The sequence below is a fragment of the Cryptomeria japonica genome, chromosome 10 (genome assembly GCF_030272615.1).
Source record: "Cryptomeria japonica chromosome 10, Sugi_1.0, whole genome shotgun sequence".
In the NCBI taxonomy this organism is placed as follows: domain Eukaryota; kingdom Viridiplantae; phylum Streptophyta; class Pinopsida; order Cupressales; family Cupressaceae; genus Cryptomeria; species Cryptomeria japonica.
The window spans coordinates 877922822-878211179 of NC_081414.1; the positions used below are offsets into that span (position 1 = coordinate 877922822).

At 37.0% G+C, this 288358-nt stretch overlaps 1 protein-coding gene across 4 annotated transcripts; it reads right to left on the minus strand.

The window, feature by feature from the left end:
* Positions 1-80454: 80454 nt before the first annotated feature.
* LOC131028986 (uncharacterized) lies at positions 80455-221610 on the minus strand. Of its 4 annotated transcripts, none has more exons than XM_057959361.2 (11): positions 221024-221610; positions 219350-219539; positions 219063-219165; positions 189789-189901; positions 189168-189236; positions 146684-146799; positions 116821-116875; positions 115848-115968; positions 81074-81121; positions 80886-80980; positions 80455-80774 (listed from the first exon to the last, which is right to left on the minus strand). In XM_057959361.2, the coding sequence occupies exons 2-11, from the start codon at positions 219488-219490 to the stop codon at positions 80673-80675; spliced, it is 963 nt and encodes a 320-aa protein (XP_057815344.2). In that variant the 5' UTR covers positions 219491-219539; positions 221024-221610; the 3' UTR covers positions 80455-80672. The 4 variants fall into 4 exon arrangements, with proteins under 4 accessions (XP_057815344.2, XP_057815343.2, XP_057815341.2 ...); XM_057959360.2 differs by having other exon boundaries at positions 220964-221610; XM_057959358.2 differs by having other exon boundaries at positions 219350-219517; positions 221024-221609.
* Between the last annotated feature and the right edge of the window lie 66748 nt (positions 221611-288358).

Here is a 288358-nt window from a genome sequence, read left to right on the forward strand (position 1 = left end):
CTTGTATGATGTTCTTCAGTTGATGACAATTTCCTGTTTTATGACCCTTGGTCTTATGGAATTCGCAATACTCATCATCATTCCACCAATTTGGTTTGACCTTTGGTTCATATGGAGGAAAATATGGGATTGTGATTACTTTGTTTGCCACTAGCTTCTTGAAGACTAACTCAAGTGGTTCTCCCAATGGGGTATACTTCCTTCGTGATCTAGAAGTTGTTTGAGTATTCACTTGATTGTTTATAGAACTTGATCCAGAAAAAATGATTTTGGGTCGTATTGTATTGGCATCCACAACACCATCATTGATTGTGTTCTTGTTTTTGTTCCAAAATCTTGGCTTATCTTTTCCTTTCAAGTCATCTTTGTTTTCCTTGAATATCTTAATGACTCCTTGTTCAATTAGGACCTTCTCTATTGCTAAGCCTTTTTCAATGACGTCCTTGAAGGTGGACAAATAAGCTTTCCTTAGATCATAGCCAATGTCTTTGTTAACATTCTGGGTGAACATTTCTACCATTTATTTTTGTGGAATTTCACAAGAGCATCTACTGGCTAGATTCCTCCATCTTTGTAAAAATGATGAAAAAGACTCTCCATCTTTTTGCTTGGTGTTGCACAAAGTAGTGACTGCTATGTCTGTCTCTATGTTGTAGGAGAAATGTTGGATAAATGTCTCTGCTAAGTCACCCCATGACTTAATTCCAGGTGGAAGTTGGGAGAACCATTCCATAGCTTGATCACCTAGGCTTTGTGGGAATAATCTCATCAAATATGTCTCTTCTGAAGCTACCTCAATGCAAGTTGTGAAAAACTGTCTTATGTGTGCCTTAGGATCTCCTTTTCCTCTGTACTTATCAAACTTAGGTGTCACAAAGTGTGTCAGAAATGGAGGCATTGGAATGCTCTTGTCAAATGGATAAGGACATATGTCTCTCATTGTGTAAGTTGGCTTCGGTGTATTTATGTCCTCCATTTTCTTTTGTAAGTCCCTGATTTGTTGCTCCAAATTGCTCTTAGGTGGAGATCGACTTCTTGGACCATACCCCATGCTTGAGGCACCAATTGGAGGAGAAGCATGTTGCATATATGGATGATATTGATCATACACATGTTCATATGGAGGAGGTCTATAGTGATGCTGCATATATGGACCACTTGGTATAGATTCATGTTGAGGAACAAAATATCTATTTTGTCCATGTATACCATACTCTACAGGCATGTCATGTTCTAATGTGTTGCCCCCAAATTTGACACGAGGTTTCCTTGTGTCCAAATTTTGAGCATGCCTTTGAATATCCAATTGCTTTGGTGGTTGATCCTTAACATTGATATGTGATTGAGCATATTTCTCTGCATAAGACTTCCATAATGGTCTATGAAGGTGAGTATCATATGCTTGACCATGTGTATGTGGGACCTCTGGTTTTTGAAACAAAGATGATGGTGATTCAGGCACAAGATGTGGTCTTCTATTGCCTCCACTATTAGGCCTCCTTTGATCCATGTTGGAGTGCGGTTGTTGCAAAGGTCGATTTTCCATTATTTGAGACATGTCAAACTCATGAGGTATCTTGGCTCCACTTTGTGCCATCATCTGTAAGAAGTATTGTCTATCCCTCCTCATTATTTCCTCAACCAATCGATTGAAACGGGGATCCATAATGGATTCTTCCACATCTACTGAATGTACTGAAAAGTTGTCCATATAATCATTGTGTGTATCATTGTTGTTTTTAGTGTCCATGTTCTCAACATTTGGAATGTTTCTATATGCATCCATGTCAGGTAATGTAGTATGATCAGAATTGAAAAAGATAGCATTGTCAAACTCATAAGAACTCATGTTTGTGGACTCTTGAGCCTCTTTAGTTTCTCTCCTAGATTTTTGAAGATAGGTTTCAACCATCAACTAGGTATTGACCGAGATGTGTGAGACTAGATGAAAATGGAAAAAGTATGGAAGACCAAGGGTTGGATGGAATGTAAATGAATCTAAAGTGTACTTGCAATGTCCTAAGTGTAAGACTAAGTATGTATGTAGTAGAGTAGGTGTGACTTCCAAAGAGAGGATAGTTTCTCTTGATGAGGTAAGTTGACCTTGACTCTAAGTAAGACCAAATGAGACCCAAAGGTGATAGACCTTGATGAGGGACCACTTAGCAAAATGTTGTTGTATGTAGTGTGTTGACAAAGTATGATGAGGACAAGCAAGTGACCTTTTGACTCAAGTTTAGACAAATGTAAATTTAATGCAAGATGTAAAGAAATGATGGACTTTGTGAGACCCAAAGACAAGTTGAATGCTAATGAAAACCTGGAGAAACAACCTAGGAAGCTCAAGAATTCCGAAACTGATTGCTCTTGTTTGCTGGACTGTAAAAATTTTCCAATTTGTGAAGTTGTTGGTTGTGACCAAATCTGAATGTTTGACTATTTTTCATGACAAGAGGACACAATGTTGATGAGGACTCAATGTTTGCAAGTGTTTAGACTCAAAATGATTCCAAGAAAAGTGTGTTGTTTGATGTAAAAATGTTTTGCATACACTTGAAGACACAAAAGACACAATGTTTTTCTGTTTGGTCTTGAATGTTTTGAATGTTTAAAATAAGTCAAGCACAATTCTTATGGCTAGCCAAGACAATAGTTGTTGATCCCACGAGGTTTTACCCCCGAGGCTACGCTATTCAAAGCGGATACTTAGATGCTTGACCTCACTGGCTCCACCCTCGGCACTCACTTCTCGGGTCAGCCAAGCATCAGTCCCCACGAAAACTCCTAGTGGTGAACTTTGTATCTCTACTAAGAACTATATGTGTGTGGGCCGCTACCAGAGGTCCGACCTCCTGCCTCAACAACTAGAAGGATTTTGGCTTCTAAAACAAAAAGGTGCTAGTAAGGGCATCCGCTCATGTGGCCATACATGCGGCACTTTCAACTCTATAAATACAGAAGGCTCCCAGCCGGTAGGGGTTACACCCTACAACTGATCAAATAAATTTGATCAAACGGGTTTATGGGGAGACATAGTGTCGGTATGAACTAATTAGCACACGTTATCCATAGTTTTCACCATGAATACAGTTGTTTATAGTGGATCGGAAGAGGTGGGTTTTCCTCGCTACCACTTGGGTCATTCTCTTCTCACTAGTAGTCCTAATGACCACACGGAAAGACAGACCCTCTAAAGATTAAACAAAAAGAGCCTATTGCTCAAGACACAAAAGACAATGATTCAATTTTAGTGCACCAATTGAAGTGTTTGCTAGTCTATGAAAACAAGGCACATAATAAAAATCCAAAAACCCTTGCCCAAGACCTGCAACAAAGATTTATTAGTAGTTTGGATTGTTTGAAATAATCACCCCTTCCTGCAAGCACACAAGTTAGGTAAATTTTAGATCTAAAAGACTTTGTGAAATAGGGGCCTTCAACAATGCATTTTGTTGACCAATTAAAAGATTTGATTCATCATAAAAAAAGAGCACTTGTAAAATTTCAAGAGATTTCCAGAAATGTAAGAAAATCCAAAAAATTTGCTAATTTGCTCCAAAAATTAATTTTTTATGAAAAATCATAAAAAATTTATATAAAATGCAAAATTGATGCAAAAAATCTGAAATTTTTACTAGAGAGTTTTGATGGTCTTCCAAACTTGCAAAAAAAAATTTCTACAACAAATCCAAGCAGTTTGTGAGATATGAGTAAAATAATGCAAACCCCTAATTTTCAAAGATCTGATTTTTGAGGAATGATTTTGCATCAAATTTAAAATCACAAAAAACAGATCCTATGTATAATTTTGAGATATTTCCAAAAATGTAAGAAAATCCAAAATATTTGCTAATTTTCTCTGAAAATTAATTTTTTATGAAAAATCATAAAAAATTCATATAAATTGAACAAGTGATCCAAAAAAATCTAAAATTTTTACCAAATCCTTCTAATACTTTTCTGAACCTGTACAAAAAATTTGATGCCAAAATTCAAAGCCGTTTCTGAGATCTAATCAAAATAAGGAAAAACCCTAATTTTTAAAGATATGATTTTTAGGGAAATATTTTGCATCAAAATTAAATTCACAAAGAATAGAACATGTGTATAATTATGAGAGATTTCCAAAAATGTAAGAAAATCCAAAAAATTCTCTCATTTTCTCTTAAAATTAATTTTTTATGAAAAATCATAAAAAATTCATAGAAAATGAAAATATGCTCCAAAAATTCTGAATTTTGGATTGAGAGCTCCTGATACTTTTTTCAACCTGCAAAAGCAATTTGGTGCAAAATTTCCAAGCCGTTTGTGAGATATGATCAAATCTCTCCAAGATCTTGATTTTGTGTCCAAAACCCTAGTTGCACAAGATTATTCTCCAAATTGTTTTACAAAACAACAATATAGGGTTAGAAAAATCTGTAAAAAACACAGATCTAACAAAAATCCATGTCCCACGGGGCATGCTAAAATGTATATGGTGAAAATGGATAACAATAATATTGAAAGACTAAATAGATTCAACCATAAAACCCTAGCCTAACAACAACAAAGATCCACCATAACATATGAAGATTACCTAAGACAATGCAAATCAAATGAAATCACAAAGATTATACCATCACATGTCCAATAGGGTTTTGGATCTCCATTCTTCCTATCTCCATTGATTTTGCTTGATATATTTGCTCTCAGATTTTATGTGTACAAGAGCTCAACAAAGAACAGAATGTGGTTGCAAGTAGGATCGCCTATGTTGAAAAGCGTAGTGTAGTCAAGTAGTCAATGGGGATTTTGATAATGAAGGAAGCATCGCCTTATATAGAAGACACTATATGAAATGGAGGGATAAGATTGAGAGGTGTAAAAGGAGGTCGGCTATGATTAGAGGGTAGGTAAAAGAAATAATAAAATAATGAAAGGGGTAGGTAGTGTATGAATTAAGAGATGAATGACATGTGTCATGCCTGAATTAACTAAATAAATAAAGATTTATTTAATTAATAGAAGAAGTGGGATAATTAAATAAATAAGATATTTATTGAATTTAGGAAAAGGATAATTTAAATAAATAAATGTATTTATTTAAATGAGAAATAAGGCTAGAAGAGGATAAATGAATTAATTAAATAAATAAAGATTTATTTAATTAATAGAAGAATTAAGCTAAAATAATTAAATAAATAGAATATTTATTTAATTACACTGGACAATTTTGGGTGTCTACAATATTTTCTAGTAAAAATTGAGATAAAGCTCCAGTATTAGATTGTCAAGATTCTTTCCCTTGCTAATAAGTTTTATATTTGTTCAAAAGTGCTTGTGACCACTCATTATTTTTTCAATATAGTGTGACTAATTAAAGATTTTCTATAGCTCCCCTTATCAATGAAAGTGAGTTTCATTGATTTGCCTACAAATTATGTTTCTTGAATCTAGTGGTTTTGGTCGTATCAGTTCATCTTGTGCTTCATTGATTTGCCTACGAATTATGTTTCATGAACCTATTGATCTTTGCCTTATCATTTCATTTCAATATTATTTTTTCATTATTTTCAATGAAAAAAATTAATGTTTATTAATTTATATTTATATAAAAATAAATCTTGATAATTTCAATATTTTTTAATGTAAGTTTTTTCTTATTTAAATAAGATTTTTCAAATTTGATATATTAGATAAGTTTACATATTTGAAATGAGTTTTCTATAATTCATAGAACAATTTATGATAATTTTTTAATTTAAATTATATATATTTCAATCATCTTATTATACTTGATAATCCATCATCATAAATTTAAATATCCTGATATAAACATTATTGATAAAATATATTTTTTAAATATCCTTCTTGACATAAATATAATCTCAATATAACAAATCTAAAATAAACTTAAAAAATATTGAAAATATATAACTTAAACTAGATAAAAGCATGTTATAAATGTAAATTACACAAAAACATAAAATCAAAGTGTATATATATATATATATATATATATTATTAGACGAAGAAGATAAAAAATACAGAGATAAATCAAATTACAAGGGATGAACAACAAAATAAAAATAAAAATGAAATTTATTGAAGAACAAGAAGTTATAGCAGTCAAGAAAGGAATACTACATATACAAAATGTAGATATAATCATTCTCAATAACTTCACAGTAATCATAAAAGTTGTGAATAATATAATCAGGCTTGGTTAGGTACAAATCCCTCGCACCCATCAAAATAATTAGTCTGAGTTTTGACCCATGCTTAGTAATCTTCAATGCATCACCCAACATACTCATTTACAGATAAAGAAAACTATACCTCAAAACAAAATATGCACCAAACCATTTAAGCTCCATATCTTTTTGTAAACTATTGTCCATACAAAATGAAAAAAAGGTTGGTGGAAAGTGAGATTGCCACCATATTTTCTAGCTAATACCTCCAATCACTACCAGTCACAAGAATACTCTTGTTTTCTCTTTTATTCCCCTCCATATTTCTCACTAATTTAACAAAATAATTTTAGCTGACATAAATTTAAGTTACCCAAAAACAAAATGAAATGGAAAATTTTTAAACATCTACAGGGCAAATAATCAATGGATTCAACAACCGCAACAAAATACCTCACACTAATTCCAAATCTCTCAACTGTTGATAACAAATCTACAACAATATTTTAGACAGCCAAAAGATTCCAAACTGATGTAGCAACATTCAAAATAGCTTGCCTGCTCACCTGATCAAGAGGCAAGTTTATTTACAATTTAAAAAGTCAACATGAGTTGTTTCATATCCACAAATTTATGAGGGTTGCATCCATCCATCGGAGGAAAGTTTTAGCTCTTCTTTCCACTCACTGAAACTAAGAGCAATCATAACATTATTTGCATCACATTTATCACAAGCATTTATAACCCAAAATTTAATTGTCACTATCCAAAAATTTAGTCCCTCCTCCTTTCGCTCATGCATCTCCTTATATTGGATATGACCCACCTGGTTGTCTCCAAATTTGCACCCACCTGTTTCCATCGGTTTTTCTTCCCAATTTGTGTATCAATTCAATGTATAGTAACTGCCAAGTGGCTACAAAAGCTTATAAAGAACAAACAATTATGAATTCTAAAACTAGAAAATAGTAACACAGTTTCTTCTTACCATGTCGTCTGGAGATTATATGGAGATTGATTACAATGAATAAAACCAATGGAAAAATCACTCTCCCCTATTGTTTGCTTATTATAGACTTCCGCGTACTTTCTAGGCTTCAAAGTTGAGAGGGATACTGAGAATGTTAATTTAATTAATCCCTAAAACATGAATTTCACACATAATTTTATCTGACAGGTTTAAAAATAAGAAATTTTAATACTGCACAGATATTTCTTTTGTTTTCAAACATAGCCTCAAAAGAATTCAGACATGGATATATAAAATACAAAATTCACATCTAATTGCTCAAAATCTTACCCCCAGATAATGTGTTGTGGAATTTTGGCCTTTTGAAACTCATCTATTTTTGCATGCCATGAGCTCGTTACAAGCCACGAACATGATATTTTCAATGCCAAGGACTGGAAACAGGTTACTGTAACTGTGCAAAAATGATATAGAGATTCGGGTGACCACTTTCCAGAAAACAAAAAGAATGAAAATGGAGGGGCAACTTGATGGATTTCGTTGAAATATTTTTGAAACATTTTAGGTGGGAGAAAATTTAAAATTCAAACTGTCATTTCATCTATTTTTCCCACCCTCTATTTGTAACTAGAGGCATTTCAAAATTTTGGACACATGTGGTGACAAACTACAGCCGTGCCCGTGATTGTGATTGTGAGAGCTATTAGAAAACGTTAGCCGCGTGCAAATGCTTTCCATCAATCATGAAATAGCAATATGCCTCGATGTTATTAGAAGCCTGATGGTGGGTCCCAAATGTGGGTCTCAGGGTATCATGTGAGGGGCATGTGACTTTGGAGCTTGCATCATGGAACATCATGGCACAACATAACATTTTGGAGCTAGAATAGCTACAACCATAGGTGGGAGTGTTGCGGGGCCCAAGGCCTACAACACGTAGCCTAAATGGGGGTGAAGGGTGATAAACTTATAAGGCACTAAGAGGAGGGGGGGTGAATTAGTGCAAGAAAAAACTTAATAAATCTGATAACTACTTTCACCAATTTGAAAATCAATAAGCATGCAAGAAATATAACCACATAAGCAAACATCCAACAAAGAATGCAAACCATAACACAATGATTTTTCACGTGGAAACCCAAATGGGAAAAACCACGGTGGGAATTAGTACCCACAAAGATCTACAAACTGCAGTATAGAGATCTGACCAATTAAGGTCATACAACACCCTATTAGGGGTACACCCAGTTAAGAGCATTTTAGCCCGGTTAAGAGTTGCACAATAAGTCATATTAGGACCCAGCCCTATTAGGAGCTACCCACATTACTAGGATTTACAAACACAAGCTAATGTGTCACCTTGTTAGAGGATTTCACCTTCGGACCTGTTAGGATCCTACCGCACCCTGTTAGGAGTGACCTTGTTAGAGGATTTTCTTGTTGCAACTGTTAGGAAGACAACAAGTTCAACTGATCTGAAGTTAGCACCTATGTATCTGATTATACCCACTTCTTCTTAGCTTCTATCACCGACTAAACATCAAACCCTAAATTCTTCTTCAACCACATGATCAAATTCTCACTCTTGATCCATTAAATCATACAGCTTACATCACGTTATAAAAAACTTTGTTAAGTTGGTTAAAAATATTGGAACAATTCCCTAGATTCAATGAACCTAGTTATCTTTTATATTTTCCCGCTCATTACACTTTTCACTAGTTAGCAAAACAAATCATAACTTAAAAACATAACAATAAGTCTACTGATTACTGATCAAACTAACTCTGCTATACCGGTTCTTTGTTCTTCCTGACTGTGACTAGCAAATTCACCATAACTCTCTACATTGAATCTACTAATGCGGTTTGGAACATAGGTGCATGTTCCTGTCTCCAACACTCTTGTAAAACCGCAATGTCTAACTCTTCACCAATCATCCGTACTGGTCTCTTGATCATTACTCTATTCCTGTTTACCGATTGACAACAACTTAGCAGTTTTGTTGTCTAACAAAATCCACTACTGGTTAGTCTATATCGGTTGGTCTAGATGACCTAGATGACTAAACAAAACATGGTTGCCATCAATTACAACACAAATAAATTCATCGAACAACCTATTACAACTATATCATCATCATCAAGCCAACAATCTCCCCCTTTGGCATTGATGGCAACACTTAGGAATTTTTTTGTCTAAGTGTCACATTACAACAATCATGATTAGTTGAGTCATGACTCTACTGCAAAAATCCCCCTTAGCAATTACATGCTATTACAAAAATTTGACTGATTTATACTACTCCCCCTTTCACAACAATGACAAAGGTAAGCAGATACATTTGAAACAAATACAATACATCAAAATTTGCATTACCAAATGTATAAGAGTTCAAAAGTTTACAATTACATTCTGAGAAAAACATCAGGAAAATTAGTCTTCAAGACTTTCAAATCATTCTCCCATGTCTCCAAAAGAGTAGACATAATCTCAATGTGTGTTTGGACCTAGTATGCAAGCACTTCCATAAAATTGCCTATGTCTCTTTGTATCCTCTCTGCAAAATTTTTAATTTAGGGACTAGATGAGTTTGTAACTCCTGCAATGGTGTAGTCTTCTTAATTTGTTCTACCTCATATGCCTGAAGCTTATGTTGTATCAATATGAGAGATCTACCAAAAAAATTTGTTGAATCATTTAATGGATCAAATGATTCACTCAAACTCTTTATCTCCTAGTGAGCTTCCTTTCTCTTCTTGTCAATATCATCAAAGAACAATGAAAAGTTGTAGATTATAGAAAGAATTTTACCTCCACTCTTCAATGCTTCTCTGATTTGGTCCATATTCACAGTCAAACCTTCTTTGTCTTTGTCAATTGCCTTGATCAATATCTCAATTCTTTTCTTTTCATATTATTTCTCTAGATTATGTAGAGCAGTCTCTCCAAGACTCTTCATTTGCTCCCCTACTGATGTGACCAAGTGGTCCGATTTTTCAATGGGAGTTGTGAGACTATCAATATCAGTCTTCGGTAATAGACTAGAAAATATATCAACTGCAGTCTATATGGTTTGAGCTTCTCTCCTCTAAGCTCTTATCATCTTCTTCTTGGCCTTGGATTGCATTGCAAATGCAATCTCCATCAATTCTGTTGGACTCAGCATATCCATATTTATTGGTCCTTGGATTGCCATTGTATCATCATCATCAATGATCTTCTTTGAAGTAAATAATCGCGGGGTCACTTTCTGCTCTTTTTCATCTTCTTTATGCTTCTCTTCTTCCTTCTTTGGTGACTTTTTAGTTTGCTCAACATCTATTTGCACACTTTCCTGTGCATCTTTCTGCATTTCTTGATCTTTCTCTAGTGGCTATGTGGTTTGCACATCATAAATTTGTGCATTCTCTTGTGTCTTTTTCTCCTCTTCATCTTTATTGATTGGAATATCTTCTGGTAACACTAGTTCTTGTACTGTAACAATAGAAATATATGTGTCATCACCTTCCAGTTCTATCTCTATCTGATCAATTTCAAACACATCCGGTAGTTCACCTTCAATTATTGGTGCTTCAGAGAGATCTTCTTCCTCAGAAGAATCTATCTTCTCTGATTCCTCTTTTTCAAATCCTAAAAAATTCTTCAAAATTTCCTCAGTCTCAACTTTCATCGACTGGGACTCACCAACAAGCAATCTAGTTAACCTCTTTTTGGTCCGGAATAATGGTTTTGAATTTGAAAGAATTTTCTGCACTTCCTCCTTGGGGGTATCTGATTGTAAATGCATAAGTACATACTCTATTATTTCTTTATCCTACTTAATTGCAATCTGCCATCTAGCTTCCAATTTTCTATACAAACAATCGGGTATATATCCTTGTAATTCAGTTAATGCTTTTCTATAATGATTCATAAACCAAACAACTGAATCTTCAATTTGTTTCTTCTCTTCCTCATCAAAATGATTATAGTGCTTATGTACACCAATCAATATACCATACTTAATTATATTCATCAATAAGTTCTCAAGAGAAGTAAGTTTAGTTACATGTGGCTTAACTGACTTGACAGTGGGTGAACCAACCACTTTAGACTTCTTGTCACTTGCCCTCAATTATTTCTTACCACCTTTTGATTCAATTTCCTTTGCTTCTTCCTCTACTACAACCTTGAAAAAATTGTGTGCTTGTTCTTTCTTTCTTTTCCCTATAGCTTTAGGTGCTTGTGGCTCATCTTGTTTTTTTTTCTCCTGATTTGTATCTTTGGAGGAGGGAGCTTCTCCTTCTTGACATCTGCACTCCTAGTTTGTCTACTAGTGGAGACACTAGAGGTTTCTGCCTTCCTTTCTTCAAATATGGTTCTTGCTTCATCAATCATCTCCTTTGTGAAGCCTTGTGCAACAACAAATTCTTCAACCTCTTTCCTGACCTTTTTGGCTATTACCGGTATGGCCAATTTAGGATGTACCTATAATGATTTCTCCTTAAATGTGATAAACCTAGGTACATTGGGATCTATCAGTGTGGATAGGAGGTGATCAACATAAATAGTCAATATATTTGCCTCTCACACCATAGGCATGACCCATGAATTCCTTGGGTCTGTAGCCTCCATCTGACAAGTATTAGTATCAACCATAAAATAGATAGTCTTCATACATTTTCACTACATGCTCCGGTATCCTCTCTCTGTCATGCATTCTCTTCTAGAAATCCTTGAAGTATCCCTAGATAGTCTTTGTGAATTCATTGCCAAGTATTTTAATATTGTTTTTAATTTTCAACATTGCCCGTGTATCCACAAACCATTGGATATCACCTATACCAGGAAAGAAATTATGGAAGTAGAAAAACAATCCAATAATCAACTGACCAAATTTGAACTTCTGTCACTTGTCCTTCTTGATTGAATTAAGATTCAACACCAGTTGTGCTCTCAAGGCTTCTGCTAGATCATAATCAACATTCTCTTTTAACATCTAGTAAGTTGTGTGGATAGCAGCTCCGGGAATGCTATTCATCTGACTTGAATGGTGAACTCTATAGCCAATGACCATGGATGCAAACTTTACTTCTGAATCTTCAATATCATTTACTGTCATGGCATGACCATCCCACTTCGAATTTGTCAAATGGATAACCTCATCCTTCAGAATTGATCTCAAAATAGGGACTTCACTGGTGGCCCATAAACCGGTGACATCATGGATAGCCTCTTTTATGATCTTGTGCGGTCTATGCAACCACATAAACTAATCATTAATCCTGCTCAAAACATATCTCACATGCTCTTCTTCAAAATCATCGATAAAGTTTAAAACATGGTGAAAACCCTTATCGGTTGCCCTTCTGAATTCATCCTTCACCACTCTTTATTTATCACATAGTAATAGGTATTGATCAAAGATGGCAAATGTCCCCAAATCTTCTAGTTTGCAATGAATGTATGATCTAATGTCTTCAACATGTAAAACTCCATAAGGTACGCTGGATAGGGCTCCAACTAGATCTGTCTCCATGGACTTATGGGGATGTCTCTTAAATTTTAGTTGAGGTCTTTTGGTAATATCAACAATATGTGGTGTATCCATTGTGAAAATTTAAACACAGACTCAGATTCACAGAGAAATCCCTTTAAACTTCTTCACAACTAGGTTTTTTGGTCAGAATGCTCTTCCACCAATTCACTTCTCCACAAATATTCACAATCTTCTATCAACTTCACCAAGGTAGCAATCAAATTCTCTTATGTGTTTCTAGCGCTCTCCAAATATGCTCTCGAAAATACTAAGTGAGGAATGAAACTGTAAAACACATTTTTTTATTTGTCTTTAACAACTAATGCTAAACTGGTTGAACATACCCTAATCACCGTTCAACCCTAAAATTTGCTACTGGTTCATATAACCCATCCAATCTACCAATTATATCTCAAAATAACTTTATAACATCATTTAGCATCAAAACATGCAGATTTGACTTACCACACATCATTTAGGGGGTCCATAAATGGATCTGACAATATGCTCCCTCTGAGTTTCATACATAACTTAGTTTGCCAGTGAGGGATTCTTCACACCAGGTGAAGAATTGGAGTCCTCCGATGGTTTCTCCTCACTTTTATTCCTCCATATCTTATTCACCTCACTTCTAGTTTCTTCCACATCTACCTTATTCTTTCCTTTTTGGTCAATAGACTGATTAATCGGTTGGTTCATTCTAGCTCTAGAAAACCTTGCAATGTGTCCCAGTTTGTCACAATGGAAACATGCCATTCCAGATGCTCTCCAGGGTCTAGTATTGCCTCTATTAGTTCTTCTCTAACAATTCATAGCTACATGACCATAGTTGTGACAAATTGAACATGTCACATTCCATCTATTCTCCATTTCATATGGAATAGACCGGTTCACATAAGGTCTTTGCCAAGTAGGGTTCCTTTGGTCATTGTAAGATCTCTGTCTTTCACCATTAGACCTCTGATACATGTAAGATCTCTAATTGTTCACTCTTGACCTACATTCAACAGTTCTATGTCCATACTTGTTGCAATTGAAGCAATATCCATCAAAAGTACTAGGCTTATATCCTTCATATACATTAGGTCTATATCAATCAAAAGTACTGGATCTACTTCTACAAACATTTGCAGTATGACCTACCTTATGACAGTTAAAACATACTGGTTTGTAGGTTCTCTTACTAGTGATCTTCTTGGTCTTTGGTGCAAATTTGGTTTCATGCATGGTGTTCTTGGTACCAAATGGCTCTCCTTGTTCAAAGGTTGTGTATCCCAAGCCATGTGTATCTCCTTGCTGCCTTTGTGTCTGAATATGCTCATCAAGTATAGTAGTGCTCTTGTTGAATTTAGCTAGTAACTCATTTGCATGAACCAAATCCTCGGTAAGCTCCTCATTCTTCTTTGTGAGACTTTCTCTAAGAGACATAGACATGTCTAGATCAACTTCTATTTCCTCTTTTTCCTCTTTTTCCTCATGAAGATGTGCATGCAAGGTACCAATCTCCTAGTTTAGTTTAAAGATCTCATGCTCCTTATCTCTTATTTTGTCTTCATTTGTCCTCCTAGCTTCCAACTCTTGACTCATCCTGATGGTAAGGGCTTCCAACTCTCTCCTCAGATTTGACTTTTCATCATTCAACTTTGCCACCTCATTAGACAAGGCATCAATGTTTGCTTCCTCAGATGAATTGTTTTCACTGAGTTCCAACAACTGCTCAGCCAACTCTTTTCTCTTAGACAATGAAGCTTTGTACTTTTCCTTTAGTTCACCAAGGGCTTCTTTAGATTCAACAAGCCTATGTGAAAGCTCTCTGTAACTCATTGAACCTTCCCCAGTGTTAGCCTTAGAGATCCTTCCCAAGTGGTTAAGCCTTAAGGGAATTAGGCTCTGATACCAATTGATAAACTTATAAGGCACTGAGAAGGGGGGAGGAATCAGTGCAAGCAAAAACTTAATAAATTTGATTACTTTCACCAATCTGAAAATCAATAAGCATGCAAAAAATATAACCACATAAGGAAACATCCAACAAAGCATGCAAACCATAACGCAATGATTTTTCACGTGGAACCCAAATGGGAAAAACCACGGTGGGAATTAGTACCCACAAAGATCTACTAACTGCAGTATAGAGATCTAACCGGTTAAGGTCATACAACACCCTGTTAGGGGTACACCCAGTTAAGAATGTTTTAGCCTGATTAAGAGCTACACAATAAGGCCTATTAGGACCCAGCCTTGTTAGGAGCTACCCACATTACTAGGATTTACAAACACAAGCTAATGTGTCACCTTGTTAGAGGATTTCACCTTCGGACCTGTTAGGATCCTACTGCACCCTGTTAGGAGTGACCTCGTTAGAGGTTTTTCTTGCTACAACTGTTAGGATGACAACAACTTCAGCTGATCTAAAGTTAGCACCTTTGTGCCTGATTAGATTCGCTTCTACTCACCCTCTACCATTGACTAAACATAAAACCCTAACTTCTTCAACCACACGATCAAATTCTCACTCTTGATCCAATAAATCATACAACTTACATTACCTTATAAAGAACTCTGTTAAGTCGGTTAAGAACCTTGGAACAATTCCCTAGATTCAATGAGCCTAGTCACCTTTGATATTTCCTGCTCATTACTTTTCACTTGACAGAAAAAAAATCATAACTTAAAAACATAACAATAAGTCTATCGGTTACCGATCAAACTAACTCTGCTATACCTGTTCTCTATTCTTCCCGATTGTGGCTGGCAAATTCACCATAACTCGCTCAATACACTGAATCTGCTGATGCGGTTTGGAACATAGGTGCATGTTCTTGTCTCCAACACTCCTGTAAAACCACAATATCTAACTCTTCACCAATCATCTGTACCGGTCGCTTGATCATCTCTATGTTCCTGATTACCAGTTGACAACAACTTAGCAGTTTTGTTGTCTAACAAATTCCACTACCAGTTAGGCTATACCGGTTGGTCTAGATGACCTATATGACTAAAAAAAACATGGTTGGCATCAATGACAACACAAATAAAGTCATCAAACAACCTATTACAACTATATCATCATCATCAAGCCAATATAGGGTATAATCCCTACGTACCACCCAGGCACAGGGTACGGGCTCGATAAATGGTCGGGTACAACAAAAAAAATTATATTGTTTTTTAATTTTTATATTTTCAAAAACTTTTTCATTTTTTGATTTTTTATTTATTTTTATTTTTTTCAAATTTATATTTTTTTTTCAGAAGTTTATACAATGAAAACTTTTAAATAAATAATAATTTTTTCAAATAAATAAAAAACCTGCAATTTAATAATTTTTTTTTTTAATGCAAGAAAAATAATTTTTTTTAACAAAAAATATTTTTTTTGTACCGTAATGATGCAAGTGAGGCTTCAAATTTGACTTTCCGCAAGACATGGAGTATTTTATATCAAAATTCATCTATTCAGCCTTTTGGACTCGATCGTGATGTCCTTTTGGGCTGAAAATGAACCCAACAAAAGCTCACTATTGGATTCCTCTCAAATTTGAGAAGGGGCTTGCAGGTCTGGAAGCTCTGATACCATGTCAATGTCACTAATGGACTCAATCTCCTAGGATCACCTACAAAACCAAGATCAACCTTCTACACAAGAACAATAGAGAGGATGAAAAGTTGAAATATGGTGCAATAATAGAATGATGATATTATCACACTCAAAATGATACAATAATGACCAACACTCCCTTGTACTGATAGAGCTTATATGAACTCATTTGAGTTAGCTCTCAATTAGCTTATAAGGGAGAGGTGAGCATTGATTATATAGAAAAATTTGGGCACATAATTCCAACAGGAATAATAAATCCCAAATAACCCAAATTAGGTGGGAATTGTGCCTACTTGTAAAATGCCAAACATGTGGTAAACCAACTCAGCTGGTAGGGACAAACAAATGATTATGGGGAGGTGGCAAATGAGTCCAAAACAAGGTGTGGCATCCAACCACCCAAATGTGGGTGTGAATGACACATGTGAATGTAGGACTATGCCACGTGTCCTCACATAAACCATCCTAATATAACCTAAGTATGCTTAATAATGTGTAGAAAAAATAAATAAATAAAAACCTACACTAACACTTGTATGGTTTTCATTGATGTCAAACTTGGTTATTTGGATGGATGATGGTTTGGATATGCTCTTGGTTGTTGCGGTTGTGTTTTGTGTGTTGCAACTGGTTCTTTTGGTGTTGGTTGTGGCATCTTGTATCCAGGATGGTCTAGAAAGCTTTTGGTGCCCTCTAGATAAGTTATTGGTTATGCTGTAGTTTAGTGGATCACATCCTTCTGGTTTGGATATATGTTAGAAGTTATTTTGAGATGTTGTTTTGGGTCTCAACGTGGCATATGGAGATCTGCATGGAGTATTTTGCACTAGAAAAAGGTTATGTGGTCGATTGGTTGTTATATTTATACCGTGTCATGTCATGCTTGGTAACAACTTTGGAGATCGTGTTAGGTGTGCAAATTGTTGGATCAATTATGGAAGGATGTCTTGTGTTTTATTTTAATTCCCTCTTTTTCCTAGAGTGGACCGATTTGAGTATTTTAGGTTTGTGTGGCTTAGTTTGTGTAATATTATGTATTTTGTTTTGGTTAACCCTCAATTAGGTTTTCAATGTTGTATCTCATATTTAAGATGTGCGGATGGATGAGTTGTGATGTAATGGAAAGTAAATTGTGTGAGAAATGTATGAGAATGATATGCATGAAGATTTGAGTTTGTAGTTGTACGAAAATTAGTTTGAGAAGAGCTTTGAAGGTGATATAAGACGGTATGTTTCAATAGTGGAGATTAGCAAAGATATTTGTCATGATGTTGGTCACTTGATCCAATTGTTCAAGGATAATTTCATGTTTAGGAGAATCATTTTCAATTACAATTCAATTATTTCCTTTGTTGTTGACTGACAGAGAGCCCTTTGGAAAGTGATGTGTATCTTGGTTGTGCAAGTCTTTGTATCTTCCCTAAAGTAGTGTGTCTGAGCCTTACAATTCTTTTAGGTTCTATTACTCCTTGCCATGAAGCCTAAAATGTTGTAATCATTGTTATTCATATTGTGAATTAGATTCTATTACCTATAGGTTTTTAAAGTTTTGGTAAGTCGTAAACTCTTCATTGATTTTCTTCCTTGTTGCATTTGTCATGACTTTTTAATGTTTCTTAACATCTGTCGCAAGGTTCTATATTTTGAAAACTTCCCGACCACCCAATATGCTTGAGGAAGGCCCGCAGGGAATCGATGCCACGATAATGTCGGGTTTGCGGCTATCTTTAAAACAAGTTTGAGGGTTGCGGATTTGTCCGACCTCCCGATTCCTCAACACCTTTTGGGTTGGGTTTCATCGAAATCTTCGAGGACATCTCTCTTTTTGAAGCGACCATACTCTTGATGATATGACATCAAACTCATGTCGTAAGCTTGTTGAAGTAGCAACACAGGTGGTGATAAAGATGGATCAAGCTCGAATGCCACCAGAATTAAATGAGCCTATCAAGTTGATAAGAATGATTGCCTCTTGCCGTTTCTTTTTCGACCTCATCAGCTACCACGTCATGCACTACTTCTAGGAAACAAATCAGGGGAATATTTACCAATTATTATCATTAATGTCCACTGAATAATTAAGGACATGAAAAGGGTGGCAGCATGCATTACAACATTTGATGTTGTCATTTTTGCAAAAAACATTAATATACCACCCTTGGAGATGGCTAAAAAAAGGAGATTGTCATGATTGGCCTACATCAAAATGGTTTTGCCTCATGATAGTGAGTTGCCATTTCACATCCCAAATTTGAATTGGCGAGAGAAAGAGCAGAGGATATAGTCCGACAGTTATGGTCTTTTGCATGGAAAGCACGTATTGATTTCAGGGAATATAGGAAGGTCGCCGTTATATTAGGAAATATTGTAGAACAATTTGAAAACCACAAACAACGCTTGTAGGATGAGATCGCGGCAGGAAGAAACCCAGATAATTGAGTTCAACAAGATGGTGCTTAAAGCTAAGAAAGGCCATGTGGTACAACCAGATGTTGAGGAATTGCAGGAGGATATCCTCATGCAATTGACTGACTTTTTTCGAGATACTATATTCGATGAGGAAGAGTTTACAAACACCCTTCTAACACTGATTGAAGAATAGGAAATAGCGGACGAGATTGACGAATGGATTGTGGAACAACACCTGACACCCGATGCTGGAGCCTGAGTCTAGTGAATTTATAGCCTTGTGGTTTTGTGATGTGATTTAGATTTTGTTGTTTAGTGGATCTTTTTTCTGTTTTGAGAATGGTCACTTTCAAGACCGTTATCTTTAAAGAAATCATTTCTTGAAACGAAAAAGACTTGGGAGAATGGTTATAAATAGGTTGATTAGTAGATTTAGGGGATCTTTTGGGAAAACTTTGTTTTACTCTTAAGAGCATAGACTTATTTAAGCATATTTTTGTTTACTATTTTGAATATAGAAAAACTATTGGTGGCTTTCAAATATACATAATCTTTGAATTATGGTGTGTGGATGCCTTCTATTCTTTTGAATGGTTATCGGTGGATGAATTTATATTTGAGATAGCGAATGATTTAAATTTTTTGTTGTTGCAAGAATATCATCTGTGAATGATATTTTGTGGTAATCTAGTTGATTCAAAATCTGGAAAATCTAAAACTAGTGTCTGTATTTGTGTATGCCTTTGCAAAGCTTTCTGGTTAAAAGATCTTTCCTTATTTGCTTCTGGGTTAAAAGCAGTTTGATTAATTCTTCATTTATTGAATATTATATGATGGTAGCTGCCACCTTTTAAAATAAGCAGATAATCGGTTAGTAGATAGTTTGTTTTGACTGGTTCAACTGTGGTTACATTTGTCACCTTTGTGGGCGCAAGAATATAGAGTTAGGTGATAAATCTATTAACCAACATATTTTTGGTGACTATGCTAGGGAAAAATGAAACTAGAAAAATATGAGAGCTAGTGGTTCTAGTTGCTAAACTAGTGCATGCTTGTCTTTGGAAACATTTTAAACGCCTTATGGGAAGAAGACTGGCGACTCTGTTTGTGTATAGACTTAGAGGAGGGTTCCATGCTTGGCCTAAATTAATTGATGGTTAACATTTGAAAGAGAATGTTAGTCAAGTGCTGTCTCGCCCTGTGAATACTTGTGGGGAGGAAATTAATGGAAATTAAGATATTTTTTTGAGGATTACTGTAGCATCCTAAAATTGTGACACTTGCAATTTCAACTGCATTTGGGTCTTCACGATGGTGGCGCAACGTTGAACCTGAATGGAGACCCCGAAACCTGTTTACGACACCAAAAACTGCATTTTTCTGCACCCTGGCCTGATCCCTCCTTGCACCCTGTTGTCCCGGGAGGTGGGACCATGGCGCCCAGCGCCCTGGTCCCTGGCCCTATTTTGGGTCCAGTCTCTTGTGGGCATCGGGTCTTTAAGTTTGCAAATTGGAAAATAATGTCTCCTGGTCGGCCTAAGGTCGGGAAAATTAGTCTATCAGCCCTAATTGACAAGTATATAAACTACATTTCCCCTCTCAAAAGGAGGAGGACATATGTGAACAAGACGCGGAAGCAATATTCAAACATTTAAGCATTCAAGCATTCCTTCAAGCAATTGAGCATTCTAAGTCTCCATTCAAGGCTAAGTGTTGCATTCAAGACAAGGATTCAACCATTGAAGAGGAGATCACTTACAACATACAAAATTCAACATTCATTACACCTTCGCATGTAAGAATACAAACATTCTTACAACAAGGTATCAGTACTTGTTTACATTACAAACATTTACATTTACAACATTCTCATTTCTTGGTTAATTCCAAAACCGGGGTTTGACATAAAGGCAAACCCCTCATCCCTAACCCCCCAATCGTCCTCTCTTTTCTGTGTGTAGGTTGCAGGTACCCGGCTGTAATTGAAGATCTGGAATCCTTGTGCAGAGACGAACAGATCCCCCTTCGTTTCACGGATTTTTTGGAGGACCGTGTGCACGCCGGGTGCCATCGTCCTGTCAACTTTCGCTCAAATTTGCAAAACAGTACCGTCTCGACATTTTACTGCTAATTCCAAGTCCGCAGCTTCATCCCATATCCCTATCTCTGTTTATAAGCGAATCTTTCCTACTTTACATGCATTCCTAGTTCAATCTTTCTATCCACATTTCTTTACAAAAGAGGGTATCCTTGATGTCACAACCCTTGAAACTCATTTAGAATCCATTCTTGCATTGTGTGGGATTGGATCTTGTGGGTTTCAACCCCTCTTTTGAATGTAAAGTCTCCCCTAAGTGAAAACCATCAACCCTAGTGACTCTACCTTCTCTCTCCTTGGAGTTGGGGAGGGGAGAACAACTAGGGTTCAATTTTTCCGCTTTACATTTTGGTGAACCCGACATGAACATCCTCATTCTGATTATTCATGGTTAGATCTGAAAAATTTGCTTCCCTAATTACATTTCCATGTTTGATCTTTTGCAAATTTTAGAGGTTAATTGCATAAAAACCCTAAAATTTTCTTTTTAGAATTAAACTTGTGGAATGTTTAATTGTTAATGCTTGTTTCAGATCTACCCTTCTATTACAAATTGTCAATTCATATTTGTGCTTTAATTCTGAAAATTAAGTGGTTAAATGTCAAAACCCTAATTTTTAAAACCTTCTTGATTCAACCTTTGACTGATAATTTCACTAATCAAAACACTTCCAAATCGGCTGTAACTTTGGATTCCACAATAAAATCAAAATATCTTTCATCCCTGAAAATTTGGAAAAAAGTTGCGAGGACCGTGTGCACCCCGAGTGCCTTCGTCCCCGACATTTTTTCCAAAATTTCGGGAGCTAGATCTTACTGTATTTTTCTGCTAAAATCCAGAATTTTGACTGATTTTATCAATTCTAACACTTTCAAAATTAAAATCAAAGTTGGTCTAACGATTGCTTGGATTGAGGCTTCTAATCATTCAAAAATTGTTGAAATTGAAATTCATATCAAAATTGTGTTTCTTACAGTCCTAAATCTAAAAAGTGTGTTAGCATTCATTCGAAATTTCAGTGTTTTATTCAAATTTTTACAATTTGTGACTTTTGAAATTAAGTGTTTAATTGCGACAACCTTGATTTCCACTTTCAAAATTGAATTTTGCGTGAAATTGAGTCAACTTTTAAATTTCAAAGCCTGCATTACTTTCAGCATTCTCCCTAAAATCATAAAATTTAAAATTTCAGTTTCCCCCTCTTTTTTTTTCAAAATTCAAATTTTACATTTTTCAACAATCTTGGTAGGGTTCAATTTTGAGATTGCAACTTTAATTTGGCCTATCTACAGATCGTAAAATCACTCAATTTTTTCAGATTAGCTTTAAAATCATCATAACTTTCATCCCTGAAAATTTCAAAAAAAGTTGCGAGGACCGTGTGCACTCCGTTCACCACGGTCCCGAACATTTTTTCCGAAATTTCGGGAGATTGTCCTGATTGCATTTAACAGCTTAAATCTAGGAGATTGGCTGGTTTTATTGAAATTTGCTACCTCTAAAATTCAAAATCTTCTCTCTTTCTTTAGTGCATGAGTTTTACAACAATAAGCCCTACTTACACTATTCCCGTTAGACGAAGCCTTAGAATTAAGTCTTTCCAAGGTTTAATTACTAAGAAGATGGAACCTAATTTGAATGGTCTTTTTAACGAGGACATGGGTAATTCCTCTAATCCTCTTAATGATGAAGAAGCTCTCCATGAGGTTTCTGTAGAACAACTTTCAAAATTGGATAACCAATTTGATGATTTTCGACAATGGATGTCTCAAGAATACCTCGATAGTGAAGCTCTTTCATTAATTGAGGGTCTAAAACGTATGGTTCAAAGTGATAAGAATGGAATTGATAATTTGCGTGGTATTGCACACATTGTGGATTCGAATGTGATGCCTATGAAAAGTTGTACCGAAACCTTAGTTTATACACAACCTCCTACTCAAGTTAATCATTCTATTCCTTTGACAACTTCTATTGCTAGTATACCTACTTTTACATCAAACATAATGACTACTTCAATACAAGACATTCCGCCTATGATCACCAGTCATGGGGGAAATCCCTCTTCTTCAATCAACCCTCTTCCTTCATTCAATCCGACTTCTTCATTCATTCCTTCAATGAGTGTTCCTATTATATCTCCACAAATAAACATGACACAAGGGGGCAATTCATTTAACCCTTCCATTCCTCCTTGTAGTGTTCCTCCTTTCCAATCATCTCCTATGACTAACTATCATAGTGTCCTACCACCTTACTCTCTACCTTCTTTCAATAACATAACACCTCCATCACAATCTAACATGTCTAATATGAACTCTTCGACTCAAGTGACCATTAACAATCTTGCACAAACTGTCTCTTCTTTACAGCAACAAATTGCCTCTATGAATCAATCTAAGTTTAGTGTGCCCACATTTGATGTTGCGAGCCCACTTTCTCTTGACATTGTTCGAGCTATCCCCCCTAAACATGTTGAAATTCCGCATTTGGAGCTTTATAATGGTAAGGGTGATCCTCTAACACATGTTAAGACCTTTCAAACAATATGTACCGATTTTGCTTATGACCAAAGGTTGCTTGCAAAACTGTTTACTAGAACATTAAGAGATAAAGCCCTACAATGGTATTGATCGTTGCCTTCCTATTCTATTACTTCTTTCGAACAACTTGCAAATGCTTTTATTCAACAATTTCAAAACAATATAAGTCCTAAAGTTACTTTGATTGATTTAATGCATTGTAAACAAGGTGTTAAAGAAAAAGTGACTGATTTCATTGGTAGATATAAGCATTTGTATGCTCAAATTTCCTTTCCAGTGCCTGACAATGATATTCAAAGAATCTTTATTTCTAATTTACAAAAAGATATTAGAGAAAAACTCCTGTTTTCTGAGTTTACTTCTTTCCAACAGTTGTGCACAACTCTTCACAATTATCAACTGACTGTGAGTCAAATGGAACAAGCAAATCCTATGGCTCCAAGTGATAAGGGTGATAGTAGTCAACAACCATTTGGGAAGTTTAAACCGAACAGAGAGTCCATTAAATTCAATGAAAAAATCATCAACAACAATGTGAATGCAGCATCAGGTGTGCCTCCTATTTCTAAGTTTTTCAAGAAAGAAAGAAAGTTTACTCCTTTGAATGAATCATTGCATAGTATTATGAATAAGTTATTGGAACAAAATGTGCTTACTCTTCCTCCTATAAGGCAAATAGATCCTACAAAGATTAATTCACCCTATTTTGATAACAAATCTTTTTGTCAATTTCATCGTCAACCTGGGCATGATACTGAAAAATGTTTTGCTTTAAAGGGTAAAATTCAAGATTTGATTGATAATAATACTATCTCTGTTTCTGGTGTGAATGATAAAGGCAACACATTTGTAGCTCCTCCTAACCAAAATCTTAAGATTTTTACTGATCCATTACCTTCTCATACCTCTAATGCGATTGATACTAATGATTCCTCTGTGTCATCTGATGATCTTGTGTCTATGGCTCCGAATGTGATTAACTTTGTAGAGCAGCAGAAAATCCCTAAAGAACCTTCCATCACCTTTGATTCCAGTGAAACTATCAGGGCACCTGATGGTCCTTTATATATAGTTGCAAAAGTCAAGAATACACCTTGTCGTGGAGTGCTTATTGATCCTTCTTGTATGGTTAATGTCATTACTAAAGAATTTCTTTTTACTTTGCAATTGAATCAAGTGATCTATGATGAAACAAATGTGGTTGTGAAATTATTTGATGCATTTTCTTCTCCTGCAATTGGTTCTATTACATTACCTATTGAGGTCCATAACAAATCCCTTAATGTGAGCTTTGCTATTATTCCATCATCCGAACAATTTCGTGTGAAGCTAGGCTATCCTTGGCTATCTTCCATGAAAGCTATTGCTTCTCCTATTCACAAGTGCTTGAAATTTCCCCATAATGGTGAAGTTGTTACTATCAATCATAACCTCTTTAAACCTGCTGAAAGAACTTCTAGCGTTCCTATTGATTACTTTTGGCTTAAACAATTCCAATCCCTTCCACAGCGGAGTGATCATCTTTTCAAATCTTATCAAAAGTGGAAAAAAGATATGATCCTTTCTCTAAGTGAACCTAGAGCACCCAAACTTGACATTCCTATCATTCTTGAGAAGGAAGTTCTTCCTTTCAAAGATAAAACTAATGTCTTTCCTCAAGAAAATTCCCAACCCATCCCTATGAATGTGACTATGCCTATATCTAATAAACTTCCTAAAAGTAGACCTATACCTCCTCGTCATGATGGGCTTGGTCTCCTTCCTAAACCAAATATTCCTCCCTCATATGGAGAAGTTCCTCCTCCTTCCTCTTATGGAGAGAAGAGACCTTCCTCTTCTCCTATTTTTCAACCTAAGAGACCACAACCTAAACACCCAAGTGCTAAGGATGAGAACATTCCTCCTCCTCAATCTCCTCAACTTCCTACTAAGACTAGACGGAATCGTTCTGCACGTGAACGCCGACGAAAGCATCGTCTTAGAGCTCAGGCTGCTGCTTCTCAAACTTTGCAATCCCCAAAAACACCTTTAGCCAGTATTATTCCATTTTCTCCTCAACCGACGATTGAGCCAAAATCTCCTAAACATAAGATGCATGATGGTCTTGATCCTGTGCGAGTTAAAGATCCTATTTTTATAAATCTTGATGATGATATAGATGAAAATGTTATTCATGATGAAAATGTTACTCCTGTTCATTCTGATAGTGAATATGAATATGTTGATGTTGATAACCATTTATCTAACGCATTTTCTAAAGCACTTATCCTAGCTCCTAGACAAGAACAACGTGGCGTGGAACATGAACATAACCCTTGTTTGGATCTTGTGATAGCTCCATCTGCTGTGTTGGATGTTCCTCCTCTAGCGTGTTTCCTGCCTTCCCAAAATATGGATCAGCAAGATCGGGGGGTGGATGACGTGCTAGACTAGTTTCATTAGCATAGCAGACTCTCTCCTCTTCTCTTGATCTCTTTTGTTACTTCTTCTATGTGTTATTCTCATTCTTTTATTTGTTGTCCCTAGTGTTGTCTACATGAGGACAATGCAAAACATTGAGATCTGTTTTGGTCTCTCTCATGTTGACTCAAAAGACACATGTGTTCCCTTCTTCTAGGTGACCTTCCTTGATTGGGGAATGAAGAACAATTATGCATACATACATATGATATACATGAATTATCATACAGTATACTGACCCCGAGGAAAGCGAAGTCACCTTGTGCTTTGTGTTGTGTGTCTATTATCCTTGGGCTTATCTCACACTTGGGGGCTAAATCCTTGTGATAATGTGCTCCTTTCTCATTTCTTATATGTATCACTACCTTAAAGCAATCACCCCCGGTGAGGCGTGTGCGATCGCTTTAACGTAGGGGGGCATACATCCCGTTCATATCTTTTCAAGATACTTGAAAATTTCTTGACAAATTTAGCTTTGCCTTGAAAATTTTTGATATCTTTCTTGCATGACTCATAGTGAGGGAGCCTTACTACTGACAGTCATGGTTCTCCCTCGTGATCTTCCCTTTTACTTTGTCAATCGAAGTCGTAAGATCCTTAGTCCACTGGGGGCTTGGTGTATCTTGCCTCCTTGACATGGTGAAAGTCTTTCAATGTTGTTTCCTTGTACTTTACCGGAAGTATGAGCGTACGCTTATACTCCCGCTAAAGTGGGGGCTAAATGTAGCGTCCTGAAATTCTGACACTTGCAATTTCGACTGCATTTGGGTCTTCATGATGGTGGTGCAACGTTGAACCTGAATGGAGACCCCGAAACCTGTTTACGACACCAAAAACTACATTTTTCTGCACCCTGGCCTAATCCCTCCTTGCACCCTGCTGTCCCGGGAGGTGGGACCATGGCGCCCAGTGCCTTGGTCCCTGGCCCTATTTTGGGCCCGGTCTCTTGTGGGCATCAGGTCTTTAAGTTTGCAAATTGGAAAATAATGTCTCCTAGTCGGCCTAAGGTCGGGAAAATCAGTCTATCAGCCCTAATTGACAAGTATATAAACTACATTTCCCCTCTCAAAAGGAGGAGGACATATGTGAACAAGACGCGGAAGCAATATTCAAACATTCAAGCATTCAAGGATTCCTTCAAGCAATTGAGCATTCTAAGTCTCCATTCAAGGCTAAGTGTTGCATTCAAGACAAGGATTCAACCATTGAAGAGGAGATCACTTACAACATACAAAATACAACATTCATTACACCTTCGCATGTAAGAATACAAACATTCTTACAACAAGGTATCAGTACTTGTTTACATTACAAACATTTACATTTACAACATTCTCATTTCTTGGTTAATTCCAAAATCAGGGTTTGACCTAAAGGCAAACCCCTCATCCCTAACCCCCCAATCATCCTCTCTTTTCTGTGTGTAGGTTGCAGGTACGCGGTTGTAATTGAAGATCTGGAATCCTTGTGCAGAGACGAACAGATCCCCCTTCATTTCACGGATTTTTCGGAGGACCGTGTGCACGCCAGGCGCCATCGTCCTGTCAACTTTCGCTCAAATTTGCAGAACAGCACCGTCTCGACATTTTACTGCTAATTCCAGGTCCGCAGCTTCATCCCATATCCCTATCTCTGTTTATAAGCGAATCTTTCCTACTTTACATGCATTCCTAGTTCAATCTTTCTATCCACATTTCTTTACAAAAGAGGGTATCCTTGATGTCACAACCCTTGAAACTCATTTAGAATCCATTCTTGCATTGTGTGGGATTGGATCTTGTGGGTTTCAACCCCTCTTTTGAATGTAAAGTCTCCCCTAAGTGAAAACCATCAACCCTAGTGACTCTACCTTCTCTCTCCTTGGAGTTGGGGAGGGGAGAACAACTAGGGTTTGATTTTTCCGCTTTACAATTACATATGTACATCACTGCTAAGAGATACATATAGGAGATACAGTCAATTAAGCTATTTTGGAAAAGGGGCCTATCGGATTTCAGTTGAAGAGACATGGGAATCGGCCTCATTTGATTCCTCTTCCCTTATAGGAAGAAGTCCTGAAGCTACACTATCTGAATCATCAATGCTATGGGACCATCATGAATACCCAGAAGAAGAAGTACACCTAATGGGAAGTGTAAAGGTCAAGTCCTTTCCAACGTGCATACCAGTTGAGCCTGAAGAGCTATCACTAGGCATTCCTAAAGAAGAGAGGACATCAGAAGAATTCAAAAGGGTTTATGTTTCAAGCGAGCTCTGGCAAGGTTTTGAAGGAGATTTCCGATATGGTATAGTCAATGATAAAGGTCATATCATTGAAGTTGGAGTAGAAAAGTTCATAAGCAATACCAATGGAGTTGAAAAGAAGGTAACATCGCCTCAAGTCATCTTCTGAGATGAGCCCCTGTGTGCAAGGGAAGATGAAATCCTCTTGAAGTTTGATCCTATGCTATTGGAATATGACAATCAAATGTCATTATGTACAACATGCACGAGATCTTTTCCGACTTTGGGTAAGCAAAAAAAAAGGTTCTCTTTTGGATGGCCCTCTAATTGACTTGGTTGAATTTGCATGAGGTGTAACACTCGAGGAATATCTCCTCTCTTTTTCTAAAGAGTAGTCCTTGACCCAGGGGATAGAGATTGAATGGAATCCTTTAAATCTTGTACTACCCTATAGAATCTTATGAGGATACTAAGGATAGGGATAAACCTCTTTTTGAATTGATAAATCCTCAACTGATTAAGCATCTGTTATCTCTCCATAACTCTAATGAACCTAAAAGACATATCCTTGAGGATAGCTCTGATGATGATGAGTTCAATTCTTTATGTTGTCGCATAGAAATGGGAAGTGAAGATGTTCATTTCCTAATTCAAAACCTCAGGGCCTTTATTGATGAATGTTTGTTTATTAATGAAATTATTGATAAATCCTCAACCATTGAAAATTCAAGCATTAATTTGTTGCTAACTAATGCCTTTATGACTAGCCATGTTGGATATGTTGTAGCCTTTGAGTTGGATTGGAAGGAATTTCACTTGAATTAGAATATTCCAGCTAAAGTTTTTTAGAAAGACTATCTCTAGCTATCTCAAACAAATTATGGAGGAAAGATTGATCATGTTCAAGAAGTGTTTCATGAAGATTGGTTGTTTGGGTATGAATGCATCTACAAGAAACTTTTATGTATCTATATTTAGAAGTCTAGCTCCAGAGTTGTCATAGAATGTCATTCATCTTTCATCATGTCATATGTCTAAAGCCCTTTGTTCTACATAGGTATATATTTCTCCCAACCCATCAATGGTTTCGATTGAGTGTATTGTACTCCTTTAACATAAGGCCCCTATGGTTGTGTATATATTTAGGTCCCATTTTGGTGTGTTCTAGGTGTAGTTTATTTTTCACTTTCCGGTTTTGGCTTGTTAGTCTTGATTTTATGCCCAATCGCCCCTCCTCCCTACTACCAGGAAACACCCTCAACTCTGTTATTCATGACTATGTTACCCAATCTTCATGCACTGGTCTGAGTTTTGGAGATCTTTGTGTCCTGTCAGTCCTAGTCCCCATTCAGAGCCCATGTTACCTATACGTTTTTGAAATTTTGGTAAGTCATAAACTCTTCATTGATTTTCTTCCTTGTTGTGTTTGTCACGACCTTTCTATGTTTCTTAACCTCTGTCATAGGGTTCTATATTTTCAAAACTTCTCGACCACTTGATATTCTTTAGGAAGGCTCATGGGAGTTCAATGCCATGATAATGTTGGGTTTGCGGTTGTCTTTAGAACAAGTTCGAGGGTTGCAGATTTGTCTGACCTCCCGATTCCTTGACACCTTTTGGGTTGGGTTTCATCAAAATATTTGAGGACATCTTCCTTTTCAAGGCGACCATACTCTTGATGATATGACTTCAAACTCATTTTGTAAGCTTGTTGAAGCGACAACACAGGTGGTGATATAGATGGATCAAGCTCAAATACCATCGGAATTAAATGATCCTATCAAGTTGATAAGAATGATTGCCTCTCGTCATTGCTTTTTCGACCCCATCAACGACCATATCATGCACAACTTCCAGGAAACAAATCAAGGGAAGATTTACAAAGTACTGTCATTAATGACCATTAAACAATTAAGGACAAAAAAGGGTGGTAGCATGCATTACAACATTTGATGTTGTCATTTTTGCAGAAAACATTAATATACCACCCTTAAAGATGACCAAAAAATGGAGATTGTCATGATTGGCCTGCATCAGAATGGTTTTGCATCATGATGGTGAGTTGACATCTCACAACCCCAATTTGAATTGGCCAGAGGAAGAGCATGAGGATATAGTCTGACAGTTATGATCTTTTGCGTGGAAATCACGCATTGGTTTCAGTGAATATAGGAAGGTCGTTGTTATATTAGGAAAGATTTCAGAACAAGCTGAAAAACACGAACAACATTTGTAGGATGAGCTTGCAACAGGAAGAAACCCAGATAATTGAGTTCATCAAGATGGTGCTTAAAGCTAAGAAAGACCCTGTGGTGTAGCCAGATGTTGAGGAATTGCAGGAGGATATCCTCGTGAACTTGATTGAATTTTTTTGAACTACTGTATTTGATGAGGAAGAGTTTATAGATATCCTTCTGACACTGAATTAAAAAGAGGAAATAGCGAACGAGATTGATGAACGGATTGCAGAACAACACCCGACACCCAATGCTGGAGCCTGAGTCCGGTAACTTTATAGTCTTGCGATTTTGTGATGTGATTTAGATTTTGTTGTTTAGTGCATCTTTTTCTATTTTGAGAGTGGTCATGTTCAAGACTGTTATCTTTAAAGAAATCGTTTCTTGAAACGGAAAAGATTTCAGAGAATGGTTATAAATAAGTTGATTAGTAGATTTAGGGGATCATTTGGGCAAATTTTGTTTTACTCTTAAGAGCATAAACTTCTTTAAGCATATTTATGTTTATTGTTTTGATATAGAAAAAGTGTTGGTGGCTTTCAGATATACGTAATCTTTGAATTATGGTGCCTGGATGCCTTCTGTCATTTTGAATGGTTATCAGTGGATGAATTTATATTTGAGATAGTGAATGGTTTAAATTTTATGTTGCTGCAAGAATATTATCTGTGAATGATATTTTGTGGTAATCTGATTGATTCAAAATCTAGAAAATCTAAAACTAGGTTCTTGTATTTGTGTGTGCCTTTGCAAACCTTTCTAGTTAAAAGCTCTTTCCTTATTTACTTTCAGGTTAAAAGAATTTTGGTTAGTTCTTCATTCATTGAATGTTATATGAAGGTAGTTGCCACCTTTTAAAATAAGTAGAGAATCAGTTAGTAGATAGTTTATTTTGATTGGTTCAACTGTGGTTACATTTGTCACCTTTTTGGGCGTCAGAATATAGATTTAGGTGATAAATTTGTTAACCAATAGATTCTCACCATGATTTTTTCTTGTTTGGGTTTTCCACGTAAATTTGGTGTACATGTGTTAATGGTTGATGCTCATATGATGGTGATTAATGTGTTATTGCTAAGTTAAATAATGTTGTTTATTAATAATCTATTTTGAATTTTCAAACTAATTCACCCCCCTCTCAATCCTGCTAGGTGCTCAACAATTGGTATCAAAGCATTGGTTCCTCTTTGGAAAGCTTAACCGCTTGAGGTAGATTCAGAAATGGTGCAAGAACTTCATGTTAAAGAATCAATGTTTGATGGAACAAAAAAATCTTATTGGAAAGAAATAATGAAATATTAATTTGAGACATTGCAAAATGGAATCTAGGAGATAATTCAAACAGGTTATAGATGACCTCAAAATAGACCTTTGACTTCAAATGAACTTAAGGCTTGGGAGACAAATCTAAAGGCTAGAACAATACTTATCAGTTGTCTAATTGATGAATTATTTTGTAAGATTAAAGGATTGAGGTAAGCTAAGGAATTCTATAAGAAGTTATGTTATGCATATGAAGGTAATCCAAAGACTCAACAAGCAAGGCTTTTAAACTTGAAGCATAAATTTGAAGGTTTTTGAATGGTTGATGATGGAAGTATTGAGAGATACATACATAAATTAAATGATACTGTAGAGGCTATTTGAGTTGTTGGTGGAGTGCTAGAAGAAAGTGATGTTATTAGAAAGATCACGTTTACATTGGCCAAACCTTAAAAAATGAAGAAGTTTTCTATTGAAGAATGTCATGATTTGAATAACTACTCAATTGATCAACTTATCGGAAAATTGTCTACCTATGAAATTGGAGAGATGGAAGATATAAAATTCTATCAAAGATAAGTTGCATTTAACGTTTCAAGAATACTAGGAGATGAACCAAAAACAAGTGAGAACTTGGATGAGATTGAATTGAACTTTGTAAGAAGACTAAAGAGAGGAACTGGAAAGTACACAATTAAGTACCCTTGAAATACTTTAATTGTGGAATAACTGGTCATTATGCTTCTAAATTTATATATAAAGAAGATTACAGAAAATTTGATGATGATGAAAAGAAAAGTAGATATAGAAGACATGATTTTAAGAAAAGAACAACTGATAGAGATAAGGGAAAAAATATTTTTTTCTCTATGGAGGCACATTCGTCTAAAGAAAAAGATGGTGAGTACAATCAAATGAAGAATCTTTATTCTTGGCTATAGAAGAGAAGAATCAAGATAGGTCCAAAAGATCAGAAGAAAAGACTACAAGTTGCATTCTAAAGTTGAACCAAGATCAAGGATCATTAATTTTAGATGTTTAAATCACATGACCAAAGATAAAGACAAATTCATCAGTCTCAAGAAGTATGATAGTGCATCAATGAAATTTGTAGGTAATGAACTTGTACCAATTTGTGGAATAGGAAGTATCTCAATTGATGGTAAGCATAAAATTGATGATGTTTTTTTTTTTTCAATAAGTAAATAGCCGCAGAGGGGTAGCATCCTTGTATTAAAAAAGAAAGAGAATACAAGGCCTGATTCAATAAGAGCGGTAGGGGGGAAGAATCAGGAAGAAAACCCCCTACCATAGCCCTAATCCATGAAAAAGAGAAGTCGACACAGGACTGGATGAGGGCAACAAAATGTTGTCATCTTAAAGGCCTCTTGAAGAAGCAAAGTTCATAAGATAAAAACAAACTCAAAAGGCAGAGAGACCAGAGGTCTTAGGGTAAACTGGAGTCACAAAGAATCATCGGAAGCATCTTCCAAGCGCGCATTGGCCACATCTAAGACAATGGGACATTCAGGGCCACAATTCAAATGAGCTGTCGATTCTGCCTTCTCTTTAGGGAGTCGATAGTCGTTTGGATACCACTCTTCACCCAGGCCAAATCTCCAGTCATTTTCATGCACCAGATCACTGTTCTCAAGGATCTTGAGGTCATCAGTCACCGCTAAATCTTCACCATAGAGAAAAATTGCCCTCCGATTCGATGTGAAACCACTTTGTATACTAGCTGCTTTCAGAAGGAACTTAATGTTCCTGGAGATGACAGACCAAGTTGCTTGGAAGGATGCAAAATCTAGAGAATTAACAAACACAAGCTTTTTAACCTCTACTCCGTTGCTAAGTGACATGTAGTAGTTTTGGGGAAGCGAAATTTTGAGATTGGCATCAATATTGTCTAATACAACATCTATTTCTCCCAACAGACGGTGCTTAAACGCCATTTGGGTTAGTAGTTTTGCTTGCTGCTTACTAGTCCCCATGTAGATTAATATTGCAAGAAAAAAGGTTGGAATGTCAGCATTGGCTCTGTACCTGTGGTAAGCCATAAAAAATTCCTTTCCCAGGATCCTCTTTACGTTGTGGAGAATGAGAGGACGTTGAGAGAAAAGGACCTCTTGAAGACGCCTATCCGTAATTTCACCCAGGAAAGCCATCTGTCGACAAGTAGCTTCGAGGAGGATTGAAGTCTCCATTCCAAGATGCCAAGAGGAAAGCAAATTGTGGTGGAAAGCAGGGTTATTCCTTTATTAAATAGCAAGGAGTCAAACCCGAGAATACGACATCCTGCTTCTGCGTCTCCAATAAATGCCCACACACGTGAGCAGCCGGTATTGGACTAACCATCTGCTCCAAATCTCCTCAACTTAATGTCAACTAACTTTAAATATCAAGTGATCTTAAACAAATCTTGAAGGATACAGTCGTAACTGGATACTCAAGTACTTGTGTTAAATAGCCACAAGCCAAAAGTAGGCACTAATCAATAGTGTTGGCAATGTGTCACATCACGATGATAAGAGGAGATCTTAACCGGTTAACAAGGCAACTGGTTGATCTTTCCACCGAAACAAGACCAAGAGGTGGAGAGTGGGAGTCACGGCTTACCGGGGGATAGAGCACTAGTTTTCTCCACGGCTGGAGGGGACAGATAGAAACGAAGAGCATGAACCTATCAAGAGACCCACAGGTATATTTCATATAACCCCACCTGAATGAGGAGAGCATGACAATCAACCCAACAAAAACCAACATCGATGGATCTTCAGGGGGGTTCACTGATGGTTATAGTCGCTTTAGAAATTCTATCGGCTTCATGATTACCTTCTTTATATATATGGCTAACTCAGAACTCATCAAAGGAAGCTAGCAGCACTAGGATCAGTTGAAGCCACTGGTTAAGGCACCAGCAAGGGGTGCTAGAGCAGAGGATCGCATTAATGACATTTAATGAGTCACCCTCCAAGTGAATTTTCTGCACCCCAAGCTCCTTTCCTAGCTGAAGACCTCTAAATGCCACTCTGAATTCTGCTTCATTATTAGTAGCCACTCCAATCTTTTTGGAGATTTCTTTTATACAGAGACCATCTGAGTCCCTCCGAATGCAACCAATACCACTTTGGCCCGGGTTGCCTGCAGAAGCACCATCAAAGTTTACCTTTCTCCACTCGACCGGTGGTGCGTCCCAAATCACCCCCGCTCTTGGCTTGGTCTGATTCACCGGAGATCCCAAACCGAAAAATTGGAGGGATGATTAGATTTGGGAGAGCCATCTTAATCTTACAATCCCTGTCTGTGAATAAATTTTTCTTAAGTGTTTTGGATTGGGCCGCCACATTCAGGAGCTCAGTCAGGTGGTTCTCAATTTTTGCACAAAGAGACTGAGGGTCCATATCTTTTCCCTGGAAGATTCTACGGTTCTTTTCTTTCCAAATTTCCCAAATTAGAAGTGATGGGAGGATGAACAGAAAATCAGAAAAAACTGCCTTTCCTACCGGTTTTGGCCATTGCAAAAACCAATTATCCAGCCATGTTGGGAAGGGGCCGAATAATCTTAGTTTTTCCATGAAATACCACCAACAATGACTGGAGAATTTGCAATGGAGGAGGAGATGATCAACAATCTCTTCCTGATCTAGACATAATGGACATCTCCTGGGTCCGTTGATACCTATTGAATGTAGCCTTTCTTGGGTTAGGATTTTTCTCTGGCAGGCCAACCAGGCAAAGGAACCTGCTTTGGGGAGGAGGTTTTGATGCTAAAATAGATTAACAGGCTAGTCTTTTTTGTCTATAGCCACTTCTTTTAGCTTGTAGCCAAAGCATACCTTGTATTTTCCATCAGAGGAGCTGCACCACCTAATAATATCCTTATCCCGGGAAGGGAAAATAGACCTTTTGTTAAGAATATCAGTAAATATGTCCTTCTGAGACTAATCCAAGTCCAACTCATCCAAGGAGTTCCATTTACATTTAGAGATACCATTTTCTAGGATCGGATGATCATAATCACAAATATTATGCCCCCAGAGGCGATAGATTACCTCCATAATAGGATGTAGAGAGGGGATGTGACATAGGGCAACTTCACCTAACCAAGAATCAAACCAAAAGGAAGCATCCCTGCCATTCCTGACCTCCCAAGTAACTTGATCGCTTATGATATCCCTGTTGTCCAAAATGAAATTCTAGATATAGCCGAACCCCTGGGAGGGTTATTAATAGTCAGAATCCACTTAGGATCTAGGGAGTCTGGATATTTATGTTTGAGGAGCCTTGCCCATTTTTGTTTCCCACCGCTATAGATTTCCCAAACCAATTTAGCACCCATTGCTAAATTCATAATTGATATTTGGCGAATACCGGCACCACCTGCCATTTTCAGTTGACAGATCTTTTTCCACGCTATCAAGGGAAATTTACCTTTATAATCTGACCCATTCCAAAGGAAATTTCTCATTAGAGAAATCAATCCTTCTTCAACTGCCACCGGTAATTGTAGGCAAGCCATAGAAAAAACCGGTAGCGCTGAAAGGACCGAATTTATCATAGTGAGTTTCGCAACAGAAGATAACCACTTACCTTTCCAAGTTGTAAGCTTGGATTTGTAGTTATCAATGAGGTGCTTCTAGTAGTGATCTTTGTTACTACCAATGAAGAGCGGGGTACCAAGAAATTTCCCAGGGAAATTAACAACTCTGAGATTGAGAATCCTTGATAATACTATTTGCAAGTTGAGCAGAGTGTTGACGAAAAACACTTCAGATTTGTGCTAGTTGATTTTCTGTACAGAAGCCAAACAGTAGTCATCAAGGCAAGTTTTGATTGATCTTTCTTCCTGCCTACAGGCCGATCCAAATAGAATGGTGTCATCAACAAACTGAAGATGAGTCATTTTTTCAACCCCTGTTGCCACATTAACTCCTAGCCAACGACCATTTTGCTGGAAATCTCTTATGGATCGACCTAAGGCTTCAACCATTATGACAAATAGAAAGGGTGATAATGGACCACCTTGTCTAATACCTCTTGTCGAAGAGAAGAATCTGTGGGCTGAACCATTGACCAGAACCGAGAATTTGGGGGAAGAGAGACAACTCGTGACCCAAGTGAGCCATTCCTTGTAGAAACCAATTTTATTGAGAACATCAAATAAGACATCCCTGTCCACCATGTCATAAGCTTTCAGGATGTTTAACTTTAAAATCATACAGGAGTCCTTGGTTTTCCTGGCTGTGTGGAGTGTCATGAGAAACAATGATGCCTTCTACAATTGATCTTCCAGGGGCAAACCCACTTTTTTCCTCTAATATGATGTGCGTCAGGAGGGGCTTCAATCTATTAGCAATGATCTTTGTTACAATCTTATATATAGTATTGCATAGAGCGATAGGACTGAAGTCACTCATCGGTTGTGGGTTCTGCTTCTTCGGGATTAAAGTCAAAAAGGTGTGATTGATGACCCCTAACATACTCATCTTCTTTCTTGATTCTTCTACAACAAGGTGTAAATCTCGAGAAATAATATTCCAGTAATGATGGAAGAACGCGACAGGGAAGCCATCCAGGCCAGGAGTCTTATCCAGACTCAACTGGAAGATGGTTTTCCTTCATCAATAGAAATGGGCATACAGAGAGCTGTATTTTGATTAGCAGAGATGAAGAATGGGATTGAGTTCAGAATTTTGGCTCTTGCTTCATGATCAACCTAACGGTCACCATTCAACAGAGAGTCAAAGAAACTTACAATTTCATGTCCAATGTCTTCATAATTCCTGATAGTGACACCATCCGATCTCATAATCTACGATATTATGTTTCTATTCCGACTGGCAATGGCCGACCGGTGGAAGAATTTGGTATTTTTATCTCCTTCCTTTAACCATAACTCCCTTGATTTTTGCCGCTAGTGGATTTATTCACATCTAAAGATTTCATTTAAATCAGATTTGAGAGAATTTTCTTTGATGAATAGCTCCTCAGTCATTCCTGAAGTCATAACAGACTTGGTTAAATTTGCCAGTTCTGCCATTATTCTTAATTTCTCCATATGAATATTCCTGAAGTGGTTATTATTCCATTCCTTGATCTTAACCTTAATATACTTGAGTTTTTTTAATGAGAATGAAAAGTCTCAAATGATTCCTAAATACTGGCTCATTCCACCATTAGATCATGTAGTTCAGTCACTCTGAGCCACATTTTCTCAAACCGGAACGGAGTACCTCCCTCCGCTTGAGCCAAGGTGACCTCCAAATAGATCGGGTAGTGATCTGATCCAATGAGTGATAGAATCGATGATTCTAAGGCTAGATTTTGTCATAGCCAATCGCTAGAAACAAGGAATCGGTCAAGTCGTTCGGCAATATTAGAGAAGCCCAATCTCGGATTCGTCCATGTGAAAATTCCATTGGAACAATGTCTAAGAGATGATTCTTCTCAACAAAGTCAAAGAAGTCTTTTTGGGATGTACCAGTCCTTTGAATACCCCCACTTTTCTCAATGTCAGAAAGGATCACACAACTACCATCGGTAATATTATTTATCTTAAAGGATAGGAGATCCCAGAGAGACCGCTTATCACCTGCAGAAGAAGGATCATACACATTGAAGATATCAAAGTTCTCATTTCGTCCAAGAGTAGTGACCAAGCACTGTTGCCAATACTTATCTTCTCCCACAAGTGAGATCTTAACATTCATGGGGTTCCAAATAATTCCCAGGCCACCGGAAGCTCCATCCGATTACCTAAAAAACCCATTCCACTATTTCCAAACTCTCATTTTGGCCTCAATCTCAGCCTTACTCCATTTAGTTTCCTGTAAAAGCCAAATATCTCCTTTGGTGTCATCAATCTAGCGCTTAATCAAGAGCCATTTTTCAGGGGCATTGATGCCCCTCACCTTCCAAGATAAGAGTCGCATGGCTCCTGGGGAAGGGCAATTCCCTTCCCTAAATTAAGTTTGGTTTGACCACAGGCAGCACCAGCTACTACTAGCATGACTTTTTTGGACTTGCGCCCCCGCACACCTTTTGGTTTAAAATTTGTTTTATCAATAATCGAATCTGATTTTCCAAAACCTTTTAAGGAACCCTCCATTATAAGCTCTGAGTCAGGTTCAAAGTCCTCCTCCCCCTCCGAGGAGGAGGTTTCAATTTTGACATCTTCAAGTTCAATACCTATCGGAGAGTCGGTCTGACCTCCCAACACCCCTATAGTGTTATTCTCCATAGCCTAAGAGGGTGGATTTCTGTCTTCAGTTGCCAATTGAATTCTAGGCACAAGGGGGGAAGGTGGAAGAGAGTCTGCAATCTTGGATTCAATGTCTTCCTGTAGGGACTTGGTCTTCTCCGGCAGTGTGAGATGATCTTGTTGGCTCTCGAATTGACCAGAGGATGTGGGGACTGTGATCAAAGGGTTTGCCTCCGTTAGCGTTATATTCTCCTTCTCAAGAGTATCATTGCAAAGGGCATCCTCAGAATCATCGGTAATGGGAGGTTCCGGTTGTAGTTTAACCTCAATAGGAGATTGCATATAGGAATAATTTTGTTGTATCATAGCTAAGACATCACAGCTAATACCAGAGTGATCCAAGGAGAAGAATTTAGGACAAATGTGCAGTTGATCTTCCCTGTCAATCTTTTGAATCCAGATCTTGCCAGCCCCAATAATTCCGACTTCATTAGGGATCTTGTTGACTTGATTTGTGCTGATACAAATTCTGAGAAAGCGTCCCCATAGTTTATCTTCCAAAATATCATCGGCCGATACAAAGGTACCAAGGTTTTTTCATATGTCCTTGATGACATCAATGTGCCAATAATCCATGGGACAATTATACAGTCTTATCCATACCTTGCTATCTGACAAGACATATATTTGGGGATTGAAATTGGGCTGTCAATTGATGATGTGAACTTCAATGCCATCTAGGATATATAGACCTCTATTTTTAGCTTACCATTTCTCTTTATTGTTCATAAATTCAATCATATAGAAATCATTTGGGAGAATATTAAAATTATGGGAGAATATTAAAATTAATATCATTTCCCCACTGCGCTCTACACCAAGATTCAAAATTGTCCTTACTCTGCTTTCCACCGGCCCACTTGATAAAAAGGCAAGACTCAAGCAAATTTGACTGAGCAGAATTAATCTTATTCTCATCTAGGAAGATAGTGGGTCTTGGGGTTTTGCTTACTAGATTATGAAAATGGGGCCGCTAAGAGATGGAGTCTGCTCTCCGAAAGTTTCATCATCTTTCCTGATTCAGTCGAGGGGTTTGATTAATCGGACGGTAGTTAGATCTCCAAAACCTTGCTTGATCCACCTTATAATTTCCTTTCCTGAAGCACCCATTCCATTGTTGAAAATTACTGTGATCAATACGGGGAGCCAAAAAATAATCGGTATGAGGGATACTTCTCTCAAGCGGTGCATTGGAGGTGTTGGGTTTAGGCGTTGGATGCCAGATTCTAGGGCCCTCGGATATAGGATGGTTAGCCTTGCAGAACCAGCCATCGTTGTTCCAACTAAAACCATTCGCCTTCCACTTATGCAGGTCAATACAACACAAATTACCACTTGAGTAGGGATTTTCATGGTTTAACCGCGGATTGAAATGTTTGGAGCCCTGAAACCTATCTGTAACCTTTGCTCTGTCTGGTTCTTGGACCACTTGGATTTGACCATTCTGAATGGGGAAATCAATGTCTGTTTTATCACTCCAGGAGCCAACCTTCATGGACTGGGAGCCAGAGTACCTTGGATTGGTGATCTTGTTCTATTCGCCAACGCCACTCCTGCTACCGTCCAGAGCCGCCATTTCGCCTTCCTTAATCTTGAGGTGTTTTGATACAAGTAGAAGAAACTAATGATGTTTATTATGTAGAAGGTTTGACACAATTTATTATGTAGAAGTGTTAGTCAAATGTGCAATAGAGGTTATGAAGTTATGTTCACCGATACCGGATGTATAATTAGAAAATGAAAAACTAGAAAGTTGGTAGCAAAAGGTATTAAGACAAGTGGAAATGTTTATTACATAAAGGATAGAAGTGGAAACATATGTACTATGAGTCAGAACAATGAATGTCGGTTACGGAATAAAGGGATGAGACATGTTAACTTTGATAACATGATGAAGATCAGTAACACTAAGGCAATAAGAGATTTACCAAATATTATCAAGCCTATTGATATCATGTGTAGGAAATGTCAGTTAGGGAAGCAGACAAAGATAAATTTCAAGAACAAGGAGTATTCTACTTCATATCCATTATAGATGATACATACAGATCAGTGTGGGCCTACAAGGACAAACAAACTCTATGGAGAAATGAATTTCATGTTACTTATTGATGACTACTCTAGAATGATATAGGTTACATTTTTTAGAGAAAAAACTAAAATTCTTGAAATATTTAAAGTTATCAAGTCAATGGAAAAAAACAAAGTTGATGCTAGAATCAAGTGTTTGAGATGTGATAGAGGTGGAGAATATACTTCAAATGAATTTGACAATTTTTGTGAGAAATATGGTATTAGAAGACATTTTTCTAAACTGAGAACTACTCAATAGAATGGTGTGGTAGAAGGAAGAATAGGACTATTATTGAGATAAGTAGAACTACGATGAAGGATTTTAACTTGGCTAATGTGTATTGGAAAGAATCTGTGCATACTACTATTTACATTCTTAAAAATCTATAGATAAGAGTAAATCATACTAAGAGACCTTATGAGTTGCGGAATGGAAGACCTCCTATTGTTAAGTATTTCAGAATCTTTGAGAGTAAGTGCTATATCAAAAGAGATGAGAATGATTTTGGAAATTTTGATAATAGAGAAGATAAAAGAATATTCTTGGGATATACTACAAACAACAATGCCTACAGGTGTTATAATAATAGTATAAATAAGATAGTGGATAGTACAAATGTGAAAGTATGCAAGGTATGGGATCAGACTACCCCTGAACCCATTCAAGAGACTAAATTTGAGATCATTACTATTGTTGTAGAAGAAAAGATAGAATCAGAAGAAAATAATAAGGAAGAAACAAATGAAACTAAAGAAGATAAAGAAGAACTAGAGAAAGAAATCAAGACCCCGAAATATGTGCAGAGTGAGCCAAGGGAAAAATAACCATGAGGCTCAATGGTTAGATTAAATCCAAAGATGCATAAACATTCAATAAAACATAAAAGAAACCATTATGCCTTCAAGATGTAGTCTCTTGCTCCTCGGATTGAGCCTTTGATGAAGTGGAACAAATCCCTATCTCCACTTGATTGGATTGGCTCTTGATTGGGTGTGGAAAGCTCTCCAATACACAACAACAAGATGGATGGATGATATAGTGGATGAAGGATGATTGCAAAATGGTTAAGTGTGGCTGGATTTGACTATAATGGGGATGCCAAGGATGAATTCCACGCACAAAAGAGCATCATAAGATTGCATGAGCATGAGATATGGAAATTAGGGGAGGAGACCCCAATTTATAGATTTGAGAGGGCCAAAATTGAGGGCCAAGATTAATTTGGCATGGAGGGTGGAGATTTAATGAAAGTGATAGGAAGGATTGAGAGGACACGGTGTGGAATTCAAGAGATTTGCCATAAAGGCATTTCTTGTCTCCACATGCCTCAAGGTACAGGGGGAAGAGATCCCTAAGTACATTAGGAGAATGAAAAGGAATTTAAAATTCCTTAGGAGAGGACAATAGAATTAAAAATTCTCAAATAATGGATTGTATGTGAAGAATAAAAGAGAAAAACAATTAAATATTCCTTGGGAAGAGAGGGCATGGGAATGTGCAAAGGATTTGAAATCCTTTGAAATGATCAAAGTAGGTGTATATAAAGTTTGGAAGGTGAAGGGGACAAACCATTTATGGAAAATGGTTGACTTGCTCCTAATCACAGTGATTAAGATTGTGCAAGTGATTAAGAGACGAGATTAGGTGGGTTAATGAGAGATTAGAGAACAAGTGGATAAGTTAGGAGGATTTGACAAGAGGAGAGAGAATGAGTGGAGGAATTTAAAATTGAAGAATAATGATAAGCATGCTTCTAGAAGAATTAATCAGGCTAAGTGAGGATTAGAAGAAGTGGTGTGTAGAACTCACATGATTGAGTTAATTAATTAAAGATAATTAACTAAAGAGAATTTAGAAGAATTAATGACTATAGGGACTTTAGAAGAAGTGAGAAAATAATTAATTTATTAAGAAATTAATTATTACGTTATAGTGGTAAAATTAATTAAAATTGATTTAATTAATTTTAAGGCGAATAAGGATAACATAATTAAATGAATTAATTATATAGAAAGACCAAATTAATCAAATATTTAATTTAATTAATTTTAGACGTCTACACAAAGAAATCATTCAAAAGATTAGATAATTGAAGATAAGATCAAAGGAGTTCAAAAAAAAAGTATTACAGAGGTAAATGAGCAAGTTCAAATTGTTATTTTCTTTCGCTTATTAAACCTAAATCATATGAAGAAGTGAGAAAAAAAGAAATTTGGATAAAAGAAATGGAAGAAGACTTGAATCAAATACAAAAGAATTAGACTTAGGAGCTAGTACCTAGACCAATGGACAAAACTAAGTGGGTGTTCCAGAACAAACTGAATGAACAAGGACAAGTCATAAGGAACAAGGCAAGATTGGTATATAAAGGATTTTCTTAGGTAGAAGGTATTGATTTTGAGGAAACTTTTGCTCCAGTAGATAGAATGGAAGCTATTAAAATGTTTCTTTCTTTTTCTACCTACAAGAACTTCAAGGTATATCAAAAGGATGTTCGGTCAACAATTTTGAATGGACCAAATGGATTTAGACTATTAGAGGATCAAGATATGGTTTGAAAATTAAAGAAAGCATTATATGGATTCAAGCAAGCACCTAGAGCTTGATATGCTAGATTAGACAAATATTTTTTTACGACAAAACTTCAGGAAAGGAACTGCAGATAGCAATTTTTATTTTAAGGTTGAAAGAAATAAGTTGTTGATTGTAGTTGTTTATTTTGATGGTATCTTATTCCTATAATCATAAAAAATTGAGTTAGTTAGAATAGGGGATAATCATGAAAAACCCAAACCAAATAATGAAATAAAACATAAAATTAATTAAAGTGTGTAAATTAAATAATGAAGTAAATCAAAACTCACTCATGCACGTTGCTTCCATTGTTATTCTTAGTCTTGTGGAATGTTGGCTCTTAGAGTCGTGTTTCTAACCTACATAAAGATAACAAGAATTTGAAGATCGTGATTATTGAAAATGAAGGAATTGATGCTCAATTTATAGATTTCAGAGAGGAATTTGGACGATCAAGATGTGTTTAGGAATTGAATTGATCAATGGTTGAAATTAGTTGATACATAATTGATTGAAAGAATAACTCAAATCGATTAAGAGTTAAACTCATTTGATTAATGAGTCAATCAAATTGATTAGGAGATAACCGATTAGATGAGTTTGTTTGAAAAAGTTGATTTGGAGTTAGAAAAGGTGATCGAGGAGTTAACTAAGTTAACTGACCAGTTGACTGATTTGATTGCATAGTCAGAAAAAGTGATTGAGAGTTGAACTCAGAGTCAGTGCCAATTAGGTTTTTAGGCATATGTTATAGGAATTTGGCATGAAATTGAATTTAAGTTGAATTTGATTTTGCATTTGATTTTTGAAATCATAAAATGACATGCACATGTAATTGAAATTAATTGAAATTAGAACTTGGGGAATTTGAATTTTTGAATATTTAAATTAGAAAAGAATAAGTTAGATAATTAAATAATTTAAATTATTTAATTATAGAAGACTAGAAATTGAATTTAATTAAATAATGAAGATTATTTAATTAAAGTTATAAAATCACAATTAATTAAATAATAAAATATTTAATTAATTTTTAGAAGAGGAAGGTTGAATGATCAATAAATTAAAGGGAAAATGAATAATTAAGATATGAAGAAACATTAATTTGAAAGAATAAAATTAGCTTAATTAAATAATTAGAGAATTATTTAATTAATTAAGACGAATAATTAGTGCTATTAGTAATGAGACATTTTTAGGTGCCTACATTTTGCCCCTCTTTGAGACAATGTTGGAACAACGTTGTTTCAAAGAAAAAGTGAAAACCATGCCTAGTATGATGAGGAATGGAGGTAACCTAATGGCCCCTTGAGATATTGTTTGTGCATTAAAGACATGAATGATCTCTTGAAAGAAGAACGATATAATATGAGAGATGGAAGAATGGTTAGTTGATGACATGTATGGGTTTGATTAGGTAGAAGATATGGTTGGAGTGATTTGTAGATTGATTGATTGATTAAATTGATTGGATTAATTAGATTAATTGGATTGATCAAATTGATTAGATTGATTGGATAAAGATCAAGTCTAGTTTTAGGAAGGACACATCATGTATAAGACAAGGATAGATGATTGTCTGGTTTCAAGAAAGACACATCCTATATAAGACCAAAGATATATCAAAATGTCTAGTTTTAGGAAGGATACATCTTGTATAAGACAAATGATAGATGAAAGTGTCTGGTTTCAAGAAGGACACATCCTATATAAGAAAAATGATAGACGAAAGTTGGATGAATGATGAAATATTATGAAAGCGAAGAATGATTAGTAAGAAGTGGAGAATGTTAGGAAATAGAATTGATTGATCGATAGAACAGTTGATTTGAGGAAATGAAACTATCACGAATTCTTGTGTCTTTATTATAGCGCAACATTTTCAACATTGAGCCTTATTATGTATCAATGGATGTTTGTACACTAGGTTATGATGAACCAAGCTATAAATGAAATCCCATTGTAGAAACAAACACATTACAAACAAGGAGTGAACCCCTTCGTTCTGGGTGTAGCACTAAGAGTCGAGGTATGTGTGATAGTCACAAACATAGCTATCTTTAACTTTCAATTTTGCATAGTATACTCACTAAATGAACTTACCAAAATAGACACCCAAAATACTTGTGCCCCAAAAATTCATGAAAACACACCATAGACAACAAACAAAGAAAAAGGATCGTGAACCATCCCAGTTCCTCTAGTCACTTGTGGAAATCCTTGAGTAGTATAGGAACATGATCCATCATAAATTGATAAAGATAAATCAAATAAAAGATAAGACTAGACCAAACAAGTCAACAACCATATTGATCTTCTTGCGAAGGATAGGTGTTTTTTGATAGGATGATTATTTGATAGGGTACTCATTGTAGGAAAGATGTATCCATTAGGACATGATATCTGATAGGATGCCTGTTTTAGGAATGATTTATCTATAAAGGCACGTTGTTTGATAAGGATGTTTGAAAACTAATAGGCAGTTGATCAATTAAGTAGTAGGATAGTTTGGTAGTTTGTTTGTTGATACATGATTTGTTAAGCGCAATGTTGTGTTTGCTCAAGTGTTTGTCTTTGCAAAGAATAATTTATTATGAATTTTGATTGATAGATTGTTTTTGGGTTTTTTATCATTTTCTTATGATTTTTAGGGTTTTTATAGTTTATTTGATGCTTTTTTTTATTTTATCAGGACATTATATGATTTTTTTGTCATTTTTTAAGGACATTATATGGATTTTTTGGATTTTTTTTTAGGATCATTATTTGATTTTTTTTTTTTATAATGAGCAAGATGTATTTGTTTGCCCCTAGTGTCTAGAAAGGTAAGGAATATTATTATGAATGCATGAATGAACTGTTGAGGTGGAGATGGATAGGAGAAATATGGATGTAGCTTATTATGGAATCAGAGGTGAGTTAGTTTCCAAGGACTATCTCACGATGGATAACATGTTTCCAAGCTAATGCATTAGATATAGAGAGGTAAGATGATAGCTTGGTGCATTGAATAGTATTGGGTCCACAAGGATGGACATATCAAGAGGATTCTAAAAACAAGTTTAATATTTTATGCCCTTAGTTTTGATCAAGATTAAGAGATGGATTTGGATACGATGGAGACATGATTGGATAAGATAAGAAAGATCAAGGGTGATGATGGATGATGGAGTAAGAAAAAGACAAAATAAGGTCCATATGGACTAAAAGGTGTGGATACGTTCAAGCAAATAGGGTTGCTTATGAAGATCCTTAGCCTCGTCAAGATCATAGGTGAAAAAACAAGATGGATGTAGATAGGGTGATGGATAGTGGACAAAGGATAAGGGGGGGGGATGGAAAGAAGGGTAATATCATCTAGCACCACCCGAATAAGTGTTCCTGAACATTTCAAAGATAGAGAACCAACTACAATTAGAACCTTCAAAAGATTCAACCAAACATATCTAGTGAATAGGAAGCATACTCAAGAGGGAAGAGAAATCCCAAACTGGATCAAGGTACTTAGCCTTTGATTACCAATGTATGTGCAAAAGCATTCATTATGGTCCATATGATCATTTTAATTCTTAGAATCTAGAATGAATAGCTACATGAGTTACCTTGACTTCAAAAGCATTATGGATAGAGCCTCGTTGCCAGTGAGTGTTCATAGCTTCGATGAGGTTATCACTATAATCTCATGAATATTTCTCCATTTCTAGCTAGGTGTCCATAGCCTCGATGGAGTTATTCACATGTTCTAAAAGCCAAGTAATTTGATATTGCATTTTTGCTTTTCTTTTCTTTCTCATTGTTCCCTTTTGATAATGCTTTTCTTTTGCTCATATTTTTTACATATTAGCTTGTAAGAAATTAATCTCACCTAAACATGTTGAGATCCCTCAATTGGAACTCTATAATGGAAAAGGTGTTCCTCTTACGCATGTCAAAATATTTCAAACCTTGTGTACTAATTTTTCTTATGATCAACAATTGCTTGAAAAATTGTTTACAAGAACACTAAGAGATAAGGCCTTATAATAGTATTGCTCTTTGCCTTCTTATTCTACCACTTCATTTCAACAATTGGTAAATGCTTTCATCCAGCAATTTCAAAACAACATTGGTCCTAAAATCACTTTGACTGATTTAATGCATTGTAAACAAGGTGTTAAAGAAAAAGTGAATGATTTAATTGGTAGAAATAAGTATTTTTGTGCTCAAATTTATTTTCATGTGCCTTATAATGATATTCAAAGAATTTTCATTTCTAATGTACAAAAAGATATCAGGGAAAAGGTTCTCTTGTCTAAGTTTACTTCCTTCCCGCAGTTGTGCGCAACACTCTACAATTATCAACTGGCTATGAGTCAAATGGAGCATTCCACTCCTATGGCTCCGAGTGATAAGGGGGAGAGTGTTCAACAACCATTTGTGAAGTTCAAACCAACAAAAATATTCATCAAGCTCAATGATCCAATCAACAACGACCATGTGAATGCTACAACACGTGTGCCTTCTATTTTTATTTTTTTTCAAAGAGAAAGATAGTTTACTCCTTTGAATGAATCTTTGCATAGTATTATGTCTCAGTTGTTGCATAGAAATGTTATCAAACTTCCTCCTATAAAACAGATTGATCCTTCCAAAATTACATCTCCTTATTTTGATAATAATTCCTTTTGCAGATTTCATCGTCAACCCGGTCATGATACTGAAAAATGTTTTGTATTGAAAAATAAGGTTCAAGACTTGATTGATAATAATACTATATATGTCGCAGGTGTGAATGATAAAGAGAATAAATCAGTTGCTCCTCCTAATCAAAATCTTAAGATTTTCACTGATCCCTTGCCATCTCATACCTCTAACGTTATTGAGATTGTGCCTAATTCTCTCACTTCTGAGGAATTCACCTATATGGCTCCAAACTTGGTTAATATGGTAGAAAAATGGGATACGCCTAAGGATGCTTGTATTACATTTGATCCTAGTGAGACTATTAGAGCACCTAATGGCCCTTTATACATAGTTGCAAAGGTTAAGGATATCCCTTGTCGTGGTGCCCTGATTGATCCCTCTTACATGGTTAATGTCATAACTGAGGAGTATCTTTTCACTTTATGATTGCATAAGCCAATCTATGATTCTTCTAATGTAGTTGTGAATTTATTTGATGGCTTCTCTTGTCCTACCATTGGCTCTATCACTCTTCCTATTGAAGTTCATGCTAAATCCATGGATGTTGACTTTGTTATCATACCTTCTTCTGAGAAATTTTGTGTGAAGTTGGGATATCCTTGGATATCTTCCATGAAGGCTATTGATTCTCCAATCACAAGTGTTTGAAATTTCCTCAAAATGGAGAAATCATAATTGTGAACCATAGCTTATTTCTTTCATCCAAAAGAATCCCCGGTGTTCCTATTGATCTCTTTTGGCCTAAACAATTTCAATCTCTCCCATCAAGGAGTGATGCTCTTTTTCAATCCTATCAAAAATGGAAGAATGATATGATCTTATCCTTAAGTCAACCTAGATCGCCAACACTTGACATTCCTATTATTCTTCAAGATGAGGTTCTTCCCCTCTCAGATAAAACTAATCTCCCTTCTAAGGAAAATTGTCCACCTACTCCTATGGATGTGACTTTACCTTCTCTTAAGGAGAACCACAATATTCCTCCTAAGGTTAGACCTATACCTCTTCCTCATGATGGACCTGATCTCCTTCCTACACCTAATATTCCTCCTTTCTATGGCGCAGTTCCACCTCCTTCCTCTTATCGATAGAAGAGGCTTGCTTCTCCTATTGTTCAACCAAAAAGACCTCAACCTAAACCTTCCACTACCAAGGAGAGAAATGTTCCTACTTTTTCAAGTGTTCCTCCTTCTTCTCAGCCTTCCACTAAGACTCGACGGAATCGTTGTGCAATAGAATATCGACGAAGATGTTGGGTTCGATCTCGTGAAGCTATCCCTCAAAATACTCATTCTCCCCAGACTCCAACAGTTGACATGATTCCCTTTTCTCCTAAGCAAGATGTTCAACCAACATCTCCAAATCATAAGTTGCATAAAACATGTGATGGGTTTACTCCTATTCATGTTCTTGATCCTCTTGCTTTAAACTTTGATGAAGAAATGTGTGAAAATGTTATTCATAATGGTAATAAAACTCCTAATGCTTCTGACAGTGAATATGAGTATGTTGATGTGGACAAACATTTATCAGATGATTTTTCACAAACCTTAATCCTAGCTCCTAGAATCGAACAAAGTAACTTACAACATGAGAATAGTCCTTTTTTGGATTTTGTGATAGCTCCATCTACTATGCTCGATATCGCTCCTCTGGCATGTTGCTCGCCTTCCTGAAATAATGATCAACAAGATCGGGAGGTGGATGTCGTGCTAGATTAGCGATACTAGCACTGTAGATATTCTCTCTCTCTCCTTTCTTTCTCTTTTGTGACCATTCTTCTATGTGTATCCATGTTCTTCTATTGTTCCCTTAATGTCTACTTGGGGACGATGCAAAGCATTGAGATCTTCTCTTGGTCTCTTTCATGTTGACTCAAAAGACATCCTCTCTTCCCTTTCTTCTAAGGTAGTGTCCTTCTTTGGGGAATGACGATTATTATATGCACATATACATACATGATATACATGAGTTATCATACAACATACTGACCCTAAGGAAAGTGACACTACCTCGTGTTTTGTGTTCATTATCCTTGGGCTTATTCCTTGATTGGGGGCTAAATCCTGGTGATAACCTGATCCCTCCTCTTTCTCTTGGGTGTATCCTACCTTAAAGAAATCACTCCTAATAAGGCGCATGCGATCTCTTTAACGTGGGGGCATACACTCCGCACATATTTTCCTTCTTGTGATACTTAGAATTACTTAGTGAACCTTGTTTTTGTTTGTAATATTTGTATCCTTGCTTTCATGACTTATAGTGAAGGTAAATTTTCTACTTGCAGTCATGGTTCTCCCCTTCTCGATCTTCCCTTTTACTTTGTCAATCAAAGACGTAAGATCCTAAGTCCACTGGTGTCTTAGCGCATCATGCCTCCTTGACGTGGTAAAATTCTTTCAGTCTTGTTTCCTTGTATTTTATCAGTAGTATTGGTGTACGCTTATACTCCCGCTAAAGTGGGGGCTAAATGTAGTGTCATAAAATTGTGACCCTAGAAATTTATGAGTACATTAGGGTCCTCACGCATGCGAACTCGAATCCTCTAGCCTGATTGGATACCGGAGAGTGCTCGATTTGCAAAAACAGTTTCTTCATTGGCCTCTGCATAACCCCGTCCGTATTCTGCCCTAGAGAAAAGGATAGGAAAGGGGTGTGGCGCCATTGTCCCCCCTTGGAAAGTGGTGTGGCACCCTTGTTCTCCTAGGATAGGGGTGTGGTGCCCATGTCCCTGCCCTATTTTAGGGCAGTATCCTTCCTAGAGCATTCCTTGTGGGTTGTGCCTCAGGCAGGAAACCTCCCCGATGTCATCCCGTGATGAAATTCAAATCCACTAACATGTATTTAAGGGGAATTTGTCCTCTCATTTGGATAAGTGTAAAATCAATAAGTTGGATAGATGGAAGTTGGAGAGATTCAAGTGTGCACAAGAGATCAAGCATTCAAGCATTCTTTTCCAACATTGAGCATTCTCAAGTCTCCCTTCAAGGCTAGGTGTTGCATTCAAGTCAAGGATTCAACCATTGAAGAGGAGATTGATTTCAACATACAGTTCCACACAAGCATTTCTATCAACATTTTTATTACAACCTCCCTTGAGGTGATTTATAATTCAGTCTTTCATTTACATCTACTTGCAAGTACTTTCTTTCATTACTTGGTTAATTCCAAAACTAGGGTTTGACCTAAAGGCAAACCCCCAATCCCAACCCATTTTCCTCTCTTTTATGTGTGTAGGTTGCAGGTGAGCAGTTGTGATTTCGAATTCAGGATTCATTTGCAGAGGTGAAAAAACCCTTTTTGTTTCGAGGATTTTTCAGAGGACCATGTACATTCCCAACATAGTCCGGATAATTTTTTGTCAAATTCACAAGGCGACTTCATCTCGACATATTACTACCAGATCCAGCTTCACAACTTCATCCCATATTTTGATCTCAAGTTATAATCAATTCTTTGTCACTTTTGTACTACATAATTCAATCAAATTTCTTTCTAATTCAAACAAAGAAAGAGGGGGATCATCCTAACATTTTCAATTCATTTAGAATTCAATCTATCATCTTTGTGTGGAGATTGAATCTAGTGAATTATTCCATCCCCTTCTTCCTAATGTAATGGTGAAAAGTGTTTGAAGGATAATCAATAGTGAAACTCTCATCTCTCTTTGAGGGAAAGGGTAGTTTTCCTCTTGATCTATCATTCATCATTTTCCCACCATTACAATAATATACCTTGATCATGTAGGCCTAACCCTTTGCCTTGATAATGCATGTTTTGACAAATCTTTTTAGGAATGGGATACTTGTTGCATTTAAAGAAAGACATGAATCCATTTTGAGGAGGATATGGTATAGAAGAAACGATATGATCATGAAGTAGACTGGATTAGATGAAAGTGGAGGAACCCATTTGATAGGTAAGCAGTTCATGACTAGCTTTTATAGGGGTGATTGGGTCTCGAGGTGAATTAGGATCATGAGGTGGATTAAAAGGGACGATGGTATATTTAGGTGGATATGGACGATTATGACATGGAGGTGAATAGAAACTCCAATCTTGACTCAGAATTGGATTTTTGGTATTTTCATTTTGCTCTTGATTTTGAATTGGATCACTGAAGTTTGTTCTTTGATCTTGATTTCAAATGGAATCATTGGAGTTTGTGATTTTCTCTTGATTTTGAATGGGATCATTTGAGGGGATGGAAGGGATGTCATGATCTTGTTTAGGAGGTGGATGTTGAATGGGACTGGGAAATACACTTTTCTCTTGAGATGGAAGGGTTGTTGGAATCGTCATTTTCATTACACCAAAAGCTCAAGTTGTCAGTGAATGGGAGAGCAGCTAGAGACAAGGATCCATGGGAGGCGGGAGGAAGCACATGTCATGAACCCTTATGAGGTGTTGACCTAGTCAACAATCTCCCCCTCGGCATCGACTGAGGGTTCCATACCAATGGAATAAAAGGAGGCCTCCTAGAATTCAAACACAAAACCCAGTGCTCTGATACCAATTGTTGGAATCACCATTGCCATTACACCAAAAGCTCGAGTTGTCAGTGAACGGGAGAGCAGCCAGAGACAAGGATCCACGGAAGGCAGGAGGAAGCACATGTCACGAAACTGCATGAGGTGCTAACCTAGTCAACAAGGGTATCATTGTGAATGGGATACAAAAGGATCAAGGGATCTTCGTAGAATTCTTGAAAGTGGGGATTTTGATCAAAAATTGGGTTGGATTAGAGAGACATGGTATCTTGACCTTGATTTATACTAGGACTCATTTCTTTTAACTTTGGACTATCCTCTTGACACAGGATAGGAATTTGGATATGTATGGAGGATTCTTGGAAGGATTCAACACTTTGGCATGATAAGAATGGATTTGGAATGGGACTCTTCAAATTAGGTTTGTCCAGGAATGAAGCATAAGGTGGCATTGGATCTAGGAATTCTGAATTGTGCAAGGGATTGTATAGATTAGCTTGGATTTGTTCTGTGAATAGCCCTTGGGGTAAACTCAAAAGATGTCATAATTGGATTTATTGCTTGGTGTGGAGTCACATGAGGTAGATATGGCATTGATATAATCACTTTGGAATGATTCATTGCTAGACATAGTTGGATGATTTTGTTCATGCTTGAAAGAGACATATTGACATATTTAGTTTCTCTTGCTCTAGGATTGTGTATAGGCCATGAAACACTTACTACTGATGCCTAAAGGGACTCTACTGATTGCAAAAAAATTTAAGTCATTTGGATGCTACTCGTGAAGGATGTGATCATTTATTTGAGTATAGTTTTTTTGAACAAATGCAATTTTGGACTAAAACAGATGTGAAAAATTTGGATGCCAAATGCAGAATAGGTTCTAATCAAATGTGAAATAAGATCTGAGAAAATGCGAAATAGCAGTAGAGTGAATGTGAAATGAAAACCAGGCGAATGCAAAATACAAACTGGTAAAATGTGAAATGAAGACTTTCCAAATGCAGAAGACTGGTAACAAGTCAAATGTGAAATGCAGACCGGTCAAATGTGAAATGAAGAAAGGTCAATTGTGGAAGACTAATAGGTTGAATGTGGAATACTGACAGGTCGAATGTGGAAGACTGACAGGTCGAATACAAAAATATGAGGTTTTTTATTTTAGCTTTGGGAAATGTTTGATTTCTCTTCGGTATTTTTGGATCAACTAGTGAAATTTAGACACTTAGAAAATAGATTAGACAGTATGGCCACCATACTTTTTGGAAAACTCTGAAAATCAAAGTTTCATGTGAAGGGGCCTAGATTGGTCTGAGATTGGATTGACTCTACTAGTCTAGAACATTGAAATATTTGCAAGTAGATTGAAAATACTTACTTGCCTACTTTGGATACAAAAGAAACCATCCAATGGAGCCTCTACAATAGAATACCACAAGTAAGACATGCAAATAGAAATTTTGGTAGCACTAGCTCCCCCACTACAACACTCACTTCTAGGGCATACCAAATTCTCTTACCATGAAGATTCAAAGATCTTATAACTATGAAATTCTTGTTGAGGTATCTATGGGGTATAGTCTGCACTCCCTAAAACATCAAATGAAAGGATTTTGGCCACTATAAACAAGGTTTTCAGTTTGAATCCATGGTTTCCAACACTCTACGTGCACCAAGATAACCGTACTCAGGGTATGAAACCCCTTTCAGATTAGCAAGAATGGTAGGAGCTAATATTGATTAGCTATGATTTTTGTCACACCCTTTTTTGTATAGTGGACTTGATTGATATTGTTTGGGTCATTCCCTCACACTCGGCTTAGGGACTTCTTGGGAGGTAGGCCCACTACTGGGATTAAACATGAATGAGCTTAAGGCTCAAAATATGGAAAACAAAGGTTCTTTTTAGGGCACCAATTGAAGTGTTATCTATCTAAAAGTCCCAAACAGTCCTAATTACCCTTGCAAACAAAAAGTGTTAGTAGTTTTAGATTAAGTCTTGGACCGTTTGTTAGTTTTCTTCCTCAAAATTTGACTTGCCACATGTTGGAAACAAAACATCAGCAACAAAGAAAATCACATAACAAAAATTTTAGTAGAAACAAAAACAAAAATTAGAACAATTTCTTTATTTTTTACCACCCAAATGCAGAATGAGACACCATTGAATGCATGATATGGAAAAACCAAATGCGATGTAGAAAGACATCAAATAGAGAATACGGACATATCGGATGTGAAACAGTAAGATGCCAAATGGGAAATATTAGATTGACAAACGTGAAATTGAGAGATATGGCAAATGCGAAATAGGTAGAGCATATGCGAAATACTAAGTGCAATGCAAAATAGTAGTGCAACTGCGAAAAAGTTAGTGCAAATGCAAAATTGTTATGGTGGATGTGAAATTGTTAAGGCAAATGTGGAAATTTGGACATGAATGCATAAATCTTGACATAAATGCGAAAATCTAGACACGAATGCAAAATTCTATACCTATAACCTGCAAACATACACGAAATTTAGAAACTAGAAGGTTGCAAGTTCGATTCACGTTGGGTTCACCATTTGTCTTATGCCTGAAATCATAAAAAAATGAGCTAGAATAGGGGAGAATCATGGAAAACCCAAACCAAATAACGAAATCAAACATAAATAAATGAAAGTCTGCAAATTAAACAATGAATTAAATCAAAACTCCATCATGCACATCACTTACATTACTCTTCTTGGTAATGCAGAATGCTGGCTCTTAGAGTTATGTTGCTAACCTGCATAAATACAACAATAATTCAAAGATCGTGATTATTGAAAATGAAGGAATTGATGCTCAATTTATAGATTTCAAAGAGAAATTTGGACGGTCAAGATGCATTCAAGAACTGAATCGATCAACAGTTGAAATTAGTTGAGATAAAATTGATTGAGAGAATAACTCAAATCAATTCAGAGTTAAACTCATTCGATTGATGAGTCAACTGAATTGATTGGGAGATAACTAATTAGATGAGTTTGTTCGAAAAAGTTGATTTGGAGTTAGAAAAGTTGATTGAGGAGTTAACTAAGTTAACTGACCGGTTGACTGATTGATTGCATAGTCAGAAAAAGTGAATGAGAGTTGAACTCGGAGTCAGTGCTAGTTAGGATTTTAGGCATGTGTTGTAGGAATTTGGCTTCAAATTGAATTTGATTTTGCATTTGATTTTCGAAACCATTAATTGACATGCACATGTAATTGAAATTAGAACTTGGGAAATTTGAATTTTGAATATTTAAATTACAAAAGAATAAGTTAGATAATTAAATAATTTTAAAAAATTATCTCAATAATAGAAGACTAGAAATTGAATTTAATTAATTTTTAGAAGAGGGAGGTTGCATGATCAATAAATTATAGGGAAATTAAATAATTAAGATATGATGAAGAAATGTTAATTTGAAAGAATAAAATTAGATTAATTAAATAGTTAAAGAATTATCTAATTAATTAAAATGAATAATTAGTGCTATTAGTAATGAGACATTTTTTAGGTGTCTACAGATGGTATTATCTTTGGAGGAAGCAATGATTTGTTTAGAGAATTTGCAAAAGAGATGAAGAAGGAATTTGAGATGTTTATGTTTGGAGAGATGCCATTTTTTCTTGGTCTTCAAGTTACTTAGTTGGATGATGAAATCTTTATTTCTCAAGATAAGTATGTCAAAGGGATGTTAAATAAGTTTGATATTAAAAATTGTAAACCTGGGACTACCCCTTTAGCTATTGGTTGCAAATTAGGCAAAGATGATACATCTCTAGATATTGATCAAAAGAAGTACAAGTCTATGATTGGAGGACCGTTATATCTTACAGGTTCTATACTAGATATTATGTAGGTTGTATGTTTGGTTAGAAGATTTCAAGCTAGTCCAAAAAAAACTTATGAACAAGAAGTAAAGAGGATTTTTAGATATCTGAAAGGAACTCAAGATTTCAGCCTATGCTACAAGAAGGATGGTGATTTTATGTTGAAATATTACACAGATTCTTATTGGACCGGAAGCATTGATTATAGGAAAAGTGCTAGTGGTGGTGCATTCATTTTGGGAGATAGATTGGTTTCATGGATAAGTAAGAAGCAAGAATCGGTATCATTATTTACTACAGAAGCTAAATATATTACAACAACATCTTGTTGTACTCAAGTTATGTGGACGAAGTAGAATCTTATGGATATCAAAGTGGTATATGATGAAGCTATTCATATCATGTTTGATAATACCAATGCTATAAACATTTCAAAAATTCTTTTTATGAATTCAAGAACAAAACATATCTCAATATGTTATCATTTCTTAAGAGAGAAGGTTCCACAGAAAGAAGTCAGAATAGAATACATTTCGACAATAGAACAGGTAGTAGAATTTTTCATTAAGACATTAGCGAAGGATACTTTTGAGTATCTAAGACAAAATTTAGGGGTTATGTCCCCTCCTTTTTCTAACTAGATGTATTTCAGTGGTGCATCATTCCAGAGGGGGACTCTGCACTTATCCTCATCTATTGGATTGATGTTGTTGCTACTCTCAGGGGGAACAATGGTGTGAGTTGGTTAGTATGTTTTGCACAGCCCTTTTTCATTGTTGTCAAATGGGGAGAGAGTTGTTGTGAGATTGTTCAAGTGTTATGATCATGTGTTGCCATCATTGACAAAGGGGCATATTGTTGGAAGCATGAGCTTGTATGATTCTCACTGATGTCAAACCTAGCTATCCCGACAGATGTTGATCCAAATATACTCTTGGTTGTTCAGTTGTGTTTTGTGTATTGTAGATAGTGCTTTTGGTGTTTTTTGTGGTATCTTGTCTTCAAGATGTTCTAAAAATCTTTTTGTGCCCTCCAGATACATTGTTGATTGTGTTGCGATTTAGTGGATCATATTTTTTTGGTCTAGATATGTGTTGGAAGTTGTTTTGAGATGTTTTTTTGGGCCTCACCATAGCATGTGGAGATCCACATGCTATGGTGAGAACCACATAGATCATTTTGCATCGAAAAAAGTTTTGTGGTCAACTGGTTATTATATCTACATGTTACACTTGGTAATAGCTTTGCAGATTTCGTTAGCATGTACATATCACTGGATAAATTGTGGAAGGATGTATTGTAATTTGTTTTGGTTCCCTCTTTCTCCAAGAGTGGACCAATTTGAGTATTTTAGGTACAAGTGGCTTATTTTGTGTAATATAGCTTATTTTGTTTTGGTCAACACTCAATTAGGTTTTCAATATTGTATCTCATATTTAAGATGTGCAGATGGATGAGCTGTGATGTAATGAAAAGTGGATTATGTGAGAAGTGTATGCAAATTATATGCAAGAAAATTTAATTTTGTAGTTTGTAAAAGTTAGTTTGAGGAGAGCTTTGAAGGTGATATATTATGTAAGACAATGTGTTGTGACATTGGAGATTACCAGAGATTTTTTCCATGATGTTGGTCACTTGATGGATACTTGTTCAAGGATAATTTCATGTTCAAGAGAATCCTTCCAATTACAATTCAACTATTTCCTCTATTGCTGACTAATAGTGATTCCTTCAGCAAGCAATGTGTACCTTGCCCTGAAGCGGTGAGTCTCAATTGTGCAAGTCTTTGTATCTTGTCCTAAGGAACTATGCCTTAGTCTTGTAAGTCTTCAAAGTGCTATTTCTCCTTGGAACAAAGCCTAAAATGTTGTAATCATTGTTATTCATATTGTGAGTTAGATTCTCACTGTGGTTTTTTCCCTGTTTGGGTTTTCCACGTAAATATGGTGTTCATGTGTTGATGGTTGATGCTTATATGATGGTGATTAATGTGTTCTTTCTAAGTTAGTTAATTTTGTTTACTAATAATCTGTTTTGAAGTTTTAGATTGATTCACCCCCCCCCCCCATCTCAGTCTTGTTGGGTGTTCAACAAATTCACCCATAAGAATCACAAAAAAAGGGAAAATTGTCTCTTAGCCAATCATGTACCATATAAATATGTATCATGATAACCACTATAAAAAAAAAACTCCTCACATCCTCCAACATGCTACATATGGAAAAAAAGGAACATGCCAAGGTGAACCATGTCAAATATCACTGAAAGTTGCACATATGTTTACATGAAACACAAACATCAAATTTAAATTATAACAAATTCTTTGAGTAGTTTTCTTACTCATACCTCTTGAAATAGCAACCACAAAAAATTGATATTCATCCAGGCTAACCAAACCTCAAACTAGGGTATACAAACATAGATATAACTTCATGCCATCAACACATCAACTCTAAAATGCAATCAAATCTATGTATATCCATACTCCTATCTCAATGCAACATACCAATGCACAAGTGACCACAGACAAGGCCAACTAATTTTTTTTGCATTAACACTAAAATAATCTCGTGGAAGTAGGCAGTCCATATTGAGTCATCCCACTATAATCAAATGGGTTCAATCAACCCACACACTTGCATAACTTGTAGATCCTAATCTAATGAAATATGAAAACTCATCATCACATAATTACTCTACAAACCAAGATGTCAAAGAGGATAACCATACTATATCCAAAAAATCTCATTACATGAGTAATGTCGATATTGAAAATGGATCAAATCATACCAAGTCTATCTATAGTACTTCACATAGAGGATGTGGCTAACTCATTTATTACATAGTGTCAAGGAAACATAAAATAATATGAAAATATTGTAAATAAATATATTGCATTACCCCTCTCACCACTAGTCTCCAACTCTCTCTCAAGTTTTCACACTCAACCATGTAAATACAAATGTCTAGGAAAAAGACCAAGTCCAAAGAGGCAACCTAAAAATCGAATCATATGCTTGTTTTACACTAGCATGTACCAAGCTATGTAATGTAAGATCTCTTTCACCATTCTCAAACTAAAAGGATATCAAAATCTCAAATCAAATGAAAGATGACAACAATAGATGTAAACCTCTCATAATAAAGTTAGATCAAAAAACCAATCATTTCTGCAAGGAATATTCCCAAAGCCACAAATGATTTATTGTATCTCTCCAAATAATTTCTCAGAACTACATCCATAGCTCAAGACCAACAACAAGGAGAACAAAAATCCATAAAACCATGCATCTTCTTCTCAACAAGTCCTTAGAGCTACTATATTCAAGACTAAATCATATGAGAAGCCAAGATACAAAAATAAAGGATGTATATAATAACCAAGTGAGTGATACCTCTTAGATCATTCTCCTTCTAATTAGACTAAGAGTGGGATATGTTATTGACATGTGCACACTACACTAAGCAATAAAAATTTACAATAAATGACAATCTTCTCATGAGGTCCACAATAGACATATCCATAACTAGGTGTAGGCTCATTTAAATGCTCAACAAAGAGTAGTTCCATCTCAAAATATGATCCCAAAAAACATGAGATCTCTTAGCCTCACTCAAGTCTCTCTACTTTCCATGAGCATCGGCCAATAAATTCATGCCTACTTCAAATGCAACCTTGCAAAATCCTAAAGCTCCATCAAAATGATTCATAATCAAAACCAAAGAGAGCAATGAAGAAAATTATCAAAGTTCCAACTATATAATTAGGAACATAAACATGACATATGATTTAACATCATCTCCTAGGAGATTACATGCTCCAAATGAACATATCATAAACTAGCACCTCCCCAAAGACTCAAAAGTCTTCCATGGCAAACCAATATATCACCATCTCTAAACACATGAATATAACCATCCATCATTAAATGATGAATCCACATCACTACTAGAGGTCGCACTAAATCATATATAGAAGCTCTCTAGGCATCATGATAACCATCTCCTAACTGAAGATCCTCCATGGCCCCAACATGATCAAAGAACTTAACAAAAGGGAAGAGTCAAACCATGATCCCCAAACCAAGAAGATACAACATTGTACACCCTTTGTTATGAGAATCAAATATGTAAAAATCTCACAACAATTTAAACGTAGAATCCAACAACTCCACATTATACGAACAACCATTGCAAAAGACAATCATTTTCTAATCAAATATTATCCATGGCTTACTAAAATCTACAACAACAATAGCTTAGAGCCAAAATCATGAAACAACTTGAACATAAAACACATGATGTAACTATATAAATCTCCCACTAAAAGTGTTATTGAGTTATGCATGGCATCATGATCAATATCATTACCAAAATTCAACTTAAAGTGAACAAAGCTTCTCATGCACCATAAAATACTACTAAGATTCACATGAACAACTATATTAGGTACACTCATAAAATCCTTTTCTCACTATAATCAACATACCAATGTAGTCTCCTTCCTTCAACCCCCCTACTGAATCTCTATCTATTCGTCTGGTTTGGGTTCGCCTCCCCAATCTCCCCCTCCATTTCTGGGAGCCTTCTTGCTTTGAGGCTATCGGTAACTCCATTGGCAGTTTCCTGAAGGTTGACGATGCAACGACCTCCATGGGTCACTCTACCTTTGCTCGCCTATTGATTGATATTGACATATCTCTAGCCCGCCCCAGGGATGTGGTGCTTATGGTTGGGGATAAGCCTTAGGCTCAACCACTGGATTATGAGGGCCTCCCCTTTCGCTGTCGACGATGCTTCTCAACGGGACACTTAGCTTCAGCCCGCTCTCTCTCCCGCCGCAAAGGCATTGCTACTTAGTGGAAGGATGCTATTGAAGATCACTTGACAATTAATGCTTCTGAATCTGTCTCGGTTGAATCCTCTCGAGATGAGGTGCCCCTTACTACTAATGAGACCTTTGCTGAGGTTACTACTATTTAAGACTCTTCCGTCCCCTTGGCTCCTACATTTGTTGCTCCTAATCCTCAGCTTCGCTCTTCTCCTGGCAATTTTGTCCTTCTTTAGTAGTAGTCTGTTGTGTTTCTGCAGCATCAGGCTACTAGTGTTTGTTTGCAGCAGTCTGGCAATGTATCTGTGGAGTCTCCCCCGCCTGATTTGTCTTTGAATATTCCTAATGATAGTGTTGAAAAGGAAAATCTACCCCCCTTCCCCAGCCCCCCCTTCATCAAGGTGTGGACTCTCCCCACTTTTGAGTTGGGTTGGTTTGTTGATGGTTTGACAGTGGGTTTGTTTGCCCTATCTAACTTTGTTTGTTTGGGGTTTTCACCCTTGCTTGGTCCGTTTATTTTAGTTAGCCTTTTAGCTTTGTAAAGGGTCAGCGCTCATGTTATCGCTGCTTTTTTTAATCAAAAACATACCAATGTATTATTGGTAACCAAGAATATGCCTACCCAAAAAAAATCCACATTAGAAAAGTTTACAAGATCTTCACATACGCAACATCTTAAAAGAGAATAACAGTCAATGCTCCAATCTTAAATAATTGAAAAATAGATTCAACCCCACATCAATATCATGTAGAATATAAATAATAATACATAACATGTGGATTTAAAAGACTTGAACATCAAAATCAAAATCAAACCTAATTTTTCAAACCAACCTACATAGGAGTAACCATAGATTATTAAGAACTCTCTATTGAACCATGCAAACTTGTAATTGTCTTCATCCAGAATACCCTAAATATAGCCTTATCATAGATCTGCATACCACATATTCTAGTTAAAATGTAAAACCTTCAAACTCATCTTTGTAAATCTGAAATCCACTTAAATATTGAAACATCCACATCAATCATTTCATTTAAAGAATGGAATAAGCACAAATCTACAAACCAATAGCTAAAAAATAAGAGAAACTATAACCCAACAAGAAAACTAAGTTATATGTAAGCTTATAACATGTGGAACATATTAGCTCCAAAAATCGCAAAGAGGTAAGTGGCTTATCTTCCAGTGATTTCATGTAACCAAGGGATAAAACCATGATGCCAACATAAGCACTTCAATCCATAGTCCAAATAGCCAATGTTTCTCCATGTGACTAGGATGTCAAAAGTACCCATCCAACATGAACAACTTGTCATTTAGGTTCAATCAAGTGTGCAATTGAGTCAATGTTTCCCTAAGTCCATGAAATTAGATTTGCTAGCTCTATTAGGTTCTCAATTAAACCCCTAATTGAGGAAATTACTCAACTGAATCAATGAAACATGCAATTAAGTTAATTTAGCCCCAATATACACTAAATTGATATAATAGGCTTCCTAAGACTTAAAGTATCCACAAATTTGCATATAATTAAACCAATTCAAGTAGATATAATTAAACCCCAATTTTCCTAAATTTATTCAATTAAACTTGTAAATACTAAATAACCCCAATCACACACCTAATTGAACCAATTGATTAAATTAAACATGCAAGAAGAGTAAATCAAGCCTTGATATACACGAAATCAATGGAGTGGGATTGTCAAAATTCCATTAGCCTCAACTATGCATCTAACTAAATCAACCACTCAATTCAATTAAATGCACATTTTGAACTAATCAAGTCCAAACTTGCACTAATTTAAAGCATATGTTTCTAGAGCTTGATTAGCCTCAACTTCTTGATTGATTTAGTCAACCCCACAATTAGGGTTGATTGAGCTATTGTATTATATGGGCTTGGTTAGCCCAATTTCACCCTTCATTAAACAAATCACTTATATAGCTTAATTAAAACACACAACAAGACTAATCAAGAACCAAGGTGCACTAGGTTGATGTAATTAAATTCACATGGCTTGATTAACCCTAAAACATAACACTCGATTCAATTAGATGCATAGTTTAAATTGATTGGGCCTAAAAAATTTCACTAATTCAGTGCATGTATTTCTAGGGCCTGGTTGGCTTCAATTGCTTGACTGATTTAGTTAATTGCACAATCAAGGTTGAATGAGCAAGTGTGTTCCAAAGGCTTAAGTAGCACAATCTTATTGAAACGATTTTTCAAATAGATTAATTAGACATGAAATTAGGCTATTCAAGTCCTAAGATGTGCTAGATTGATACAATTAGATTCACATGGCTTGATTAAAACCCCAAGTTGTGCACTATTTTAATTTGTTTGGTTTTGTTGACTTCAGTTTCTCAATTTGTGCACATAATTGATTCATTATTTGATCAGTTTAACCAAATATATTGTAGACACCTAAAATTGTCCTCACTAATTATTCCTCTAAATTAATTAAGCTAACATTATTTTTGCTTTAAAAAAAACTTGGTTTTTGTAAAGTTGAGATTTATATTTTTTTAATTTAAGATATTATAAAAAATTATTTATCTGCACCACAATTGGTTTAAAAAATTTGGTGTTAGAGGAGCAAATTTTTAGGAATGATAGGTTTTTTAGGTTTTTTGTGGATTTCTTTATATTTTACAAACTGAAATGTCTATTTTAAATATTTTTTTGTTTTTTATTATTTATAATATTATAAATTTATTTTTTTCTAAATAAACATATAAATTTTAATTTTTTTTAATATAAAAATATAGATAATAAAACCAATTATAAGGACTTGATTCATTTTAAATTAACTTAAATGAAAAATTAAATACAAATATTTCTATTTAAAAATAAACCTAATCATTATACATATTCTTTATAATCATATTTTATATATTTTTTGAAATCATTCTATTTTTTAATACTTTTTAAAAATCATAAATTTTTAATCATTTTAATATATACAAAATAATTTTCATAATGTTATTCAAAAAATGTTTATTTTCACTTTTATAATTATTGATAGTTATTTTCTTAAAACCAATTATAATTAATATTACATAAATATAAAAAACTAATAATATTACACTACAAATTAATAATTAAATTTGAGAGACATGTTCATGGGTTTCCAAGGGTTAATCTTGTTTGTAAGAACTTTGGAAACAAGGAGGAGATTTGGTCAAAACCCGAACGAGGATGGGTTAAGATCAACTTTGACGGGGCTTCTAGGGGTAACCCGGGTACTTCTGGAGCGGGATGTGTGGCTTGCGATGATGAAGGGAAGGTTCATTTTAAAGGAGCAAAAAGGCTACAAAATGGAACTAATAATGAGGCTGAGGTGCAAGCGGATCTGTTAGCAACTGATTTGGCAGTATACATGAAGGTTTTGAAAGTCCATTTAGAGGGAGATTCTCAAGTTGTGGTTAACGCAATCATGAAAGGAGTAACCTCAAGTTGGAGATTAAATAATTTTATCACATTAATTTGCTCAAAATTAAATTGTTTTCAAGATTTTTGCATCTCTCATGTAAGGAGAAGTGGAAATGTCAATGTTAACGGATTGTCCAATGTGGCATGTGATCTAGCTAAGGGAGAGGTGAGGTGGTGGGATATAAATGACAGTAACATTCACTGGAGTTGAGCTAATCTGCTAAGTACAATACCTTATCATAGTTGAAATATGTGAAATGTATTTTTTTTCTCTTTGTTCGTGTGCCTAGGTTGGCTTGAGTATTACAGGCAATTAATGTTGAATTCCTCTGCATTGACGACCAGAGTTGGGAGAGCTTCGTTTATTGTTAGAACGAGAATTTTTATTCATTCATTGTGGCAGTCGAGCGACTTTGGTGGTGGTAATAGTGGTCATTATGCAGAGCTAGGTGGTTTTGTGGGGAGTGCGATATGGAAGCCAATTGCACACTCAAAACAACTAAACTCGTGTCTACTTTTTGGGGTCCAGTTCTTACAAAACGGCTGCAAAACATGTTTATTCTGAAGGAGCCCCTATTCTTGAGGGTTGTTCAACTAGTTCTTGGTGAGGATGTGGTTGTTATCGGACATAGATATAGAACAAGGGTGGATATCTACGCCTTAATTATGGCGTAGGGACTCGAATTTGGATATTCCTGTGTGGAGGTGAGAAAAGTGATGACGACGATGGTGCCAAGAGATTATTTTCTCAATATGGAATCTCTGTTGGAGTGGGTGATCCCGGGATGGGGCTTTAATGTTTCGGAAGGCATCCTGGAGGAGCACGCTGAGCTTATAGGCAGGCATTTGCGAATTCCTTTTCTGAGACGCCGAGAAGAAGTAAAAGCAATATTTTGGGATGATGAGAGGAGAGATTAGGAGGGTCTGATAATGTACATTCAAATCATGGAATTGGAGGAGATTATCAGGCAGGCGAAGGAGGAAGTTGGGGTGGTGGAGGAGGAATAAAGGATGCAACCGATAACTAGGCGCTTATTTGTGGAAATGGCCAAGCAGAATATGTCGCGGGATAACAAACCGACTGGTGAAGTAAACAAGGTTGGGGGTGTTGTGAGCTCATCGGATGTAGAGGCGGTGAAGAAGAGAGATAAAGATGTTGCAGGCCAGGGTACCTCTTGGTGCTATTTCTTTTTTCTGTTAAACTATTGTTTTGAAAATCTAAACTTTCAGTTAGAACAATTTGAATAGTTTATGCCAATTTTTGTCTGGCAATATTTATATGACACTCTCGTACTTGTAGATGTGGGGTAGGGTTTATGCAAAATATTGGTTTATGGATTTTTTTTTATGTGTGGTTTGGAGTTTTTTGTGGGTGACTTTTTGGGTGGTTTGAGGGATATAATCTAGATGAAAAGGTATTGTTTAGTTTTATTCAATAAAATAAAAAATATTACCGATCAAAAGATAATAATTAAATTTGAGATTAATTGTATTATTACAATTATAATTATATAAATTTTTTAATTAAATTAGGATTATGCTTTTAAGAAAAATATATTTTATCATTATAAAATTTATATTATATTATAATCATTATGTCAAAGCCATTCCCTATATGAAGTGAACAACCTATTTATTAAAATCAATGGTTCAAAATTGAGGAGAAGAATGCAAGACTATAGAAATAGAAATAAGTTGGTGGTTCACTTCATAGAGGAATGCGTTCAACATAAAAATATGCATTTTAATATTATTTATTAGAAAAAGAATATGCATAAAAAAAATTATATTTTATTATGATCTACTTTTAGTCAAAATATCTATTAATAATATTTCTTTTATTAGAATAACCTATATTTTTTAAGTTTCTTAAAAAATTAAAGAAAAAATATTGAAAAGGAAAGAACCAGTTTTATTTAATTCTATTTTTTCTTCTTTTCTTTTTCTTTTATCATTAAGTTTAAAATTATTTTAATTATTTATGTCTTTTTATAATAATTAAAAATTATTATAATTAATTTAATCTATAATTATTTGTCTTATGAAAAGTTTAATTATGATAGAATAATTATATTTTAAATTAAAATATTTCTTCTATTACTATTCTCTTTTGATAAGAATGTCATTTAGTATTATCTTCTCTTATTAAATATTCTATTTTTTAATTATTTATTCTAATTTTTCTACTTTTTCCAGGGATTAATTGTAAGTTAAAATTTTATTTTAATTATTTGTGGTTTTTTATGGAATTACAAATAATAATTAAAACATATTAGAATTTATTCATTTCATCTTATTAAACATTTGACATTATAGAATAATTATATTTGAATTTTATTCTAATTTATATAATTAAAAAAAAAATCAACTTAACACCTAAATTAAATGTTTAGAGCAAGAGAGCAAGAAAGAGCAACTAATTTTTGATACTCATTTCATGCCAATAATTTAAGGATAACATATGTCTTTGGGGAGTTATGTTGATGTTAGAATGTCATTTGATTATTCTCTCTCTCTCTCTCTCTCTCTCTCTCTCTCTCTCTCTCTCTCTCTCTCTCTCTCTCTCTCTCTCTCTCTCTCTCTCTCCATCTTTTTTTCCCTCCTCTTTTTCTTTATCTTCATCTCTACCTCTATATTCATCTCTACCCCTAATCTCTAGACATGTCTCCTCCTATCCATCCATCTCTCTCTCATTCTCCCTCTTTTTGGACCTCTATATCCATATCTCTTTTCCTCTCTATACCTATCTCTCCCTATAACTTATTTCATCAATCCCTTTATCTCTATCTCTCTCTACCACTATATCTCTCCCTCTATCTATACATCACTTCATATCTCTATATTTATCTTTCTATATCTTCATGTCTCTCCAACTATTTATTTTTCTCTTTCATATCTATATATTCCTCTTCCCTCTCTTTTTGTCTCTCTCATATATCTCTCCTTTCCATTTTCCTCTCCCCATTCTCCATCTCTATCTTTGAATCCATCAATATCTTCATCTTCTTCTCTATCTCTATATCTATCTCTTTACCCATCTCTCTCTCTCTCACTCTTACCCCTCTCTATATACCTCTTTCTAGCCATATCTCAACCTCTTTCTCACGCTCACCCATTGCAAACATAGCATGAGCCTATTGCTAAAAAAAATCGATTATCTTCTCAATTCAAAGGTTTCATTTCAGTTATGATTGAGTCCTTGTAAGTGGATGCATAGTTTATTTTAAGCTATCATCTCTCAATTAAGTCCTTTGTTACACAAACAACAACATGGCCACAAATTGACCTCATGAACTACACGCCAATTGACCTTCCACGCCTCTTTAGCATACCCATTTAACACCAAAGTGCAATTGCTAATTTATATTATTTTACTAAAATAAGAGTTGTAGTTAGTATTACATAAATATAATTAATCTAATAGAATTTTAAAATAACAATGATTCAAAATTTTAATGATTCAAAATTAAAACAAATATTTTTATTACGATTTTGTGATGAGATAAAAATTTCAAAAATGAATTCGGAGCTTTAGGGACTGCGAATTTTGGAGTGTTTGTTTCAGATTGCGTGCTCTCCAACATCATCGGCGTTGTCTGACATGGCCAACTCTGCAAAGATGTGGAGGAGTTAATCTCCTCCACGTGGTTTGCATCTTCTCTTCGTGCCCTCATTACTGTTTTGCATTTACTTTATGCTCCGCGCTTAATGTATTTTCTTTGCACGTTAACCTAACCATTAATCACACCTCTCTGGTCGCTCGTGTGACTCCTCCATAGCTCCCAATGGAGCCTGAGTATGATGGCGGTGCCATTAATTCTCCTCAACCCACCAAGCAAGCTCATTCAAGCCAAACCAAAACATTTGCCGAGACTGCTAAACCTTCTGAGAAGACTCACTCAATCCGAAAGAAAACCTTTGCCGAGACCGTTGCTTCGTCTACCCATGGAGTCCACCCTAGTGCAAGATTTTTTAAGACTCCTAGAGGCGAACGATCCAGTGAGGAAGGTAAGAGCCCTACCGTGCCCTCGAATTCTTTCTGCATTTTGCCAAATGTTGAGATGTTGAAAGAAATTGTTTCTGAAAAAACTAGGTTAAGTGATACTGCAATTTTCTTCGCTTGTGTTAATATTGAGAAATGCCCACCTAGGAAATTCCTAGATGATTGGTTTCATAATCTTTGGAATTTGAAGTTAGGGCTTAAGATCTCATTTTGTAGGCAAGTCCAAAAAGGTTTGTATATTATCTTTTTTAATAATCATGAATCCCAGGTTGAAATTCTTAAAAGACAATACTGGACTGTTGGGAACACCTCCTTTCGTGCCCTAGCCTGGTCTTCAGAGTCCATCAATGATGAATTCCTTGCGCTCTCAAGCCCTAGATGGGTCATCCTTAAGGATGTCCCTCCCTTTCTCTAGCGTTTTCTTCCCCAGGTATTGGAAACATTTGGGAGAATAATTCGAGTTGATGAAACAACGCGTTTAGTCCCTAACCTTGATGCAAGAATACTTATATCCATTAAACATGGGGTCGAAATCCCTCCTCTGCTAAACCTTAACATCGGTGATGAAACATTCATTTGCCTTGTTGAAATTCGTGGAGGACTAAACGCATGTTTTTTGTGCAAAAAAGAAGGGCATCTTCGAAAGAACTGCCCAATCATCAACCACAAGAAACAAAAAAAATAACACTAACCTAGCAGGAACACCTGAAAACCCTAGCTCTAATAAGGAGTCAATCCCTAACCCAAGCAACCTTCATTCTATTGGAAACAATACTAACCCTAAAGATGATCGCTCCCTAAGCTCGACTCCTGGCCTCATCCTTGTTTAATTAAATCCAATTATTGTTGACACCGCCACCGAACCCCTCAACCCTACTTTTGTCCCCTCTAAAACTTCTGAGGATTCGCCTTCTGATTGTTTTCAAACAGTCACATCAAGAAAGCGGACATGAAAGAATACCCAACAACTCGCCTTAAATCACATCCGAGCTGGTGATCAAACTGGTAATCAATTGACTACCAATAGCAAATACCCCATCACTATGAATGATGACATACTAAAAGCCTCACAAACTCCGACCACCTCCCTAGTTAAAAATATGGTTAAAAATTTAGAGAAGCCTGATCGCGGTGCTAGTGATGCTAGCATGAGTGATAACCCTACAAAAATGGTGCTCAGGTTTGGGACCCCCAAACGATCTGAATCCACATTATTTGCAGAGGCTACCCCTGATGTTAACACCTCCAACCCCACAACTGCATCTCTGCTAAATGAAATAGAGGATAACCATATTATTGAAGTCATTTATGCTAATAAGGGACTAGAGGACATTAAGTCTAGCTCAATGCTCCTTGGCTTTCCAGGCTCCCAAATACCTAGGTCGAACATTGCAGAAACTGCAGATGGTAAAATTGAGCTAACTGAGCTTAGTGAGGAAGAGGATGACCTCATGAAAGGTTCCTCCATGGCTAAAAAGAAAGGTAGGCCTTTTGGCTCCAAAAATAAGAAAAAGTCTAGAGATCAAAATGGTCTCCCAAACAGTCCCTCTTAATCCCCTTTTCTCATGAAATACATCTCATGGAATATTAGAGGTTTGGAGGCGCCTGATAGAAAGTTTGTTATTAAAAGGTTTCTGAATTGTCATAAACATCTAGATTTCTTGATGCTTCAAGAGCTTAAATCTGTTGAGTTCTCCCTTGACATTGCACTTGATTTTATTTGGAGAGATGCGATCAAAATATGCACCAATCATCCTAAGGGAAAGGTTGGAGTCGGTCTCCTCATTAACCCTAAGTAGACAAATCACATTAGAGATAGGGGTGTCTCCCCTTGTAACAGAGTGGCTTGGACCTCCCTAGATATCAGAGGCTCCTGTTTTGGGGTATGTTCTATATATGCACCTAATGATCATAGGGAAAGAGTGTCCCTCTGGAATTGGCTGGCAGCCCTTCCAAGTATCCCCTGGGTCATGGCTGGAGACTTTAACATGATTGAAAACCAAGATGATAAGGCCAGGGGTATCCCTTTCAAATGGAAGTACCAAGAGAAACCTCATTGGGATAGGTTTAAACAGCACATGCAGCTATTTGACCCCCTTGAGGGCAGCAAATCTGAATCCTCTGCCCTATGGTACACTTCGTGCAACTTTCAACAAGGCCCAAGCCGCATTTACTCCAGATTAGACAAGTTCTATGTTAATAAAAATTTATTCTCCTTCTCCCCTAACCACTTGGGGAACTTGGTGGTTGTTATGCCAGTAACCTTCCCCTATCATTGTTGTCATCAATACTAGGAACTCCATCCCTAGCAGCATTCCTCTCAATAAGAAGTTTATCCTTAATACCTCCCTCCTAAATGACAAGGATGCCCTAACTGCCATTAAAATGGTTAGACTCTTTAACATGCACTCTCAACATCCCCAATCCCACACCCTCAGATGGAACAGAAATGTCTCCTCTTGGCAAAAAATATTCCAAACTATAGGCCAGAAGAAAGCCAAGGATCTCAGGCTCATGGAAAAAACTCACTAATCGGCTCCACTCCTTGGAGCATGAAATACAATTACATCCTTCCTCCTCTGTCCTGGCGGAATGGGTAGCTCAACCTAGAGACATTCTTAGGAAGCATCAACAGGTCAAAATCAGGGATGCCTTCATCAGAGCACGTAATCATTGGCTCAAATTCGGAGATAAAGGCTCTAAAGTCTTCTTCAATCTCCTTAAACAAAAACAAAATAGAGAAAAAATTGACAGAATCATAGTTGAGGATAAGGAACTCCTGAACATCAATGAGATCAAAGATGCTTTTGAAATGTTTTATAGAACCCTCTTTACCTCAAAAGATAGTGAAGCCTCAAAAGAGGCTAGAAATAGGTGCAATAACATTATCCCAAAAAGGATCTCCGAGGCTGAAGCTCTCCCTCTCAAGACCAAAATCTCTATGACAGAAATTGTTGATGCCATTAAAGCCCTCAAGGATGATAAGGCCCCAGGCCCCGATGGACTTCCTATTGAGTTTTAAAAAACCAATATTGAGTGGGTCACCAAAGACCTTTATGACATATACACCAAAGAATTTGATAGTGGCACCCTTGGGGAGTCCATCAATAGGGGCATTGTTAAACTTGTCCCAAAAGATGGGGGCAAAGCCCTCATAAAGAACCGGAGGCCAATTACTCTCCTTAACGTTTCTTATAAAATCTTGGCCAAAGCCCTACCCTCTCGCCTTGAGAAAATCCTTCCCAAGTTCATCTGCTCTACCCAAACAGGATTCATTAAAGGAAAGTGTATCTTGGAGAACCTTGTCACTAGCTGAGAATCTATGGAATGGGCCAAAACTTCAAATCAAGATACTGCCATGTTCCTTATAGATTTTGAGAAGGCCTATGATAGGGTGGAATGGGACTTCATCCTTATGATGCTCAAAGCCTTTGGTTTCCCTAGCGAGTTCTGTAAATATGTCCAAATTCTCCTCAAAGATGCCTCCGCCCTAGTTGAGGTTAATGGATCACTTCCCCAGTCTATTCCTCTTTTTAGATCCATTAGAAAGGGCTGCCCCCTCGCCCCTACTCTATTTGTCATTGCCTCGGACGCCCTCTTTTACCTCCTAAGAGATGATACCCTTTCCCCTAAAGTTCATGGCATTAAGATGCTAAATGACTCTGAATTGCTCAACATACAATTTGCTGATGACACTGCGCTCTTCCTGGAGCTCTCTAGGCATAACATTGACTCCCTCAATCAAAAGCTTGCAACCTTTAGCAAAGCTTCTGGTGCTCGTATCTCCAATTCCAAGTCTATCCTGCTTGGGTGGAATGAGGAACCCCCAGACTGGCTTCAGCAGGTTGGATACTCATGCGGAGGACCCAATAAAATAGTAAGGTACCTCAGTATCCCTTTTTCTGTCTCTCCCTCTCTCAAGGATATGTGGATTTGGGTCAAAGAAAAGATTGACAAAAAACTTAATAAATGGGACAATAGGATTCTATCCTTGGCTGGTAGGATCCAAGTCTACCAAAAAATCCTCTCCTCCTATAGTATGTACTACTCCTCTGTCTGTTTTTTCAGTAACTATCAAGTTTATGAGATCCAAAAATCTATCAAGCACTTCCTTTGGTCTGATGATAAGGGTAAAAGAAAGGCCCACACAGTCAAATGGCTCTGGTGCCACGGATAAGAAACTTGGTGGACTGGGACTTAAGGATCTCAGAACGCAAGGAGTTTCCCTGCCTGCCAAGTGGATATTTCATGCCCTGGAAGGACAAGAACCCTGGAAGATCCTTGTCAGAAATAACATACAAAATGGCATCCCCAAGTTTGTCAAATCTTGGAAAGCCCTCCCCTTTAGTGATCCGATAGCAGGTGGATTCTCTGTGTCTGTTCAAGGTACTTGGGTGTTTAAATCCATATGGAAAGCCTGGGAGCATGTGCATAAACTTATTACCAACTCTAATATTGACTGTAATAATACTATGCATGGGGAAAGGTCAATATGGTGGAATCTCTACCATAACTCTAAACCCCTCACTTTAACCCAAAGCTGCTCTGCTAGGTATTGGTATAATAAAGACATTAAATACCTCATGGACATCTTGGAAAATGATAGTCTCATCAGTTGGGAGGACCTTAGCAATAAGTTTGGCCTCCCTGACTCGCATAAGAGAACCTACAATATGATTAAAAACGCTTGTGCTTGTCTAGATCTTCCTAGGAACACTGATGTAGACGATCACAGATACCTCTCGTTCCGATGGAAGGATGGCTCCCTCCTCTCCAAGGTCAAAGCCAAGTCTATCTACAAACAGCTCACTCATGATACCTCGATGATCGATCATATTAACTCCCTCTAGTATGTTGACCTTAATACATCTGCCTGGCAAAAAACATTTGAGAAACTATGGAAGTCCCCCATCCCCCCTAAAATCAAATGCTTCAGGTGGCAATTAATGTTGGATAGACTGCCTATTAGGAATAACATTGTTGCCTTCGACCTATGCTCTGTATGTAGGAAGCCTGAGACTATGCGGCACATTTTTTTTTACTGCATTTTTGCCAGAGAGGTCTGGCTGATGTTTGGAATTTCCATTACTGAACATGTTTGTACTCTTGATATTATTGTTGGATTCATTCATGGCCTCAAGAAGGATGCTAACCTGTTTTGGAAAATTCTCTCTTCTTTCATACTTTGGTTTATTTGGAAACTTAGAAATGAGGAAAAATTCCAAGGTACTGATAGGACTCTTACTGGGTTTTTTAAAAAACTCACACGTTATAAAATTGTTGTGCAAGTATGTTTTTTGATGAATGTTGAGAGGGAGAAGTTGTTGCGTTTCCTCAGGGATGGTCGGGCAACCATGTTCATATATGAGATGAAGGATGGCTTTGAATGGGCTAGAATTGCGGAGAACCAAACTGCATTCGATGAGGCTCTAAAGAAACTAATCAAGGACCTCAGGGACAACAGAGGTCCCTACTTTGATAAGCTCGAAATGTTTACCCAGGTCCTGGAGCGGAAGAAGGTGGTGTGGATGGAAGGGCCACAAGGATGGACAACATGGATGGAAAACCAGGATGAGATTTTGCAATAGGTGTCTAGTAGCCTCTAGTTGATGTATATGGTTCACTGTATATACTCTCTCTCGTATCTCTTTTTTTAGTAGGAGGTTGTCTTTGTTCAGTCGGATAATCCCACCGGTTAGTGGTTGAGGCTCTGCCTCCCATCCTCGTTTTTGTATAAACTCTCCTTATTTTGGTCTCTCGATATATAATATTAAAAAAAAAAAAAAAAATTATTACAATTCAAAATTATAAAAATTAAAATTTAGAACAAATATTTTTATTATAATACTATGACGGCAAGTACTCGCCACTACGTGACACTTGTTTATTTCTTAAATATATTTCTTCTAGTAATAAAAATAATTGCTATTTTATTTATTTCCTACTTGCACATGAATTAAATTATTTATTTATTTAATTATTTTCTCATTCACATGATTAAATAATAATAATTATATAAGCTTAATTATTTGATTAATTCTTTTCTACTCGTCTCTTATAATTAAATAGTTCAGACAAGACCTGAAATTGATTAGCATCAAGAGCAAAAGGAGGATCACTTGGGGGAGAGGAGGTTACATTCCTCCTAAAATCACAGCTTCCTCGATCAATCCCTTCAAAAGACTTGATAATAGAGTTAACAAGAGAATCCTTATCAGAATCATTTATTAATATAACCTCAAGCGGGGACCTACTAGCATCATCATCCATGGGGGCCTCAACAAAGCATGGCTTCTCCTACGCTCTAGCCCTAATTTTTTCCAATGCCAATTGTTGTGCATTTTTCCTCTTAGACCTCTTATTCTTTCTAGAAACCACTTGAAAGCCAAAGCCCTCAACTCCCTCCATTTGGGAGATGGCAGCATAAACAACCGAATCGGGGGGATGGAGGGGGGGGTTGGCATTAAAGGAGCCAAAGGCAAAGTCTTTTTCAATAACAAGGGGGTTCACAGATTGTTCTTTCGGAAAACTAGCCACAACAATATTAATGGCCTTTCTGAGAGAATTGCCAAAAGTGGCCGAATTGGGGGGAGCAACATCACCCGACTTAGAAACGGTCTCATAAGGCTTTGCACCATTTCTTCTCTTGGCCACAAGGATAGGGCACAATCTTTTGATGTGACCTTCACGTCTACACCGAAAGCAAGAGTTCAGACCTCCTAGGGTTTCAATAACACATGTGAATGTGTCACCTTGGAGTTTAATCTCAATAAATCTCGGAATATCAATGCCAGGGTTAATGGACTCGGGCATCCAGGTGGGGGACACGATTCGATGAGTGATCAACCCTAATCACTCTACCGATGGATTCCAAAATCTGGGGAATAAAATTCCAAAAGATGGGAGGCAAATTCTTAATCAGGAGCCAGTGAGGGCAAGAGAGAGCCAAAATCTCTTCATTAATCACATCAAAAGACCAGTTAATGGCCCTAAAAGTGGTTTTACCGACGACCCAAAATTATTTTTGGAGGACCTCTACCTATGACTTATTATCATTGAAAAAAATAATGAATAAACCTTTCTGAATCATTCTACAGAAAGAGAATTTAAACCCTAATCTTTTATTCCAAACATTTCTCATCCAATCATCTAAAAAACTTTCTAGCCGAATATCTATCAATATTAGTAACAACAAAGAAAATGGTGATATCTTGAAGCCTGAGATTTTCCAATTCAATAGCCTTGGTCATAGAGTCATTAGGTGTAATAGAAAAGGTATAAAGAGGCAACGAAGGGCCCTTACCTTGTCCTGCATCTCCACCATCGCACCCAGAGGAAGAAGCACTTACCAGGTCGAACTTAGCCTCAAGGGAGACCTGCACAGAATCACCACCAATGGCATCCCTGAAAGACTTGCCAATAAGACCTTCCTCCAAATTTGAGGCCATCGGTTGGGCCGAATTAATGCCCATCCCACTTGAGTCCTCGCCCATCGGACATTCAATATAGAGACTCTTCACACGCCTGCAATCAATCCAAGCGAAGGAAAAAGGCCAAGCAAAATAAATGCAAAAAAGAAAGGGTCGCAATAACAAAAGAAGAAGAGAGTCAAGAAGTGACACCACCGTGGAGGAGGTGTTCCACACGCAAGGTAAGAACCCAACGCCCAACGCAGCCAGACGGTCTATGTCAAACCTTAGGTTGCAAAGCCCGCCCGTTTTCTCCTAAGCCATTTTTTTCCCTTTTTAAAATATCGTTTTGATAAATAATTCAAATTTTTAATTTGCATAATATTTTACAAATGTTGTTATCATAGCTCTAAAAAGTATGATATTGCTTTTATCTCATTTTGATTATCAATAATTCAAATTTAACCAAAATTAAATTAAAAACATCACCTATCATTGAATTTATTTGCACCTCATACTCTATCATTAAATATATAAATATTGTATATTTTCAAACTTGATATCTCACGATGTACATTATTTAGAGTTTTGAAAATATAGGTATGCTAGTTTTATTACATGTCTATTATACTCACATATGGGTGCAAAAACGTCTATCAATAAAAACTAGAAGCATTTAATTTGACGTGTTTGTGACAATATCATTTTTAAATTTAATTTAATTTATTTTCTCTTCACATGCACTCAATTAACTATTTTTTAATTATTTAATGCTAATTATATCTTCACTTCCACTCTCAACTACCATCCACTCTAAGTTTAACTGGTTAATCAATTTTGTTCATCTCCATCACGCAATCAGTCTAATATTATTAATTATTTGGGATTGAAAGTGTTCCTACATAAAATCCACTTTTTTCTTAAGGAATATAAAATAAAAATATAATAATAATGATTTGGTCCTAAAATATTTTTTTTCTTTTGTAAAGAGTTTAATGGAAATATAAAAAATAATAATATATTAAAACATAATAAAAATAACCATATCGTAATAATAATTTAATATTAATTACAATATCATAATATAATAATAATGAATATTAATCACAATATAATAATATAATAAATTTTTAAGTGGAATAATGAATAGATAAGATATATTTTGGCATACTTTACCTATATTCCTCTAAAGATAGGTATGCTACTTTATTTTATCTTTTCATGCACAATTAAATAATTTTTTTAATTATTTAATTCTAATTAACTCTTCAACTCCCACTCATTCCACTCCCACTCATTCCGAGTTCAACTAATCGATCAATTTTATCTAACTCCTTTCAATCTATTAACTTCATAATTATTTCAAGTAACTTCTCTTCTCTTCATTTATTCCCCTCATCTCTTAATTTCAACCATCCATTCATCTCCTCACCTCTCAATCTCAACCGTTGATTCCCTTGAGGGTTTCTATAAAAGAGGCCTCTCTCTCATTTCATTATTCACAATTCGAGTCTACATCTATCATGCTAGATTTTGCTTAGAGCTTAGAGGTATAATTTGGTTTAATTTATTTGCATTTCATGATTTAGTGCTTCATTGGTGTTGTTGAGTAAGTTTTGTATTTATTAGGCTTGTGGTTAAGTTAATTAAGGTTTACAAATAGGTTCAATATTTGGCATACACATAAATATAAAGTTATGGCTCATCAAACCTTAATAATACATAATTAAATTATAATTAGTTTATTGGTGTGAATTCAACTAAATGATTATCATGATTTTATATGCCTTACATAAATTGGATACTAACAATGTAAGCATGGGAAAATGTAATTTTATATCCCTTAATTGTTCCCTGATACTACAATTTACCTAAATTTTGCATGGTTGTATTATCAAGCTTGAAAGAAATCAAATTAAATTGGGTCGTTTAAGATAAGCTAAATTTAGCGACCACAACATTTTTCATTTGACATCAGTTTTTAAATAGAATATTGATTGTCAAATATATAGGTGGAAATTTAAGATAAAATCCCCTTTAAGATAATAGCTTCCTCTTAACATAATCACTGTTTCCTTCTTCAAATTATGATTATATGCCATGATCATATGTATGCCTATGATCATCTAAACTCTAAAGTACTAACATTCTTACTAGATATGCTCACGTAACTCTGCAATTTCTCACCTAATAAGAATGCATGAAAGATGACTTACTATAAAATAATCAACATGGAAAATATTCATACTATTAAGATAGTAAGATTGTACTATTCAGATCTTATCTAATATGGTATCTATATTCATCATCAGTCGTGGGCAGGATAACATTGTTGTCAAAATCAAATGGAGGATAATCAAGATGTCTAGGTCAGTGCCTGAAATTGAATATTATTGTCAAACTTTGCAGAAACAAGTAAATAGATGTTGCGAGACAGGGTGGCACATTTCAAAGAGCATGTCAAGGGGATCAAACTCACTCAGGAAAATGATGCGGTCTACATAGGCCATTCATCGAATCGAGATTAGAAGTTTGTGTAATAGACAAGCCATGGTCCTTGGTAGCAAAAGAGTGATACCCTATGTATCAATTAGTAAAGAGAATAAAAGAATAATATGTCCGCATATGGTCACTCTTAATATTATTATATAATAGACATGCTACTTCTACTTATTTATAAATACATTTAAATTACTAAGAAGTGTTAGAAAAGATAGTGTCTTTGCAACTAATAATAACTAATGATGCTTGGTTAGGCCTAAAATAAAGGAGAAGAATTCATTGAACCAATCACCTTTGCCATGCTAGATAAAATGTCCGCACCAATTTTTCAGTTAATTATACACATATTCAAGATTACCAGAGACCAGTTTTTCAAGGTTAGTATACACATAATCAAGATTACCAGGTAGATTTAGACAAGAATAGGCCACAACTAGTCAAATGGAGAAAACTAGAACTGCCTAAAATGTGGTGAGGCAATATCTCAAGGGCATCCAACTACAACTAACTTTGAAGTAATGACTCATTCCTATCTCCCACACAAAGGGCAATTTTAAATGGGTATGAAGTTATGAATACACCTATAAAACTTGCTGAGGATATTTCCAAGAATTGCAAAATGAATTGTGACAAGAGTTAAAACAATAAAATTTAGTCAAAACACATGCTTTGCATGTAGTCATTGGGACCAAAATGTCCTTTGTTTGGCTTATAGTTGCGAGGCACAGCCTAACATGGATAAAATGCTAAAGAGAGGCATCAGACTGTTAGTATGCTACCTTTGCAAAAAACATGAAACCATTAACCTTTTTTTCCTTAAAAATGAGTTCTCTGCCTATATTTGGACACGTTGGTGATAAACCATGTGTAAGCAAGTCAAATTAGGAATTATGGATGTTTTTTCAGAGATAAACAAGCCTTGACGAGTCTTCTCCATTCCTCAAGAAGTTTGGACTACTATGCCGATGTTTATTATTTGGTCTATGTGACTGGAAAGGAATAACGACGACTTGAACAAGTATATGCCCACAAAAGTTTATGGGGCATCATTGATCAAAGAATAAAGAGACAGTTGTTCATAAAGGGCAGTGTTGTATCATTAACAGAGAAGAAAAACCAGTCTCATAATATTGTCCTCAGATCTAAAAAAATTGTGTACATGCATCCTCACATGCAATATGAAGTAAAAATAATACTAATTACATGCTTCTTTTCCATGTCCAAAATTCAACATTGATGGAGCCTGGCAACATTCCTGATGGTAGCTTTGGAGGCATATGCAAAGAATGGGAAGTGACTTTTACACAAGCATTTGGTATGATCCTATAAAGTAAAGCTCTAATCTCTTATTCTAAATAACAAGGTTTCATTGCAAATTGAATACTGAATCTGGTTCCAAACTAGTTCTTAATATTAAATGAAAGCATGGTAAACATGCTTCAAAGGCTACTGCATTATTTAGGATATCAATCAACTCACTAGTAAATTAGATTTTATTCATTTCCAATATTCCTTTGGACAAGCTAGCACACTGGCTTATACCTTAGCAAATTATGCTTCGGACCATTTGAATGATCTTTTTTCGTATTCATTATTCAGTTGGTTCGACTGTGAAAATCATCTATCATGTCCTTGCTTTTATTTAAGATTAATATTTGCTACAAGAAAATGAGATTGAAGATTCCATCATCCCAAAACTAATGTCATATAAGCACCAGTTTCATGATTTTCAGGCTTCTTGATTTGCATATATTGCAGCAAAATAGGTTACAAAAGAAATTGATAATTACAGAGATGATCAATAACACAGCATGGCTAGCAAAGATGTGAAAGCAAGCAGATAACCTGTCTAGATAATTTAATTGAAACTATATTGAAATTATATTGTAGCTGTTACAGATTACAATATATTACGAGACAAAAGGAGATGAAAGGAAAAAGGATAGGAAGGAAGAATGGAAGAGAGGAGGTGGTAACATTAATTTGAGAATCAACGCAAAACAAGTTGATATAAAACACTGAATACGATGATTCTGAAACCTGGGTTACTGACTTAAGAGGCTGTATCCAGGCAAATCTTGAACACAACTAACATCCTCCAAGGAAAGCTCCTTCTCAAGTTGCATTCGTGTAGCTTTCAAAACCTCCTATAAGAAATGAAAATAATCAGTTCACAAAAAGAATGCAATTAGCCTTTACAAGAAGAATACATAAAATAACTTGTCGTTTATAATAAAACAAAAGACTAATTTGCATACATTGAACTCCATATAAGAAGCATGTTTTGCTAGCCATTGTGCATCCAACATCTCAAATGCTACACAGAAAAGCATATCAAAAGCCATCTCATCCTCTGCAAAGATCCAGTCATAACATACTATATTATCAGAATTTATTACTGTATTGTTGAAAATCAAAATACATGATATTTGTTCTATTTGCATACCCGCTAGTATCTTCAAAAAATTTGTCGCTGATAAGGAGCTTGGTTTGGCTGCAAATAACGGGCTAATTAGCTCATTAGAGAATGTAAAGTAAAACGAAAAAGTCTTCACATCAAAACAATCCTTGTGGCATTGGGGTTCAAGAACTAAGAAGGTAACTTGTGTCCTAGATCATGTTGTTCAAGGTCTAAATAGAAACTTTTGAAGATCAATTGAGCCATTTGCCAACTAAAATGAAGATTCAATTATTTTAAGTTTAAACATCCATACAAGCCTAGAAATGTGTGGAATCCTGCACATACAGGTCACTTGATAAAGTAGCAATCTCATGCAAACATGTTTTTCTTTGAATCTAACTTATCTTCAGAATTAGGATTCTTTGGTGTAGCATGTGTCTAATGAATGATGATAATGATCAGTTTTTAAGTTATGCAGTTTTGCTGATTGATTATAATGAACAGGTTAAGGATGGTATGTAATGCATGCAAATACTCCACTTCTCTGCCTTGTCTGTTTGTCAAGGTAGCTCAGTTTCTTGGCTGGGTTATATTTTAAGACAAATAGAAGTTAAATATTGGCAAAAAGGATCTTATATATGTTGTTTTTAACACTTTCAGATTAATATAAAATCAGAAAATCAGAATTTATTTCTAACTAAATTAATTAGATTAGAGATTTATAGTTTTCCAGATTTAGGCATAGCAAAGAAAGAGAATAAATAAGAACAAGACACAGTTACCCTGGGAAAACCTCCTAGGAGGAAAAACCCAGCCAGAAAAGATCCTCAGATCTGATTATGGATTAGATTCATATGATGATTACACACTTATCTGGAGTACAGTAATATTTGTGATTGAGGTAGCCGAAGGTCGCGGGTTCGAGCCCCGCCGGGACCACCAAAGGTTGAAGTAGCGATTACCTATATACATCGATATCCTACAGCAAGCATCTTTGTGTTTCGCGAATTATAATTAGAAGGCAGCAAATCACCATTAGAAGTCAGCGAACACTTGTAGATGCACAGCGAATTCCCTTGAAGGCTCAGCAAACCCTCTTGAAGGACTGCGAACTAGTTTAAAGGTGCAGCGAATAACATCCAAGAGGCAGCAATCATCATCTCTGTGACAATGAGCTAATCTTATAGACTGCAACCTCAAATCTGCCATCCTTCTTGTGACAGCAACATCTGTACTCCAGATAAGTGTGTAATCATCATATGAATCTAATCCATAATCAGATCTGAGGATCTTTTCTGGCTGGGTTTTTCCTCCTAGGAGATTTTCCCAGGGTAACTATGTCTTGTTCTTATTTATTCTCTTTCTTTGCTATGCCTAAATCTGGAAAACTATAAATCTCTAATCTAATTAATTTAGTTAGAAACAAATTCTGATTTTCTGAGTTTATATTAATCTGAAAGTGTTAAAAACCCCATTCCACGGGGACGCGTCCCCCCCCTTTTTGGGTGCGTCCCCCCATCAGAAACATCTCGGGGACGGGGGGACGGGGACGCGACGGCCACCGCCACCCAAGCGCCACCGAGACGCGGAGACGTCCCGCGTCCCCGCGTCTCCTAGGGAGACGTCTAGGCGTCTCCCAGAGAGACGTGGAGACGCCACCACGTCTCCTTGGGAGACGTTTGGGCATCTCCCCATCCTTTGAGAGACGTGCAGACGTCTCTCCAAGGACGGGGAGACGCCCAGACGTCTCCTGTCACCCCAACTTATATGCAATGTTTAAAATTAAAATTTAAAAAAAAAGTGACTTTTTAAGTTTTTTGAGGGTTAAGGGGTAACTCTAATTGGACGTGGGCCAATAGAAAAATAACACCCGACGCCTTTAGAAAATAATAAAAGTATTTTTGGCCTCACGGGGCGCTGCCCCTCGACCCTGCCCTGTATCGCGACAGGGAACGTGCAAGGGGCGCTGCCCCCAAACCCCCGTTGAAAAATATAGGGGGAAACCGCACCGATAGAAGTAGGGAAAATCTAACCTCCGAGTTTGATTAGGCTACATATAACAACACAACTTAGAAATCTTGGTATTTAGATTTAGTATTTCAAATTTCCTGTAGTCTCATTTGAAATGTAATTCTTACACTGTAATACTGTCATACATCTTTTCAAAACTAGTTTTTCAAGTACTATATGTATATGTATAAGTATATGAGCACCACCACCCCACCACCCCCCCCCGCCGTCCCCAAATTTAGGCCCTTGGTCTCCCTGTCCCGAAAACGCGTCCCCCCATCCCCAACGCCCGTGGAACACTGGTTAAAAACAACATGGTATCAAAGCTATAGGCTAGATCTACTTTCAGTTTTCAGAAATTAGTACTCCTTTATTTCTAGATTGTTGTCCATACACAGGTCAGGTTAATGGGGCTGAAAGTTGAAGATAGGCTTGATGGAAATACCAATTTTGTTGCATGGAAGGTTCAAATCATGTTGGCTCTAGAAGAAGAAGATCTTCTCCACTTCATAGAAGCGAAAGAGCTAACTGAACCTACGGATGCTACTGAGCTAAAACAATTCAAAAAGGATGCTTTCAAGGCTAGAAAGCTTCTCATTGATTCAGTTAAAGACCACCTTGTCACCTCCATTGCCTCATTTACTACTGCAAGGAAAATGTTCAGTCATCTACAAGGTACCTATGAAATTAACAGTCTCAATAGGGCAATTACTTTAAGACAACAACTACTTAATATCAAAATGTCAAAAGAAAAGATTCTGTTATTTCCTATTTTATGAGAATTTCAGAACTAAAGAATCAACTAGGTACAATTGGACATAACATGGAAGACTAGGACCTTGTCATGATTGCCCTAAATGGTTTACCACGCTCATGGGAGTCATTTATTCAAACCTAAGTTGCCGGTTCGGATTCTGGTTCGAGATTCGGGTTCGCAAATTCGTTCATTTTTTGGGGGGGGGTGGGTTCGAGTTCGCTTTGGGTTCGTCCGTACAAAAACATATAGAAATAAAAAAATAAAAATATATACATATATGCAGCAGCAAATAAATAGAAAAATACACCACCATATATATTAATGTTGTAGACTTTTAGTCCAAATGGCAAATAACATAGCAAAATGCCAAAATACACCACCATATCAATGTTTATGTTAAAAAATAATAATGTCAACATTAACAATCAGCCATCACTGATCAAATATCATCAAAAGTCATCAAACATATCATCATCATCCTCCTGTGGCAAATTAGAAGCACATACAGTGCCACTGGTAGTGGTACTAGCAATCTCAGCCTCGGGAGCAGCCTCATGATCACTAAGTAGCTCATCATTATCATCATCAACTCCAAGTGCATTAAGGCGGGCAATTGAATCATCCAACTCTGCATGCTTTGGTTCAACATCCCAATGCTTTGCCTCCCCTTGTTTGTAGGTATTGTCTTTGTGTGTTAGGAGCCTCAAGTTTGAATGCACATAGACCAAGTCTTCCACCTTCTTGGAATGTAGTTTATTGCGTTTTATTGAGTGGATGAAGGAGTATGTGCTCCAATTCCTCTCAGATGATGATGAACTATCAACCTATCAAGATTTTCAATTTTGAATTCAGAGTTAAGAGTTATCAGTTATGATTCTATGAATCATTGAATACAAATTTTAAGAATGAAGAAATTAGAAATTAGAACTTTAAGAGTTAAGAGCTTACTTGTGACAAAACTTTGATGGCAATGGGTTGTAGGTTCTGATATATTTCTCCATGGTAGTACCACCATTTATGAGCATCAACATTTGCCTTGTCTTCAAGAGCCTCAATACCGCAATCATCCGTGCTTGTGAAACTCATGACTTCAGCCCTCACCACAGCCCGTAATGAATCTGGAAAGAGTCTACGAAGGGCTGCCTTGTACCCAATAGCAACTTCATGATCTCTATATGGGGCAACTCTAGTGCTACTCTTATTGAGGACCTCCCGACTATAGTATTTGGGGCTCAATGCAAAGGCAAGGAGATGCAAAGGGGTAGTCATTTTGTTCCATCTCTCCACCATGATTTTTTGCATTTCCTTGAAGAATTTTTCTTCAGGATCTTGCTCTTTCTCATTTATGATTGTTTTCATATCCTCGATCATGGAGTCAATGCCATCATATACCTCACCCAAGCAAGGCCTATCCATGTCAGTGTATTGGATCATGCTCAATATGGGCTCCGTAAATCTCAGGAGGTACTCAGCAAGATCCCACCAAGAGTCATCTAGTATCATTGCCTTAATGGCAGCTCCCCTTGTACCAGTAGATTGCCTCCATATGCTCCAATTAGCACTGGTTACCATTCTAGACAATGCCTCTTTAACCTTCACAAGACGTCTCAGAACAATAGTGTGGGAGGCAAAACAGGTCTCGGCAACCTTTTTCAAAATCAAAACCAATAATAAATTATAAATCAAAATTAAAATTAAAAACTTTGAAAGTTTACTAAATAGTAAATACTAAACTAAAGTCTAAAACATATTTAAATTTTAAATAATTTAACTTACCTTCAAGAGCTCCAATCTCGAGAATTGTCTAAATATGGCTTGTGACATATGGTGACTCGTGATGAACATTTGGATCTCTTGGGCATCACCATACATTTTTTTGATCCACTCAATTTTATTGCCAATTTTTTGCAGCATTAGGTTGAGTGAGTGGACAGCACAAGGTGTCCAAAAAATGTGTTTATAACGCTCCTCAACCAATAACCCGGCAGCCCTACAATTTTTTGCATTGTCTGTTATCACTTAAACAACATTTTGAGGGCCAACTTGCTCAATGGCTTGGAAAAGAATGTTTGCAATGAATGGACCGTCCTTCACTTGCCCTTCACAATCCATTGCTCTCAAAAACATTGCACCTTTGGTGGACACTGCAAGAACATTGACCAAAGGGTGATTTCTTGCATCTTTCCATCCATCTGATACTATGGACACACCTGTTTCAATCCATGAATCCCTAATAGGCTTCAAGGAATTCTCTACATTTTTCACCTCTTTGTCCAATAAAGTGGTGCGCACCTTCTCATACCCTGGGCCCTTGAACCCCCTTGGAGCCTCATTAATTGATCTCACCATTTTTTGCCAATACGGTGAGCGAACAACATTAAATACCAATCCATTTGCATAGATGCATCTACCTATGTCTTCCTCGGCAATGTCTCTAGCCTCATTCTGGAATGATATTTCCAAGGGCCCCTTTGCTCTTTTATTTGTCACTGGTTGTTCAGGAAGATTCAAGAACGGATGGCCTTCTACGGATTGTTCATTGGAAGTTGAAGACATAGAGGCCTTTGTTGCTTTTTTACTTCTAGACCTTTCCAAAGTATGAGTAACTGCATTCCCAACTGCTTCATCTGCTTGTCTTTGCTCTTCAATATATTTTAGTACAATAGAGTTTGCAAGCAAGGTTTTAGGTGCAAGCTGCCCTGGAACTTTTGACTTGCTTGGACAAAACTTGATGCCTTTTTGAGGGATAAAGCACAAATGTGCTTTCACTCTACTATAAGAGCTTTTATATTCCTCTTTGCAATGCTGCAAATCCAAAGGAAACCTCCTCCACCTGGTAGTTGCTGAACCATTTCCACATATTTCCATAGTGGAGAGCTTGGCTCTGTTCTAAACCAGGAGTTCCCAGTGCTAGAAGCACTTGCCATTCTATGAATGTTGAATCTATAAACATTGAACAACATACAAATCCACAAACCAAAATGAAAAAATAAAATAAAAGTAGAACTAGAGAAATCATTTCATTTTGTAAAATAATGTAAAGAAAAATTTAAAAAACAAACAAAATCAACAAAAACCCATTTCTTTTGGTGAAATCTTCCTCTTCAATGTCTTTGAGGAGTTCTCAAAACTTGCAACTACGTAGGAATAACTCACAAAACAGCTCAGAGGATGCAACTATCACCCTTCAACACTCCTTCAACTATGGCAAGCAAACAAGAAAGTTTAGAAATGAAGCCAACGAGTTTTCTTTTTCATTCACAAATGCACAAATGAGAAAGGTTTTACCTATTTGACCTTTTTAGTGGTCTAATTTAGGGTTGGAGGGTCGAATAGACTAAATTAGGCAAAAGAAAAACTTTTAAAAAGTTTTTAAAAAATGTCTTTTTCACCCAAATTCTTCCCGGGTTCTGCCGCTGGAACTAAAATTAGTTCCAAATACGCCAAAATTCGGCTAGGGTTCCTCTAAGAGAATTTGTTGGGCCAAAAACGAACCCTGCCAGAATTTGGGGAGAATTTGTAACGGACCAGTAGTTGGTGCGAACCGAACCAAGACCCGTGGGATTTTTTGCAGAATCTGGCAACTTAGATTCAAACCATAAGTGGTAGAACTGAGTTACTGTTGTGACGTTTTCACACATCGCCCCATTGCAAATGGGACCCTTCCTTTTTTTTGCTTTTTAGGGTTTCTTTTTTTTTTGGTCTTTTAGGGTTTTGTTAGTTAGCCTTTGCATTTTGAGTGCTGTCGGGGTGATCACATGGATAAGCAAGTCCGGCTTGAGTGATGTCTTGATCCTGAAAATTTGGCTAAGTCTGGAATGTCCTGAAATTTGGCTAAGTCTGGAATGTCCTGATCCTGAAATTTGACTAAGTTTGGAAACTGAAAAACCTCAAAAAACTAGATTTTGCAATGTAACTCCTGGAGGTTTGAAACCACTCTCAAACATCCTGAAAGTATATATGGAATATAACTTAAAGTAAATGTCACTTATACTTAAATGTTATATTCCATGAAAATTATCCTGATAGAGAGTTCGAAAAGTCAAATTTCGCTCTTGTCCTTCACTGAGGATCCAGAGCGAATTTCGCTCATGTCCCTCACCAAGGGTCCAGAGCGAAAAAGCTTAGTGGAATCATTCCTGACCTTGTTTGGACAAATTGAGACATCAAAGGCATGAAGGAGGACGTAATCAACCCATTGAAGATAGTTTTGAGAGTTAACAAGGCATAAATGACCTCATAAAGGCCAGGGCGCTCCTGTCCCTTTCCAAGGGACTAGAGCGATTTTCCCTCAAGACAAGTTTTTGGCAAAAGGAAGGCAGGTTTCGCGTTTGAGGTGGGTGAAGGAAGACGCAATCGATCCATTGAAGATAATTTTCGAAGCTAGCAAAACACAAGTGAGCTTATAAATGCAAAATCGCTCCTGTCCCTCTCCCAGGGACCAGGGCGAAAAGCACATTAGCTAACCTTCCTCTTCAAATTCGGGCGAAGCCAAGTCAAGACACAAGGTCAAAATGATGTTTAAAAGGTTTCACGGAGGAATGAAGTAACAAAGGCCATCAAGTTGATGAAAAATGGCTAGGGCGCTCCTGTCCCTCACCAAGGGACCAGAGCGAAATCTTCAAATATGCCTAATAGTCTAACATTTTGGAATGCTACTTTCATTGCCAAGACTCAAGATGGAACAAGGAATGATGTTTTACGCCTTGAAGGAGATTAGATGTCGATGTGGTTAGAGGATTGTGCAATAAACTAAAAATCGCTCCTGTCCTTCACTGGAGGACCAGGGCGATTTCTATAAAATCAATCATTTCCTTCCAAAACCATGTCTAGGCAAGGGTTGTGCAAAGTGAGAAATGCCTTTCGAAGATGATGAACAAGGAATTGCCCCCAAAGATCAACAATTTTAGGATTAAAACCAAAAATCGCTCCTATCCCTCACCAAGGAACCAGGGCGAAAATGGTTCTAAGGGGCATTCATTCCAAAGATTGAATTGATTAAACTCAAAATACCAAGCGAGAATCCCATTTTGGGCGTCCAGGATGAAGTGTTGAACGTGAAAAACAAGAAATTGTAAGGCTAAGATGAAAAGGCGCTCCTGTCCCTCTCCAAGGGACCAGAGCGATCTTGTTGATGTCCACTATCTTGCCATGCCTAGGCGCCAATATCATCTATGACACATTAAATGCCAATTTCGATGAAACCTTGAGATATTTTAAAAAATTAAATTGACATTTAATAAGTGCGCCTAACATTTAATAATTAATTTTGAGCCTAAAAATCGATTTTTTTAATTATAAAGGCATTTAAAATTAATTATTATTATTTTAAAATAAAATGGGAGCGCTTGGGGTATTATTTAATGTTGTTTTTCAAGTCGGCCTCTCCTTTTATTTAATTCTTATTTATCTTTTGGCCTATTTTTCAAGTCGGCCTATGGGAAATGAAAGGATGAGCGCCCATATAAGAGAGGTGTGTTGAGCGATTTTAATCCATCATTCATTCATTCACACAAGTGCGATTTGGAGAAGAGCAACAAGGTGCGAAATTTGGTCTAGGAAGGAGCGATTTTTGTTGAAGGCTAGAGGTGGAGCGAATTTTCCTCAAGGCGTTGAAGGCTAGAGGTGGTGAAGTTGATAGAAGAAGCACATTTTGAAGACTTCGATCCACATTTTGCCTAGCAAACTTGCTTAATTTTGCATCTTTTCTTAGATTTAGTTCTCAAGTGGAGGTATGGCGAGATTCTCCTAGTCTCAAGTTTGGATTTTCAATTTTCAATTTCAAGTGGCTTAGTTAAATTTAGGAAATGATAATTCAAAGATTTATCATGAGGTTTCCTAATTTAAAACTTAAATCCTCTTTCTAGTCTATATTTCTACGTTGCAAAACATGTTACTAATTTTGAAATGTTGTGTAGGTATCAAGATGGCGACTCCCAAACTCGAAGGATCTACAAGTCGGAAGGCTCTCATCAAGGAAAATCAAGCCAGATCAAAGACGGTCTCCTCCAGGACGATCAAGCAAGGACAAGGGCAACCTCCTCCAGTCTAGCATCGACAAGGACGGCCTTCTTTGGACTAACGTCATCAAGGGCGACTTCTCCAATCCAGTATTCCAAGGCGAGGTACATCAATCGTCCTGCACATCAAGGACACAAGAAGTTAGAACAAGGGTTCGTTGAAGAAGCAGATAGTACCAAATGAATTAATTAAAGCTAGCTTCTCAACAACATCAAGTTGAATATTTACTAAGTTACAAGTGTCAGACGAGGTGGCATCCCAGTCATCGCTCATCCAGTCGAATTGTTCCACCTCCGCATGTCCAGATTCAATGTACCTAACTCATGGAAGGTGGCACAAACTTCGATGTACCTACCCCGGCTATCCATTGGTCAAATTTTCCAAAGAGGACATGTGTCCAAGCAATACAATTTTATCATTGGTCAAGCATTAAATGTTATGTAATGGTTGTAACAAACCCTAATTAGGGTTTTCATTGTTGAATCTTGGCCATTGATCTCGAATTGATCTAAGCCATCGAATTGTATTGAGGGCACTATATAAGCCCTGGCATTTCATTTTGTAAAGGGAATAATAAGAGTTAGTTAGTGAATAGAGAGTAGTTAGAAGGTGATTAGAATAGCAATTAGAGTAGAGTAGAGAGAGAAGGCAAAGATTGTTGCCAAGATGTTGTTGTAAAAGACTTGTAACTTCATTGAAGAAATGGTGAAATTCATGGGTCGATTCGACAATTTGCATGGTCTTTATACTTCTCATGTTTGATTTCATGTTATTAGATGAGTGGAAGAAATGTGCTTGATTGATGGTGAAATTCGTATATCCAAACTACTAGCAGTTTGTTGATTGCAGACTTGCCTTGCGTAGTCAACTGGAATCATTCAGCCTAAGCTTAACTTCAATTGTCGCTTCTTCATTGATATGCATCAACCTAATGGTGTCTATGCCTGCAGTGATGATTTGAACATCATAAAGCTTTCCTTCGAAGATCGCACTAACCTTGTGGAGATGGTCCTGGGATGTCAAAACAAGACTTAGTTAAAATTTCATCAAAGATCAATCATTGCTCTTACATTCTTAGTGTTAGGATTAGATCTTTTCCCCGCCCTCATCTTTTTTCCTTTTTTCAAATCAAAGCTAGCAAGAGCCTGTGTTCCAGCAATATTCAAAGCAAATCAGAAGTTCAGGCATCAAATGTAAGTCCCCTTGTGATTCCAGCAAATCACATCATACCACAAAGAGTTTATCCACACGTAGAGACCCTACATACAAGAACCTTGGAGTCATCCTGATTGATCCTTTTCCGCGATATCTTCAGCAATCAGAGGCTTTATTCAAGAGAGGATAAGGTACCCTTGGGTATTTTATTCTGTGTTTGATAGTGTACAAAATACACGTCAACAGTTACCTACCCTTGATCGTCTTAAGAATGATTGCATCCAAGAAGAATCTCGCCTTATCACAAGAGGGCAAACCAAAAGTCCTCATGTAGATGACCAACACATGCTTGCAGCCCAATGCAAGCAAAGTGAAAATTGGAAGAAGCATTATCCTAAGAGAAATAGAGAATTCAAACCACCTAGTTCTCAACACTCTTGGAAGAAACCAAGAGATATCTCTCGTGTTTGATGTTTCAGATGTGACAAATTTGGTCACTATGCTAAAGAATGTCAGAATGATCCTACTCAAAGAGAAGTCAACCTAAATAAAGTCTCAGAACAAAACGATGACTTCCTATTTATCTCTGCCCTATCAAGCAGCATACCTACAGACAGTAATACATGGCTGATCGACAATGGTGCTTCCAGACACATCACAAGCTACCGTGATCATCTTTCAGATTTAGTAGAAAAGGATACCAGTCTTCACGTGGTAATTGGTGATGATGCTCGATATTCGGTAAGAGGTTCTGGCACTACTTTAAATTTAGACTCTGGTATTTCACTTCACCTTAGTGACATCTTGTTTGTTCCTGGAATTAAAAGAAACTTAATTTCCATTTCTGCTCTAGAAGATAAAGGTTATCAAATTTGGTCTAAGAAATCTAGTTTTAAATCTGCTCGTGTAATTGGTAATAGATATGATAGTCTTTATAAGCACTCTACTAACCCTGTTCAAGCCCTCATTAATGAGGCTCCCGAATCTTGTGAGCTATGGCATAAAAGACTTGGACACTTACACTATCAAGCACTTCCCTCTCTTGAAAAGTTAGTCAAAGGTATGCCTAAACTTAGTCAAATTCATGATAATACTTGCAAAGGTTGTGGAATAGGTAAAAATGTTAAAAGTCTTTTTCATAAAAGTGAAAATAGAGCTAAAGATAAACTAGAACTTGTTCACTCTGATTTATGTCTATAACATCTCCTAGTGGATTTCTTTATTACGTAATCTTCATAGATGATTTCTCTCGGAAAACTTGGATCTACTTTTTGAAATCTAAAGAATCTGATGAAGTCTTAAGTAAATTTAAAGAGTTTAAGGCATTAACGGAAAACTCCTCTAGTAAAAGAACTAAATGTTTAAGATCTGACAATGGAGGTGAGTACACCTCCGGTAGCTTTTATGAGTTTTGTGTTGAGTCAGGAATTAAGAGGGAGTTTTGTGTTCCATAAAATCCTCAGCAAAACGGAGTTGCTAAAAGGAAGAATAGGACTATTGTTGAGGTTGCAAAGGCTATGATTCATGATCAAGATTTGCAGACCTTTCTATGGGCTGAGGCTTCTAGAACAGCAGTATATATCCAGAATAGATGTCCACACCGTGTTCTAAAGAACATGACCCCTGAAGAAGCCTTCACAGGATCCAAACCAGACATCAGTCACCTCAGAATTTTTGGAAGTCCTGTTTATGTTCATGTGCCCAAGGAAAAGCGAACCAAGTTGGAACCCTCCGGGAAGAAAGGCATGCTAGTCGGATACAGTGAATCCTCCAAGGCCTTCAGGATCTATATCCCTGGTCAAAGATATGTTGAGGTAAGTAGGGATGTTACTTTTGAAAAAGATATTGCTTTTAAGAAATCAAAAGGTTCTTCTATTATTGATGAAGCTAATGACAATCAAGATATGAATGTTGATATTAACCCTGAGATTCAGAGGGAGCCTGTTGAACCTCCACCTCAAGAAGAACATAATGATCCAACAGAGCCCATGAATCCCACTGACATTCCTAGTGACATTGTTGTTACCAAAACGAGGCCACTTTGGGTAAGAAACACCATTCAAGAAGCCGAAAGATTTGCTGCTCCCAGTGGCACCTTCTGTGAAACCAAGAGACCTCAAGTATTCTCCAACTCCGCTGCATTGATGAGCAATCTCATTGAATCTGAACCTTGCAATGTTGAAGAAGCCTTGAACCATCATGCCTGGAAGCTTGCTATGGATGAAGAGTATCAGTCAATCATCAAGAATGATGTTTGGAATATTGTGCCCAGACCCAAAGGTAAATTTGTTATTTCCTCTAAATGGTTATTTAAAATTAAACATAATGTTGATGGTAGTATTGAAAAATATAAGGCTAGATTTGTAGCTCGTGGTTTTTCTCAAAAGGAAGGCATAGACTATGAAAAAACATTTGCTTCTGTTGCTAGATATACTTCTATTAGAACTATAATAGCTATTGTTGTTGCTAGAGGTTGGAAGCTACATCAGATGGATGTTAAGACTGCCTTCCTTAATGGTGTCATTGAGGAAGAGGTCTATATTGAACAACCTGAGGGTTATGAGATTCAGGATAGAATAACTCATGTGTGCAGGTTGAAGAAAGCTCTGTATGGCCTCAAACAGGCTCCCCGTGCTTGGTACGAAAGAATTGATAAATACTTGTTAAGTTTAGGCTTTTGTAAAAATGATGCTGAATCTAACATCTACTTTAAGTTATCCAATGATGAAATGTTAATTCTAGTTCTGTATGTGGATAATTTATTTTTTACTAGTAAAGATGAACTTATCATTAGATGTAAGAAAGAACTAGCTTCAAAATTTGAAATAAAAGACTTAGGTCTAATGCATTATTTTCTAGGTTTAGAAGTATGGCAAAAATCTAACGAAATTTTTCTAAGTCAAGGAAAGTATACTATTGATATTTTGAAAAGATTTAGAATGATGGATTGTAAACCTATGTCTACTCCTATGGAATCTAACCTAAAGAAGTTAAGTGTTTATGTAGCTTACTCGGATTTTGCAGATCCATCATAGTACAGGCAGTTGATTGGATCGCTGATGTATCTAGTTAACACTAGACCAGACATATGTTTTCCAGTGAATGCTCTCACCCAATTCATGAGCATGCCCAAACATGTTCATCTTGTTGCAGCCAAGCATATCCTAAGATACTTGCGAGGCACAGTTGGTTATGGGCTGAAGTATCCACTTAACACTTCAATAACCTTGGAAGGTTATTCAGATGCAGATTGGGCTAGAAGCGTCAAAGACAGGAAAAGCACTTCCGGCATTTGTTTCAGCTTAGGATCCGCAGTGATCTCTTGGGCTTGCAGAAAACAATCCTCAGTGGCACTAGGTACTGTTGAAGCTGAGTATATTGCAACAAGTGTAGCTTCTAGGGAAGCAGTATGGCTTTGTAAGCTTCTTGCTGGGTTGTTTGGTCAGCCTTGGGATCCTACAGTTATTCATTGTGATAATCAGAGTTGTATCAAAATGTCTATCAATCCAGTGTTTCATGACAAGTCAAAACATATGGAAACTCATTATCATTTCATTCGAGATATGGTGCAAAGAGGTGCCATTCAGCTGAAGTATGTCAGCACTGATGAGCAGGTTGCAGATATTCTTACCAACCCTCTGTCCAAAGTGAAGTTTGTGTACTTCAAGGACAGACTCGGTGTTGTGGAAAATGAAACCCTGATTGAGAGGGAGTCTCAACCTCAGTGATACATTGTGTTGTATCAAACCACCCTCTGCGGGCAATGTAAGATGGTATTGTAATCTTCTTAGGGAGAAGTGTAATTGTTAACCATCCTCTGCGAGCAATGTAAGATGGTAGAAAAGATCCTCTCCACCCTCTGCGGGCAATGTAAGGTGGATCCAGTCTATGCTTGTGTGCGAGCTGGAAGATTATATTATGTAGTTTCATTATATGCTTGTGTGCAAGATGGAAGACTACAATGTTCTGATTATGTAATCCATTCTTTGCTTGTGTGCAAGATGGAAGATTATGATTATGATTCTCCTCCCTAATTAAGAGGGGGTGTTGTTTGTAATTAGGGTTGGCGGATTCCAATTGCCTTAGGCAACATTGGAATCCACCTAAGGGTCTGGTCCCTCCTTTAGCGTGTAGGGTTGGGCCCTCTCTCACGGTACATACTAAACCTCACGCCATATTCTAAAGTGCACCCACGAAATAGGGCCTACCCTATCATATTAAGGCATTTCGATAAAAGAGAAATTAATAAATAAAAGGTTAAATATAAAAGCAAGGCCGACCTAACTAAACAACCTTGCTCCACATATAAATGAATATCAACTTCACATTCATTATATACACTACAACTCTCCATGCGAAATATATATCTGCTCAATGTGAAGGTTGAAGTAGCGATTACCTATATACATCGATATCCTATAGCAAGCATCTCTGTGTTTAGCGAATTATACTTAGAAGGCAGTAGATCACCATTAGAGGTCAGCGAACACTTGTAGATGCACAGCGAATTCCCTTGAAGGCTCAGCAAACCCTCTTGAAGGACTGCGAACTAGTTTAAAGGTGCAGCGAATAACATCCAAGAGGCAGCAATCATCATCTCTGTGACAGTGAGCTAATCTTGTAGACTGCAACCTCAAATCTGCCATCCTTCTTGTGACAGCAACATCTGTACTCCAGATAAGTGTGTAATCATCATATGAATCTAATCCATAATCAGATCTGAGGATCTTTTCTGGCTGGGTTTTTCCTCCTAGGAAGTTTTCCCAGGGTAACTGTGTCTTGTTCTTATTTATTCTCTTTCTTTGCTATGCCTAAATCTGGAAAACTATAAATCTCTAATCTAATTAATTTAGTTATAAACAAATTCTGATTTTCTGAGTTTATATTAATCTGAAAGTGTTAAAAACAACAATATATACCAGTGAATCTCCTAGAAAGCTCATTTTTCCTTATGGAAAAGAAGATTTTCACAATGTTATCCCGAGTTTTCGGGACGGGGACGGCAAGGGACAACAAGACGCATTTCCGGGATGGAGATTTTTTTTGCCAATTTTGGGGATGGCTATATAAAATATAGAGAAACTTTAAAATATATAGAAAAGTTCAAAATATGCATATGAAAACATGGATAAAACATGCATTAAACATTATATTCATATGGAAACATGAATAAAGCATGTTTACATACGTTACAGAACTTTAACATATAACATTTGTGTTCAATTGATGCCCTTGTTTGACCACCAATATTGATGGTATTGATTAGTCTACACTAGCCATTCCCATTGATGTTCATTTCCAGCCCAAGCATGTGAGTTTGAAGGAGTATGAGTGGTTTCCAGCCTGAAAAGTACGGCCCAGTACAGGTCGTACCTCTTGCAGACCTTGCGTGATTTGTTGTGTATGATTCCCTGCATTTCTTGGCCCCTTTGTTGCTAATTGGTGGTGTTAGTGGTGTATGTTGGGAGGTGTTATTTGATGTTTTGGGAAGGTGTTTGATGAATTTTGTAGCTGTTTTGACCTGCAAACAGTTGAATATCAGACCTGCAATTAAGTTTGAGCTTTGCATAATGGTTTCCAAACTTGACATTGATCATTACAACACTTGTTTGCAAGTAGTTCATTTTTTTTCTGGTTGGGGGATATTTTGATAGTAATCTATTCTATAATGATCTACAACCACTTCTTTATGCACTACCAGGTTCTGGGTGTTTGTGAAATTGATTACCAAACTGTTGCTCATATTTCTGATTGCTTTTGGCTAAGATTCAGACCTGTTTACCCTTCATATCAGTAAAAAGTCCAATTTTGCAGACCTGCAACCACTTTTTTAAACACTACCAAGTTATGAGTGTTTGTGAAATTTATTACCAGGCTGCTGTTCATTATTTCTAAGTGCTTTTGGCAGTGATTCAGACATGTTTACCCTTCATATCAGTGAAAAAACCAGTGTTGCAGACCTATAATCACTTTCATATGCATTACCAAGTTTCGGGGGTTTGTGAAATTAAGTTGTGCTTGCTGACCAGATCTGTTGCAGCACGTATCCCCATGTTTTCCAGACTTCTTGTTGTAGTTAGAACTGACATATGTAGTTTAATGTGTATGAAATTTAGCAAACACTTGTGCACTATTGCTGAGGTGTGGGGGCCCACAAAAAGAATTAAAAAAAATATATATTTTTAAAGCATGAGTCTTCTTTTCTTTTAAATGTGCTGGGAAAAGGGGAACGGCTGGCTGTCCCTGGATTGGTTAGGGTACATCACAGGCATCCCCAATCATCCTGGGGACGGGGGGACTTCCCCAACAACTGGGAACGTCATCCCCTTTTTTAGGGACATTTGCTGCTGAAACCCCCTTTTTGTGGGGACGCTGTGGGGACATCCCCTAGGCATCCCCATGTCCTCAAAATGTCCCCGGGTAACGTAGGACTCATTTTCATCTACCCTTCAATAAACAACTTGCATCCCAAAATATTCTGGGATAATCTTGTTGGATATTTGACACAAGTAGACTTAGTTTTAGAATTAAGCTCTAGAATCATTTAATAAATTGTGAGGCCTGCATCTTGTAGAGACGCCCTCGCATTTATAAATTAGGTAATTAGAGAAATGGCAAAAATAAGACTATAAGAACGTAAACAGAATATGAAAGATTGTAATGATCGGCTTTCCATGGGTTGCCCTTATCTTGCAATGTAATATTTAAAAATGGTTTAACAGCCTATGGACATTTAATGTAATTCTTCTTATCTTATCAGTAAAACTTGCCTCACTAACCAGAGCTTGGGAGACCCGTATTTTGGTCATGTAGTATCAGAGACATTTGAATGCAGTTCGTGGATATGTAGATTTATAAGAATTTGATAAAAAAATAAGAGGCAATTTGTGCATGACAGCTGATTCTTTAATCTCAGAACTTTTTGAATGATCCCATGGGAATAAGAAAAAAAATTGAGTTGCCCCTATTAAGAAAAAGCATATCAATATTGTTTGAAAATTTTGCACCGTGGCATGGAAAATGAATGCTATTTTGAAAACTTCAAGCTGAAGAAAGTGTCATTATCAATTTGTGTAAAGCCATGTTGGACCACTAAAGGAATATAGTAGCTGGAAAGAAATTTGTGACTATGAGCAGGCATGAATGTGAGAAGTGCGCTAAGAGAGAGAAAGGGAGGGAGGGAGGTGCAGGAGAGAGACAGAGACAGAGACAGAGACAGAGAGAATAGTCCAAGCTATGCACACTTGAATGTCCAAAGTTGGCGGATTTGCATAGAAAGGGAATAGTCAATGGATAACCTGGATTTCATAAAGATACGGTTTTATGTGAAGCTAGGATAATAAGAATACTGTAATGTCCCCATTTTGCGAGCATCAGAGTTTGTAAGAATTAGCCTATCATTTGACCCTCGTAGGCTAACAATTATTGATAGAGGGCCTCGTGTGGCAGTTACTTGGTGATTAGAGACATTACTCTTCAGCTGGATTCAGGTTTTGGCCTTTGCACAGGTTTTTTGACTCAGATTGGCACACTTACTATTTATAGTAAGTTACTATTTTGGGAGAGTCAGGGTTCCTATTAATAGAAAGACACCTGAGCAGAGCTTATTGGCAGTGTCAACCTTGATTGGGCCTTTGCAGCTATTTCTAGACTCAGTTCCACATACTTACTATTTATAGTAAGTCACTATTCAGGGTTTCTATTTTTAGACAGGCATTCAATCACATGGAGAACAGGGAGAGTCGACTCCTGGCTCAGACGGTTTAGCAATCAGACAAGTACATCAAGAGATATTAAAGTTTAAGTGACTTAAGTGATTTATTTAATATTTTAATATTATTATAAAGTTCTAAAGTAACTTTATAATAATAAAGTCACTTTAATATAATAAAGTGCGTTAAGTGAATAATTTAATGTGGGAATAAATCTTTTATCCCACATTGGCCAGGAAAGTGTTTGAGCTCTCTTAAGGAAAGAATAAAAGGAAAGGCAAGAGTTCATTCTCGGCATCCAGTTGATGAATAGTATTTTGATTGATTTTTATTGTGGAGCCTAGGGCTTTCGCAATTTTCTTCTTTGATCATAGGAAACGGAAACTTCCTATTGATAGCAATTTTGAAGGTGTGAAATAACACCTGAATTATTGCAGTTGTGGGAAAGAATACTTCAGTTCTTTCATTTGTGCAAATTGGTGAAGTTTTCTACAAGGGTTTGAAGTTTATTGTTGAAGAACATTTATAGTTGGTTGTGAATCATCCTTCTTTGGCACATGGAGTTATATCATTCTTGTTGGGAGAGATTATCAACAAATTATTCAAGGTTTTAGGAGCAGATTGCAAGTTTCTTCATCCACTGCTACAGTACTCGCGTGAATAGTACCCGCGTGAATAGTGCCGCGCTACAGTAACTCGTGAATAGTGAAATGCTACAGTGATATGTGAATAGTAAAATCGCTACAGTATATTGCATCTTAGTTGAGTCTACTCAAGGGTTCTTCAAGGGTTTTAATTGCTGCTCATTTCCAGATTAGTTGCTGCTGTCATGACATTGAAATTTGGGCAGAATTTATAATTGTTGGAGGCCGTACTATAGCAGCAGCAGCCACACATGTTGCTTCACAATTTACATGGTATTTGAGTTGCTACATTACCCACAACGTAGGCGCTTCATTGGATCAGGTTCTCTTGCATTTAATTTCAGTATTTAATAGACATTCGAAGTTGGTTGTATGTGTTGTGACGTTTTCACACATCGCCCCATTGCAAATGGGGACCCATGTTTTTTGCTCGTTTTCGCTTTGCTTTTTAGGGTTTTGGTTTGAATCCAGTCGGTTTTGGGAGCTTTTTGAATTTCCTTTTCTAGAATGCAAATTTTGAATGAAATGAATTCGCCAGAATGGTCTATTTTCAATTGGAATTTTGAATGCAGAGCTTAAATTTGTCTAAGTGTTGAAGATGAAATGTGATTTTTTGTCCAATTGAATATTTTTGACCAAATTTTGACTTTTTTGAATTTTGATCCTAGGCATTTCAAATGATTTGTTTTCGCCTTGTGAAGTGTTAAAATGTGTAAAATCATGATATTTTGGCCTGTAGGAGCAAAATCGCTCCTGTCCCTCAGTGAAGGACGGGAGCTCGTTTTCAAATATCTTACTATTCCTGCAGGGTCAAGATGAATTACGAATTGGAAGTGATGGAGAAAGGCGAGATCTTTCCATTGAATATAAATTGAAGATTTTCATGAGCACAGAAATGCCTCCAGGAGCAAAATCGCTCTTGTCCCTCAGTGAAGGACCGGAGCTTAAAATCAAATATTGCTTTGTCCTTGTAGGATTTTAACGTCTTGACGATGTGAAAAGGTCCAAAGAGGTGCATTTTATCAAATGAATATAACTTGAAGCGCTGTCGGGGAGATCAATAGGGTGGCAGGTCCGGCTTGAGTAAGGTCCTGACCCTGAAATTTGACTAAGTCTGGAAACTGACAAAACCTCCAAAAACTAGATTTTGCAATATAACTCCTGGAGGTCTGAAACCACTCTCAAACATCCTGAAAGTATATATGGAATATAACTTAAAGTATAAGTTTCTTATACTTAAATGTTATATTCCATAAAAATTATCCTGATAGAGAGTGCGAAAAGTCAAATTTCGCTCCTGTCCCTCACTGGAGGACCAAGGCGATGCGCTCCTGTCCCTCACCAAGGGACCAGAGCGAAATTCTTCATAAGGTACGATCTGGGCAAAGATCAAGCAAATTTTATGTTCGAAGGCAAGAAAGGAGGTCAATCGAACCCGTTGAAGACAAATTGAAGATTATCAAACGTCAACAAAGGACCAAAATGCTTAAGTTCGCTCCTGTCCCTCAGGAAGGGACCAGAGCGATTTTTGTTTTAGATGATTTTCTTGCCCAGTTTGGGTGAATTCCAAGGCATAGATGAATGAAAGGAGGTACAACGGATCCGTTGAAGATAATTTTCGAAGATGACAAAGTGAGATGGAGCCTACAAGAGCAAGATCGCTCCTGTCCCTCTCCAAGGGACCAGGGCGATACAATAAGTATGTTGCCTTTTCTTCAAGTTCAAAACCATTCCAAGTCAAGGTGAAGGGTGGCAAAGGGGTTTCGAAGCGTCTCCATCAAGCACAAAGCATCAAAAATTACCAAAGATGAAGGATTTGCACCAAATATCCTAATTCGCTCCTGTCCCTCAGGAAGGGACCGAGCGAAATTTACATAAAGGCATGAATTTTGAAAGTTTATCACGCATCAAGTGATTGAGGAGGATCAAGGGACCACGTTTTACCCAATGAAGACAATGGCAAGTTGAAAAAGGCAATGACAAGCTCAAAATCATGAAGTTCGCTCCTGTCCCTCAGGAAGGGACCAGAGCGATGTTGAATATATTGGCTAATTCATGCAAAAATCACGTTGAGTCAATGTTTTGCAAGGTCATACAAGGTCTAAGGCGTCTTAACAAGGTGATATTCAAAGGTTTTTAACGTTAAATGATCATCAATTGAGCTAAAGAGACTATATCGCTCCTGTCCTTTGGACAAGGACCAAGGCGATTTTTACTAAAACACTCATGTTCCGACAAAATCAAGACAATGCAAGGGTGGGCAAGATCGAGGACGTCCTTTGGAAGGCAATTAACGAAGAACAAAGATCAAAAGTTTGCAAATTTGAGCTAGGACACAAGGATCGCTCCTGTCCCTCTCCAAGGGACCAGGGCGATATTCTTCTAAACACCAAAACGCCTCGTTGAATTCAAGAGAAATGAAAGTGGAATGGAGGAATAACATTGTTTGTCCCTCACAATGAAAATTGGAGTTCGAAGATGTAAGATCAAGGAGATAGCATGAAGATCGCTCCTGTCCCTCTCCAAGGGACCAGGGCGATATCATATCTAAAGGACATTCATTTGCAAGAACAAGTCAATCAAGCTTGAAGGACCTAGCGAAAATGACAAAATCAACGTGGAGATCAAGACTTTGAACGTTAAAAGTGCAAGTATCGAGACAAGGTTGATGGATCGCTCCTGTCCCTCAGTCAGGGACCAGGGCGATGAGGTACGCAATTTTCATCTTCAAAATTTGGCGCTCAAACACATTTCTTTAAATTTATTTTAAATGCTAAAATCGATGGATTGAAAATTTAATTAAAAATGGCATTTAAAATTTGCGCTTGATATTTATTAATTATTTTTGCCTTTATAAAAATCGAATTTGACAATTTAAATAATAAAGGCATTTAATAATTAATTATTAATTTAATAAAAAAATCAAAAGGAGCGCTTGGTTTGTAAGGGTCGGCCTTTTATTTTAAATTTGTCTTGTTTACCAAAGTCGGCCTAAAGGTGAATAAGAGGTGAGCGCTATAAAGGGAGGGTGAAAATTGTTATTTTCACATCATTATTTGTCATTTCTTACATGCGATCTTGAGGAAGACAAAGGAAAGTGCGAAGTTGTATTCAAGGAGCGAATTTCATTTCAAGTTAGAAGGCGCTAGTAACTTCCAAGGTGGTGCGAATCTATATTGGGCGAACTTGCCAAGGTGTTAGAGGATCAAGTCAAGGACATATCAAAGGTGGCGAAGTTGATAAGAGGAACGTTCTTTTGAAGATCACATCAAGACTATCAAATTTCAAATTTTGCCTGGGCGAATTCCTTTATTTTGCATTCTAGAGTTAGCTCTCTCCTGAGGTATGGCGATATTGGTTTTATTGTCTTGATTTTGAATTGTTCATCGTCATTTCCTTAATTTTGAATTTTGGAATTTTGTTTTGCCTTAGCTCAGTCTTTTTTAGGAAATGATTAATAAAGGACTTATCATTAAGTTTCCTAAAATTTGCTCTCTAATTTATGTTATGTATTGCAAAATCATGTTACTAATTTTGAAATGTTGTGTAGGCCTCAAATGGAGATCTCATCAAGGAAAATCAAGCCGGATCAAGGACGGTCTTCGCCAGAACGATCAAGCCAGGACATGGGCGACCCCTTTCAATCCAGCGTACCAAGGCGAGGTACATCGTCATCCTGCACATCAAGGACGCAAGGAGTTAGAACAAGGGCTCGTTGAAGAAGCAAAATAGATCCAGATGAATTAATTAAAGCAAGCTTCTCAACAACATCAAGTTGAATATCTACCAAGTTCCAAGTGTCAAATGAGGTGGCGTCCTAGTCATCATTTCTCCAATCATTGAAGTCCATCTCAGCATGTCCAGATTCAATGTACTTAACTCATGGAAGGTGGCACAAACTCCGATGTACCTACCCTGGCTATCCATTGGTCGATTTTTCTAGAGAGGACATGTGTCCAAGCAATACAATTTTATTATTGGTCAAGCATTAAATGATATGTAATGGTTGTAACAAACCCTAATTAGGGTTTTCATTGTAAAATCTTGGCCATTGATCTTAAATTGATTTAAGCCATCAAATTGTATTGTGGGCACTATATAAGCCCAGGCATTTCATTTGTAAAGGCTAATTAGCAATAAATGAGCAATTGTTAGAGATAGTATGTAAATAATAGTTAGAGAATAGTTCGAAGCAATTAGAGTAGAATAGGAGGACAAGGCAAGAAATTGTTGCCATTGATTGTAAACAAACTCCATTTTCATTGAAGTAATGGTGAAATATGTCGTTTTCTTGCAATTTGCATGGTTTCTTGTTGAGTCTTCAATCTTAGATGGTAGATGATTAGATGAATGAAGGAAATGTGATTGATTGATGGTGGAATTCGTACATCCATACTACTAGCAGTTTGTTGATTGCAGACTTGCCTTGCGTAGTCAACTGGAATCATTCAACCTAAGCTCAATTTCAATTTGTTGCCTCTTCATTGATATGCATCAACTTGGATGGTATCTATGCCTGCGGTGATAATTTGAACATCATAAAGCTCCCCTTAGAAGATCGCACTAGTCTTGTGTAGATGTTCCATTGATGTCAAAACAAGACCTAGTTAGAGTTTCATCAAAAATCCAATCATTGCTCCTACATTCTTAGTATTAGGATTAGATCCTCTCTTCGCCCTTATCCTTTTTCTATTTTTCAAATCCAAGTTAGTAAGAGCCTGTGTTCCAGCAAAGCAGATCGGAAGTTCAATCATCACATGTAAGTCCCCTTGTGATTCCAGCAAATCACATCATACCACTGGAGCTTATCCACACGTAGAGACCCTACTAAAAGAACCTTGGAGTCTTCCTAACTGATCCTTTATGCGAATCTTCAGCAGTTAGAGACTATTTTCTCAAGAGAGGATAAGATGCCTTTAGGTATTTTATTCTGTGTATGATGGTGTACAAAATACACGTCAACAGTATGCTGCCATTGTACCCAGACCTGGGTATTTTGTTTCATATCCTATTCAGCTGTCAGCCAAGAGTCTTGGCCCTTTCATATCTGTGGTAATTGGGATATCAATAAAAAGGAGTTGCATATGATATATTTGTAGTATTTATTTCAGTTTGCAAGATAACTGTTTGTCTTAATGTCCCTAGCTGAAAGTCAACATTTCATAATAGGAATTGCATGGCAAATGTTCGATAAAATGCTTATGGCTGTAGCTCTCATTTCCATACTCTAGTTTGCAGCATATGTTATTTGCACTTTCTTTATTCCTTGGTGAAACATCATTGAAAACTCAAGCAAAACCCAAACACTGAAAACATTGAAAAATCAAACAAAGGCAGAAAATTGTGGTTGGTTAGAGTCCACCAGGTGTGGGTTCTTACAAAAACAAAATTGAGACCAGTTCACCAAAAAATTAAATTGGAGAGCAAACCAGAATTTGCAATTGATTCACAACAATGTACATGGATACACTTTCAGTTCCCATAACAAGAACATGTATTTTGTTCTTTTCATTGGTTATCTCTCTAGAATGCCATGGGTGTATTTTCTAAAACATAAACCGGGAGTGTTTGCTAAGTATATGGAGTTCAAAAAACTACTTGAACAACAAAGGAACGCGAGAATTATCAAGATTTTCATAAGGCACGTGGAATATGGAAATAGTTGAAAACTATTACAACAGAAGAAAATGGCTAGTGGTATGATGAAACAGAACAATATGGATAGAAGATTTTGGGCAGAAGCAGTATACAATCGTCCATTTCAAACACCAATCCTACTTCAGCAATTTAAGGAAAAATCACTTTCGAGATTTGACATGAATGAATGCCCAAGGTAAGTTATTTCCAAATTTTTGGTTCAACTTGTTATGCTATTGTGCTAGATGAATAAAGGAAAAAGCTAGATATAAGAAGCATCAAATGCATTTTCATAGAGTGCTTAGAAAAGAAGAGCATTGTTCATTGGAAAAAAGAAACAAATAAATTTATCATCAGTCAATAGATGAATAAGGAAAGTACGTAGGCTTGTGCCTCTACAAAGACTGTACGCAACGGTTGATTAGTGTAGACATTTAAAACCTCTACCAAGATCTTTTGATGGGGATCTCTTAGAAATCTACTCCTGAGTGGCAAATAGATACTGGTAATGTTGGCTCTCAACTCAAGTGGAGGAAAGGGTTAGAGATAGCTTACAAGTTCAATCTTCAGAGTTGCCACTAGGGAAAATTTCTAATCAGAATTCTTCAATGCCTAAATGGGAAAAGGAACACAGGGCTTCTTTCATCCAGATGAAGTGAATAAAACAAGACTAAAGACCACACAGAAATAGGTGAATCATGCACTCTGAACAGAAGTGATTGTTGATCCTTCATTATTTTTACAGAAAATCAAAAGAATGGAGAGATGCAATGATGGAAGAATGAAAAACGAAACATGGGTGCTTGTTGTTTTTCCACCAGAAATCAACCCCATCAGATGCGCGTGTAGAAAACACATTAGTAAATATAAGGCTAGATTGGTTGAACAAGGATATGCACAACTAGTAGGCATTGACTATGAAGATTTTGCCCCACAGCAAAGTGGAACCAATTTAAATGGTGCTTGCGCTGGCAGCATAGCATAAATTCAAGGTTTATTAGATGGACATCGAAAGTGCATTCTTGAATGGATACTTGCAAGAAACAGAATACACAAGTCAACCTTAAGGTTTTGAAGTAAAAGGATCATAAAACAAGTTACATTTTCTTGTAAAAGCAATGTATGGATTTGAAACAGCTCCCAAAGTATGGTATGCAATTATCAACAGCTAATTGCATCAAATTGGCTTTATAAGAAGTGAATCCATTGATACTGCTGTCAATATTATATGAAAAATTTCTGATCAATGTGATTAATATGAAACATTGTTAAGACAGGACATTGTTGTACTGAAATGTCAGGCATGAATGTTGCAACTGCTGTAACTTAAAAGGTATTTGAAGAGGTTATTTTGTTATCAACCGTATTTATCATTTTGTGTATAGTTTATTCTTTTTGATTTGATAGCTAGGGAGAACTGTAGGGTTAACAAGTTGTATTTACATTAGTTGCATTTTATTGCATTAATGGTTGATTATCATTCTAGCAGACTTATTTATTAACATTATTAAAGACATTTAGATTCCAATTATCTGTAATCAGCGATCTCAAAATTAATGAGAAAAAATCATATTTAAATTCATGATGTACTCTCTATATAATTAGGATGGCTTTAAATGTAAAAAATATCAGCTATTTCTCTCTTTTTTTAAAAAGTTACTGCATTTGGGTTCCCAATATTTTTCCCATTTTCTTCCCATAATATCCGAAGAAATCAAAAACATCTTTATCTTTTGAGATGGTGAGAAATTCCCAAGAACAATATTTTCTTCTATGGTATGCATATCCAACTCCAAACTAAATCAAGACTGCTTTCCTTGAAAAATTTCAGATTGACATGACAAAATTTAACTAGTTTTTAGGGTGTCATTAAGATTCCACGAAATTTCCCAAACATGGTAAATTAGCTAAAAAGATTACCCATATCATTTATAAAAGATGAAAGATTAATAAAAGGTTGTTATATTTTTTGAAATCAAATTTTACCTATCCAAATTTTCAATCTTAAAGAGTGTAATGATGTATATCTAAAAAACATCTTTGAATAGATTTTTCCTAACTTGTGGTTTCAGATAAACGGGGGCAATATGCACATAATTTTTTTTTCAATTTGTTAGCAATGAGAAATAAATTAGGAAGGGTATTTTCCAGAGTCAAATCTTTTCCAGTTTAATTGTTATATGGGCCATTGCCAGACTGCATCAAATTTTTTTATCACCTTGTCAAAGGAGATTCAAGGTATATAAATCCCTTTCTGGATTTTTTATAACCTTTTCTTCCCTCTCAAAACCCTAAATAAAAATATTTAAAACCCTGAAAATCATGTAAGAAAAACGGATGGAATCTGCATGGCATCATTCCAATGACATCAATATGGGTGAGTTTATAATAGAATTTTTTGTGGCAGCACAATGAGTGGGCACAATCAACAGATTCCAATGTCACCTTGAAAAGATAACAAGCAAGGATGTAACACCTATGCATTATCATACCTCTTGGAATTAGTCATGAAATTGATGTAAATTTCTAGTCCATAACTCCAAATAATACAAAAGAGACAAATATTGAACTCCAAATAATACGAAGAGACAAATATTGACAAATAAAATGGCACTAGATCAAGCCATGCTATTAATAATACGGCAAACTCTTATCCTCTATATTGTACCCTATCAGACTGACTGTTTCTTATGCTAGTGCTACTGTGCTAGTCTTTATATTTTTTAGCTCCTGGAACACTTCCAGAGTTCAACTTACAATTGAGAACACCAATTGTGTAGAATTTCCACATATGCAGGCCAACAAAGCCATAGGGAACTTTGGGTTTGATGCAAAATTTCCGTTCTATATAGTCAGATCTCTGTAAGTTAATCTGTAATTGAAATAGATTATAATGCTACCAGTATAATGAGCTTAAAAAACCCCTCGTTCTAAGGTACTTAAATATTTTAGATGATGTTGCCCAAGACACCATCACATAAACTGATTAAAAATAGTACCTATTTGGCATATGCAAATTTTGCCACAATCTTTGATAGATGTACCCAGGATGCAACTGGATATTGTCTTAACCTAATATAAGTGCTTTGTTTTATTAAGAAATTGGGGCTTCCATGGTAACTTTTAATTGCACATTTATGATTTTTGTGCAACTTTAAAATATGTATTAAGTTTTATGTTGTTGATTTGAAGATGATGGTAAGCCTATGCTTGTGTTTACCCCTAACATCGAAGATTTAAGTGTGGGATAAAATACAACCGCAGCTTTGGAAGTAAAAGATGATCATAGAGGGCCTCTTTGAAGGAATATGTTGACGTGGCTAAAATCGCATTGCTACGACTCCATCCGGCCAACGCAAAATAGAATGCTAAGTATCCTATCCTCTCTTGAGATAAGGAAATCCCTAATACTGTTTCAATTGATCAATGGGGACGACCTCAAGGTTTCGATTGTCAGGTCTTGACTGCAGGATAGCTCAATGGTTGATGTGTTTTGTTGGGAGCACAAGGGGACTTACGTTTTGCAACAAGATGGTCTGTTGTGATTTTCGGACTGCGAAATAAAATCAAAAGGGAAGGGTTCAGGAAGCCTAAGGACAAGGATGATAACAGCTGATGTAGAGGGTAGACAGATTTCGATAAACCAGTTCTTGTTTTGCTAGAGACACCCTCACAACTAGACAAGAACGGTGCAAGCTCCAAGGGATGAAGGATTTTCAAACCGGAGACACTCGTTTTAGGCACCCAATTCTGGCGCAGCCTAAGACGAACACCTGCAGTTGAACTAAGCACAGTTTGGGTTCAGACTAACCATGCATGGTGACCTACAATTAGCAGACCCCCAATGGTATGAACCAGAAATGCATCAAATACCCCTCTACACTTCACCATTAAAATCCCTACACTCTAAAATTAACTAGCTGAAAGAAACCATGCAAACAAAATGAAAACAAGATGATACACACCAAATCAATGTCTATATATTGATTTCAGCTGCCTATTACAACAATTTCTGCAGCATCTCTATGCTATTCCTAAATTTAACCTTTAACTTCTAGCCTATTCTAACTTCTAAAATCTAACCACAAAATTCTAACCCTTTACAAAAGAAAGGCCTCTGCCTTTTATAAATTTTACATGCCGAACCGGTGGCCAAGATTGATTGCATCCAAGGGCAACAACTTGCCTTCCAGAAGCTGGCAGCTTTAACCCATGCCCATTAAACTCTTAGTTATCTATCCAACCACTATTTGGCTTTAATTTAGGTCTATCTGGTAGTAGAACATAATTGTCCACAACTGACCTGTTTCCCCTCTATTTCAAAATATCTTAAGTGGGGCCCTGTTGTGACCATTTCACACATCGCCCCATTGCAAATGGGGACCCTTGCTTTTTTTTGCTTTTTAGGGTTTGTTTTTTTAAGGTTTTTAGGGTTTTGTCGGTTAGCCTTTGCATTTTGAGTGTCGCCAAGGGGATCACATGGATAGCAAGTCCGGCTTGAGTGATGTCTTGATCCTGAAATGTGGCTAAGTCTGGAATGTCCTGAAATTTGGCTAAGTCTGGAATGTCCTGATCCTGAATTTGACTAAGTCTGGAAACTGAAAAACCTCAAAAAACTAGATTTTGCAATATAACTCCTGGAGGTCTGAAACCACTCTCAAACATCCTGAAAGTATATATGGAATATAACTTAAAGTATAAGAAAGAGAGTTATACTTAAATGTCACTTATACTTAAATGTTATATTCCATAAAAATTATCCTGATAGAGAGTTCGAAAAGTCAAATTTCGCTCCTGTCCTTCACTGAGGATCCAGAGCGAATTTCGCTCCTGTCCCTCTCAGGAGGACCAAGGCGAAGCGCTCCTGTCCCTCACCAAGGGACCAGGGCAATAATACTTATTTGAGCCATTCCTGACCATGTTTGGACGAATTGAGACATCAAAGGCATGGTGAAGGACGAAATGACCATGATAGAGCATCCAGACTTGATCAAAAACAATGAAATGATGAAGTTTTTGCCTAGAAGGTCAAATTCGCTCCTGTCCCTCACTGAAGGACCAGAGCGATTTTATTCATATGCATATTTTTAGACCTTGTTTGGACATTAACTTTTATTCATAGCATGAAGCAGGATGATATCTTCCCTAGCAAGGACATTTCATGGTGAAAAGTGAAGCATTTGGGCCTGGAGGACAAAAATCGCTCCTGTCCCTCACTGAAGGACCGGAGCTTGAAATCCAAAATTGCCTTGTCCTTGAAAGATTTGAACAATTTCACGAATTGAGAAGATCAAAGGAGATACATTTTATCAGTTGAATATAATTTGAAAGCACAATCATGAGGAAAATTGACCCTAGAAGCAAAATCGCTCCTGTCCCTCTGCCAGGGACCAGGGCGAATTTAAGTGATAGCTCCCGTCCCTCTCCCAGGGACCAGAGCGAATTTCCTCATGAGGCATGTTTTGGGCAAAGATCAAGTAAGTTTTAAGTTTGGGGCAAGCAAAAGGGGCATAACGAATCCATTGAAGATTGCAAAAACGCCAAGTGAAGCTCATATTGTCCTAGGCGCTCCTGTCCCTCTCCCAGGGACCAGAGCGATTTCTTCCTTAGACAAATCTCTCGCCAAGATGAAGCAAATTACATGTCAAGGATGAGTGAAAGGGGGCACAACAAGTCCGTTGAAGATAATTTTAAACATGGGCAAAGTGTGATTGAGCCTAGAAAATGAAGTTCGCTCCTGTCCCTCTCCAAGGGACCACAGCGAAATGGTCAAATATGCTTAAACTTTGAAGGCCACGTTCGTTTCAAATGTTCAAGAAGGAATAAAGGACATCATTCTACGCCTTGAAGATTATTTGATATCAATATGATGGAGGATTTGCACCATAGATCAAAGTTCGCTCCTGTCCTTCAGTCAAGGACCAAGGCGATATTCACAAAATCCATCATTTTTCTTCCTAGATCACATCAAAGCAAAGTTATACAAGGTTGAAAATGTCATTTGAAAGGTGATAGGCAAGAAGTTGAGGTTAAAAAATGACAAATTTGAGCTAGGATTCAAAGTTCGCTCCTGTCCCTCACCAAGGGACCAGGGCGATGAACATTCAAATATCAAATTTGCCTTGTAAAAGACAAGTAAGTATGCGTGGAATGAAAGAACAAAGTCATTACTTGCCTTGTGATATAAATTGGTGATTAAAGAGGCGAAAGACCAAGGAAGAAAAAGCAAGTTCGCTCCTGTCCCTCACCAAGGGACCACGGCGATAATGGTCTTAAGAGGCATCCATCTACAACAATCAAGTCACTCAAGTTCGAGGTTCCTTGTAAGCATGCCACTTTCAACATGGAGATGATGGTTTCAAACGTCAAAGGCACAAGAATCAAGATCAAAATGGTAATTCGCTCCTGTCCCTCAGTCAGGGACTAGGGCGATAATGGTTTGTGTCTTTACCTTTTCTAAATTCGGCGCTAACAAACATTTTTTGAATTTATTTTAAATGCTAAAAATCGATAAGTTTGAAAATTCAATTAAGTAGCATTTAAAAATTGCGCTAAAACATTAATTAATTAATTTTTTGCCTTTTAGAAATGGAGTTTATTAATAAAAAAAAAAACCGATGGCATTTAATTAATTAATTATTATTTTAAATAATAAAATGGGGCGCTTGGGTTTTAATTTTCAATTATTTATAAAAGTCGGCCTTTGTTTTTTTATTTAAAATTGGTTTTTAATTGCCTCATTTTGTAAAAGTCGGCCTAGAGGTCAATGTGAAGATGAGCGCCTATAAAGGGAGGTGTTTATTTCATTTTCAAATCATCATTTTATCCTCTTTCATATGCGATTTTGGAGAAGACAAGGTGCGAAATTATCATCAAAGAGGAGTGCGTGTTTGTTTCAAGTAAGGCGAATTTGTTATCTTCAAGACATTGAAGACTCCTCCCCCAAGGTGGCGAATTGCTAAAGTGGACGTTCATTTGGAGGGAGATCACATTGAAGCCATCAAATTTTGATTTGTGCCTAGGCGAATTCCTTTGTTTTGCATTTTAGAGTTAAACTAGCAAGTAAGGTATGACAAGATCCCTTGTTTTAATTTCGAATTTTGATCGTCATAGCCTTAAATTTTGAAATTTTGAATTCTAATAGCTCAATCGTCGTTTAGGAAATGATAACTCAAGGACTTATTATGAAGTTTCCTAAATTTAATCTCTAATCTAGTTATTCATTGCAAAATCATGTTGCTAATTTTGAAATGTTGTGTAGGCATCAAATGGAGATCTCATCAAGGAAAATCAAGCCGGATCAAGGACGGTCTTCGCCGGGATGATCAAGCCAGGACAGGGGCGACCTCTTTCAATCCAGCGTTCCAAGGCGAGGTACATCATCATCCTACACATCAAGGACACATGGAGTTAGGACAAGGGCTCGTTGAAGAAGCAAATAATTTTAGAAGAGTTAATCAAAGATAACTTCTCAACGCTACCAAATTGAGTATCAACCAAGTGTCAGACGAGGTGGCATCCTAGTCATCACGTCTCCAATCAGTGAGGTCCACCTCAGCATGTCCAGATTCAATGTACTTAACTCATGGAAGGTGGCACAAACTCCGATGTACCTACCCCGACTATCCATTGGTCGATTTTTCTAGAGGGGACATGTGTACAAGCAATACAATTTTATCATTGGTCAAGCATTAAATGTTATGTAATGGTTGTAACAAACCCTAATTAGGGTTTTCATTGTTGAATCTTGGCCATTGATCTTGAATTGATCTAAGCCATCGAATTGAATTGTGGGCACTATATAAGCCCTGACATTTCATTTTGTAAAGTTAATTAGAGAGAGTTGTAAATAATAGAAAGCAGTTAGTAGATAGAGAGTAGTTAGAAATTGATAGAATAGTAATTAGAGTAGAATAGGAGGACAAGGCAAGAAATTGTTGCCATTGATTGTAAACAAACTCCATTTTCATTGAAGTAATGGTGAAGTGTGTCGTTTCTTGCAATTTGCATGGTTTCTTGTTGAGTCTTCAATCCTAGATGGTAGATGATTAGATGAATGGAGGAAATGCGATTGATTAATGGTGGAATTCGTATATCCATACTACTAGCAGTTTGTTGATTGCAGACTTGCCTTGTGTAGTCAACTGGAATCATTCAGCTTAAGCTCAATTTCAATTTGTCGCTTCTTCATTGATATGCATCAACTTGATGGTGTCTATGCCTGCGGTGATGATTTGAACATCATAAAGCTTCCCTTAGAAGATCGCACTAGCCTTGTGGAGATGGTCCATTGACGTCAAAACAAGACCTAGTTAGAGTTTCATCAAAAATCAAATCATTGCTCCTACATTCTTAGTATTAGGATTAGATCTTCTCTTCGCCCTCATCCTTTTTCCATTTTTTCAAATCTAAGCCAGTAAGAGCCTGTGTTCCAGCAAAGCAGATCGGAAGTTCAATCATCAGATGTAAGTCTCCTTGTGATTCCAGCAAATCACATCATACCACTGGAGTTTATCCACGTGTAGAGACCCTACTAACCAGAACATTGGAGTCATCCTAACTGATCCTTCATGCGAATCTTCAGCAGTTAGAGACTTTATTCAAGAGAGGATAAGATGCCTTTAGGTATTTTATTCTGTGTTTGATAGTGTACAAAATACACGTCAACAGGCCCATAGGCAGTTTTACATTAAAACAATTTCAGTTCTTAAAACTAAATTCTCGGAATTAAATCCAGCTGTGTATTTCTCAGGAATGCATAGACTTGTTCAATTCTGAATGTTCTTCGGTCTTTGGTCTCGGTGGTGGACTTCAACTTGGGGTCCAGCAGCACGCTTACCAATGCTTGGTTCTGATCTCGCACTCTTGTATCTTTTTCCCCTCTAGCTTCCAGCGCCTGGCTTTGATCGCAATCCTTCTTCGATTTACGTTTCAGGCTTTCTCCTGGTTCTTTTTGACAACGTCCTGCAAACAATCAATTTTGACCCGCATTAATCATTTTGAAAAATTAAATTAATTAATTTAACAAATATTCAATTTTCACTGACGTTGGGCCTCTCTCACAATGAATTTCGGGCATTAGACACCTTTTGTGAGATTTCATTCTAAGTTTAAAATGCCTTTACTCAAACTTCGGGCCATTCGCCTAAAATGAGAGATCTTTGGTTATGTTGAAAAAGCCTCCTTTTGAATTTTCGGGCGTTTGAGGTGTTTTGAGAGATGTTAAATTTAAATGTCTCTCTTGCAACAAAATTCGGGTGCTTGAGCCAAAATGAGAGATTTTTAGCTTTAAGTTTTACTCCACTTTAAACAATTTTGGGCAAAATGGGTCAAATGCGAGATAACTTAAAACTTGGATTGCAACAAATGTCTTCTTTTACCGATTTCGGGAATTCTAAGCAATTTGAGAGATGCTTTTGTTTTGTTAAAATGCCTCCCTTTTCAATTTCGAGTGAAATAGGCAAAATGAGAGATGTTTCTTTTTATTAAAATGCCTCCCTTTTCAATTTTAGGTGAAATAGGCAAAATGAGAGATGTTTCTTTTTGTTAAAATGCCTCCCTTTTCAATTTCGGGTGAAATAGGCAAAATGAGAGATGTTTGAAAATTTCGGCCATTTTGGCATTTTTGCGAGATTTTTGCAAATTTTGGCCATTTTGGCATTTTTGCGAGATTTTTGCAAATTTCGGCCATTTTGGCATTTTTGCGTGATTTTTGCAAATTTCAGCCATTTTGGCATTTTTGAGAGATTTTTGCAAATTTTGTCCATTTTGGCATTTTTGCGAGATTTTTTGCAAATTTCGGCCATTTTGGCATTTTTGCGAGATTTTTGCAAATTTTGGCCATTTTGGCATTTTTGCAAGATTTTTGCAAATTCCGGCCAATTTGAGAAATTTGTGACTTGTTTTCTTTTTGTGTCAACATTTGCATTTTTTCCTTAGGTTCTTCTTTGTTCCATTTCCCTTACAAAAGGAATTGCAATCAACATTTCAATGCATCCAGGGTGCTCGTCAAATCCCTATTTTCGAGGTGCGAAATCTTTAGGACTTATGACTTAGGCTAGCTCAATTTCAGGTTGAATCATCTTCTCTAAGCTCAGATTTCTCACTATTGCTATCCACTCCGCCTAATTGCAAAAGTCCTACTCAGGATCTTGACGAGGCAAACAACGAAAAGAAAGGGAGGGGGAACCCTGTCGACGACGGGGAGTGTGTGCAAGGCACAACAGAATGTAAATTGAACAAGAAAAAGTTGTCATCAACATTAAGACAAAAGATCAGATATAGGATTAGCTCCAGTCATATAAAATTGTTTAGCTATGATAAGGAATTGACCTGTATTGGTGTGAATAGTGTAAATAACTTTTGAGCATTGAGAATATCAGAGAGGAATATACACTATCAATACTAATGGGTTTGTAGAACTTCCTATTTTCTGAGGATGCTTCTGCTGGTTTTACACATGTCAAATAGTTAAAATGAAAATCCTTTCGGACCAAGATCCTTGGGACAAATCCTCACTTCCTAGAATTAGAGTGTAAATTACTTAGTTTAGTTTTGCTACAAAAAGGTACACATGGCTTCCAAAACATGTATCACTGGACCAGTATATATTCCATCCATTTCTAGATTTTTAGTACACACTAAATGTGCTTTTGATTTCAAATAATGTATATGCTAATAAAAGAAATTAGTGGAAATTTTTGAAGACACAATCCAGGATAATATTTGTAATAATCAAATTTATATATGGAAAATAAAGCAGACTTCACAAGAACTTTATGCCTATGTAAAATTAAGTGATCATCTGGCATTTGAAACAAATTAGGCATCTACCATGCATATTTACTTTCTCAGCATGGATTTCAAAAAAAAAAACTACTTACCTGAACGTAAGTCCAACATTTGTGTTAGCATAAATGATATATTGATGCCCGCAACAGCAAAGGGATACTCCCATGCAGATCGCTTTCCTTCCTGCTTGTGCAACAACCTTTGGAATGATTTCTGCATTAAAATAATAACAACAGACATCTCAGCGCAAAATTATTTAATTACATAATAGTTGGTTTGTTTGATCACATAAACATGTTTGATAGATTACATTGTTTTAATACATTCTTTAGAAGCAAAAATAAAGGAGAAAGTAAGGGTGTGCATACATATATTGTTCAGAATTCGGTGTTGTACACCTTGCATAATGTTTATAATGTATTATTTATTATTTTGTGTGTGGTGCACCTAGGGGTATCTAGATGGATGTGCATCACTAGGAGATGACATTCTTGGGGCTACTTTATGTGTTGTATTGTAACATTGGGATTTATAATTAATGTGGGTGTCACATTGATATATTATATTGTATTTATTTAATATTGGAGTGAAAACTTAGTACTCAATATTAAATGTGGGATCAATGGTTTGTAACCCCATGGTATTAGTCACATGCTAAGAGGTTGAGAGCATCTTTTGTAGCATTTGCGAGGGTTTAAATCATGGCATGGGATGTGTAGTTACATGCTTGTTCACATGAGTGCTTGTAGAGGGCTTATGATTCAGAGGTGTTCATAGTGTATTGTAATGTTGCATTACTCAATAATACATGCCAGATGGATGCTTTTAGAGGCTGGGTTTTTCCCTTATGAGGGTTTTCCTAGGGTATATCTTGTGTCATATTTGATGGGTATGTTTTTGCATATGGATTCTGAGTACTTATTTGCATAGATTTCTCTTTCGGGTTATGTGGAAATTGTCATTATGAGGCTGCAAGTTTCCTTTCATATATCCTATACTATAAGGGCATGATATTAAAAATTGATGCATTACAAAAACTATAAAAAAAAATACAAAAGTGCATACCGGATATTTCTTGGCAAAAAAGAGTAGGTTCTCCAGCGAAATAAATCCACCACCCCTGCAAATAGGAGATAACAATGGTATTTAAGATTCCAACAGCAAAATGATTGGCTAGTTTTGAAATTAAATGCTTAATCTTATAATTTTTTCCAAAAGCTAAATATTGACACTGTTTTGAAATTAAATGCTTAATATTATAATTTTTTCCAAAAGCTAAATATTAACACTGTCAAAACATTCAGGACTGCAACTATATATTTGCATTATGATCCCATCATGGAGACAGCCTGTGTACCATCAAGGAGGTTTGGGTTCAAATTCTGCATGGGACAGAATATGTATGCCCAGCATGAATATATAAGATGAATGGAAAATAATATGCTTGATGAGGGTCCAATACACCAGAGTCTTGTTTGGCAGCAACCTAAAAAATAACTTTGCTTTTACCTTTGCCTTTATATACATCATTTTAATAGATGCATCCAATGCTATTGTCTGCAATCATGACCACTTCTGTTGAAGTGTGAAAACATAGGATAAGTATGTGATTCCTCATATTAGAAAAGTTACTGATAGATTGTAATGTCTCTTTCTAGAACATTTCTTCTTCAAATAATATTTTGTTACCACATTCAAATAATTCTGAAAATAATCTTATCTTGATTGTCTGCTATGTTTCTTCTTCCAATTTGCAGCTATTTCCTTAAATGTTTATCCTTGATATCTAGGCAAGTTATGGGTTTCCGTGCAATAACTTTATAAGAGGTAAATTAAGGGTTTTTGTCCTTAAATCTCTTGATTTTTCCTTGGAGGGTTTGCATCCTCTTTGGCTATAATTATTTACTTGCCAAGTCACTGCATATTTCCAATTGATTGATGATCTTCTCATGGAATGATCTCCCATATATATCTTATTTTTGAAAGAGCTGCAACCTCTCTCACACAACTGGTACCCTTTGATAATTTATAGTTTAATTTAATTTGACTATATTTATTTTAAATCGCTAGTATGAAACTAGTGCCACCTTATTAGCATTATTTATGGCGCCACTTTTTAATTACCCAGTTGCTGGAAATGGGCAGCTATGCATGTTATGATTGCTAACAATTTGGTGGGTGTAAGACAGAATATTCTCATATAATGAATTGATTTCTCAAATATGCAAATGTAAAGATTGAGTGAAGCTATAATATTTAAGAAAATTCTAATTTTCAATAGCTATAACTTCACTTGCACATACAGTTTCTCTATTTGAGCTCATCAAATTAGTTACTTTAGTTTATGTACTTTTCAACAATTATAAAACCTTCTACAACGTAAGAAACAAGAGTTACTCATTTGTTTATGTAAGCTTTCTCGGATTTATTTTGAATTACTCACGTACATAAAAAGAGGCAGAAAACTACTTGAGCAATTTAAAATATTATGAGATCCGTCCCTCTCATTCACCATCCATTCCTTGGTTGATGATGATTTGGATACATGGCAATTTGGAAGATAATATAGCAAATATGAATTCCTAATATTTTATAGATGACAGGAGCAAGAGTACACAACAGAGATTTACAGAAGCAAAATACAATTATTAATATATCAAAACACACAAAAATATAGGCCAAAAAAATAACATATATATCTAGACTGTAATTTCAATGCTCAGAAATCCTGCATTAATGAGGTTGAAAACAAGGGTAATCTCAAAATCAAATCGTCCCACTAATAAGTTCATTGGTCCAATTTAGATAGCAAAAGAAATATTTCTGTGGTCCAGTAGAGGATTTCAACTTCAACTTTGTTCTTCCCTCCACTTCTTCTGTCAATACTACAATCTGCTAGTTTACTAAAAGAATGGGCCACAAGATGTTTCAAACAGACAGTACTTTGTTCTTCCCTCATCCTAGATCCACCATTTTGGAGCCACAAAACAAAATTATCCAGATCAAAAATAAGGGAATTGCAGAGGGAGTTGTGGCTCTGAAACAGGGTGTTTGAAATTCCACGATTAAAAACTTTTGCCTCACTTTCCTGTGCAAAGGTAAAACCGAAGCCTTGAGGCTGGGTACTGCTGATCTGAAACAAGCCTCATGAGAAACAATACTGATAAAACCATGCAAGAGAAGCAATGCTAACAGAATCTTAAATGAAACAGAATGAAAATAATGGCACAATCACAAATTCACAATACAATATAATCATTTACCCTAGGAAATCCTTTTGGGAAACACCTAGCTAAAACAGCACTCACTCACTCTAATAAGTTACTAACTCCACCATTCACAATACAATAAGATATTTCATATATTTTTGCTTGAACTTCACCATAGGGAACTGCTAAGTGGTATTACAAAACAATGGGTATAAACCATTGGCTGAAAAAACACATATAACGGCCCAAAGTTTTCCACCCACACAATCTCTCATATTCTTTGAATCTCTAGCTGGGTTGAAGTTCAAGGTCCACTAGGTGTGATAGGGTGTAGAATATAAAAAATATACAACACATCAAACAGACCCACTATTTGTATTTAGAGAATGATAGAGGAAACAATGCACCCATCCCTGACTGAAAGGCACCAACCCTCAGCTCAAATGAACTTACCATGCGGGGAGGAAGAAATTGACCAACCCCAAAATGTTATATTCTATGGAAGTCTTGAAATTGTTGCAAAGCTGACTGAGAAAGTGAAGTCCTTGAAGCATGGATCAGAAAATCAAAAGATCATGTAAGGAGATTCAGTGCAAGATGGAAGAGGGAGAAAAATCTCTTATGAAAGTAACCAATATCATTAAGGGCATAATGGGCAAGCTTATAGGAGAGCAGCAAGATTCAGCAAAAGAAGGTTTCTTTTATCCCCACATCCCAAGAATTTTAAGTCATCATGTGGAATGTGACAATATGGCATTTCAATTTCCATGCCTGAATTCAAGCCAATCCACAATTTTGAGTCATATTGTGGAATGTTACAATATGGCATTCAATTTCCATGCCAATACACAATTTTGAGTCTGTTAGCATTACATTATGTGTTGTCATTGATGTCAAATCCTGCGGTAAGGATTAAGTCCGGATGTGGTATGTTGAGCAGAAGTGTTTGATTAAAGCATGTTGTGCGTTTGGAGGCTTCCTAGTTTTACCGGATGGTTTTGGTGTTTCGGAATATGTTATTCAGTGCTATCTTTGGGTCCAAATTGGTCTAGAGCTCGAGATTTTGGACCGGATATTAAAGTTGTGTAACATAGCATGCAGATGTGTTTTTGGTTTCATCTTTGGTGATGTATGTAATGTGTTGATATGTTCAATAAGGAACGGTGTAACATGGTCTACTTCTCATTCCTTCACGATATTGAGACCTATTTTAGATCTTTGTCTTAGCCGATATTGAGAATTATATTTTTCCGGAGATAGGAGTATGGTTTGATGAGATTTCATATGGTCGAGATTGAAGGAATCCAGTTTTGTGTGGATATAGTGTTGCAGATTATTACCGGAAGCAATTCCGGAAGTTCAAATCATGTTTTTGTGATGGATTCTCTTTATCTTTCTTTCTTCTTTGCCAATGAACCTTTCAGGGTAGTGAGCCCACCGGCAATGAGCCTTTCAGGGCAATGAGCCCACCTGTAGTGAGTACCTTGGCAGTAAAAATCACCTTAACTAGTGTTACCTTAACCGGTGTTTATATATTAAGAATTAGCATTTTCCGTGGTTTTTCCCTTCTTGGGTTTTCCACGTAAATTCTGGTGTTTCTTGTGTCTGATCTGTTTCACGCATGTGCTTTCATGTTTTGTTAATTCTGATTATTATTTTGGATATGTGAATTAAGGTTAAAAGAAAATTTTATTGTCGACTGATTCACCCCCCCTCTCAGTTGCCCGGATATTCAACAATTGGTATCAGGGCTTTGGTTCCTTGATATAGAGATTAACCGCTTGAGGTAGATCCTGATCCGATGGCACACAAATTATCCATTCCTATCTTTGAAGGATCTGATTATAGCTTCTAGAAAGTGAAGATGAGAGGTTATTTGGTTTCTCTAGGTTACAACACTTGGAAGGTTGTGGAGACTAAGTATGATCTGATGGCAAATGCTCTTAATACTCCAGATGAGATTCAAGCCTATGAAGAAAATGAAAAAGCAACGTATGCTATTTTCAGTGCATTATCAAAAACTGAATTGACTAAGGTTATCTCTTTGAATACTACTTATGAGGTTTGGCAAAAGTTGAAAGACATCTATGAAAGAAATGAGAGAGTCAAGTTGACAAAGAGATTAATAGCTAAGAGAAGATACGAAAACCTGCAGATGGAAGGAGAAGACATTGCAAGCTATTTTGACAAGGTTGACACCGCAGTGAATGAAATCAGAGAACTTGGAGGTACCTTGAATGATGAAGATGTGATTGACAGAATCCTAATGACATTACCGGTAAGCTACAATGATAAGATCTCAACGATTGAAGAAACTTATGATCCAAAGAAGTTCACCATAGAGCAGTTTTTTGGTACCCTAACTGCATTCGAATTAAGAAAGTTTAGAAAGGACAAAGACAAGTCAGAGACCGCATTCAAGGCATCTGAAGAAAGTCCGGATGATGAAGAAAGCCCGGATGAGGTGGAAGCAAACTTTGTGAGAAAATTGAAGAAAGGCACTAGCAAGTACAAAGGTATGTTACCCTTTAAATGTTTTAGACTACATTACCCCGAGTTTCCGGAACGGGGATGGTAGGGGACGGCGGGACGAGTTTCCAAGACGGCAAATGTTTTTTGCCAAATTTGGGGATAGTGGGGGGACGACTATATAAAATATAGGGAAAATTTAAAATATATAAGAAAATTCTAAATGTTCATATGAAAACATGGATAAAGCATGCATATATAGTATATACATTATATTCATATGAAAACATGGATATAGCATGTGTATGATACTATGAAAACATTTTAGAATGTAAATTTTGAACATACAACATTGTCAATACTCAATATGCAATTATGCATTCATAATTCAGAATTTCAATTCATTCACATTGTCATTATGCATATATCATAATAGATATTAAAGAAATAACATACAAAATGTCAAAACTTAAAAGATAAATTGATATTTTCTATTTATAATTTATTAATTTTATATGTTTGCCCCATATGAAACATAGATATTAAAATTTAAAAACGTTCACATTTAATATTTAATAATAACAATTTGATTAAATAATTTAACATTAGCTTATATTTAATATTAATAATTTGATATTCATATTATTAATATATTATATTAACATTAACTTATATAATTATATTATAATATTAATAATCTATTAATTTAAAATCGTTGCCTTCTAATTTTTTTATAATTGAAACCATTTAGGGGGCCCAAATTCAAATTAAAAATTGATAATATGACATTTTTTATTTTTTCAATATTTTTTACTAACCCTAGGTGTGGGGGACGTCTAGTCATCGCTGGGAAGGATTGGGAACGTCTCAGTCGTCCCCAGCCGTCCTCGGGACGTACAAATGTCCCCCACAGTTGGGGCAAACATCCCCCCATTTCAGGGACGTCCCCTCCAAATTCCAGCAATTTGGGGATGGGGGGAAACGTCACCTGGCCGTCCCCAAGTCCCTGAAACGTCCTTGGGACTGGGACGGGGGTTTTCAAGCGGGGACGCATCCTCAAGTTACATAGATTTAGATTTGGAAAGATTGGTCATATTGCAACTAGATGTCCGAAAAAGCGAGCTAGACAAAAGTTTAAGGAAAATAAGGGAAAATTCAATAAGAAAGCTTATTAGGTTAAAGATGATGCTGACATCTCACATGATGAATCAGACTATGAGGATGGTGATTGCTTGTTTCTGGTAGAAGAGGATGTTCCTAAGTTTGATATCTCTAAGACTGTTGCTAATGCATTTCATACTAGAAGAGATAAGAATGAATGGTTGATTGACAGTGGATGTTCAAATCATATGACCAATGATAAAAGTAAGTTCATAAAACTTGAAAAATATGATGGAGGTTCAGTAAGGTTTGGAGATGATCAGACAACACAAATTGTTGGTATTTGGTCAATTACTTTTGACGGAAAATATAACACTGACAATGTTTATTATGTGAAGGGTTTGCATCATAATCTCTCAAGTGTTGGACAGATGTGCGAAAATGGATACAATGTTGTTTTTCAGGACAATGTATGTGAAATCCGGAAGGAGTTTGGAACAGTCATAGCAGCTGGAAGAAGGACAAATGGAAATATGTACCAATTGGAAGGAGCTACAAAACATTGCTCGATATCACAGCTCAATGACTGTTGGCTATGGCACCGGAGGATGTTTCATATCAATTTTGACAACTTGGTGCAGATTAGTTCAACGAGTGGAGTAAGAGATTTGCCCAGATTAACTAAACCGAAGAACATCTGTAGGGAATGTCAAGTTGGAAAGCAGACTAGAAGCACATTCAGAAGAAAGGAGTACTCGTCCACCGGATTACTGGTTTTTTTTCACACATATCTTTATGGTCTGACCCGGACAAGGAGCCTACAAGGTGAGAGATATTCCATGTTACTAATAAATGATTATTCTAAAATGACTTGGGTTGCTATTCTAAGAGAGAAATCTGAAGCATTAGAGAAGTTCAAGATATTCAAGGGAAAAGTAGAGAATGAGGTTGACAGGAAAATCAAGTGTTTAAGGTCTAACAAAAGAGGAGAATTCATCTCGGATGAGTTCAATGACTTATGTGAGAAACACGGCATCAAAAGACAGTTATCTGCCCCCTGGACACCACAGCAGAATGGTATAGTTGAAAGAATGAACCGAACCATACAAGAGGCAGCTAGAACCATGATAAAAGGAGCAGAGTTACCGAAAGTTTACTGGAAAGAAGCAATTCGTATAGCAGCATACACTCTTAATAGAATTTTGTAACGGAAGAAGTATGGTATGACGTCTTATGAACTTTGATATGGTACAGCTCCGACAGTGAAGTATTTCAAAGTATTTGGAAGCAAGTGCTTATCCGAAGAGATGAGGATAATCTTGGGAAGTCTAACAGCAGAGCAAATGAAGGCATATTCTTGGGTTATTCAACTAAGAGCAAAGCATATAGATGTTACAACAAAAGGTTGAATAAGATTGTTGAAAGTGCAAGCGTAAAAGTTGATGAGCATACTTCAAAGGATTCAGAAATAGCAGCAGGATATGAATCAGATGAGTTCGGAGAAAAGGAAAAGAAAGAAGAAAGCAGGAGTGAAGAAAAGAATGATCAAGATGCTCCAACATCTACATCTAAGATTCCAAGGTATGTCCGGAAGAATCACTCTGAAGAACGGATCATCAAAGACAAAAGCAAGGGAGTTATCACAAGAAGTAAAGCAACACAAGAGCAAGTCTTGTTGTGTTTACTATCTAAAACTGAGCCAAAGACAATAGAAGAAGCTTGTAATGATTAGAACTAGATGATAGCAATGAAAGAGGAACTCGATCAAATTGAGAAAAATCAGACATGGAAATTAGTCAACAAATCGGAAGACAAGAATGTGATTGGAACTAAATGGGCATTCCAGAACAAGCTAAATGAAGATGGAAAAGTTGTAAGAAACAAGGCAAGGTTGGTTTGCAAAGGATACACTCAGATTGAAGGCATTGACTTTGAAGAAACTTATGCTCTGGTTGCAAGAGTGGAGGCAATCCGGATGATCCTGGCGTTTGCAGCATTTAAGGACTTCAAAGTTTATCAGATGGATGTAAAATCAGCATTCCTAAATGGAGAATTGAAAGAAGAAGTTTACATTGAACAACCGGAAGGTTTCAAGTTGAGAGATGATCCAAACATTGTGTGCAAATTGAAAGAGGCTTTGTATGGACTGAAACAAGCTCCTAGAGCTTGGTAGGGGAGGTTAGACAAGTATCTAACTGATCAAGGATTTCAAAAGGGTTCAGCGGACAGCAATTTGTACTTCAAAAACAAATTCAGGTAAAATTTTAATTGTGGTAGTATATGTTGATGATATAATCTTTGGGGGAAATGAAGACATGTGCAGAAGATTTGCTAATGAGATGCAGAAAGAATTTGAAATGTCCATGATTGGTGAGTTAAATTTCTTCCTTGAATTGCAAGTTAATCAGAATGACAAAGGAATTTTCATTTCTTAGTCTAAGTATGTCAAAGAACTATTAAAGAAGTTTAGGTTGGAGAATTTCAAACCAGTATGTACACCTTAAAGAAGTTTAGGTTGGAGAATTCCAAACCAGGATGTACACCTATGACTACTGGATGCAAGTTAACTAAAGATGAAAAACCACCTAAGGCAGATGCAAGTCAATATAGATCAATGATTGGAAGATTGTTATATTTGACTGCTACCAAACCGGATATCATGTATGCAGTATGTTTGGCAACTAGATTTCAGCAAGAACCAAAAGAATCACATGTTGTGGCAGTAAAAAGGATTTTCAGATATCTTGAAGGCACAAAAGAGTTTGGTTTGTGGTATCCTAGGAGCTCGGATTTTACCCTCACAGCTTACACAGATGCTGACTAGATCAGAAGTGTTGATGACAGAAAAAGTACAAGTGGAGGAGCATTCTTCCTTGGTTCTCGGTTAGTTGCTTGGTCAAGTAAGAAGCCAAACTCTGTGTCTCTATCTACAACAGAAGTAGAATACATTGCAGCATCTTCTTGTTGCACTCAGATTCTATGGATGAAGCAGACTTTGAAGGATATTGGTGTAAAGTTTGATGACCCTATCTCAATCATGTGTGATAATACTAGTGCAACAAATATCTCAAAGAATCTGGTACAACATTCCAAAACAAAGCATATATCTATCAGGTATCATTTCTTGAGGGAAAAAGTTCTAGATAATGAGGTCAAACTTGAGTATGTATCTACAAAAGAGCAGATTGCAAATATATTCACTAAGGCGTTGTGCAAAGATACTTTTGAGTATCTCCAGCAGAAGTTAGGGGTATTACCCCTCCCTAGCTTGAACTAACATGCATTTTTTATGTGCATTGGTCCACTGAGCAGCCTGTATATTCTTTTCTGGATTGATGCTTATGTGTTTCCTCTTAGGGGGAGCAGGAGTAAGTTTCTCAGGGGGATTTTTGTCCACCTTTGTCATTGCTATCAAAGGGGGGGAGAGCGTAGAGAGAGAGTTTGCATAATAACTTATTTACATGTTGTTGTTGTTGTTGTTGTTGTTGTTGTTGATGGATGTTGCCATCCACGACAAAGGGGGAGATTGTTAGCATTACATTATGTGTTGTCATTGATGTCAACATTACATTATGTGTTGTCATTGATGTCAAATCCTGTGGTCTGGATTAAGTCCGGATATGGTATGTTGAGCAGAAGTATTTGATTAAGGCATGTTGTGCGTTTGGAGGCTTCTCAATTTTACCGGATGGTTTTGGTGTTTCAGAAGATGTTATTCAGTGCTATCTTTGGGTCCAAATTGATCCGGAGCAAGAGGTTTTAGTTCAGATATTGAAGTTGTGTAACATAGCATGCGGATGTGTTTTTGGGTCCGGCTTTGGGGATGTATGTAACATGTTGATATGTTCAATGAGGAATGGTGTAATATGGTCTACTTCTCATTCCTTCCCACCACCGGAATGTTTAGTGGAGACCTATTTTAGATCTTTGTCTTAGCCGACATTGAGAATTATATTTTTCTGGAGACAGTATATGTAGGAGTATAGTTTGATGAGATTTCATATGGCTTTTTGTGTTGAAGACATGCGATATTGAAGGAATCTCGTTGTTGTGTCGACATAGTGTTGCGGATTATTACCAAAAGCAATTCCAGAAGTTCAGCCTATGTTTTTGTGGTGGATTCTCTTTATCTTTCTTTCTTCTTCGCCAGTGAACCTTTTAGGGCAGTAAGCACCTTGGCAATGAGCCATACCGGTGTTACCTTAACCGGTGTTTATATATTGAGAATTAGCATTCTCCATGATTTTTCCCTTCTTGGGTTTTCCACATAAATTTTGGTGTTTCTTGTGTCTGATCTGTTTCGTGCATATACTTTCATGTTTTGTTATTGTTTACTATTTCGGATTTGTGAATAAAGGTTAAAAGAAAATTTTATTGTCAACTGATTCACCCCCCCTCTCAATTGCTCGGATATTCAACAAAGTCATCATGTGGAATGTTACAATATGGCATTCAATTTCCATGCCTGAATTCAAGCCAATCCACAGACAGAAATTACCTAAAGTTCGAGATACTTTTGCTAATGGTACAAGCAACCCTATTTACTGCAGGGTGTAACAATTGCATTTCTACCTTAATGCCTCACAACTCAAACAGAATGTTGGAGTATAGCCTGCTAAGGAGGGTGTTGCTCTGGGAATTCGAGGTGTTCAAATTTAGGCTCACAAGGCAGACAAAAGGTAGTTGGATTTTCTTTTTATCTATATTTTTTTAAATCAACTTTTAAGGCATATTTTAGACTTCATATGTTAAAGTACAGTTGTTTTTGGTAGCCTCCTACAATGGAAGACGTTAATTTTTTAGGAACACTAATAGATATGATATCCTCTCTATTGACTTCAATAGCTTTGATTTAGAGCATGGTATAAAGTAGCCTAGTAAATTGGACATCTTGGCTAGTTAGTGCATTAGTTGCCCATGTACCCAACTGATTAATTGTAACATTGGTGCAGTTGTTGTGCCTTGATATATTGTTTATCATCTATGTTCCATGGTGTTTCCAGGACATGAATGAAGGGATAGCAAGGGACGACAGTCTGAGGGCCATTTTTGGGGACGCCAAGGGGGATGGCAATATGTGTGTGTGTGTGTGTGTGTGAGAGAGAGAGAGAGAGAGATATCTACAAGTCAATGAGCAGCATTATAACAGCAGCAATATAACACGATAATGTTAAAATGATATTAAATGATGTCTACAAAAGCTTGTGTTTACTACCTAACTCTACCAATTACAAAAATAAATGGAAATACAAGTGCAGAACAATTATGCATTTACACAATATATGAAAGATATGCCGTTCTCATTCATTATTTATTCAATGATATGCAGTAATTACAATATTCATATGTCATTGTCCAGTCGATCGTAAGTCCACGACTATGAGCCAAAGGTACAATATAAAGCAGGCTGACGCTGGTTAAGATAACCAACCATTGATAACAACTAACCAGCAACCATTTCAAGAACTACCAACTACAATGCATAACAATGACTTAACAAAACATAAGAAAATAAACACTCGGCCGATACAATTATTTTACTTTTATTACTTAGCCGACTATATCAGCCCCCCCAAAAAGAAAGTTACCTTCTAGACAACTGAAGCAAAACGAGGCTAATTACAAGCAAACCTCTATTGACAAGGAGGGTGAGAATCTCTAGACAAGTGGAGGACGTTGGTATAGATGTGGCTGATGTAGCAAAAAGCCAATGGTGAAGGCACTACGCCTGCTCTATACGAAGCCTCAAGTCACACTCAACCACCAACTCTCGTTTTCTTGACCCCTTAACCATAAGGGCTGCCTCCATCAGGTGAGTCTTTTGTTCTTATAACTCTTGGATTATGGTTTAATACTATTCTCCTCCACCAATTACCTGCTCTTCTCTGCCAACTATTCACCTCTTTCCACCAACTTTGTCTTCTACTTCTCCAATCTACTCTCTAAGTCAACCAAGCCTCCTGTTCAACCAAGGTGGCTTCCACAGCTACACGGAGTTCACATTTTGTAGTGGTGAGACGGGTTTGTTGGGCGAGTTGTTCCTGGAATGTACTAATGTGAGCCAACAACTCTCCCCGAGCACTCTCTTCCTACCGAAGTGCACTCTCCTTGGCCACATCAACTTCCTCAAGAGAAACTACCACCCACCTTAGTCTGTAAAAGACTTCCCTGAAAAATGCCTCCATGCAATGAAGTGCAGTGAGCACTCGACCATGTCTTCCAAGCGTAGTGGGTCTCGATGGATGTCATGCTGCCAACATGACTGGTGTCTCCATGCTTCGCCACCCTTGAGATGTGAAACACCAAAAAAACACTCTCTCACCCCACCTACATGAACACAAGAATCTTCTCAACCTCGGTGACCACTAGGGGAGCTAGACTAATGTCCATTTTGGCAAGACAACTCTACAGCCTCATGTGTGACCAAAGCCATCTCTTCCAACTCCACCAAGTATCATTGTACAGTGCCAATTATGCCTTGTGGATCTAGTCGAGTGATCTCAATATGTATTCCCTCAATCTCATCCTTGCTAGAGGACCAATCTGAATCCTCACTCGCTAGAATGTTAGCCTTTTTAGGCTATGAAGTAATAGTATCTCACCTGACCTCCTCTCGGGGCTCATCTTGGCGGCTAACTCCATTGTTGGGACTGCCTCCTCTACCTACATATTTGGCCACAGTATCCCTTTTTAAATTACCCTTGCCTTAAGTAGTGATTCAAGGTTTTCATCTAAGAAATTTGGCAATGGTGGTGGAGCGTCAATCGATACCTTGAGCATACGCAACCAACTATCAACCCTTGTCGATACCCCGAGCATACGCAACCAACTATGAAGTCCAGTCCCAACCTCTCGAAGAGCTCCTGAGGTTGTGAAGGGAACAACAACATATAATCTCGCTTGAGAGGGTTGCCCATTCTCTGGAAGGTGTCATATCCTACTACCCACTCCCGGGCATCGGTGTGCACTGCCAACCACCACAACTCCACCAACAGAACTTTTTGTGTTGTGGCATCCGGTCCCATGTGTCCTCCCACAAGACCCTTGTGCACTCCCTTTAGTACACCGGGTACTTCCTCCTACATTACAAATTACCTAAGAACTTAATCAAACCCCATTTTTTATAATAATCCATTTATCAATTGGAAAAAATTTCTCTTCACGGATAGCTTTCTTCTTTGTCCTAGTCGCATCTCTCTTGAGAATGAGCATGTGGACAAGTACTCTCCAATATTCTCATACCCGGGTGGTAGTACAGCAATTTGAAATAGGTGAATGTCAAGGAAATCCCCATTTACTCCCTCGAGTAGCTCTCCCAACTTTATCCTTGAGAGTTGATCAGTTATTACATGGCTTTTCCTTGGTCTCACAATGATGGTGAATGTGAATACCTGAAGTAACAACAACCATCTACCCACCCGTCCCTAGATATTGCTTTATTCAAACAACAAACGACTTCCAAAAAATACAAGGTAATATAGCCCTTGGGGACCCACTTGTGTGAGTGTCGCTCTAATCGCATAATTTTATATATCCACATGTACGTGGAAATCCTGACTCCAGTCCGAGTACGCCAAGATTGGCAAGCTTATCAACCTTGTCTTCAGTTCATTAAAAGCCTTCTCTTGGTCTTCAGTCCATATAAATGGTTGGCCTTTCCTTGTCAATATGTCTAGTGGGTAAGAAACTTGAGCAAAGTTCTTTATAAATGTCTTATAATAACCAACATGCCCAAGAAATGACTAAACCAATGTGACATTCTTTGAAGCTTCCATTTGCACAATCACCCTTATCTTGTTGGGATCCATCTTTAATCCAACCTTGCAAACAATGTGGTCCAGCAACTTGCCTTGGGATACCATAAATCTGCACTACTTGGGATTGAGTGCTAGTCATGCTATTCTTCGTCGTTCCATACACTCTCTAAGTGCTCTCAAGCGATTCTCATGGTCACTAAAAATTGACCAGTCATCCAAAAATGCTTTGAAATTTCTAGAAACATCTCGTCAAAAATGTGCAAAGTCATTCTCTAAAATGTCATCGAGGCATTGCATATAGACTTAACAACATTTGGTTGTATGCATACAAGCCATCTTCAACCACGAGTGTCGTCTTTAGCTTATCTTCTTCAGCAATACTTATTTGGTTGCACCCCGAGAATCCAGTTAGAATCGGTATATTTCATGACCAGCTACTTTCTCTAAGATTAAATCTATGAAAAAGATTGGGAAGGGGTCTTTGATAGTTATTACGTTCAAGCTTCAGAAGTCTACACATATTCTAATTTGTTCTGCCTCCTTCAATGAAATCACAATCGATGAAACCCATTCGCTTATCTCTACTTTAAATATTATGCCTACTTCCAACATCTTCTCAATTTCTTCTACTTTGGCGACATTATTCCTTATTAATTATGTAGGGTCTTTCTCTCACAGATTGTGCACCAAGAACGAGAAGAAATTTGAGCATGCACAATTCCAATGGTATACCTTTAAAGTCCTTGTACGTCCAAGCAAAGGTCTCTTTATACTTCATGAATATCTTGAATGTTGCTGCTTTCAATACTAGATCCCAATCATCACCAACCAAGATTACTCTCAAGTTGTTTTCGTCACCCAGTTATACCTTCTTCACACTCAAATCCTCGTACTTTATTATCTTATCACTTTCAAAATGATGGAGGTGTATCATCCACCCCTGGTACTCCCTCGTTGTATTCCACATACTCTAGGGAGAATGTATAAATCGTCATTCCCTAGTCTCCTTTAATTTCTCCAATCTATAGCATGTTGCATTCAAGGTGAAAGACTTCATAATCTTCCATCAGCCAATGAAACAATCTACTCAAGGAACTCGTCTCATCTTTAGAGCAATTGCCCAATCAAGCACCGCTTCATCATTTGGTTCCATGTATTTTCTTTCTTCATCCATTCCCAAATCTCCATCTTCCGACTCCGACTCGGATGATGCCAACTCTTCACTCACCACCTAATTCCTCAGGTCAATGACATGCTTCCTCGCACTGATCTCGATTCAGAGTGTGTCCTACTCCAGTTGTGGTCCGCCTTCATAGCAATTAGCCATCCCCTCTTGATCAATGTGTCATACACCTTCTACAATAGGATGACTACAAAGTCCAAGAGGAATTGTTGTGTCTCAATCATCACCTTTTGTGCCATCTATGTTCCAAATGGTTTGATACCGTACTAGTCGAAACCCACCAAGTGGAATGTCGATGGCCAGAGGGTTGGTTTTTCGAGGCATTTCCAAGTGTCTTTTAGCAATACATTGATTCTCGAGTCTTTGACAACGATGGTGTTTATCAAGTTTTGTTCCATTATCTCCATCTAGACCATAGCCGACTTTCTCCCAATGCTCACCATTAGCAGTATGGGATCAGTATCATGTTTTCCTTCAAGTGGTAGTTCCACTACCAAGTCTTCTAGTGTCTTGCCTTGGTTTGCGCTTGGTGATTGCTACTTTCAATTGTGGCGTAATTTGCAGGAGGTCTAATAATTTTACCAATATTGTTGTCTACAACATCTATTATACTATGTTTTTCTCTAACCTCGCCTACAATGAGGTATTTGCAAAATCATTGAAGATTCTTCTCTCCTTTGCCATCGCTTGTTCTATGTCGGCTTTGGCTTCTCAAAGTCTTCTCCATATGAGGATCTCGATAGCATGTCTTCTTTGATTGTAATCTGATGATGGCCAAAATCTCCTCATTCAGGTCCTCCATTGCCAACATATTAATTCCTTTTTGTTTCGGGTAGTCGATGTCGTTGTGATTATCCAGTCCACACCACTTGCACAATATTCCCAAAGCCCATTTGTTGCACTTCCAAACTGGATCATTGGTCTTCCTTTGGTGTCGTAATATATTCTATTCGTCGGGCCACTGGTATTGTTGTTGTACCAGTTATTATTTCCTCGCCTATTGCAATATCCACTAGGCGATGCATTTGAATTGTTTGGTGATTTTGAAGGTGTGGTCCATGGGATTGATTGTTTCACCCGAGTAAAGAGCACTTGTGTGCTTATTGTCTTTAGGTTGTATGGAGATTCCTTGATAGAATGCCCCAACAGCTAACAAATGTTGCAGAACAGTTTCTTTGGGCAATTTGTTTTTATGTGACCTAATTTACAATCGATGCACCATTATTCTTTATTTTCCTTAGAACTTTCCTTGTCGCCTTTTAGTTCCTTTATTATACACATCATGTCTCACCATAGGGCTTCGACAGTTTTTGATTCTTCATCACTCCTATCCTCTGTACTCTCATCATCATCCATCTTTTGTTTTCCTTGAGAGGATGTTTTGGATTCACTCTCGATGTCCATCGTCCAATCATAAGCATCGATGTACCACTTTCATTTTCTTGCGTAGCGAGGGAATCAAACCCTCAATGAACCACCTCTTCTTCAACTCATCGGCTAGTTGATTCTCCAACTTAACTAGCAACTCCTTGAGCCTATGATTGTAAGCTTGTACGTTCTCATGCTTCCCTTGTTTAGTGTTATAGATTCGAGCCACAATCTCGTTATCATCTCTCACCAATTTAAGCTCCACTTTGAAAGCCTTCTTCAATGCTTCCCAAGATTATGTGGATTCATCATCAAGCTCTATGAACCAATCAATGGCTATTCCCTATCCCTATCCAGATAGTTTTGCACATCTTACAATGCCTTACCGGATCCTCTAATCCATTTCTCGTAAACTCTAAGAGTTTTTGCCTATCAACATTTGCCTTCCTTTATCTAACATAGAGAAGACTCATAGTCTTCCAAATTGCATGACACCTTCCAATGTGCCTATCATAACAAGTAGTCATCCACTTGACTCAAACAATCAAACTTTTTTTACCACTATCTCTTTTTACATGCAAACACTTAGGCTTATGCAACCTTTTGAACATATTTGTTACCTTTTTCCAACTGGATCCATCAATCCATCTATAATAAATATGCATCCAATGTTTCACAGATTGTTTATTTGACTCTCTGATCCAAAATGATTCTTCAGAGTGATTCTTCAACCCACAAATTTTGCAATGATGAAGATCCCAACACTTATTTTTCTTATGCCCTTCTCTATGACAAGGGGAACACTGCATACATTCTTTTATTTGAACTGATTTGCATGAACCTATAACAACTACAACATCATTTAGCTCTCTTACCATATCCAAAGCCTTCATACATTGGCCTCATAACTTGCTAAATGGTCTCTCTTATTCCTTTCCCATTCTTTTCCAAACCTTTCCCTTCATATCCCATTTTTTTCATGATCTTCAAACCAATATTATTTCAAACCAACCTTTGCAAACATGTGGGTGTGATGTTAATAACAAAGGTTGGGTTAAAAACAATGTTGGTATACAAATCATGAAGAAAATGGGTTATGATGGAAAAAGTTTGGGAAAACATGGGCAAGGAATAAGAGAGCCCATTCAACCAATTATAAGAGCAAAGATTGAAGGCCTTGGATATGGTAAAAGAGATAGCAATGATGTTGAAAGTGTTACAAATTCATGCAAATCAGCTCAAGCAACACAATGTATGCAGTGTTCGCATTGTTGTAGGGAAATACATAAGAAAGAGAAGTGTTGGGATCTTCACCTTTGTTTAATTTGTGTGTTGAAGAATTACTCCGAAAAAATCATGTTGGAACAAAGTGGAATGGACAATCTAAGAGAGATTGTATACAAATTAACTATGGATGGATTGATGGATCCAGTTGGAAAAAAGGTTACATGTTCAAAAGGTTGTCCAAGCCTAAATGTTTGCATGCAAAAAGAGATAGTGGTCAAACAAGGTTTGAATGTTTGAGTCAAATGCTTGATGACTATTTGTTATGATTGCACATTGAAAGGTGTCATACAATTTGGAAGAATGAGTCTTTTCTATGTTAGAGAGAGGAGCTGAAAGCTTTGTGATCTCTCATGAAAAGAGATATGAATAAATGGGTACTTGAATTCTACAAGAAATGTACTAAATGGTCTATAAGACTAGATGGAATAAAAATGTTGCACTATGAGTAATGTAGCCAGAACAGTTATCTACATTTACACTTATGAATCTTGTTCTTGTTTCAATTTGTCTTGCTTTTGTATTGGTGCACTATGAGTAATGTAGCCAAAACAGTTATCTACATTTACACTTCTGAATCTTGTTCTTGTTTCAATTTGTCCTGCTTTTGTATCGGTGTTTTATCTAGATGTAAGCAACTATCATATTAAATTTTGGTAAGAGATCTTTGGTGTGGTATGATGTGCTTGATGATCTATAATAGTTTTAAGGTAAATCTTAGATTTTCTTGTAGTATGATCCAAAACATCATCTATTTTAATGCTTCTAAATTATGTTCTAATTTCAATTTGTTTTGCTTTTGCATCAGGTGTTTTATCAGGATCTAAATAACAATCACTTCGGATAGGTGAGCACTTAGCAACAATATGATGTAGCTGGATCTTGATACAACAGCCTCGTTGATCATTTTTATTTTCACAAATTGAAATCTTGTGGTTGATAAGCCTTTCAATTTTAACCCACTGTGTAGATTTGAAAATAGAGGCAGTAACCCAAAGCACACAATGCTACAAAAACAGAGAATATTTACAACATAAGAAACTTCTATTTATTAAAAAAGGAATACATCGTGCCTCAATAATGAGGTCTTTCCTTTGCATTAAAAACTTAACAGACTTATTTCAAACTACATTTCAAATACCAAGAAGAATATCTTTTATAGAGCTTGTAGCCCCTAAAAATAGACATCAAACGGATTGTTTCTCCTTGCATTTAGCATGCAAGACACAAACAAATCTAATAATTCATGTAAACTAATAGTCCTCAAACTACACATTACACAAATGACTGTTGATGGCAATCAGGACCACACATGGCAATCAACAAAACAGTGCATGACATTGAGGCTCATGCATCACTTCACAACATTCCCCCTTGATGTTGAGACTCACAATATGATCTCAAAGATTTGAAAACTGGATCTTTGCAACTCCATGTGACCTTGTTAGTACAAGATAACTCAATGTGCAAAATCTGAACCTTTGCAACTCACTATGCAACATCTCCATCAATCTAGTCTAACAGACCATTTAGTAAAAATTCTCATAAAAGTTAAGTACTCATTTACTTATTTCTCTCTCATAAGAGATCACAAAGCATTCCCTTTCTTTCTCTAATATAGAGAAGACTAATAGTCTTCCAAGCATGACACCTTTCAATGTGTCAATCATAACAAGCAATCATCAACCACTTGACTCAAACATTCAAACTTTGTTTGACCACTATCTCTCTTTACATGCAAACACTTAAGCTTATACAAACTTTTGAACATATTTGTTACCTTTTTCCAACTAGATCCACCAATCCATCCATAATCAATCTTCATACAATCTTTCATAGATTGTTCATTCAACTCTCTGTTCCAACATTATTTTTCAAAGTGATTCTTCAACCCACAAAATTTACAAGGATGGAGATCCCAACACTTCTCTTTCTTATTCTCTTCTCGATAACAATGAGAGCACAGCATACATTCTTTTCTTTGAGTTGATTTGCACAAACCTATAACAACTACAACATCATTAGAATCTCTCTTACCATATTGAAGGCCTTCATACTTTGACCTCATAACTTGCTGAATGGGCTCTCTTATTCCTTGCCCATGCTTCTCATAACCTTTGACTTCATATCCCATTTTCATCATGATCTTCAAATCAATATTATTTTCAAACCAACCTTTGCAAACATGTAGGTATGATGTTAATAACAAAGGTTGGGTTGAAAAGAATGTTGGTAGGCAAATCATGAAGAAAATGGATTATGGAGGAAAAAGTTGGAGAAAACGTGGGCAAAGAATAAGAGACCCCTGTCAACCAATTATGAGGACAAAAAATGAAGGCCTTGGATATGGCAAGAGAGATAGCAATGATGTTGTAAGTGTTACAAGTTCATGCAAATCAGTTCAAGGAACACAATGTATGCAGTGTTTGCATTGTCATAGGGAAGCACATAAGAAAGAGAGGTGTTGGGATCTTCATCATTGTTCAATTTGTGGGTTGATATGATTGTTCAATTTGTGGGTTGATGAATCACTCAGAAAAATCATGTTGGAACATAAAGTGGAATGGACAATCTAAGAGAGATTATATGCAAATTAACTATGGATGGATTGATGGATCCAGTTGGAAAAAAGGTTACAAATATGTTCAAAAGGTTGTACATGCCTAAATGTTTGCACATAAAAAGAGCTAGTGGTCAAACAAGGTTCGAATGTTTGAGTCAAGTTGGTTGATAACTACCAGTTGTGATTGGCACATAGAAAGGTGACATGCAATTTGGAAGAATATGAGTCTCCTCTATGTTAGAGAAAGGAATTGAAAGCTTTGTGATCTCTCATGAGGAAGAGAGATAAGTAAATGGGTATTTGAATTTTACAAGAAGAGTACTAAATGGTCTATAAGACTAGATGGATGGAAATGTTGCACAATGAGTAAAGTAGCCAAAAATATTATCAAACTTTATGCTTTTGAATTTTGTTCTTGTTTCAATTTGTGCTACTTTTGTTTCGGTGTTTTATCTAGATGTAAGTAACTATCATATTAAATTTTGGTACGAGATCTTTGGTGCGGTATGATGTTCTTAACGATCTATAATAGTTTCAAGGTACATTTTAGGTTCTCTTGCAATATGATCCAAAACATCATCTATTTTAATGGTTCTGAATTCTATTCTAATTTCAATTTATCTTGCTTTTGCATCAGGTGTTTTATCTAGATCTAAATAGTAAATAATAATCACACTCTAGATAGGTGAGCATTTGGTAGTAATACAATGTGGCTAGCTGTTGATACAACAAGCTCATTAATTATTTCAAATTTTACAAAATTGAAATCTTGTGGTTGATAAGCCTTTTAGTTTAACCCACAAAGTGTAGATTTGAAATCTTGTGGTTGATAAGCCTTTCAGTTTACTAATGTGATGGTGAGTTTGCATGTTTCAGCGATTGGATCTACAAGTTATGTAGTTGTGTGGGTAGGCCACCCATTTGATTGCAGTGGGATAACTCGAATGTTGACTGTCTATATCCACCAGATTTGATTCAATGTTGATGCAAACTTGTTAGTTGGCCTTGTCTATGGTCACTCGTGCATTGGAATGTTTGCTTTGAGATGAGAGGATGGATGATGAGGTTGAGTACCTCGATAGTTAGTTTTGAAGATTTGTAGCATGTTTATCATGATGTCATGGATAGCTTGGATACACAGCCTTGTGTGAGATTTTGACAATGATGGTTTATTTCCTTGGCTTGGAATATGGTGGAGTAAAAGGTATCAAAGATAGAACATACTTAATTATCCAGCACTATACGACACAAATCCACATCTAAGGAAGTTATGATCAGTACAAGTTTTTTGCAATGTTTTAAAATATTGTTACATTTATCAAATCTACATTACATTCATATCAGCAATTGTGATAAAAGGAAACCTTAACAAAATGTTACGAATATCCTTAAAGATGCACAAATAAACCTAGAGACATTCAATCCTAACACCCATTACAATCTTTTAACCTTTAGATGCTTCAAAAAACCAGTTGACTTCTAAAACTAGACATTCAATGCTTGAAACCCTAAAATCTGTCTAGCGCTTATAGAAATCCATTGGAAAGAGAACAGCACTTGCATTTATAGCAACTAGGAATCATACCCTCAAACACCTATGGAAATCTGCATCAAATCTAGCATTTCAAATTAATTTACTACATTGATGGTGGCTTGCATGAGGGTTCAACAATAGCTATTGAAAAATGTATTTGCAATTATGCCTAGGAGATCAAATCTTGTATTTGGGCAAGAAAAACACATCCACAACATCTCAAAGCTCAAATCAGGGCTTTAATTGCGATCTGAAAGTTGTTGAGGCAGCTAGATAAGTGTGTCTAGCCATGGTAATTAAAACGGATTTCCAAGCATCAAATTTATGCTCATCTTTATGCTTGGTGCCACTAGAGAGACATGCTGTAAAGTTTGACCAATAAGAGTATTGTATGTTGGGGTGACTAACATGTGCCCCAATATTATCACAACATCTCATCATGGGTATTGACAACTAAGCCACAATATGAAAAAACATTTCACCTTTTATGAAAATCTACCATTTGTTTGCCATCATATATATTACTACCAAACTAGAAACCAATTCAGCATTTCCTCCCAAAGAAGACAAAACCATCAAGTATCATAGAAATGAAAAGGGGGCCCACACTCAAAACCGCAATGCAAAGGAACTACGCAATGCAATGAAATGTTGCCAACTGGAGACCACACCAGCATTGCCTTGAGAGAAGTAAAACCGATCGAGCATTACAAAAATGAAAGTGGGACCCACATTCAAAAGTGCAATGTGAACAAGCTATGCAATGCAATGAAATGTTGTCAGCTATCACAAGCTAACAAGACCTTTGCAATTACTCCAGGGAGAACACATATAAGTATTAATGGGCCAATCATAACCTGAAAAATCAGCTTGAGAACAGCACAACATTGCATGAACTAGCAACTATCACTCTACATTCAAGTACACATGGCATGATATCACTAACTCGCAATTTTAGCAAAAAACTTCAAACAAAAACTATAATGTGAAGGACCCTTGTGACGTAAGAGGAAATTAACATATGGAATGCCAACGGGGGCATAAAGCTACAACGTGAACACAACTGTATAACATAAGGAATAATACATCCCTGGGCAAACAACTACAAGCAAAAGCTAAGGGCCAGTAAAACTATATCATTCAAGGGGACCAAGCTGTAACTTAAATAAGATAACCTAGAAAAAACAATCAACATTAAAATGGAAGAATACAGCAGCAACCAATGCAAAGGACCAAAGCAAAAAAAAACTAGGGTTTTAGTTATAAAAATATAAAGGAAAACTCTTACAAACCAAAATGACAAACTCTAAGGATTTCATCAAAAAAGATGGGAACATTCCTATCAGGTGCAAAGGCTATAGCCTAGACATGGGCAAGACAACACATAGAGCACACAACTATCAGCAATAACTGCCTCAAAAGACCAAATTCCATAGGGCACAAATATCATGCTATCATGTTTGATTTTTACTAGAAATCCATAGCCCAAAGAATGTTGGAGCTACATTAGAAATCAATGGCTGATATGTATCCAAATTGGCATGAGAAGCAAAGTTTGAATTGCCAAGGAAAGTCACAACCAATGAGAAATGAGTGTTTGTAGTAAACACATCATCAAAAGTCAATGAGAAAAGTCTTCACCTGCCATGTAAGAGAAGGGGTCCATCGGATGAACAAGTATCCCCCATACTTAGCCATTACCATGGATTACAAGCCACCTTGGCATAATATTTGGCCTGCCACCACCAAAGACGATGCATGGCAAGCACTAACTCACTAAAGAATCCAAGGAAGCTGCCATACAAGACATATGCAAGACAACACATAGAGCACATAACTATCAGCAATAGCTCCCTCAAAAGCCCAAATTCCACAGGGGATAAAACTCATGCTATCATGTTTGAGTTTTACTAGAAATCCATAGCCCAAAGAATATTATAGCTACATTAGAAATCAATGGCTTATATGTATCCAAATGGGCTAGAAAAGCAAAGATTGAATTGCCAAGGAAAGCCACAACCAATGAGAAATGAGTATTTGTAGTAAACACATCATCAGAAGTCAATGAGAAAAGTCTTCACCTGCCATGTAAGAGAAGGGACCCGTCAGATCAACATGCATCCCCAATAATAAGCCACTACCATGGATTACAAGCAACCTTGGCATAATATTTGGCCTGCCACCACCAAAGGCGATGCATGGCAAGCAATAACTCACTAAAGAATTCAAGTAGACCGCCATACAAGGCAATATGAAACATTATGACCAATGCCAAATGAATTCCTAAACACATATACATATGAAACCCTGACATAATTTGTCTCTAATTGGTGATCACCCCAGGGTCCATTAGAGCCAAAAAAAGAAATAAAATCTTCAAAAATGACGGTGGTGTCAGCAACATACACATTGAAATGGATGACTGAAAGAGGTGCAAACACCTCCCATGAACTCAAAGCCTTCTGTTGGAATTTGGAGTGTCAAAAGTCACAATTGTTCACTTCTTCTGCTGCTGAGTGCATCATATCAAAACCACTACTCTCCAAGGTCAGATCCCCCTGATAATGTCAAAACTGTTGCTAAATTGGCAAAATCGTTCCAGCAGTTTCAAAACTGCTGTTATTGTCTTTGAATCATTTTCAAAACGGTCCCCTACTTACAATGTGAATTCTCAACTGTCATAAGACAGCAATTACTTACATTTATCCAGTTTTGGAAGAACTTCCAATGCCTATTCTAGACATCTTCTAGATGCTTTTTGGATCATTGACATTCATTATCAATCCAAACCCATTGCAAAATGTTTAAAGAGCTCAGTTGTTTTCCTCAATCTGCGAGTTGTTTTGCGAGTGGCACAATATTGTCAACATATAATAACAATATAATGGTCAACTTGCTAAGGTTTGATCCATTTGTATCCTGCCTCTTGTATGTATGTTTTCTAAACTATCCCTTCACACTCCAAAATGTGTATTGTATAGAAGGCATCCTTGTGTAGCTCTTATATTATAGAGTGTGATATTATGCTTGAAGCAACCAAGATCAAAGAGACCAATAGGTGGCACAATGACGAGAGAGATAAAATATGACAAGAATAAACTGTATTCCTATCAAGATGCAAAAAAGATCAACTGGATCATCATGAATTATTACATACAATGTATGATGAGCCTTCTTATAAAGGCAAGGCTAAGAAACAAGAGAGCACACAATGATAACATGTGGCTCAATGAGATGCAAGGGTAGGTAGGGGTAGGTAGAAGAAATAGTAAAATATTCCACAAGAGGTGGATCACCCGCCGAAGGTGGAATTATCACTCCACAATAAGTGGATTTGATAATGTAATAACAAGATCACACCATAAAAGGTGGAAATTCTCCTACATACACACTCCCAATGTATGCACATCTTCCTAAGTGTCTCATATGCAAACTACAATGTTATGCATGTACCTAAGTAAACTTAAGTAAAGTGTAATTATATCCAAGATGAATAAATAATTACACCAACACCCTACCTTAAGTGCAACTTAGGGGAATGCACTTAAGTCTACAATGCAACTAAACAATGCAAGATGGGTCTCGACTCCCGGCTACAAGGCCATGTTAGGTACCTATGTGCAAATGCAAATGCAATCTCCCATAAAGCGGGTAAAGAGAGAAAAAACCAACGGGAAATAACCCTCCCCCAAAAAAGAGATAAAAACTATACAAAGAACTCTCAAAGAAGCATGTGAAGGACATAATCCCATGTGAGGAAAAAGTCCCGCCCATATGAGAGAAGAAGAAGAAGAGAGACTAAGTAGCCCCCCCTCAATGTAGAATCTACACCAATGGTAAAAGCTCGAAACTGAATGAAGAAATTGCTCCATGAACGTCGAACAACGTTCCTCCCCTTAGGAAGAAACAAAACCAAAGGTGTATCCATGAAGTCTCCCCAATCATGAATGGAAGATGTAGGAAAAAAACTCATGATGAATGAAGTCTTTGAAAACTGCTCAAGTGTCCCCATGTCGATGCTAAAAGTTACCCCCTTCAAAGGTGGTGTACTAATCCACATTGCTGAAAAAGGCACTCCAAGATCTAGTGGAGATGAATGTAGAACAATATCCAAAGACTCACATGTCTCCTCTAAGGATAAAGAGACCTCCTCCAACTGTTGTACATAAGAATCCACAATCATGTCAACCTTGAAAGAATGATCATGTAGAGAATGAACAAGAGGGTCAGAGTGTTCCCTCACAACAATCGAAGAAGGGTCACCTTCATCAAAGAGAAGATGAATATCATCAATAATGTCTCCCAAATCTGCAATGTAGGACTCCACAAACAAAGTTGCAGTGCCTGTCAAGTAGTCATCCCAAAGAACTGAAGCTGGAAGACAAGATATACCCTGTTGCACTGAATCACAAGGCCAAACTGTCGCACTATCTGCATCATCAGGTGCAATAGGTGATGTGATATCAATAGGAGGAGACAAAATGCAAGGCTCAAGAACAGGGTCACATGTGAGAATCCCCAAGTTCAAGTATCCAGAGTTCTCAAAATCTGAATCATCACAAGAAGTGTGATCATCATATGTAGAATCATCCTCATAAATAGGAACAAAATCTGCAAAGGAATACAACCAAGATGCATGATCCACAACCCCAGTTGCAATGATAACACTACTCTCCAAGTCTCTAATGATAACTGACTCTAGTGTGAACTCCACAGTTTTTCTTGTTGCCCCATGTGTGATTTGATAGATGGAAAGAAGATTGTTTGTCAAATAGGGTACACACAACACATCATTGAAGGAGTTATCCCCAAAGGAAATAGATCATTTCCCAATCACATCCATGTATGTATGATTGCCCATCAAAATCTATGGCATGGTGCAAGGCTCAAATGAAGAGAACATAGACTGCAAAGATGCCATATGATGAGAAACCCCTGAATCTAGAAGCCATCTCCCTGAATCATGACCTGTAGTAGCACAAAGAGCTTGTCCTTTTCTTGTCCCAAAAGAGTGAGTTTTCCCACTTGTTGCTGCCATAAATGCTTGTCCTTTCCCTTTTGATTGTGAAGAAGTGGAAGGTGACGAATCCTCTTTCTTGTAGGCATTATGCAAATCGATGTTGTTCTTTTTGAGGATATGGAGGAGCTCATCAATCTTCTTAGAATGGCAACGACGGTCCTCATGACCAACCTTTTTACAATAAGCACAAGTAGGTCTCTCCTTCTTTAGTGAATTGTCCTTCTTGGAAGAGGATGAATCTCCTTGTTGTGGAGAAGGTGGTGCTTTGTCCTTAGGCTTTGATTGCCTTTTCTTCTTGTTTGATTTGTCCTTTCCTTGATTTCCTTTGTTCCCTTGAGTTGCCACATATGCTTGAGACTTAGAAGTCTTAAGAATGCCCATGCTTGAGAATTAGTTTGTTACATCATCAACATGTCGGTGAAAGCATCAAATGTAGGCATTGTGTAGCTTGAACCCATTGTCATCCTATGGGTTTGGAAACTAGAAACAAATGCTGCATATTCTTGTGGAAGCTTGCCCATCAAATTGAAGATCAATTGAGTATCCTTCTTATCAATGCCACAATCCTTGAATTGTGCCCTCAACTCTTTTGCTTTAGTGACAAAATCTTGTATTGTATCAAAATTCTTGGGATCTAACATGGTGAGATCACTCTCAATTTGATATCCCCTAATCTCATCAACTTTACCATACAAGTCTTGAAACTTTTGCCAAGCATCCTTAATTGTAGTACATTTCTCAATATGAAAGATGAGATCTTTTGATACATACTTTCTTAAGGTACCAATTGTCATGATGTTCTTAGTGAGCCAATCCAAGTGACCAATGGGATCAGCCTTAGGATCAGCAAGAGCAACAATAGTTCCATCAATGTAATGAGTTAACCTTTTTTCTATTAGTTTACTCCGTGCATCAATTTTCCAAGTAGCATAGTTATGTGGAGTTAAGAGAGGAAAATTACGAAAACCCATAGCAGCAAAAGGAAAGAACACAAGAGCACAAGAGAGACCCCCCCAAAATGATGATTTTGGCACTTTATATGTAGTGCGTGTACAATAGGCCACTTGCAAACAATGACAAAGTGGACTTCTGATTTAATTTTACAACTTACCCCAATAGGCTAAGAACTACAATGCAAAAGACCAAAAGTCTAGATCTATGCAATACAAGTGCCGAATTGGCCAAAAAAGACCATATGCTGATAGTACAATTTCCACTCAAAATCACTACAAACTGATAGTTGATTATGAAAGTAGACGAAAAATAATGAACTTTCAAAAAAAAAGCACCTGAAAAGGAGTTTATATGAGCCCAAACAGAGTCTTGGAAGTTGCAGAAACGGGGATTGGACAAACACAGTCACCAAAAACTGATTTTTCTGAAAAATATGTCCATCCAAATCAGAAAATAACACCACCACGTGAAAGTACACGAAAAATTAGCCCATTTAAAAAAAAAATTGCACTCAAAAAGGAGCCAAAATGAGCAAGATATGGCCATTTGAAGTTGAACTGCAAAATCAAAAGGCTCAATGAGAGGGTGGTTAAAAAATTTCAAAAAATGATAACGTCAGCAATCCACGAGCTTAAATTTGATGGCCGTCTAGCTGTCGAAAAACTTCACCTCCATACCTAACTGGGCGTCCATACAGTACGGACTGACACGTGGCACGCTCCGGTTGGGTCCGTACAGTGTGGATCGATGACGTGTCGGATGACAAGGATGCTGACATGGCATTCGTATGCTAACTGGGCAAATCTGAGCATACCCTGCACTGCGTGGGCGAATGAAAATCTAACACATGTCCACCTACTTGGCAAAACTATCACCACGTGGACGAATCACAGTAGATCACGAGGCAGCTGCCTGGAAACTATCGGCGAGGGTCAAGGAATTGTTGTCGGGGGCAGTGAGGCCTGAGCCGAAGCGGCTGGATGTGAAGCGGTGGTAGGAGTTGGCGGCAAGCGGAGCACATAAGGTGCGGGGCGGTGGAGCTATGCGAGATCAGCGAGTGTACAGGGCACTGGCGGCAGTACGGGCCCGAGAACAAAGCCTGCAATTCTGCGAGCCCTGCAAAACGTATAGGATACGGTATGGTCAGGGAGTGGGGTTAATAAAAGCTTCCCTCAAAGCCCTGAAATTGATTTTATCCAGAATAGGTCGAATTTATACTCAAACTTTATGAAAACGGCCACTCGGATGCAATGGTGAGGTCGGATTTGGTCTAGGACGCCTCTATAAGATGCTACTCCTCAGATCTGCCTATTGACCTCCTTCAAGGATGCAATAAAATCTCTCCAAAGGCTATGCAAAGGTGCTCCAACCGCTCTGATACCATGTGAGATTATTCTTGAAGCAACCAAAATCAAAGAGACCAATAGATAGCACAATGACAAGAGAAATAAAATCTGACAAGAATAAACTATGTTCCTATCAAGATGCAAAACAGATCAACTAGATCATCATGAATTATTACATACAATGTATGATGAGCCTGCTTATAAAGGCAAGGCTAAGAGACAAGAGAGCACACAATGATGAAATGTGGCTCAATGAGATGCAAGGGTAGGTAGGGGTAGGTAGGAGAAATAGTAAAATATTCCACAAGAGGTGAATCACCCACCGAAAGTGGAATTATCACTCCACAATAAGTGGATTTGATAATGTAATAACAAGATCACACCATAAAAGGTGGAAATTCTCCTACATACACACTCCCAATGTATGCACATCTCCCTAAGTGTCTCATATGCAAACTACAATGTTATGCATGTACCTAAGTAAACTTAAGTAAAGTGTAATTATATCCAAGATGAATAAATAATTACACCAATATAGAGAAATCTGAGACTCCTCTAGCCAAACTAGGTTGGTTTTGAGTTTGGCAACAACTCATTCACATAATCTATATACTGCCATCCTCAGGTCAGGGGGAATCCCTGTTTCAGTCAAACATTTCTAAAGAGCAAGCTCTCAACCACATGTCAAAAGCTTTTCTAGAATCAAAGAATCAAGCAAATGACTATAAAAAATCAAAAGTTGGCTTTTGAAGCCCCTTGACCTTTAGTCCTTAAACTCTTTCAAATAAGCTCTTATAACTTTAAAAGTTAAACAAGCAAAGGGAAAATTATTGTAATTTAGCAATTAGAAAAATTGTCTTTATCTACTGCTTTGCAGATAGATTCAATGAAGATTTCATTCCATTATTTGGGGCATCCTCAATTGTGTACAGTGTCAAGTAGGATTTGGATATGTGAGATGAGGATATCACTTCCAATCTGAAGAAAATGAGCTCAATAACTTTCAAATTGAACTAGTAGATGAATGAGGAACTACAAAAATGTGCATGCTTGAACTGTTGATATTGTGTTCCAAACCAATCAATTTAACATAATATTTACATTGTTTCCTGCAAAATGTACAAAAGTCCTGCATTATACCTAAAGTCTGTAGATGGATCAGGACCTTGCCAGCCCATTTCCTTCCACTGATCTGATATAAGACCAGCCAGTTCACGATCTGGAAAGACTGCATGCCAAAGAGCCTTGAGAGATTCCTAAAAATACAGTTGTTGAGAAGTTAATGGAAAGAACAAAACACCTTAGAATTTACATTACATTGATATGGAAAGGAAAAAAACACCTTAAGATTCATATTATAGTGATATGGAATGGTGTAAGGTCAAAAAGAAACTAATTTAGACATTAAAATGAAGGAAAACAACTGTGAGAAAATACAAATTAAAAAAACAGCATGTCAATCTTCTGTTAAAAAACAACATGTAACACTCAAAAAATTTCTTTTAAAAATGAAATGATATGACAAACATAAAGTTGAACCCATGTTCTTTTCAGATTTAAATTGTTAGAAAAGGATGCACATTAACTTTTTATCAGTTCAAAGAGCCATGTCTCTACGTATATTAACTTTAAGTATCTAAACCAGAGATTCAAGAATTCACAGGATCAGAACACATACGCTCCTTGCTCAGCAAAGAGCCATGCTGGAGAACCAAAAGAGTAAAGTTAAAATGATTCATGATTTGTAAAATAAAGTAGTTTCATTCAAACTTACAAATTTGTTGACCTCAAACCATTTTAATCTGGTCACTAGATTACAGGCAAAAACTGTCAACTGTTATTGTGCACATAAATCAGCATATAAGGCACACAAATTCCTGTCATGAATCATGAAACCAAAATTCAAACTTGTTGACAAGGTGATGCAGCAGCACGTAATGCCCTTAAAACCTGATGAACATCTTTTCCAGTGGACAGATATGAAATAAGGAAATCATAGGTCTTAATCTGTTAAAGGGCTGCTGCCATCTTATTTGGCCAAACCCCTTTGAAAATTTAAAGAAGTCTATGGCACCTTTCTATGGTGCAATTCCTTTAATATAATATTTTTAATATATTTTGGCGCTGGAAAAATATTGCTGTCACATGAGGTGACGGAAATCGCAGCCAACAATTATATGATTCTAATAATTAAATAAAATAACATTACTAAAGTTATGCCTATTGGTGGAAAAGGATATATAAAGAAGACCAAGCAAAGGAAGGAGAACGACATTAATTGATCAATACACATGATTTTATTATTTCCCTTGTGGAATATGAACCAAGGATTTACCAACCTGAGGACGAAAACCCTCTAGGCCTGAAAATTAAAGAATGAAAACTACTTAATTTCTTTCTATATCTGAGTTAGTGAACAAAAACCCCTAGCTTAGGCAAACTTTAGAAATACTTCAAAGGCATTTAAAAGAGAGATCACTACAGAGTGGAGGAGAATTACAGCAGAGAAAAGGATAAGTTCAATATTTTCCAAGATACATTACAAGCTTTAAATCTGAATTATATAATAATTGTTAAAGCTACAAATTCTATATTAAATTTATACCTATAATTAATTATGCAACTATTATTATGAGTTAGGGTTTATTATGCATAAAGAAAACAAGGAAAATTTAGAAGGGAATTTGGTGAAACAGATATAGTCTTAGGCATGCAACGGTTGTACTCACTAGGAGAATTCAAAACTATCAAACTATCTAGTTAAAATTCAAAGCGGATGAAAAAGAGATGATACTCCAAGGCACTTCAAATGGAGCCCTAAGCATGGCTTAAATGAAAAGAATTAAGATGTGTCATGGATAGACCAAACCACTCCAAAAATGGAGATAATCAAGGATTCCCTCCAAGGTAGGATACTCCACTGTGATCAACAAAAAGGAACCTTTAGGCAGAATCATCATTCTAGCATGGTTGTTTCAAATTCTTAAAGCTACAAATTCTATATTAAATTTATACCTATAATGAATTATGAAACTATTATTATGAGTTAGGGTTTATTATGCATAAAGAAAACAAGGAAAAATTAGAAGGGAATTTGGTGAAACAGATATAGTCTTAGGCATGCAATGGTTGTACTCACTAGGAGAATTCAAAACTATCAAACTATCTAGTTCAAATTCAAAGTGGATGATAAAGAGATGATACTCCAAGGCACTTCAAATGGAGCCCCAAGCATGGCTTAAATGAAAAGAATAGAGATGTGTGTTTGGAAAGACCAAACCACTCCAAAAATGGAGATAATCAAGGATTCCCTCCAAGGTAGGATACTCCACTGTGATAATGTTTGGTCCAATTTGAATATGAGCATAGTAGCACACCAAAAATGGCTACCATATTAGGCATCAACAAAAAGGAACCTTTAGGTAGAATCATCATTATAGCATGGTTGTTTCAGAATTTGGAGCCATAGAGGAAGTTGAAGAGGCATTTGGGAATGATGCAAGGTTTCCAACACAACATTTCTTTATTTCTGAGCAAGGAAACGCAAAATGACAGCCATATCAAAATATTTCAGTTGACGGTATTGTCTTCGGGTAGTTTAATAAATTAATACCAACAGATATGAAGGAGACTTTTTGGTCGAGTAAGTTGAGTAAGTGGTGGTACATGAAAAGTGCATTTTCAGCAATGTCAGTGGTTAAGTTTGGGGTAATATGTGACTACTGTAATCACCTATCTGCACTCATACAGACTGTTTTAAACCAAGTTCTAGAGAGGACATCATCGTGTCTCATGATCAGCAAATGCATAGGTGAACTTCATAACAAAATTTTGGAAGAGGCATTTGCTCAAGATGTTGAAGCTTACACATATGATGATAAGGTCATGAGGAAGCCAGGATTAGTGAATATAATTGTTGGCAGTGCACAAGATCAATGAGCATGGATCCATGTTATACCATCTTGGCATGAAGTGGATAGAGTTTCCGGAGCTGTCATTGCTTCAGGACAAGCAATCTTCGGAATGGCAAACTATAATGCCCCTAACTTCAAGGACAGCTACAAATTAAGGAAATCATAGGTTTTAATTTGTTGAAAGAATGGGCCACTCCCATCTTATTTGGCCAAACCCTTTTGAAAAATTAAAGAAAGTCTATGGCACCTTTCCATGGTGCAATTCCATTAATATGGTATTTTTAATATATGTTGGAGGTTAGAAAATATTGCTGCTGTGTGAGGTGAAGGAAATAGCGGCCAACAATTATTATTATAATAATTAAATAAAATAACATTATTAAAATTTAATTTTATTAATAGTGAAGGGTTATGCCTATTGTGGAAAAGGATATATAAAGAAGACCAAGCAAAGGAGAAAAACATCAATTACTCAAGACATTATTTTATTATTTCTCTTGTGGAATATGAACCAAGGATTAACCAACCTGAGGACGAAACCCCTCTAGGCCTGAAATTAAAGGACAAAAACCTCTAAATTTCTATTTCTGAGTTAGGTGATTAACTTAGTGAAAATTTAGAACTACTTCAAAGGCATTTAAAAGAGAGAGATCATTGTAGATTGGTGGAGAATCGCAGCAGAGATAAAAGGATAAGTTCTATATTTCCAAGATATAGTACAAGCTTTAAATCTGAATTATATTATAATTGTTAAAACTACAAGTTCTATGTTAAAATCATACTTGTAATTAATTATGCAACTATTATTATGAATTAGGATTTATTATGCTTAAAGAAAACAAGGAAAACTTAGAAGGGGCCACTATAGAGCAGGAAACCTAAAAATCCCAAAAAAAGTCTTTTGAATTTTGTTTCGTTGTAGGTTATTTGTCTTTGAGGTTATTTTATGAATTGTTTCAAGAAGATTTTAATTTGTCAAATGCTTGACCTCCATGTCTAAGATCAAAAGCAAGAAGGATGTCTAATATTAGCTTATAGCCTTATGGAGCTATCACATCACATGAAGGGGTTCATTATACATCATTTAATTAATTATTCCTCAAGAGGTTTACCAGTTCATCCCCTCCTATGCCCAAATCCAAGTACCTGAAGATGGGGGGAAATGTCTAAGATCTTATGGAGTCAAGATCCAGATTTAACCCCTCAATAGAGTACCTGCAAAACACACACATGCAAAACTAAAGGAAACTAAACCAACATGCAATCAACAAGAAACTTTTAACTCTATTGTACTCCTATCACCAAGACTTCATGCTTAAAATTTTGAATGCTCTAAGAAAGCACCGGCACAAAGAGTCGTGGTGAATGGAGATTTGAGATGCAAAGAAATGAAAGATGTGAGAGTCAATGGGATGATGAACTAAAAATGCAAGAAAATTATTTGATATTCGAATCATAGACTGATTTTCTAGATTGCTAGATAACCTCAAATGAGAGAGGGGGCTGGGTTTTTATAGATATCCTCAAGGTGAATCCAAGCTGTAGGGTGAATGTGGGATAAAATATTGGTTTGGAGGTGTAAGTGTTTATCCCATATTCATTAGGTGGATGAAATGGGTAAGAGTGGAAAATGATAAATAGAGGATGTAGTTGATATGTAGGAGGTTTGAAAAATGGTTTTAATAATATAATATATTAATGGATATTAATGAATTAATAATATACTATGACTGTTATGATATAATGAGAAATAATGAAATAGTGAATATTGATGAATGAATATTATAATGTAACGAAGAATAATAATATATAATATATTATGAATAATGGATAATAAGAATGTTATGTAATAAGGATCCACCTGATAATGGGAAAAATTAAGTTTAATTACGAGGACATTTTAATGAAAAATTTTATGTGTCTACAATACCTTATGATGGACATTTTATGACCACAGCAACACAGAATAAAGTGCCAAAGGACACTCTATCCTCTCTTGAGCAGGGGCCCCTCGTATGCTAAGGTTGCGAAGATCATTGAGGCGACTCCAAGGTTCCTATTGTGAACATGCGACTTTATGTTGGATATGAGCTCGTTTGGCTTGATGTATGCTGGTAATATGAAGGGGACTTACATGAGGTGAATCGATCCTTTCTCAAGAAGACTTAGACAATTTTGAACTCCAGGGAAATATGTGAATGATTTGGCAATGATAAGTGATTTGAAATGTTCCAATGAAATATGTTGAAAGTAAAAGAAAGTAAGGGTTGAGAGATTCAATTCTAATCCTAAAAGAACTTGAAAGACAATGAATGTTTAGGTGAAATCGACCACACTTTGTTTTGCCAACTTAAACAACTATGCAGAGGTGCAATCTTCAAAGGTTGTGCTAAGAATTTTCACACCATCAAGAAGAACAATGCACATTCAATGATTGAAGTTAAGCATCCACACAAAAAGGCTCAGAATGACCTTAAACTACAAGTAGAATCATCTATTTGCAAAAGGTATGAGCAAGTGATTTCACCATAAAATAATATTATCAATTTTGTTCATCTAATATCTTGAAAGCAAATCTAATCTACTAAAGGAATGGGAAAACATGCAAACTCCCAAAACAATACAAGTAATCACCAAAACTTCAATGAGTTACTTTTTATTCTGGTAGTTTCTCACAACAATTTCACAAAGTTCTCCCTTATTACAAATGAAGGGGGTGAGCCCCTTTTATAAGCCTCAAGATGACAATGAACAGCCAAGATTGAATCAGAACCAAGGGTTGAGATTATGCCACGCAGGCCCTAATTAGGGTTTGACTAATAATAGCCTTAGTGGCACGAGAAAGTGGGGCCAATGGACCAATGAGAAAACAACATGCCCATTAGGCATTCAATAACTCATTGCTTAAAATAGTGTCCTTTATTCCTCTCTTTGGTGGCAAATGCAACAAATATGGATATGACTATTTAAAGCTCGTCCACAAAGACACTTGGCGTAGTCTCGTGTTTGTACTCCATAATAGCTATGTCCCTTTCACACCTGCTAAAACTCTTTTCCCATTCGAGTGCTTCTTGGATTTTGTGCATGATGTTTGAGAATATGAAAATGTTCTCCAAATCATCCTCTAAGAAAGAATTCGCGCAAAAGAATTCTTCCAACCTATTTTCCATACTATCTACTACCATCTCCTCATTGGTCAACCTCTTTGTGAACAATGCTTCGACTGTGTTGAACTCCTTCCTAAATGTTTTTTATCACTTTCCTCAATTGAGCGAACTCTTCATTTGATTTGTCAAGTAATTCCTTCCCTATGATTATTGCACAATACCATTGAGGGAAATCATATGCCTCATTTTCCCTTATCACTTCACCATCTATCAATGCTTGCTTGGGAATTTCAATCAATGCTTCCAGACGTGGAATAGTTTTATCCTAGTAAATGTATGTATCCTCCCATGCATGATCTATACATTGTATTCTGCTAAGGATAGCCAAGATTCTTTCATACATTTGGGCTAAATCCTCAATGAACCTACATGCAGTATCATAAACATTCTTCACCCATTTCTTGGTGCCTTCGGTTGATTTTCGTCATTTCTTCAAGGCCATCAATTGATTCCTTTGGAAGAACTACAGTGGGAACAAATGCTTGATCTTCTTGCCTAACTGGATACATTAGGCGTTGCACATATCCACACAAAGATTTGTTCTCGCTTTTCAATCTTTGGTATTTTTCTTCCATTTTCTTCATGTGTTCTTTCAATGCCTGGGTGGAATCATCAAAATCTTCCATCACTTGTGCATTGGTTGCATGTCCCAGATCAATTGTTGTTAATCATATTCTTCTGGAGTAATTTCATCCTTGGCCTTGTCAGTCCTTAGTATCCTTAGTACTACTACATGTAAAACTCTGGATCCTGACTCATCCTTGGTGATTTTGGAGAATTTCATCACCTTCCTTTTCTCTACTAGCTTGTTTATTCGGCTCAAAAACTCTTCTAACTCAAGTACGGGATCAATTTCTTCCACAAGATCCTTCTTCATTCTTTCCCTTAACCATTCTGGAGCGGCTAACTATTGACCATGCACTTGTAACTGTTCCTGCTCCTATGTTATTTCATCATGGAATTCTTTATTAGGAATGGTAATTTCTAGATTTCCCAAATCTTTGACTGCTATTGTTTTGAGACATCCGTGGATATGAAGATCCATATCTGGAGGAAGTTCTTGCTCTTCATTCCTTTGCTAAGTAAATTCTCTGGAAGCATTGACACTTTGTATATCTTGTGCTTTTGGAGTCATTTGGCCTTCTTCCTGTGACTCCCTTCTTGTGTTGGATCCAATCTTTCCTCCTATAAAGAGATCAACTTCTTGCACACTTGAGGAACTGCTAGGTGATGGTCCTGTTGCCTCTGGCTTTTATCTTTTTCTATGGTGGCCTTTCATTTGGAATATCTTGCTTTATCTTTGATTGTGTATCTTGGGCAATACTCTTTTCCATATTTTACTTTTTCTTGTGAATCCCTTTCTTCTTCGGCTTCAATTTCTAATGATTCCTCTGTTATATCATCATGTGACTCCAGATCTCCCATCAAGTCATACGCCAGTTTACATTTTTTGATTCCAATTTGTTGATGTGACGATCAATCCACCTTTTTGTGAATTTTGTGACTAGCCTAGAAAATGTATCAAGATCTGCTATTTCAAGTTCAAATCAATTGGCGGCTGGATGGGCTTATTTTTCTCCTTCTCGATATTAGGGTTAACTATGTTCAAATCCTCTTCTACTTGATCTGGTATTGGATGGATTTCACATATTCTGATCATCTTCAAAGGTAATTCTGGAATACATCTTCCTTTTGATTTCATAATCATCTTTAGCATTAGCCCAATAGTCCTCAAGTTGCATCCTATGTCGATGTTTTCTACTAGCCACCATTTTTATTCTAACATAGGGGTCAAAATCTGACCTCGTTGTGTGAAATAAGAGATGGTAAAATTGTAATTCTTCCACTGACTTTTTTCCTGCTAACAATGATGGGCACACTTTGTCAGAATTTCCCATGATGATTGGGAATTTAATTCCACCCTTCTTCTTCTGGATTTTATCATAGACCATCATGTTGAATCGATGTATATGCATTATGTATATTTTTATTCTATTATCAATTGCTTTAGAGAGGAAGATTTATTCTTCCTTTATACATATCGATGGTGCCTCTTCACCAAGGGTCACCACTCTTCCAAGTTGTTCTCCAATAATTATATTATTATGCAATATAATAATTATACAATATAATTATAATTATATTATATTATCACATAATAATATAATTATATTATCTCATAATAATAGTATACTAATTATATAATATAATTATAATATAATTATATTATATTATCTCTCAATAATAATATTATCACAATAAATATAATTACATTATATTATCACAATATAATATAATATAATTATATAATCACAATATTATCACAACCTTAATGTTGACTATGTCAGCCTGAAGGAACTCGACCATAGCATCAACACTCCCTTGATTAGGCAATCAGGCCACTTACATATTTGTCTTCCTCAGGCTGGAAATGATGACCGACGCTACCAATCTTCAACACTCCCTCTCAGCTAGGGAGGATACTTCCAGCTGCACAAGACATATCACCTCATTGAGATGATCAACACAATGGCTGTAATCATGAGCAATCAGGAAGCTTATCACCTCATTGTGATATTATATCACCTCACAGCGATATCAGGTATTATGGCATATCCACGGATATCACTTCACGTGTTATCCACCATAGATATCTCCTTACGTAATATCCACCATTATGGCTTATCCATAGATATCACTTCACATGATATCCACCATTAAGGTAAATCTAAAGATATTGCTACATGGCATGTCCACGGATTTCACGTCACATGAAATCCACAATGAATACTTCTTTATGTAATATCCACCATTATGGCTTATCCATGGATATCACGTCTCATGATATCCACCATTATGGCATATCCATGGATATTACTACATGGCATGTCCACGGATTTCACGTCACATAAAATCCACCATGAATATCTCTTTATGTAATATCCACCATTATGGCTTATCCATGGATATCACGTCTCATGATATTCACCATTATGGCATATCCATAGATATTACTACTAGAGATATAAACCATTATGACATATCCATAGATATCACGTCCCATGATATCCATCATAATGGTGTGATCAATCAATATTGTAAGATCATCACCTTATGATAATGATCAGATGTACAAGTGTTCACTATTGAGAGATCGTCACCTCACAATAATGTTCATAGGGGCTCATCAAGCACTGAACAAAAATTGTCATGGAGTCACACACATGACATCTACCCTTAACCATATCAAAGGGTGTAGATGAAGGCTTTCTCTTTAAGTCTCTCTCAAAGAGAAATGCAATCACAAGAGTTTACACTTTAAAATATCTTTTTAAAAGAAGAATACATTAGTGAATAGCATACCTTTCCACCATGTCTCTAACATAGTGATACTTGCTTTCCACATGCTTTGACCTTGCATGAAATACAAGGTTGGAGTCTGCATCACTCTTGGTGTATTCCAAGCTCACCAAGTATTCATCTATCCAGGAATATCATGACCTAGAAGTCAGCATAAAGGCCTTCTAGCCTACATAAATGGGACCCCATCTCATGAATCATAGACCTTGACTGATCACTAGACAAACCATCTTGACACAATCCACTCCCTCTGAACCAATATAACCAAGATCCTCGGATATCAATAGAAGCACATCCTCTTAGTTGATCCCTCTGTCACGAAAGCATCCCCTTCTCACATGGTCCTAATCATGGAAGATATCTTGCTCTAATAATGCAATCAGGTCTGAATTGTCTCCAATGACTTCAATGATGGGGGAATCAGCCTGTTCCGTTGTTGCTGCTGAGAGTTTAGGACTTTCCTTCTTGACCTTATTCCAGATCACTTTATTCGATTCGTCTAGCAGATTCTTAGTCAAGGTACTAGACTGAGATCTAGTCCATCGTGATCCAAATTGTGTCCAGAACTAAGCGACCTCTCTCGATTCCTTCTGTAACAACTCTTCAGTTTGGACAAGCAATTCTACTACAGGATGCATTAGAGCTGAATCTGCTGTAATAGGTCTCACCATCGCAAGCACATGATTAATGTTTGCAAGAGCAGTTTCTCGTACACAAATGTACTTATCTGATTCCATAATAATAAACTGTGGATTTTATCCTCGGACTTGGCTACATCAGAGCCTCCTTAGCTGAAAAGAGTACCTACACTGTAGGTAATTCTTAGATAAAACCAAAATCCCGTGCAACTCCAAATTTAGCTACCGCACATGATAATGGCAGCCGAGAGATTAATTACAGACTCTGCACTCATACCAGTTTCAACTGCCGCATATGTAATATGTAATGTCCCGAACTAGAGCCCAACTGATATCTTCAAACTCAGAAACTCTGGTTCCTCGAGACAGTACCTTCCAATTCATCGTTGTATACTGATGAATGATTGCAGATGCTGGTAGCCAATTTCAGTTGTTCCTGCCACACTTACTATCCACAATCAAAGGTTCAGCAGAAACCTGCTATAACTAGCAGTATTTAATTCTTTGATTCATGCGTACAGTGCAGAGACAGGTCACTATGACCAGCAACAAAGATTAAGAAACTATGGTATCAACCTCCAGGTATAATCGATTCCTTCTGTAACGTATAGTCTGGGTAACACGAAGCTTATGATCTCAATCTGAGAGAGTTGCGATGATACCAAGCTCTATCGAGCGTTTACTTTGATTGATGCATAATCGATATAAATATCTTTAATAGTTTGCTCCTCGATACAATGATTCAATAGAGATGACAAGGTTCTGCTCAATGACTTGTCTGCTGGATTTGGTTTATAAGTATCATTTGATCCCCAAAGAAATGAGCGCTCCAATCTATCGTGAGTACCATGTATGAATGACACTTGTCACAGGTGTTTAGCGAACCAATCAATTGATGTTGTATGTTACGCCAATCTCGAAGACGCCCCTGTAACTTGTTATTATCCAACTCACGACATTGCAAAGATTGCAGCTCGCAGACATTCGCAGCGTTGTCGACTACAATGAAATAGAAAACATTGCCTGCATTGTCCAAATCAGTGAGTCGACAGAGATTTCCAACTTGTTCGATAGACAATGCATCGCCTCCGAGCTAGTCAAGCAAGCATTGTGGATGTCGAGCACTGGTCAAGCAAGCAGCACGACATCGCAGCCCTAAACATGCCCATGTGACATCGCGTACCAGCATTCACACATCAACACAGGTTGTGAATGTTTGTGTGCCAATCTCGGTGAGTTTGTTGGAGCTCACGCCCCCCAAGCAAACATTGACCACAATAGACTACGATGAGCCATTATGCACTGAGTTGTTTCGATATTTATATTTCAATGCGCGTGGTCAGACATTGATTCGACATTCCCACCGAGCAAGCATTGACAATCATTCTCTCCTAATCCGATTCAACATCGCAGCATAGTCTTGATTACATTGCAGAGAGGAATCGCTACTACAAACATAGCTCTGCAAACATCGGCCACATCACATTCCTGCCATTCGTCAAGCTCAATGAATAATCATACCTTTGTCGATTATTATATCACCGATAATATTTGCGCTTCCGTTAATCATTGTCCTCTTACCAACATACGATTAGATTCTTGGTATGCTTCGACGGCTTTAATGATTAATCTCCACTTTCGATTGATTATTGTTTGGACATTATTGCATAGCCCGATAGCTGGTCTTCTCTTTCCAATCGATACTACAAGCAGGAGTTTCTATATATTCTGATCGCCAATTGATAAGTTTGCGGATTCTTTGTGGATCGCTCCTCCTAAACCTTATTTACTCTTCGCTCCTCATATGAGTCAACGGTACTATTTAAGAGATGTTACAATCGATCACTGTGGTGCTCTTTCCGGAATTCTATTACCCCGTCTTATTTGACCTTAGTCTTTCTTCCGTATGGGAGGTCGATTTTCACACTATAGTTCCTCAATCAGAGTCCTTCAATGTTTATTTGCTATTAACATTTGGTATTGTCACCTTATGGAATTGCTTGGGTCGTGAATGCAAGCCACGAATATAGAATGTCTACCTCGATACAACTCTCCATCATTAGTTTAATCGTTGAGTTTGGAACTAAGTCGCTGTTGTCCTCAACTCATTTCATCGAAGTATTAGCAGATGCAGTCACTGCCTTTTATCATTCTCTCAGATTGCTCCATTAATAAATAGAACCAGTAAGATCCCTAAGACCAACAGGCTCTATTACCATGTTGAATTGATGTATATGCATTATGTATATTTTTATTCTATTATCAATTGCTTTAGAGAGGAAGATTTATTCTTCCTTTATACATATCGATGGTGCCCCTTCACTAAGGGTCACCACTCTTCCAAGTTGGTCTTCAATAATTATATTATTAATAATAATGTAATAATTATTATATTATTATGCAATATAATTATATTATCACATAATAATATAATTATATTATCTCATAATAATAGTATAATATAATTATATTATCATATAGTTATATAATTATATTATCTCTCAATAATAATATTATCACAATAAATATAATATAATTATATTATATAATCACAATATTATCGCAACCTTAATGTTGTCTATGTCAGCCTGAAGGAATCCGACCATAGCATCAACACTCCCGCATAGTCGATTAGGCGATTAGGCCACTTACATATTTGTCTTCCTCAAGCTGGAAGTGATGACCGACGCTGCCAATCTTCAACACATCAATTGCCTTGTTACCTCAAGTAGTGCCATCTTATCAGTCGGGTACCTTGGAAGCCTGAGGGATAGAAAGAGAATCCTTTAAGTCAAATGTAAGTGAACCTTGGGAACTAGATGAACCATGAGACATACTTTTTTATCAATTTCATTGCTTCTTGTGACAGCCTCATGTGAACGCCACCTTGAAGAGATCGAACAATATGCATGGTTGAGGCATCATTGGCTCTCTTGAAATTAGCAATATTGTACAGGTGCAACTGAGGATAACATTTGTAAACCTAGAATTGTCATGAACCACACCCTATGGGTTCCTTTCACATCAAACCTCTAAATCTGAACATCCTTGCTAACATGTAGACAATGTAAGAGCTCATATAAAAGGACTAGGAATGTCTCAAATTCCTCAATTGTTCATCCAAGTTGTTACTAATTAACCTTGACCAATCCACGAACTTCACTTCATCCATCACTTCTTTGATAAAGTAGAACATCCATGCCTCGAAGACGAGTGATTGTGGGCATCCCATGATTCGGCTCAACAACATCACAAGGTTGCCATAATCCTCTTTGCAATCCATTCCAACAATTTGCCTAGGCATCTTGGAATGATGAGGCTTTGACTTTTGCATCCACTTACAGTTGATGACTTTTGCACATCCATCTGCTCACGAATCATAGAGCCTCAACACCCTCTCCTTTGTTTTATATACCATGGAATGATAAGTCGGAATCCCAAATGTTTCCACAATTGCTTTTGCAATGAGATTTGCTAACAGCTTGACATCAGGAGCAACAATTTTCCTTTGCTCGAAATTGTAATATTTTGCACATTCGCCTATCAATTTTGGGCACTAGATAGTCGCAGGGAAACAAGATGCTGCCACAATTCCGCTTCAAGTCATCTTCTTAGCTAAAATTGATAGAGGATGCCCTTCATGACCAAACATCCTTCTTTTAAAATTCATCCAAATTGACAGTTCCCAGGTTGGTGTCACTGAATTCTTTTAACTTTGACAAGATCCGCGACTCTGGGAGAAATCCTTTGAGCTTGTTCTTGATTTGAGCCTGCCTTGACGTATTTGCCACCTATATTCCACCATCTAACTTCCTGCAAAACAAGATAATCAACATTAGAATTGAGTCAAGGAATTTCAAATCTATCATGAAAACAATTCCATTTTTCGCATCCCAAACTCAGAATAATCTTGATTCTCTGAGAAAAAGAACTCGCTGACTTCCAAACTCACTCTGAGTTTGTCTCTCCTTCAAAGCGTACCTATTCTTGCTTGTATCTTTCAACCTACGATGTGAGAAATGAAACTTCATGCCCCCTTAAATAGAGAATTCGACTTCTCTGTTGTCTAGTTGGTGCTAGAGTATTTTTCGCAACTCATTTAATACTTTCCAAAACATCTTTCAAGTTTCCATTCTTGAAAGGAAATCTGACTTCTCTTTTCAGTGGACCCCATATATTATATCTTATCCAAAATATTACTTAAACTTTGAATTATATGTGCCACGCCCCCCTTTTATTGAAAATATTAATTTGGGCATTCAAATATAATCTTTAATGGCACCTTTTACCTTGGGCGCATTCTAGACATAGGGAGGGACTCTTGCCTTTAAACGTTTATCCTTGGGAGAGGTGAGAATGCACCAAAGAACGCACTTGGGCATTGGATGAGGATTTGTCCTTGGGAAGAAAATTCTTGCGCATGGTGGAATTGCACTCATGAGTGCACCCAAGCCTGGGAGAAGGAATTTGTCCACACTTAACCAAATTTTGATCATTTCATGCCATTTGAGAGGTGGGCGCATTTTAGCGGGGATCAAGGAATTTTCCTTGCCTTAGTTAAAAATTTGGTGACTTGAGTCACTTTGTGAAGTTGGGCGCAATTTGGCAGTGGAGGAATTTTCTTGAATTGAAGAAGAATCCTTCTCTCCTAGTTATATGCTCTCCAGGAGACTTCCTTGGCGCACTTTGTGGGTGGAGGATTTTTCCATGCCTTGGTCAAAATTTTGCTGCCTTGGACCCTTCATTCATTCCACCGGACTTGGATCTGGATACTCTTGTTTTACTTGCAGTTAACGCTCACTTGTTGCAAAAAAAAGACTTACTATTATAGTAAGTTCATCCAAACTCAAAACTAGGCCAAATGGAAAGACAATGAAACTTACTAAAAATAGTAAGTTCATGAAAAACTTCACTGGTAGGCCCTTTGAAAGATTTTTCTTTTCCACAATCAAACTTCACTATCCTCTTGATCACGAACTCCCTCTCTCTAAGTCTACAGAACATAAACCCTAAAAGCAAACGATGCTTGATTCCAGACCTAGCACAAATTACCAATATCCATTCAAACAATAGAAACTTTGGGAACTCATTACCAGACCACCAGGAACTCAAAAGCAAACGACCAAGTGGACAAAAAAAGTAGGGGGTCCCCATTTTCAATGGGGTGATGTGTGAAAAGGTCACAACAGTACCCAATCCAAATTCGTAGCCAATTTCTTAGGGATTCTTTTTAGGTGCGTACGATCAACTATGGATTTGTCCCGCACAAATTTGCTCGAACCCATGAAAAATTTGAGACAAAAATATTGTGCAATGCACTGAACCTAGTGCATTCGCTTCTCCAATGGCTACGCCTAGCTCAAGTATTTTATGGAGCCATGCTTGAACTGGCTTCATCAACATTGCTATTGAAGGTAAGTATTATCAATATTGTTGGTGATGGACATGAACCTAGCACAACTGCAAGGGATAGGGATTTTGCTTCATCTTCTTTACCCAGAGCTCGTATGTCAATTGTGTCAAGCTATTCCCCTATTAACAAGATAGGTTGTCTGCATCGAAGCCAAGGTTGAACAAGAGATTGTCACAAGCCTCGTCTCTTGGAAGGCCTATGTCTTTTATAAGCTTCTAATAATTCCCAGAGACAAGCCCGAAGATGAGCGGAACGGAGAGTAAAAATTAAAATATGTTATGTTAATAAAATTTATTATTAATAATGAAGATTTATTTAAATAAATTATTAATATTACGTAAATTAAATAATTTTATTATTCTTTTATAATATTAAATATTATTATTTACTTTATTAATATTATATAAGGTTTATAAATATTATGATAAATAAATAAAATAGAAAATATGTATATATTTCTGATTTTTGTATGTTTTTGTATAGACGAACCCAAAATGACCCCAAACTCAAATAACAATTTGCCCGAACCCATGAACCAAACCCTTGAACCTAGACCCAAGCCCGAACTGGTAACTTAGCTTAGGAGTAAGGGCAGATGTTACATGAAAAAGGACGAATCATGAAGCTAAAGGAAAAAATTAATTGATTTTTCCAATCAACACGATTTTTCACTTGCCAAGTTGAGCACTCGAATAGGCTGAAGTTAAGTGCATGGTTATGGATTTTTTTAAATTTCCAAGAGACATTTACAGCAGCAAGGTGTTGGAAGATGAAAAGACAAGTTTGGGTGTCACATTTTTGGCTTTTCAAGTGTGTATATACCATTAAAATAGATGTCATTCCATGCGTAGAAAAATTAGTCGGAAGAGAGGAAAGTTTCAAGTTTTCACAGCAGCCAATGTAGCAGGGAAATAAGAGACAAAAATCAGATTATAGGAGGCAAAAAAAAGATTGCAAGAATCTTCTAGCAAGAGAAAGAAGACATGGAAGCTTGCAATTTCCTAGTTATTTGTATGAGAATAAATTTCTGAATTTGCTCATGTTGTAGTTGTGTAAATTTGGTTTGTGCTGAAGCCGTGAAGTTGTTGTAGAGAGGAAAACTTTGTTTATGTTAAATAGATTTTAATAATTTATGTCTAATTGTTCCCAATGATTTTTATTGAAAGAACAATACATTGAGGATTTGAAAGAAAATGAAATTTTCAAATTTGATACACTTGAGGGTTTGAGATAACAAATAAAAATTTTGAGATTTTGTCTCCTTAATGTTATTTATTTGACAAGGTAATTGATTTTGAATTCCAGAGATGCTAGATTGGGCAGTTTGATAAAACCCCTAGACTAGATCTGCATCACAACGAAGCAGAAATATGAAAAGATGGGCTGCTTCTTTCCTGGTTTGAAGAATTTTTCTTTATGGTAGCCGCAAAAAGATAGCAAGCACTTGTCCAAAGCAATCAATACCAGGAACTGCCATAGGTTTTACGAAGAATATAATGAAAGAATATATAGGATTCAATATCCAGTTGAACATCTCAAAACTGGTACATAAGCCATTGATAGATTGTGCAGAAGAAGTTTATACAAATGCCTCATATCCAAAAGAGTTCTGAAAAAGCATGCATCTACACGAGTGGAAAAGAGTCAACAAAACTGCAGAGATGATTTTTTTATTTTCCAATGTGACAAAAAACATAAAAACAATTCAAATTTTAGGGAAGACAAGCATCACCAGATTGATAAATATTGAATCCCCAACCATTAATATTGAAAACGTCATACACACGACAAACAATCCTCAGGAATTCTGTATGATTTTTTTTTGTCGTATTCATAACTAACCTCTTTACATGTGCCACTACTGCTAACTCCTAACTTCCCAAAATTCAAACTACACCACTAACTCACCCTCTCTAAGCAACATCAGAATGTGGCTATACATAAGGTATTCCCAAGTATCATTTGCATAATCTCCAACAATTAGCAGGTAAAGAAATAAATTATTCACACTTGGAAATAGTCTAGTTAGCCACAGCTGAATGTTCAAAATACCAGGAATTACTAAAATAGCCATTCAATGTTACAAACAGGGATAGCTAACCAAATCAAATTGATCACTTAATTGCAAAGCTCCAAAAATCCATGTCTTGTCCTCAGTAAAATGATAACGAAAGCTAATTCCTGTACATTTGTATTTGAAAGCATGATCATGCAATCTCCTCTATTTTAATACAATTTTAAGCATTTTTCATTTCTTACAGATAGATTATACTATTTAGTATTTACAATCACTTTACAGGAAACTAGGGGGAAGCCTTTGCACATGTATCATGTTTCAGGTACTAATAAAGCTATTTGTTGAATAGAAACCCTTGGGTACATTATACTATTTAGTATTTACAATCACTTTACAGGAAACTAGGGGGAAGCCTTTGCACATGTATCATGTTTCAGGTACTAATAAAGCTATTTGTTGAATAGAAACCCTTGGGTACAAATGGCCAGAACCCAATGAAAAGGTCATACAAATCAACTTCTTTTTCTATATTTGTCAAAGGCCAAATGCAATGCAACAGAAAAAAACTATCAAAGCAAGTATTTCAAACAGAACTGTTCAAGATGGCAAGCAGAGTGTCAAATGATTCATCATGGCAAGTCAAGAGAGCCTCGTGATAGCATTCAGCAGAACTGCATAAGAAGCTAAGCTAAGGTATCTCATAATCACATTTCTTTCCTGGATGATGGCACAATATATGGGAAGCTGGAGAGGTCTGTGTTCAAAACTTCAAACCAGTAAGATAACCTATCAACTACTACAATTTTTCCATAAACAATGACTACACAGAGCTCCATTTTAAGAAAGCAAAATAATTTCCACGACTCATTTCTAATGTTGTCCGAAGTTTCTCTCCAGTTCTCATCACATCGAGTATGGTTCTCAAGATCACACAAGTATCACCAGCTTTGTTTCCAGGAGATCTTCAGCCTTGGATGGTAGGACCCAGAAATGTAACATACAACCTCCTAGTATAGCTTCACCAGCCCAAACCAGTTCATTTGCGACATTATCTGGTCCTGAACTTTATAACCTAATTTTATTAATTGTCTAGCTGAGAATGACACTCGTCAATAGTGACATGTCTGTAAAATGGATTTCATATCTTTGGTTGAGATTTGTAAGGCTTTTGACCTCTCCTTCCTTTCACTAAACCCACTATTTTTAAATTTTATTGATATATGTTACAGTTACTTCCTTTTGCATGAAAACTTTTAGTGAACAACTCCGTGCATGCAATATATTGACCAGAGCTTTGCAGGCCCATCTGAAACCAACTTGATACAAAAAAAACTCCTCAGTATATTGGCCTTCGGGTCTTTGGCCTTGGATGGTTGGATAGGAAAATGTAACAGACAACTTCCAAGGACAGCTTCACTAGCCACTCAGCTCAGGCCAATCCATTTTAAGGGACTCCATTGTGATGAACAATTTTACTTACTCTCTAGACAAGTATGACAGTGGATCACATCCTCAAGATGGTTTTTACTTCTTATAATATGAATTGACTTTGCTAAGCCTTTATGGTGTAACTTTATTAATGTACCAACTGATTTATCCTCTTTCAGAATTCTGAAATTAAACAAAAATAAATCTAACATTACCTATCTCATGCAAAAATTTATTAAATTTCATCACATTTGTCTATAAATAGGGTTCACCATTCTACTAAAAAATTTACAGGTCCATCATAAAATGCAATGACCCCAATTTTACATGACAGATTAATTAAATTAATTTTTTATTAAGTCATCTAAAATTAAAATCAAACATCTTAAGATGACTTAATATTGATTAATTTAATTAATTAATAATAAAGTAACTTTATAAGTCGGCATAAAAGTTTAAGTGACCATTGGCCTTGGATGGCTTTATAAGGTAAACATTTTATTATTATTTAATGCCCATGTGAAAATGTTATTGGGGCCCGACTTATTCATGCCCAAAGTGAAACATTATATATTTATTGAAAATATTGATTGGGGGAACTATATCGAATGGATTATTAAGGTTATATAATTAATTTATGCCATTATGAAAAATGTTTTGAAGACCGACTTTGTGCAAGGGACACGGGCAAGACAAGGATTATTATAAAATTGATTTATATCTAGGTTACCGGGTTTGCCTCTAGGCCCCCCTGGTATGGGTCCTGGTTCGACCGGGTCCGTGGTACAAGTCCGGTTCGAACTGGGTTCGACCAGGGTTCGAAAAACCCAAAGGTGGTTCGACCCTGGTCGAACCCAGTCGAACCCGGGCGGCTAGGTGGCCCGTAAAGTCCAAAAAATAATGCAAATTTAATTTTTTTTTCAATTCCGCCTTGTAAAAAGTGAAATTTATAACCTAAAAGTGACTTCTAAAACATTTTATTCACTCATTTCACCTCATTTGTGTTGCAAACAAAAGTTTTATGAGAGCAAGTTGAAGAAAGGGTGAACAAAATTTGGCTTCCAAGATCAAAGAGGAGTTGAGACTGATTTTTGAAGCTTCAACAAGTGTTGCAGCATCATTTCCATACATTTTCAAGCTTCCATTGGCTGCAAGAGGTAGGTTTTTAAACATTTTTTAGCAACTATTTTTGTTTCACAAATTGTCAAACATGAAACTTGAATTTTTTTTCATTATTTAGTTTTTGATTTTGAATATGTTTATATTATTTCTTGCCATAGGAACTAGAATGGCATCTACATCTTCCTCCATTGGCAATGAACAAATAATTGCAAAACAAAGAAATGATCCAAATTCTCCCTTATGGAAATATGTGGACATTATAAAATGACTTCCGGGAGGTGGGGGATTCCGTTGGAAATGCCATGGATGTGATATTGAACATAATAGTTCATATTATCGGGTGGTAGGCCATTTGTGTGGAATAAAAGGAAGAGGCATCAAAAAATGCCCTAGAAAAAATGGTAAACCTATACCAGATGAGGCAGTGATGAAATATATTAGGGAGCATGAGGCAGCAGAAGAGAGGGAAGCCCGTAGATTGAACCAAACCGCATCAAAGAAAACAAAGGGAATGCAAGGCCCTTCTAATCCCAGTATTGTAGTAGAAGACCACCCTTCTTTGCCACAAATGAACCTCAAAGTGAACCACCCTTGACACGTAAAAGAACAAAGGGGCCTTTAGAAACCGCATTCCAAAATGAGAGTAGAGACAATGCTGACAAAGATATAGTAAGGTGCATTTATGCAAATGGGTTGTCATTCAATGTTATTCGCTCCCCATATTGGAAGCAAATGATAAAAAGTGTTAATGAGGCTCCAAGAGGGTATAAGGGCCCCGGTTATGAGAAGGTACGTGGAACATTATTGGAGAAAGAGGTGAAGAGGGTTGAAGATGCATTGAAACCCATAAGGGATTCATGGGTTGAGATAGGTGTAACAATTGTTTTAGATGGGTGGAAAGATGCTAAAAACCGTCCCTTGATCAATGTCATAGCGGTGTTTCCTAAAGGGGCAATGTTTTTGAGAGTGGTGGATTGTGAGGGCCAAATAAAAGATGGCCAATTTATTGCAGAAATTCTCATCTCTACCATTGAGTCTGTGGGACCCCGCAATGTTGTCCAAGTCATAACGGACAATGCAAAAAATTGTAGAGCTGCTGGTTTGTTGGTTGAGCAACGCTATGATCACATCTTTTGGACACCTTGTGTAGTACATTCACTCAATCTTATGCTACAAAGGATTGGGCAAAAAATAAAATGGATCAGAGATGTGTATGCAAAGGCTGAGGACATCCAAATGTTCATCACAAACCACCACATGTCTCAAGGGATTTTTAGAACCTATTTGAATTTGGAGCTATTGAAGGTAAGTGAAATAGTAATTTAATTTTACATTTTCTCATTTTTTTTAATTTTCAATGTTCATAATATCATTGTGTAAGCTATATTGTGTATTCTTCTTTAAAGTTTGGCTTTATTTTTTAATCATTTGGCATTAATTTGTGTTATAGGTTGTTGAGACCCGTTTTGCATCAAACACAATCGTCTTAAGACGACTTGTGAAAGTTAGAGTGGCACTATACAATATGGTGATCAGCACCAATTGGACTATATGGAAGCAAAGTAGCACTGAGAGGGCAGAAAAAATTAGGGATAGAATATTGAATGAGAAATGGTGGGATCTTGTTATAGGTTGCTGAGACCCGTTTTGCATCAAACACAAACATCTTAAGACGACTTGTGAAAGTTAGAGTGGCACTATGCAATATGGTGATCAGCACCAATTGGACTGTATGGAAGCAGAGTAGCACTGAGAGGGCAGAAAAAATTAGGGATAGAATATTGAATGAGAAATGGTGGGATCATGTTACATATCTCCTAAGTATCACTGAGCCATCATGAGCATGACTCGCTATACAGACATGGATAGGCCTTGCATAGGTGAGATTTATGATGGCATTGACTCGATGCTTGAAAAAATAAAGGTCACTATAAATGAAAAAGAGAATGATCCCCAAAAGAAATTCTTCAAAGAACTGGAAGTAATTATTGTAGAAAGGTGGAATAAGATGACCACTCCTTTGCACCTTCTTGCCTATGCCTTGACACCTAAGTACTATAGCAATCAGTTTCTTGATAAACCAGGAAGGATTCCACCATGGAGAGATCTAGAAGTATCTGATGGGTACAAGGCAGCATTTCTTAGACTATATCCCGATGATGATTTGCAAGATGTTGTTACAAATGAGTTCATAGAATTCGCAAATGGGAATGGTTTAAGTGTTGATGCACTTCATCATAGATCCAAGAAGGATGCTGGTACTTCCATGGCACATGCTTCCAACACCTACAACCCCTCGCTATAAAAGTTTTATCACAAGTAAGTTTAATTAATTAAAATTTTAAATTTACAAGTTTTAGTTTATTTATAGTTTACTTTGTCTTCATAGGTTGCTAGTAATTTTATTTTTATTAATGTATAACTTTAATTGTTTACTTTGTCTTCATAGGTTGCTAGTTCATCTGCTTCAGAAAGAAATTGGAGCACATACTCTTTCATCCACTCAATAAAGCGCAATAGGCTGCTATCAAAAAGAGCAGAGAATTTAGTATATGTGCATTCCAACCTACGTCTTCTTTCACACAAACAACATGACTACACACAAGGGGAAACGAAGATGTGGGATATAGAGCCAGAGCATACTGATTTGGATGCTCCTGCTTCTCACCTTCTTGCATTGACACTTGATGACTCGGAAATTGAGCCAACTTATAGTGCAAGTGCAAGTGGCATTGGCTCATCTAATGTCAATGTCAATGAGGAGGAGGAGGAGGAGGATGAATTAGATGATCCATTTGATGATTAAACTTTAAGTTTATATTGTTGAAAGTTGAAACAATGATACTTGAATATCTTGTCATTTTGATATTAAACTTGATGTATATGATGCTATTATGGTATGATCATGATGCTATGATTACAGGTTCATGTTTGTTTTGTTGTTTATATGATGCTATGTGACATGTAAATTTTAATTCATGCTTATAGGCTTCACAAATATCAAAATATATATATATATAAAAAAAAAATTACATGTTTTTGTACTAATGAACCCAAACAAACCCAAACCCCTTTTCAAAATTTTGCCGTACCGGCATACCGTGTTCTTCGAACCCGAACCGGTGCCCAAACCCGAACCGGCAACCTAGATTTATATAAAGGGAGCGACTTTGGCAATGAAATATTATTACTACATGAAGTAAATCGATGGAAAAAGTAAAGGCAAAATATATATATATATATATATATATAATCGGGGGTTAAGAAAGAGCATTATTCACGACTTCGTATTGAGGAATCCGTTGATATAAGGTTGAAGTTGCAGCCATGGTAATGCTTTGACAGTGAAATCGCAGAAGTTAGGGTTGAATGCAGCTGGGCACATATATTATCAGCTTCATTTTCAAAGAAGCAAAATGACCTTAGGAGAAGCTGCGGCCAGCACTGATGGTTGTAGTAGGTGTGAGAAGATAGACAGGCTTGGAACATTTTTGGGCATTGCATAGGTGTGGCTACAATATAGAGGTTATTGGCTTAATTTCTGGTTATTATCGGCTACCTAGAAGACAATATTGTAAGAGCATAAGAGGGCCAGCTATCCAGATTTTGTACAGTCTTTCCAGAATTTATCATTGCAATCTCAGACCTCATACCGTCTACTTCCAACTTCCAGTTGGTACAAGGGTGGCTAATAATCGGATATGCATGGATGTGTCTATGAATATGTAATATCATATTTAATGAAATTGTCTGAGTCTGATTTCCGACTGTAATTAGGGCTGTAACTAGTTGTTTCAGACTTGATTTAGTGCAAGACAATGGTCATTTATTGTGTTATATAGTTGTCCATGTTTATGCTTCATGGTTCTTGCATTTCTTCATATTATATTGCCAACTGTTTCTATTTAACAAATATTCAAACTTCACACAAGAACTCAGACAACAAAAATCAGACTTTGCAAACAAACTGTTTGACAAAATGCCAATAGGTGAAAACTGAAAAATTTGAGGCAGAATAGGAAGGGGATATTACAGTGGTATCAGAGCCACAATCCTGCCAGCATGTTGGGTAAAGATTAGTTGTTTTCACTTCACTTTGGCTTGAGTTGTTATTTGGACAGCAAAATAAGTCACCATGGAAAAGTTGCTTAATGATACATAGGTGTGGAAAGAGCTAGAACAGTCACAACATAAAATCAACCGTCAATTGCAGCGATTGAATGATTCAATTTCGAAGAAATTTGGACATACTAGTTGATCATCTTCATCCATTAGAACAACTAAGAGTCCTTATGTTTCACCAACAAATAAAGCAATTATGGCCAGCTATGACAAGTATCGCTCACTCCCTCAAAAGATACAAGACATGCTTACCTTCGCACAATTTATGGGTATACCAGATGAGGATGACAATGATTTGGTATCTACAAGTTTATATCAGCAACAAAGAAAGAAAGAAGAGTCAAAAGATAGCAAACAAAGTATTGGGAGAGAAGAAGTTATGAAGGTTACAAGTGAGGTATGTTGAAATCTTAATGAGGAGTTTGACAAACAAGCTGATCAAGAACAAGGAAAGAAAAAGGAACAACATGATGGTCATATGCAGCCTACAAATGACCACAAAGAAATCAGAAATTCAACATCACAAGGGAATCATACAGAGGTTGGAAACAGGTGCATCAATTCGCAACCACCATGTGGAAGCTTGGTTCTAGAGGAGCTACGTAATGCACAAAAGGATCTAGCCACTTGGGGTTGTTGGTTTCATTACCCATAGAAATGACTATGACTCTGATTTTTGTGGCAGCAATTATATTTCCAAGCTTCATCATGAGTTGACAGCTAATTCACAAGACGATGACAGTGATGGAGAGTCTCCTAGTGTTGGCATTCAGGACTTGGATGTTAAAGGTGATGCATGTGTGACGGATTCATGTCACAAACAATCACCTTTGGAAATCAGACCTTGGAGGAAATCCACCAGTTGATGGTCACAAGTTTCTTGGTTGGGAACATGGAGGTCGAGTTATCCAGCATGAGTGATCACACTGGTGCTTTTGAAGATGCCTCCCAATCAGCAAATGAAGATGATTCTACATGATTTGTGAGCGTTGATACCTATGTTAATCCTGGTGAACATGGAGTTGATGAGAATCAGCTATCTACTGCAGCTACTCCCAAGGAGGAAACTTCTTTGGTCGGTGCCATTTTCAGTCATGTCGAAGAAACAGCAGTTGGTAACGAAGGTGAAAATCAGTATGAGGCTTCACGGGGATCAGCACCTAATGGTGTTTGGGATGGATACCTCTCTGAACAAAATTTTATCCTAACTTCTTCTGAGCAGTGTGACATGGAAGTTGGTGTTAGTATAAATGATGGTGTTGATACTACCTTCAAAAACAAATCAGATTTGGAGTTGTATAATGCTGATTATCAATTTGGAAAGGTAGACGAGTATCATGATATCCAAGAAATCGAAGAACCAATTGTGGATAAAGGTAATGTGAGCAAAAGTCTCTTGGTCGGTGACTTCGAAATCCTGATTGATAAATCATATGAATGCATGGATTCTATTAGTGCTCTTTCAGTTGATCTTAGTGCTGTCCCATCATTCAAGTTTGAAGATTTGAAGGAAGAGTTTGTAGGTTCCAGCAACATGCGAAGTAGGGCAGCTTGTGGTGAGATCACTCTCGAGTCAAATAACTATGATGAACATGAATCTGATTTTTTGAGTTTGACTAGCAATTCTTGGTCATCACATGAACCTTGCATTGAGGACATTCAAGAGAAGATTGATGAGAATGCGGTAAAGGTTGAAAACTCAGATTGCGTAGAGTCTGATTTTATATCAGCAGTTGAAGAAGAGCATGAGATTTATGAGTAGGCAGCTTTCATGCATGAAGATAAAAATGTTTTGGAATCTTTGAATATTAGCCTTCAAGCTTTGGGTGAAGGTATCAACAAAGTAATAGTTGATTCCAATGATGATACAATTCCTACACGTGAAGAAAAATCAGAACAAAAGCCTTTGGTGTGGGAAGATTTACGAGGCCAATTGTTGGTAACGGAAGATAAAATAGCTCAAGCACTATCAAGGGTGGATCTTACTCATAAGCACCTGGAAGACCTTATTTGGACGGCCCAAAGAGAAGAAAGACAAAATGGTATGGCACAAGGAATTTCTCATACACATCTGCATTCTTTCAAAGAAGCATCGAAATTGATGAAACAAGACTACCTACAAATGCTTCAAGATAGGAATATAGCAGTCAAGTTGGTGAAAGATAAAGATAGAGAGATTGTGTATCTTCGTCTTCAGCTCAGTATGTCTCATCATACACTGCATAAATCAGAAAATCAGTTCTCTATAGCAGCCACTTCTAGGGTCCAAAATGACAATGCAAAGGGCATAAAAGTTGAACATGTTGATGAAGGGATTGAAGAGATACACAAGGACATGCAAGATAGTTTCGTGACAACATTTGAAGAACTAATTGAGACACTACCACTGCTAATCACTGGGGAAGGACAAGAGACTAATCAAGATTTGGTGTTGCTTGTGTTAATTTTAGCAATCAGATTAAACAATAAATAACAGAAATCAGAATGCAATGAAGATCAAACACAAAATACACAGATACCCTGGGAAACCTCCCTCTTGGAGGTGAAAAACCCAGACACTAACCTCAGATCTTTATTAGGCAATACCAATTTAATTTACAATGAACTTCACTCTTCAACAAAAATTTAATCACTGTAATATTTCTAACCTAGGGCACGTTGAAATGATGAATTTATCTGCTGAAGTTTGCTGCCCTTTAATGATGATTGCAGATCTCCGAAGGTGATCGCTGTGCTCTTAATCAAGTTCGCACTGATCTGATAAGATTCGCTGAGCCTTCAATCAAGTTCGCTGTGATCTAATGATGCTTGCTGACTTCCGATTAGGATTCGTTGTCTTCTAGATATGTTCTGCTGATTACTGGATATGTTTGTTGTCTTCTTGATGACATATAGGAGATATCCGCTCAATGAGATGAAGACAATTCGCTGAATGAGTTCACTAAATGAATTCGCTAGTCTTGCAGAGATAATTCGCTGATGTAATATGTATGTCTAATGCCATGCAATTTACTTGATTATATACTTGACTTGAGGTGTCAAGTTAGCAAGTCAGCTTTCTTATATGTTTTACATTTTACAATTAGACCGCTCAATAGGTCCTGCCTCATAATGAAGTTCTTGCCTTTATTTTAGTTATACATTTTATAATTAGACCGCTCAATAGGTCCTTCCTCATAATTAAGTTATTGCCTTTATTTGTTTTACATTAATTTGGGCCCAGCCCCAATAAATCATACAATTGAAAATTCCAAGCTAGCTATTATTTTAACACTCCCTCTTAGCTAGGGAGGATTCAATCAGCTATAGTGTAAAGTTGTAAACATGCATCATCTTACATTGCCCGCAGAGGAAGAATGTAACCTAAAAAAAAAAAAAAAAAACTTTCCATCTTCCATTGTTGTCATGTCGCCTCCTGGATCGTTATATATATATGGAGAGAAAGAGAGAGACCCTAAATGAAGAAATTATTATTAATAATTACCAATGAATGATTATTTAAAATTCATTAATTAAATATTATTTATGAACATGATTTAAATATTATATATTATCAACATTATTTATATATTCAATAATAAATAATCATATAATTAAAATACAAAAGAGGAAAAAAATAATAAAAATAAATGTATATATATAAAATAATATAAATAATAATAAAATATAATATAAATGAGTTCGAGATTATTAGTTAAATACAACTCTCGGCTATATCATTACGTGGGCATGAAGAATAAAAAGAATGTCTCGGATAATCATTATGTGGGCACTATAGTTTGAGACAATTACCTATTCAACACAAAGTCTAGCGCTGAGGAGCGGTGGGTCTGCAAGTAATCATGATCGGTGGGAATCCAGATCATACATCGGGCCGTGGAACTCATATTATCACTAACGTTGTAAGTCGGGAATTGAAACAATATTTGCGACTTATGGAAATACGATAGGCATTGCTTTGTCTTCGACAGGCAAGGTGTCGGTGATGATATTAGTCATCAAAATCGGAAATTTTAAGCACCATCATCCATCAATCATAGTGTTGAGCCGCATCACTAATATCATCACCAATTATATAGTTGTTGATAATCATCAAACTCTGATGTAAAGGAATTCCTTCGCTAAATATTTCTATATGGAGCGATTAACAAGAAACTATAAATATCTTTGCAAGGGATGCGATCGGAATTAAAGACCAACAAGGGTGCTTAGGATGTAAGACTAATTACATTCGGAGTTAACTAATGACCACCGTGTATAGTGCGATATATACAAATTCTTAAGCAGTGAAGGCATCGATTAAGGGATATCAATAATCATGTATGCAATAATCCAATTGATATAGAGATAAAAGACATGACTCTTGGAGTATCCGCTCCCACCATATATAAGACCATCCATAGTGAATTCGAAAGGGAGGACGAATACATGGCATAAGCCGTTAAATATGAATATCTGAAATCACCGACACTCACAGATCGGATACCTTGTTTCTCATTCCTTTGTGGACTCGCTCACCGGAGCAAGTAGTCGTGACATCTATATGTATATTTACCAGTGAAACATACCAGCATGCCGCCTATCTGACTTGCTATAAGACACGGAGGATAGGAAGGAGATAGAAAGGATAGCTGCATAGGCAGAGGCAAGAGCAAGGAGGAAGGAGAGGACTTCAGCAGAACTGCGGACTCCCATCTGCAGACGACAATTACAGTGTGCGGACTTCAACAGCAGATTGCGATCTACGTACAGGTAAGAGGTATTAAGAGTCCTAAGGTATATATGGGTGTGGACGTGTGTGCCACACACACACATATATATTAATGCATATTTATGAATATATATATTACTAATGTTTACTTATATGTATGTGGCAATAAATATAGGCACCCATGTAGAATATTTATTTATATCTAGGATCAATAAAAAGGATTAAAGAATATGTAAATGTAGACATAAATTATGGAATGGAAAATGATAATGAATTGTAAAATGTAATATAAAATATGATTATATGATGGAGGCCATATGGAGGAAATTCCCTTAGCCTAATGGAGGGATTATGATAATCCCTGGTAGGCAGTATATACTGAATATCTATATGCATATATGTTATGGCTTGGTTGACAAAGTTCATCCAGGAAGAGACGGATCTGGCCGATCCTCTCTGGTAGACTTGGATGATGAGATGCATCATCCAAGGCAAGGAATTGATCATATCTAATGGTCTTCCTTGGTATGGCTTGGGTGTAAGAAATTACATCCAAGACAGGAATTGAATTAACCTTCGATTTCCTGGCATGGCTTGGGTGTAAGAAATTACATCCAAGACAGGGATCAAATTAACCTTCGATTTCTTGGTATGTCTTGAAACCAAGATTGGTTCCAAGAAGGCAAGTTTCACAGCCGCCTAAGGACATGTCCCAATACTGCACTCGTATCCTTTTGTATAAAATAAGAATTGAAATTAGTGTTAATTAAGTAATTGAAGTTTAATTGCAACTAGATATATATATATATATATATTTGTTGTATTCTAACAATCTGTTTTGCAGGGCAGTGATCTCTAACTAGTAGGGACATTACAATTGCCCGCAGAAGATGGATCCACCTTGCATTGCCCGCAGAGGGTGGAAGAGGTCTTTCACCTCAATCTTCTCCAAGAGAAGGATATACTGTCACCTTGCATTGCCCGCAGAGGGTGACTCCACCATGCATTGCTCGCAGAGGATGGAAGTTGCAACTTAATGCATCACTGAGACTGAGACTCCCTCTCAGTCATAGCTGGATTCTCCACAATTCCAAGCCTATCTCTAAAGTATTCAAACTTCACACGAGCAAGGCACTTGGTGAGAATGTCTGCAATCTGCTCATCAATGCTAATATATTTCAGTTGTAAGGCACCTCTTTGTACCATATCACGAACATAGTGATAGTAAGTTTCCATATGTTTTGATTTGTCATGAAACACAAGATTAGCAGAAATTTTAATACAACTTTGATTATCACAATGAATAACTGTGGGTTTCCAAGGTTGTCCAAACAACCCAGCAAGAAGCTTTCGAAGTCACACTGCTTGTCTCGATGCAACACTCGATGCAATATACTCAGCTTCTGCAGTACTCAAGGCTACTGAGGACTGTTTCCTGCTAGCCCAGGAAATCACAGGAGAACCCAAACTGAAACAGATACCTGAAGTGCTCTTCCTATCGGTAACACTTCCTGCCCAATCAGAATCTGAGTAACCTTCCAAGGTAATGGTAGTGTTGATTGGATACTTTAGCCCATAGCCAACAGTTCCACGCAAGTATCTCAGAATATGTTTGGTTGCAACAAGGTGAACATGCTTTGGCTTGTTCATAAACTGGCTGAGTGCACTCACTGCATAACAATTGTTTGGTCTAGTGTTAACCAGATACATAAATGATCCAATCAACTGCCTATACTCAGAAGGATCTGCAAAATCAGAGTTAGTTGCAGATAAACTTAATTTCTTCAGGTTAGTTTCCATAGGAGTAGACATAGGTTTGCAATCCAACATTCCAAATCTCTTCAAAATATCAACAGTATATTTTCCTTGACTTAGAATGATTTCATTAGGTCTTTGCCACACTTCTAGCCTTAGAAAGTAATGCATTAGACCTAGATCCTTCATTTCAAATTCAATAGCTAATTCTTTCTTACACCTAATGATGAGACTATCTTCGTCAGTTAAAAATAAATCATCCACATATAAAACCAGAATTAGCATTTCACCATTAAATACTTTAAAGTAAAGGTTAGGATCAGCATCATTCTTACAAAACCCTAAACTAACAAAGTACTTATCAATTCTTTCATACCAAGCTCGAGGAGCTTGCTTGAGGCCATAAAGAGCTTTCTTTAATCTGCATACATGAGATTCTCTATTATGAGTCTCATATCCTTCTGGTTGCTCAATATAGACTTCTTCCTCAATGACACCATTAAGAAAGGTAGTCTTTACATCCATCTGATGTAACTTCCAACCCTTAGCTGCAACAATGGCTATAATAGTTCTAATAGAAGTGCATCTAGCAACAATAGCAAATGTTTCTTCATAATCTATGCCTTCCTTTTGAGAAAAACCACGAGCTACAAATCTAGCTTTATATTTCTCTATACTACCATCAACACCATGTTTAATTTTAGACATACCTTTAGGTCTAGGCACAATATCCCAAACATCATTCTTGATGATGGATTGGTACTCTTCGTCCATAGCTAGTTTCCATGCTTGCTGGTTCATAGCTTCTTCTATGTTGGAGGGTTCAATCTCAATGATGTTGCACACCATTGCAACATAGTTGGAGAACTTCTGAGGTCTCCTACTTTCTCTGAAAGTGCCACTAGGAGCTGCAAACTTTTCTGCTTTTTGAATTGTGCTCCTAACCCAAAGTGGCCTTTTCTTGCTAACTGCAATATCTCTAGGTCCATCAGTTGGATCCAAAGGCTCGAGAGGATCACCATGCTCAATAGGTTCGGGAGGCTCAATAGACTCCCTCTAAATCTCAGGGTTAATATCAATATCCATGTTTTGATTATCATTAACTTCTCTATCATCATTGGCAAGGGAACCTTTAGATTTCTTAAAAGCAATATTTTCTTCAAATGTAACATCTCTACTTACCTCAATATACCTTTGTCCTGGAATGTAGATACGAAATGCTTTGGAGGATTCACTATATCCAACAAGGATACCTTTCTTCCCAGATGGCTCTATCTTAGTTCTCTTTTCCTTTGGCACGTGAACATAGACAGGACTTCCAAAAATCCTTTAGGTGGCTGATATCCGGTTTGACTCCAGTGAAGGCTTCTTCAGGAGTCATGTTCTTCAGGACACAATGAGGGCATCTGTTCTGAATGTATACTGCAGTCTTGGATGCTTCGGCCCATAAGAAAGTCTGCAGATCCTAATCATGAATCATTGCTTTAGCTGCTTCAACAATGGCTCTATTCTTTCGTTCAGCCACACCATTTTGCTGAGGATTGTAGGGAACGTAGAACTCCCTCTTAATTCCTATCTCTACACAAAAGTCATTGAAATTACTTGAGGTGTATTCACTTCCATTGTCAGATCTTAACACTTTAATCCTTTTATTGTACATGTTTTCAGCTAGGGCTTTAAATTCTTTAAACCTACTTAGCACTTCATCAAATTCTTTAAATTTTAGAAAGTAAATCCAGGTCTTTCTCGAAAAATCATCTATAAATGTAACATAGTATAGAAATCCACTAGGTGAAGGAACAGACATGGGTCCACATAAATCAGAATGAACAAGTGCTAATTTTTCTTTAGCTCTACTTTCACTTTTATGAAATGGACTTTTAGTGTTCTTACCTAATGCACAACCTTTGCAAGTATCATCATGAGAATGACTAAGTTTAGGCATACCTTTAACCATCTTTTCAAGTGAGGGAAGTGCCTGAAAGTGAAGGTGGCCAAGCCTTCTATGCCATAGCTCGCTAGATTCGGGAGCTTAGTGAATGAGTGCTCGAACGGGATGAGCTGAAAGCTTATACAAACTATCATATCTATTTCCAATAACACGAGCAGATTTAAAACTAGATTTTTTAGGCCATGCAAGTACTCTACCCTCAGAAAATGCTACTTGATAACCTTTATCTTCTAGGGCAGAAATGGAGATTAAATTTCTTTTAATTCCAGGAACAAATAAAATATCACAGAGATGCAAGGAGATACCAGATTCTAAATTTAAAGAAGTATTGCCAAAACCTCTTACCAAATACTGAGCATCATCACCAATTACCACATGAAGATTGGACTCTTTCTCCATTAAGTCTAAGAGGTGCTCCCGATATCCCGTGATATGCCTGGATGCACCACTGTCTATCAACCAAGTGTTGTTGTCAGTTGGCACATTGCTGGATAAGGCAGAAATGAAGAGGAAGTTTTCGTTATCCTTCGAATTTGCAACTTCATTCAAGTTTGCTTCTCCTTGCCTGGGCAAATTCTGACATTCTTTAGCATAGTGTCCAAACTTATCACATCTGAAGCAATGGATACGTGAAAGATCCCTTGGCTTCTTCCTTGAATCGTAAGCAGCAAGAGATCTAAAGTCTCTATCTCTTTTGAAGTTGTTCTTCTTCCAATGATCACCCTTTCTTTTGACATGTTGAGATGCAAGCACATGATGGTCACCTCCATGAGTGCCCTTGAGCATTCCTCTTGCAGCTAGGCAAGATTCCTCTTGAATGCAATCAAACCGGAGGCGATCAAATGAGGGAAATTCAACTCTTCCGCTTAAGCTTTGAATGAATGGATCCCAAGAATTAGGGAGACCGTTTAATGCAATCATGACAATATCCTTGTCCACTACTTCACTTCCAATGGAGCTGAGTTGGTCCTTCAATTCTGAAATTTTCATGAAGGACATGACTGAATCTCCCTTGCTCATCTTGATTTGAAGAAGTTGTTGCCTTAGAGTAAGTGCTCAGCTGATGTTATTGATTTCGTACATTCCTTCTAGGTGTTTGAACATCTCCTTGGCTTAAGGTAACTTGGAGATGACTGGAACAAGATGATCCTTCACAGAATCAGTTAGAAACTTCTTTGCCTTAAGAGCATTCTTCTTGAACTGCTTTAACTCATCTGGATCTGAGGGTTCTGGCAAATCCTTGTCTTCCACAAACTGTAACAGCTCAATCTCTTCAAGGGCAAGAAGAACACGAACTTTCCAAGAAGTAAAGTTGAGGGCCCCAGCAAGTTTGTCCTCTACCTTCAGTCCTGTAACCATCTTGCAAAACTAAAACAGCAAACTGAAAGTGAAGGATAACTGATAATCTGATTACTTTATAATGAACCTAAAGCTCTGATACCATGTTAATTTTAGCAATCAGATTAAACGATAAATAATAGAAATCAAAATGCAATGAAGAACAAACACAAAATACACAGATACCCTGGGAAAATCTCCCTCTTGGAGGTGAAAAACCCAGCCACTAATCTCAGATCTTTATTAGGCAATACCAATTTAACTTACAATGAGCTTCACTCTTCAACAGCAATCTAATCATAGTAATATTTCTAACCTGGGGCACGTTGAAATGATGAACATATCTGCCGAAGTTTGCTGCCCTTTAATGATGATTGCAGATCTCCAAAGGTGATCGCTGTGCTCTTAATCAAGTTCGCACTGCTCTGATAAGATTCGATGAGCCTTCAATCAAGTTCGTTGTGATCTAATGATGCTTGCTGACTTCTGATTAGGATTCTCTGTCTTCTAGATACGTTCTGCTGATTATTGGATATGTTCGCTATCTTCTTCATGACATATAGGAGATATTCGCTCAATGAGATGAAGACAATTCGCTGAATAAGTTCACTGAATGAATTCGCTAGTCTTGCAGAGATAATTCGCTGATGTAATATGTATGTCTAATGCCATGCAATTTACTTGATTATATACTTGACTTGAGGTGTCAAGTTAGCAAGTCGGCTTGCTTGTATGTTTTACATTTTACAATTAGACCGCTCAATAGGTCCTGCCTCATAATGAAGTTATTGTCTTTATTTTAGTTATACATTTTATAATTAGACCGCTCGATAGGTCCTGCCTCATAATTAAGTTATTGCCTTTATTTGTTTTACATTGATTTGGGCCCAGCCCCAATAAATTGTACAATTGAAAATTCCGAGTTAGCTATTATTTTAAAAGCTTGATGGTTCAAAAGGGAAGTGTAGATGAAGAGCCCAAAATTCTGATTTGGGACAGCAGTAGTTTAACTCCCTGTTCTCTTGAGTTTGCAGCCTTTACATGTGGAATAACTAATGAAGGAGGGTCTACAAGTGTTAGCACTCAAAGTACAAGTGTTGAGCACAAAGCTTTCAATGAAGAAGTACTTGTAAAAGTTCAAGACATGACTCAAAGGGATGACAGCAGCAGTACAACTTCCTAGACACATGAGTTTGCTGTCTACAGTCATGAAGAAGGTAATGAAATATATTCAAACTTTGTTGATAATCCTTTTTTTGAGGTGAGTGCTGACTTGACTTTGGATAATCCACTTTTTGAGTTGGATGATGAGGAGATTCTTGACCCTGATGACACAAATGATACATGGGACTCAGGTGTGAGATGTGAATATAAAGTTGAGCATACACTTAGTGGACCAGCCACCAATGTCATGTCTTTATATGCAAATGAAGACATCCGTAATGCAGATTTGGTTGAGCCTAGGTTATACATAATGAGTTTGAGGAATTATTTTTTCTTGAGGCACACATGGTAGAGCCTAAATCTTTTAGACCAGTCTATGGAAGAGTCCACATGTATGATGGCAATGCTGATTAAGATATGTTTGAGCATGAGGATGCTCTGGGAGAGGTTATTGATTCACTACATCATTAGAATGCATATGGATCTACTCTACTTTCAAGGTATGGGGTATGCGTGATCATTGGTCCTTTTGTTGAGTGGCATTTACTTGTTGCGGTATGTTGGAGGAGTTGGGGGGGTTTGCGTCATCCATTCCATGAAAGAGGTTGGCATAGTGATAAATTTCCATCATCTTCTAACATTAGAGGTACTTGTGGCTTCAATTGGAGTGAAGCTCTCAGCTGGTTAGATGATGTCCAAGTTCACAGCAGCCGCATAATAAGTATCGACAGGATGGATGGATGTGACAGTATAAAGATTTGGTGTCCTGGCATCGACATGTGTGATGCATTCCTTCAATGGGTTCAAGATGAGTTGCATCACTCCGGGTATACAATGCTTATATCAGAGTAGCACAGTGGTTGGGTGTAGCAACGTTTCTCAGATTGGCATGGGACCCAAGAATTGATTGTCAGTGAGTAGGTGCAAATTGCTTGAGGACAAGCAATCTCCAGGAAGGGATGAATGCAATGTCCCCAATTTTACATGACAGATTAATTAAATTAATTTTTTATTAAGTCGTCTAAAATTAAAATCAAACATCTTAAGATGACTTAATATTGATTAATTTAATTAATTAATAATAAAGTAACTTTATAAGTCGGCATAAAAGTTTAAGTGACCATTGGGATTGGATGGCTTTATAAGGTGGACATTTTTTAATTATTTAATGCCCATGTGAAAATGTTATTGGGGCCCGACTTATTTCATGCCCAAAGTGAAACATTATATATTTATTGAAAATATTGATTGGGGGAACTATATCAAATGGCTTATTAAGGAAGGTTATATAATTAATTTATGCCATTATGAAAAATGTTTTGAAGACCGACTTTGTGCAAGGGACACGGGCAAGACAAGGATTATTATAAAATTGATTTATATAAAGGGAGCAACTTTGACAATGAAATATTATTACTACATGAAGTAAATCAATGGAAAAAGTGAAGGCAAAATATATATATATAGTCAGGGGTTAAGAAAGAGCATTATTCACAACTTCATATTTATTCTTCACTACTCTGTTGTGAGCTTCGAACCCTGCAGGGAAGCGACTCAGGACAAAACCCCTGGGCTTGGGAGCTGTTGTGACATATTCACACATCGCCCCATTGCAAATGGGGACCCTTGCTTTTTGCTTTCTAGGGTTTGTTTTCTAGGTCTTTTAGGGTTTTGTCTGTTAGCCTTTAGCTTTCGAGTGTCGCCAGGGGGATCACCTGGATAGCAGGTTCTGCTTGAGTTAGGTCAAGTTGGTGAGTGATGAAGTCTGGAATGTCCTAATCCTGAAATTTGGCTAAGTCTGGAATGTCCTGATCCTGAAATTTGGCTAAGTCTGGAATGTCCTGATCCTGAAATTTGACTAAGTCTGGAAAACTAAAGAATCCTCCAAAAACTAGATTTTGCAATATAACTCCTGGAGGTCTAAAACCACTCTCAAACATCCTGAAAGTATATATGGAATATAACTTAAAATATAAACTTATACTTAAATGTTATATTCCATAAAATTATCCTGACGGAGAGTCTAAAAATGTCAAATTTTGCTCCTGACCCTTCCAGAGGGTCCAAAGCGAATTTTGCTCCTGACCCTTCCAAAGGGTCCAGAGCGAAAATCTCCATAAGACATTCTAGTTTGACCCAAACTTAGAACCAACTCGTTCCCGGGCATCTTTGAGGGCAAAACACTTGTTTGGATGGAAAAATGTGAAAATGAAGTCAGGATTTTGGCCAAGATTAGGAATTTCGTTCCTGACCCTTCCAAAGGGTCCAGAGCGAAAATCCTTATACACCTCAATTTATCACTTATCAAGACCAAGTTCCTAGTTTCCAAGGCACGTGTGGAGGTGTTTTTGAATGTTCTTGCCTTGAGAGGGAGTTGGATGATTTCAAAGATCAAGATTTTGCTTAAAAAGTGATTTTCGCTCCTGACCCTTCCAGAGGGTCCAGAGCGAAAATCAACCTAGGATTCATTTCTTGCCTTATTTGACCAAATTTTGATTTGCAAGGCATTTTGAAGGGAAAAGTGGACATGTTTGGACTTTGGAAATGTTTGAAAACCTTGAAAAATGATGGATTCTAGCCTGAAAGAGGAATTTCGCTCCTGACCCTTCCAACGGGTCCAGAGCGAAATTCATCATAAACTTCATTTGCCACCTTGTTTGAGCTTGAAACCTTGTTCCTAACTTGGAAAATGATCTAATTTTGCCTTGTGAAGTGATTTGAAACTTGAACACTGAGCAATTTGGCTTAGAATGCAGATTTCGCTCCTGACCCTTCCAAAGGGTCCAGAGCGAAAATCTTATTTGAGCTTATTTTTCTCTAATTTTGGCTAAATTGTGATGTGCAGGGTCTCTTGGAGTGAAGATTGGACATCATTTAAAGATTTGGAAGCATGCGAAATGAAGATTTTTGGACAAAATGGTGAATTTCGCTCCTGACATGTTTGGACTTTGGAAATGTTTGAAAACCTTGAAAAATGATGGATTCTAGCCTGGAAGAGGAATTTCGCTCCTGACCCTTCCAACGGGTCCAGAGCGAAATTCATCATAAACTTCATTTGTCACCTTGTTTGAGCTTGAAACCTTGTTCCTAACTTGGAAAATGATCTAATTTTGCCTTGTGAAGTGATTTGAAACTTGAACACTGAGCAATTTGGCCTAGAATGCAGATTTCGCTCCTGACCCTTCCAAAGGGTCCAGAGCGAAAATCTTATTTGAGCTTATTTTTCTCTAATTTTGGCTAAATTGTGATGTGCAGGGTCTCTTGGAGTGAAGATTGGACATCATTTAAAGATTTGGAAGCATGCGAAATGAAGATTTTTGGACAAAATGGTGAATTTCGCTCCTGACCCTTCCAAGGGGTCCAAAGCGAAATTCCCAATAGCTCTCAGGTTGCAATGAAAAAGGTCAAAGCATAGGCATGAATGGAAGAAGAATAGCTTGTTTTTGCCTCCTAAAGAAGTTTCAACTTTGAAGAATGAAGGATTTTGCTTAAAACCTAATTTTCGCTCCTGACCCTTCCAGAGGGTCCAGAGCAAAAATCTCTGAGAGGGGTATTTCTTGCCTTGTTTGGTCAAATTGAGAAGTCTAAGGCATCATGAAAGGAAGAATGAGCATATTCAAACCCTTAGGCATGTTTAGAAATCATTGAAAAGTGAAGGAATTGAGCCAAATGGTGAAATTCGCTCCTGACCCTTCCAGAGGGTCCAGGGCGAAAATCCTAAAACCTATCTTTTCCTCCAAAGTTTGAGCAAAGCTAAGCCTAGGCATGGGTTTAAAACGATGTTTGGATTGCCTTGAAGTGAAGTGGGATTGTTAAAAGTGAAAATTTTGAAGCCAAGAAGGAAATTCGCTCCTGACCCTTCCAGAGGGTCCAGAGCGAAGTTTCCAAGTTCTCCCCTTTTCTTGCAAAATTAAGACAAGATCTTGCTATTCATGATTTGGATGGGAGAGAGGCATGATGTTCTTTGCCTTAGAAGTGATTTGAAGTTAAAAGCATTAAGGAATATGCCTAAAACTCAAAATTCGCTCTTGACCCTTCCAGAGGGTCCAGGGCGAAATCATTAGGAAGCTTCATTAAGCATTGATCAAACCTTGATATTCCCTAATTTGCACTAAATTACCCAAACTCAAGACATTTGGGAGGTTGAATTAAATTCGCATTAATTAAGGCATTGGCAATTTAATAAATTAATTTTTAGGCCTTGAAATAATTAAAAAATCCACCTTGGAGGCATTAAAATTAATTTTTACAAAATGAGCGCTCAAAATCATTATTATGCCTTTTTACCCCCTATTTGTCAAGTCGGCCTCAACAAGAATTAGGGTGAGCTCCATATATAAGGAAGGAGTATTGTTTCAAAATTCAAATCATTCATTCATTCCTTCTTATGCGAATTTGAGGAGCACATTAGAGGAGCGAAATCTAGCAGATTGGAGGCAAATTTCTTACTAAGTTGGAGGCTAAATCCCAGAATTTGCTAAATGTTGGAGGCTAAAGAAGGTGAAGCTTTTGAAGGCTAATTGAGGCATAATTCATCCAAAGGAAGACCACAATTCAACCCTTGTCCAGCAAAATCCGGTCTTCTTTCTTCATTTTCCAAGGTTTTATAGTTAGGCTTTCAAAGGAGAAGGTATGAAGAATCATTTTGAAGTTCTTATTCAAGATTTATTTTGATTTCATTGCCATTAATTTGAAAAATTAGAATTCTGGATTTATCATGTCATTTCCAAATTAATATCTTAAATCATTCTCTTGAAAGGTCCTAAATTCTATGCTTTAAGGTTTGATGCTCAAAGACTAACTTTAATCTTTTGTGTAGGAATCAAATGGCGGCACCGGAGTCGGAGGATCAATTACTTGGCAGATCCTCATCAAAGAAGATCAAGCCAGGACAAGGACGACCTCCTCCAGTCCAGCATCAACAAGGACGACCTCCTCCAATCCAGCATCAACAAGGACGACCTTCTCCATCTATCTTCCAGTCCAACATTTGAAGGAAAGCATCACCAAATTGAGCATCAACCAAGTGTTAGACAAGGTGGCATCCTAGTCATCACTCCTCCAGTCGGATTGGTCCACCTCAGCATGTCCAGATTCAATGTACCTGACTCATGGGAGATGGCACAAACTTCGATGTACCTACCCGGGCTATCCATTGGTCGAATATTCCAGAGAAGACATGTGTCCAAATAATGCAATTATTTCATTGGTCAGAATTAAGTTTGTTGTAACAAACCCTAATTAGGGTTTCATTGTAAAATCTTGGCCATTGATCTCAAATTGATCCAAGCCATTGAATGGTATTGAGGGCACTATATAAGCCCCGGCTCTTCATTTGTAAAGGATAGAAAGCTAATAGTTAGTGAATAGTGAGTCAAGAATAGTTAGTCAGGAGTTAGAAGGTGAATAGTTAGAATAGTGAATAAGTCAGTTAATAGTATAGCAATTAGAGTAGAATAGAAAGAGAAGGCAAAAGAATGTTGCCAAGATGTTGTTGTAAAAGGCTTGTAAAACTTCATTGAAGAAATGGTGAAATCTATCGGTCGATCCAACAATTTCCATGGTCTTTATACTTCTCAGTTTTGATTTCATGTTATTAGATGAGTGGAAGAAATGTGTTTGATTAATGGTGAAATTTGTATATCCATACTACTAGTAGTTTGTTGATTGCAGACTTGCCTTGTGTAGTCAACTGGAATCATTCAGCTTGAGCTTAACTTCAATTGTCGCTTCTTCATTGACATTAATCATCATAAAGCTTTCCTCCGAAGATCGCACTAACCTTGTGGAGATGGTCCTGCGATGTCAAAACAAGACTTAGTTAGAATTTCATCAAAGGTCATTCATTGCTCTTACACTCTTAGTGTCAGAATTAGATCCTTTCCTTGCCCTCATCCTTTTTTTCTTTTTACAAAATCTAGTCTAGTGAAACCCTGTGTTCCAGTAATATTCAAAGCAAATCAGACGTTTAGGTCGTCAAGTGTAAGTCCCCTTGTGATTCCAGCAAAATCACATCATACCACTGGTGCTTATCCACACGTAGAGATCCTACAACAAAGAACCTTGAAGTCATCCCGATTGATCCTTTTCGCAACATCTTCAGCATTCGGAGACTTTAATCAAGAGAGGATAAGGTACATTTAGGTATTTTATTCTGTGTTTGGTCGTGTACAAAATACACATCAACAGGAGCTTGGGACGAAATCCCCATGCTATCATATTGAGGAATCCGTTGATATAAGGTTGAAATTGCAGCCGTGGTAATGCTTTGACAGTGAAATCACAAAAGTTAGGGTTGAAAGCAGCTGGGCACATATATTATCAGCTTTGTTTTCAAAGAAGCAACAAAACGACCTTGAAGAAGCTGCGGCCAGCACTGATGGTTGTGGTAGGTGTGAGAAGATAGACGGGCTTGGTACTTTTTTGGGCATTGCATAGGTGTGGCTACAGTATAGAGGTTATTGGCTTAATTTCTGGTTATTATCGGCTACCTAGAAGACAATATTGTGGGAGTATAAGAGAGCCAGCTATCCAGATTTTGTAGAGTCTTTCCAGATTTTATCATTGCAATCTCAGACCTCATACTGTCCACTTCCAGCCTCATTGGACAGCACTTCCAGTTGGTACAAGGGTGGCTAATAATCGGGTATGCAAGGATATGTCTATGACTATGTAATACCATATTTAATGAAATTGTCTGAGTCTGATTTCCGACTGTAATTAGGGCTGTAACTAGTTGTTTCAGACTTGATTTAGTTCAAGACAATGGTCATTTATTGTGTTATATAGTTATCCATGTTTATGCTTCATGGTTCTTGCATTTCTTCATATTATATTGCCAACTGTTTCTATTTAACAAACGTTCAAACTTCACACAAGAACTCAGAAAACAAAAACAGACTTTGCACACAAACTGTTTGACAAAATGCCAATAGGTGAAAACTGAAAAATTTGAGGCAAAAATGGAAGAGGATATTACATAAAATTATCTTGCAGAAGCTCAACATAGATATTCATTCATATAAACAATTCAAACTGCAATCACAACAAACAGCTGTCATGAACAGCCAGAGATTTCTTAACATGGTCAAAGTATAGTACCAAACAGTTAAAGAAAAGCACACAAAAAAAAACAGTAACTGGACAAAAAATGCATTTTACTTGCAAAGAGCAGTTGTGGAGATAGTGCATATTCGGAACTGAATGATAAAAATGATAACATTCAAAGAAGATAGAGGTCACACACACTCATGTCAGAAGAAGCTGGAAATTAAAGAGTAGAATCTTTCCAGAGTACAATGAAAAATAATACAGATATATAAAATAAAAATTGAAAGAAATACTTCACAGAAAATTAATCAATCCCAAAACAATATCAAAACGAAATCTTTTAAAATATTTAGAGTTTTTTATTGTAATTCTTTAAGAAAAAATAAACTAAAATACTGTATTACAGTGTCACCTAGATGAGCATTGCTAGTTTACTAATGAAACAGATGAGAGAAAACCATTAAGAAAAAATACCTGATGATCTGGGCGAGTACCATCAAAAGGGACTTCCAATCGTCGTTGAAGATTTTGTAACCTTTCTTCCTAGGATTTGATCAGAAATTAGCAACTCTCTAATATAATATTTTTATGGGCAGTTGTGACTGTTAATGGCTATTTAATAAACAAATATGAAATAAATCTTGCACTTAAGTTCTCTAGATCCTGAATCTTTCATTTAGTAAAAAAATATAGATAACACAATTCCAGATTTATCAATATTGTCATAAAATATAAAATCATATATGGCATTCATGTCAACCATTACATCATGCGAAAAGGCAAAATCATATCTGATTCATAGTAGATACTTACGATATGAGAAACAAAATGTGCCACCAAACAAAATCAAACTAAAATATTACATAATGAACTACAGAAATTGAAAAAAAGTTACCCGAATGAGTGCAATGGCAACTATAAATTTCATCTAGATCATATCTTTAAGACACCCACATGGTTTAACCTACTTCAGGAACTTACTATATACCTTTTGCTTTCAAGAGATGATTTTGTTGCTTGCATACTATCAAGTTTTACCAATTATAAACTAGTAAAAATTGAAGAGATTTTATCATTTTACTTGTCTTTGCATACCTGAAGAGGACTAAGATTGAGTGCAACAACCTTCTGGTTGTTCCCTTGATGGCCTGTGAGTGTACGGGAAAAAAAACTTCCCAACCATGTTCCTGATCCCAAAACAACATTTGCTGCAGCCACAACCAAAATAACTAGAAATTAAGGCTGCAAATCATGAAACTCAAAATAAGGTTGGATGCTAATTATATGCCTGTAATTGTGGAAGTTAGGAGCATAAGTTCAAAGAACAAAGATGATAACTCTTTACTGCCATATACAGGGTAGCATAAAATATATTCATGATGAATAAAAATATTAACAATGATTAACTTACCTTTCACAATGATTATGGTTTATATTGATTATTATAAAGTTTTCATGTTGTTCCATTTCAATCAGCCATGCTCTCAAAGACTAATTTGTTAATTGTTCTTTCTTGAAGAACAATTTATATAACAAACTTTTTCTCTTGAGATGCTCAATCCTTTAACATTAAATTGCTTCTTTTATTGATGAAAACATACAGAAATCATCAATGATGGGAAGCCTTTGATTGGGTTCCAAGCCACTTTCTACTTCATTTGCTTCTTTCTGACAGAATTTATGTGCTTATACTGGTAGCTACTGTAAGGATTTATGATAATTTCACAGGGGATATTCATACAGCTCAAGGATTATCACACTACGTTAGAGATGCAACTGATGAAATGCACTTTTTGGCATCTATCCTATAATGTTGATGCTCATTTCCTTCCTACATCATCTTATCTTAAGTTCTTTTTCAGATGATGTGATCCTTACAGTCTTACTGACATTAGACAACTAGTGGTGAGTTTTCTTAAAAAAAAATATGGTCTTTAACTTTTTACTTCAACTGAATAAATCCTTTCTAAGCCTCAAGTCTTTCTTCAAAACAAAGTTGATTGTAATCACTACATACTCGGAAGAGTTGGTTCCTTTCCTTTAGTTCTAGAAACTTGGTTTCTCTCCTTGCAAACACCTTCCAAGCTTCTTTCCTTCCTGAAGCTTGGCATTTTTTCCAAAGAGATCTGATTAGATTCTTGGTTAGCAAACCAGTTTTCCAACCCTAATTTTAGTCTAAGATTCATGACAAACACATTTCTTGAGATAGCATGCATCACTAGCTGTGCTTAAGACAGTATTTCTAGCTCTATTTTACTGCATTACCTTTTCACTGAGAAAAACCCTCAGATCTGGGTCTGGTTAGCTCTGGACCAAGGTTTGTGCAGGTACAACCAGGGTACGGAACAAGCCTTTTTTAAATATTATTTTTCTTTTTTGTTATTTCTAGTTATTTGCTAAGTAGTCCATTTGCCCAGTGCAGACCCCAGATTTGGGCCTTGTTCGAATCCAGTGGGATCAAGGTCAATCTGGCTGGGGATTCAGGCAAGGGTGTGTGCTTTTAATTGTGGGTTCACCGTGGGTTAACCGAGCAAATCCATAGTGAACCAAGGCAAACCCACTCAGAACACACACCTTTCTTTTAATTTTTTTTTATTACTGTTGTATATGATGCTCTTCTGTTTGCCCATAACCTAGAAACCCTTCATTCACTCTCCACTGTCACTGGCATAGATCTACTGTGTGTAGGGCATCCTTCCTCAGCCAAGCAGGAACTAATAAAAATCACTGTGCGTCATCATCTGCTGTTGGACAGTTTTCCCCTAATTGATAATAAAAAGCCCAATAATGCATTTTTTATTTTATTATTCATCTAGACAGAATATATTTTATTATTTGTTTGACAAAATACAAGAATTGATAATAAAAGTTGGCAGGAACTAATAAATTGTTAAAGTTTAAATCAATAGGATTTATTCTCTGTTGTTAAATTGTGAAAGGTTTATAATTTATACTATGACTATTATTAAATTGATGATAAGGATTTATCTAAATTACTTATAGTTATTATTTATTAAGGAAAGGCCTTTTCTGGTTTTCCATTTAAAGATGAACTCTTCAAAAAGAGGAGTGCTGAATAGAAGCAATCAACCATGGAGGCATGATAAAGAGTATAAGTTGCAGGTTTTATTGAGCGTTTGCAAGTATGAGCAGCTGCGAATTGAAGATTTGAAGTTATTCCATCAAAAGTTTATCAGTTTTGAGGTTTCATAGCTCCAAATTGTAATAAAAATCCAGTTGAAGGTAATTGTGTGGGAAAAGTTTTACAGCCATTGCAACTGTAACATGAGGCCTTCAGGTCCTCATATGACTGTAATTTCAGTTTTGAAAATTAATGGATGATAATGAAAAGGGTTTCTTGAAATTAGCCCGTGTAATTGAAATGGTTGCAATTGTTCTGAGATAAAGTATTGAGGGAAAGTACCCTTCATATAATTTGATTGATTTTCAGTTGTGAAGGTGAGTAAATGTTGAGGGAGAGTACCCCTTGCGTCACCTTTTCATCAATCTGTCCAAATGTGGGATCTGGTGAGAAAAAGTCAAATAGGTTGTCTTGTGGTAAAGTCTATAAAGAGAGATTTGTTGCCCCTAATGCAATGTCAGCTTATGTCTTCTAGGATCCTTTCCTCTTTGGGAACCTGAAAGACTGATTCTCTTGGGTGCAGTGCCTATTGAAATATCTAGCTAGTATCGGATTCTACTATGCTAAATTTTAATGTTGCCTTTGGCAATTAAAATTTAAGTAATATGTGAGCGATTAGCTATTGTAATTTTAAATTGGGCCCTAAGTCAATGTTATGTAAAGTGTGGCCCCAATTGTACCTTATTTGTAAATTAAAAGGTGGTGCCAAAAGCAAGGAAATAAAATAAAAGATAATATTTATAAGTCGGCCTTATAGGCCCAACCAACTCATGAAAGAGAGATTGAGTCTTGTATATAACAAGACTCAATCTACACATTCAAAAACAAGCATTCCATTGTCATGTGAAATTATCAAGCAATCAAATTCAGTCATACAAGCGATCTACCTCATGCGAACTACCATCTTCAGCGAATATGATGCCTTGCTATCACTAGCGAATTGCTCTCATATAGTGCGAATCTGATCATCATTGTTCAGGCGACTTTGTGCTCAATCCAAGCAGCCATTCTCCTAACTTCAGATCCGAATCTGAACCTGATTTGCAGCAGACTTATGCGAACTTGTGATCATGACTTGCTGAGCAATCTGAGCAAACTTTGATGATCTAATTGCTGGAAGAATCTGTGCGACTGAGAGCAGCAATCAAGTGCACAAATCATACACCATTATGATGGCGAATCCTTGTGCTCAAGTTTAGTAATTAGGGTCTTCATATCAAAGGTTTGACTGGGCATAATTCTGCCCTAGGTTGAGAGCTATATCAGATAAGTAATCTGATCCATGTTGTTATTGTAATCTGCTCATAATAAAAGTTTTGATCTGAGACATTAGTTGCTCGGTTTTTTTCTCCAAGAGGGAGGTTTTCCCAGGGTATATTTGTGTTGTGTGTTCTTCTTTTTGTGCATAGTGTTTTCTGCTCAGTAATTGTTAATCTGATCACTAAAAATTAACAGTGCCCATGCTTCTCATGAACAATCTTTGACTTGTGTTAGCATCTACACCTTTTTAGAAAAGTAATTTTTCATTTTGCATGTTTTAAAAATGCTAAATTTATTATTGATAACATTATGTTCAGTTTTTTGGACTTCATCCAGCTACTTTTGTCATTTATCTTTAACCTTCTCTTCAAGAAAATAGTATCCCAGCTTTTCTAAAGGGTTTTAAATGTATCTTAGACCAAAAAGATCACACAATATTTAGTTAGAAATGCTAGTTTTCAACAAATTTCAGATCTTTCATATGCATAGACCTCTAGGCTTTTAGTTATGTGTTTTTTCCACTGTTTGGTAGATTTCCACTTAATTTATTAGTTGACAAACCAGAACCCATAAATGAGTGCAATTCAAGCAGTGACGTCAGCTCCTAGCAGTAAGTCTCTAACTGAATTTTCTTTATCGAAACCCATAAAGGTAAATTTGCAGCTACATTCTTCATTTTTTTTTAAGAATTAGGTTCCTTAGTTGAATTCTGATCATTTTTCAGATTTGGTACATAAAGTTGATGTAATAGCAGCAGGAGATTTCTTTCTCCCGACTGCTGTCACAACTTTTATTAACATTTTGTTTATTTCCTTATAATCGCTGTGTTAATTCTGCAATTTCTTTATTTTGCTAATCTAATTGTTTTTCCTACGTATATATTGGTTAGCTTAATTTCCTTAACAAATATATTAGTTAGTTCATCTCATTATCAAGGAATGTTGATGATTGTCTATCGGGTTAGTTTATCTTTATCGCACCCCTTGATCTGACAAGTTACCCCGATTGAGGTCATGTCCTTTCACCGCCTTGGTCAGGTATTGTTGATGTGTTTTTCATGCACATGCGAACACAAAATAAAATACCAAGGTATCTTATCCTCTCTTGAACAAAGTTTCCTCGAATGCTGAAGATTTCGCCTAAGGATCAATCAAGGCAACTCCAAGGTTCTAGTATGTAGGTTCTCTACGTGTGGATAAGCTCAATTTGGTCTGATGTGATTATGCTGGAATCACAAGGGGACTTACATTCGAATGCCTGAGCGTCTGATTTGCTGGAACTCAAGTCCTATCTACTCACCGGGATAATAAAGAAATAGCAAAAGGTTGAGGGCTCAAAAAGTCTACTCTAAGACCTAGAATGCGAGAAGATAGATGAACAACTAGGTGGAGTCCTACTGGGTTGGGTCTCACCATCAGGTTGAACAATCTGACACCAACTCAGTGCGATCTTCTAAGGGATGCTTTGAATATATTCAAATAGTTACACCATCAAACACTGATCACTATTCAAGTTAATGCATGAGCAATAGATGTATAATGACTCGAGATTAAGCTCATTCTATGTCAGTTGACCACGCAGGGCACCCTTACAATCAGCAAGAGGCTAGTGGTTTGGACTAGGTGGATTCCACACGAGTGCATTCAGTAACTTCCTTCATTCAATCTAATCATTTACCATCTAAAGTGAAGATTCAACAAGAAAACATGCATATTGCAAAGAAACAACACACTTCACCATAACTTCAATGAAAATGGAGTTTATTTACAATCGAGGCAACAATTTCTTGCCTTCTCCTCCTACTCTATTCTAATTGCTACTTTATTCACTATTCTTCTGCTACTGACTATTAACTATCAACTAACTATTAACCTTTACAAATGAAAAGCCAGAGCTTTATATAGAGAGCTTTATATAGGTAGGTGCCTTGAAGTTTGTGCCATCACTGGTGAGTCAGGGACATTGAATCTGGACATGTTGATGTGGACCTATCTGACTGGAGGAACAGTGACTGGGATGCCACTTTGTCTGGTACTTGCTCGTATCTCTTTTGATACTCAATTTGGTGATGCTAAGAAGCTAACTTTGATTAACTCTTCTGAAACTATCTGCTTCTTCCACATACCCTTGCACTGGCCTTGGTTGATCCTCCTTTGTCCTTGATGCGCTTGATGAATGATGTACCTCTCCTTGACTCTCATGTGTTTGATGAAGCCTCCTTCTTGATTTTGCATTATGGTGATAGGAAATCATGGTCAAGTCACCTTCTTTAGTAACTCACTTCGCCTTTAAGTGTTTGTAAGATCCTTCTTTTGACATCCTATGGTTTCTCCATGTGGTAGAATGAGGTCCTTGAGGATAGCTTGGTCTATTACGTGCAACTCTTTGAACACTTGAAGTCCTCCAACTTGGAAGCACTTTGAGCCTTCCTCCACACATTTGAAGTGTTCTTGATGATGATGAAACTGGAAGAGGTCGCCCTTGTCCTGGCCTGATCTTCCTCCATCTTGATTTTGTTGATCTGCAAAACAAACAAAAGATGATTAAGTATACATAATATATTCATTCTAACATAGCATTTCATACCTTAAATCATCAACAAGAAGGCATTAGGATTAATTTCACTTTGGATCCTCTGGAAGGGTCAGGAGCAAAATGGACAATTATGCTCAAATCCCTCACATTTTCATCATTTCTTTGCCTTGAATTTTACTTATCAAACCTCCTCTTATCAAGATCAAGTCAATTTGTCATCAATTTAGCTTAAAACAAGGTTCTTTTAGTGCATTAGGCAAAATGAAGAGTCTTTCTAGGAATTTCGCTCTGGACCCTTTGAAAGGGTCAGGAGCGAAATTTGCATTCTTAGGCTCAATTCTCATTCAATTTATCTTGGACTTGTCTTTTCCACCCCTAACTTATCATACTCAAGCCAACTTGCTCTCAAAGTGATTTCCACTCAATGCTCTTGGTGAGGAAATAAGTCTTTCCAAGGATTTCGCTCTAGACCCTTTGGAAGGGTCAAGAGCTTAGAAAGAATTTCACTTTGGACCCTTTGGAAGGGTCAGGAGCGAAATTGATGTTTTAGGCTCAAATTTCCCATCATTGACTTCATTTTCAACCTTTCCTCATCAAAAACAAGTGTTCTGCCTTCAAAAATGCTTGGGAATGAATTAGTTCAAAGGTTTGAGCAAGGTATAATGCTTTATGAAGAAATTCGCTCTGGACCCTTTGGAAGGGTCAGGAGCGAATTTGCTCCTTTTGGCTCAATTCACATCCTTTTTCACTTAGCTTTGTCTTAAACTTGATCTTTGATCCTTTTCTCTCCATGATCTTTGCAAATTTGCCCTTACTTTTGCTCAAAATGACAACCATTCAATGACTTTGGTGAAGAATTAAGTCTTTTAGGGAATTTCGCTCTAGACCCTCTGGAAGGATCAGGAGCTTAGATAAATTTCGCTCTGGATCCTTTGGAAGGGTCAGGGGTGAAATTTGCAATTATGCCCAAATTCCTCACATTTAGTGATCATGACCTACTCAAATGCATACCTAAGGGTGCCTCTAAGTTCAATCATCCTCAATTTGAAGCTTTGCAACCTAAGTTTAATGCAAAGAAGGGAGGTCTAAGGAAATTCGCTTTGGACCCTTTGGAAGGGTCAGGAGCAAAATTGATGTTTCCACTCAATTTATCCTTCATTTTACTTATGTTTTGACCTTGGTCCATGCTAGGAAAGCATCCTAAGGGTTTGCTTTGCTCAAATTTGGGATCAAAAGGCAACTATTGACAAGTTCGCTTGTGTACCCTTGGAAGGTACATACCCCTCTAGGAATTTCGCTCTGGACCCTTTGGAAGGGTCAGGAGCGAAATTTCTCTTTTTGGCACAAATTCCTCATAGGACTTCATCTCACTCGGTTGCAACTCACTCGCAAGGCTTGCATGAATCAACCTTGCCTCAATCACGCCAAAGATTTTGACCTAAACAAGGAGATCAAAGGACATTCACTTTGGACCCTTTGGAAGGGTCAGGAGCGAAATTTGCTTCTTGGTCAAATTCCTAACATTTTCATCATCCAATCTTGTTTGAATACGCTCACAAGGCATAAATAGGTCATTCCTCATTCAGTCAAGATGTAGGAGCAAGCCTTTTTGACCTAAGTTAGGAGATCCAAGGAAATTCACTCTGGACCCTTTGGAAGGGTCAGGAGCGAATTTTGCAATAATGCTCAAATTCATGACCTTTTCTCCAAATTTTCATGTCTAAGTTTGTCCAAGGCGTCCCCAAGGGTGGATTCAAGCTAATTTCCCCTCAATTCATGCCTTAAAGTGAAGTTTTGTCCAAAATAGGAGTCAAAGAGAGCTAAGGAGGATTTCGCTCATGTCCCTTTGGAAGGGTCAAGAGCGAATTTTGCATTTGTGCTCAAATTCTTATTCAACTCTCAAGTTTTCAAGTCTAGGCTTGGTCGTTAGGCCTTTTCCAAGGATAAATAGGTCAGTTTCACATCAATCAATGCCTAGAAGTAAAAGAACTTCATCATTCCTCAACTGGACCAATCTCAAACCCTCAAAGGGAAGAATCCTTGAGAACACGTACTCACATACCTCCATTCACTTCCTTAACTCAATGACATAGGCCTCAAAAGGTAAGACTCCTAACATGATACAAAGACTTCCTTAAACTCAATCAGGACCCGACCTTCGAAGCAAGACCCAGGCCTAACCAAGAGGAAGCTTTCAACAAAGACCCTGACCTGGACCACCTACTGACCAATTTGAGCCTAAGCAGACCATCCTATCCTGACGAGCCCTCTGGTGACCCTTCAATGCAAAGACTAATAGCCAAGAACCTAAAAGACTAAGCCAGGAAGACTAACCCTAGAAAGCAAAAAAGCAGGGGTCCCCATTTGCAATGGGGCGATGTGTGAATACGTCACAACAGGTATTTAGTTCCCTAGATCAGGAGCATTAATGGATTGTTGTTGAAGATCATACCGCATATACATCCATATAATACCCGTCGAAGATCATACTGCATATACCCATGTAATACCCGTCGAAGATTCTGGTGTATATATATATACATGTATTGACTGTGAAGATATTGTTGTGCACACTTGCATTATCTGTGAGGAGTTAACATACTCAGATACATCAATTATCATTATCAATATCTTCAGTGACAAGAGATATATTCAAATATAATTTTGAATTAGAACTATAATACCAGAAATATTGTTTTGTACAATATATCAGATATATATATATATATATATATATTCAGATATTTCAGTTATAATTCTGAATTAAAATAGTAATATCAGAGATATTGCTCTGTATCTCTATAATTTTAATTCTGATCCATAAATTTAACATGGTATCAGAGCAAGTCTAACCAAGATCATGATCAGATTTGTTTAAACAACAGAGAATTCATCTACTCTTCTCATCTAAGGGAGTCTATCCAAGTCTCGAAAATGGTGTATGGACTCAAGGTTGAAGATAGACTTGTTGGTGCCTCTAACTTTACCTCTTGGAAGTTTAGAGTCCTAATTGTGTTATAAGAAAACGATATTCTCGAATTTGTGGAGAAAGAAGTTCTCGAGCCTTCTGATGAGACTAAGAAAACACAATGGAGGGAGAATGGCACAAAGGCCAAGAAGATATTAATTGATTCCGTAAAGGATCACCTTGTACCTATTATATCCAAGTTGAAGACGGCCAAAGCTATGTTCGAGACTCTACAAGGCATGTATAAGATAAACAACACCAACAGAGCTCTTGCATTGAGGCAACAACTTCATCACATTAAAATGGCTAAAGGAGAATTTGTCATCTCCTTCTTCATGAAGATCACCGAGTTGAAGGATCAGCTAGGTGCCATAGGAGATGAGGTTGAAAACAGAGACTTGGTTATGTTGGCTTTAAATGGTCTTCCACAATCTTGGGAGCCCTTCATCCAAAGTATTAGTGGAAGATCTAAATTGCCAAAGTTTGATCGCCTTAGAGCAGATTGCATTCAAGAAGAATCCAGGTTGGCAACAAGAGGTATTGGTCATAGCTCTCACAATGAAGACAATTATGCCCTTGCTACTCAAACTTCAAAGAGGAAAAGAAGAGAAAGGAGAAAAGGAAATTTCAAGAGAAATAGAGACAGGAAATCAGATGCTCTTGAATCGAAGAAGAAGAAGAAGGATCTCTCCCATATTTAGTGCTTCAGATGTGACAAGTATGGTCACTATGCTAAAAAATTGTCCAACTAGACCAAAGCATCATGTTTCTACTGCGGATGTGGATGATGTCTCTCCTCTGAAGGAATCAAGAGATAACTCAAGTGGATTTCTATTCACTTCACCTCTCTCTAGCAATGTCCCAACCGACAATAACACTTGGTTGATTGATAGTGGTGCTTCACGTCACATTACAGGATATCGAGAGCATCTTTCTGACTCAGTAGAAAGAGAAACCAACTTGAAAGTGATAATCGGAGATGATGCTCGCTATTTAGTGAAAGGTGCTGGAACCACCTCTCTACATCTACATTCCGGCATCCCTCTTCATTTGAGTGATGTCTTGTTCGTACCAGGTATCAAGAGGAACCTTGTATCAATTTCAGCTTTGGAAGACAAAGGATATCAAGTTACATTCTTAGAAGGGAAAGTTCCTGCTTGGTCGAAGAACTCTAGCATTAAAACAGCTAAGGTGATTGGTGTTCGCCAAGAGAGTCTATATAGACTTTCTACTAGCCCAATTCAAGCATTGATGCATGATTCCACCAATTCGAGTGAGCTATGGCATAGGAGACTTGCTCAACTTCACTTTAGAGCTCTTGCATCCATGGAGAAGATGGTTGTCGGCCTTCCAAAACTCAGTCAGGAAAGAAATGGTACTTGCTGAGGATGTGCAATGGGTAAGAATACTAAGGGTCCTTTTCATAGTAGTGAAAGTAGATCAAAATGTATTCTAGATCTTGTTCATTCTGATTTATGTGGTCCAATGTCTGTGGCATCCTTAAGTGGTTTTTGGTATTATGTAACTTTCATTGATGACTACTCTAGAAAGACTTGGATCTATTTTTCAAGTCTAAGGAATCTGAAGAAGTGCTTGAGAAATTCAAAGAATTTAAGGCTCAAGTAGAAAACTTATCTGGAAAAAGGATCAAGGTTCTAAGATCTGATAATGGAGGAGAATACACCTCTGGAAGCTTTCGTAATTTCTGTATTGAGGCAAGGATTAAGAGGGAGTTTTGTGTTCCTTACAATCCCCAGCAAAACGGAGTTGCAAAAAGGAAAAATAGATCAATAGTTGAGGCAGCCAAAGCTATGATCCATGATCAAGACTTACAAACCTTCCTTTGGGCAGAAGCATCCAGAACTGCAGTGTATGTGTAGAATTGGAGCCCTCATCGAATATTGGAGACTATGACTCCTGAAGAAGCATTTACAGGTGTCAAACCTGAGGTTAGTCATTTGAGAATCTTTGGTTGTCTTGATTATATTCATGTGCCTAAAGATAAGAGATCTAAGTTAGAACCATCTGGCAAGAAAGGAATATTTGTGGGTTACAGTGAATCTTCAAAATCCTACTAGATTTACATTCCAGGACAAAAACAGATAGAGATCAGCAGGGATGTCTCTTTTGAAGAAGATGTTGCATTCAAAAGATCTAAAGGTTCATACATGGAGATAGATAATGAAGACCAGGAGACTCCTCAGGACATGGACATTGATCATATTCCCGAGATTCAGAGAGAGTCTACTGAACCTGAAGAGGCTAGTGATCCAGTTGAGCCTTTGGAACCTACTGATGGTCCAAGAGATATTGCTATAGGTCGAAAGAGACCTCTATGGGCTAGACAAACTATGCAAGATGCAGAAAAGTATGCAGCTCCTAGAGGCACATTCAGAGAAAGCAAGAGACCTGTTGTGATGTTTTCACACATCGCCCCATTGCAAATGGGGACCCCCACTTGTTCGCTTTCTAGGTTAGTTGTCTTAGCTTAGTTGTTGGTTGTTGTCGACTCTTTTCTATTAACCTCTTATTTGTAGTTGCTCAGAAGCTTATCAAGTTTCTCTCTTTAGGACGAAGTGAGGTACAACACTTCCTTTGCCCAGCCAAGGCATAATTACTTCCACTTCTCCCTCCATTCCTTTCCATGCACCCTCACCACCCACTTCCATCCCTTATCCCTCTATCCCTCTTCATCTTTCACCCTACCCCTTCCACTTCCATCCCATTCACTTCTTTCCTTCCAACACTTCCTTTCCCTAGCCAAGGCATAATTACTTCCACTTCTCCCTCCATTCCTTTCCATGCACCCTCACCACCCACTTCCATCCCTTATCCCTCTATCCTTCTTCATCTTTCACCCTGCCCCTTCCACTTCCATCCCATTCACTTCTTTCCTTCCAGCCTCTACATAACCTACCTTATATTTCCTAACTTCCATCTCACATTCTAACATTCTAACCTACCCCTACCACTACCTTAACCTATACCTCCACTACCACTTCCATCTCCCTTATCATCCATCCTCTTTTACCTCACCCTCATCTTCACTACCTATACCTTCACCCTCACCTACACCTACACCTACATCTACATCTACATTTACTCCTACCTCTACCTTCCCATACATTCTCTAGACCTCCCTTTATTTCCTTACCTGCTACCCTTCCCCTTAACCTACCCATCCATCTCATAATTACTTTGCCCAGCCAAGACATAATTACTTCCACTTCTCCCTCCATTCCTATCCATGCACCCTCACCACCCACTTCCATCCCTTATCCCTCTATCATTCTTCATCTTTCACCCTACCCCTTCCACTTCCATCCCATTCACTTCTTTCCTTCCAGCCTCTACATAACCTACCTTATATTTCCTAACTTCCATCTCACATTCTAACCTACCCCTACCACTACCTTTACCTATACCTCCACTACCACTTCCATCTCCCTTATCGTCCATCCCCTTTTACCTCACCCTCATCTTCACCTACCTATACCTTCACTCTCACCTACACCTACACCTACATTTACTCCTACCTCTACCTTCCCATACATTCTCTAGACCTCCCTTTATTTCCTTACCTACTACCCTTCCCCTTAACCTACCCATCCACTACCCACGCTACCTTACCTTTTACCCCCTAATTTCCCTAAGCTTACCTTATATCCCATCCTATCCTAATTTCCCTTACCCCTATCCTATCCTTATTACCCACACCTTGCACCCCTCTCTAACTTACCATCCTTTACCCCTTGTAACTCCCATCTCCCGACACCTTCTTTATTACCTTCCCAAGCTTCCTTTTCATAGCCACTACCCCACCTTACACCTCACTCTACCCACATCCCTTCCACCTTATCCCCTCCGTGGCAGCTCTTTGCCACTTTCCCCCACCTTTATTGCCACAATATCCCCTTCACTATCACACCTTTCCCCTCCCTTTTCACACCCGTGGCATATTTGGGCCCCCACTAGAACTTTAAGATGGAGAATATAAAGCACTCCACTTTAAAATTAATCCAAACTTCCAAAGCTCGTATCTGCTCAAAAAGGATTCACATTGGAGGAAGATTTTAATTATTGATTCGCTTCAAAAGAGAGAAGATTAAATGAGGTGAACTATAAAGGATAAGTTGTGTAAGAGAAGACTCAAGAAGGCTGGTCCCTGATCCAAGAATTTTATCAGATCTCTGGGAAGTAATCAGACCTCATTCACCCTTAATTTAGAGGCAATTTCCAGTTTTTGGTGGATCATTTTTTTTGAGTTTAGACCACAATCATCAGAAATATATATTTTAATTCAAATTGTGTCTCTTTGCAGGTATGGTTGTAAACAAATGAAGAATGGATGTGAGACAAACAAGCCTCCAAAATCTTCCACCTTAAGCCAAATTTGGGCAATTTTGAATGAGTAAAAAAGGTTTCATATCACCAACTTTGTACAAATAAGCCCAAAAGCACCGATCTGCCTAGGATTTGTAAAAGCAACTAAGGATGAATGAAGCTCATAGTACCGACAAGGTTGTATATAAAGGAGCGAAATACCGATCAGTTTGTGCACACTAAAGCCTAAATCCCGCTCAGCTACCTCCTTGTGTGAAGAAGAGTGAAAAAGCAACTAATCTCTGATTTGGATTTGACAAGGTGAAAAGGTACAAATGAACATATAAACATCGATTTGACTTGATAAGGAGAGACAATCGAAATCTGATCAACCCAACCTGCTGGTACAAATGAAGCCTTGAACACTGAATCACTTGTGCAATTCAAGGGTAAAATATCGCCCAAGTGTAGGGATGCAAGCTGGAAGATGAAGTTCGCTGCATGCCACAACAGAGGCTCAAGAAGATGCAAATCAACCTAATATTGTGAGAAGGAGTATCCAAGCAAGAAAGATGAAAGATGAGATTTCCAACTCGCACAGCTGAAAGTTGAAAAACTCAGATTAAATCAAATCTCCAAAAGAGATAAGTATCGAGGTCAAATTCCCAAAGATGAAAGATATCGAATTATTGAGCAAGTGAGATCGAATTGGGACGCACACACTTGGAAGGTTAAATGAGACGAAGTTCAATTCGGACAGACGGAGGTTGGAAATGGCTAAGTATGGAAACCGAACGTCTAAGGATGGGAGTTCTAACCTCTAAGGGTGGAAGTTGGAATAATTAAAATATGAAAATCAAACATCCTAAGATCAAGGTTGAAATATTAAGCATGAAACTCAAAATTCTAAACATAAGAGCTAAAAGCCTAAAACCAATGACAAGACACATTCAAGTTACACGGTTGGAAGTTGAAACGTATAAGGAGATGAAGTTCACTTTTCCAAGATACAAAAATGGAAGTTGAAACGTATAAGGAGATGAAGTTCAGTTTTCCAAGATACAAAAAATGGAAGTTGAAAACAGCCAAAACGGCTAAGTATGGAAATCGAACCTCTAGATGAAAGTTCGAACCTCTATGGATGAAAGTTCGAACCTCTATCGATGGGAGTTGCAAATCACTAAGATTAAACCTCTAGACTTGAGACTACCGAACTTTTAAGGATGAAGGTTAAAATTAAAATCAAACTCCTAAAGGTGCAAGTTAAAAGTTCATTGAAAGGAGGAAAGGGTGGATTCGCTAAATGAAGATGGAAGCATGACACTTTTAAGTCGCAAAGATGTAAGTTGAAATCATTGAACCTTTAAGGATGAAGCTCGAAGTCATTAAGTTAAAAAATTCGAACCTCTAGACATGCAAGTTGGAAGGTGTCATGTCCCCTATTGGATCGTTATATATATACAGAGAGAAAGAGAGAGACCCTAATGAAGAAATTATTATTATTAATTAATATAATAATTACCAATGAATGATTATTTAAAATTCATTAATTAAATATTATTTATGAACATGATTTAAATATTATATATTATCAACATAATTTATGTATTCAATAATAAATAATAATATAATTAAAATACAAAAGAGGAAAAAAAATAATAAAAATAAATATATATATATATAATAATAATAATATAAATAATAATAAAATATAATATAAATGAGTTCAAGATTATTAGTTAAATACAACTCTCAGCTATAATCATTACGTGGGCATGAAGAATAAAAAGAATGTCTCGGATGATCATTATGTGGGCACTATAGTTTGAGACAATTACCTATTCAACACAAAGTCTAGCGCTGAGCAACGGTGGGTCTGCAAGTGATCATGATCGGTGGGAATCCAGATCATACATTGGGCCGTGGAACTCATATTATCACTAACGTTGTAAGTCGGGAATTGAAACAATATTTGCGACTTATGGAAATACGATAGGCTTTGCTTTGTCTTCGACAAGCAAAGTCCAGTCATCGAAATCGGAAATGTTAAGCACCATCTGATCTGAATTATTTTGTCAATTCAGAGGACAATACCCAAAGCAGAATTTGTGATATTGTAAACACATAACAAATCATACAAAATTTCATTTCATTGAAAATATGTAAGAACCATACAAATTTTTTTTTGGCAAAACTCTGTGAAAGAGAGTTGTGTGCCCTTGAATTTATCCCATTTGGGCAAACTCTGTAAAAGAGAGTTGTATGCCTGGAATGTATCCAATTTGGGCAAACTCTGTAAAAGAGAGTTGTATGCCTGGAATGTATCCAATTTGGGCAAACTCTGTAAAAGAGAGTTGTATGCCTGAGCCTGTACAATTTAGGCAATCTTGTGAAGGAGCGTATGCCTATAACTCTGTAACTCCATAACTCTCCAACTCCTTGCAATTGGATTCGAATTGGGCTTATTTATAAGCTTTCAAAGAAGCTGAACAGCCACTACATTTATGTTTACATCGGAAGTCGAAAAGACAATCCAGTATTGAAAGGTTATTACATTTATATGAGAACAAAAATTAATTAAAGATTATAATATTTAATTCTCTGACTTATTTCTGATCACCATCATCCATCAATCATAGTGTTGAGCCACATCAATAATATCATCGCCAATTATATAGTTGTTGATAATCATCAAACTCTGATGTAAAGGAATTCCTTCGCTAAATATTTCTATATGGAGTGATTAACAAGAAACCGTAAATATCTTTGAAAGGGATGCGATTGGAATTAAAGACCAACAAGGGTGCTTAGGATGTAAGACTAATTACATTTGGAGTTAACTAATGACCACCATGTATAGTGCGATATATACAAATTCTTAATCAGTGAAGGCATCGATTAAGGGATATCAATAATCATGTAAGCAATAATCCAATTGATATAGAGATAAAAGACATGACTCTTGGAGTATTAGCTCCCACCATATATAAGCCCATCCATAGTGAATTCGAAAGGGGGGAGGAATACATGGCATAAGCCATTGAATATATGGAATCACCGACACTTACAGATCGGATACCTTGTTTCTCATTCCTTTGTGGACTCGCTCACCGGAGCAAGTAGTCATGACATCTATATGTATATTTACCAGTGAAACATACCAGCATGCCGCCTATCTGACTTGCTATAAGACACGGAGGATAGGAAGGAGATAGAAAGGATAGCTGCGTAGGCAGAGGCAAGAGAAAGGAGGAAGGAGAGGACTTCAGTGGAACTGCGGACTCCCATCTGCAAAAGACAATTACAGTGTGCGGACTTCAACAGCAAGCTGCAATCTGCGTACAGGTAAGAGGTATTAAGAGTCCTAAGGTATATATGTGTGTGGACATGTGTGCCACACACACACATATATATTAACGCATATTAATGAATATATATATTACTAATGTTTACTTATATGTATGTGGCAATAAATATAGGCACCCATGTAGAATATTTATGTATATCTAGGATCAATAAAAAGGATTAAAGAATATGTAAATGTAGACATAAATTATGGAATGGAAATGATAATGAATTGTAAAATGTAATATAAAATATGATTATATGATGGAGGCCATAGGGAGGAAATTCCCTTAGCCTAATGGAGGGATTATGATAATCCCTAGTAGGCAGTATATACTGAATATCTATATGCATATATGTTATGGCTTGGTTGACAAAGTTCATCCAAGAAGAGACGGATCTGGCCGGTCCTCTCTGGTAGACTTGGATGATGAGATGCATCATCCAAGGCAACGAATTGATCATATCTAATGGTCTTCCTTGGTATGGCTTGGGTGTAAGAAATTACATACAAGACAGGAATTGAATTAACCTTCGATTTCCTGGCATGGCTTGGGTGTAAGAAATTACATCCAAGACAGGGATCGAATTAACCTTCGATTTCCTGGTATGGCTTGGGTGTAAGAAATTACATCCAAGACAGGAATCGAATTAACCTTCAATTGCTTGGTATGGCTTGGAACCAAGATGGGTTCCAAGAAGGCGAGCTTCACAGTCGCCTAAGGACATGTCCCAGTACTGCACTCGTATCCTTTTGTATAAAATAAGAATTGAAATTAGTGTTAGTTAAGTAATTGAAGTTTAACTGCAACTAGATTAGATATATATATATATATATATATATATATATATATATATATTTGTTGTATTCTAACAATCTGTTTTGCAGGGCAGTGATCTCTAACTAGTAGGGACATTACAGAAGGTCGATGGATGGAGGTTGATAAGCGATTCAAAACAAGATGACATTTCATTAAGTCGGCCGAGAGGAGAAGTAAAATCGCAAGGGGTTTAATTCAATGCAAGGCGATTTGGATTTTAACAATTTTTAATTTGCTTGCTGAAGTCGGCTTTCAAAGGGAGTTTATAAAAAAATGTGACTTATTAAATGACAACATTTTCTTTCCTAGTGAAGTCGGCTGGAAAAAATATTTGAAGAAATGCGACTTTTGGAAGTTAGAACATGTAAAGGTGAAGAGATGTGTGTTCATTCATTCGTATCTACAATCAAATTCGCATTCACAACCACCAAGAGCAGAGGTAGATCAGATTTTCTCCAAGTTTGATAGGTGAAGATTGCTCCTAAGAAGGACTCGCCAACCTCAATCCAATCAAGTTGCCTTGAATCTGCATCAAAAGAGAACTCAGCGAATTTATTTTAAGAGTTGAAAAATCAAAAGGCCAAACCAAATGCTACGAATCTGCAATCAAAGAGGATACAGCTGGAAAAAGGGATCTTCAAACATCAACTCAAGAAAGGAAGAATCAAAGGGGCTGGTCAAAGACCAAAGCCCAAAGGGTGTTAACTCCGATTTTCTGGGTATAATCAGACTTTTTAGAGTCACAAAATCAGTTTTTGCAATGCAAATTGAATGAACTATCATGCTATTTTCCAGAATTTAACATAGATAATTCTAAGTTCTGATCTGAAAGCATTTGTGTTCACAAAAAGAAATCAGAGCTTGGGAACATTTTTGAAATTAACTTTTAAATTGTCCTTCAAATGTTCTAACTTCGTACTTTGTACATGAACATGTCAGGGGAAGATACACAAAGCAACTTGGAGAAGGCGAAGTGTCATCATAAAAGAGGGTTGAAAGTTAAAGAATAACACAACATCAACACATTTGAGCTAAATCAACAAGGAGATCCACACATTGAAGTCCAACTCAACGTTCCAAGGGATGCACATACTTCACATTGCAACATCAAGGTCATCAACATGATAGAAGATACTTCAAAGATGCACGAAGGAGGATACGCGTCACATGGTTTCCAAAGGATCAAAGTCTACTTTTCAAGACAACAACAAGCTCCAAGTCCAAGGCAAAGTGTTAATGCATGATAGCTTCAGTAAGATAAATGATTGAATGAGAGATAAATGAAGTCTCTCATTCAATCATTTATCATATCGATAACTATGATAAAAACCATCAAGCAATTAATTCATCCTTGATAGCCATTCTACATTTGCATATAAACAACCTATTGATAATCATACTATGTATTTTGCTCATGTTCATCGATCTAATAAATCTTGTATTTAGATGTATATCAATTAACATAAATAATGATGACACCGATTGATATATATCGAATTGCATATATTATATCGGGTTGCATATAACATATCGGGTTGCATATAATCGAGATGCATATCGGGTGGCAATATAAAGGTCACTGATAGTTATCGATGTGTTAGTCTACACCGATAGTTATCGGTTGTCAAGGCTAACACACTGATAACTATCGGTTGTTAGCGTTGAGCAATCACCGATAAACTTCGGTTATAATCCTACTCCACACCGATTGGCATTTACGGTAAAACATGCATTTATTAGTATAAACAAAAAGGCACGATCAAGTAATGTCTTGATCGGTCATGACCGATCAAGGCATTGCTTGACCATGCCCCATTTGTTATATACTTATAGTGAGTGGCATTCGTGAGATAGGACATAGAAAATATTAAATGCTCCTCTCATCTGCCACAAGCAAGAAGATAGTTAGATATATACAATAAGGCAATAATAAATACAACAAAATTAGATAATAGAATATAACTTGCATATTGAATGTAAATTGAACATCATTTACATGGTATCAGAGCTATAGTTAAATCGAACCTGAGGCTGTTCAATTTTACGTAAAATTCAAATCAAGTATATATTCAACATCACAATCCTATCAATGGCTAGCGCTATCAAATTTGAAGACAGACTTGCAAGAGGTGACGACTTCTCCACATGGAAATTCAGAATTCAAATGATACTAAAAGATAACAAAGTAGAATCATTTGTAAAGACTGAATCTAAAGAACCTGAGACTGAACCTGATCAAGCAATTTGGAGAGAAGGAAATGATAATGCTATCAAAATAATAGTTGATGGGGTAAGGAACAATATTATGCCCATTATAGAGAAACACGAATCAGCCTTCAACATGTTCAAAGCACTTGAAGATGCTTTTGAGATATCCAATGCCAGTAGAACCTTGGCTCTAAAAAGAAAGATAAATCATATAACCATGATAAAAGGAGAATCAGTCAATGCCTACTTCATGCGGATATCTACCTTAAAGGATGAACTAGCAACCCTTGGATATGAGATCCAAAGCAAAGAATTAACCCTCATTGCTTTAGATGGGTTGCCTAGTATCTGGGAAACGTTCGTCCAAGGCATCAGTGCAAGGGATAACTTTCCAAAATTCGATAGACTAAAGGCTAAGTGTCTCCAAGAGGAATCAAGGCAAAATAAGAAAGGAATCAAACAAAAGAATATAGATGAAGATCTTCAAGTTCTAACTACAAACTCAGACAGAAAGGGCAAGAAGAAGCAATTCAGGAAGAGAAAAGGTCGTCATAGCAAGAACTCTTTCAAAAAGGACCTCTCTCAAATTCAGTGTTACAAATGTGACAAATTTGGGCACTATGTTGCCAAATGTCCAGAAAGAGCTAAACAAGCCACATTTGCCAAATCAGGAAAATCGAAAAGGGAAGAGGACTCCGAGAAGCATGTACTCTATTCAGCACTCACACATCAAACATCAAACAAAGTGAACTCCTGGGTGATCGACAGTGGCTCATCCAGACACATCACAGGATCCAAAGAAGTACTAGACTTCATGAGAGAGGAAAATGATGAAGAGGTAACCATCGGAGATGACTCCACACACCCTGTCAAGGGAGTTGGAAACTGCACCATCAAACTAAAGTCAGGTGTATCATTACAACTTAGAGGAGTGCTATATGTTCCAGGCAATAAGAGGAATCTTGTCTCAATATCAGCACTCGAGGACAATGGATACAGAGTGACCTTCATGGACAACAAAGTGTTGGCTTGGCCAAAGAACTCATCTATCAAGAAAGCTAATACAATTGGTCAAAGACAAGGCTAACTATATGAGCTATGCATAGAGCCCAACTTAGCCCTAATTCATGAAACTATAGATGCCAATGAAATCTGGCATAGAAGACTAGGCCACCTAAATTTTAGAGCTTTATCATCAATGGGAGACCTTGTCACAGGTCTACCTAAGCTAAAGCAATATCATTCAGGGGCATGCACAGGATGTGACCTAGGTAAAAATACTAAGGATGCTTTTCAGAGTAGTACTAGGAAAACAACTAAAATTTTAGAGTTAGTTCATTCTGATGTATGTGGACCTATGTCTGTAAAATTCATTGGGGGGATTTTTGTATTATGTAATATTTGTTGATGACTAGTCTAGGAAAACCAGGATCTACTTTTTGAAATGTAAAGATTCAGAAGAGATCCTTAATAGGTTTAAAGAATTCAAATTATTCACAGAGAACTACTCACGAAACAAAATTAAAACCCTAAGAACTGATAATGGGGGGGAATACACATCAGAATTATTTAAAGAGTTTTGTAAAAATTCAGGGATTAAGAGGGAGTTAACAATACCTTACGACCCTCAACAAAATGGGATAGCAAAAAGGAAAAATAGGACAATCGTTGAAGCTGCCAAAGCTATGATTCTTGATCAGAATCTAAATATCAATCTTTGGGCAAAAGCAACTAGCACTGCAGTATACATTCAAAACAGACGTCCTCACTCTCATCTTGAAGACAAGACCCCTGAGGAAGTCTTTACTAAATCAAAACCAAATATAAGCCACCTTAGGATTTTTGGATGCCCAATCTATATTCATGTACCTAAGGAGAAAAGATTAAAATTAGAGCCCTCTGGAAAAAGAGGAATCTTTGTAAGATACAATGAAACCTCCAAAGCCTATAGGATATATATACCCGGTCAAAAGAATATTGAACTAAGTAGGGATGTGATCTTTGAAGAAAACTTAGCCTTCAAAAGAGCCCAAAGCTCTCTAGATCCTAAAGTCCATATTCCCAACCCCAGCTTAGATAGAGATCCTACTCCTGAGCTTCAAAGGGAGAATCCTGAGGAAACTATGAGTGAAACTCTAAGTCCACCTAGAGAAAACCTCAAGAAAAGACCACTATGGGCCACCAAAACTGTAGAAGAAGCTCAGAAGTTTGCTGCTCCCTTAAGAACCTTCAGAGAAAGCAAAAGGCCTAATAAATTCACTAGCTATGTTGCCCTCATGAATGACCTCTCTAAAGCTGAACCAAACAATGTATCAGATGCACTTCAACATCAAGTATGGAAGGATGTCATGTCTGAAGAGTATCAATCCATTATGAAAAACGATGTTTGGGAGATTGTTCCTAGGCCAACCAAGAAATTTGTGGTTTCATCTAAATGGTTGTTCAAAATCAAACATGCTGTAGACGGCAATATTGAAAAACACAAGGCCAGATTCATAGCCAGAGGCTTCTCACAAAGGGAGGGAATAGATTATGAAGAAACCTTTGTTCCTGTTGCCAGGTATACATCAGTAAGAGCTGTATTAGCCATTGCAGCAGCAAAGGGATGGAAGGTACACCAAATGGACATTAAGACAGCTTTTCTAAATGGTGAGATCTCAGAAGAAGTCTACCTAGAGCAACCTGAAAGTTTTGAAATTCATGACACAGAGTCTCATGTGTGTAGACTCAAGAAAGCTCTCTATGGGCCCAAACAGGCTCCCAGGGCCTGGTATGAAAGAATAGACACCTATCTCTCAGGACTAGGCTTCTCCAAAAATGATGCAGACCCTAATCTCTACTACAAAAGAAATAAAGGTGATATGCTAATATTGATGACTTATTAATCATAGGAAATGATCAACTTATAAAACAATGCAAGAATGATCTATCCAAAGAATTTGATATGAAGGACTTAGGACTCCTTCATTACTTCCTAGGATTGGAAGTATGGCAGAATTTTGACGACATTATACTAAACCAAGGAAAGTACACCTTGGATATTTTGAAGAGATTCGGAATGCTAAATTGTAGACCCATGACCTCTCCTATGGAAACCAACTTACATAAACTTAAAGAAGCAGCAACAGAGTCACAACCCACTAATTCTACTCAATACAAACAGATGATTGGGTCCCTGCTGTACCTGGTAAATACAAGACCAGATATTTGTTATGCAGTTAATGCTCTAAGTCAGTTTATGTGTGAACCGAAGGAGATACACCTGGTTGCAGTGAAGCACATTATGAGGCACAACAAGGTACTCTAAACCTTGGTCTCAAATACAAGAAGGTTGAGATAGACCTACATGGATTTACAGATTCAGATTGGGCTGGAAGTGTAATAGACAGGAAAAGCACTTCAGGGTGTTGCTTCAGTCTGGGTTCAGCTATGATATCTTGGATCAGCAGGAAGCAGTCTTTTGTAGCTCAAAGTTCCACCGAGGCAGAATACATTGCAGCTTCTATGGCTGCTCGAGAGGTAGTATGGCTTAAGAAGTTGCTTGTGGGATTGTTTGGAGAACCTATGAAACCCACTGTTATACACTGTGACAATCAGAGCTGCATAAAACTTTCAGTAAACCCAGTGTTTCATGACAGATCCAAGCATATTGAGATTCCATACCACTATGTGCGAGATATGGTAGATAGGAATGCAATCCAACTGGAATATGTTTGTACAGGAGATCAAACTGCAAACATTCTGACCAAACCCCTTTCCAAAGTGAAGGTTGATCACTTCAAAAAAGGCTTAGGTATGACAGAAAGGTAATTTGCTTTGTAATCTATATTTGCATACCTATAAGATGTTTAATGTGTAAACCTCTTTGTCATGTTAGGACAATTTTGGATTCTATCCCCTGGGTTCACATCTAAGAGGTGACGATCTCTCAAGATAGTGAACACTTGTATGGGGACATTATATGGTGACGATCTTATAATGTCCAAACCAGTTATCATGTTGGATCTCTGGTATGTCATGGATGTGCCATGATTGTGTTGTGATAAAACATTTGTATAAAGTGTTAGTGCACTTATCACAACTAGGATAAGGTGAGAAATTAACCTTTCTCATATGATTATCCTTAAGTATTGCGTGTGTAGGCAATACTGATATCACATGCTTAGGTGATACTCTGTCAATCACAAGATTGATGTGATGAACTTCAGTATCACGTGTTTAGGTGATACTTCATACCAAATGATTAGGTGGTATGATTTCCCATGAATGACTAAAATGATTACTATCAATTGAATTGTGGTGCTTGAATATATTGTCTACATTCATCTTACCTAGCTAAGAGGGAGTGTTAATGCATGAAAGCTTCGGTAAGATAAATGATTGAATGAGAGATAAATGAAGTCTCTCATTCAATCATTTATCATATCGATAACTATGATAAAAACCATCAAGCAATTAATTCATCCTTGATAGCCATTCTACATTTGCATATAAACAACCTATTGATAATCATACTATGTATTTTGCTTATGTTCATCGATCTAATAAATCTTGTATTTAGATGTATATCGATTAACATAAATAATGATGACACCGATTAATATATATCGGATTGCATATATTATATCGGGTTGCATATAACATATTGGGTTGCATATAATCGGGATGCATATCAAGTGGCAATATAAAGGTCACCGTTAGTTATCGGTGTGTTAGTCTACACCGATAGTTATCGGTTGTCAAGGCTAACACACCAATAACTATCGGTTGTTAGCGTTGGGCAATCATCGATAAACTTCGGTTATAATCCTACTCCACACCGATTGGCATTTACGGTAAAACATGCATTTGTTAGTATAAACAAAAAGGCACGATCAAGCAATGTCTTGATCGGTCATGACCGATCAAGGCATTGCTTGACCGTGCCCCATTTGTTATATACTTATAGTGAGTGGCATTCGTGAGATAGGACATAGAAAATATTAAATGCTCCTCTCATCTGCCACAAGCAAGAAGATAGTTAGATATATACAATAAGGCAATAATAAATACAACAAAATTAGATAATAGAATATAACTTGCATATTGAATGTAAATTGAACATCATTTACACAAAGAAGTTCAAGATCAAAGAAGGTTAAGGAAAGAAGTACTTCAAGATTCTAAGGTTGAGATTGTGAATGCATTACGAGGAAAATTTCCAAGTTAGTGAATGTGATAAAGGAATGGAGATAGTTTCAAAAGAAGCTGAGGTGGCATCCTATTCACATTCAAGCCAATCAAGTTACTTCCACATTAGCAAGTTCAAGTTCAATGAACCTGATTCATCTCATGATGGAGCAAGTGACACATGGCGCCTCATCAAATACTATTTTATGTACCTAACCTATTCTCTCATTGGTTAGAAATCAAGATGGACATGTGTCCAATTCATTGTAATGATCTTATTGGCCATAAGGAAGTTTGTTATAAAAAACCCTAGTTAGGGTTTTATTGTAAAATCTCGGTCATTGATCTCAAATCGATCTGAGCCATTGAATTCTATTGAGAGCATTATAAAAGGCTCAAGTCTCTCATTTAAAAGGGTTAATAACAGCAGGTCAATAGTGAATAGTCAATAGATGATAGCTAGTTAGCAATTAGAATAGAAGTTAGATTAGGAGAAGGCAAAGATTGTTGCCAAGATCTTGTTGTAAAGAACATATGATTTCATTGAAGTTATGGTGAATTAATGTGTCATTTCAAGTTGCATGGTCTCTACTTCTCAATTTATTTGCTTTCATGTTGATTAGATTGAATGGAGGAATTTGTTGAATGCATTTGTGTGGAATCCGTTTAATTCATACCACTAGCCTCTTGCTGATTGTAAGTGTGTCTTGCATGGTCAACTAGAATGATATGAGCTCAACTTCAAATTATTATATATTCATTGATTATGCATTAACTTGAATGGTAATCAATGTTTGATGGTAATGATTTGAATATCTTAGAATCATCCCTTAGAAGATTGCACTCAGCTTGTGTCAGATCGTTCAATTTGATGGTGAGACCTTGCCTAGTAGGATTCCATTGAATCATTCACCCATTTTCTTGCATTCTAAGTATTGGAATAGGCTTCCTAAACCCTTTCCTTTTATCCTTTTTTTCAACTCAAGCTAGTTTAGGATAAAAAGCATTACAAGATTGCAACATCAGATGATCAAGTTCCAGTAATTCAAGCATTCAACAATTCAACGTAAGTCCCTTTGTGATTCCAGCATAATCATATCAAACCATTGAGCTTATCCACACGTTGTGACCCGACATATAAGAACCTTGGAGTTGTCTCAAGTGATCCTTATGCGAATCTTCAACATTTGAGAGACTTTGTTCAAGAGAGGATAAGATACTTTTGGGTATTTTGTTTTGTGTTCGCATGTGCATGAAAAACACATCAACAAGACCACAGAATTTTCCTGGCTATGTGGCATTAATGAGTCACATCGAATTTGAACCTTCTAGTGTTGAGGAGGCATCAACTCAGCAAATGTGGAAAGATGCTATGACAAAGAAATATCAGTCCATTCTCAAGAATGATGTTTGGGATGTTGTACCTAGACCAGAAGGGAAATCAGTTGTATCTTCCAAGTGGCTTTTCAAGATCAAGCATGCAGCTGATGGAAGCATTGAAAAGTACAAAACAAGATTTGTGGCTAGAGGATTCTCTCAAAAAGAGGGAATAGATTATCAGGAGACCTTTGCTCCTGTTGCTCGCTATACATCCATCAAGACTATTATTGCTATTGCATCAACTAAAGGATGGAAGCTACACCAAATGGATGTAAAGACAACATTCCTTAATGGTGTAATTGAAGAAGAAGTGTACATTGAACAACCAGATGGGTTTGTGATTCATGGAAAGGAATCTCATGTATGCAGATTGAAAAAGGCATTGTATGGGCTTAAACAGGCACCTCGTGCTTGGTATGAGAGGATTGATCGATACTTGATGAGCTTGGGATTCTCCAAGAATGATGCAGATTCAAATCTCTACTTCAAGGTAATTAATGGTGAGACTCTAATATTGGTTATTTATGTTGATGACTTATTTCTTACTAGAGAAGAACATCTCATTGTCAAATGCAAGGAGTTAGCTTCTAAGTTTGAGGTGAAGGATTTAGGTCTTATGCATTACTTTCTAGGATTGGAGGTGTGGCAGAGACACAATGAGATTATTCTAAGTCAAGGGAAATACACCATAGATATATTGAAGAGATTTGGAATGATGGATTGCAAATCTATGTCTACACCATTGGAAACAAATTTGAAGAAATAAAGTGAGTCTACAGCTAGTTCAGATCTAGTTAATCCCACCATGTACAGGCAATTGATTGGATCCTTGATGTATCTAGTCAATACTAGACCTGATATTTGCTATGCAGTGAGTGCCCTCGAACAGTTCATGTGTGAACCAAGGCAAATTCACCTAGTTGCAGCAAAGCATATCTTGAGATACTTGCGTGGCACAATTGGATGTGGTTTGAGATATTCTTCCAGTATAGATCTAAAGCTACAAGGCTACTCTGATTTTGATTGGGCCGGGAGTGTAGCTGACAGAAAGAGCACCTCTGGATGTTGCTTTAGCTTAGGATTTGCGATGATTTCTTGGTGCAGCAGGAAGCAATCTTCAGTGGCACTAAGCATAGTGGAGGCAAAATATATTGCAGCATGTGTAGCAGCTCAAGAAGCAGTGTGGCTTCTAAAGCTCCTTGTAGGATTGTTTGGACAATCATTGGAGCCAACTGTTATTCATTGTGACAATCAAAGCTGTGTGAAGCTATCTATCAATCCAATGTTCCATGATAGAACAAAACATGTCGAGATCAAATACCATTACATCAAAGATATGGTATTGAGGAAAGCTATTCAGATGAGATATATTTGCACTGATGAACAGACGGCTGATATTCTCACCAAGCCTCTCTTCAGAGTGAAGTTTGTGCATTTCCGAGACAAGCTTGGAGTTGTGGAGAATGAAGCCCTTGTTGAGAGGGAGACTCGGCATCAGTGAGATGTGGTTCTATCCACCCTTTGGGAGTAGCCATGGTGGATGTCATGTTGAGTGACTACATGACAACATCACGTTGAGAGACTCTGTGATGAATCCTTTGTACTTGTGTTTTTTCCACACATGGGAGTAGCCATGGTGGACGTCATGTTGAGTGACTCCATGACGACATCACGTTGAGTGACTCTGTGATGGGCACTTGTGCACATATTCCCTTCCACACATGGGAGTAGCCATGGTGGACATCACATTGAGTGACTCCGTGATGAACTCTTCTCCACAAATGGGAGTAGCAATTGTGGATGTCATGTTGAGAGACTCCATGACATGTATATATAGAAAGATACCTCCCTAGCTAAGAGGGAGTGTTGATGTTATAGCAGCAAGAGATATCTTTCTCTTGACTACTGTCGCAACTTTTATTAACATTTTGTTTATTTCCTTATAATCGCTGTGTTAATTCTGCGATTTCTTTATTTTGCTAATCAAATTGTTTTCCTACGTATATATTGGTTGGTATTAATTTCCTTAACAAATATATTAGTTAGTTCATCTCATTATTGGGGAATGTTGATGATTGTCTATCGGGTTAGTTTATCTTTATCGCACCCCTTGATCTGACAAGTTATCCCGATCGAGGTCATGTCCTTTCACCGCCTTGGTCAGGTATTTAGTTCCCTGGATCAGGAGCATTAATGGATTGTTGTTGAAGATCATACTGCATACGTCCGTATAATACCCATCGAAGATCATACTGCATATACCCGTGTAATACCCGTCGAAGATTCTGGTGTATATATATATGTGTATTGACTGTGAAGATATTGCTGTGCACACTTGCATTATCTGTGAGGAGTTAACATACTCAGATACATCGATTATCATAATCGATATCTTCAGTGACAGGAGATATATTCAGATATAATTTTGAATTAGAACTATAATACCAGAAATATTGTTTTGCACAATATACCAGATATATATATATATTCAGATATTTCAGTTATAATTCTGAATTAGAACAGTAATATCAGAGATATTGCTCTGTATCTCTGTAATTTTAATTCTGATCCATAAATTTAACACATAATAATGATGATAGTGACTAACTGGGATGCCTTGATCTAGTAGCAACCAGCAAAGTAACTTCTGCTAAAAAAAGGAGCTCTTTCATGATGGATGTCATGATTAATATTCCTGCCATCTGCAACGTGCCATTACTGCATAAACCAGGTACAAATTTCAAATAATTTTTTATTCTACAAATAATGTTGGTTACTTTTAAGAACTTTCTTTGAGTTTATTGAACCTATAAACTGGTATAAATGTCATTTACGAAATTACAACTAATGAAACACCGAAAACCATATACAAACACATATACATGCAAATTAAATAAATTTAGTTGAAAACTACAAATCTGCGTAAGATATAGATTGCTAATAAAAGTCTGTTTACATAGGTTACAAAGCAAGTTACAAGTTATATACAAAATGGAGGAGACAAGTCTTTCTAGTGAAATCACAGGTTCACAATGACATTTTGTTTTTACCTGTCTAATTACACAGATCTTAAACTTAAAAAACCCTCTTTGTACTTGTCTAATATTATATAATATACATTACTGTAAAATATGTACAAAGTCCGAAAATAATTTAAACTAAGCAATCATCATGTATTGAAATCCTGACAGATATAGAACAAAACCAAAAACACTTACCAAACCATTGAACCCATTGTGCTATCAATCGAGAGAAAATGTTTGTCCAAACTAGCTCTTCATTTCTCTTCTTTTCAGTCCAATCATCTACATCATCATCATCCTACAACTTGAAAATCCATATTAGTTCCCACAAAATGTAACCAAAGGTCATAGCCACCACACTGGTCCAGCTCTGGCATTAGTTTTCCAATCGTTCAACATGAATATGGATCAAAACTCAGAACATATCACTAATATTTAAAAACATCCCTCCATAAGGGCATCAACTCATAACATGCACTTACATAGAATCTTTGAGAGTTTCCATAAGCATCATTGCTAAGAAGAGGTTCATTTAATCCACCAGAACCTCCTGAGTCAAGATGCTCAAACTTCTCACCATCAACATCCTCATGATAAAGCCGCCTTCTTCTCACAGTGCTCATGTTTGTGAGTGGAAAACGTGAATGTACCTATTGAACCAGAGGTCAAACTCTGTCATCATTAAAAAGGAGGAAATTGAAAAGATATGTTAATGGACTGTTGTAAGGCAAGAAAGCTTGGTTAAAACCAATAACTAAAATTTGGAATGCTTGCATTCAACAAAGTCCTCAAAGCTAACAATCTTCTTGACATTCAGGATATGTTTTCTCTACAAATTAGTTGTAAACCTAGAGACGCTACAGAAAACCACTGTCATTCTAGTGGAAACGCTGAAGAAATGGCCCTCAAAAGAATTAAGAATTGCAAAATCGTGCAGATGAAGCACTACCACCCAACACCGGGACATGCAAACATCAATATGAAGGCACACAAATCCAAATTTGAGCAGATATCTCATTGCTGGAGAAAGGATATTGGTTGTACCTAGCATCCCTTAGACACGGCTCAATTGGGGAATGAGGAATTCCTATCCAGCTTGGTAAGAAATTATATGGCCAGTAAGCTATATGTCTTTCTTCATAGTACATTGATTCTCAGGCCCCAGTAATGCAAACAATGTCATGAAAGATGAGTATGGTCCTTCAGAAACAATAGAGGAAGGCTCACCAAAGATCCAATTCAGGGCATAAGAGTCTAAGATTTTAAAGCATAGTTTCATTAGATCCCCAGTTCCCACTGATAATTGACTTTGAGATTTTAAACGTTAGCATCTCAACCACAACCCACGCTTATGAAGAGAGACAAGTTACAAGCTTAGATGAATTGAGACTCTCCTCTCCAACAGTGGATATGCACCGGCTGCCTGTAGCAGGATAAAGGCCTAACCTCTGTGTACATCTGTGTACCTCCGTGCACTCCGCAAGAGGGTTTGTCCTATGCCTGCTAAGACTAAATCAGTAGGCTTCGGTTTATAAACATGGGGCCTGAAGTTGTATAAAAAACCTGCCTCGTAAACAAATTCCAGGCGACCACTTGTTAACATATAAAGATTTATATTAGGCACGGTGACAAACAAAAAAAAAGAGCCCTCCTAATTTCCGTTGTTCAAGAAAGAAGTAAATAATGATGATGATGGTTTTCACAATAAGTTTCAGATTTGTCTTGATAGGACGCTGTTGCTGAACCCTAATTTAAGACACCAACATGAATGAATTCCCCAGAATCCAGATTTGTGATGCATTGTAAATCAAACAATTACAAACTAAATTAACACTATTGACCATCAAACGTATTTGTATTTAAACGAAGCAATTCAATTACTTCAAATTTTCTGTTAATTGATTGTTACGCTTTGCTTTACGTATAGTAAGGTGTTACAGTGTTTATCTAGCTGCTTTCAAGAATGATAGGAATATAATAATTTCGAAAATTTACAGTGAATAATCACATAATTGAGAATACTACAACAATAATCAACCAAAAAAAAGTGAAATTAAAAATTACAGAAAACATTAAAAGTGTATCGCAAATCTTACCAGGGTCCTCTGGCTTTCAGATTTCAGACAAACACTGACGAGAAGGGAAAGAAGTTACACCTCAAAAAATGCTGAATTGGAATTAACGGCGCTCCAATTAAATGCTAGAATTGTTGAAAAATAGGCGCGGCAATGTGTTGGCTATTTGGACAGCAAATATATTGGGAATGTCCGGGGCAAAAATATTGCAGACATAAACAGTACATTAAGCGTGTGTATTAATGGAATATATATACACAAGCGTCACCAGAGATATGGGGAATTTTCTGCGGTTCCGACTGGATAATTAAGGCGTAGATTTATTCCGACGGGCTTGGTATGCATGTACACCGCCCCATACAGCAGTTATTTGAGCCTCCTGAGCAATTCAAAGCGTTGGTCCCACCACCAATAATCAAAACGTAGTCTCGAAGGAATGGGAGCTTCTGCCCGTTTTATCAATTGACTTCTTCCATAAAGCGTGCCTCGGGAAAGATTGATTGGGATCGAAGTTGTCCATGTTTCCTAGGTCAAGAATTTTGTTTCTAGGTCATGAATGGCCATGGATATCTTCTACCAACACTTTACATGGGATAATCTTCATCAAGATGATCTGGTAATGGTGAAAATTGCAGGTCCATGACCTTTTCTCTTATTTTTTTGAGATTGAGGTTATTTTTATGTATTGATATGTCTAAGCAGATATTTTTATATCAAATTTAGTTAATAATTTAGAGAATATTAGTTGATATCTTGGTAAGTTTGTAATATATTTAGAATAAGGAATTTGGATTGTAGAAAAAAGCAAATTAGTATATATATCTTTAAGAAATTTATATAGAAATAACGTTCATATATATCTTTAAAAAATATTTTGCTTTTAATACTATTTAATATATGTTATTTTTTTTAATATTTTCTTTATAAAAAAAATTATACAATTACTAGTTTTTTGTTTTTTCGTATATACTAAAAAACAAATTAATTTTAATTAATTTTTTTTTTTTTAAATATTTATATAAAATTTATTTATTATTTTCTATTAAAAAGTTAAAACATATATTGTATTTTAATATTATTTAATATTTGTTATTTTTCTTTAATGTTTCTTCTTTTTAATTTTTTTATGCAATTATTAATTTTATTTTTTTCATATATACAAAAATAACAAATTAATTTCAACTCATTCTATTTGTATTTTAAAATATATTTATATAGAATTTATTAAAATTTATTTATAATTTTCTATCAAAAATTAAATATAATTATATAGAAAAGTATATAAAAAATATATATTAAAGAAACAAATTATGAAATAATATTGAAAAAAAAAAAAATATATATATATATATATATATATATATATATATATATATATATATATATATATATATATATATATATATATATATATATATATATATATATATATATATATATATATATATATATATATATATATATATATATATATATATATATATTATTAAATTCTTACCTAAGGAAGGTTCACGTCAGTTTGATGTCTCTTTATAGCTCAAATGATATAATGACTTTTAATTTCTATTAGGTTGGGGTCTCATGGAGGGGGCTTCCTAAAAAAATAGAATGGGTGTTGCAGAGATTTTTTAGGAATTTTTTTAAGCAGGTGGTCCCATGAAATTTGTAGTGCACTTCTAGGAGCTAATTTCAGCCCCACCCCATTTGCACCCGCTCAAAAATGAAAATCTAAAAAGTAGGAGCTTCTACTTTTTAGGAGAAGATTCCAAATAATCTTGTAGCCAAAAAAAAAAAAAAATTCCATGGGACCACCTTTTCCATAAAAATAGAGCCCAAGCCCCTTCCATGGGACCCCAGCCTTAGGGTCTTTAAAAGATGTAATGTGTCCCAAGGCTTTTGCGACTCAACTCAATATTTTTTTCACACGATAGCGTAAATTGAGAGGATAAATTTGTTTTGAGCATTTTGAATTTTAACGACTTCAATTTTATTTTATTAGCAAGATTCAAGGTCGCCTTTTTATGTACCTGAATGCTTGACCACTATATGGTTGTGATTTTAAAACGTTTATCGACATTAATAATAAGGATGTGTGAAACTTTTCGAAATGAATTGTCAAAACCCTCATGTTCAAGGCCCCTCTCACACAATGGTGAAGGGAGATAGGAGGTCGTCTAGGCTGGAGGAAGAGGCGGGATATAAGGAAACCCTTCTTGAGGCATTGCTAGGTTCTACTTATGTAGTGGTGAAGGAAGTCAATAATGGCAACCTTATTTCTTTTAGTTAGGAGACAAAAAGTGAGATGGGTTTGTTTGAAATCGGAGAAGAAAATAGGTGTATGACTCATATAAGGCCGAAGTCTACGACAAGGCAATATAGCAACAATTTAATGGAATCTCTCAAGGATATGGTGGAGGGTAATCAAGGTATGGAAGGAGACATGCCTACTATTGTGACAAGAAATGAAAATGAAATGTTGAAAAAGGTTGAAATAATGAATGTGAGGGAAGAATAGAATGTTGCAAAACTAGATAAAACTTTGGAATTTATGCTTCCTAATGATGTAATGGACTGTATTGTTGAAAGCCAACATAGATTTGTAATCTTACTTTTCTTAAGAAGCATACACTCAAAGGTAGACTTTTATAAATGGACTAAATTAAATTGGGAAATAGGGATTGGAAAATTGAAGCCCTAAGGGGAATAGGTAAAGGCTATGTTTCTTATAAATTCAAAGCAACTCAACATGCCCAGGCAGTGCTGCAATATGGGACTTGGTTAATTTGCAGGCAAATCTGTTACTTACAAGCTTAGACCTTGGAAACTCATCTTGGGGCCCATTTAGATCAAGTTACCCAATATGGGTAGAACTCCTTTTTTTGAATCTTGACCTTAGACCTTTCTTGCAAGAAACAGTTTCACAACATGGAAGAGTCATATAGTGCAAACATAGTCAAGACAAGTTTCTAGTTTAAAGGTTCATCTGAGAGTTTATGTTGAGATGGATTTAAACAATCAACTACCTAAAAATATCAAACTAATAGACCATGGGTTTGAGGTTAACCAACCCTTAGTATACTTCAATAAACCCAATACTTGCTTCTATTATCATCAAGAGGATTGTTTGCCTAGCCAATAAGAACAATAACTACAGTTAAAGTCTTAACTCAAAGATTGGTCATCCATTCTGAGTAGCTATCATCTCCATGACTGAAGTTCGTTTACTTGTCAACCTAGGGACATATTACTTGAAATGGGTATGTATTGTATATGCACTAATTTCTTGTGATAGTCATTCTGCACTACTGCAGCAACTAAGTCTATCTAAAATAAACAAGTGAAAATATGGCAATTGAATGGCTACAAGAAATCTTAACATTAATAGAAGATTCTAACTAAATAATTGTTAACTAAGTTCAGACAAATAGGAATTACTTTGTCTGCTTTGTCTACAAGAACAGTCACAAGATCCGGTTTCAGTGGCTACAAGAATAGTCAGTTGCTAGAACATTTACTACAGCAAAAAGGAAACTTGATCTAACAATCACAAAAGAATACTTGCCAAGTGGGCCCCTTTGGATGAGTGTATCCAGACTTCAAAAATGATTCTATATACTCAGAATAACATAGCTTTTATTCATTATTTCCAAAAGTCGATACAATACATAAAATAAGAGAAAATGCTTCAAATTCTAGAAAACGTTGTCTAACCTTTGTGAAGAGGTGCAGGTCTTTATTTATAAGAAAGTTATAACAAACTTTCAACTACTTAGATCACGCCCATGAAATTAGGCGGAAACATTTATTACTACAAGGAGAAGAAGTTATTCCACAGAAAACGTGGAACTTGACTAAACCGCAGCCAAGAATATAGCATGGTGGTGGTTACTAGATTCATGCTTGTTGGAGATAACCATAAATGAATCTAGTATCACCTCGATATTCCTTTGTCGATTAACTTGTACACCATCTTTTATGTTGTTTTAAATGTTCAACTGCCCCGAAATGTCTCCAACTGTTTGCATGACGTGATTCTCCATCTGGCTTAAAACAACCGCTTCTGCAACAACTTATTTACTCTTGCATTAAAGGTTAGAACATACAAGCATATATATATATATATATATATATATATATATATATATATATATATATATATATATATATATATATATATATCACAACATTTATACATCCACGCATGATATTACCTATGATAATCCGCATAGCTATAGGAATATTAAGTCAAAACAATACAGGGTTAAGCGGGTTTGGCTATCATTCAAAATGCATATAATCAAAACTCTGATACATCAAATGACTTAAACATTGTCCCAATATGCAACTTAAAACATAGGAAAAACTTATCAGTCATAGAAATAAAAGAGCTATTATTTTAGCTCATCATTTGCCCCCCAACTTAATGTCTTGCTGGTCCTCCAACAGGAGGAGAATTCCTTACTATGGCACTGACTCGAAAATCACCTATGGTACCTTGTCTTGTGCCTCTTGTAGCCAAGTTCCAAAAAAATCTTTTCATCTTCTCCAACCTAGCCCATTTGGCTTCCTATGCGGCCTCATCATACGGTTTATCTATAGCTCTGCATCCCATTAATGGCCACATAAGAATAGGCGGTTGAAATATCAAAGGTAGACAATTATTACCTTTTGTCATGCCCAAGCGGATATAGTTGTGAGCTCTCTTTGTGGTTGCATGATAATTGAGCAATGAATGGGGTTCACCCTGCTTTAGGTCCTCTGGAAGGTCGTTCCAATGCTGAGCCAGACATTCAATCACAACTTGATTCTCAGTTCCAACCAATTTTTCATAATCCTGAAATACTTCCTCTCTCAATGGTAAAACTTGGCTTCTGACATCAGGTCTAGTCAACAACGTTTGCCAGTCATAGTACATATGTCGTGGGTTTTTAGCCTTAGCTCTGAGTGGCAGTGGACAATCAAGCTCCAAGTTCCTGTACGTTCTAGATTGTACTCCCATACTAATTTCATTTTGTATCGAGGACATCAATGCTTTTAACTGAATATCACCAATATACAACAAGGGATTCCATTCATTGTTAGAAGAGACAGCATAATTCATTATCAGAAGAGAGCATAATTATGCAAATAAAACTCACATAGCAAATTCTTAACAGTTGTAGGAGAGCTTTGGTACACACTATAAAACTCATGTGGACTCTTCAAAGAAGGGCTAAGCTCCCTAACAATGTGGTTAAGTTTAATACATAGATATTATTCCTTCAGATATAAAGCATAAACTCTCGGTGAAGCCCTACACTGCATTAACTCGAGAACCATGTTTGCTATTGTATCTACTTTAGCTTGTAACTCAACAATTTGGTTGTCTCTCTTTTCAATTTCTTTTTGTTGCTTGTCAATTATCCCATGTAGCCTAACCTTTTCTATTTCCCACTGTCTATAAAATGTGAGTGCAACAGATAAGCTAGTGAGACATGAAGGGAGCCTATGAGAAGTTACCTAAGAGCTCAAGATCTTATCACCTGGTTCTTCAAACTGCTCTGCTATCTGGGCTAAATTTGACAGTCTTTCAGCTTCATATCCTTCCTGCGGCTTATCCTCTTTTTGACTTCCATGCCCTAATTCTAAAGTTTCCACATTGTTGGTGTAAATAATTATTCATCATGGATATTATTACACCTTACTTAAGTTTACTTAGGATAATGCATTTCATAGTAGTTTGGGTATGAAACACTTGGGTGTTTGTGCCACATTGAGATAGTGTGTGTAGGAGAATTTCCACCTTTTATGGTGTGATCTTGTTATTACTTTATCATATTCACTTATTGTGGAGTGATAATTCCACCTTCGGTGGGTGATCCACCTCATGTGGAATATTATATTGTTTCTCCTACCTACCACACATATTTCCTACCTACCCTTGTTTCTTATTGAGCCACATGTCATGTTTGTGTGCTCACATATCCATATAGCCTTGCCTATATATGCAGGCTCTTATTCATTGTATTGACAACTATTGATCATTTTTATCTATTGATGAGAATACAGTTTATTCTTGTCTTATATTTTGTCTCTCTATTTTATACTTTTCATTGAGCTCTTGATCTTGGCAAAATCTCACATAGTATTAGAGCCATTAGAGTGTCATTAATTCATCTTTGAGAGGCATTATTGCAACGTCAAGAGGTAGATATGAGGAGCAGCATCTTTTAGAGGCATCCTAGACCAAATCCGACCTCACCATCGCGTCTGGGTGGCCGTTTCCATGAATTTTGACTATAAATTCGCCTATATTGGGTGAAAGTCAAATTTGGGGCTTGGAGGAAAATTTTGCCCAATTTGGGCTACAGTATGGATTTTTGAAATATATATATATATTTCTGTGAAAATATATTTTCATTTTTTTTATTTTAAATATTTTTTGCAGTTTTTAAATTCTTGTAAAAGTTTTAATAAAAAATCAAAAATCAAATATTATTATATATTGTAGGGGGGGTCCCCAGACCACCCCACCCACTGTACCATGCATCAGTTTGTGCAAGGCATACGTTTTTGGGGGCCCCGCCACCCCTCATCCTCTGCGTTGACTCCTCCGCTAAATCTTCGACAGGCCACGCACTATTCCCGGCACTGGCAAGTTCCTCGGCTCCAACGTGTTCCATCTTTGGTCTCTCGTCATGCTCCAAACTGCATTTCTCCCTCTCCGACATCTGATCATGCTCCGAACTGCATGCTTCCACCTTCGTCAAGTGCCCCATCTTCCGGGCACCGCTGCTGTTGTTTCCCGGTGGTCCCCCCCGCTCTAGCGGTTCTCTTTCGACGATCGTACATTGTTGCTCAGTCCTCCCGCCAGTCAGTCGTCTGTGATCTACCCCTTCGTGTTGTATTCTCCTCCCGATGCCATGTTCACTGCAGCTTCGATGCCAACCTTAGCTGACAACTTCTGCTCCGCCCGGTCGACCACGCAGCTTTCCTTCCACGCGGAACCCAACCACGTCAAGATTTGAGTCAGCACAACGCATGTATGACATGTCATCCTCCACGCGGTGTGACACATCATATACATACACCCTTGTCATCTGCCACATGTTATGCCACATCATTGACAATACTGCCACGCAAACGTTTCGTACAACACATCATCCAAACAGGCCAATCAGATCTTGCCACGTTAGCAGTCCGTACAGTATGAACGCCCAGTCAACAGGGGAGGTGAAGTTTTAATGACGACTAGACGAACGTCAAATTTAATCTCGTGCTTTTCTGATGCCATCATTTTTTGAAAATTTATCAGCCCCCTCCCGTTAAGCTTTTTAGTTTTGCAGTTCAACTTTGGAAGGCCATATCTTGCTCATTTTTGCTCCTTTTTTGGTGCAATTTTTTTTGAAATGGGATAATTTTTCGTGTACTTTCTCATGGTGGAATTATTTTCTTATTTTTATGGACATATTTTTAAGAAATATCAGTTTTTGGTGACTATACCTGTCCAATCCCTATTTATGCAACTTTCAGGACTCTGTTTGGGCTCACACGAACTCCTTTTCAGGTGCCTTTTTTTTTTAAGTTCATAATTTTTTGTCTATGCTCATAATATGCTATCTGTTTGCAACGATTTTGGGTAGAAATTGTACTTTCAACATATGGTCTTTTTTGGCCAATTTGGCACTTGTATTGCATAGATCTATCTTTCTGGTCTTTGCATTGTAGTTCTTAGCCTATTGGGGCAGCTGTAAAACAAAATCAGAAGTCCACCTTGCCATTGTTTACAAGTGGCCTATTGTACACACACTAAATATAAAGTGCCAAAATCATCATTTTTTTTGTGGGGGGGTTTCTCTTGTGATTTTGTGCTCTTGTGTTCTTTCCATTTTTTTCTATGGCTTCTCCTAAGTTTACTCTCTTAACTCCTCATAATTATGCTACTTGGAAAATTGATTCATGGAGTAAACTTATGGAAAAAGGACTAACTCATTACATTGATGGAACTATTGTTGCTCTCGTTGATCCTAAGGTTGATCCTATTGCTCACTCGGATTGGCTCACTGAGAATATCATGGCAATTGGTACCTTAAGAAATTATGTATCAAAGGATCTCATTTTTCATATTAAGAAATGTACTCTAATCAAGGATGCTTGGCAAAAGTTTCAAGACTTGTATGGTCGAGTTGATGATATTAGGGGATATTAGATTGATAGTGATCTCACCATGTTAGATCCCAAGAACTTTGATACTATTACTATACAAGATTATGTCACTAATACAAAAGAGTTGAGGGCACAACTCAAGGATTGTGGCATTGACAAGAAGGATACTCAATTGATTTTCAATTTGATGGGCAAGCTTCCACAAGAATATGCAGCATTTGTTTCTAGTTTCCAAACCCATAGGATGACAATGGGTTCAAGTTACACAATGCCTACATTTGATGCTTTCGCCGAAATGTTGATGATGGAAGAAACTAAGTTGATAAGTGTTTATGGTAAAAATGGAATAACAATATTGAAAGACTAAATGAATTCAACCACAAAACCCTAGCCTAAAAAGAACAAAGATCCACCATAACATATGAAGACTACCTAAGACAACGAAAATCAACAAAATCCGAAAGATTATACCATCACATGTCCAATAGGGTTTGGATCTCCACTCTTCCTATCTCCATTGATCTTGCTTGATATATTTGCTCTCAGATTTTATGCGTGCACAAGAGCTCAACAAAGAATGGAAATGTGGTTGCAAGTAGGCTTGATCGCATGTGAAAATTCGAAAGTGTAGTTGGGGATATTAGCTGATTAGAATGATTAGGGTTGATAACGAAGGAAGCATCTCCTTATATAGAAGACACTATAAGAAATGGAGGGGTAAGATTGAGAAGTGTAAAAGATAAATGGTCGGCTAAGATTAGAGGGTAGGTAGAGGAAATAAGAAAATAATGAGAGGGTAGGTAGTGTAGGAATTAAAAGATGAATGCCATGTGTCATGGGTAGAAAAAGTTAATGAATTAATTAAATAAATAAAGATTTATTTAATTAATAGGGGAAGTGGGATCAATTAAATAAATAAAATATTTCTTTAATTTAGGAAAAGGGTAATTTAAATAAATAAAAGTATTTATTTAAATGAGAAATAAGGCTAGAAAAGGATAAAGGAATTAATTAAATAAATAAAGATTTATTTAATTAATAGAAGAATTAGGCTAAAATAATTAAATGAATAAAGATATTTATTTAATTAGATAAGACAATTTTAGGTGTCTACATTTTGCCCCTCTTTGAGACAATGTAGCTTGTCATGTTGTTTCAAAGAAGATAAGATGAACTGATACAAAGTTGCCCCAAGATGGAAATGATATGCCCCCTTGAGAGATTGGATGAAAATGTCTAAAAAGATCACAGACAATCTTTCGATAAGAAAGAAAGGCTAGAATGGACTAATCGGATAGGATAGAGTGACAGTCACAGGATAAAGAAGATTGACTCGGGAAACTAAGGCTAGGGTAGTCTATAAGATATACTATGAGGGAAAACATCCTCATTGTCATCCACACATCCAAGAGATCAGAGTGCAGAGAGAGCAGAGAGCAGTCAGCAGTGATGGCATCAGTGCATAGATTCGATCGCGTTCGCCAATATCAGAGGCCAGCAGATGCAGGAGAGCCAGTGAATACCACAAAACCTCCTTGTACCTTGTTGCATTAATTGTTGTCATAAATGCATGCTAGGTATTGCAATAAATGCGCTTTAGGTAGGTCTAGAAAAATGTCGAGCGGGATAAAAATGGTAAGGCGTGTCTGCATTGGTGCCAAGCGCGTCTGGGTAGGCTAGGCGCGTATGTGTTTGTGCCAGGCGCATCTACGATTTCAGTAGCGTCCGTGTCAGATGCGAGAGCGTCTATATATTTCAAGGGCGTTTATGCAAGACAGGCACGTTTGTGAAACATGTAAGCGTGTTTATGTCTTCAAGGTCGAATCGGCAGTTCTGTGATAAACATACGTTGTCGATTGGATAAGCTACTGAGAGGATACACTCAAGCAGGTCCTCTAAGGAAGACTAGGATAATAGATAGGGCTAGGATTGACAATTATGTGATAGAACATACGTTGCCAATCAAGAAACCACTCAAGAGGGTTCACTCAAGAAGAGGCCCTAGGATAGGATAGATCGAGGCACTTTGTGATGAATGTGGAGTACCACAAAAATTGACAATTGTGTGATAGAACATACATTGTGAATTGGATTAGGCTAAAATTGATAATTTTGTGATAGAACATACGTTGTCCATTGGATAAGCTACTCAAGAGGATACACTCAAGTAGGTTCCCTAAAGATAGGATAAAAGCAACACTTTGTGATGAACATGGAATGCTACTAGGATAGAAAGCAACACTTTTGTGATGAACAGGGAGTACCACTAGGATAGAAAGCATCACTTTGTGATAAACAGGGAATGCTACTAATATTGACATAGTTGATTTTCTTGACTGCAGGAGGACCTACTGATGCGGGAGTCACAATAGAGATTCCTGTCGACTTAGAGTTTGCAACCAGAGCTGACATTCGAGGATAGAGCAATAGTTGAGGTCATGGGACTATGATATATTCTGCATGTGCTTGAGTTTCGAGCGAACATGGGATTGCTGACTGCATTAGCTGAGAGATGGCACTCGAAGACTTGCATATTTCATTTGTCGATGGGTGAGATGACAATCACTTTGGAGAATGTGTACAGGATACTGAGGATACCGATCGATGGGGAGTTAGTTCCTTACAATCGAGAGGGAGATAGGGATGCACTGAGACGAGTGGTTCAGGATCCAGGACTGGAGATGAGGGTTGGACATGTGGCTTGGAATACCATGACACAGACAGGATTGGCGCTACCAATGGTGCTAGCAGGAGTTATCAGTGGATTTCTCTATCTGGATAGGGTGACTTGAGGGTTGGTTGTGGGATGGGGGAGGACTCTAGAGACATTAGTGACTGAGCATACCGGGTTTGCATGGGGGTTGTGTCTGCTAGCACACTTGTATTATGAGTTGCATCAGTTTGTGTATTATGGATTAGCAGGATTGAGATGCGAAGTAACATTGTTGTAGGTATGGGCATATGAGCATCTGTCGGTTACACGATCGATACATTTCAAACACAAGGGATATGGGCATAGCTATGTACACTTGTATGATATGATTACATCACAACCATGGATTGGGAGACTAGAGTATTGGCGTAGGGTGATCGATGAGATAGACAGTGTGGTATGGAGGCCTTACTTAGACTGTGAGGAGTGGGAGGATGATGCGGTGGAGCCATCATATGTATTCCAGAGCAGGTATCTGATTGGTTGGACACCATATGTTATTGAGTGACAGTTGATAGACAGGGTATGCAAGCAGTTCGGCAGGATACGACGGATGCCACACGGGTCAGGGATGTATACGCGAACAGTGAGGGATCAGGTGCATTTGGGGCCATTGCTTTCTTATGATCAGGTTGTGACATAGATGGTAGAGATGGTTCATGTGCCCTTTGATATATGGCCGAATATAGAGGATGCAGAGTACACTGCATATTGGGGAGAGCATTCATTTCCATGACTGACTAATCCAGGGGAGTCGATAGATGGAGATGGTGGAGGTAGAGGCCAACGACGGAGGCCGGGTGTAGTGATAGAGAGGAGAGTGGCTCCGAGGAGAGAGAGTGGAGAGGAGAGACAAGCTCATGTAGTGAGGGGTAGAGGTGGATTGTGATGAATACTAAGAGGGGGGGTGAATTAGTATACCAAAAACGTCTGACCTAAAACACTTAAACAGTCTGAAGATAAACCGATAAAATAGTTTAACAGACCGACCGGTTATCACACATGCAAACCAAAATGCAAATAAAGAATTCACCCACAAAAGCAATACAACCATAACACAAGATATTTTACGTGGAAACCCAAATGGGAAAAACCATGGTGAGATGGAACTCACAAGTCACTATCTGCAGAATAGAAACCAGACCGGTTAAGGTCAAACCGGCTAAGGTCTTACAATGTTCTTCACCATAACAGATCCTGTTAGGAATCTCAATCTCTGTTAGGAGATAAGTCTGATTAAAGACTACCTTGCTAGAGGATTTTAGATTCACAGAGGTGAACCACCTTGTTAGAGGATTTTACAAAAGGCTTTCGGGCCTACCAGATTAAGGGCTACAAACTTGTCAAAGATGTGAGTAATCAACAAGTGTTTGATCTATCTAATAGCACAAACTGCTTGGTTAGATCCAGTATAGCTCACAGTTAATGCATTCCAGCATTACTTCAATCTTCTCTGTCTCTCACTCAGTTACAACTTGATCTTCTCAGATAAGATCGCTCTTACAATAACTCATCAACCACCTTAAACCCTAGCACAACATAAACCCTTTCAGCAACAACCTATGACCCTAGACATGATGTCCTTTTAAAGGAATATGATTTCATGTCGGTCCAATAGGATTACATTACAATTTCCTAGGTTCAATGAATCTAGACATACTCAGTAACATGACACAAGAAGCACCGTTAGTGTGTCGGCACCGTCAAACAATCGGTGGATTGGTAACTCATCACAAAATGTCGGTTGGTAACTCATGACAGAGTATTACCGGTTCATACAAAATACCAGTTGCCGGTTTGAAGACTGGTAAGAATGTGTTATGCCGCTTTGCTCCCTCGTACTGCTTGAGATCTATGAACCGCTTGGGGTCGACATGCCGCTTCAGACCGGGAAACACATTCTGCAAAATCACCAATAGTCTAAAGACTAGAATACAACATATCGGTTGGAACAGATACCGGTTGAGCTCTAGCTCATACATATAAAGGGGATCTCAATGCAAGTGTGTGTCCATCAATGACAATCACAACATAAACATAAAAAATGCCAACAATCTCCCCCTTTGGCATTGATGGCAACACTTAGGAAAATAAAATTTTGACATCTAAGTGTTTTACAACAAAAACATGCCATTAGCAAAATTGCTCCCCCTAAGCATATACACTATCCCTTAATCAATACAATGTATAGCAATTTTGCATACAGAGCATAAACTTTGAGATATCAGAGCATAAAGCATATATCAAAATTTTAAAGCCAGATACATCTCCCTATTCTTCTCCAAAATAGATAGAGTACTTCTCCCCCTTTGCCAACAATGACAAAGTACCGCTGAACAACCCTGTTTCCATATTAAAAGAATAAAAGTTTATGACAACAAGGATTAATACTTGTCAAAAACTAATTTATAGTCCTGCAAAAATTCTTTCATTGATAGAGACCAGGACTCAAGTAGGGAGGTGGCCACTTCTTTCTATGTTTGCATCTAGGATACTTGTTCTTCCATGGCATCAACTGTGCTCATCTCCTGCGTAACTGTCAAGGCATCCAGGTTCAAATAACACTTCTGAAGAATTTGCAGACATGGAAGTAAAACCAGTTGTAGCTCCTGCAAATCTCTAGACCATGTACTAATCTCTTGCTCCATTTTGGCTAACTGGATCTGAAACCGGTGAACGGTTTGCCCATAAGTTGCAAAGGAATCATAAGGTGGCTTAAATGTGCTTAAGTAAGACTGTAAGTCCATTTGAAGCTTTTGCTTATGGGCTAGCACATCATCGTAGAATAGATGGGGTTGACAGATTTTGCTTAGTAGCAGGTTTCCCTCATCCAAAGCGTCCCTTATATCTTTTTGGTCTTTCAGCAGTTCAAACTAGAGTTCATTCAACTTCTTCACCAGAGCAATGTTAAGAGACTTTTGATGCTCTTTCCTAACATTTGCCTCAGCGGCTTCTTCCAGGCTCTGCACCTGATCATCCACTACAGTACATAGTAGCTTAAGTTGTGCTAGTGATGATTCAGTGTTGGAAAGATTGGTACCGGGAATCAAATCGGTAAGGGTGTCTACAACCGCTTGAATTATATCTTGCTCCTTTTTCCTTCAAATGATTTCAAGGCGCTCTTGAGCAACCTTGATGCTCTGCATTAGCTCAGACTCACTTGCAGACTGGAGACCGATAGGACTGGAGATATCAGTCGGTTTGGCTTGACTCTCAGTTGCCTTCGGAGTCTCCATCTGTGTGCTCTTTACCGCTTCCGCTGCCTTGTCTTCTTCTTCCTTCTTCTTTTCTTGTTCCTTGTCTTCTTCTTTCTTTTTCTTCTCAGCTTCCTTCCTCTTCTCCTCTTCTTTCTCTTCCTCTTCCTTCTTCTTCTTTTCTTCTTCCTTCCGCTTTTCCTTTTCTTTATCTTCCTCTTCCTTCTTCTTCTTTTCTTCTTCCTTCTGCTTTTCCTTTTCTTTATCTTCCTCTTCCTTCTTCTTCTTCTCTTCCTTATCCTCTTCTTCTTTCTTTTTCCTCTCATTTTCTTGCTTCTTTTTCTCTTCATCTTTTCTTTTCTCCTCTTCCTCTTTTCTCTTCTCTTCCTCTTTCTGCTTTTTCTCATCTTCATCCCTCTTCTTCTTCTCTGCCTATTCCTCAACCACTTCCTGTCTGTCCTCGGCTTGTTCACTGCCTTGTTTGGCCTATTGCACCTATTATGTTCCCTCAGAAGGTATGTCTTGAGTGACATCTATGTCCAGGGCATTGACATCAATAGTGTCAATTGGTTCTTCAACTGGGTTTCCTTCTTCATCAAAAACTTCATTCGGTTTGGATATAACTGGTTCTTCTTCTGCTTGCCGGTTGGCCAGTCGTGCTTTGTGAGCTTGGATAGCATGATTCATATGCTGATGAGTGTCTTTTTCAACATCATCAATTCTTCCTTTTAACAGCCAGAGTCTTCTTCTCCTTGTGAAGAAGAGTCATTTATTTTGGTCCAAAACATCAAATAATTCTGAGTTTGAGAGGTCGGGAAAGTATTGTGCAATGACTTTCTCCCTAATCTCCTGTTCTTTTTCTATGGCAATGCACCATTTATTATCTAATGCATTATATAATGAATACGGTGTCTAAGATTTAATCTCTGATGGCAACCAGTCATTCTTACACAAATAAATAATAATCCCCTGTAGTACTTTTTTTTTCTCCTCATGACTAAAATCATCATAATAATCTACTATCTACTAAGTCATGAAGTAATTTTCTCCTAATATTCTTTATTGTTCTTTGATAATGTGTCAAAGGTTTATATGAGGAGATATCAATATTTATCAGTGCAGACGTTGCCGGTTCATTCTTCTTCATCTTCTTCATCTATCTGGCCTTCTTTGGCATTTCATTAGACTCACTCTCCTCAGAGTCTGGTTCATTTGACTTAGTCTTCCTTTTTCTTTCAAAGACTTTTATCGGTGCCACTTTCGGTTTCTTCTTTGCAGGTGACCGCTTGGTCACTCTTGAAGTTGCAGTAGTAGCCGGTGTCGATGCTGCAGGCACTGCCTTTGCTTTCTTTGCTGCTAGTTCTTTTCCTTTCTTAATAGAGGGTTCCTCGGCTGGTGCAATCCTTTCGAGATAGGTTTCGGTCCTCTTTGCCTTGGGATCAAGAGGTGAGGCAATAAGGGTTGAGGCATACCCCTCCAACATATCGTACATCACCTCATAGCCCATTGGCTCCACTTCTTCCATTCTAGGCTCAACAGCCTCCATTAGGCATTTGTCCACCTGGATGGTGAAACAAATGTCATCTTCATATTTCTTGACAATATCACCTAAGATCCTCATCCTTTGGCTCATCTTCTGTCTAAACTCATCAAAATATTTGTTCAGCACATTAGGGTAACCGGTTCCGATTGATTGAATGCTTTCCTTGATCTGCTTGGTTACCGGTTGGTCAGGAGGCCACTGGACATCTCCTACTCCAGGAAAGTAGCCTTGGAAATAGAAGAACAACCCAACCAATAGTTGTCCGAATTTGAATCTTAGTGAATTATCCTATTTGATCGACTTCAGATTAGACAGGAGTTGCCTCTACATACCGGTGCACAGGTCAAATGATGCATCCTCTTTAATCATCCAGTAAGCGGCATTTACCGCTGCAGTAGATACAGAGTTAATTCTGCTAGTAGAGAATGTTCTGTAGCCTATCACCATGCAGGCATACTTAACAAGATCATCCTTGATGGAGTTGACTGTCATGCCTCGTGAATCGCTTGTTGAATTGGTGAGTTGGGCCATTTCAGTTTTGCTTACCATTCTTAAGGCTGGCACTTCCCCTGTGTTGCAGAAACCGGTGACAACATGAATTTCCTGAGGTGTAATATCATGCATCCTCTCCAAATACATCTTGTCACCATGGACTCTGCTCAAAATGATCCTAATATGATCCTCTGTAAAGTCTTCCAAAAAATATACTGCATTATGGAGTTTTTTCTTCTCTAAGATACTATATTCCGGTTTGATTTTTTTGTCCTTTCCACAAAATAGACCTAGTTAAGAGTGGATGGCTAGAGACCCTAGGTCTTGAATCTTGCAATCAATATAGTCAGAAATTCCCTCTTCCACTATCACTCCAGCTGGAACTTGTGATAGGGCATTATACTTTGACTTCCTTTGAATGAAACTTTCAGACTCAATGGATGTACTAGAACTGGTATGAGATGCGGAAGCCATTGTAGAATATTTTAAGAACTTTGAGGAATACCTTTAAAATGCAAATTTAGGGCTTTCTGATTCTGCTTCACTCCACACTCCGTCGATTGTTGAATCACCGCTTTGTGTTCTCCACTTGACCGTTTGCAAACTGAATTTGAATCTCCTTCAAGACTTTGTCAATTTCTTGAAATCTCAGCTCAAATCACCTTTTCTTCTCTCTGCTCTTTGAAAAACTTTTCTTCGCTCGAAAACAGATAGTGAGAAATGATTTGAAAAATGCTTTTATACATGTCTCTCACCTACCGCCATCAATGCTCCTCTATTAGGGCGTAAACCCTAATTTGCCTTTTTACCATTTCCAGTCTTCTGCCAAGCGATAGGTATCATATAATGGTTAAGGTCTTTTACCGATTTGAACTGGGGGTTCGAAAAAATTTTGCCATTTGCTCCCCCTAAGCCTTTTGAGGCTTAGTTTGCTAGTTCCGATATTTCCACACTAGGTGCAGAAACCGATTCCTCTTCCAACATTGTTGGTTTCTTCCTCTAGGTTTTGTTCATGTCTGCTTGAACTGTTTCAACATCGATCTCTCCTTCCGGAGTGACCGGTATATCATTAGATATACTATTTCTGTTTCTACAGAATCTTGCAATGTGACCCGGTTTGTTGTAGTGGTAGCAAACCAATCCAGGTGCTCTCCAAGGTCCATTGTTCATGTTTCCATTCTTCCTTCTGCATGTTGTAGCAGTGTGACCATGACCATGACAGATCATACAATTTGCTCTCCATCTGATTGCCGCTTGATGGCCACTGCTTCTTGACTGATGATTGAAGACATTAAACCGGTTGAGGTTCCGGTTCACAAAAGGTTCAGGACCAATTCCTTGGGTCCTTTGAGGATATCTTCCAATGTTATTCATCACAGACCTGCATTCAAATGCTCTATGCCCAAACTTGTTGCATGCATAACAATGACCACTGAACTTATCGGATCTAGGTACATTGTTAATAAAGTAAGGAAAATTATTGTAGGCTTTGCTCCTACATACATTGGTAGTGTGTCCTTCTTTAAGACAGTTAAAGCAAACAGGTTTGAATTTTTGCTTACCTTTTCCTTTGAATGTCGGTTGCTTCTTTGATGCTTCAGCATTTGTTTCTAAGAATTCTCCTTCCTCATGTCCAAAGAAACCAATTCCATTGGTATTCTTTACTGGTCTAGATGACTCAAGCTTTTGCTCTAGCTTGACAGTACTTTTCCTGAACTTTGCAAGTATTTCCTTTGACTCAGAGAGTTCTTTGGAAATAGCAGTATTTATCTCCATTAGGCTTGTATTTTCAGAGATGGCTATGTTCAGTTCATCTTGTACTCCTTCTTTTTCCATTCTTCTCTCATGTAGGCGAGCAGTCAGTGCACTAATCTCTTGTTTCAACTTGGAGATCTCATGATCTCTGTCCTTCACCAAATCTTCAGCTTTCCTCTTGTTCTCAAGCTCTTGACTAAACCGGATAGTCAGTCCTTCCAACTCCTTTCTCAGGTTGGAGTTTGATTTATTCAACTTATTTACTTCTTCTATCATGGCTTCCATATATGCTTCATCTACATAACTATTTTCAGATAGCTCCATCAGCTTTTCTGCATGTTCTCTCCTTTTTGCTTGAGATGCCTTGTATTTGACCATCAGATCATCATAGGCTTGCTCAGACTGAGTGAGCCATTGAGTAAGTTCCCTCAAGGTGTATTCCCCCATATCTCTTTCCAAGTGGTTAAAGTTATAGAAAGGTAGGCTCTGATACCAATTGATGAATACTAAGAGGGGGGGTGAATTAGTATATCAAAAACCTTTGACGTAAAACACTTAAACAGTCTGAAGATAAATCGATAAAACAGTTTGACAGACCGACCAGTTATCACACATGCAAACCAAAATGCAAATAAAGCATTCACCCACAAAAGCAATACAACCATAACACAAGATATTTTACATGGAAACCCAAATGGGAAAAACCACGGTGAGATGGAACTCACAAGTCACTATCTGCAAAATAGAAACCAGATTGGTTAAGGTCAGACCGGCTAAGGTCTTACAATGTTCTTCACCAAAACAGATCCTGTTAGGAATCTCAATTTCTGTTAGGAGATAAGTCTGATTAAAGACTACCTTGCTAGAGGATTTTAGATTCACAGAGGTGAACCACCTTGTTAGAGGATTTTACAAAAGGCTTTCGGGCCTACCCGATTAAGGGCTACAGACTTGTCAAAGATGTGAGTAATCAACAAGTGTTTGATCTATCTAATAGCACAGACTGCTTGGTTAGATCCAGTATAGCTCACAGTTAATGCATTCCAGCATTACTTCAATCTTCTCTGTCTCTCACTCAGTTACAACTTGATCTTCTCAGATAAGATCGCTCTTACAATAACTCATCAACCACCTTAAACCCTAGCACAACATAAACCCTTTCAGCAACAACCTATGACCCTAGACATGATGTCCTTTTAAAGGAATCTGATTTCATGTCGGTCCAATAGGATTACATTAAAATTTTCTAGGTTCAATGAATCTAGACATACTCAGTAACATGACACAAGAAGCATCGTTAGTGTGTCGGCACCATCAAACAATCGGTGGATTGGTAACTCATCACAAAATGTCGGTTGGTAACTCATCACAGAGTATTACCGGTTCATACAAAATACTGGTTACCGGTTTGACAAAAATGAAGACTGGTAAGAATGTGTTATGCCGCTTTGCTCCCTCGTACCGCTTGAGATCTACGAAACGCTTGGGGTCGACAGGCCGCTTTAGACTGGGAAACACATTCTGCAAAATCACCAATAGTCTAAAGACTAGAATACAACATATCGGTTGGAACAGATACCAGTTGAGCTCTAGCTCATACATATAAAGGAGATCTCAATGCAAGTGTGTGTCCATCAATGACAATCACAACATAAACATAAAAAATGCCAATAGATTGTCATTACAGGTGCCAACAACACAGGTTCCCAGATAGGTATAGGGATGGGGACAGGGACAGGAGCAGCCATAGGGACAAGGTGAGGGGAGAGAGGAGGAGGATGAGCTACTATCCTTGAGGGAGATCTATCAGGGATAGGCAGATGAGATCCAGGATCTAGAGAGGGAGATAGCTAGTCTCAGAAGATAGCTGAGGGACACTGAACGGGAGAGGGATCAAGCTATTCAACGATATACAAAGGCTGAGATAGCACTAAGGGTAAGGAGGTAGGCAGCAGAGGACACAAGGGTCGGATACGCCTATGTTCTGCGGGCAGGGAGGCAAGCAACAAAGGACACGGGGGCCAGATACACCTATGTTCTGCAGGTAGGGGAGGAGATAGCCTACTAGAGAGACCTGTACTATGGAGTTGTGCCACCAGATCAGCGGGCTAGGAGCTTTCAGAGACCATCATGGATGACAACGACCACTAGAGGGAGAGACAAGAGATAGGCGTCCAGCGATGGGGTCATGGTTCCTCCACCATCACCAGATAGAGGGGGCAGGGGCAGGAGAGATGATCCTAGGGCGGGTCCTTCTAGGGCTCAGACTCCATTGAGGCTAGTTGGCTCCGAGGAAGGGAGTTCATCATAGCCATAGAGGGCTCCCTATGTATCAGTTTTGTACCATTTTGAATGATGACAGCTTCGAGTGATTGTAGCCATATGTATTTTGACATCATTGTATCATTGCACTTATGATTTTGATATATATATGAGATGATTCATCGTTGCGGCAACTATATGCATGTGTACCTATGTGATGTTTCTATGTGATGCAAATATGTACATGATGAAATGCAATATTTTTGCTCTTTTATGTTTTTAAATGTTATGCAAATGCAAATGTATGAAATGCAGATGAATATGACGAGGATGTAAAATGTGCTAACCTATGTTGTGTAAAGGATGTGATGTAATTGTGATATCTATATGTATGTATGAAATGATTAATATGTGGTAATACAGGTGCAACTACATGAAATGCAAATATTTTTGGTGTGTAATTATACTCAGTCATGTGATAGAAGACTACACGGACTCAAGAAGGACTATGGAGGTCAATCAAGAAAGGGGGATGAAAGATAGAAGATATGGAAGTGAAAGAGATTCTTGTGTGTTATCATCATTGAGCTTTATTATGGCAAATAGGTTATGACAATTCAGATATATGTTCGACCCAAAAAGTCATTGTACCCGTTTGCATGGAGATCAGATAGTCGCAAAAAAGGAATGCCCTAGTTCATACTAGACTCACAGTGTCCTCATATCCTTGGACAAGTCAAAGCATTACTAAGAGACAATCCACAGACAACAAAGAAAAATAGGTGACGATACCCCATCCTCGCCTTTCTATTCAAAGACATCCTGGAGATATAATCTCTAGTCACAGACATCTTGGAAAAGCTAAAAGACATGTCACCAAAAGATAAAATCAAAAGAAAACCAAGACTCGACACCAACATCCACTGTAGTCCTCAAGTTTAGTGTCTCTTGTCACTTGTATTAGTCTTATTTGATTGTGGTCACAATGTTTATTTTCACAAAAGGATAGATAGCATCGTGTTGTCCTCAATTTCAGTTTGGCCAAAATCGTGAGGCAACCCTACGAAACTGGTCCATTTCGTACCTTATGTCTCTAGGAGAGCTTAATCGACTTGGTCGGTTAGTTCGTTTTGTTCTTCTCTTTTCGTTTTTATTGTTTTCTTTGCTTCTTAGAATTGCAGTTTAATCTGCAGTTCAAACTTTAAAGTCCAAACTGCAGGGGTCTTTGTAAATAAAATACACTTCGGACTTTAAAGTCCGAAGTGTATTTGAGTTTTGTTGTAGTCTGCAGTTCGGACTTTAAAGTTCGAACTGCATATGGTTTTGACTGTAATTCGGACTTTAAAGTCCGAACTGCTGTTTGTTTTTTATTGCAGTTCAAACTTTAAAGTCTGAACTGCATGGGGTTTTTGTGTCAGTTGCGTGTTGGATTTTAAAGTCCGACATGCAAGTACCTCTAGGTTGCATGTCAGACTTTAAAACCCGACACGCAACTGCGAGTTATATTAATTAGCATTTATTGCTAATTAGGGTTTTCTTAAAAGCTTTTTAAAAGTTAATCTTTGTGTTTTAATCTTCATCCCTGGTTTGTATCGCGTGCCTCCACCCCCGTTTTCATCGCTCACCACTCGGATTTTCTTCTCCACCCCCGATTTGATCGCTCACGCCTCGGATTTTTCGAAGATCAAAGCGATAGAGGTTAGTTTTTTGTTTTCTTTTATTCTTCTTCACTTATTTTCGTTCTTTTTCCTTTTCTTTTGTTTGTGCTTGCCTCCTTTTGTTCCGGAGAACAATCGGATTTCAAAACCCGACTGTTCTCCGGACCCTCTTATCTTCCCTGCACATCGGATTTCAAAATCTGATATGCTGCTAGATATCATTCCCTCCGCATATTGGATTTTAAAGTCCGATATGTGGGATCTTTCCCTCCACATATGGGACTTCAAAATCAGATATGCAGAGGGGAATCGGTCGGCATATCGGGTTTCAAACCCCGACATGCCAACTGGCTATCCTTCCCCTAAGAAGAACATTAGACTTAAAAGTCCGATGTGCCTCTAAATTTTTTTAGTTAACACATCGGACTTTAAAGTCCGATGTGCTTGTTTGAGGTTTTTTCTCAACATATCGGACTTTAAAGTCCGATATGTAAATGTATTTCCCCAGATTAACACTTCGGACTTTAAAGTCCGATGTGTTGATATCCTTTCACAAATTTGTACTTCAGACTTTAAAGTCCGATGTGCAAATTTTTGTTGGTAAAAAAGCAGGTCGGACTTTTTTCTCCGACCTGTTGTTTTAGCAGTTTTTACTTCTTGGCCTGTTTTGAGTCCCGTTTTTTGATCCGTTTGAGAAAAAATTGATTTTTGATAATGATGAATGGCTAATCATCATCAATGTTGAATGCAGTCATTGTGCATGAATGTCAAAGCTCTCCCACAACAAGCTGAGTCTTCCTCAAGACAACCTTCTCCGAGTAAAGCATCATCAAAAAAGATGAAATACAAGTACGATAGATACTTGAATATGTACCCTGAAAGTTCAGTGGATTCTAACATTAAGGAGATCAGGGACACCGAAATTGGGCACATTGACATGCAAGAGTTTCTTGACCGGGTTCATAAGGTTCCTGCACACCTGACCAGTTTAATCAAATCTGAGCTACATAAGTATGCATCTTTCCTAGTTGCGGCTCATGATCCTGAATTTGTACTAGCAATGGCTGATCACTTTGATCCAAGCACAAGACAGGTAAAGGATGATGATCAGAAGGTCATAATGACTCTAGACAGCGTATTCTTCAATAGTATTTTCAAAGGCTCATCAGCTGAAGAAGTTGCTGATATTTCTCAAGAGAGTGCTCAAGAGTACTACGAGAAACATGAGGATAAATGCAAAAAGGTGATCAATACTATTTATCTCTCAACTACTAGATCTTCCCTCACCTCCCGATGGCCTAAGTCTTTCCAGAGGAATGATTTTAATGAAGAATATAATGACATGGTCACCATGTTATCCAGAGTGAGAGGATTAAAAGACTCTCATTATTTCCAAAGCTGGATGATTTACTATATGAATATAATCAGAAAGGGAGCTGCAAGAATTGATTGGGGAGAACAAATCAGTGATGCGCTTTGCGCCTAACTGAAAGAGGTCAAGGTAACACTAAAGTTTTATATGACCACATACCTGGTTTATGCAGCTGCCTCTATGAGGCAATATCCAGGCTTGTCAACTAAGGGTGACAGAAGAATAGTGCCTGTTTGGGAATACTATGATCAACTCACTATCAAAAATCAAGGTAATCATTACAGGAGGGTTAATGATGCTTTCTTTACTATTTGGAAGTCCTTTTTTGATAAAGGCCTGTATAAGAGAAGAATATCAGAAGCTTCTTACAACAGGGTGTCCCACTTTGGGTGTGTCTTCCTTCAATTCCCCACATTTACCTATATCTGGATTGGATGCTTCTCAGGTGAGCCCTTTATTCTTCCAAGGTTTCCTTCAGATAAAATTGTCCTTATGGAGCTATGCAGACAACTGATTAGTGTGCATGAGAAACAATTACAAGCACACAAGACTGGGCTGAAATTCCCAGAGTCAATTGGCAGGTGTTCCGTGCTAACTAATCCCAAAGCCAAAAATATGGAGGAGGAGATGCAGTGGAATACCATGAGAAGATTCAAGGCCTGAACCGATTTTGATTTTCGGGGTATAAAGAGCAAGCTCAAAAGGACATACTCTCATGTCTATAGGTTTGAAGATGTTTGGGCGGACTATCAGGTAGGAGCTAAGGGCCGAGTAATGGACGAATGGATCTCGCGGCTAAGGTCAGAAGGCTCTCATCTCCTAAGTTCAACAATGGAGCTATTGTCTCATTATGAAGTGATCCAGAGTTGGATGCAAGGACTCAAAACCTCTTTATCCCAGGAAATTGAGGAAGTTGTGAAAAGAACTACCCTTTGGAGCAAAATGGAGGATTTCAGGATAGATGTCCTGGTTGAGAACAAGGTAATTCCAACAAGAGAGAAGTATATTTAGATCTTGTCATTATTGTCTCATAAATAAGAGACAATGAAATTAATGATTGCAGAGTTGGATCATGAAAAGAAAGAAGGTGATGATGAGGTTGACCTTATTTTTGCTAAAGTAGGTGATCTCCCTTGCTAGTTGTATGATGGTGATCAAAATCTCGTCACTGCTGAGGTCGTCACCCAAGAATTTCTTTCCTTGATGGACCAGTGCACAGGACAATACTTCTCGCTTGATACCTTTGATAAATTGTTAGAAATTCAAGTTAGCTTTGAAGTACTCGCATCCATGCTAAAGGATGTTAAGAAGAAGCACGTGAAGATCCAAGATGTGATATCCCACGTTCAAATAATCACAAGTTCTACCTTGATGCCAAACAAAGCAGAGGTCAAAGCTATCCTCGCCAAGTTCGAAGGTTTTCAGAAATCCAACGAAGAAGAGAATCAAGAATAAAGTTCCCTCTTTTGTCACTCTTCCTTCATGCAACTGGACCAATCGATGTTGTAAATTTTTATGCAGTTGCATGTTTTCTTTATGTAGTAGTTGTAGTAAAATGGGACTATGCGGTTGAATAAGTCAACTGTGCCCACCTTTTTCTCAACTTCTTTTCCTATATAAGGAGGACCTTTTTGTAAATATTTTCATCTTTTTCATGCTTAGCAAAACTCTGCTGGATTTTTATCCCAATTTAGACTTTGAGCTTTTGTGATGAGAATTCAATCAAACAAATAAAGAAAACGGTTTTGTTGATTGCAAACTTTGCGTTTTATCAATAAATTTGTTTATATTATTTAATGTTCCTATGTCCATTGAATACATATTATCTTTACATATTTGATCTTAAGATATTGCTACATGGTTAAAGAGCTCTCAAATCCTGCCAATAGACTTTGTGCTCTTAGCATGCTTGAGAAATCTGCTGATAAAGGAAGTAACTTGTAGTAAGCTTTGTATTGCTGTGGTTATTAGTAGTTTAATTGATTAGAAATTGACACTTAAAGACTTTGAGCTTTAAGCTAAGTTTCTACTTGTTTAATTTTTAACGATCAGTGTAAATCAGTGTTACCATAAAGGAGACTTTGTGTTGCTTAAAAGTAACTCTTAGTATAGTTTATTAGATTAATAGTTCTTTTCTTTGAATATCTGAAGAGGTAGAGAAACTGTAACTAGGCAAAGGGAGAATACATAAACTCTGAAAAAAAAGAGTTATATGCCCAACGCCAAACCACCAATTTAATTTCTTGTTAATTAGAGGAGAAATTTCATAGGGAACCTCCCCTTGATGAGAGGAGAGATTAATTTCTTAGCATAGCATTGTGTGAATTTTATGTTTTGTCATTAGTACGCTGGTGACAAAATATTCACCCAACACACTGAACCATAATGTTGTCTAAGTATGTTGAAAGATTTGATTTGTTGAAGCCCATTGTTGTTGTTGTGTCTCATCTGAAACTAACTGAATCCCTAAAACTGATACTTTATTGCAGAGAAGACAGAACTTTATTGCGGATTGGCGATGCAAGTATTGCTTTATTGTGGATTGTGCGCGGATAGACTGAAGAAAGTTGGAAGAGACTGTACTCCTTAGAATGTGTGATGCTCATAGTTCCACACCCATCACTAGACTTAGGATTTGTCGTAGCCACAGATAGGAGCTGATTTATTATGGATGGAAAGAGGTGAAAAGGAGGGATTATTATGAATGGCTAACCAATCTTAGGTAGATCAATAACAAGCCATGATGGGAATGGGTAATTTTATTATGGATGAAGAAGTTTTGAGTGTGTGCAAAGTGAAAGGATAAAATGGAATCTTGAAGGAGGGAGGAGCAATGTCTCTACACATGGCGCCAGAGACCCGGTTTTCACCATAGTACTTGCCCAGGGCACCACCGAAGTGGTTTTCATCGTTGGACGAAATGTTTTTCTATTTTCCAATTTATTTTATTTTATTTTTTTGTGTCACAAGGCGCCTATTTGCCAGGTTTTCACCAAGTAACGATTTTTTATGTTTTTATCTTTTTTTGTATTTTTTATATTTTATAATTTTTTTGTATTTTTGAATTAGGATATTCTGAAGAGCTATGTGTAAAACCTACGAAGGTGCATGCTATTGATAGGATCTTCCAAAGGTTCTCCTTCTTGTGTCGAAAGTTGATATGCACACGATCCATAAACTATTGTGACGATGTAAGGACCAAGCCAATTTGGTTTGAATTTGCCCTTCTTCTCTCTGTCTTGCTAATTCTTAGGATTTTCTTTGAGAACTAAGTCACCCACCTCAAATGTGCGAGGCTTTACCTTACGATTGTAGTTGTGTCATTCCTTGACTGAATGATGTGTAGTTTGAGTGACTGTCTTCCCTGATAAAGGAATTGAGATAGAATTACTAGTGTGTGAACTACGTAGGCCCATATTCGTGTCACCTAAAGAAGTTTGAGCATCCCTAACAACAAAGTCTCACGCAAAAGCTCCATTAAAGGTCCATGATGTATCGCCAGAAGCAAAAGGATGTGCGGAACAAGTGGATGAGTTATGAAGGCTTATGATTGCAAAAAGAAGTGAAAGTATCATGACATGATGGAGACTTAGGATCAACAAGTATGCTTTTTGATTTGAAATTTTAGAACTTTTGCCCCCAGTTATTTTGATATTAGGGGAGATCAACTCTTTCTCTTTTTCTTTCATAGTATTTTTATCCTTGACCTTGATTTTTGCAAAATCCAATAGCTTTTGATTTTTGTTTGGACTAAAGGACTTTTCTTTAGTTTTGACTTTTAGACTTTTCTTTTCAAATCTTGATTTGTGATCCCCAATGAGTAAGGGCTTTTGTAATTCTTGTTGATCCAAGTCTAGGAGCGGAGTGGAAATAGAATGTGTGGATGATATGGTAAAGTTATGTTCTCAAGAGGGCTGGCAATACACTCAATAGATTCTTCGTTGGAACCACTCTTAGGACTATTGATATCAAGAGTTGCTTGCACCGCTAGAGGAGATTTGCATTTAAACTCAGTAGCCACAACACTAGGAGGTTCACACCCAATTCCTTAGCATTCCAAATTGTTTGTAGGTTGTTCTTGTTGACTGAATACCTTAGGAGATAGTGGGAGTTGATCAACATGAAAGATATACTCACCACATCCCATTTCTTTAACCTTGAATTTTTCTTTTAGCTTTGCTTTCTTTGATGTAGAGGGTTTTAATGATTCAGGATCAACATATGTTGATGAAGGAATAGCCTCTCGATTGACTGGGATTGTTATTTCTGATCTAGGTTGTAGATTGTTGCAATATATGAATGGGTTAGGATCACCATTAACTGTTACTTCAACTCCATTGTGAGGAAACTTAATGCATTGGTGGTATGTATATGGGACTGCCCTCATCTCATGAATCCATGGGCATCCTAGCAATATGTTGTATGTGAGATCCAGGTCTAGGACTTGACAAATCACATTCTTTGTAATTGGCCCAACTCTGAGAGGCAAGGTGACTGTGCCTTTGGATGAATGCTCTTCATCATCATATGCCTTGATGGTAATTTTGTTTGTAGCATTCACAACTTTGTCTGAATATCCCAATTGTATTATTGTGTTCAAAGTACATATATTGAGACCAACTCCTCCATCTATCAAGACTCATTTTATTCGATGTTTGTGTAAGAAGGCTTCAATATGTAAAGGTGATTATGTGGTTGGCTCACAAAGGCATCATCAATTTCTATGAATGTAAGGGAGTGTGGAACGGAAAGGTATCCCACCATGGCTTGAACTAGTCCATGTTCAGATCAGTGGGGATGAAAGTGTCTCTCAAAGTTTTGTCAAGAATGGCCTTATGTGCAGGGGATATGAGTAAGAGCTCAAGGATTGGGATAAGCGCAGGTGTCTTCCTTAACTGTTCTACAAGGTCATACTCAGGTTTGGTTGATGAGGAAGCTGTGTTTTTAGCTAGTGCAGCTTGAAAAGTGAATTTACCTCGATGAGTTGTAACATTACATTCAGAGGTAGGTTCAGAAGAAGATCCAATGCCTTTTAGGAAAACCTTGGGTCTTTGGGTAGAATTTTCAGCCGTTTTGTCCTTGATGATAATGGTAGAGACATAATTATCCATCGAAATGTGATTGATAGTTGAATCATAGTTATAGGATGCTCTGGTATAGTTGGTCTGGTCATCTGTGGCTTTGGCTTTTCCCTTGTCATGTTTTGGGAATGGTTCTTTAAACATTTCTTGTTCTTGGTTAGATGAGTGTCTCTCGATCTCAATGTCGCCTCTATCAATAAGATCTTGTACGATGTTCTTTAGTTGATGACAATTTCCTATTTTATGGCCCTTGCTCTTGTGATATTCGCAGTATTCATTGTCATTCCACCAATTTGGTTTGACATTTGGCTCATATGGAGGCATATCTGGAATTTTTATTATTTTGTTTGCCACTAGCTTCTTGAAAGATGACTCAAGTGGTTCTCCAAATGGGGTGTATTTCCTTCGGTGTTTTGAAGTTGTTTGAGTATTCACTTGATTGTTTGTAGAGCTTGATCCAGAAAAAATGATTTTGGGTCGTATTGTATTGGCATCAACAACACCATCATTGACTGTGTTCTTGTTTTTATTCCAAAATCTTGGCTTGTCTTTTCCTTTAAAGTCCTCTTTGTTTTCTTTGAATATCTTAATTACTCCTTGTTCAATTAGGACCTTCTCTGTTACTAAGCCTTTTTCAATGACGTCCTTGAAGGTGGACAAACAATCTTTTGTTAAATCATAACCAATGTCTTTGTTGACATTTTGGGTGAACATCTCTACCATTTTTTTTTGTGGAATTTCACAAGAGCATCTGCTGGCTAGATTTCTCTATCTTTGTAAAAATGATGAAAAAGATTCTCCATTCTTTTGTTTGGTGTTGTACAAAGTAGTGACTGATATGTCTGTCTCTATGTTGTATGAGAAATGTTGGATAAATGCCTTTGCTAAGTCACCCCATGACTTAATTCTAGGTGGGAGTTGGGAGAACCATTCCATAGCTTGATCACCTAAGCTTTGTGGGAATAATCTCATCAAATATGTCTCTTCTGCTGCTACCTCAATGCAAGCTGTGAAAAACTGTCTTATATGTGCCTTAGGATCTCCTTTGCCTCTGTACTTATCAAACTTAGGTGTCACAAAGTGTGTAGGAAATGGAGGCATTGGAATGCTTTTGTCAAATGGATAGGGACATATGTCTCTCATTGTGTAAGTTGGCTTCGGTGTATTTATGTCCTCCATTTTCTTTTGTAAGTCCTTAATTTGCTGCTCCAAATTGTTCTTAGGTGGAGACCGACTTCTTGGACCATACCCCATGCCTGAACCACCAAGTGGAGGAGGAGCATGTTGCATATATGGATGGTATTGATCATACACATGTTCATATGGAGGAGGTCTATAATGATGTTGCATATAAGGACCACTTGGTATAGAGTCGTGATGAGGAATGGAACATCTGTTTTGTCCATGTATACTATACTCTACAGGCATGTCATGAGTTTGTTCTAATGTGTTGCCCCCAAATTTGACGCAGGATTTCCTTGTGTCCAAATTTTGAACATGCCTTTGGATATCCAATTGCTTTTGTGTTTGGTCCTTAGCATTGGTATGTGATAGAGTATATTTTTTTGTATAAGACTTTCGTAATGGTCCGTAAAGGTGAGTATCATATGTTTGACCATGTGTATGTGGGACCTTAGGTTTTTGAAACAAAGATGATGGTGATTCAGGCATAAGATGTGGTCCTCTATTGCCTCCACTACTAGGCCTCCTTTGATCCATGTTGAGTTGAGGTTCTTGCAAAGGTTGATTTTCCATTATTTGAGACATGTCAAAATCAAAAGGGATCTTAGCTCCACTTTGTGCCATCACTTGTAAGAAATATTGTCTATCTCTCCTCATTATTTCCTCAACCAATCGATTGAAATGGGGATCCATAATGGAGTCTTCCACTTTTGTTGAATGTACGGAAAATTTGTCCATATTGTCATTATGTGTATCATAGTTGTTTGTAGTGTCCATGTTCTCAACATTTGGAATGTTTCTATAAGTGTCCATGTCAGGTAATGTAGTATGATCATAATTGAAAAAGACATCATTGTCATACCCATAGGCACTCATGTTTGTGGACTCTTGAGCCTCTTTAGTTTCTCTCCTAGATTTTTGGGAATGGGTTTCAACCATGAAGTAGGTCTTGACCAAGATGTGTGAGACTAGATGAAAATGGAAAGAGTATGGAAGACCAAGAGTTGGATGGAATGTAAATGAATCTGAAGTATACTTGCATTGTCCAAAGTGTAAGACCAAGTATGTATGTAGTAGAGTAGGCATGGCTTCCAAAGAGACGATAGTTTCTCTTGATGAGGTAAGTTGACCTTGGCTCTAAGTAAGACCAAATGAGACCCAAAGGTGATAGACCTTGATGAGGGACCACTTAGCAAAATGTTGTTGTATGTAGTGTGTTGATAAAGCAAGATGAGGAAAAGCAAGTGACTTTTTGACTCAAGTTTAGACAAATGTGTATTTAATGCAAGGTGTAATGCAATGATCAAATTTGTGAGACCCAAAGATAGGTTGAATGCTAGATGAAAACTCAAAGAAATAACCTAGGAAGCTCAATAAGTCTGAAACCGACTGCTCTTGTTTGCTGGACTGTAAATTTTTCCAATTCTGAACACAGACGTGCCTGCATACTTCACAGACGCGTTTAAATGACACAGATGTGGTTGAACACTACACATACGTGTTTCTGAGATTTTGTGAATGCAATTTTCTTTAGGATGACACAAACTCATTTCTATCAGACACAGACCCATTTCTGGAAACTGAGTGCAATTTTTCCAATTTGTGAAGTTGTTGTTGTGACCAAATCTGGATTTGTTTGACTATTTTTCATGACAAGAGGACACAATGTTGATGAAGACTCAATGTTTATAAGTGTTTAGACTCAAAATGACTCAAAGAAAAGTGTGTTGTTTGATGTAAAAATATTTTGTATACACTTGAAGGCACAAAAGACACAATGTTTTGATGTTTGATCTTGAATGTTTGAATGTTTAAAAGAAGACAAGCACAATTCCTATGGTTGGCCAGGACAATAGTTGTTGATCCCACATGGGGTTTCCCCCGAGGCTACACTATGCAAAGAAGATACTTAGATGCTTGACCCCACTGGCTCCACCCTCGACACTCACTTCTTTGGGGCAGCCAAGCATATGTCCCCATGAAAAATCCTCATGGTGAACTTTGTATCTCTACTAAGAACTGTATGTGTGTGGGCCGCTCCAGAGGTCCGACCTCCTGTCCCAACAACTAGAAGGATTTTGGCTTTCTAAAGCAAAAAGGTACTAGTAAGGGCATCCACTTGTGTGGCCATATATGCAGCACTTTCAACTCTATAAATAGAGAAGGCTCCAAGTCGATAGGGGTTACGCCCTACAATTGATCAAATAAATTTGATCAAACCGGTTTATGGGGAGACATAGTGTCAGTATGAACGAATCAACAAACGTTACCCATGGCTTTCACCATGGATACAATTATTTATGATGGTTCAGAAGAGGTGGGTTTTCCTTGCTACCACTTGGGTCTTTCTCTCCTCACTAGTAGTTCTAATGACCACATGGGGAGACAAGCCCTCTAGTGATTAAACAAAAAGAGCCTATTCCTCAAGACACAAAAGACACTGGTTCAATTTTAGTGCACCAATTAAAGTGTTTGATAATCTTTGAAAACAAGGCACACAATAAAGATCAAAAACACTTGCCAAAATTCTACAAAAAATATTTGTTAGTAGTTTTTCAATAATACCACTCCTGCAAGCACACAAGTTAGGTAAATTTTAGATCCAAAAGACTTTGTGAAATAGGGGCCTTCGACAATACGTTTTTTTGATAGATTCAAAGATCTGATTTTCCATGAGTTGTTTTGCATCATAAAAACATACCACCTGTAAAATTTCAAGAAATTTTCAGAAATGTAAGAAAATCCAAAAAAGTTTCTAATTTGCTCCAAAAATTAAATTTTTTATGAAAAATCATAAAAAATTCATAGAAAATTAAAAAATGATCCAAAAAATCTAAAATTTTTACTGGACACTCCTGATAGCATTCCAAACCTTCATAAAAAAAATTCCTGCAAAAATTCCAAGCAGTTTGTGAGATATAATCAAAATAATGCAAAAACCTATCTTTTAAAGATCCGATTTTTTAGGAATTATTTTGCATCAAAATTAAAATCACAAAAAATAGATCCTATGTATAATTCTGAGAGATTTCCAAAAATGTAAGAAAATCTAAAAAATTCACTCATTTTCTCTCAAAATTATTTTTTTATGAAAATGCCTAAACAATTCATAGAAAATTGAAATACGTTCCAAAAAATCTGATATTTTTACTCAACATTTTTATACTGTTCTTGACCTACACACAAAATTGGATGTTAAAATTCAAAGCAGTTTGTGAGATCTGATCAAAATAATGAAAAAAACTAATTTTTAAAGATCCAATTTTTGAGGAAATATTTTGCATCAAAATTAAAATCACAAAGAACAGAGCTTGTGTATAAATCAGAGAGATTTCCAAAAATATAAGAAAATCCGAAAAGTTGCTCATTTACTCTCAAAATTAATTTTTTTATGAAAAAAAAAAAATTCAAATATACCCTAAAAAATCTGAACTTTGGATTGCGAGCTCTTGATACTGTCCCAAACCTGCAAACAAAATTTGATGCAAAAATTCATAGCCATTTATGAGATTGGATCAAATCTCTCCAAGATCTTGATTTTGTGTCCAAAACCCTAGCTGCACAAGGTTATTCTCCAAATTGTTTTATAAAACAACAATACAGAGTTAAAAAAACCTGCAAAAAACACAGATCTAACAAAAATCCATGTCCCACGGGGCACGCCAAAATTTTTATGGTAAAAATGGAATAACAATATTGAAAGACTAAATGAATTCAACCACAAAACCCTAACCTAACAACAACAAAGATCCACCATAACATATGAAGATTACCTAAGACAATGTAAATCAACAAAATCAGAAAGATTATACCATCACATGTCCAATAGGGTTTGGATCTCCATTCTTCCTATCTCCATTGATCTTTCTTGATATATTTGCTCTCAAATTTTATGTGTGCACAAGAGCTCAACAAAGAATGAAAATGTGGTTGCAAGTAAGCTTGATCGCATGTGAAAATTCGAAAGCGTAGTTGGGGAGAATAGCTGATTAGAATGATTAGGGTTGATAATGAATGAAGCATCTCCTTATATAGAAGACACTATAAGAAATGGAGGGATAAGATTGAGAGGTGTAAAAGATAAATGGTCGGCTAAGATTAGAGGGAAGGTAGAGGAAATAAGAAAATAATGAGAGGGTAGGTAGTGTAGGAATTAAAAGATGAAGGACATGTGTCATGGGTAGAAAAGGTTAATGAATGAATTAAATAAATAAAGATTTATTTAATTAATAGAGGAAGTGGGATCAATTAAATAAATAAAATATTTATTTAATTTAGGAAAAGGGTAATTTAAATAAATAAAAGTATTTATTTAAATGAGAAATAAGGCTAGAAGAGGATAAATGAATTAATTAAAATAAATAAAGATTTATTTAATCAATAGAAGAATTAGGGTAAAATAATTAAATGAATAAAGATATTTATTTAATTAGATAGGACAATTTTAGGTGTCTATGTTTGATGTTTCTAGTTCCCAAACCCATAGGATGACAATGGGTTCAAGCTACACAATGCCTACATTTGATGCTTTCGCTGAAATGTTGATGATGGAACAAACTAAGTTGATAAGCATGGGCATTCTTAAGACTTCTAAGTCTCAAGCATTAGTCGCAAGTCAAGGGAACAAAGGAAATCAAGGAAAGGACAACTCAAACAAGAAGAAATGGCAATCAAAGCCTAAGGACAAATAATCACCTTCTCCACAACAAGGAGATTCATCCTCTTGCAACAGGGACAATTCACCAAAAAGGGAGAGACCTACTTGTGCCTATTGTAAAAATTTTGGTCATGAGGAGCGTCGTTTCCATTCTAAGAAGATTGATTAGCTCACACATATCCTCAAAAAACACAATATTGATTTTCCTAATGCCTACAAAAGGAGGATTCATCACCTTCTACTTCCTCACAATCAAAAGGGAAAGGGCAAGCATTCATGGCTTCTACAAGTGGGAAGACTCACTCTTTTGGGACAAGAAAAGGAAAATCTCTTTGTGATACTACAAGTCATGATTCAGGGAGATGGCTTCTAGATTTAAGGGCTTCTCATCATATGGCATCTTCGTAGTCTATGTTCTCTACATTTGAGCCTTGTACCTTGTCGCAGATTTTGATGGGCAATCATACATACATGGATGTGATTGGGAAAGGATCTATTTTCATTAGGGATAACTCCTTCAATGATCTGTTGTGTGTACCCAATTTGACAAACAATCTCCTTTCCATCTATCAAATCATACATGGGGCAACTAAGAGAATTGTGGAGTTCACACCTGAGTCAGTTTTCATTAGAGACTTGGAGACTAGAGCTATCATTGTGACTGGGGTGGTTGATCATGCATCTCGGTTATACTCCTTTTCAGATTTTGTTGATGAGGATGATTTCACATATGATGATTCTTCACATGATGATCACACTTCTTGTGATGATTCAAATTTTGAGGAGAACTTTGAGTACTTGAACTTGGGGATTCTCATATGTGACCCCATTCTTGATCCTTGTGTTCCATCTCCTCCTATTAATATCACATCACCTATTGCACCTGATGATGAAGATAGTGTGATATTTTTGCCTTCTTGTGATTCAGTGCAACAGGATATACCTTGTCTTCCAGCTTCAGTTTCTTGGGATGATTACCTGATAGACATTGGAGGTTTGTTCGTGGAATCCTACATTGTAGATTTGGGAGACATCATTGATGATATTCATCTTCTCTTTGATGAAGATTATCCTTCTTCGATTGTTGCGAGGGAACACTCTGACCCTCTTGTTCATTCTCTACATGATTATTCTTTTGAGGTTGACATGATTGTGGATACTTATGTACATCAATTGGAGGAGGTCTCTTTATCCTTAAAGGAGACATGTGAGTCTTTGGGACTTGTTCTGCATTCATCTCCACTAGATCTTGGAGTACCTTTTTCAACAATGTGGAGCAGTTCACCACCTTTGGAGGGGGTAACCTTCAACATCGACATGGGGACACTTGAGTAGTTTTCAGAGATTCCTTTCATCATGATTTTTTTTCCCTACATCTTTCCTTCAATATTTGGGGAGACTTCATGGATACACCTTTGGTTTTGTTTCTTCCTAAGGGGAGGAATGTCGTTCGACGTTCATGGAGCAGTTTCTTCATTCATTCTCAAGCTTCTATCATTGGTGCAGATTCTACATTGAGGGGGGGCTACCTAGCTTCTCTTCTTCTCTCATATGGGGGGGACTTTTTCCTCACATGGGGTTTCCTCACATGCTTCTATGAGAGTTCTCTTGTATAGTTTTCATCTCTCTTTTGGGGGAGGGTTTTTTCCCATTGGGTTTTTCTCTCTTAACCCACTTTATTACATTGGTTTGCATGCATTTGTATTTGTACATGGGTACCTAATATGGCCTAGTAGTCGGGACCCATCTTGCATTGCTTAGTTGCATTGTAGACTTAAGTGCATTTCCCTAAGTTGCATTTAAGGGGGGGTGTTGGTGTAAATAATTATTCATCATGGATATTATTACACCTTACTTAAGTTTACTTAGGATAATGCATTTCATAGTAGTTTGGGTATGAGACACTTGGGTTTTTGTGCCACATTGGGATAGTGTGTGTAGGAGAATTTCCACCTTTTATGGTGTGATCTTGTTATTAATTTATCATATCCACTTATTGTGGAGTGATAATTCCACCTTCGGTGGGTGATCCACCTCATGTAGAATATTATATTGTTTATCCTACCTACCACACCTATTTCCTACCTACCCATGTTTCTTATTGAGCCACATGTCATGTTTGTGTGCTCACATATCCATATAGCCTTGCCTATATATGTAGGCTCTTATTCATTGTATGAACAAATATTGATCATTTTTATCTATTGATGAGAATACAATTTATTCTTGTCCTATATTTTGTCTCTCTATTTTGTACTTTTCATTGAGCTCTTGATCTTGACAAAATCTCACACACATAAATAACCTCACTCACATCTCTTGTTGCTTGAGTTCTTTGCTTAACCCAATGACTTCTTCTTAATGGAAATTCCTGTGTGGCTGTAGGAGGTTCTACTATAGGAAATTTTTCCTTCATTTTTTGCTTTTTAGCTGTAGGAGGAACCTGGGCTTCTTGAGGTCGTTCCACAGTTTCTTCCCCTGCATCATCTTTTTCTTTTTCTTTACCTTTCCTTTTAGAAGATGCAACTCCACTTTGAGTTTGACTGGAGGGTTTCTCAATACTTGGCTCAACTACTATTTCTTCCGCACCAAGAAAATTGTCTTCGGCAATAGGAGATTCAACTGCTGCAGAAACCCTAAGAGACGAGGGTTCTTCGATATTTTCCTCTTGAACTACAATTTCTGCTACAACAGGAATATTTTCTTCCCCAAATTGTCTGATATCCTCAAACTCCCCCCATGACATCTGCGAGACATCTCTAAGAGACCATTCTACCAATAAATTGATTAATCTGTGATGACTTACAAAATGAGTACTACCCTTCTATGTCTCATTTGTACTAATAGAGCTAAGATGATACAAGACATTTGGAATATTCATCCTTTGGCCATGCCTCAGATGACTCAATAATTTGAAATGGACATAATGTAGGTTGAAGTACTTACCATCACATGTTAAATATTTCATTACATAAAATACAACCTGCGGCTATTCTCCTAGAAGAGATGTTCGCTTAGTTCCTTGCTTGTCCACACTCAGAGGTCCATTAGCTAGGTGAGTAAACTCTACCCTTGCTTCTTGCATCTTTCACCTCAGGAAATAGTTCTCCATTCTGCAGCAACCCTATGACTTCGGCTATTCTCTGCTCCATGGATATGACTTGTAACCCTTTGACAGAAGCCTCCCCTTCACTGAATGTGTCCATAAATTCTTGTGCAATCTCCTCATTAAAATATGTCAATTTCAAAATATAATCAATCCACCCATAGGTCTAGAAATAGTGTTCACATTGGTTGTCCTGCAACAAATCCTCATGAATCACAAGCTCATGATGGATAGGGGCACCTCCCATGGCTAACTTGACTTTCAAAAATAATCACCACAGGAAAATGAATATCATCACAGCAAAATGAAAGGCTAAAATATCCTGCGAGATTTTGAAAATTCATGCCCCATAATAATTTATTTATTCTTCAGTACCTTTCATCAACTATGGCGGCAGGAAAGGTATACTCACTCGTACTACACGCTTTCACATCAGTACTAACTCATTCAAAAGTGATGTCAAGAAAATTAAAACACATCATGGATAAGGACACATAATTACGCAATCATAAATAGAACCATAAAACACCCCTCTAACTTAAGATGACACGTGTCCACACATGTAAAAAAGGACAGAGGGAAGGGAATGCAGATTATGCAAATCATATCAAGTAAAAATTATAATGAAAGTATAAATGCATAATTAAAAAAAATACTATACATACCTACAGTCGTGCTAATTAATGTTGCAATCAAACAATTACTTATTCGTGATATGAGATGAGGTGACATGAAGTGGATGATGTGACAGAAATAGAAATGAAATGAGATGAGGTGGATGAGAAAATTATTAGTGGAGAACGGTATTTCCATAAAATATGGAAATGTTTATTATGAATGCATGCGATAGGAATTTTAAGACCCGGGCCAAGAAGGTCCCCTGCAGAGGCTGCAGGAACTGTGTTCTACACTTGGCTATCAAATTGCTGCAAGAACTCTTCTTTTGTTGTAGGCTTATGATAAAGGCGTAGTCGATGACCATTGACCAAAAGTTTGAATCTTACTGGGTCTATTGATGCCAACCAAACTACCCCATTTTGAAAAACTTCGTAAATCTCATATGGGCCCAACAAAACGTGTCTGTAGCTTCCCCATTGTATCCTTATATCTAGAATTATTTAACAATGCCCAATCTCCATATTTAAACTCTCTCCTTAATATATTTATCATTCCATTTAGCACGTTGATGTTGAATAATTTATGTATGTTGAACAACCATCTTTCTCAGTTCATCAAGGGCATTCAATTGCATGATGCAATCTTTTTGTGCTTCTGATAGAGTCATATTCAATTGCAGAGCTATCCTAAGAGTTTTATGGTCAAACTCAATGGGCATCATGCCTATTTTTTCATACACCATTTCAAAAGGTGTAAAACTAGTAGTTGTCTTCCATGTTGTTTTGTATGCCCAAATGGCTACAAGAAGTCTATTTGACCAATCTTTCTTATGAAGAGCTACTGTCTTAGTAAGAATAGCTTCTAAATCCATGTTTGTAACCTCTACCTAACCATTTGCCTAAGGATGGTATGGAGTAGACTTCATGTGTATGATATTATATTCATTAACCAATGGTGCAATTAATGTGGAAGTAAATTATGGTCCTTGATCTGAAACAATCTCTCTTGGTACTCCATATCTGGTAAATATATCCTCATAAAGAAATTCAACTACCTTATTATCTCTTGCATGCATCATTGCTCTTGTTCCTACCCATTTTGTAACATAATCAGTGCATACTAGAATATATGATTTCCCATTGGAAGGAGGATCAATTGGTCCAATAAAATCCAATCCCCATTTGTCAAATGGTGCAACCAATATTTGGGGATAGAATGACATTTCATCATATCTAGTAGGCCTACCCATTCGTTGGCATCTATCACATTTTCTAGTATATTGAGCTGCATCTTTATACAAAGCTGGCCAATAATATTATATGTTAAGGATCTTAAGTGATGTTATTTTAGTAGCAAAATTTCCTCCACATGGCTCATCATGACGTGCATGAAGGATATCATTCATTTAATCCTCTCTAACACATCTTCTTAAGACTTGTTCAGGTCCAGTATAAAATAAACAATCAACAATCCAAGAGAAATTAAAATTTTTCTCAACTAGCAACCTTCTTTCTTTAGGAGAAAAATGAGAAGGCACCTTAGTAGCAGCCAAATAATTTACAATATCAACATACTAGGGAGAGTGAGCTTTAATCAAGAACAAATGTTCATATGGGAAAGTATCATCTATAGCTTCAGGATTATCCTGCAGTTGAAGCCTAGAAAGATAATCAACAACTACATTAGCTTTACCTAGTTTATCAACAACTGTAATATCAAATTCTTGCATCAATAGTAACCATTGAGCCAATCTTCCTGTAATTGAAGGCTTGTTCATGAGATATGTGATTGTTGTATGATCAATATGCACATATATATGATATCACATGATATAATGCCTGAATTTGTTAAGTGCATATATTACTGCCAACATTTCCTTTTCTGTGACAGTATAATTAAGCTCGGGTCCCTGCATGTTTTTGTTGGTAAAATAAATTGCATTCTCTAAACTATCTATCTTCTATCCCAAAATTGCTCCTATAGCATAATCCGATGCATATGCATTAATATGAAAAGGCAACGACCAGTTTAGACCATTGAGCACTGGTGCTTGAGTCAATGCATGTTTGAGCTTCAAGAAAGCTTCATGGCATGCGAGAGTCCAATCAGACTCCATATCTTTAATCAAAAGACAATGCAAAGGTCTTGCAATTTTACTAAAGTCCTTAATAAATCTTCGATAATATCCAGCATGACCAAGGAAACTTTGGACATCTTTTTGCTTTGTGGGAACAGGAAACTTTTGAATGACTTCAATTTTGGTTGGGTCAACCTGTATTCCAGTTATAGAAATATGATGACCAAGAACTATGCCTTCCTGCATCATCATAAAGCATTTTTCACCGTTCAAGGATAAATTGTAATCTTCACACCTCTATAAAACTTTCTTTAAATTCTCCAATGCCTCTTCAAATTTTGAACCATAAGTGGTAGAATCATCCATATAGATCTCCATGCTATCCTGGGAAATATATGAAAATATGCTTATGACTACTCTTTGAAAAGTAGCTAGAGCATTACACAACCCAAAGGGAAGAATAGAATATGCATACGTTCCCCAAGGGCAAGTAAATGTAGTCTTTTCTTGATCCCTGGGAGCAATTTGAATCTGGTTGTAGCCATTGAATCCATCCAAGAATGAGAATTACCGCTTCCCTGCCAAGGAATCTAATACTTGATCCACAAATGGTAATGGAAAATGATCCTTCATAGTTGCTGAGTTCAAAGCTCTATAATCTACACATACCCACCATTTACCTCCTTTCTTTGGAACTATGACTAGAGGCGACACCCACTGACTATCTGATATAGGATAGATAAATCCAACATTTAACACTTTATGTAGTTCCTCTTTAACTATCTCCCTTAATGCAATATTTATTCTTCTCTGTGGTTGTCTGAGTGGTCCACAATCTTCTTTGATATAAATTTGGTGTGTACAAATCGTAGGATCAATTCTTTGCATATCTTTGTAATCCCACGCAAAAGCGTGTTGATGACATTTGAGCAATTCAACCAGTGTTAGCCTTTGAGTTTCTGCGAGTTGATTATTGATATTCAAACATTTCTTTGGATCAAATTCCATCTTGATAGTAAGATTGACCTAAGTCACCTCAAAAAGATAAGAAGTGTGGGCTTCTTGCGGCAACAAGGTATGCAATATGTCAGTGGCTGTAGGAAAATCCGATGCTGTAATACTTGATGTTAACTCTTGTGACTGCTACTCTAGATTATATTTATTTTTCAGGATTTTAGAAAGAACAAAATCATCATCCTAGAGTCGTATAAATCACTCTATTAATCATCATAAGATGACTGACAGAGTTGACTTCCCCTTCCAATTCCTCCCCCACATCAGGCCAAACAAATTGTTCTTGATCAAGTTGGGGCAGAGCAGGTGAATATAGAGCTAGAGTTTTAGTAGTGTTTCCATCAAAAATAGTCATGTCCCCTGATCAACATCCAATATATGCATCAGTGGTAGCAAGCCAAGGTCTCCCTAAGATAACTGGATATCCCCCCAATGTAGCCTCAGGAGACAAGATCATAAAATCTGTCGGATATTCCCAGGAGTCTAGAGTAACGACAACATCTTCAATAATACCATCAGGCTGAACCGTGGAACTGTCAGCAAGCTATAGGACTGTAGGAATAGGTCTGGGACTGGTTATGTTATGTTTTTTCATAATGTCCTTTGTAATTACATTGATGGTTGCTCCCAAATCTATTAAGGCATTGTTTATTTGAGTGCCATTGATGACTATTTTCACAATAGGACTACTAGGGTCAGAATATTTAGGAATTAAAAAAATTCCCAATATAATATCAACTAGTTGACCCATTACATGCACCGTTTATGGATCCTTTTTCTTCCTACCAGGTTTCCTTAAACATGCCTCTTTAATTGCCTTACCATAAATATGGACATATTTAATAGCTTGAAATAATGGAATCTTAACACATATGTGTTTCTGTTGATCTATGATATCAAAATTTATATCTTCTTGCTGAGGAATCTCTTTAGCTTGCAACCTTTGAGTAAATGGGGGCATTTGATGAATTTGAGGGACTTGGGTTGTTGGGCTAGATATTTCCTTTTCCTTTTGTACTTCAGTTATAACTGGAGGGGACGGGTTTGGTGCAGGAGCACCTAGGACTTAGGCTTATAGTCCTTTCATGATTTTGGCTCGTACTGACCTTAGCCAAGTTAGGTTCCTAATAAGGACTCCAAGAGGTTCCAAGGAGTGTGTGTGATTTTCGAGTTGAGTCAAGTATAGGCCTAGTTGAGTTGGTTTTCTTCCTAGGTTTGCACTTTGTGAATAGGTAGTAGTTTGAGTAGGAAATTGGCCTTCTTAATGGTCAAAAGTGGCATAACTTGGTATGAGAATTAGAGAGGTTTAGAATGGTATTAGGAATGCTTAAAAATTCATGAGTAATGACTTGAAATAGGTTGCATAGGTTGGCAAAGCAAAAAGTGGAAACTTGTAAAAGTTGTCATGACAACTTTTGAAAGTTGTCATGACAACTTTTGTCCTAAAAGTGCTTAGCGGTGGAATTAGGGATAGCACAATGCCCTAGAATGCCTCCACAAGTGGGGAAGAATATTTAAACCTTCTCTTTCATAGTTACCAAGGTTGGAAGTTTGATTTTGTATGATCAACAATCTGAAACTACTCATTTTTGGACTGTTATCACTGTTTTGGTCTTATTTTGCCTAAAATGTGAATACAAATGGATTAAATCCATTGATATATTTATAGATTGAAGTTATTTATTGTGTTTCAGTGTCATTTGTTTCATTTCAATCTTTGTAGATAGGGTGTGTTAGTGTTTTCATTATTTTGTTTCCAACCAGCCAGTTTTGGCTTGTAAATAGCAATTTCATGTAAAATGGTTGCTCCATAAAATCCCTCCGTGCTACCATCACGACCTATTGGGACATGCAAGGAAACCCATTTTATAGTGTGTATATGTAGGGAGAAGTTCTGGAAGTTAATATTGACATGGTTACCACCTTGTTCTAGGCGAGTCCAGGAGCAACCCGATTAGAGAAGACAGGGTGAAATTTAAGTGCATAGTGCAGAGGTGAACACAAAACCACAACCAAATCATTTGGAGAGGTCCATGAAGTAAATACAGAGTTTCCATTACAAGGAGAATCCTTTACAAGACCTTTAGTTGCCTATTTCACTAAATTGATCAGTCACTGCCGGTTAAGAGGCCTAGAAACCCTAGCAAACCCTCATTTTGGGGTTAGGGCATTGTACAGCGAGTTGGGAAACCAAAACCACCAAAATCTCTTAAGGTTGGGTGATTTTTTGAAGAAAAACAAACCTTATTGTAGGGTCTTTTGGACCATTTTCCTAAAAACCCACAAAAATCGGATTCGGGAGACCTAATAGGGGCTCATTCCTTGTAGCCCTATTTCTAGGCAAAATGGTGAAATCGGTAGGAAAGATAATGAATGTAAACCACAAATGGACCCAAATGGAATTCATTCCATGTTAATTGCTACCTCCACACCTCTGCAATGACTCACAACTGTATGGGGGTGAATTTAACAAGTTGTTGTCAAGATAGCACAATTGAGCATATGGAAGTCACTTAGTAATGGTTGGGTTCCTAGTTAAACTGCAAACACCTTGAGATTGGAAAAGAACAAGCCCTAGAAGAGATTGAAAAGGACTTGGAGGTATTGGAGAAAAGCTAGACCTGGAGTGGTTGGTGGAATTGAGCAACACCAACTAGGTGAAGTGTGAGCAAGCTAGGCAAACCCCATGAAATTGGTATCAGAGCCTATAAGATTTGGGCTAGGTGAGTAGATGTCCTTAGTGGAATCTGTAGGAGACAACACCATGGTGACCAATGTAGAGTTGGCAAAGAAAGTGGATGATTAGGAGGAAGAAAATAGACTCCTGAAGGAGAAGTTGATTGAATTGGAAAGTAAGCTTAGTGAGGTTGAAACCAAGGCAGATGAAGTGTTGATAAAGGTTGAAGGAGCAGAAGGGAAGGGTAAAGAGGTATCAGAGATAGAGAAAGTACTTGAACCTGATCCTATCTTAGAACAAGAACCTTTCCTAAAGGCATTGAAAGCCTTAAGTGGTAAATCACTAAAAGGATTGCCATTGTTTACTAGTAAGATGGAAGCATAAGTGGTTCTAGAATGGATAGAGGGTGTGGAGAACCCTTTTGAGTGTGAATGCATAACTGAAGCCCAAAGAGTTAAAGTGGCCAACTAGATAGGATGAGAGGAGCTTCTCTCACATGGTAAAAATTTGTGCAAGATGAGAGGAAGAAAATTGGCAAAACACCCATCTCTTCTTGGAAAGGGATGTTAGTCAAAATCAAAGAAGTCTATCTCCCTAATGACTATGAAGTCTTGAATCATAGGAAGAGACAAAACCTAAGACAAAAAGACCTTGATGTAAGTGGCTATATGGAGGAGTTTCACAAACTTATTCTTAGATCTCATGCAGTGGAAGAAGAAAGTCTCAAAGTTGCTAGGTACCTAAATGGTCTACAATGGAACATCCAAGAGGAACTCAGTCTAATGAGCCCAAAGACAATTCATCAAAGCTATCAAATTGCCCTTAAAGTGGAAGAAAAACTAAAAAGAAAACATGATTCAAGAAGTAATAGGGGTACAGGTAGAGGAAAAGAAAACATAGGCCATAGGGGAGGCTTTGGAGGAAGAAGTTCAGAGCAAAGAACACAAGGTGAGTCTAAACTCACCGAGAAGCAAGAAAGTGGCACTGGTAAAGGATGATTCAATAGAGGAAGGGGGTCAAACAGTGGTTTCAGAGGAAGGTCTAGTGGACAAGGTTGAGGTTCCTCATATTTTTCCTCAATGAAGTGTTACCATTGCAACCAACTTGGTCATCCAGCATATAGGTGTCCAGAGAATGGATTATCATCATAGAGTAGTGAAAGGAGAGTGAACTACCTTCAAAAAGAGACTTCAAGCAACAAGACTTCAGAGGTTACCTTAGAATCACAGGTAGGTGACAAATTGATGATAAGAAGAACTTTGATAAAAGAATCAGCCAGAGAAGAGCCTAGCGAAAGGAGGTCATTATTTAGGATCAAATGCAAGATAATGGACAAAGTTTGCAAGGTGATCATTGATTCAGGGTCAACAGACAACATTGTGTCAGAAGAGGCAATGGGTAAGCTTAAGTTACAAAGGATACCTCACAACAACCCATATAGAGTCACTTGGTTGAACAAAGGCCAACATGTCCTAGTCAATGAGTAAGCATGGGTGGATTTTACCATTGGGAGGTATAAGGACAAAGTGTTATGTGATGTCCTACCCATGGATGCATGACATCTTCTATTAGGAAGACCATGGAAATTTGTTAGACAAGCTATTAATGATGGAGCCAAGAATGCATACTCATTCAAGAAAGATGGAGTCACATTCAAGATCCAATCTATCCTTGAGGAAGGTGAAAAGAGGGCAGCAGGTCCTAATGTTCTTTTGGTGAGTGAAAAACAATTCTTGAAGACACTTAAGGAAGGTGAATGTATAGGGTTTGCATTAGTAATGAAGCCTAAAGAGGAAGACAAGAAAGAGCAGCCATATTTGCCAATAAAGGTTCAAGACCTATTGAAGAAGTTCAAAGGAATAGTGAGTGATGGACACCCAGCTGCCTTACCTGCAAAAATAACCATAAGCCATCAAATAGACTTTATTCCCGGAGCATCCTTACATAACAAGCCAGCTTACAAGATGACTCCCCAATAAAATGTTGAGATTGCCAAACAAATCCAAGAGCTTTTAGACCAAGGCCTAATTATGAAAAGCATTAGCCATTGTGTTGTACCTACCATTTTAGCCCCAAAGAAAGGTGGTACTTGGAGATTGTGCACTAACTCTAGGGCTATAAATAGGATGACTATTAGGTATAGGTTCCCAATTCCTAGAGTAGAAGACCTAATGGATTGTTTAGGGGAAGCTAAATAATTTACCAAGATTGACCTTAAAAGTGGATACCACCAAATTAGGATTAAGGAGGGTGATGAGTGGAAAACTGCATTAAAAAAAACAAAGAGTCTTTATGAATGGCATGTAATGCCATTTGTTTTATCCAATACTCCAAGCACCTTCATGAGACTCATGAATGAGGTGATGAAGGAATTCATAGGTAAATTTGTGGTGGTATATTTAGATGATATTCTCATTTTCAGTAAGGATAGAGTAGATCATATTAATCATTCGCAAAATGTGTTACAAAGATTGTATGAAGAGAAGCTAACCATGAATTTGGACAAGTGTGAATTTGTTAAGCGGGAGTTGGTTTAGCTTGGGTTTGTGTTGTCTCAAGGAAACATCAAAATGGATCCCAGCAAGGTTGAAGCCATAGTAAATTGGCCTACTCCTAAGTCAGCAACAGAGGTGAGAAGCTTTCATGGACTAGCTCAGTATTACAGGAAGTTCATTAGGCAATTCAGTGCTAAATGTGTACCAATGTTGGACACTATTAGAGGTGGAATGAAGGAAAAGTTTTAGTGGAATGAAAAAGAAAATAGAGGTTTTGAAACCTCGAAGGAGAAGATAGCTACTCAACTGGTGTTGGTGTTGCCTAGTTTTGAGAAACTCTTCACAATGGAGTGTGATGCAAGCAATGTTGCAGTAGGTGTTGTCCTAAGCCAAGAAGAAAGACCAATAGATTTCCATATTGAGAAGCTAAGTGACACAAAGAGGAAATACTCCTCTTATGACTTGGAATTATATGCTTTAGTGCAGGCTTTGAGGAAGTGGAGACACTATCTCCTTCCTAAAGAATTTGTAGTCTATACGGACAACCAAGCTTTGAGATTTCTAAACTCACAAGACAAACTCAGTCACAAAAATATGAAGTGGGTGGAGTATATGCAAGCCTACACATTCACAATCAAACACAAGAAAGGACAGTTAAATGAGGTTGTTGATGCATTGAGCAGAAGAATTTTGACAGTCCAAGAAATTCAGTTAAGGAGCATAGGTGTCGATAGTTTTAGAGACCTATAACTGGATGATGATGACTTCTCAAATTCCTACAAGGTATGCAAAGAGTATCTAAATCATTTTCATAGTGAGTATTCAGATTTTACCTTGCAAGGTGGGCTACTGTTTAGAGGTGGACAACTATGTGTGCCTAGAGGGTCAATGAAAGAAAACCTCATACAAGAGAATCATAATGGCAGCCTTAGTGGTCATTTTGGAGTCAACAAGACTCAAGAGTTGGTTAAGAGGTATTATTATTGGCCTAAGATGAATCAAGATGTGAAAAAGTATGTGGAGACTTGTATTGTTTGTCAAAAGGCCAAGGGCACTTCTTCAAATGCCGATTTATACCGACCTCTTCCCATACCAAATACACCTTGGGAGTGCATTAGTATGGACTTTGTAGTAGGTTTACCAAGGAAAAAACAAGGATTTGACAACATTTATGTCATTGTGGATAGATTTAGTAAGATGGCCCACTTTGTACCTTGCAAGACTACTCATGATGCATGCCAAATAGCTCATTTGTTCTTCAAGGAAGTGATAAGGATACATGGTTTACCTATGAGCATTATTTCAGATAGGGAAAGCTCATGAGTCATTTTTGGAAGACACTTTGGCAAAAGCTTGGCACCAAGCTATCTTTTGGATCAGCCTACCATCCACAAATAGATGGGCAGACCGAAGTGGTTAATAGGAGCTTAGGAAACTTATTGAGGTGTCTTACCAAAGAGTATGGTCAGACATGGGATCAAGTGCTGCCACAAGCTGAATATGCTTACAATGACACAACAAATAGAACCACTGATAAGAGTCCTTTTGAAGTGGTCTATGGTGTTCACCCAAGGGGTATATTGGAGTTAAGGGACTTAGGTAATGCAGCAACAAGAAGTGGATATGCATAAGACTTTGCTCAGTCAATGAAAGAGGTACATGAATCAGTCAAGCAAGCATTGATAGAGAACACAAGTAAGATCAAGCAAAAGGTTGATGAGAGAAGGAAGAACCTACAATTCCAAGTAGGAGATCTTGTCATGGTGCACCTAAAAAAATCAAGGCTACATCAAGGAGTATCTAACAAGTTGCAAATGAGAAGGTTGGGTCCATGTGCCATTCTAGCCAAGTATGGAGAAAATGCATACAAGGTGGACCTACCTAGTGACATAGGATTGTCACTGGTTTTCAACATAGTAGACTTAGTTTCTTACAAAGGACAAATTCAAGGTTCGTATTGTAGTCACTCATAGGTATCAGATGATGTAAATAACCTTCAAATACCAGCAAGACCAAATCCAAAGGCTGAAAAGGTATTGAGTTCAAGGATCGCTAAGAAGACAAGACACCAAATCTATTGGGAACACCTAATCAAGTGGCAGGGTATAGATGATGTTGAAGCTACATGGGTGCTTGAGACAGAGTTTAAGAAGTTAGGCATTGATCATAATCTAATGCCCAGGGAGGTGACTTAGTTTTCTTTTGTTTGAGAGAATGGTGCAGGAGCACCTAGGACTTAGGCTTATAGTCCTTTCACAATTTTGGCTTGTACTGACCTTAGCCAAGTCAGGTTCCTAATAAGGACTCCAAGAGGGTCCAAGGAGTGAGTGTTATGTTTGATTTGAGTCAAGTGTAGGCCTAGTTGAGTTGGTTTTCTTCCTAGGTTTGTACTTTGTGAATAGGTACTAGTTTGAGTAGGAAATTGGCCTTCTTAATGGTCAAAAGTGGCATAACTTGGTATGAGAATTAGAGAGGTTTAGATGGTCTTAAGAATGCTTAAAAATTCATGAGTAATGACTTGAAATAGGTTGCATAGGTTGGCAAAGAAAAAAGTGGAAAGCTGTAAAAGTTGTCATGACAACTTTTGTCCTAAAAGTGCTTAGCGGTGGAGTTAGTGTTGGCATTATGATGATATTTTGATTGTCATTGATGGACACACTTTCTTGATGTATGAGTTATGCTCAACCGGTAATTGTTCCAACCGATATTTTATATTATTGAATGTATAGTCTTTAGACTATTAGTATTTTGCAGAAGATGGTTTACCAGTCACAGATTGACTGAAGATCCCAAACGGTATGAAGACCCCAAGCGGTTCGAGGATCTCAAGTGATACGAAGGATCTATCAGTAATTAACTTTTGATCAGAACACTACAATCTTCCAGTCTTCATTTTTAACAATCGGTAATCAGTGTATCGTATTAACCGGTATATATCTGTGATGAGTTACCAACCGGTATTATTGTAATGTGTGATGAGTTATCATCCATCGACACTTTGATGGTGTGTTTGTGTCATGTTACCAAATGTGTCTAGATGCATTGAACCTAGGAACTTGTGGTCTAATTCTATTGGATTAACATGAAATCATATTCCTTTATAAGGACATCATGTCTAGGGTTTGCATGTATGAGACATAGAATATAAAAGGTTATGTGCGATCTTCGAATAGAAGATTAGGTCTGTGTGAAGAATTAGAGTGTGGAGATATTGAAGACTGAAGTAATGCTGAGATGCATTAACAAGGAGTTGTCAAGGATCTAATTAAGCATATTGTGCTATTATCTAGATCATTCACTTGTTGATTACTCACATCTTCGACAAGTCTGAAACCCTTAACCGAGTAGGCCCAGCAAAGCCTTTGTAAATCCTCTAATAAGGTGGTTCACAACTGTGGATCTAAAATCCTTTAACAAGGTAGTCTTTAATAGGTTTTATCTCCTAACAGAGACCTAGATTCCTAATAGGATCTGTTCTGGTGAAGAACATTGTATGAGCTTAACCGGTCTGGTTACTATTCTGCAGATAGTTACTTGTGAGTTTCTACTCACTGTGGTTTTTCCCATTTGGGTTTCCACCTCAAATATCTTGTGTTATGGTGATTGTGGTTTTGTGGGTGAATACTTTGTTTGCTATTTAGTTTGCACTTATCTTAACCAGTTTATTAGTGAATCTGTTGCATCGGTTATCTGATAAACTGTTTACAAGATTGATTACAATATTTTTGGAATACTAATTCACCCCCCCCCTCTTAGTATTCATCAATTGGTATCAGAGCCAACCTTTCTATAAGTCTAACCACTTGGAAGGAGATATGGGGGAATACAGTGTGAGGGAACTTACTCATTGTCTCACTCAGACTAAGAGAGCCTATGATGAACTCAAAGTCAAGTATAAAGCCTCTTTGGCCAAAAGAAGTGAGCATGCTGAAAAACTGATGGAACTTACTGAAAATAGCTCTTCTGATAAAGCAACGATGGATGCCCTAGTTGAAAAAGTTGAAAAACTAAATAAATCAAAAGCCAACCTTAGAAGGGAGTTGGAAGGACTGACTATCAGAATATGTCAAGAGCTTGAGAATAGAAGGAAAGCTTAAGATTTGATAAAAGACAAAGATCATGAGATTTCCAAGCTGAAGCAAGAAATCAGTACCCTTATCCCTCATCTCCAGGAGAGTAAAGTGGAAAAAGAAGAAATGCAAGGTGAAGTAAACATGGCTATCTCTGAGAATGCAACCTCGATGGAATCCAATGCTACTATTTCAAAGGAACTTACTGAGTCAAAGGTGATACTTGCCAAATTCAATCAGAGTACTGCTAAGCTAGAGCAAAAGCTAGAATTGGCAAAGCCAGTAAAGATTACCACTGGACTTGGTTTCTCTGGGTATGAGGAAGGTGAGACCTCTGGAACAAAAGCTGAAGCATCAAAGAAGCAACCGACATCCAAAGATAAAGGTAAGCAAAAATTTAAACCTGTTTGCTTTAATTGTCTCAAAGAAGGACATACTGCCAATGTGTGTAGAAGCAAGACCTACAATAATTTTCCTTATTTTCAAAACAATATGCCTAGATCCAATAGATTTAATGGAAATTATTATGCATGCAACAAGTTTGGGCATAGAGAATTTGAATGCAAGTTGGTTTTGCACAACACTGGGAGATATCCTCCAAGGACTCAAGGAGTTATCCTAAGACCTTTTGTGAACAGGAATCCCAACCAGTACAATACCTATGACCATCGGTCAGGTGGTTATCAATCGACTACTAGTTGGAGAGAAACTTGTTTGATCTGTCATGGTAGCGGTCACACTGCTGCAACATGTAGAAGGAAGAATGGAAGTATGAATAATGGACCATGGAGAACACCTAGAATGGTATGCTATCCTTGCAACAAACCGGAACACACTGCCAGAACTTGCAGACTGAGAAAGAACCTATCGGGTGATATACCAATCACTCTAGAAGGGAAGATTGATGTTGAAACTGTTCAAACGGAAATGAATAAAACTTGGAAAAATAAATCATAAGAAGAGTTATAGGATGAACCTACTTCTGCATCTAGTGTGGAAGTTTCTGAACCGGCAAACTGAGCTTCATAAAAGCTTAGGGGGAACATATCAGTGAAAATTTTTGAACCCCTAGTTTATATTAGTAAAGACCTTTACTGGTATATGTTACCTGTCAGTCGATAGAAGATTTGAAGCGGTAAAAGGCAAAATTAAGTTTTGTGCCCTAGCGGTGATGCATTTATTATGGTCGGTGAGAGTTTGTTTAAAAGGGTTTTTCATCATGATTTTCACTTATCTGTTTATGAAAGAATAATCTTCAAGAGCGGAGTAACCAGAGCAATTTGTTTGGCATTTGGAGAAATCATGTGCGAAATCTTGCAATCATCTTCAAGCAATTAGTGAAGAACACTAAGCGGTGAACTAGCATTCTCCACTGTTTAGAACACTGTGCGTGATATTGAAAAACCTAAATTTTAGATTGTGAAGGTATTTTCCAAAATTCTTTCTTATCATTTGGTTATGGCTTCCGCATCGCATTCTAGTTCTAGTGCACCCGAAGATACACCTAAGTTTCTTCAAAAGAAAATGAGATACAATGCCCTATCTCAAAAAACTGTCAGAGTCATTGTTGAGGGAGATATTTCAGGGTATATAGACTGTAAGTTGGAAGACCTAGGATCCCTAGTAATTCACTCCCAGCTAAGTCTGTTATGTGGAGATGATAAGAAGATCAAACCAGAGTATAGCATCCTCGAGAAAATGAATCTACACATTGCAGTATACTTTCTGGAAGAATTTACAGAAGAACATATTCACATTATCCTCGGTAGAGTGCATGGTGATAAGATGTATCTCGAGCAAACACATGACATCACACCAGAAGTAATTCATGCCATCACCAGATTTTGCAATGTTGGAGAAGTACCAGTTCTATGGAAGGTCACCAAAACTCAAATGACAGCTCACCAGTTTTGTGAGTGACCAATGGGCAATGACCGCCAACACCATTTTTTATGATCTGGTAAAATATACTTGCATGGTGATTGGTTACAGGATATTTTATGCCAGCAGAATGAATTATGTCCCTGCTATTCTGGTGAATGTTGCTTATAGGATGATCAAGGAAGACACCAAATATGACCTATGTACCTGCTTACAGAAGCAATTGTTGGTGAATCTGATATCCATCAAATAGGATAAATCTTCGAGGTTCAAGTTTGGACAACTTTTGGTTAGTCTATTCTTCTATTTTCAAGGTTATTTCCCTGGAGTAGGTGATGTTCAATGGTCTATTGACCTACCGGTTTCCAGACAGATTAAGGAGAGTCTACAAGTAGGGGGAATTGCATATCCTGAGGTTCTAAATAAGTATTTTGATGAATTCAAATGAAAGATGAGCCAGAGAATGAGGATATCTGATGATATTGTGAAGAAGTATGAAGATGACATCTGCTTCACAATAAGGATAGATGACTGCATAATGGAAGCGGTGGAACCTAGAAAGGAAGTAGTTGTCCCTATGGGGTATGAAGTGGTGAATGACATATTGATCGGGTATGCCTCTACCCTACTTGCCTCACCACTGGATGCAAAGAAGAAAAGAACCGATACCTACTTAGAGAGGGTCACACTGATTGAGGAACTGAAGCAGAAAAAGGGCAAAGCAGTGCCATCGGTATCTACATCGGTTACATCTGCTAGTCCGAAAGTGACCAAGCGGTCACCAGCCAAAAAGAAACCTGAGATTATTCTGGCAAAAGTATTTGAGAGGAAGCAGAAATCCAAGACTCACTCATCGGAGTCAGAGGACACTAAACTGGAGATTCAAAGAAAGAAGACAAGGCAATCAAGCAAAAAACCAAAGTCTACTGGTAATGTACCAACAACCTCTACACCGATAAATATAGATATTTCTTTTTATAAACTAATGACACATTATCAAATGACAATAAAGAATATTAGGAGGAAAGTGCTTGATGATTTAAAGGAATATTTTGATGACTTTAATGATAAGGAGAAAGAGGAGGTAGAACAGGAGGTCATTAAATATTTATGTGTTAATGATCGGTCGCCTTCTGAGATTAAATCTGTTACTCCAAATTCTTTATATAATTCTTTGGATATCAAATGGCACATTGCCATTAACAGAGAACAAGAGACCAGGGAGAAATTTTTTGCACAATACTTTCTTGATGCTTCAAACTCTAAGTTATTTGAAATTATGGATAAGAACAAAGGCATCTTCTTTATGAGAAAGAGGCGACTCAGGTTATTAGAAGGTAAAACTTCTAAAGTAGAAAAGGATACACACATACATGTTAAAGTTGTTGTCAATATGCATCGAGTATCTGAAGCCGCTAGGTAGGCTGACCAAGCACCTGACTTATCCTTAGACAAACTAGATGAGGTATTTGATAGTCAAGGTGAAAGAGTGATAGAACAAAATGACCCTATTGATGTTGATGCATTAGATAATGAGGATGTCACTCCTGAGAAAGAAAAAGTTGAGAAAGAGAAACATGACAAAGAGAAAGCAAAGAAAGAACAAGTGGAAAAGAAAAAGAAAGAAGAAGATAAGAGAAAAGAAGAAGAGAAGAAGAGAGAAGAAGATAAGAGAAAAGAAGAAGAGAAGAAGAAAGAAGAAGACAAGAGGAAGGAAGAAGAAAGGAAGAAGAAAGGAAGAAGGAGGAAGAGAAGAAAAAGTAGGAAGAGAATAAGAAGAAGGAAGAAATGGAGAAGAAACAAGAAGAGGAGAAAAAGAAAGAGTCAGAGAAAAAGAAAGAAGAAGAAAAGAAAAGAGTGGAAGAGGAGAAGGAAGTAGAGAAGAGAAAACAAGCAGAGATCATGACCAAAGAAGGAGGGCAGACTTCTAAGGCAACCGGTGATCAAACCAAGTAGGTTGACTCCACTAGTCCTATTGATCTAACTCTTGCATGTCTGACTCAATCAACAGATGAGTCTGAGATACTTCGAGGCATAACACTTGCACAGGAGAGACTGGAAGAATTACGGAGGAAGAAATAACAGGATGTCATACAAATTGCAGTTGACACCCGTACCAGTCTAATTCCCGGTACTAACCTCCCGAATACTGAATCCTCTCTATCCAAGCTCAAACTTCTTTGTACTGTAGTAGAGGACTAGGTACAATGCTTAGAAGATGTTGCTCAAGAAACTGCAAGTAAGAACCATGAGAAGGCACTTAATATTGCCTTAGTCAAGCAAATGAATGAACTCGGGACACAACTACTGAAGCAACAGAATGATATCAGTGTTGCTATGGGTGAGCGTAAATTACTTCTGAGTAAAATCTGCCAACCCCATCTGTTTTGTGAAGATGTGCTCAAACAGAAAGCTCAAATCCAATCAGAGTTATAGGAATAAATCAACACCTTCAAGATGCCCTATGATTTATTCATTGCCTATGGACAAACTGTTCATCATTTTCAGCGTCAGACTGCCAAGATGGACTTAGAGATCAACAACTAGACTCAAGATTTGCAGGAGCTTCCACTGCTCCCATTGCCAAAACTATAGGTTCTTCAGAGATGTTTTCTCAACTTGGAAGCCATCACGGTAACTCAAGAGTTGAGTACCATCGATGCAATGGAACAAATGGCATTCCAGATGAAGACTGAAAGTGAGGTTGCTACCTCATTACTTGAGTCATGGACATTGAACATGAAAACTTTTGTGCAGAACTTTAAATCTGTTTTTGAGAAATTTCATTCCTTATTGTCATGAACATCTACTCTATTTTATTATAAGAAAAGAGAGACAGTTTTGCATTACTTTGTCATTGTTGGCGAAGGGGGAGTAGTGTACATAAAATTTTTGGTGAGTGTTACCATTTCATGCACGCACTTGTAATTTTTGCAAAAGGGGTAGTGTATATGCTTAGGGGGAGTAATTTTGATTATGGCATTTTTTTGTAAAGCACTTAGATGTCAAAATTTTCGTAAGTGTTGCCATTAATGCCAAAGGAGGAGATTGTTGGCATTATGATGATATTTTGATTGTCATTGATGGATACACTTTCTTGATGTATGAGTTATGTTCAACTGGTAATTGTTCCAAATGGTTCGAGGATCTCAAGCGGTACGAAGGATCCAAGTGGTAATTAACTTATGATCGGAACACTACGATCTTCCAGTCTTCATTTTTGACAACTGGTAATTGGTGTATTTTATTAACCGATATATATCTGTGATGAGTTACCAACCAGTATTATTGTAATGTGTGATGAGTTAACATCCACCGACACTTTGATGGTGTGTTTGTGTCGTGTTACCAAATGTGTCTAGATGCACTGAACCTAGGAACTTGTAGTCTAATTCTATTGGACCGACATGAAATCAGATTCCTTTATAAGGACATCATGTCTAGGGTTTGCATGTATGAGACATAGAATAGAAAAGGTTATGTGCGATCTTCGAAGAGAAGATTAGGTTTGTGTGAAGAGATAGAGTGTGGAGATATTGAAGACTGAAGTAATGCTGATATGTATTAACAAGGAGTTGTCAAGGATCTAATTAAGCATACTGTGCTATTATCTAGATCATTCACTTGTTGATTACTCACATCTTCGACAAGTCTGAAACCCTTAACCGGGTAGGCCCAACAAAGCCTTTGTAAATCCTCTAATAAGGTGGTTCACAACTATGGATCTGAAATCCTTTAACAAGGTAGTCTTCAATAGGACTTATCTCCTAACAGAGATCTAGATTCTTAACAGGATCTATTTTGGTGAAGAACATTGTATGACCTTAACCGGTCTGGTTACTATTCTGCAGATAGTTACTTGTGAGTTTCTGCTCATCGTGGTTTTTCCCATTTGGGTTTCCATGTCAAATATTGTGTTATGGTGATTGTGCTTTTGTGGGTGAATTCTTTGTTTTCTATTTGGTTTGCACTTATCTTAACCAGTTTATTAGTGAATCTGTTGCACAGGTTATCTGCTAAATTGTTTAAAAGATTGATTATAGTATTTTTTGGAAAACTAATTCACCCCCCCTCTTAGTATTCATTAGTTAGGGATAGAAAAATGCCCTAGAATGCATCCACACATGGGGAATACTATTTAAACCTCCTCTTGCATGGTTACCAAGGTTGGAAGTTTGATTTTGTATGATCAACAATCTGAAACTACTCATTTTCGGACTGTTATCATTGTTTTCATCTTATTTTGCCTAAAATGTGAATACAAATGGATTCAATCCATTGATCCAGTTATGGATTGAAGTTCTTTGTTGTGTTTCAGTGTCATTTGTTTCATTTTAAGCTTTGTAGATAGGGTGTGTTAGTGTTTTCATTCTTTTGTTTCTAACCAACTAGTTTTGGCTTGTAAATAACAATTTTATGTAAAATGGTTGCTCCATAAAATCCCTCCGTGCTACCATCACAGTATGTTGGGACATGGAAGGAAACCAATTTTAAAGCATTTATATGCAGGGAGAAGTTCTGGAAGTGAAGATTGACATGGTTACCACCTTGTTCTAGGCGAGTCCAAAAGCAACTCAGCTAGAGAAGACAGGATGAAATTTGAGTGCATAGTGCAGAGGTGAACACAAAACCACAACCAAATAATTTGGAGATGTCCATGAAGTCAATACAAAGCTTTCATTACAAGGAGAAGCCTTGAAAAGACATTTATTTTCCTATTTCACTAAATTGATCAGTCACTGTAGGTTAAGAGGCCTGGAAACCCTAGCAAACCCTCATTTTGGGGTTAGGGCATTGTACGACAAGTTAGGAAACTGAAACTGCCAAAATATCTTAGGGTTGGGTGAGTGTTTGAAGAAAAAAAAACCTTGTTGCAGGGCCTTTTGGACCGTTTTCCTAAAAACCCACAAAAACTGGATTTGGGAGGCCTAATAGGGGCTCATTCCTTGTAGCCCTATTTCTAGACAAAATGGTGAAATCGGTAGGAAAGATAATGAATGCAAACCACAAATGGACCTAAATAGAATTAATTCCATGTTAATTGCTACCTCCACACCTCTGCAATGACTCAGAACAGTATGGGGGTGAATTTGACAAGTTGTTGTCAAGATAGCTCAATTGAGCATATGGAAGTCACTTGGTAATGGTTGGGTTCCTAGTTAAACACTTGTTGCAAACACCTTAAGATTGGAAAAGAACAAGCCCTAGAAGAGATTGAAAAGGATTTGGAGCTATTGGAGAAAAGCTATAACTGGAGAGGTTGGTGGAATTGAGCAACACCAACTAGGTGAAGTGTGAGCAAGCTAGGCAAACCCCATCAGGGTTAGGCAAAGTTGTCCCGGATCTAAGGTGAATATCACTTATAGAAAGAGAATAAGTTGGGTATTGATTAGGATCAGCTGAATAAACTTGTTGTTGCTGTTGAGGCTTGCTACTAGGATTTGGCATGGGTTGAGTGGGCAGGTGTGTGGGTTTAGGTGGAATAGTGTTAGTAGCAGGAGAGGGCATTATAGCAGGTTGTTGAGACTATTGAGGTTGTTGCAGAGGTTGTCGATAACCAGGAGACTCATTCATCCATTGCTAACCTCCTCTCCATTGAGGAGTAGGTTACCAATTCCCTTGGAATGGTTGCCATGGTCCCTGAGATTGAGACCAATTTCCTTGTGGTTGCTGCCACTGAGGAGTTTGATTGGCAAAAATTTTCCCTTGGCCTTGAGGATATACCAATTTTGATAATTTCCAAAATTTTGAGCAGATGGAGGTTGCCATTGATTATTTTGTGCATAGAAATTTCCACTATAACTAGAAAAAGAAAGTGGATCAGGAGGCATAACTTGTCTTGGGAAAATTTGGCCTTCTTTGAGCAACATGAAATATTTGTTCATTATCTCCTTGTACTTTCTTGAAATCAGGAACTTCAAGATTTGCAACCATCTTATATCTATAGTCTATTTTCTTTTGTCTACAATATGGACAAAATTTTGTGAGCATTGCATCAGCTTCCTCATGCTTCTTCTTAGCTTGAAGCATGTCTAATTGAGTAGCCATATTGTTTATGATATCCTCTTTAAAATCCTTCAAAAGGTGACTGAGCTCCATTCGTGAAACTCCATTACTAGACATTGATGAAGACATTCTCGGATTGAAACTCCTATTCTTCTTAGAAGAAGATCTGGAATACTTCTAACAAATTTGGCCAATGTCATTCCATGTTGATTGAGTTATATCACCACCTCCCATAAGGTCTAAAGCATCCATGCATTCGTCACTGATCCCTCTCAGAAATATCAACTTAAGATAATCTTCATTTAAAGTACTATGCTTGGAATGCTTGACATTGAATAGAAATCTCTCCAGATAATCTTCTAGACTCTCATTCTCCCTTTGTGTCATTCTAAAGATATTATCCCCTTGGCTGTTAGTCCCTCTACAATAATCTTTATATTTCACAAGAAACAATTGTTTCATCTCATCCCATGTAGTGATTGTACTACTCCCGAGACTCATAAACCATCTCAAAGTTGATTCTTTTAAAGTGGTATGAAATATTTTAAGTCTATGGGCATCTGTAGTGTAATCATAACTCCTACAAAGGACATCAAATTCAAACAAGAAAGTATCGGGGTTCTCTGTCACCAGTCCATAAAATTTAGGAAGAGAAGAAGCTGGAATGTTCTTGAGATTAGCATTATCATGCAAATCAGAAATGGGGAACTCAAATGTTGGGTTCATAGGTGGAGGTGGGTTATTCCCATCGAGGGGTGGATTTCCTTGCATTGGTCTTTGAGGAGGAGTTACCAAATTAGGGTCCTCTTCAAGAGGTCCAAAGAGGAAATGAAGTTTGTTCTCAGAAAGTTCAAATTCAAGCGGGTTCAAATTATTTGGGGCTTGGTAAAGTACAACAAAAGGGTTTACATCTAGTGCTTCATATGGATTGAGTTGTGTATGAATAAGATGGTTAGGAAGGACTCTACCTTGAGAATCTCTTCTTCATCTATGCATGTAGATTCATGAGAATTACTTAAAACAAACTGAGCTATCAAAACCAACTATACTAAAAACTTAAAAAATCATAACTATGACAAGTTCTTAGTTTGACACCATCCCTGGCACCGATGCCAAAAATGTTTGCCTCGCCAATAAGAACAATAACTGGAGTTAAAGTATTAACTCAAAGATTGGTCATCCATTCTGAGTAGCTATCATCTCCATGACTAAAGTTCATTTACTTGTCAACCTAGGGACGTACTACTTGAAATGAGTTTGCATTGTATATGCACTAAGTTCCTATGATAGTCATTCTGTACTACTGCAGCAACTAAGTCTATCTAAAATAAAGAAGTGAAAATATGACAACTGAATGGTTACAAAAAATCTTAGCATTAATAGAAGATTCTAACTAAATAATTGTTAACTAAGTTCAGAGCTGACAAACATGAATTACTATGTTTGCTTTGGCTACAGGAATAGTCACAGGATCTGGTTCCAATGGCTGTAGGAATAGTCAGTTGCTAGAACATCTACTGCAACAAAAAGGAAACTTAATCTAACAATCACATAGGAATAATCACCAAGTGGGCCCCCTTGGATGAGTGTATCCAGACTTAAAAAATGATTCTATATACTCAGAATAACATAGCTTTTATTCATTATTTCCAAAAGTCGATATAGTGCATAAAATAAGAGAAAATGCTTCTAATTCTGGAAAACGTTGTTTAACCTTTGTGAAGAGGTGCAACTCTTTATTTATAAGAAAGTTATAACAAACTTTTAACTACTTAGATCATGCCCATGAAATTAGGCGGAAACATTTATTACTACAAGGAGAAGAAGTTATTCCACAAAAAACATGGAACTTTACTAAACCGCAACCAAGAATATAGCATCGCAGTGGTTACTAGATTGATGCTTGTTGGAGAAAACCATAAATGATTCCAGTATCACCTTGCTATTCCTTTTATGATTCACTTGCACACCATATTCTCTACTATTTTAAATTTTCAACCGCCTCGAAATGTCTCCAGCTGTTTGCATGACACGATTCTGCATCTGGCTTAAAACAATCGCTTCTACAACAACTTATTTACTCCTACATTAAAGGTTAGAACATACAAGCATACACACACACACACACACACACACATTTTCATTAATCACAAGATTTATACATCCACACATGATATTACCTATGATAATCCGCATAGCTATAGGACTATTAAGTCAAAACAATACAGGGTTAAGCGGGTTTGGCTATCATTCAGAATGCATATAATCAAAACTTTGATACATCTCATGACTTAAACATTATCTTAATATGCAAATTAAAATATAGGAAAAACTTATTAGTCATAGAAATAAAAGAGCTATTATTTTAGCTCATCAAGGACCATCTAATAAGAGATTGTCCAGTCAGGAAAAATAATTTATGTAATCCCTATTCTTACTAGTCAGCAAATGATCAAAATTTTGTCCAAGACTTTTTCTATGCCTAATGATGCCATTCCTTCTAAAAAAGTACCTCATTTTTCCTCTGATGCACGAAACGATAACAATTCTTCTATCACTCCTAAATCATCCTTCAAAGATGTTGTTATGTCATATGGTTGGAAAATAGTAAGGAAGAGAAAAGACCCTTCTGGTTCGATGCAAGGTTCATATTATCTTTCCCATGGTTCTCATCCTTCTTTACCTAAAAATATAAAGTAGATAGATCGTACGTCTTCTTCTACTTCTCCAATTATGAGATAGAGGTCTCAGTCTCCACCCCCATAAAGGAAACTGTTATAATGTATTGCCACAAGAGGAAACCCCTTCTAATTCCTCTTAACCGTGACTTCCAAAATTATGTATTGGAATGTAAGATGAATTACTCTCCCTCATCATAAATATGGAGTTAAGAATGCTATTACCAAGTGGAAGTCAAATATTGTATTTCTTTGGGAAGTTAAATTGATGGCCTCTGTCTCACTTCTTCTCTATCCCATACATGGAGAAAAGCTACATTCTTTTATACATTGCATATATAAGGTAGGGGGTGGTCATTGGGTTGGATTTATGGATACATAAGTTTGTCATTGATAAAGGGGATGATCATTCACATAGTTGTGTGGGTCCTTACCTTTATCTATGGCCAACCTATTGGTTTTACTTAGTTTATGTTCCAAATATTGTGAAAGAAAGAAGCGAGTTGTGGGAGTGGATGTATAGAAACCTTCCCAATGTTAATTGGATGATAGGGGGTGATTTTAATATGGTGGAATATCCAAATGATCTAAGTTGGTCCAATCATTGTAAGTTGAGAAAAGAAGAGTTTGAAAAATGGTTGTATTGTCATAACACTATGGGAGTAATATACCATATCCATAATAAATATTCAATACATAATCAAGACTATTTCACTTGGTCTAATTGTATATTTGGGGATGAAAGGAAACTTAGTAGGAATGATAGATTTAATTTGTCCCCTAATCTCCAATTAGTTCAAGACTCTATCAGCCATTATGTTGAAGTAGAATATTCTACCACACTTTCAAACCATTTCCTTATCTTGTGTTGTTACAAGGGCTAAGAAGGATATTTTGGATGCTAAATTATCATATAAACTTAATACATCCTATTTAAAGAATCCCTCATGTGTAGTGGCTCTTATTAGCCCCTGGAATTCCATCCCTAAGATAATGGAGGGAGATTCCCATAGAGAATGGTGGCATCTCGCTACTTCCTAGTGAGTTGTGTTTTTACATGCCTATGGTAAGAGATTAGCATAATAGAGAAAGCATGACAAAATATATATTCAAGGGAAATTAGAATGGACCAAAAAAATGTTGAAAGCAAATCCTAATAATATCGATCTACAATCATCTATTGTTGCCTTGAAATCCCAAGTCCGCAAACTTAATATCTATAGGGGGAAAGGTGCTAAAATAAGAGTCAAGCTTCATTTGGTTAAGGAGGGCAACAAAGGTTCGAAATACTTCTTCAAATTTATGAACTATAAACATAAAAAAGGAGTATATTGGGGTGATTCAAGATGACTTAGGTTTTGTTCATACTAATCTAGAAGAGATTAAAAACTTATTTTAAAAAAATTATGAGAACCTTTTCAAAGGAGAGGCACATTGGTAAGGCACACAATATTTGCTTGAAGACATTATCAAAGATCATATTCCCAAGAAGGTAGACATTGAATGTGGTCAATTTTTAGACCATGATATATCTATAGATGAGTTGTCAATTTTTAGACCAGGATATATCTATGGATGACTTAAAGCAAGCTATTTTTTCAATACCCTATAACAAGATTCTTGGGGACGATGGTCTTTCTATTGTATTTTATTAAATAATGTGGCAACATATTAAAGAAGACTTTTTTATGTTGTTACATCCCAATTTCACTTGTTATTTCATTTAAATTATGACTAGTATTTACTTTTGACTTTTATGTTAATAAGAGAAAATTACTATGAAGTTGGATGAATCATCATTTATGATGTATTATGATGTTAGTACATTATGTGATTTAGATGCTTGCATTGAAAGATATTAATTAAGAAGTTCTTTATATGTTGAAATAGAAATACCAAATGTTATTATTATAGATTTTGATGTTAAAATGAAAGTGGACTAACTATGTGATTGGTTGTCCAAGTGTTATTCGGGAAGGAACTTGTTGAGTCCACCCTACTGAAAGAGGAGGGAGAGTATCATCTGGGAGAAGAATATAGACAAATGGAAAATGTGTCGATGTTGCTTTGAGACCTTCACAAATACTTAAGTTGCATTGGCCATGAGTAAGAGTCATAAACAGGTTGTGATAGGCTAATTATGTTTTGAAGGTTGTCATCATTAAACCTTAGCATTTGACCTTGTGTTGGTCTTTTTCTTCACAGTAAATCTCTCCTTCATTATTGTGTATAACTATAGAGATCTTATCACCTTTTTAATAAATTATAATATGTACGTATATATATTATGAGTACATATATATAATGTGATTTAGATATTTGCATTGAAAGATAGGAATTAAGAAGTTCTTTATGTGTTGAAATTGAAATGCAAAATGTTATTATTATGGATTTTGATGTTCAAATGAAAGTGAACTAGCTACATGATTGGTTGTCCAAGTGTTATTTAGGAAGGAACTTGTCGAGTCCACCCTACCGAAAGAGGAGGGATAGCATCATATGGGAGAAGAGTATAGACAAACAAAAAATGTGTCGATGTCATCTTGAGACCTTCGTAGACACTTAAGTTCCATTAGCCATGAGTAAGTGTCACAATCAATTTGTGATAGGTCAATTACATTTTGAATGTTGTCATCATCAAACCTTAGCATTTGAACTTGTGTTTGTAAAGGTCCCTATCCTTCTACACTTACTTCTCAGTTTACTTGGTTTAGCATTTCGTCAAACAATTGGTAGACTATCATTGAAGGACTGATTTTTTCCCCTCTTCTGAAAGTCATATGTGGTTTAGTTGACCATGGTACATTTTTTGGAGTAGGAATGTTTCATACATATATAATGCCAATATACGAGAGCAAAATAATTTCATACATGAACAAAGTTATACTTTCATTTGCACCAATTGAATATTACAATAAATTTAAACACTGAGTTTCCTATGTAGATTTTTTTGTCTTTTACAATCAGTGTATTCAATTACATGCAATGTAAACTCCACCTATTCTTAAAAAAAAAAAGCTTTCACAACCTTCAAAATGAGTCAATATAAGAACCTGGTTTAGTGTTGTTATGGTAAGATACTTGTCTCCACGCCCAAAGTCAATGTAACATAAGTGCAAACTATTGTACACTAGATATTCTCCTTGCTGCCAACTCACTTGAGTGCCCAGGTTAGCTTCCCTCAGTTGGAACTTCCAACAACAATTAATATCTTATGCCCAACACACTATAGCTTAGTATGAGAACAACCCATGCCTCCTTTAACACTGAAATCTTCATTTGCAGGTGCAACAACAATGACACTACACACCCAACATGTATTTAGTGCCCAACCAAGGTCCATGTTGATTTGTCAGGTTCAACGTTCTGCTAAGAATCGACTCCAGGAAGAAGTCCAATTGCACGATGTAGATATAAGTGCCAAGTTCATATCTTACCACCTAGAACACACCACAGTAGTCACGCCAAGGTATTTCCACGTCGTTTCCAGTCTATTTGAAAGTGGCTCAGCCTCTGTTGCTACAACAACTTCTAAATCTCTTTCTTGTCCTCCAAATAACAGTGTGAATGCATAAGGAATATGTTTGTAGGGATCTTTAAGACATACAATCCGCTTTAATCTACAACACTCATAAATATATGAATTCCCAACACATTTCCTTTCACCAATCCTTTAGTTGGAACACAACATGAACTACAAACTTGGTCTCTCATAGGCAAGAGAAATGTCATATCTGAGGGATTTCATCCCCAAATGCCAAGAATTCAATAACTAAATCTAGAAATCTAATTTCCAAGAAAAGCTCAATTTCCAAGATGTCCCAATTTGCATTTAATGCTTTTATTTACAACTCACATTGGGCTCATTTCCCAAGATACCGCAAATGTGGGAAAAATAACTTCTTTTTAAAATATCACTTCTCTCTTAAGTGAATAAAGTGTACCTTTTAAAATAAAGTGATTTCATAAATAAATGGACTTTAATTTAATAGTCACTTTATTAATTAAAACTCTCTTTTTCCTCTAAAAAATGACCCTTTCAACAATATAATAATATTTTGACACTTGAGGTCATTATTTTATGCACCCAAGATTTAAAACTTTTCACCTCGGTTCCAACGAGCTATAACACTAAGGTTGGAATTAAATATTTTAATTAAATTTAAGCAACCTTTGTAAAATAATTAAAATAAAATTTGCGAAAACTTGTCAGAACACATCAAAATCAAGTTCTGATCGCACCGGAGTGATCCCGATGATGAATAATAGCAAACGAGGTTGATCGGGCGACTTACTAAAAATAGATAGCTTCTCCAAGATTCTTGGAGACCAATCCAAAGGTCAGAAATCACTTCAAAAAGTGGCGTATAACTCCACTAAACCAACTGAGCTCATCGAAAACATTGGATTACTCATCTGAATAAGCTGACATGAACCCAGAGTGTCAGCTACTAAAACTTGCTAGAGAACATGAAAAATTGGGGACATTACAGTTTGCCCTGCCCAAAGATTGCCAATACAACCCCATAATCTTTTGACTAATCCAACTAAAACTAAGAATAATCTTGGGACCCCAAATCAGTCTAAGAAATCTGTAGCACCATCTACTAGAAGCATTGTCTCGCAAGGTGTCCCAATCAGAGACCTTCTGAAAACCTTCAACAAGAAGAGCAAAAATATAGTATGTAAACTCATTCATCTCCTCAAAAAATTGCCCTCCCAAAGAATCAAACTACAAAATAATAGGAATAGACTCTGAAACTGACAAACCTTCATCCTCAAACTACACTGTCATCTCCTGGTTTCCCATCAACAAATTATCATCAAAACCAATAATAAAAATCTAGAGTAAACTGAGATCTATCCCATTCAATATATCCTGCCAAGGTGCGTCAAGGAGATCCATATCTGAAACCCCATTGCCTAACTCAATCCCGAGCAACAAGAAATGAAATTTGTTCCTATTTATGGTGAAAATGGATACAACAATGTTGAAAGACTAAATGAATTCAACCACAAAACCCTAGCCTAACAACAACAAAGATCCACCATAACATATGAAGATTACCTAAGACAATGCAAATCAAATGAAATCACAAAGATTATACCATCACATGTCCAATAGGGTTTGGATCTCCATTCTTTCTATCTCCATTGATCTTGTTTGATATATTTGCTCTCAGATTTTATGTGCACAAGAGCTCAACAAAGAACGGAAATGTGGTTGCAAGTAGGATCTCATATGAAAAGCCTAGTGTAGTCAAGTGCATAAATTGATTAGCTAGGGTTTGATAATGAAGGAAGCATCTCCTTATATAGAAGACACTATAATAAATGGAGGGATAAGATTGAGAGGTGTAAAAGAGGTCGACTATGATTAGAGGGTAGGTAAAGAAAATAATAAAATAATAAGAGGGGTAGGTAGTGTAGGAATTAAGAGATGAATGACATGTATCATGGGTAGAAAAGGCTAATGAATTAATTAAATAAATAAAGATTTATTTAATTAATAGAAGAAGTGGGATCAATTAAATAAATAAGATATTTATTTAATTTAGGAAAAAGGATAATTTAAATAAATAAATGTATTTATTTAAATGAGAAATAAGGCTAAAAGAGGATAAATGAATTAATTAAATAAATAAATATTTATTTAATTAATAGAAGAATTAGGCTAAAGATAATTAAATAAATAAAATATTTATTTAATTAGACTGGACAATTTTAGGTGTCTACATTTTGCACCTCTTTGAGACAATGCAGCTTGTCGCATTGTTTCAAAGAAGATAAGATGAACTGATACAATGTTGCCCCAAGATGGGAATGATATGCCCCCTTGAGAGATTGGATGAAAATATCTGAAAAGATAGCAGACAATCTCTCGATAAGAAAGAATGGCTAGAAAGGATTGATCGGACAGGATAGACTGACAGTGTCACGGGATAATGAAGACTGACTCGGGAGACGAGGGTTAGGGCTAAGGCTAGGGCTAGGGCAGTCTATAAAATAGACCACGAGGGGAATACATCCTCATTGTCATCCACACATCCAAGAGATCAAAGTGCAGAGAGAGAATAGAGCAGCAGCAGTCAGCAACGATGGCAATGGTGCATAGATTTGATCGCGTTCACCGATTTCAGAGGCCAGCAGATGCAGGAGAGCCGGTGAGTACCGTAAAACCTCCTTGTACTTTGTAGTAATAAATGTTGTCATAAATGCATGTCAAGTAGAGCAATAAATGTGCCTTAGGATAATGTCAAAAAATGTCAAAAAATGTGGAGGTGCATCTGCGTAGGTGCCAGGCGCGTCTGGGTTGGCTAGGCGTCTGTGCAGGATGCGATCGCGTCTGCGTTGTGCAGGCGTGTTTGTGCTAAGCAGGAAAATTTGTGTCTTTTAGGCACGTCTGTGCAGAGCATAGACACATCTGTGTCTTTCAGGTGCGTCTGTGCAAAGCAGATGCGTTTGTGCAATATGCAAGTGCGTTTATGCAATGAAAGTGCGTTTATGTCTTCAAAGTCAAATCGACAGTTCTGTGATGAACATACGCTGTCGATTGGATAAGCTTCTGAGAGGATTCACTCAAGCAGGTCCTCTAGGGAAGATTTAGGATAGGTCAAGGCACTTTGTGATGAACAACGAGTACCAAGACAAAGTACTTTGTGATGAACAGTGAGTACCAAGATAGAGTACTTTGTGATGAACAGTGAGTACTAATATGAGCAACACTTTGTGATGAACAG

Excerpts from the sequence above, each read along its gene's own strand:
- LOC131028986 (XM_057959361.2), bottom strand. The coding sequence starts at position 219,490 with ATGAGCACTGTGAGAAGAAGGCGGCTTTATCATGAGGATGTTGATGGT. Across the intron at positions 219,166-219,349 it reads GAAACTCTCAAAGATTCTAT|GATGATGATGATGTAGATGA; the intron begins GTAAGTGCATGT and ends TTCAAGTTGTAG. Across the intron at positions 81,122-115,847 it reads AATGTTGGACTTACGTTCAG|CCAAACCAAGCTCCTTATCA; the intron begins GTAAGTAGTTTT and ends CGTTATTTGCAG.